We start from the raw sequence: 234,795 nt of genomic DNA on the forward strand, positions 1-234,795 counted from the left end.
CTTGCAGGCCTGTGTCGTACACATCGACATGAACTGACATTTCCAGTTAGAAAGTGGGGTTTGCTCAAATAACCACTTATCCAACTGCACACTAATCTCACCTATAGAATGTTGTCCCAGTCCTGCTGCAAATTGCAGACTTGGCCATCCATTAATAATACTTTCAGATTTCCACACTTTGGAGAATGCATGGAAGGGGGTGCTGCGCGTCCGATTGTTACATTTAACATTTAGAACTCCATTTCAGTCACTTTCGGATCTACTTTGATACTCTGCTGCATATATTTTTCGAAACTATGACCGGGGAGTAAATACAATCAAATGGGTTTTTTATATAAAAATGTATATTATGCAAATGTTATTTTCATATATAATCAAGTCTGGTCCAGACGATCCAGTGATTGACATCATGAGCATCGATCCTGGCAATTGGGATACGTTGACATGCATTAACCACCCGATCCCGTTAATCGCCTCTTACTGAAGAGTATGTAGTATTTTGTTACACACAGTCTCCAACCACAAACAACAACAACAACAACTGTGAGATTCATGTTAATCCTGGTATTGAAACTTTCGTCAGACCCCCTGGGCCCACTTGCTCAAAGCGATCTTAGCTATCGTAAGCCTATGTTAAAGTATGGGAGTTACGATCATCTTAACACCACCTTTGTTGGAATCAGTGAGTTAAATTTTTAAATACAGCGTACATTGAAAATTTGTGTTTTTTGTTAGGGGTTGGGTTCTTATATTTTGATATGTGTGTGGGTGTTGATAAGTAAGAAGGGTTTTTTTTCACCTGACTTTCGTCTCAGAACTACCCCTCCAGACTCGATTATTTGCAAGCGGTCTTCGTGTAGCTAGGATATTGCCGAGTGCGGCGTTAAACAACCAACCAACCAAACCAAAAGCCTCAATGACATTGATTAATGCATTTTGTAAAAGAGCCATGACTGTATCTTGTAAAATGATAGATACCTGGGTGTGTACATGCATATCCATTTCTTGAAGTTACCGGTTGTGACGTGGCGTGAAATTGCTCTGTGTCCTCCAAAAAATGGACTGAGCTGAAAATTAATGACCGGTGTTAATCTGAAGATGTATCTCGGTCGTGAGTGACGTTATCTTAAATGGTTCCTCCCGCAATTAATGGCAGCGGGCGCTACAGAAGCCATGTCCTGCACCTTCCAAATTACCGCCATTTTCACGCACTTCAGTGCAGCAGTGAATATTCGTAAAGATCGACGTCAAGTCAAGGGAACAATTATTGCGAAAAGGGGAATTAATGATGTCACAATTTCAATTTATTGATATCTGAATTTCACCATTATTTTATTCACACATTGAATAATTGGACATCACAAATTCGTTATACGTTATTAGACATCCAAAAATGAATTACTGTGTCATTCACTAAAATTTATTATATCAAACACTACTTCAGACTTTTAGATACCACAAATTATATTTTTTTATGTCACAAATCTATTTTATATCTAAAATTCGAATTTGCGATATCAATAATTATTTCATATCAACAATAATCTTATATCTTTAATTCGAATTTTTTATATCAATAATTCAATGAAATATTTGGTATCACAAAATCAGGAATAAATAGTTAAACGGCGACTTAAAGATGTGCTAATGGCAAATTGATCTCAAGACTAATTAGCCTACTATTGTGCAAATATTACTATACGCCCTTGTAAAATGTGTTAAATATTTACCTCAGTCCAAATCAAATATTGAAAGGTGTTAGTGAGTGAGAAGGTCAAAAATTGCGATTCTATGTTTGGAACCTTAAGAAATAAAATGTGTCGGTACTTAACGCAGGAGAGATTAACACTTTGGCGTCAATGGATGACTTGCACTCACTCGGAGATCAAAGGTTTCCACAACCGACACTTGAGTAGGGAAAGGAAAAGTATATTTCTCTGTTTTACTGGCAGTAAACAAATTATGACTTGAACTCTCTGTGTGTTGGCAGATGTGATGTCGTTGTTAATATGCACGCACTGCGCTAGCCTTCCCCACGCCAGGAAGTAGGCTTTTCCGGATGTAGCATTAGCCGCGTGACGCTGTGTCACAGGGGAGGCAACTGCGGTGGTTCTTGTCGGGTTGATGGAAGACTTCTAATTGGATATTCCCCCGGTGGAGCTATACTTTGCCCGAGTTGCCGAATTCAGCGTCGGAAATGTCAGCCATTTGCCGTCATGGCTGGCTGCCCGCATGCTGAATGATGACACATTGTTATGATTGAGTTATTCCGTGGAAATGGCGTCCCGGTCCATATCCATCACCGCGTTCATATTTGACAAAACTTAGTCATTCTCCGTGCGGCAGCAACAAGTAACCCGGAGCACTGTAGGATGTGATAGAGTCCGGACCACACTCCACAACAAACCAATGTTAGTCTCCCCCCTTCCACCCACACACGCTACATCGATCCCGAGCTGCACCGTACCGCGCTGCACTGATCCCACACAAAACCATCCAGCAATCTCATTAAAATCAGATCTTAGTTATCGCTATGCTAAATAAAGATCTGAGGACATCCCATTACGGGTCAAGTCAGAACGACCTTTCGCGAATTATGACCGACCAATGAAATGACTGACAAGAAATCGACATTAACCAATCAGAAGGCAGCTTTCTCGAGCTTTACGACACAAGTTTCAAACTGGCGACTACGCTTCGAAACATATTCTGACGTTTCCCGATTAAAAAAAAATAAAATTGACAAGAAGAACATTCTGGAATGGCTTATAGATGGCCAAAAATGTATGGATATAATCATAAAACCTGTAACTGTCGTTCGGAATACCCCGTGTTAAATATTTCGTGGTTGCATGATTAGAAAACACATTCCGACTGTCACTTTCATGATCTGGTAAGCGACGCTCTGATTGGTTTGATGAAAGGTCGTTCTGACGTGACCCATAATGGGATGTCCTCGGACCTTTGTTTGGCATAGAGAGATCAAAGATCTGATTTTAATGAGATTGAACCATCCAGCACTCTACCGACCCCACGCCATGTTTCTATCTCCACGCTACACTGCCCACAACGCTATACCACCCAACACTGCACCACCCAACGCTACACCGACCCCATACTATACCACCCATAACTATACCGGCCCTTGCTTATACTACCAAACTATATACCATCCAACGCTATACCGACCCCCAATATACCACCCAAAACTATACCGGCCCTTGCTATACCACCCAACGCTTTTCCGACCCCACACTGTACCACCCAAAACTATACTGACCCAGGCTATACCACCCAACGTTATACCACCCAACACTACGCCACCAAAACCTATACCGACCCCTTGCTATACCACCTAACACTACGCCACCAAAACCTATACCGACCCCTTGCTATACCACCCAACACTATGACACTAAAAACTATACTGACCCAGGCTATACCACCAAACGTTATACCACCCAACACTACGCCACCAAAACCTAAGCCGACCCCCTGCTATACCACCCAACACTACGCCACCAAAACCTATACCAACCCCTTGCTATACCACCCAACACTATGCCACTAAAAACTATACTGACCCAGGCTATACCACCAAACGTTATACCACCCAACACTACGCCACCAAAACCTATACCGACCCCCTGCTATACCACCCAACACTATGCCACCAAAACCTATACCGACCCCTTGCTATACCACCCAACACTATGCCACTAAAAACTATACTGACCCAGGCTATACCACCCAACGTTATACCACCCAACACTATGCCACTAAAAACTATACTGACCCAGGCTATACCACCAAACGTTATACCACCCAACACTACGCCACCAAAACCTATACCGACCCCCTGCTATACCACCCAACACTATGCCACCAAAACCTATACCGACCCCTTGCTATACCACCCAACAGTATGCCACTAAAAACTATACTGACCCAGGCTATACCACCCAACGTTATACCACCCAACACTACGCCACCAAAACCTAAGCCGACCCCCTGCTATACCACCCAACACTATGCCACTAAAAACTATACTGACCCAGGCTATACCACCCAACGTTATACCACCCAACACTACGCCACCAAAACCTAAGCCGACCCCCTGCTATACCACCCAACACTATGCCACTAAAAACTATACTGACCCAGGCTATACCACCCAACACTATGCCACTAAAAACTATACTGACCCAGGCTATACCACCAAACGTTATACCACCCAACACTACGCCACCAAAACCTATACCGACCCCTTGCTATACCACCAAACGTTATACCACCCAACACTACGCCACCAAAACCTATACCGATCCCTTGCTATACCAACCAACACTACGCCACAAAAACCTATACTGACCCCTTGCTATACCACCCAACACTACGCCACCAAAACCTATACCGACCCCTTGCTATACCACCCAACACTACGCCACCAAAACCTATACCGACCCCTTGCTATACCACCCAACACTACGCCACCAAAACCTATACCGACCCCTTGCTATACCACCCAACGTTATACCACCCAACACTACGCCACTAAAAACTATACCGACCCCTTGCTATACCACCCAACGTTATACCACCCAACGTTATACCACCCAACACTACGCCACCAAAACCTATACCGATCCCTTGCTATACCACCCAACGCTATACCGGCCCTTTCTACACCACCCAGCGCTATACCAACAACACTTTGTCAACACCACACTCTACCGACCCCACACTATACCGACCCCTTGCTATACCACCCAACACTACGCCACCAAAACCTATACCGACCCCTTGCTATACCACCCAACACTACGCCACCAAAACCTATACCGACCCCTTGCTATACCACCCAACGTTATACCACCCAACACTACGCCACTAAAAACTATACCGACCCCTTGCTATACCACCCAACGTTATACCACCCAACGTTATACCACCCAACACTACGCCACCAAAACCTATACCGATCCCTTGCTATACCACCCAACGCTATACCGGCCCTTTCTACACCACCCAGCGCTATACCAACAACACTTTGTCAACACCACACTCTACCGACCCCACACTATATCGACCACAAGCTACACAACCCCAGCCCTATACGTTACGCTATCCTCAGCGCACGTAGTCTGTTTGTCGCACTCGTGATGTACGTGGTTTAAGGTCTGTGTGGTGATGGTGGACAGTGAAAGATCTGTACCATTCGTGACCAACTCGAGTTATTCCGGAATCAGCCGAATAGCGACTCGTGCCCTATTCGTGGCCATTTTTGCGACGGGGTTCCGTCTAAGCGCAAACGGGCAAAGCTAAAATAATTCTCTTCTCGATGCGTAATGATTTACGTATATTTCTCACACATATCATAACTTTATTATTCTAGATGCTATTTAAACTCATGGGACTTACGGTATTATACAATATCATTGAACTCATATAACTGTATCATGGATTATTCCTGAGGGATTCTTTGACCGTATTCTGTTACGCGCGTTCTGACTGGTTTGTCGTATTTTGCATATAACATTCATCTATAGGGAGACGAGTCTTCTTTCAGGTTACGGAGAGGGGCGAGTGGTGACGAATGAGATAAGTGCATGGACACACGATCTGTATATGGTCACTCATTGAGATGCGAACTAGAAGTAATCAAGTTATTCTTTTTATTTAAAAATATAAGACGAACCTGAAAAAGGTCGGGGTCTTGCCAGATCAAATTACACAACCCTACATGTTTAAACTAAGAAAACAGGTTTAACTTCAAGGGAGGATTTTCAATCGATTTCGTAAGTGGAAGGTCGGGGAAGTCAGTTCCAAAATAGATCCGAGATTCCCAAACACAGTGAGGAACAGCTGGATACCATTCACTAAACCTCGTCACTTTCCGGATATTTCCGGCAAGTCTACACATGTCGGTGAAGGGAACCGAAACGTTAAAAAATAATGTCGAATTATGAGCGAATATATTTCACTGGGGTGGTTCATGTATGCTCATCATATAAACATGGGGTCAGTGGAAGATCTGGAAGATACGACACGACCCGGTGTTCCTGCGTCCATTGTATTATGTTTCGTTTGAATAAAAATACTTTTACCAGGCCTCAACATCGGTAAAACTAACGCTGCTACGAAAGCATTATACAGTAGTACCATTTGGTAGCATAATTATTTTTTTCTAAATTTAAATGTCTCGTTATTTCAAATATTCCTCGAAATTTCGAGTTCTTTCTCCTTTTGTGGTTACTTCGATTATTTCCTTGTAATTTTGATTATTTTCTCATTTTTTCGATTATATTCTCGGTACTTCAAGTTTATCTCCAAAACTTGAAATTACGAGTATATAATCCATGCTTGTCTTAAAAGGCGACTATATGCTTGTCATGAGAGGCGACTAACGGGATCGGGTGGTCAGAATCGCTGAGTTGTTTGATTCCTGTCATAGTATTCCAATTGCGTGGATCGATGTCTATGAATCCAGTCACTGGATTGTCTGGCCTACACTCGATTATTTACAGACCGCCGTCATATAGCTGGCATATTGCTGAGTGCGGCGTTAAACAACAAACAAATGAGAAAATAATCGAAATAACGAGAAAATATTCGAAGCAACGAGAAAATAATCGGAATTTCGATTTTTTGAAATAAAATGGAAATAACGAGAACAAAATCGAAATTACGAGAAAAAACTCGAAGAAACAAGAAAACTTCGAGAAAATATACAAATAATTGAAGTTACGAGAAATGTATGTGTAATAACAACCAAGCAGTACACATTCATCGAACATGTCGCCGTGGACATAAGACACGGAAGAACCTTGAGGCTATCATGCAATTCTTTCTTCACGCGGACGTCAGAGAAAACAATCGTGATATACAAAATGATAATCGCTCTTCTCAGCAGGGAGATGTTTTGAAACTGTAGCATATCCGATTCACATCATATATTAATGGAGCTATTACGGCTGTGAAGACTCTTTATCAATTTCACAATAATCTCGAATAACATTTTTAATAGATTAGAATTATCAATTTTCTGTGAGCAATCGTAATTGTTGTGGATCTGTTTCGAGGGCAGGCAACTGACGGAGATCAGCTTGACTGAAGGTGAGAGATTGGCATCGGTCATTGTTTTCTTAATCTAGTTTGTTTAACACGTACTCCTGACTCATGAAATAATTGTTTATGTCGTCTATTGTCACACAATACGCACAGATGCGTTCTTTATATAAAAATATATATGAATCAGCATGCTAAAACTGGACAACATAGAATGTGTGGGTTTTTTAAGACCCGTGAAGATCCGCGGCAGAATAGGTCTTCAGCAACCCATGCTTGCCGTAAACAGCGAATATGCTTGTCGTAAGGGGCGACAAACGGATCGGGTGGTCACGCAAATGGATTGGTTGATTCATGTCATCGTATCCCAATTTCGTGGATCGATGTTCGTGATGTCAATCCCTGGATTGTGTGGTCATGACTCGATTATTTACAGACCGCCGTCATTTCGCTGGAATATTGCCGAGTGCGGCGTTAAACAACATACGAATAAACAAACAAAACCTGGCTTTTGTGTATATACATACATGTATCATATTAGTACTATTTATTCATTCTCGATTTTAACGAAAATATAGTTAAGCGAGGCAGTTGTGAGTGAGTTAGTTGGGTTTAACGCTGCTTTAATAATTATTCCAGCTATATCACAGCATGTCATCTTAATGTGGGAGGAAATCCCGGAGTGATTCAGGTCTCAGACATTTTCGACTTTAATGAAATCCATGAGCACGGGTATGGTGCTCACAAACCTGGAAACATAATTGGGTCGAGCCGGGATTCGAACCTACGATCATAGGTTTCTCAAGTGACCAAAGGTTGCAACTCTGCACGGCGAATTGATGCTCTAAGACGACTGGAATGAAATCCTCATTAGATCAGAGTTTCCCCTTGAGCTGCGATAACGCCCGAAACTTAAATGACAGATACGTGGCGCAGAAATGTATTGTAATTTACCCTCAACAGAGTTCTACAGATAGACCGCTCTTGACACGGAGGAGACCGCCTCCGTGGTCTAGTGGTAGAGCGTCCGCCCGGAGAACGGAAGGTCTGGGGTTCGATCCCCGACCGCGTCATACAAAAAGACGTTAAAAGATGGTATTTGTTGTTACTCTGTCTGGTGCTCGGCATTAAGGGGCTAAGACATGGACTGGTCGGCTCGGTGTCAGTAAACTGTGTCTGAGTGGGGTATTCATGTTAAACTGCGGCATGGTATCTCAGTGAGCAAGCACTATTAATCGGCATCAGTCCCGACTAGAACAAGCACACACACACACACACACACACACACACACACACACGTGCATGCACGTCGCTATATAAGTGCAAAAATCTTGGACGCGACCTGAAACCCCATTTCACCTCACCTTGATAGAGAAGAAATTTACATTTGAAAAATCCGTGACAATTTTATAAGAGACTTCACTATTTTCTACCTTCCTGATCGACTTCATATTTCGCTTCTTTCATACGACATAAAAAGAGGAAGGCAAATATGGTGTGACGTCTGGTAAAATGGCGGTCATAATGAAGACTCATCTTTAAAGCCTGTACTTTGAAACATTATAGCATTCAACAACTAACCAGGACAGCTGGAGAAACCGGAGTGGTCAAAGGGGGTCAAATCAGTGTGGGATCAAGTGGTCAAGTCGCGTGTGTGGCCGTTCAGTCACGATCACGAGGACAATGCCACATAGTCCAACACCATCGGCGCTGTGGCGGACCGGCTTTCAAGCAGTTACTCTTACCGGAAGTAAGGAAAGTTAAACGCGAGACAAATCCTAGACAGAAGTTACTAAAATATGTTTTATAGGTCAATGTCTGCTGTAAGTTGAAGCACGGTTCCGGCCTGTGGGTGGAACTCCCATCTCCGCCAGGACGAACTGTGGTCACGTTGGTTTAAGACGCGTCCCTGCCTCATATCAACGGCACGTGTAAGATACACCGAGGACAACGGCGTGCTCCATGACAAAATACAGAGTCTCCATGACTGTATGTAGGGACTCCATGACTGTATGTAGGGACTCCATGACTGTATGTAAGGGCTCCATGACTGTATGTAAGGGCTCCATGACTGTATGTAAGGACTCCATGACTGTATGTAAGGGCTCCATGACTGTATATAAGGACTCCATGACTGTATGTAAGGACTCCATGACTGTATGTAAGGACTCAATGGCTGTATGTAAGGACTCCATGACTGTATGTAAGGACTCCATGACTGTATGTAGGGGCTCCATGACTGTATGTAAGGGCTCCATGACTGTATGTAAGGACTCCATGACTGTATATAAGGACTCCATGACTGTATGTAAGGACTCCATGACTGTATGTAGGGCTCCATGACTGTATGTAAGGACTCCATGACTGTATGTAGGGGCTCCATGACTGTATGTAAGGTCTCCATGACTGTATGTAGGGGCTCCATGACTGTATGTAGAGGTTCCATGACTGTATGTAAGGGCTCCATTGCTGTATGTAAGGGCTCCATGGCTGAATGTAAGTGCTCAATGGTTTTATGTAAGGGCTCCATAGCTGTATGCATGGGCTCCATGGCTGTATGTAAGGGCTCAATGGCTGTATGTAGAGGCTCCATGACTTATGGAATGGCTCAATGGCTGTTTGTAAGGGCTCCATGAATGTATGTAAGGGTTCCATGACTGTATGTAGAGGTTCCATGACTGTGTGTAGGGGCTTCATGACTACATGTAGAGGCTCCATGACTGTATGTAGGGGCTCCATGACTGTATGTAGGGGCTCCATGACTGTATGTAGGGGCTCCATGACTGTGTGTAGGGGCTTCATGACTACATGTAGAGGCTCCATGACTGTATGTAGGGGCTTCATGACTGTATGTAGGGGCTCAATGACTGTATGTAGAGGCTCCATGACTGTATGTAGAGGTTCCATGACTGTATGTAGGGGCTCCATGCTCCATGAATGTCTGTAGAGGCTCCCTGACTGTATGTAAGGGCTCCATGACTGTATGTTAAGGCTTCATCATTTTAATTGCCCGATGATCTGGAAAATACCTTGCCATCTCATATTTTGTTTTGGGGGGGGCACGGGTGGCCAAGTCGTCTAAGGCGCCGCGATTTGCTGTGCACAGTTGCGTCCCTTGGACACGCCAGAAACCTATGATTGTGGGTTCGAATCCCAGTTCGCCCTGATTATGTTATTAGGTTTGTCAGCACCATACCCGTGCTCGTGGGTTTCACCGAAGTGGTAAACGTCTGAGACCTGCATCACTTCGGGCTTTCCTCCCACATCAAGCTGACACGCCGCGATATAACTGGAATACTGTTAAAAGCGGCGTTAAACCCAACACTATGTTGTTTTGTTTTCACTTGGTTGTGACTTTGTCAGATCAAAGCATCAAGCTATTTGTACAGACCAAGTCTTCCAAACAGTTACTCTAACTAAACATCCAACAATGGATCTTGAATCCCCGCGGCGGAAGGTCATTCCACTGCAGAGGCAGCAATCATTTCTTTGGATTTCTCAGAATTTCAAACCGCGACCCCCGAGAAGTAAAATATGTTCTACTGCCATTGATGCTGACGTCATTGATATGTTGTTGATGTCGCATGTCAGGATGGTGTAGACGTGTGCTGTTGTTGATGTCGCATGTCAGGATGGTAAAGATGTGTGTTGTTGTTTTTTATGTCGCATGTCGCAACGATGTGCAAACTGTGCTGTTGTTGATGTCGCATGTTAGGATTGTGTAGACGTGTGTCGTTGTTGATATCGCATGTCGGGATCGTGTAGAGGCGCCTTATTTCACTGTGCAGAGTTGCGTCCCTTGGTTGTGTGTTCCAGATTCGCCCCGGCTATGTTTCTAGGTTTGTCAGCACCATACCCGCACTGGTGGGTTTCATTTAAATGATAAACGTCTGAGACCTGCATCACTTCGGGCTTTCCTCCCACATCAAGCTGACACGACGTGATAAAACTGGACGGACCAGATACTCTGCGTTTTATCGTCTGAATATACCCAAAGACACCCACGAGGCGGTTAATCCTTTTACCATTATGCTAGGTTCCAAGCGGTTGGAATAAACCGTGATTTGTGAGTTTAATTTGTCCTGTTGAGCTTTGAAGTCGACTCCCGACTGACATCCCCTCACGAAGCTGATAACGCTCGGTTGTCCAGCCTTGTCCCGCACTTCCCGTTGTTTGTCCACTGTGGTAAATGACCCATAAACAGAGCCTGTATTGACAGCTGAACAACTGCAGCAACGCGCGTGTAAATACACAAAAACATTAAGTAAAATACAGAACACTTTGTTTGGTCGTACATCGTGTTTTATTGTTAAAGCCGGCAGAAGACGTTCCCCAGTTTGCCAAACACGTTTGTTTTAAATATCAACAATATGCGTTATTTCCACGGGTAGCTCTTCAATAAGCAGCTCACGTTTCATCTCGTTCATGTAAAGAGAAATATTGTCTGAATGGGTCGAAATATGACTGTCATGGCAGTTGGGGTTATTCTGTTTGTTGTTTAACGCCGCACTCAGCAATATTCCAGCTATATGACGGCGGTCTGTAAATAACTGAGTCTGGACCAGACAATCCACGCAACTGGGATACGATGACATGCATCAACCAAGTCAGCGAGCCTGACCACCCAATCCCGTTGGGTTGCTGAAGATGTATTCTAACCCGAATATTCACGGGTTATTCCGTTAAGTGACGGCAGATACACGGGCACAGCAATAGTGGTAGTAGTAGTAGTAGTAGTAGTAGTAGTAGTAGTAGTAGTAGTAGCAGTGGCAGCGCAACACAACAGTAGTAGTGGAACTAGTTGTGGTAGTAGTAGTAGTAGTAGTAGTAGTAGTAGTAGTAGTAGTAGTCAACATTATAAACTAGAGGTAGACCACACCTGGTGTCCTCATCATGATTAGGGGGTACGGGTGGCCCAGTCGTCTAAGGCGCCGCGATTCGCTGTACAGAGTTGCGTCTTTTGGGTACACCAGAAACCTATGATTGTGGGTTCGGATTCCGGTTCGGCCCGATTATATTTCTAGGTTTGTCAGCACCATACCCGTACTCGTGGGTTTCACCGAAGTGGTAAACGTCTGAGACCTGCATCACTTCGGGCTTTCCCCCTAAATTAAGCTGACACGCCGCGATAAAATACTGTTAAAAGCGGCGTTAAACCAACTCACTCACTCATCATAAATACGGGTGATTGATAAGTTCTGAACCTCAAACAGTAGTAATTGCCTAACAGTGACATTCCTTGATGTGACAGAAGTATATCCATAAAAACGTGAGTCAGTTGAGCAAAGTGTTTGCCTGTGACAAGTCAGTACAATAAGCATTGCTCTGTGACCTTTGGAAAATGGACAAATTTGAGAAAGGTGCAAGAATGAACAAGAACACGTACTTGCAGAAAAAAAGGCTCAGCAACAATAGCCGTCCTTGAAGATACGAATACAACACTGGGGAAGGATGCCCTTCCTACGCCAACCTGAAGAGGTGGGCAGCTGCATTTGAGTGTGGCAGAGTGAGCCTGGAAGATGACCGTCCTGGAAGTCCTGCCAAGTAACACCAGAAGAGAGGCAGTGCCTGGGGAAGAGTACATTCCATTAACACAGAGCCTTTGGCTTTGAAGAAAGTAACAGCTCGTTAGGTTCCAAAGCTTCTGATGTCTTAAATGTCCGCACAAGGCTGAACATGTTTCGTGGCAATTCAGTTCTGTTTGAAGCTGAACCAGAAAGGTTCTTGCAACGATTTGTGAATATCTATGATACGAGTCGTGTCTAAATCACAATCAAAACCGCGGAAGAATTTGGTATAACCTCTGCCAACCAAAATCGTGTTTTGGTATTTCGAGGGCGTCACCATCGTGGACAATTTTCAAGACCAGACAATGCACGGAGCACGTTTGAGGTAATTTCTGGATGCATTTAACAGGGAGGGTCATAGGAAGCTGAGGAAAGGTGCGCTCTTCCATCATTGTCATTACCACAATCCACGAACTCCTTCAGCAACCACCTTATTCTCTTGATCTGGCTCCATCATACTTCCATCTGTAAAAATGAAGAAGTCTCTAGGCGGAACCCATTTCGGCGCGAACAATGACGTCAAAGCAGCTGTCCAGTATGTTTGGACAGCCAAGAGGACTTCCACGAAACTGGAATGAAATACATCCAACATCACTGGCATAACTATAACAATGTGAGAGAGGGTTGTGATGAAAAATATATCAATTTATTGTTTTAAGGTCAAGTCTTTCAATATGAGGCTCAGTACAAATGAATCAGGGGCGGTCGGGTAGCCTCGTGGTTAAAGCGTTAGCTCGTCACGACGAAGACCCGGGTTCGATTCCCGACATGGGTACAATGTGTAAAGCCCATTTCTGATGTCCCCCGCCGTGATATTGCTGGAATATTGCTAAAAGCGGCGTAAAACCATACTCACTCACTCACTAGTCACTACAAATGAATCGCTCCTCGTAAACAGCCGGTCACCAGGTGTGATGATCTGTGACGCGCGCCCCAACTGGCGCGTGCTGGACTTGTTTACTGCCTGTGTCAGCAGCCAATTAGCCCTCACGCAGGTGGCAGGCAGCACACTGACCACTGGTCATCATCAACTTGTGCAATTTTCGGTCATGCCAGAATTTGTCCACTGGCTCCATTGGTTCCCTAGGGTTCGCGATGAAAGCCAAATTAATTATATTTGAAAGTTGACATATGTATTCAGTTAATGTTATCAAGAGGCCGAAGTCAATTTATCATTTCACCTCAGGATGTTTTCCAAAAGTGCGAGTGTGATGGTTGATGTGAGTGGGTGGGGGGGTGGGGGCGTCCACAGATATTATCGTCACACCTGTACTTAACATGCACTTAAGACAGTCTTAGCGCTACGATCGGTTTGTGGAACGGGGCCCAAGGCCTGATATGATGAATTGTAACTTTAGGATTGGGCCAACCCATCACCTATTTTTGAAGAGTGACTATGAGTAGGGCGGTTGTTTGACAAAATGGCACTTTAGTTGGTTTTCGTGCCTGAATGAATTAGATATAGTTTCTTTCCTTGTCCATGATATCTGCACCAGACATAGGTCGCAGCCATGTGTCCTGTACAACCAGTTAACATTTTTTGCCGTTTTCAAAGTACAGGAGTACATATTGCTTAAACCCGCGAAATGCCACACCAGACAGCGTGGTATTTACCGTGGTATGAGCCCGAAACCCTCCCAAGGCTGGTATTTTCCGTGGTATGTGCTGTGTAACTTATCAGGGCTGTTTTTTCCCGTGGTATGTGCCGTGCACCCTCCTAGATCTTTTATTTTGCCGTGGTATCTGCCGTGTACCCTCTCAGGGCTGGTATTTCCCGTGGTATGTGCCGTGTACCCTCCCAGGTCTGGTATTTCCCGTGGTATGTACCGTGTACCCTCTCAGGTCTGGTATTTCCCGTGGCATGTGCCGTTTAACTTACCAGGGCTGTTTTTCCCGTGGTATGTGCCATGCACCCTCCCAGGTCTTGTATTTCCCGTAATATCTGCCCTGTACCCTCTCAGGGCTGGTATTTACCGTGGTACGAGTATGTGCCGTGTTCCCTCTCAGGGCTGGTATTTACCGTGGTACGAGTATGTGCCGTGTTCCCTCTCAAGGCTGGTATTTCCCGTGGTACGAGTGTGTGCCGTGTTCCCTCTCAGGGCTAGTATTTACCGTGGCATATGACGTGTACCCTCTCAGGTCTGGTATTTCCCGTGGTATATGCCGTGTACCCTCCCAGGGCTAGTATTTGCCGTGGTATGTGCTGCGTTCCCTCTCAGGGCTTGTATTTACCGTGGTATGTGCCGTGTTCCCTCCCAGGTCTGGTATTTCCCGTGGTATATGCCGTGTACCCCCTCAAGGGCTGGTATTACCCGTGGTATATGCCGTGTACCCTCCTAGATCTTGTATTTACCGTGGTATGTGCAACGTTCTCTCTCAGGGCTGGTATTTACCGTGGTATGTGCCGTGTTCCCTCCCAGGTCTGGTATTTCCCGTGGTATATGCCGTGTACCCCCTCAAGGGCTGGTATTACCCGTGGTATATGCCGTGTACCCTCCTAGATCTTGTATTTACCGTGGTATGTGCTCCAGGGCTGGTATTTCCCGTGGTATATGTCGTGTACCCTCTCAGGTCTGGTATTTACCGTGGTATATGCCGTGTACCCTCTCATGGCTGGTATTTACCGTGGTATGTGCCTTGTACCCTCCGACGTCTGGTTTTTACCATGGTATGTGCCGTGTACCCTCCCAGGTCTGGTATTTACCGTGGTATGTGCCGTGTACCCTCCAAGGTCTGGTTGTTACCATGGTATGTGCCGTGTACCCTCCCAGGTCTGGTATTTCCTGTGGTATGTGCCGTGTACCCTCTCAGGTCTGGTATTTACCGTGGTATGTGCCGTGTACAATCTCAGGTCTGGTATTTACCGTGGTATGTGCCGTGTACCCTCTCAGGGATGGTATTTACCGTGCTATGTGCCGTGTACCCTCCCAGGTCTGGTATTTACCGTGCTATGTGCCGTGTACTCTCTCAGGGCTGGTATTTACCGTGCTGTGTGCCGTGTACCCTCCCAGGTCTGGTATTTACCGTGCTATGTGCCGTGTACCCTCTCAGGGCTGGTATTTACCGTGCTATGTGCCGTGCACCCTCCCAGGGCTGGTATTTACCGTGCTATGTGCCGTGTACTCTCTCAGGGCTGGTATTTACCGTGCTATGTGCCGTGCACCCTCCCAGGGCTGGTATTTACCGTGCTATGTGCCGTGCACCCTCCCAGGGCTGGTATTTACCGTGCTATGTTCCGTGTACCATCCCAGGTCTGGTATTTACCGTGGTATATGCCGTGTACCCTCCCAGGGCTGGTATTTGCCGTGCTATGTGCCGTGTACCCTCCCAGGGCTGATATTTGCCGTGGTATGTGCCATGTTCCCTCTCAGGTCTGGTATTTCCAAATGGGATGGGACTGTTATTTGCTCTCTTGGTATTCTTCACGTATCGTCGTCCCACGTTTGTGCACCAGCATCAGGGGCTGCTGTTCCCGGCACACGGATCACGCCACTGCATTCAGCTGACTTTCTGTAGCTCCAAGATACGAAACTGTCATTGTGGCATTGTGCCATTAGTTAATAAAACTAAAAACAAATAATCGCTGTAATATCAAATTTGCTTGGAGAATACTTTGATGTTACGGTTTTTAAGCGTTTGCATCAATTTCGCAGGTTGATATCCAAATGAAATATGATCGTTTGTTTGTTCAAATCAATTACCATTTCAAACCACATTTTCTAAAGGTCAGCAGACCCAGCAGTAGTTGAAGAAGAGTTTGTAGAAGCAGTAGCAGCAGCAGCAGTAGTAGTAGTAGTAGTAGTAGTAGTAGTAGTAGTAGTAGTAGTGGTAGTGGTAGTGGTAGTGGTAGTGGTAGTGGTAGTAGTAGTAGCAGCAGTAGTAGTATCAGCAGCAGCAGCAGCAGTAGTAGTAGTACACTTGTAGTAGTAGTAGTAGTAGTAGTAGTTGCAATGGTAATAGTAATGGTAATAGAAATGGTGGTGGTAGTAGTAGTAGTAGTAGTAGTAGTAGTAGTAGTAGTAGTAGTAGTATATAAGAGCATAATCTTGAACGCGACGTTAAACTCCAAAATAAAAAACCTTTACCCAGTAGTAGCAGCAGCAGCAGCAGCAGCAGTAGTAGTAGTAGTAGTAGGAGGAGGAGGAGGAGGAGGAGGAGGAGTAATAGTAGTAGTAGTAGTAGTAGTAGTAGTAGTAGTAGTAGTAGTAGTGGTGGTGGTGGTGGTGGTGGTGGTGGTGGTAGTGGTGGTGGTAGTAGTAGCAGCAGCAGCAGAATTGCAGGTTATGGACGATTGGCCTTCTGTATCACAGCAAATACTAACAGCGCATAATCGGATCACGTCTGTTGTTTTTAACGTTCCAACTTTTTTTAATAATTTGTTATCAGCTTCATCTTTGGAATGTAACATGCCCCAGTACAGTTTCCTTTAAAGCATATTTGGAAATGCTCAGCACGAGCGTAAGTAATACTGAGGCAACTGGGGCTTGTTTTCCGACCATTATCCCACTAATGAGAGTCAGCTCTCAGAGACAACATGACTAACGTTCACGCAACGTTGTTTAAACGGCAATAAAAATCTACTTCAGTCAAACACATACACATTGTCAAACTGTCTTTAAGCTTCCCGTTAAAGCGCCAATTATCAAATACGGTCCTCAATAAACAAACGTGTTATGAAATGAATCAAGAAAGAGTTTGGAAAATGGAATGTTAAAGATTCTGTCAATCGAAGTGAGGAGATAATACCCTCCTTTTCCTACAGAAGCACAAGACGAGCGAAACGTGACAATGCTTGTCGAGATTACATCGCAGTGGTGGTTGTCGTAGTCGGTGCTGTTGTTGTAGTAGAAGTAGGCCACGTCTGAGCCAGTGTCGCGTTTTACAACCACTACAACCACTACTACTACTTCTAATGCGTCTGCTACTACTACTATCACAGTTACATCTACCATTGCGAAACCATATCTTGTGTACGTCTACGGTGGGGATAGCAACGTCGTGGCTGTCGACTACGGCATCGACGATAACGACAATTACAGCGGTAGAAAACCCGAAGAATGGTATAATGATAACGACACGAACCTGACAGCTAAAACGTCCCAGGGTGTGTATCAGAACAGCGTATCATAACACACCATAGGGGCGGTTGGGTAGCCTCGTGGTTAAAGCGTTCGCTCGTCACGCCGAAGACCCGGTTCGAATCCCGACATGGGTACAATGTGTGAAGCCCATTTCTGGTGTCGTGATATTGCTGGAATATTTCTAAAAGCGGCGTAAAATCGAACTCACTAACACACAAAAGCACACCTTAGAAACATGACATATATCGGTTTAATCACAGCTGAGACAATGTATCATAATGCACTACAGCACACCTTACAAACATGACTTATATCATTGTTTATGGAGGACATTTCATATGTTGAGTGAAATATCGTGTTTCTCTCATCGAAAATATCTTCTTTCCCCCGTCACGAGATGAGAGAAACATGATCCTTCACGAGACATATGGAATATCCTATTTATTTATACTTTGTGCGTTGTTGTGTACCGGAAATTGTTGGGGGGTTTCATTACAAATGTAAAACCTTGAAACGTAAATTCTCCCTACCTTACACACAGAGACGTTCCACCACCTCTTGTAATTGCGACTTAAAAAGTAGTTCCTAGTGTGCATAATCTTAAAACCAATAAACAAAATTAACCAAAATTATTTGAGGTCACTAAACAATTTTATCATACATTTGGATATGATTATGTACAAAATCGACTTCACAAAAATATTCTTGAAATCAACGAGACCGCTGTCGGAAGCGAAAGAATATACACTGGTCAAGTAACAAAAATGGCGCTTTGCGAAACGATCAGTCTCAATTGACGAAAACTTTACAGTTAATAACGAAACAGTTTCCAGGAAATAACAAACAGCAAGAAACAATATTAACCCTACAAATGACCATCTGTTATCATTTTGCCTCGTGAATTTGGAACTAACGTAAAAAGGAAATCAACGGTTTGTGTTCGGACAACATGGACAAGAGACATACGATAAAGGGAGACAATTGGAGGGGAGGTAACTCTTGTATGAAAATGGTTCTGCCAAAGTGTTATGTTCACTGCAGTGAAATATAAAGTGTTATGTTCACTGCAGTGACATATCAAGTTTTATGCTCACTGCAATGAAAATATCACTTTTCACAACTTCAGAAAACTCAGTCTTTCACACTGAAAATTATAAATCAATCGGTTTAATCTCAGTTGAGACGTGTTACCCTGTCTTGATGAAATCATATAAATATATAACTTGGACTTAGCCATTGTGTAATACATTCGTAATGGAGCTGTATTGGTGGCGGCTTACGTTCAAACTGACGCTGCACTGTATGAGAGACTGTTTGTAATGGAGCGTTTAAGTTATAATACCATCAAGCCAGAAGCAAGAAGTTAGACATCTCGAGAAAGATGAGACTGTCTGCCAAAGAGTTCTGATGGGCTGGAGCTTTCTCTGTGGTTCCGTTGACATTGACAGGCTCCTCACCCGAACAGTATAAAATATTGTCAGAGTGTTTGAAAGTTCTTCTGTGGAAAGCAGGCGGCGTCAAGCCAAGCACCACCATCATCAGCAGCAGCAGCATCACCATCCCCAACCATCACCACCACCACCATCTCTGTCATCCACCCCCCCCCCCCCCCCCCCCCCCCCAACACACACACACACACAACCATCGCCAGTCAATCACACCCATCACTGGTCAATCACAACCCTTAGCCAATCATATCATCAGCCAATCACAACCATCACTAGTCAATCACAACCATCACTAGTCAATCACAACCATCAGTGCATCAGAACCGTCAGTCAATCACAAACAACAGCCAATCACAAACATCACCAGTTTAGTCACAAACATCAGCCAATCACAAACGTCACCAGTCAATCAAATCCACCAGTCAATCACAACGATCGGTCAATCACAACCCTCAGTCAACCACAACCATCAGTCACAATCACCAGGAAGTTACAACCATCACACATCAATCACATAAAGGATAAAGGTTCAAGGCGCAATGTGCGGTGTTTTCTTTGTCACACGTGGAGACTATTTTGTGTGTTCTATGGGATATGATTTGAGGAAATGGAATAAGCACGTGTTCTGTTGTTGGGATATACTTCTTTATTTAACATTGTTTGGGACGCCTGAATCCTATAGTATGTTACTGAGACATATTGGGGATATATTCGATCTCTGAACCCTACAGTATGTTTCTGAGACATATTGGGGGTATATTCGACCCCTGAATCCTATAGTATGTTTCTGGGACATATTGGGATATATTCGGCCCCTGAATCCTACAGAATGTTTCTGAGACATATTGGGGATATATTCGACCCCTGAATCCTACAGAATGTTTCTGAGACATATTGAGGATATATTCGACTCCCGAATCCTACAGAATGTTTCTGAGACATATTGGGGGTATATTCGACCCCTGAATCCTACAGAATGTTACTGAGACAAATTGGGGAAATATTCGACCCCTGAATCCTACAGAATGTTTCTGAGACACATTGGGGGGTATATTCGACCCCTGAATCCTACAGAATGTTACTGAGACATATTGGGGATATCTTCGACCCCTGAATCCTACAGAATGTTACTGAGACATATTGGGGATATCTTCCACCCCTGAATCCTACAGTATGTTTCTGTAATATTGCGGGGATCTATTGGCCCCAGAACCCTGTACACACTGAGACCCTCCCCTGATCCCTGTAGACAATATATATACCAATATGTACAAGAACCATACGCCGTCCCCTATATAGGAATATGCATATTATTCATTAGAAACGCACACGCCCATCCACCATTGTCAAAATAGAGAGAAATTATTTATTTTTGTCTCACCGTTTGTACAGGCAGTGATGAATACATAAATACAAATGACATGGTGTACAAAGGCCACCCAATGGGTCATGAGAGACCATAAAATAATTATGTACACATATATCATAAAGATAAAATAAATAAGCATTTCCAACAATACTATCAGCATACATACACATAAGTGTATTTAAATTTTTAACAAACAAAAATCTTCTACCAACAGCTCCCAAACGTCATAGTCACATAGCCCCCCTCCCAACACACACACACACACACACACACACACACACACCGACATTTACCCTCACAGCCCACCACCCCGAGGGCGGTCCATACCAAAACACCCACACGCTTGTAGTTAATCATATCCACCCACGCTCCTGTATATCCCGTCACTCACACCACAAGTCCCCCCCACCCCCCTACTCTCCTCCCTCTCCCCCCCCCCCCCCCCCCAACCCCTCACCCCACCTCCGCCGCTATCCAAACAACGTAGACGCACCCTCCCATGACCCCGCATGTCTCATTGTGTTTGCAGAATCCTCAATTATGCTGTGCCTGTTATTTCAAGGTTGATGTATACTATCAAATACCGTATTATGTATTTTCATCCATACGGTATGTATTTGAAAATTCATAAATCTATATAAAAATCTGGTTTCTGATGCCTGAATATTTCAAACGTAAATTAGACATAACGTAATTTTCTTCCAAGTGCAGGATCCCATGGTCAGGAATGGCGAATTGATACGGAAATATTCAGCTAAACCACAGGCTTTGTCTTTCTTTGAAACCTGTGACGCCACTTGCTATTAGAGGTTTCCATGAATCTGAACTATTGAATTAACGTTTGACTTGACTGCAGCATCTCATAGCCGGTCCTGAGCCGCATCTCTTCACGCTGCTGAGGCTGCCCATGCTCCATAGCGCTTGATTATTTAGAAGAAGGCCCTGCATCCTCATCACAAGAGGACACGGGAGTGCAGGATGAAGATCGCTCTGAAGTCACGGCATGTTAGAAAAACTCACTGGATATTCAATACCACACTGTCACAGTTAAACGCATTTTGTGATATATGATTCCTCGACGAACAATGTTTGTTTTGTTCCCCGCTCATGCACCCACTGTGTTTTGTAATTAAAAGAATCACATCGGTAAAAACACAGTTAATCTAATACCCATCTGAAAATTGCAGGAATTGTGATTATGGTAATATTACGCTTGTATTTTTTAAGCAGAAATTCTGCGGAGGTGACGCGCGACTGATCTGTTATATTTTACAGCCGCTTCAACGATATCATATGTCATACACAGTCGGGAATCTATTGAAAATGGGTTTAGTTTCCCGTGGGCATCCCACGTAGATTTGTCAACATCGACCCAGAGGTCGTTAGAGATGCGACGTTTCTATCGAATACCAACGGGACGTTCTGGTGCTAAAAGCATTAGCTGGACGCCAAGTCCCCAGTGTGTCTTCACGCATGCGCTCTGCGGCGTCAACGGAATGGGCTTTGCGCGAAAATGACATAGTATCGCCAATATAACTGGGGGAAATGTGACGCAAAAATATGCAAATATCTGATATGGACACCGATAATATACGAGCGCCGATAAGAACACACACACAGACGTGCACACGCACACACACTCAAACACACGCACTCACGCACACACACACTCACACACTCACACACTAAAGCACGCACACACGCGGACACAGATACACTCAATGATTACATACTGCTCGCAGTGATATTGAAAGATAACTATTGACTATGGCGTCAAACAACACACGTGCAAAGGGAAGAAATACTATGGAATAAAATGTCAATTTGGGTGTCGTGTTTGCAAACAACTTTCTTGTCATGTAAAATCATAGCTGTCTACTCAGCGTGTACGTTTTAACAAATTCCATAGAAATGTCATTGGTAACAATTGGCCTAAAGTGAAAAATTTGGTAATTGCGTTACGTTGACAGTGTTGTGGTGCCAAAGAGTGGTTCCCCAAAAGTCAGTTCTGCCATATCTTCCTATGTTCCTGTGATGCTGGTTCGTAGCACCCGTGAAGATCCGGGGTAGGATAGGCCTTCAGCAACCCATGCAAGATGGTACTTGTTGTTACCCTGCCTGGCGCTCGGAATTAAGGGGCTAAAACAAGGACTGGTCGGCTCCGAGTCAGTATGCCGTGTCTGAGTGGGGTATACATGCCAAACGGCGGCAAAGTATCTCAGTGGGCTAGCAGTTTAAATCGGCATCAGCCCGGACAAGTATAAGCAGGGGCACACACGCGTCGCTATGGAAGTGTAACAATTTCGAACGCGACGTAAAACCCCATTTCACCCCACCTGTACTTCTAACCCTAACCCTGGATGAGTGGGTGAGTGAGTGAGTTGGGTTTAACGCCGCTTTTAACAGTATTCCAGTTATATCACGGCGGGTCAGCTTAATGTGGGAGGAAAGCCCGAAGTGATGCAGGTCTCAGACGTTTACCACTTCGGAGAAACCCACGAGCACGGGTATGGTGCTGACAAATCTAGAAACGTAATCGGGGAGAACCGGGCTTGGAACCCACAATCATAGGTTACTGGCGTGCCCAGGGGACGCAACTGTGCACAGCGAATCGCGGCGCCTGGGCCACCCGTACCCCCTCACCCTGGATGAGAATAATAAACTGCAACAGCCTGCAGATTCTGAAGAGAAAACTGTAACATAGCAGAAATATAATGAAAACATCCAATACGTCTGAAGAAATATGTGGCTACGGTGGGCCCAGTCGTCTGGGGAGCCGAGATTCGCTGTGCAGAGTTGCGTCCCTTGAAACCAATGATCGTGGGCTGGGATCCCGGTTCGCTCCGATTATGTTTCTAGGTTTGTCAACACTATACCTTGCTCTAGGGTCTCGCCAAAGTCGCAATTAAATTCTGAGACCTTCATCACTTCCGGCTTTCCCCCAACAGCAAGCTGTCACCCGTGGTATAGCCAGAATACTGTTCAAAGCGGTGTTAAACCCAACTCACTCACTCATTCACATGCACGCTCACTCAACACCATTGATCCGTTTATTCACGTACTCTCCCACGCACTCATTCACTGAAGAAGTACATTAGGATTATAGCTTTGTCTGATAAGAAAGGTGTGATGCAGGATTGTGCTTTGAGTCAGTAGGTTTATGAGTAGAGAATTTATTTTTTCCGTTCATAAGTTACGGTATATTTTCAGTAAATGTGTGATAGTTCCAAGTGTGCTTCATCTAGATCTACCTCTTTTCGGCCAGGAACTCTGGATGTGGCAGTGAAATTGATAAAGCAACTGTGACGAAATAACAAATGACGTCACATGAACCATTATGACATGCGTAAAGGGTTTCTACAAGACGGCAAGTGACCAATCAGTTTGCTAGATTCCTTAACGAGTAATGATTTAACGTTATAACATCAAATATATAAATTGGCGGGTGCGTTACCATTGGACATCTATTAGTTTGTCGACAAGTCCTGGTAATATTGAAGAGTTACGTCCCTTGTTGTATCGCGGAAGTAAACAAATCTCACATGTACAGAGTCTCGTTCAAAGCTTGTTCAGGTCATTTGAAAGCGTCGGTCCAATTCGGAAACACATCGGTCCCATGTTGGTGTTCAGACAGAAGCTAGTGTTGGCTAATAATTAAATTCCCGGATGTTAAGATGTCTCGGTACCCAACAACACACACCCTAAAGTCGTCTCCCTGATAAAAGTGATATTCATCATCCAGTTCACACGAGTGGATCTGTCGGGACGTCAGCGGTGTGGAATCGTTCTAAGGTGCTGTGTGACATATGGGCTACACGTAAGATTAATGATTTCTAGGAAAAGTGCATCAGTAAACCCAATAACGATTATATAAATGTGTTATTTATGATGAATGATGCTGTATTTTATCGCAAATATTCAGGGGTTTTGATGCACTTATGCACTGACAATAATGATCCACTGACAATAATGATCCACTCCATGTTTTTTTATGTTTTTCATGACCCTACCTGAAAAGACAAAATGCAAAAACACTTAGGTGTTTCGTTATTTTCATGAATTGTTTATGTCCCTCCACAAGTTGAAAAGACTCTGGCCGGATCCCCCTCCTCATACCGTGTCCTATGCATTGCTCCCCAATTATACTTATTCTTGGAGCTGGGATGTTGAGGGCTAGGAGGTGTGTGTGTGTGTGGGTGTTGGGGAACGGAAGTCTTACCCATTAGAGGGCACACGGGTGGCCCAGATGTCTATGGCACCGCGATTCACTGTGCAGAGTTGCGTCCCCTGGACACGCCAGAAACCTATGGTTGTGGGTTGGAATCCCGGTTCACCCCGATTATGTTTCTAGGTTTGTCAGCACCATACCTGTGCTCTTGGGTTTCACTGAAGTGGTAAACGTCTAAGATCTGCATCACTTCGGGCTTTCCTCCCACATTAAGCTGACACGCCACGATATAACTGGAATACTATTAAAAGCGGCGTTAAACCCAACTCACTCACTTACCCACAAGACATTATCATATTTTTTCAGGTAACCAACCTCCAATTCCATCTGAGACCCCCTCCCCCTCCCCCTCCCCCCTCCCCCTCCCATAATAAATTACCAGTCCCTAAAAATATAGCTGTAATATTAGAAACAATTTTCACTTTACTGTCTGTCGCATCACTATGGTTACACTAACATATGAATGTCGTCACTGCAGGGATGAACACTTGACGATGAGAGATGGATGCTGACCAGGAGAGTCTGCGATGTTTCCAGCACTGTAGTCGTGACATCAACATCCTCTGCTTCACCGTTCCCCGGATCTGCCCCCTGTGTGGGAGTGACACGGACAGGACGGAGAGCAGGATACCCCCCTACACCCTCCCATCCCCATTTGTAACATCCTCCCATGTATCCTCAGGAATTGTCTTGCGGCCCACTCAAGGGGACTTTCTCCGGTAAGGCCATTTGCTCAGATGAATGTTTATCAAGAAAGATAATTCTCTGTTTCTGTATCCCCCACCTGGGTGAATAACCCCCTGAATTGTGATGACTGTTTCAGGTACTACACTTCCCAGGCTGATCTCCACATTGGGGTGACCGACTCAACAGGTAACTGTCATTTCCCTTGGGAGGAGGCCAGAATAGGTACCGACCCGGGGCCGTCTGGGGTAGAATTGATCTAGGCCTTTGGGTTTCTTCGGTAGAAAAGGTCTGGGCCCTGGGCTGTCTGAGTCACTATGCAGAGTTTCATCCCTTGGGCACACCAGAAACCTATGATTGTTGGTTCCAATCCCGGTTCGCCCCGATTATGTATCTAGGTTTGTCAGCACCATACCCGTGTTCGTGGGTTTCACCGAACTAATAAACTTCTGAGACCTGCATCACTTTGGGCTTTCCTCCCACATTAAGCTGACACGCCATGATATATGTGGAATACTGTTAAAAGCGGCGTTAAACCCAACTCACTCACTCATTCACTGGGCTCTGAACTCTCTGAGGTAGAATAGATCTGGGACATGGGTTCTCTGAGGTAGATTAGGGCTGGACCCTGGGCTCTCTGAGGTAGAAAAGGGCTGGACCCTGGGATCTCTGAGGTAGAATAGGGCTGGACCCTGGGCTCTCTGAGGTAGAATAGGGCTGGACCCTGGGCTCTCTGAGGTAGAATAGGGCTGGATCCTGGGCTCTCTGAGGTAGAATAGGGCTGGACCCTGGGCTCTCTGAGGTAGAATAGGTCTGGGCCCTGGGCTCTCTGAGGAAGAATTGGTCTGGGCCCTGAACTCTCTGAGGTAGAATAGGTCTGGACCCTGGGCTCTCTGAGGTAGAATAGGTCTGGGACATGGGTTCTCTGAGGTAGAATAGGTCTGGGACATGGGCTCTCTGAGGTAGAATAGGTCTGGGCCCTGGGCTCTCTGAGGTAGAATAGGTCTGGGACATGGGTTCTCTGAGGTAGAATAGGTCTGGGACATGGGCTCTCTGAGGTAGAATAGGTCTGGACCCTGGGCTCTCTGAGGTAGAATTGGTCTGGACCCTTGACTCTGTTATGGATATAAACTCCCCATTAGGTTTTGACGGAGAATGTAAGCCCAGGGAGGAGGGAAATAGGGGAGCGCCGAAACCCAGACCCAATTTCCCGAATCCCCGGGCTTATATTCACCATCCAAGCCAAGGGGGGAGTTTATATCCTACTCATGAACTGTTTAAATGCAAGAAAACATCTACATACCTTAAAATGAAACAATACAGTGTATCGCGGTATAAATGAATTAGTTCAAAGCCTGTGAGAGAAAAAATAAGTGCAGCCTGGACTAGATGGAGTCATGACATGATAATCTGAACAAATTCACATCATCTGCCCGGGTAGCTCAGTGGGAAAACAGTGGGTTACAAAACTTAACACGATATGTGAGGCTGCAGGTTCGATTCAAGTCATGGAATTTTCATGTTTAAAACTGCCCTGGAGATGTTTATATCCCATGTGTGCCCAATGCTTGTATCCCTGTGTGCCCCATGCTTGTATCCCTGTGTGCCCCATGCTTGTATCCATGTGTGCCCCATGCTTGTATCCCTGTGTGCCCCATGCTTGTATCCCTGTGTGCCCCATGTTTGTATCCCTGTGTGCCCCATGCTTGTATCCCTGTGTGCCCCATGCTTGTATCCCTGTGTGCCCCATGCTTGTATCCCTGTGTCCCCCATGCTTGTATCCCTGTGTGCCCCATGCTTGTATCCCTGTGTGCCCCATGCTTGTATCCCTGTGTGCCCCATGCTTGTATCCATGTGTGTCCCATACTTGTATCCCTGTGTGCCCCATGCTTGTATCCATGTGTGTCCCATGCTTGTATCCCTGTGTGCCCCATGCTTGTATCCCTGTGTGCCCCATGCTTGTATCCCTGTGTGCCCCATGCTTGTATCCCTGTGTGCCCCATGCTTGTATCCATGTGTGCTCCATGCTTGTATCCCAGTGGGCAACCTCAGACAGCATAAGTCCCCAGTAACTCATGCTTGTCTCTCTGTGAGAATCAGAGTGCAGAGTCTCAAAACGCTCTTGTAAGTTTCCTGATATTGTTGTTGCTGCTGCAGGTTGTGTGTATGACTTTGATGAAGATGGGCTACACGTTGGCAACACTTGGCCACAGTGTGTTCAAGTCAGACTGCCACCAGACATCAGCATGGAATACAGACACTGGGATCAATGTCTTACACAGTTTGCAGACACATCCACCTGGGGGTCTCACAGGTAGGTGGAGAGATGTGTCTAGGGGGTGGGGTCTCACAGGTAGGTGGAGGGATGTGTCTAGGGGGTGGGGTCTCACAGGTAGATGGAGGGATGCTTCTGGGGGTGGGGTCTCACAGGCAGGTGGGGGGATGTGTCAAGAGTCGGGTCTAGCAAGTAGGTGGGGGGATGCTTTTGGGGGTGGGGTCTCACAGGTAGGTGGAGGGATGCTTCTGGGGGTGGGGTCTCACAGGTAGATGGAGGGATGCTTTTGGGGGTGGGGTCTCACAGGTATGTGGAGGGATGCTTCTGGGGGTGGGGTCTCATAGGTAGATGGAGGGATGCTTTTGGGGGTGGGGTCTCATAGGTAGGTGGAGGGATGTGACTTGGGGGTGGAGTCTCACAGGTAGGTGGACTTTGACTTAGACTGAAAATATTTCTTCACCAACTTAGGTGTAGTGGTGAACTGCTGCCTTTCGATATATATAACTAGTTGACATATTCTTGACAAGTGTTTATCATTGCGAATGTATGACTTTGTCCACTTCTTTTTCTTCATGTTCTTGGTTACCTTACTTGTTGTCAGAATCAGGATTGTTTGATCCTAAATGTGTTCCTTCCATTATGCAACAAACACACAATGCCATGTGTTTACCCTCTCACTCTCCTTGTGTTGCAGCTATCATGAACACATCAACAACTGTTTTGATTTTGTCCTTCGGTTTCTCCACAACTTGAAACTCCACCATCTTGTGCCAGCCCTCCGGAACAAGACAGACTTTGCCACCATGTTGGTTGCCCCGAGTACGACGAGGGCTGCACAGTTTGTGTCCTTGTATAGACAGGTTAAAGCAGCAGGATGGGTGTGTCAGGCTGTGTCCTGATGGCAGGATGGGTGTGTCAGACTGTGTCCTGATGGCAGGATGTGTGTGTCAGACTGTGTCCTGATGGCAGGATGTGTGTGTGTCAGACTGTGTCCTGATGGCAGGATGTGTGTCCTTCAGACTGTGTCCTGATGGCAGGATGTGTGTGTCAGACTGTGTCCTGATGGCAGGATGGGTGTGTCAGACTGTGTCCTGATGGCAGGATGAGTGTGTCAGACTGTATCCAGATGGCAGGATGGGTGTGTCAGACTGTGTCCTGATGGCAGGATGTGTCAGACTGTGATCTGATGGCAGGATGTGAGTCAGGCTGTGTCCTGATGGCAGGATGTGTCTGGCTGTGTCCTGATGGCAGGATGTGTCTGGCTGTGTCCTGATGGCAGGATGTGTCTGGCTGTGTCCTGATGGCAGGATGTGTGTGTCCTGATGGCAGGATGTGTGTGTGTCAGACTGTATCCTAAATGACAGGATGTGTCAGACTGTGTCATGATGGCAGGATGCGTGTGTCAGACTGTGACCTGATGATGTGTCAGACTGTGTCCTGATGGCAGGATGTATGTCAATTATGACAACATTGATAAGATTGCCTATGTTGACCCACATCAATGCCAGTTAGATGTTGAAAAATGAGTTTCATTTATTTGTATGTATGGCTTTTTGTTTTTAAGGAAATTCACCATTGACTTTATAATAATACATCTTTAGAACATTTTGTAAATCTTATGAATATCAGATTCCATCCACCTCAGGAAATGTATCTAAAGTTATATTTCATGCTTTGAAGTTATACTTGTTGCAACATTTATGATATTCATTTTCTGATTTACATAACAAAACATATGTGATGTCATGTTATGTCCTTTATGCCTGTGGCCTTAGAAACAACAAACATTTTTTTTTACAGATGGGCCATGACATGACTATTATTGTATGCCACAGCTCTTAATCATTTTCTAAATACTACCCCAGTACTGCCCAGTACAATGATGAATACCACCCCAGTACTGCCCAGTACAATGATGAATACTACCCCAGTACTGCCCAGTACAATGATGAATACTACCCAACTTCTGTCCAGTTCAATGATGAATACTACCCCAGTACTGTCCAGTACAATGATGAATACTACCCCAGTACTGTCCAGTACAATGATGAATACTACCCCAGTAATGCCCAGTACAATGATGAATACTACCCCAGTAATGCCCAGTACAATGATAAATACTACCCCAGTACTGTCCAGTACAATGATGAATACTACCCCAGTACTGTCCAGTACAATGATGAATACTACCACAGTACTGCCCAGTTCAATGATGAATACTACCCCAGTACTGTCCAGTACAATGATGAATAATACCCCAGTACTTGCCAGTATAATGATGAATACTACCCCAGTTCTGCCAAGTACAATGATGAATACTACCCCAGTACTGCCCAAGTCCGGTGATGAATACTACCCCAGTACTGCCCAGTACAATTTTAAGCTCGGCTGAACAAAACCTTTTAAGTAATTTGTCATTATGCATTAGAGATAAACGTTCTAAAGATTATACCAGGAAGAACTCAGATTTGATGACATATCAATGGTAATATAGTTATTTTCTGTGTTATAATCCTCTCCTGTCCATGATGTGACCAAGGTAGCTCCACTATTGACCTCTGTATTATTCATGACTTTAAATCTTCGTGTTATTTCAGTCATTATTTAAATGTTTAATAGTATGTAATGTGCAATGTTGAAATAAAATATATAGTACACAAATTTAGAATAATGTGTTTGTTTGTTTCTCTGTTTGTTTGGTGGTTTGATCAAGTAAAATGTGTATTGTAAATTAAAATTTGGCACCCGTTTTTCACGATCAGTCTCTATCAAACACATAGTCACACGATGTAGGTTGATTATTATCGAATAATAATCTTAATCCAACTAGAAATACAAGTTTTGAAATATTTCATGTCCGAATAATAATCTTTTCTTCTTTGTTATCATGTAATTTGGGACTGTCGACCTGACTCAATCGTGGGGGGTAAGAACAGGCAACTTAACCTCACAGCAATGACATAATGTGTGTGAAACATGCTTGCTGCATGCATGACCCCAGGTCTATACACCTCTGGTTATACCAACAGTATTGGGTGGTCAGGCTCGCTGACCCAATTGCCTGGATCAATGCTCATGATATTAATCACTGGATTGTTTGGTCAAGACTCGATTATTTAGAGACCGCCGTCATATAGCTGAAATATTGCTGAGTGTGGTGTTAAACACCAAACCAACCAACCAATCAACAGTATGGCTGTTGGCAAGAAATCTTGTGTAACATGTCGTGATATTATTCCTAATGTGCATTGTTTTTTTAAAAACGCAAATCAAAAACGGAAACGCCCAGAGCATTTCTTTCTTGTTTCACAAAGAGAAAATAATTGTGACAAACTGGGTTTCAATATGATGTTTGACGGTTTTTAAAGTGAAGCGCCATTAATATCCCTATGACATTGGTTTTGGGGTCTGCACTCACATTGCTGTCGGCTATCTGAAGCGCTCGTAAAATGTCTTTCACGAGCGACCAGACAGCCAACGTGGCGGCCTCTCTTCATCTCCATGTCCTCAAGATGTGAGCTGACGTCGAGCTGTGAAACAAACAATTCCATTCATTGTCGTGAAGAACTATTTACATCAGTGTTCTTGCTGTCCTGCCTATCCAACAAAAAAGAAAATGGGAAAGATTAAACTATTGCGGACAAATCATTGAACGCGTGAGGACACCAGTTAATTGCAATCGCGGTCTGACGTAGATATATACATATACATGGGAATAAGTTCATAAAATATGTGTATAACATTGCTTAAGGTGTAAAAAGCATTTTGCTATTTACTTATGACTTCATTCCACTTCTGACCCGTGAAGATCCGGGGTAGAATAGGTCTTCAGCAACCCATGTTTGCCGTAAAAGGCAACTATGCTTGTCGTAAGAGGCGTCTAACGGAAAAGGCTGGTCAGGGTCGCTGACTTGGTTGATGCATGTCATCGATCCCAAGTGCGTGGATCGATGCTCATGATATTAATCACTGGATTGTCTGGTCCAGATTCGATTATTTATAGACCGCCGCCATATGGCTGGAATATTGCTGAGAGCGGCGTTAAACAACCAACCAACCAATCATCCCACTTCTTAACTGCATTATATTTAACCGAAGCAGAGTGTTATAAAAAAGGTAACTTTTGGCACATAAAGTTTAGATGAATGTAAAGGTTAACTGCTTAGAGACATCATAAAGTAGTTGATAACAGATATGCATGTTATTAAATATAGAAGAGGAAACGTACGCTATGTATGTGGATGCTTCTTCACGTCTGTGTTATGAATGTACAGTTGTCATGCGCATGCATGACACAGGAGAGTAGAGTGAGTGAGTTGGGTTTAACGCCGCTTTTAACATTATTCCAGTTACATCACGGCGTGTCAGCTTAATGTGGGAGGAAAGCCCGAAGTGATGCAGGTCTCAGACGTTTACCACTTCGGTGAAACCCACGAACGCGGGTATGGTGCTAACAAACCTAGAAACATAATCGGGGCGAACCGGGATTCGAACCCACAATCATTGGTTTCTGGCGTGCCTCGGTGACTTGGTTGATGCATGTCATCGTATCCCAATTACGAAGATCCTTGCATTATTCAACACGAGGACATGCTTGAACACTCCTTCATATTAATTTAAGACCGCCGCCGTGGTCTAGTGGTAGAGCGGAAGGTCCGGGGTTCGATCCCCGACCGCGTCATACCAAAAGACGTTAAAAGATGGTACTTGTTGTTACCCTGTCTGGCGCTCGGCATAAAGGCGCTAAAACAAGGACTGGTCGGCTCGGAGTCAGTATACTGTGTCTGAGTGGGGTATTCATGTTAAACTGCAGCATGGCATCTCAGTGAGCTAGCACTATAAATCGGCATCAGTCCGGACTAGTACAAGCAGCCACACAAGCACACACACGTACATGCACGTCGCTATATAAGTGCAATAATCTTGGACGCGACGTTAAACCCCATTTCACCTCACCTCACCTCATACTAATTTAATGAAAGTAGTTTCAGAATGCACGCATTTCTTCCTCAACTCAATTTTTCATAGATACCGGTTCAAGACAACCCATTTGTATTTGGGCCTACAAGACAATTAACGCATTATTTACTACCTCACTTGAAATTGTTGCGATGCTATGTCTACCTACCGTAGCAACAAAGATGACAAAATATACCTGAATACCAAGCATGGAATATGTATTGAGACCCGTGAAGATCCAGGTCAGAATAGGTCTTCAGCTGCCCATGCTTTTGGTAAGAGACGACTCTGCTTGCCCTAAGGGGCGACTAACGGGATCGGGTGGTCAGGGTGGCTCGATGACTTGGTTGATGCACGTCATCGAATCCCAATTGCGTAGATCGATCACTGGATTGTCTGGTCCCGACTCGATTATTTACACACCTCCGTCATATAGCTGAAATATTGTGGCGTTAAACAACCAAACAAACGCACAAAGTACGTTGATATTTAACGGTTCTCTTTTGATTGGGAACGCCGGTGACCAGAGCCTATGACAGAGCTGAGTGAGTCGTGACGACATTTCTTTGCCTAAAAATCAATGTCACAGGATTATTGTCCAATCTTACCCAAAATAAAATTCCAGACGTTACTGGAACATGTTGTCCAACAGTAGTTTCTGTTGTTGGCCAGTAGTCGGTCTCATAGTCCTTGAACCATACTATTTTCTCCTATTTCGCCCAGAGCTTCTACTGTAATTATAGCCCCAAGGCAAGCCAGTCTAGACTTTCCACAGTTTCTGAATATCACATCTCACCGGGGCTCCTTTTAAATTTAAATGTAATGTTTGTTTCCACCAAAAGTATCAAAAGACCTAGCCTAAGTCTAGCTGGTCTGTTCTGCCTTGGCGTGGAATGAGTGAGTGGGTATGCTTGCCTTAGAGACTTGTGCAAGTCTAAGCATGGCTGGGCCAGTCGAAAGAGTAGTATTGAGTAAGTATGGTTTTACACTGCATTTAGCAATGTTCCAGCAATATCATGGCGGGGGACACCAGAAATGGGCTTCACACATTGTACCCATGTCGGGAATCGAACCCGGGCTTTCGGCGTGACGAGCGAACGCTTTAACCACTAGGCTGCCTCGCCTCCCCTAACATTCTACAAGTGCCATATATTGTCCATAGGCGGCAAAAAGTTTTCAAAATTGAGGCACTCCAATTAACCCTTTAACTTTAATCTATTCTTTAATTAACAGGCAGGTGTGTTTATCAGGAATCTGTGGATATATTAACAATAAATACTGTCCAAATCACGCATGGTAGATGCTGTTTGTTGTTTAACGCCACACTCAGCAATATTCCAGCTATATGACGGCGGTCTGTAAATATTCGAGTCTGGACCAGACAATCCAGTGGTTGACATCATGAACATCGATCCACGCAATTGGGATACATGCATCAACCAAGTGAGCAAGCCTGACCACCCAATGCCGTTAGTCGCATTTCACGACAAGCATAGTCGCCTTTTACAGCAAGTATGAGTTGCTGAAGATCTACGCTACTCCGGATCTTCACGGGTAGCAGGGTAAATGTACATGCATGTTATCCAAGTGTCTAAATAGCCATATAGATAGTGTACGTTTCTCTGTCAATGATTAATAAAATGCATTTCTGTTTTCAACCATTTAATGACGCCTCTGAGCAGCTAACCTTTCCATATATCTAAGATTTATGTGCACAAAGTTGTTTTTCATAGCTACATGTACTATATTTTTTAAATTCACTTCAGGTGATAAATATATTTATGTGAATTTGAACATTTTTACAAATACGTTATCAGGGACTTATGGAGGTCACCCGTTCGAATTCAAGGGCCTCTGACAATCAGTGGGGGCCTATTCTATCCCGAGTACCCACAACCAGTGGACGCCTATTTTACCCCGTAAACCCACAACCAATAGACGCCTATTCTACCCCAAGTACCCACAATCAGTGGACGCCTATTCTACCCCGAGTACCCACAACCAGTGGACGCCTATTCTACCCCGTGTTCCCACAACCAGTGGACGCCTATTCTACCCCGAGTACCCACAACCATTGGGGGCCTATTCTACCCCGTGTACCCACCACCAGTGGACGCCTATTCTACCCCGTGTACTCACAACCAGTGGACGCCTATTCTACCCCGAATACCAACAACCGGCGGACGCCTATTCTACCTCGAGTGCCCACAACTAGTGGACGCCTATTCTACCCCGTGTACCCACAACCAGTGGACGCCTATTCTACCCCGTGTACCCACAACCAGTGGGGGCCTATTCTACCCCGTGTACCCACAACCAGTGGACGCCTATTCTACCCCGAGTACCCACAACCAGTGGACGCCTGTTCTACCCCGTGTACCCACAACCAATGGGGGCCTATTCTACCCCGTGTACCCACAACCAGTGGACGCCTGTTCTACCCCGTGTACCCACAACCAATGGGGGCCTATTCTACCCCGTGTACCCACAACCAGTGGACGCCTATTCTACCCCGTGTACCCACAACCAGTGGACGCCTGTTCTACCCCGTGTACCCACAACCAATGGGGGCCTATTCTACCCCGAGTACCCACAACCAGTGGACGCCTATTCTACCCCGTGTACCCACAACCAGTGGACGCCTATTCTACCCCGTGTACCCACAACCAGTGGACGCCTATTCTACCCCGTGTACTCACAACCAGTGGACGCCTATTCTACCCCGAGAACCCACAACCAATGGACGCCTATTCTACCCCGTGTACCCACAACCAGTGGACGCCTATTCTACCCCGTGTACCCACAACCAGTGGACGCCTATTCTACCCCGTGTACCCACAACCAGTGGACGCCTATTCTACCCCGTGTACTCACAACCAGTGGACGCCTATTCTACCCCGAGAACCCACAACCAGTGGACGCCTATTCTACCCCGTGTACCCACAACCAGTGGACGCCTATTCTACCCCGTGTACCCACAACCAATGGGGGCCTATTCTACCCCGTGTACCCCCTCTGTGACGAAGATAAGTAGTGCATCTGTGTTCCCGCACAGCGATATGACGGCGATCAAAAGGTCGTGTAAGGGCATGTCAAGTGGACATGGTGATTGATAAAAAGACACAATTCGCAGATTTTATCAAAAGTGACTAAATGGATGTTTATATTGTAGCATTACCATTCTGGCAGATACAAGGAACTGTAAAGTGATTTATGATGGCGTTGGGCAACTGCAGATCTATTTTATCGAATCTTGTACGTCTCAGTGTGACTCACCTCAGGGGAAGCGGCAACAGGGATTTTATGATGCCACTACGTCGTTGGGTTATCTCCCATATCAAACTGTAGAGCATCCCCGGCCCTTCACTCATCAGGACGGCCATGAACCCGGCCCTACATTAGGACGGCCATGAACCTCCCTGTTGAGCAGACCCGGCCCTGCATGAGGACGGCCATGAACCTCCCTGTTGAGCAGACCCGGTCCTGCATGAGGACGGCCATGAACCTCCCTGTTGAGCAGACCCGGCCCTGCATGAGGACGGCCATGAACCTCCCTGTTGAGCAGACCCGGCCCTGCATGAGGACGGCCATGAACCTCCCTGTTGAGCAGACCCGGCCTTGCACTAGGACGGCCATGAACCTCCCTGTTGAGCAGACCCGGCCCTGCATGAGGACGGCCATGAACCTCCCTGTTGAGCAGACCCGGCCCTGCATGAGGACGGTCATGAACCTCCCTGTTGAGCAGACCCGGCCTTGCACTAGGACGGCCATGAACCTCCCTGTTGAGCAGACCCGGCCCTGCATGAGGACGGCCATGAACCTCCCTGTTGAGCAGACCCGGCCCTGCATGAGGACGGTCATGAACCTCCCTGTTGAGCAGAACCGGCCCTGCATTAGGACGGCCAGGAATCTTCCCGTGGAGCAGACCCGGCCCTGCATTGGGACGGCCACGGACCTCCCTGTTGAGCAGACCCGGCCCTGCATCAGGACGGCAATGAACCTCCCCGTGGAGCAGACCCGGCCCTGCATTAGGAAGGCCATGAACCTTCCTGTCGAGAAGACCCGGCCCTGCATTAGGACGGCCATGAACGTCCCTGTGGAGAAGACCCGGCCCTGCATTAGGACAGCCATAAACCTCCCTGTGGAGAAGACCCGGCCCTGCATTAGGACGGCCATGAACCTCCCTGTGGAGCAGCGGAGCAGATACGGCCCTGCATTAAGAAGGCCATGAACCTCCCTGTGGAGCAGTCGAGCAGACCCGGCCCTGCACCTTTCTCTGGAGCAGACCCGGCCCTCAATCAGAAAGGCCATGAACCTCTCTGTGGAACAGCGGAGCAGACCCGGCCCTGCATCAGGAAGGCCATGAACCTTCCTGTGAAGCAGTGGAGCAGACCCGGCCCCGCATTAGGAAGGCCATAAACCTCCCTGTGGAGAAGCAGAGCAGGCCCGGTCCTGCATTAGGAAGGCAATGAACCTCCCTGTGGAGCAGCGGAGCAGGACCAGCCCTGCATTAGCAAGGCCATGAACCTCTTTGTAGACCAGTGGAGCAGTCCCGGCCCTGCATCAGGAAGACCATGAACCTCCCTGTAGAGCAGTGGAGAAGACCCAGGCCTCCATCAGGAAGGCCATGCAACTCCGAGAAGACCCGGCCCTGCATCAGGAAGGCCATGAACCTCCCTGTGGAGAAGACCCGGCCCTGCATTAGGAAGGCCATGGACCTCCCTGTGGAGAAGACCCAGCCCTGCATTAGGAAGGCCATGAACCTCCCTGTGGAGCAGACCCGGCCCTGCATCAGAAAGGCCATGAACCTCCCTGTGGAGCAGACCCGGGCCTGCATTAGGAAGGCCATGAACCTCCCTGTGGAGCAGACCCGGCCCTGCATTAGGAAGGCCATGAACCTCCCTGTGGAGAAGACCCGGCCCTGCATTAGAAAGGCCATGAACCTCCCCGTGGAGCAGACCCGGCCCTGCATTAGGACGGCCATGAACCTCCCTGTGGAGAAGACTCGGCCCTGCATTAGGAAGGCCATGAACCTCCCTGTGGAGAAGACCCGGCCCTGCATCAGGAAGGCCATGAACCTTCATGTGGAGCAGACCCGGCCCTGCATCAGGAAGGCCATGAACCTCCCTGTGGTGCAGACCCGGCCCTGCATTAGGAAGGCCATGAACCTCCCTGTGGACCAGACCCGGCCCTGCATGAGGAAGGCCATGAACCTTCATGTGGAGCAGACCCGGCCCTGCATCAGGAAGGCCATGAACCTCCCTGTGGAGCAGACCCGGTCCTGCATCAGGAAGGCCATGAACCTCCCTGTGGAGCGGACCCGGCCCTGCATCAGGAAGGCCATGAACCTTCCTGTGGAGCAGACCCGGCCCTGCATCAGGAAGGCCATGAACCTTCCTGTGGAGCAGACCCGGCCCTGCATCAGGAAGGCCATGAACCTCCCTGTGGAGCAGACCCGGCCCTGCATTAGGAAGGCCATGAACCTCCTTCTGGGCTACATGGGCTTCTGGTAAAGAACTTAGCGAGTACGAACAAGTCATTCAAGTGTGACTGTCATGATATTTTCCAGCTTTCTGTTAGCGAGGAAATGTTTTCAGATTGTCAAAATGTACCTCTTGGTCCTGCCCCATTACTGAGGAACATCTTCTTTCCGGGTCCTGAATTATGTAAACAGGTGATGAGGCAGTTTACTTCAGCAGTATTTTGAACCAATATCAATAAAGTAATAAAGATTGTTTAACTGCCACATTGTGAGATATATGCAGTTTTCCAAAATATGTTTGTCAGTATTTTGCAGGAGTTTTAAATGCCTTGTGTCATAACTGTTTGGAAAGGAGAAGTTAATATATTTCTGGGTTTCTGTTTACATGCATTTTATTTTAAGTTTCATATAGTTGAGTCAGGTTGTGTTGATAAAGATTTTATTCATGAGAGTGAGAAAGTTGGGTTTAACACCGCTTTGAACAGTATTCCAGTTATATCACGGTGTGTCAGCTTAATGTGGGAGGAAAGCCCGAAGTGATGCAGGTCTCAGGTGTTTACCACTTTAGTGAAACCCACGAGCACGGGTATAGTGCTGACAAACCTAGAAACATAATCTGGGCGAACCGTGATTCGAACCCACGATCAAAGGTTTCTGACGTGCCCAAGGGACGCAACTCTGCCAAGCGAATCGCGGCGCCGTATAAGACTTCGCCACAATGTTCCACTTAATAGTTGCGAAAATAAAATAAATTCCCATGCATAGGGACATCTACAAAATAATTTACAGGTGATAAAGGGGAGTGTGGCCCCTCTGCTGTTTGAGTGATCACCAGTACGTGACAAAGGTCTGCACTGGCTTCGGGTTGAACAGCTACGTCAGCATTCACACAAAGGGCAGTCAGTATTGGTCAGACGTACATTCCGCATTTAATACTTGGACAAGGGATTCACGCTGATCTGTCTATTCTAATATAGTGAGAACATCTGTCCCAACCAAATAAAATTAAAATCTTTTGCTAACATAATAAAATAACTTTTCTAACTTAACATTTTAATGTACACATCACGTTGAAATAAAATAATAATTATTACATACTCATAAATCAAAATAAATATAATAATATTTCATTCATCATTTCATATTTCTGAAATGAAAATATATATGAAACAACAAAATTCGCTAATTGATTTTATATTTTTAAGTCAAGAAGATTTTTTTTTTAAATTTGAGCGAAACAGTCAATATATTTTCACCTGTGAAGTGTATACATATTGATCGATAGATACGTGCAGGATATTGACAAGCTTCCGCAGTAATGAACTCTTAACCAAACAACATAAAAAACAGTGGACGGAGGAATGGGCCTTTGTTTGTTGCTTGTACGAACGGCCACACCGCTTTGTAAACACGTCATAATATTCTCGTCATGTTTAAGACAATATTTCAGAAGCCGCGGAAATGAATCATGCAATTATCACGGTGTTTAGAGACTCGAAGGGTCGTTTGTCAAAATAGTTGCGTTGGTGTTGTTGTCAGTGAAAAGCTTCGTCGCTACCTGTCACTCCGCGAACACAGCTGCTGAACAAGTGCGCGACGTGACCTCTGACCTCGCTAGCACCGCCCACCGGACGGATTCTCGCAATTTGATTGGTCGAAATTCTTCTTTGAAAGCATCTTTACACATGGCGGATTGAATGAATACTTCGGAGTTTGATTTTTTGTGTCGATATACAAAAATATCGATTGATTGTGTAGAAGCCGATTACCGTTCTTCATTGGATGGGAAAAGATTACATCATCAGTGGTAAGTTGGATGCGATTGGAGTTTTTTGCAAGCAGCGAGTGGGTTAATTTCGAATGGCAACAAAGCCGGTGTCACACATGGCGATGTCAAGTTTGGGTCAGGTTCTCCACACCACCGAGGGACTGAGTCCGAACCGAAATTTGTGCCAGAGTATCACGTAAGGACCTAACCTGAACATATAAGATACGAGAAACACACACACGACATATTTACCCTCACGTGCAAATTGGTGTTGATTTGAACTCCAAGTCATATAGGCCTAGACGTATATATCAAATGTCACGGCAATTTCTGTCAAGTAGATTGTGTTCGCTTTGTTTCGCGATTTACGAGGCAACGATGAAATGAAAACATTAAATGTTAAAGTATCTTGTGACTACATTTTCAGATTCGCTGTGTTTCATATCGATGTGCTCTTGGGATAGTACTTGATTGTGAGAGAAAGAATTATTGAACAAAGTTTAAATGTCCGGACCAGCTTGACCCTTGTCGCGATGATCAAGGCCTTGATACTTTGGTCCAGTTATAAACACATTGATGCATGTTCTCTAGTGTTGATTCTTCTATGAATGTTTTCTGAAGTTTGTATGTTGGTGTGATCAGACTGACTTTACCACAGCATATGGTATATACTTTGTATGCCTTTGTAAACACTCATTTATTTGTTGAGCAACACCGGAGATCCGTGGTTTGCCTGGGCAAAGTAAACCAAGCATGGGGTTGAGTGATCTCGGTGGTATTGTGTCTCTCATACTGAATCTCTGAAACTTCAATGTTGGAAATGTAAGCCCTGATGAAAATACTGAAACATATGTACTGAACAACCTTTTGACTTTTTTCATCCGAACTTGTTTTTAATTTTTAATAGATTTTAGTGTTATTGTGTGGACTAGATTTTCACCTGAGCAAACCAGGGTGATCAGAATTTTACGAGGCTTTGGACTAGTGGCTAAAGAAGCTTGTAACATATATGAAGATAGAAAGGTTACACTCATCAATTAAATTTTCACAATTTTTATTAAATCCTGCACAAAATTAGCCGTAATCTGAATGTGCGACCTTCCTCTGATCCAACACTATACATTGAGCATGCTTCGTCACGTTGGATTCTTTTTCCTCATCGCTGAAACCATTGATCCTGATTTTAATAATAAATTTCATTTTTTTACCTCAAATTCTTCTCTATAACTAACTATTTTAACTTAATTATGAAATCGCAAAGTGTTTGAGTAGGAGAGACTTAATTCTTTTTCATATAGGTTCAAGAAAGAGATAAGAACAATTCTCAAAATGTATTCATGGATAATGAATTGATAGATGCAGGCCAGGATAAAGCATGGCTGAGTCTATCCTGTGACAATAAAGGCCAATATAAACACACTTAGAGAAAGTTTTATCTTCTGACCTCATTTTACCCCAGATGGTTTTCAAATCTGTGGTATGATCTTCAAAATATGAAGCAATATGACCCTGTGCCTTGTACTGAAGTTGATCCTCTTAATGTCTGACAATTATTGGGGAAATGACTCTATTTGTTGTGCAAGTCCTGTTAGAAATGGATTTCTATGACATACAGGGAAATACAAAATTTACGAGAAATCACAAAACTTCTTCACTAGGGCTGTGTAGCTATAAGTCTTAGGAGTTGGGTACAAAATGTCCGATTGTGAATTGTTTTTCCGGAGCCCTGGCAAAACATATTCTGATACGCATTTAAAACGATCTGGTCATGCATTCACTGAAGTTGACGTAAGCTTTATTTTTATTCAAACATATAAAAGTTAGAAAGAATGTGTGAAAAGTTAATTACCTGTCCGAGTGAGTGAGTGATTGAGTTGGGTTTAATGCCGCTTTTAACAGTATTCCAGTTATATCGTGGCGTGTCAGCTTAATGTGGGAGGAAAGCCCGAAGTGATGCAGGTCTCAGACGTTTACCACTTAAGTGAAACCCACGAGCACAGGTATGGTGCTGACAAACCTAGAAACATAATCGGGGCGAACCGGGATTCCAACCCACAACCATAGGTTTCTGGCGTGACCAGGGGACGCAACTCTGCACAGCGAATCGCGGCGCCTTAGACGACTGGGCCACCCGTGCCCCCCTTGCCTGTCCCAGATTAGGCATGAAAATCAACGGCTCCCACCATATGTATGCTCAGCCATTTGGGTATTTTTTGTTATGAAATATGATATTCAGTCAGCAATGGTGTGCACAATAACATGGTTTATATGCTGAAATATCTTTGGTGTGTCTTATGTTTTTACCCTGCTGTGTGGTCATGACCTTTGTATTTCCATTCCCAGTTTCTCTGTATTTACTGTCTTTCCAGCAAGCTCAACCCGAAAGTTTTTACAGCAAGTATGTCTCTTTTAAGATTTGCTAAGAGAACGTGTGTGATCCAGTTTTAACATGGCCACAATGGCAGCCATATTGAAAATGTGATTTCTGCCTATCATTCAGCCATTTTTGTGTTTATCATTATCAGCTGGAAATGGATTTGGTGATTAAGTGGTATGTGAAATACCATGTGATATTTTCTCTGGCATTTTTATATTTTTTACACTGTTATGACAAATATTGAAATATATATGTTATGTGTTGTTTACTTTTTAGATTTTTCCCTTATAAGTCCTTTAGCCTTAATATTGCAAATATTCCAGTAAAAATCAATGAACTGCAGAACCTATGATCAAAATTTGCATTTTATTCTGATAGTCTGAGAATTAAGTCTTTGGTTGGCATTCAGAAGTTGGAAGAACATGAATACATGACACTTATCAATGGATAACAACTTCTATTCTTTGTGACAATGTGCTGCTTCATCATGTGAATACTGAGTTAGCCTATGGAATTATATTCATGATGATAAGCAGGATTAATGTAAACGGATAACCAGTGATGAAGCCGATGAGATCATTATTTTGTTGTCTTTGTACATTAGGGGCGGTGGGGTAGCCTAGCATTTGCTCATCACGCCAAAGGCCTGGGTTTGATTCCCCAAGTGGGTACAATGTGTGAAGCCCATTTCTTGTGTTACCCCTGTCATATTGCTGCATATTGCTAAAGATGGCGTAAAACCATACTAACTCACTTTGAACATTAATTCTGCATTGTGTAACCATATGACCATCTTTATTGATTACATATTAACTCTTTCCGCCTGCTCAGTATTTACCAGAACAAGGGGCCTGAAGTAGCTCTGAAACATCGTTTCAAAGAATAAAAGTTGTTATTCTTGAAAAAGTGTCATGTATTAATAAGCAGGGAATTGTGGGGAAATGGGTACTGGGTCTTCTCGTATTTAGGCCCCTGCAGAATTAGACCCATGGGTCTAAAAATGGAAGATATTTCCATATTTAGGCAGATTGGCTAAAATTCAGATACAGTAAATAGCAGTTATAACGAAGTCTAAGGGACCATTACTTTTAGCAAATACAGCAAATGGCCGGGACCAAAAAGCCATTTCGTTATATCCGTCAGTTAGTTGTAGGCGTGTTTGTTATAATATAGTTTACTGTATTATTTTTGGAGTAATCTTCCATAAATTAATTCCTTACTCCCACGAAAGTTAATACTTGGCGATGCACTTCACATGGCAAATCTTAATGTACATTCAACAAAAAATGCTAGTTCAAGTTTGTAGTCTATGAAGTTACTACCTGTCCAAATGGAAATTCCATGCATTGTATTTTCTGATTTAAAACAATGAGTATTTTCTGATTTTTTTCAGCAAAGGGGCGTCCCTTAGTTAGGAAAGAAAACAAATGCTGCCGAAATTGAGCTCTGGGTTTAATTTCGGATAAAATATTTTAGATGAGAAAGTGCTATATTCCGTAAAAAAACCTTGGCTTAAAAAAGTGAAATCCTGGTAGTAGACACATTTGGCCAAATCTAGCTAGCCTGCAGATCTTTTAGAACCTGTGGTTTATGTAAAATAACCAGATCTTTTTAGAAACAACTAGATTTTCACAAGCATCAAGCAAACAGACTAGTGGCCGTGTCTAACGCTGGTAAACCTCAATATTGGAATAAGGTGATTACTGGATTATCCTTGAAGTCAAGAGTGTGGAATTCATCCAGCCCCAATAAACAAGCAGTTCTGTGGATTGTCAAGTAGTGTAACAAGTTGCTAATATCAGGTGATGCATTGAAAGGATGATGTTGATAGTGCCACAATGTTGATGGTATTGGAGGCTGGAGTGTGATCAAGTTATCACAGTGCAGCACTAAGTATCATCTGTTTGCTACAATGTTGATAGGTATGTTTTTAATCTCTTCATGATGTTGCATTTCTGGAGTTTGTGATTGTCAGTGAATTTGTTCCACAGTAATGAAAATGGCTATCATTCGACTAATATCAAGTCCATGAAATGAAAATATTTTACAGAAAAAACAGTTGTTGAATTATCTTAAAAATATAATATAAAAGAGCCAGAGACTGTCAATTTTCATATACTGCAGTAACCTAGACTTGCATGGGTTGTACTGAGTATATTTGTTTCAGGGTCTGTACAGACTCTCAGCAGGGTCTCTTCAGCAACCCATGCTTGCTGTAAACGGTGACTATGCTTGTCGTCAGAGCCGACTAACGGGTAGATGGTCAACTTGCTGACTTGGTTGATACATGTCATCGTGTCACAATTGCCTGGGTCGATGCTTGTGATGTCAATCACTGGATTGTCTGGTCCAGACTCGATTATTTACAGACCACCGTCATATAGCTGGATTATTGCTGAGTCCGGCATTAAACAACAAACAAACCAAATCAACATCACATGATGAAGCGGCAAGAAGTAGCCTTGAAACATTGTTACAAAGAATAGAAGAAGTTGTTATCCATAGAAAAGTGTCATGTATTCATGTTCTTCCAACTTCTAAATACCTGTCAAAGACTTAATTCTCAGACTTTCAGAATAAAATGCAAAATTTTGAGCATAGGTTCTACAGTTCACTTAATTTTTGTTGGAATATTTGCAATATTATCTGATCTTGTTAAAGGACCTATAATAAGGAGAAAATCTAAAAAGTACACAACACAATAACATGTATATTTCAATATATGACATAATGGTGTAAAATATAAAAAATACAAGAGACATTATCATATATCATGTATATATAGACATGGTACAGGCCTCAAAGTTGCGACTAAAAAGGTAGCCAATGTGACCTAAATTTCAGTTTGTCTACTGTCTAAAATTCAGAGGTAGCCAAATGACTACCTAGAAAAATATCTTGTGGCGACTAAATTCTGTTGCTGCAAATCTTTAGACATAGAAATTAACAACAGCTGATATTGGTAAACACGTCTGCTAATAATTGTACTCGCAAATAATTCCTTCTAAAGTTGACAATGAACCAAAATACATAAAAATTAATGTGATTAGTACTTTATTTTAGTTGACAATGCTCATTGGATAAGCGAGGATATACCTATGTAATCTAATAACATAAATTGCATCATTGTCACAAGTAACAAAATTCAAGTAGAGTACCCATTAAGATACAATTTCAAGACTGGTGCCGTAACTTCTACATATTATGATAGTTTTTTTTTATAGAGATAATTTCAAATGCTTTTGGCTACCTACAATATTGGTTTGACTTCTTGATTTTACCACTGTCAACCTGAAAAATAATACTTGTAGCCATATGACTACTTGGTAAAAACTTTGAGGCCTGTGGTATTTCACATTGCAGATATCAGATATTTTGTAACAGTGTTGGAAGTTATCCATACGTCCTCACAAGGCAATGTGAGATTTTGACAGGGTAAGCTTGAGAAGACAAATATCAAGGACAATGTCTTTGTTTACAGTAGATTGACATTAAGTCCCTGAAGTAAAGTTATTCCAGATTCCAAATGGAGCCCAGAACAGTACTTAATTTCAGATCTAGATCTAGACTTGCCTTATCATTAGGGCTGGCTATTGATATCGATCTTACTAACAGGTAATCATTATCTAAATATCGATCAATTATCAATAAAATCAGAGAAATAACTTTGAACAAATATGCTTAAAGCTGAGATACGAAAGAACATATTTCACATCACTTTTGAGTGGGGACACATTTATACACGGATTATTTGTTGACATTTCGGATATAACAAAATCACTTGATTTCAGTCTTTGGCAATGGACATAACAAGTCTGCTGCGGTAAATTAAAAATTTACATCATCACAATAGATTTGTAAGATATTATCGATGACACAGTTTTCATATCGATAATCATTAAAAAAAATTCACATCAACGATAACTCTGATTATCAATATTTTTAGCCAGCCCTACCAATCATTCTAGACTTGAGTTGGACTCCATTTTTGAATTTATTATCTAGGATCTGGAAGAAAGACGATGTTCACAAGCTTTTTTTTCAAGGTCTGTGGGAAAGATTAAAAGATTAAAATATATACTGAAAAAATAGATAGATCTACAGGGTTCACTCTAGGAATTTTCTGACATGGGCCCTTAATTTGAAAAGTTCATTTCTTCCACAGGTGCACCCACACTTGCCCATACAGCTGAATGTTAAAATGCCCCATTGTATTTGAAAATTTGGGCCTTTTTTCATATTTAGGGGCTAAAAGCAAAAGGCCCCACTCTAGAATTATCCCTTGGGATATTTTTATGAAAAAAATATTCCCCAAACAGTCATGATCCCTTACTTCTTTTGTTCAGTATAGTTGCCAAAACATCGCATCTATTGTGAAATTATTTAGTATGGTAGATGAGGATTAATTTGAAAAAACACTTAATTGAAAGTTACATTCATCTTCGATTAACCGGTGTATTCTATCTCTATTCTATTATATTTGTGCCTTCAACCCATTCACTTCCAGACCCATGAAGATTCCGGGGTAGAATAGGTCTTCAGCAACCCATGCTTGCCGTAAGAGGTGACTATGCTTGTCGTAAAAGGCGACTAACGGGATCGGGTGGCCAGGCTTGGTGACTTGGTTGATGCATGTCATCGATCCCACTTGTGTGGATCGATGCTCATGATATTAATTACTGGATTGTCTGGTCCAGCCTCGATTATTAACAGACCGCCATCGTATAGCTGAAATATTGCTGAGTGCGGCGTTAAACAACCAACCAACCAACCATTCACTTCCATGGCTTGGCTTTGAACCAGATTCGTACCAAGCTTAATAATGTAGACGTTGACCTCCCTTCCAATATGAAGCTGTGATGATGAATGGTTTTTGGTTTTGGTTTGGTTTGTTGGTTAACGCCGCACTCGGCAGTATTCCAGCTTTATGACGGCGGTCTGTAAATATTCGAGTTTGGACCACACAATCCAGTGACTGACATCATGAGCATCGATCCACGCAATTGGGATACGATGACATGCATCAACCAAGACAGCAGCCTGACCATCTGATCCCATTTGTCGCCTCTTACGACAAGCATAGTCGCCTTTTACGGCAAGCATGGGTTGCCGAAGACCTATTCTACCCCGAATCTTCGCGGGTCTGATGATGAAGGGGCCCAGTGTACATGGTATTTCTGTAACAACAATTATGTCAAACTCAAAGGGACCACTAATTTTAGTATGCATAACCGTAGTTAAATATATGCATTTCGACTGAATTTCCAGTCTCTAGTCATCACATTATATAGACAGAACATAAACATTTCAAAGGCTGTAGCCTTATCACTGGGATACTTTTGTTAATTGAGTGTAAATTGAGGACAAAGTGTCAGCACTTAATGAATTGCCTTCAAATTGTTTATTACCACTTTGAACAGCTTGACCACAGATGTTTTTGTTGGGCTGATTGGTGACTCGAGAGCAGCTCCGAGACGAACAGTTAGTTATTAACATTAACATTGTCATTGCCAGAGTACACATAGGACCACAAAGGGAGTTTGCATATCCATTATTTTGTTATAAGTGTGATGTTTATATCCATAAATTTTATATGAGAAAATATACAGCTAATGGCCGGGACCAAAAAAAGTTTGTTATATCCATCAGTTCGTTATAAACATAGTTTACTGTATACATATCATAATCGAGTGGGACCCTTGAAGATTCTGGGGTAGAATTGGTCTTCAGCAACCCATGCTTGCCGTTAAAGGTGACTATGCTTGTCGTAAAAGGCGACTAACAGGATCAGGTGTTCAGGCTCGCTGACTTGGTTGATGCATGTCATTGATCCCAATTGCGTGGATCGATGCTCATGATATCAATCACTGGATTGTCTGGTACAGACTCGATTATTTACAGACCGCCGCCATATAGCTGGAATATTGCCGAGTGCGGCATTAAAGAACAAACCAACCAACCATAACAGTGGAGATGATAGTGATGTGAAAATGCGGTGATACAGTATTATATCGCAATTTGAGGTCCACGATACGATACATCAATGTAAAACCCCTGTATCATGATACATACGATACATTACGATCCATGTAGTATTGGTGTAAACAAAATTGAATAATAACAAAAACTATACAACAACCAGCTTATGCAGATTTTTTCGTATTTGCAGCTTGGCTATTAGTACCATAACATTCATAACGCCTCTAGTTTCTGCTCTAAAACATCCCATCTTTGATCTCTGAAATTTTAAACTAAATGATTCAGGGTTGTGATTCACCTGTAAAAAGAAAATAATATCAGCTGATTAAATGAGATTACTGTATGGGGGATACGAATAGTATTGCACCCATAGTATCGCAACAGTGGATGATTGATGATGAGACACATGCTGATGCGGGTGTTTCTCAGAGGGATGGATGGCCCAGTCGTCTATTAGGCACTGCAATTCGCTGTGCAGAGTTGTGTCCCTTGAGTACCCCATTTATGTTTCTCGGTTTATCAGCACCATACCCGTGCTCATGGGTTTCGCTGAAGTGGTAAACGTCTTAGACCTGCAACACTTCGGGCTTTCCTCTCACATTAAGCTGACACGCCGCAATATGACTGGAATACTTTAAAAGTTGAGTTAAAACTGGATCTGGTGGTCAGGCTTGGTTGATGGATGTCATTCTATCTCAGTTGCGTGGATTGATGCTCATGATGTCAATTACTGGATTGTCTAGACTCAATTTACAGACCTGTCATATAGCTTGAATGTATATAGCTTGACTTCGGCGTTAACAACAAATAAACAAAACAAACAAACATGGTGGTTGTATGGATGGTTTATGTTACACATTTTGACAAGTGTTAATACCCAATGCAATGTTTATCTCAACAAGAATGTGTAGAGTTATCCCCTGTAGTAGCAACAGCCTCCACAGATCATGGCTTGGATATTGTATTCCTACAGGATGAAAGGTGAGCATTAGTCTGATAAATCTCTCATGGACATACCATTAATTTTTCAAAATAGATTTTTATGGTCAAAGTTGGTGCAAGCTCTTACATGTCTTAGTTACAAAGCAAAAACACAATTATGCAAGATGATAGGTATCCAAAACGCGATATTGTGTTTTTGGATGAACATGGCAGAAGTACATGTGCCTTTTATGTAAATAGATTACTTTTTTGGTATGTGTGTGATAGTCAAGGTGTTGGGATTTGACTCGTTCATTGACAGCTAAAGACTGTTACCATGGTTACATTCAGTGACTATTCTTTGCTAAATGACCATTGAATCATATTTGCTTTATATTCAATAGGATCAAAGAATATATTTAATGGACTGGTACTTGTCTGGCGCTCGGCATTAAGGGGCTAAAACAAGGACTGGTCAGCTCGAGTCCGTATTCTGTGTCTGAATGGAGTATTCATGTTAAACTGTCCATGGTATCTTGGTGACCCACACACTTTAATAGCTGCAGGCCCTGACTGAACTCTTCAGGCCCTTATTAAAAAAACTGAAACCTATTTATATTTAAGGACCCATTCAAATTTGAAACTGGGGCCTGACAAGAATCTACCTGCCACGGACCTTCAGGCAGGCGCTTATTTGAACACTAGTTTTGTCTCAGTCAGCAAGACCTACCACATATTGGTATGTACAGCTCAGATTAATATTTCTTCAAAAGGTTAAATGTTATGGAATTTGCCAAACAGTTTATCTATAGCTAATCTTCCTGGACTGCTACATGATGTTAAATTACATTAGGGATTAATTAAAAGAACGTAAATAAAACTGTTACTTTTAGAATTGTGCTTATATGTTGAGAGACAGTGTATTGTGATGCTACTGAGAGACACTTGTGCTTGATACTGAAACAGTGTTGTGCTTGATACTAAGAGGAACAGTGTTGTGCTTGCTACTGAGACAGTGTTGTGCTTGCTACTTAGAGACACTGTGTTGTGCTTGCTACTGAGACAGTGTTGTGCTTGCTGCTGAGAGACACTGTTGTGCTTGCTGCTGATACAATGTTGTGCTTGCTGCTGAGAGACACTGTTGTGCTTGCTGCTGAGAGACACTTGTGCTTGCTTCTGAGAGACATTGTCAGGCTTGCTGCTGAGAGACACTGTTGTGCTTGCTGCTGATACAATGTTGTGCTTGCTGCTGAGAGACACTGTTGTGCTTGCTGCTGAGAGACACTTGTGCTTGCTTCTGAGAGACATTGTCAGGCTTGCTGCTGAGATACACTGTTTTGCTTGCTGCTGAGAGACACTGTTGTGCTCGCTGCTGAGAGACATTGTCAGGCTTGGTGTTGAGAGACACTGTTGTGCTTGGTGTTGAAAGACACTGTTGCGCTTGATGTTGAGAGACATTGTCAGGCTTGCTGCTGAGAAACACTGTTATGCTTGCTGCTGAGAGACAATGTTGTGCTTGCTGCTGAGAGACACTGTTGTGCTTGCTACTGAGAGACACTGCTGTGCTTGTCGTGAGAGACACTGTTGTGCTTGTTGCTGAGAGACACTGCTGTGCTTGCTGCTGAGAGACACTGTTGTGCTTGGTGTTAAAAAAACATTTGCTTGGTGTTGAGAGACATTGTCAGGCTTGCTGCTGAGAGACACTGTTGTGCTCGCTGCTGAGAGACATTGTCAGACTTGCTGCTGAGAGACACTGTTGTGCTTGTCGTGAGAGACACTGTTGTGCTTGTTGCTGAGAGACACTGCTGTGCTTGCTGCTGAGAGACACTGTTGTGCTTGGTGTTGAAAACACTTGCTTGGTGTTGAGAGACATTGTCAGGCTTGCTGCTGAGAGACACTGTTGTGCTCGCTGCTGAGAGACATTGTCAGACTTGCTGCTGAGAGACACTGTTGTGCTTGCTGCTGAGAGACACTGTCAGGCTTGCTGCTGAGAGACACTTTCAGGCTTGCTGCTAAGAGACACTATCAGGCTTGCTGCTGAGAGACACTGTCAGGCTTGCTGCTGAGAGACACTATCAGGCTTGCTGCTAAGAGACACTATCAGGCTTGCTGCTGAGAGACACTGTCAGGCTTGGTGTTGAGAGACACTGTCAGGCTTGGTGTTGAGAGACACTGTCAGGCTTGCTGCTGAGAGTGTTGTGAGCCTGGTCTAAGGCATGTACGGCCAGTGAAAATAGGAATGGCAGAGTTCGTCTGTTTATACAGAACCCAACTAAATAAACACTCCATATCAGAAACATCTGCTTGTCGTTTCACATCCCTCTTAAACATTACTTTTGGATAAATGATTCAGCCATTATTTACAATGCCCCAAATCACATCCATTTGAAATGGAAAACCTAAATGGTGCCCCTTAGGCCAAAATGAAGACATAGTAAATTAACCCAACCCGTAGTAGGCCTCTTATCATTGGTGGTGTATCAAATTGCCTGTTTAAAGATTTGTGTTAGTGAGAATGTCAGCCAGCGACTGAGCTGATAGGTTGCAGGCCTTGCTCACTTGTATCCTGGCAGTTGTGGCATCAATGCAGTAGATACGACCAAGTTGCACCAGCCCAACGTTTGCTGATAGATCAGCCTGCAGTTAGAGTGTGTAGTTGACTCAACTCAACCTTCATTTCTTTTTCTCATTGTGTTGAGAGGTGAGGCCCCCTTGGGGTTTATCATTGTACCCACTCATTGCATGACAGTTCTTTGTGAATTTCAAAACCTGTTTTATCAATGTTCAAGGAAGGGGACTGCTTGTCAGTTGACAGTGTCTACTTCCAGGAACACTGGGACGAACCAGAGACAAATGTCTCTTTCTCTGAGAAAAATAACCATTAGTCGAAACAATAATTGCATTTGGATCAAATAACATGTACATAGATTGAACTACTTTAATCATGTTAATTAGGTATATGTCAAATGTTGAGATTTACTTATACCAGATGTTGATGAGTGTTGATTGTGATGCTCACAGTCAAACTGATACAGCTTTGTTCTTTTTGTGTGTATTTATTATTCTATATAACTTACATTTATGACATATACTGAGAGAATGCGTTGGGTTTTATTTATTGTTTTACGTTGTAATTGCTTGTTTGTGGAAATCATTGAGTTGTTAGGTTTGAAATTAGCCATGCAAGATTCACTGAGCTTTGGGTGCATCCCGATACTGACTCCGTACCATATTTCAAAATATTGGCAGGAATACTTCAACACAAATCATAACACATAGAAAAATAGGAGACATGTTAACTGGTTCAACACTAATTGTAAAATATTGGTGGAACACAAGAGGCCGAAATCCAAGCCACTTGTTTTTTAAACCCAATGTATTACACCTGTTTTAGTCGGCTTACTATTCATATTCTTTGAATGTTTGAATCCTGGTTCGCTCTGATTGTTTCTGGGTTTGTCAGCACCATACCCATGCTGGTGGGTTTCACCCAAGTGGTCAACGTCTGAGACCTACATCACCTTGGCTTTCATCCCTATTTAACTGATGCGCTGTGATATAACTGGAATACTGTTCAAAACAACATCAAGCCCTACTTACTCACTCATTTTTCTTTCCAACAGGTTTCGAGTCTCAAGTTTTCATGCATCATGTCGTATATGCAAATGTGTTTCATATAGAAACATCATGATCGTTATCAATATTGTATGGGATCTCCCATGTGAGAGTGGCTTCTGCTGGGAGACTCTTTCAGTCATTCTGTTGTGTCTTATATACAAAGAATCAATGAAATGATTGTTTTAAATTTTAAGCAGGTATGTTTAGAAATATTTATAATCATGATAATCTTTGTTTATGCCTTGTTTATGTCAAATTTTCTTCTACTCTCAGAGGCATTTGTTTTAAAGACACCATTGTCATACTTTAATTATTTTTGCCTTTCAACAAAACGTTAACCGAATTTTACACCATCGGGGGTGAAACATGATCAACTTTTGTGAATTATTTGAAAAGGGAAACGCCGCTAATTCAGCATAATTGTTTACAACTAGATACAGAATGCCATATGCCCTCACGGAAACCACAAAGGTCTACTCATGACACTGACAATGGAATGCAGTTCCATCAAGTTATGATATGAATAATGTACGAGGTTTGAAATGCTCATTACTGCTAGACAAGCTTTGTGCACAGAATTGGTCAACTTATAAGTGTGCGTTACACCATGTACACCATGGGAAGATAGTGGATAACAGGGCTGATCTAATCCTATTGTATAACACGGCTTAGTCTGGCTTCAGCCCATCTGCCCACTGTAGTGATGCAGTGCTCAAATACATCCTGAAACATTGACAACGCTGCTTAAATATGGAGGATAATTTACTGCCATATTAAGAGAATAAACACACAGTCTGTAGAAATTATAGGGCCCTTGTGTATCTTTGTTATGTAATTACTCTGTGATCAATTATGTGTTGCCACTTACTCCCTACACCAATTTGTCATGTTGATTTCTTCCCTGGTTGACATTGTATTGATTAGGGCCCTGTGTGTACAACAGATAGCCTCCCTAGTTGGATACACCATGTAGGCTCAGTATTGCATACACTATGCAGGGGTCAATGTTGCATATATTTTACAGAAGTCAGTATTGCATGCACTATGCAGGGGTCAATGTTGCATACATTTTACAGAAGTCAGTATTGCATACACTAATGTTGCATACAGTAACAAGGTCAGTATTGCATACACTATACAGAGGTCAGTATTGAATACACTTTACAGAGGTCAATGTTGCATACACTATGCAGAGGTCAGTATTGTTTACACTATACAGAGGTTAGTATTAAATACACTTTACAGAGGTCAATGTTGCATACACTATACAGAGGTCAGTATTGCATACACTAACAAGGTCAGTGTTGCATCCACTATGCAGGGATCAGTAATGCATCCACTATACAGAGGTCAGTATTGCATACACTAACAAGGTCAATGTTGCATCCACTATACATCGGTCAATGTTGCATACACTATACATGGGTCAATGTTGCATACACTAACAAGGTCTGTATTGCATCCACTATGCAGGGGTCAATGTTGCATCCACTATACAGAGGTCAGTATTGCATACTATAACAAGGTCAGTATTGCATACACTATACAGAGGTCAATGTTGAATACACTATACAGAGGTCAATGTTGCATACACTAACAAGGTCAGTATTGTATACACTATACAGAGGTCAATGTAGCATACACTATACAGAGGTCAATGTTGCATTCACAAAACAGAGGTCAGTGTTGAATACACTATACAGAGGTCAATGTTGCATTCACTATACAGAGGTCAATGTTGCATTCACTAAACAGAGGTCAATGTTGCATTCACTAAACAGAGGTCAGTATTGTATACTTTTTACAGAGGTCAGTGTTGCATACACCATACATGGTGGCCATGTGGAAATTTTCAAATTTGCCTATTGCTCGGACATTTCTGCGTGTGTGATTATGGTATATATTATGTTAAAAAAGTATGCGGTATGCAGTATGTTGAATAACATATGATATGGTTTTTGGCATCTTTTAATATATGATCGAGCTTACACCTTTTGACCTTCACATACTCCTGTTTTTCTATATCAGTAGTATTACTGCATTTTTTGTCATCTGTTCTGAACCCACAAGGCCGATGGAGCTGCTATTTTGTGTGATGATCCCAGCTATGGACTTTGGTGTCTCACACAATATGACAATCTGACTTCAACATGTTTGCCATAATTTCTGTATAATCCAGGTGAGCTTCAGAGCCTTGTGGCTCTAGTTGTTCAATATGTATCACATTTAACATGTTTAGGGCAATTTGGTAATCTGTTCAGAGATTTGAATCAGACGAAAAAAGAAAGGCTTGACCACAACACCAAATTGTGTGGAACTTGCTGTGATATTTTGATGGTAAAATTGCCATAGATCATCAGACCTAACACAGCAATTGGGAAAGTCAATCACCATGAGCATTTCACTCATAATTTTAAAAAGTGGTGCATAAACAATGATAAATGATATGTGTGCAGTTGTTATCTTAGCTGCGGCAAGTTTGCATTGACTGCTTGACATATCACTATAAAATCTCATCATCATGACCAGTGATAATAATATTTAATAATAGAATTTTGATTCAAAGATAAGAAGTCGGGTTGGGACGAGTCCAAATTTACTACCCAGGTACCCACCCCCCTATTACCCGACCCTACCCGGGTACCCACTGTGGGTATCAAGAGAAACAAAATGTCAGATTTATTAACCACAGCACTTACAAAACATATTTATATACATGTAATAAATGATCTGGTCATGTAAACACTGAAGTTGACTTAAGTTATATCTTTATTCAACCATATGAAAAGTCAGAAGGAATGGGTGCATTGTCAGAAAGAAATGCGAACATTGTAGTGTAACCATAGAGTTCAAGATACTTGTGGTCAATATAAAATATAACATGTGACTAACCACGGGTCCGGGTAGTCCTGTGGTTACCAGGGTCCTACTCAGTACCCACCCGACCTGGGTACCCGAGTTACCCGTCCCAGCCCTAATAAGAAGACTATTATTTACAGGAATAATATATTCTAATATTGTGTTATTTTTGTTGTAGCTTTTATTAAATATATTTAAACTATTATTATTATTAACCATAATTATAGCCATTTGTCATATTGCTGGGTAATACGTATGGAACAGTTGGATGAGTCATCGCTTAGGTTTCTCTCATTTTTTCTGTTTCGATCACAAAAATAAAATGTTGACATATAACAGTCAAACTACAACAAATATTACTTTTAATGAGCCATAGTATGACATGTAATTTATATGTCTCCATTCTCTGACAGCTCAGGTTTCTTTCTAGGCGTCAGTTATGGTAATCTGATTTTGGTTGCTGTAAATAATGGCGAGTTAGTGCGATCTCACGATCACCGGTGCAGCGATACCGTCATACAGTATTGTATTGTGATACAAGGCCCGCGATACAATTCATAGGTATACAATCCCTGTATCACGATACATATGATACATTATATTACAACTTACATTGATGTAAAAACATGTGAATAATAACAGAAACTGTTCAACAACCACCAGCTGTTCCGATTCTCTAGTACCGTATTCGATGTAATAAGTACCCTACTCTTATAAGTGCCCCACTCTAATAATACCCTACTCTAATAAGTGCCCCTCTAATAAGTGCCCCACTCTAATAAGCGCCCCACTCTAATAAGTACCCTACTCTAATAAGTACCCTACTCTAATAAGTGCCCCACTCTAATAAGTGCCCCTCTCTAATAAGTGCCCCACTCTAATAAGCGCCCCATTCTAATAAGTACCCTACTCTAATAAGTGCCCCACTCTAATAAGTGCCCCACTCTAATAAGCGCCCAACTCTAATAAGTACCCTACTCTAATAAGTACCCTACTCTAATAAGTACCCCACTCTAATAAGTACCCCACTCTAATAAGTGCCCTACTCTAATAAGTGCCCTACTCTAATAAGTGCCCTACTCTAATAAGCGCCCCACTCTAATAAGTGCCCAACTCTAATAAGCGCCCCACTCTGATAAGCGCCCCACTCTGATAAGTGCCCAACTCTCATAAGTGCCCCACTCTAATAAGCGCCCCACTCTAATAAGCGCCCCACTCTAATAAGTGCCCCACTCTAATAAGTGCCCTACTCTAATAAGCGCCCCACTCTAATAAGTGCCCAACTCTAATAAGCGCCCTACTCTAATAAGTGCCCAACTCTAATAAGTACCTCACTCTAATTAGTGCCCCACTCTAATAAGCGCCCCACTCTAATAAGTACCCTACTCTAATAAGTGCCCAACTCTAATAAGTGCCCCACTCTAATAAGCGCCCCACTCTAATAAGTACCCTACTCTAATAAGTGCCCCACTCTAATAAGTACCCTACTCTAATAAGTGCCCCACTCTAATAAGTGCCCTACTCTAATAAGCGCCCCACTCTAATAAGTGCCCCACTCTAATAAGTACCCTACTCTAATAAGCGCCCCACTCTAATAAGTGCCCAACTCTAATAAGCGCCCCACTCTAATAAGTACCCTACTCTAATAAGTACCCTACTCTAATAAGTGCCCCACACTAATAAGTACCCTACTCTAATAAGCGCCCCACTCTAATAAGTGCCCCACTCTAATAAGTGCCCTACTCTAATAAGCGCCCCACTCTAATAAGTGCCCAACTCTAATAAGCGCCCCACTCTAATAAGTACCCTACTCTAATAAGTACCCTACTCTAATAAGTGCCCCACTCTAATAAGTACCCTACTCTAATAAGCGCCCCACTCTAATAAGTGCCCCACTCTAATCAGCGTCCCACTCTAATAAGTGCCCCACTCTAATAAGTGCCCCACTCTAATAAGCGCCCCACTCTAATATGCGCCCATGGCGATATTTGCTGATATATTGGCTGGTGAACAATCCCAATTAGCACCCCTTCCGATTGATCAATTTACACAAGACTTATTTATTCGCGTATAATACACACTCGTGTGTTATATGCACCCTTAATTATGGGCAATTAAATTCTGGGAAAATATATCTGTCGTACATAAACATTTCAGGCTGTCGCCATAAACCACAAAATTTATCTTTCAACTCTGTTTTCTTCACCAAAATAATATTCTAATAAGAGACCCCTATTTCTAATTTTGAGTGCGCCCTTGGCGCTTATTACATTGAATACGGTATTTCACGGTTGGACATAAATAGCATAACATTCACAGCGACATCTACCAATATGTTTCTGCCCTGCAATTTCCCATCTTTGATTTCTGAAATTTAATAACAAATGATTCAGGGTTGTGAATCACCTGCAAAAAGAAAGAATACCAACTTGTAAAATAAAAGTACTGTTTTGGGATACGCGTTGTGTTGCACCCAAAATATCAGGATATGTATCGCAACCCCAGCATATCGTACACCTTTACAATTCACACCCATTTTTTGCCAAAATTTATGCAAGCACTATTGAATGATAATTTGAATAATATTAATAAATAAAAAGATAAATCCATACATACAATGAACACTTTATATTACCAGATAGTGTAACAATAGGATCAAATTGCGTCATTCACTTCTGATTTATTGATATGTTGTTTCCGACATGTCCGATAACGTGAAGATGTGTGATGGGGAAAATGATAAATTTTATCACCGTCATTGATAACCTAAGCAAATCCGTTGTAGCATGAAGGGTGTTATCACCAGGGAGACTGAGTTTTGTTTGTAAGTTGTCACAGCGATAGTAGTTGTGGAAATGACGTTATTGTTTGAAGCTCAAGATGAACATCATAAAGGATCAAATGTTTTATTCAGTGGCAATCATTTTTTAGTCATGTTGAATTCATGGCCGTTTGCAATTATCAATGGTCCGTATAGCAAAGTAAATGGCCAATTCTTGCAAAAAATGTCTCATAAAATTTGTAATCATGGGGCTATAGGGCCAAATTTTCTAAAATTTCCTTCCCAATCACTGCTGACACTAATGGAAGCATCCTTCCTTCTTTAGAGGGGGCACAGGCAAAGCACTTGAAATGGGGAAATTTCTACTAGTCCTTATATCTTAGATGGGCAATTTGGCAAGGACAATAGGACTTGTGCCAATTTCTAACGCTGCATCTTGCAACAATGTATTTTTTGTTGCAAATAATTTTTAAAAAATTCATCAGTGTGAATCATGATTATTCTTTTCAAACATTTTTTCAATAAAATCCCATTTTCCTAAACACAAAAATAAGGTACCAGAACACAAGATAAAAAAGTTTTGGGATGTTTTCGCATGCTCATAAACAATACATTTAAAACTAATCTATGAACATGATGAACATTTCCAGAATTGTACTTAGCTCTGTCCTCTGTGGAGGTTGTGGGTAGGTCAGCAGGCAGTGGCTTACCCTTTTGGGGTTTATCTCGGTAAATTGATGTGTGACACCTAGCATACCTTCTCTCAGGGTTCTCTCAGGTACATAGCCTTGGCAAAATAGGGGGCACGGGTGGCCCAGTCGTCTAAGGCACCATGATTCACTGTGCAGAGTTGCGTCCTTTGGACATGCAAGAAACCAATGATTGTGGGTGTTGTAAGAGGTTACTAATGCGATCGTGTGGTCAGGCTCTCTGAAATGGATGATGTATGTCATTGTACCCAATTGCGTGGATCGATACTCATGATGTCAATCACTGGATGTTCTTGTCCAGACACGATTATTTACAGACCTCCGTCATATGGCTGGAATATTGCTGAGTGCGGCGTTAAACAAGCTAACAAGCGTGAATTACAAGTCATGTAAAACCTTGACTCTGGTAAACGTGTCTAATGTCTGTCTCAAGTTCACTGGACTACAACTTTCTGATTTCAGATCTGACCAATGTGACGAGGGGGTGACAGTGGAGGGTGTGGCGGTTGTCATGGAAACCTCTCCTGTACTCAAAGAAAATAATGCTGGCGGGGAAGACACCAGCAAAGCACCTCTCAAAGATGGAGGCGTCAGGAGGAGAAAGATAAAGAGGAACAAGAACAACAAAAAACCCGTGAAGAAAGCGTTGAACAAGATCCAGAGCACCGCAGTGGTGGACATTATAGTGCAGGGTGCACCACCTAGACGCAAGGGTGGCCGCAACCGTGGTGCAGGGGTGTTACGCAAGAAGGGGGATGATATCATCTCGTATACCACAGACGATGGAGTGAAGTACAGACCCGGAGGTGAGACATTTTACATGTACCATAATTTCTGCATTAAGCACCCTGGGTAATAGAAAATTGACAGTTATTAAAACCATACATTTAAATTTATATTTAGACCCGGGAAGATCTGGGTTAGAATAGGTCCATAGCAACCCATGCTTGTCATGACTCATAAAAGGCGACTATGCTTGTCGTAAGAGGCGACTAAATGGATAGGGTGGTCAGACTTGCTGACTTGGTTGATGCATGTCATCGCATCCCAATTGTGTGGATTGATGCTTATGATGTCAGTCACTGGATTGTCTGGTCCAGACACGATTATTTACAGGACGCCGTCATATAGATGGAATATTGCTGAGTGCGGCGTTAAATAACAAACAAACAAATGTTGAATGATATAAGGAATGTAATGGAATCTAGGGCGCTGCGATTCACTGTGCATTTGCGTCTCTTGGGCACGCCAGAAACCTATGATTGTGGGTTCGAATCCTGGTTCACCCCGATTATGTTTCTAGGTTTGTCATCACCATACCCGTGCTCGTGGGTTTCACCGAAGTGGTAAATGTCTGAAACCTGCATCACTTAGGGCTTTCCTCCCTCATTAAGCTGACACGCCGTGATATAACTGGAATACTGTTAAAAGTGGTGTTAAACCCAACTCACTCACTCACTCACTCACTCCTCCCACATTAAGCTGACATGCTGTGATATAACTGAAATACTGTTAAAAGTGGTGTTAAACCCAACTCACTCACTCACTCCAGTAACTTGTTGCAGTATCCTTTATTACCAACTGTTATACAGCTGCTGGACTATTGTTGACTTCAGCGTGGAACAACATTCCTTCACTCACTCTGTGATGAATTCATTTGCACGTCCCAGTTGGTGTCTCATGTCCCTACCAGCATAGGACACCAACCATCTCACCCACAATCTCACCCACCATCTCACCCACCATGACCAACCACCATCTCACCCACCATCACCCACAATCTCACACCCAGCATCACATCCACAAACTCAACCACCATCTCACCCACCATCACCAACAATCTCACCCTCCATCACACACCATCACACCCCCACCATCTCACCCACAATCTCAACCACCATCTCACCCACCATCACCCACAATCTCACACCCAGCATCACATCCACAATCTCACCCACAATCTCACACCCAGCATCACATCCACAATCTCACCCACAATCTCACACCCATCATCACATCCACAATCTCACCCACAATCTCACACCCAGCATCACATCCACAAACTCAACCACCATCTCACCCACCATCACCAACAATCTCACCCACCATCACACACCATCACACCCCCACCATCTCACCCACAATCTCAACCACCATCTCACCCACCATCACCCACAATCTCACACCCAGCATCACATCCACAATCTCACCCACCATCACACACCCAGCATCACATCCACAATCTCACCCACCATCTCACCACCTCACCCATAATCTCACCCACCATCACACACCCACAATCTTACCAGCAATTTCACCCACCATCTCACTGTTTTCACCACAATCTCACCCACCATCTCACCCACCCTTTTATTGATAATCTCACCCACAATCTCACCCATAATCTCGCCATCCTTCACCCACAACCTCACTGGAAATCTCACCCACAATCTCACCATCCAACTTAACAACTCACCCACCATTTCACTGGTAATCTCACCAAGCATTTCACCCACCATCTCACCCACTCCCTCATCAGACGAGGTGTCATGTCAAGTAATGAAGATAATCGCCTGTCAAATTGACCAAGTTAAAGAGATTAGACATTTCATCCCCTTGGTATACTAAGACAGGTCATATATCAAGAACATAAGACCATGGTGACCTCTGACCTGTTGAAGGAGGAATACAGGACGAAGGTCGTGGGAGAACGTCATGTCACATTTGACGGTGGATGTCAGAGCAGTCACTAACGAGAAAATTATGACATTCCATGCCAGGTGCACACAGGTGGTAGAGGGGACTCATGATTGGATGAGCATACACGAAGCTGCATCTTCACACAAAATAACCAACGTCATGTTGCTGGAACATTGCTGAGTGAGGCGTTAAACAACAAATAAACACAAAGAATAGGTAACCATGGTAACAACCAATGGTAGATAACTTAGATATACCGCATTATCTGTCATAAGCCTCCCTCTGTTTATTAACACATCCTTCCTTAATTAGCATGATTAGCACACCTGACTTAATAAACATCTCATAAACGTCACACGAAACAACACGCTGGGATACAAGTGTTTATCAACTCAATGTTGCTCCAAGACAAGGAGTACTTGTGTTAATCTTGATTACCCAAATGGCCTTGTTCAATGCACAAGACAAGTCTGAAATCGTTTTATCCAGATGAGAGAATGGTAAATGAAGATGGTGTTTGTTACGTCAATGTCAGCATGAACTAACGGATAAACAGTTCTCATGTGATATATTGCCATTGTCTGTTAAGAGACACTAGGCCCATATCTCACCTCTGCCCTCTCACCTCTCCCCTCTCACCTCTCACCAGTGATTAACGAATGTCATAGACGCTGGTTATACGAGCTTTCAACAGCTGTCATCAATGTCATGTGATATGAGTTCGTATTCCCTGAGGAGATTACCAACACCACTGTTGAGCAATGTGCACAATGTGTCGGATCCCTCTCTCTGCAGTGTGGTGATACGGGATCCCTCCCATGCGGATATGTTGCTTGAGAACTTGACAAGGCTTGTATTGGCTGCACAAGTCTGTAAAGTATTTTACATGGCATAGGTCAGCTAATGGAGGGGGGTTAAAAGACTTGTAAATTTGAGGTCACTGATGTATCGAATCACACATTTGACACGTGTACAAAATCCGCATAAATTACTTGCCAGTGGTTTTTCAACTTACATGGATGTTTGTGTTTATTTCCTCTTGTTGTGTAGTATCAGTACTCATGACAGTATTCGGTAGGTGTTTGTTGTAAATATTGGAAGTGTGACCTTCAAGTCTGATCACACGATTTCACCAAAAAAAATAATGTCCTAAATATTGTATAAAATTTTGCAGAAAATCCCAGGATGTCAGGGCATAGCTTGAATCCTAGGATGTCTGGGCAGTGCTTGAATCCCAGGATGTCAGGGCAGTGCTTGAATCCCAGGATGTCAGGGCAGTGCTTGAATCCTATGATGTCAGGGCATAGCTTGAATCCCAGGATGTCTGGGCAGTGCTTGAATCCCAGGATGTCAGGGCAGTGCTTGAATCCCAGGATGTCTGGGCAGTGCTTTAATCTAAGGATGTCAGGGCAGTGCTTTAATCTCAGGATGTCGGGGCAGTGCTTGAATCTCAGGATGTCAGGGCAGTGCTTGAATCCTATAATGTTAGGGCAGTGCTTGAATCCCAGGATGTCAGGGCAGTGCTTGAATCCCAGGGGGGCTTGAATCCCAGGATGTCAGGGCAGTGCTTGAATCCCAGGATGTCAGGGCAGTGCTTGAATCCCAGGGGGGCTTGAATCCCAGGAGTTTGGTCCCTTGGGCATGCCAGAAACCTACAATTGAGGGTTAAAACCCCGGTTCGCCCTGATTATGTTTCTAAGTTTGTCAACACTATACCCGTGCTCGTGGGTTTCACCAAAGTGGAAAAAAAACTGAGACCTGCATCACTTCGGGCTTTCCTCCCACATTAACATGATTAAGCTGACACGCCGTCATATAACTGGAATACTGTTTAAAGCAGGGTTAAACGCAACTCACTCACTCACTTGAAAACCAGGATGTCATAGCTCCAAAACCAGAACACCACAGCAGTGTTTCAAGCCAGTTTTTATGTATGTAGTGTTTGAGGTCCGCAGACATGGATAATGTTGAGCTGATATTGATGAAGGTGAGGTGAGGTTTTTCACATAATTCCATGTAGTTCCACATAATTCCATGTTGTTCCACATAGTTCCACATAAACTGAGTTCCACATTGATACTTAAATTTCTATGATAAGCTGGAACAGGACCAAACACATTGCCCTGGCATTCTAGGATTGTCAAACAGATGTTCCACATTGTAAAAAATATAACATGTGACAAAATAATACAAATTGCTGATGTTATTAGGGGAGTGGTCCTGCTTCCTGCATGGAAGTCCCTCCTCCCACTTGCCTGGCAATGATGAATCGGCTGCTCTGACAAAATGAAAACCCATTACCATCACTTAACACTGGAATGAAACCCTCATTAATGAGGTTTTTACCGACACCTTTTCCGGACTAAAAGTGTATTTATGTTCATCCAAGTGACCAGGAAATCTGATGTGTTTTGTGGGAGCAGTGGAATCGTTGAGTTGTGGAGGTGATTGCTTGTCTCAGAGGACAGGGTTTATTCCTCACAAGTCAGGGAAATGGAATATATTTTCTTAAGTGATTATTGATTTGATTCCATTGTTGGTAACTTGACAAGCGCTATGCACAGGAGTATATGCTGAAACAGATTTACTGTGTTTACAGCGGTCTTTCCCAGCCATCCGCTCACTCACTCACACACCTACATGCCCACCCACCAACCCACTCTTCCTCTAAATTGCCCACTGACCAACCCACTCATCCTCTATATTGCCCACCCACCAACCCACTCATCCTCTATATTGCCCACCCACCAACCCACTCATCCTCTATATTGCCCACCCACCAACCCACTCATCCTCTATATTGCCCACCCACCAACCCACTCATTCTCTATATTGCCCACGCACCAACCCACTCATCCTCTATATTGCCCACCCACCAACCCACTCATTCTCTATATTGCCCACCCACCAACCCACTCATCCTCTATATTGCCAACCCACCAACCTACTCTTCCTCTATATTGCCCACCCACCAACCTACTCATCCTCTATATTGCCCACCCACCAACCCACTCATCCTCTATATTGCCCACCCACCAACCCACTCATCCTCTATATTGCCCACCCACCAACCCACTCATCCTCTATATTGCCCACCCACCAACCTACTCATCCTCTAGATCGCCCGCCCACCAACCTACTTATCCTTTCAATCGCCTACTCACCATCTCGTGTGTCTGTCCACTCACTCACCAACCAACACAGCTTTTATACCCACCAGCCCACTCACTCGCCCACCCAGTGAAGATCCGGGGTAGAATAGGTCTTCAGCAACCCATGCTTGCCGTAAGAGACAAACAAACAACTCACTTGCCCACACACCCACCAACTTGCCTATCCACTCACTCACTCATTCACTCACTCACTCACAGTTTCTCCAGATATAGTCTTTCATGCCGTCCCTTATTATCCGCCATCAGTGTGCCCAATTATTGACCCACCCTTAATGAATTATCTGTATATTTTCAGATTGTGTATACATTGAGAACAACCGCCCCGACCAGCCTTACTATGTGTGTGCCGTCAAGTATTTCCGAGTGGTCAGTACATCCTTTAGCATGTTTATAGCACACTACCAGAATACATCCTTTATCATGTTTATAGCACACTACCAGAATACATCCTTTGTCATGTTTATAGCACATCACCAGAATACATCCTTTGTCATGTTTATAGCAGATCACCAGAATGCATCCTTTGTCATGTTTATAGCACATCACCAGAATACATCATTTATCATGTTTATAGCACATCACCAGAATACATCATTTATCATGTTTATAGCATATCACCAGAATGCATCCTTTGTCATTTTTATAGCACATCACCAGAGTACATCCAGAGTATCATGTTTATAGCACATCACCAGAATGCATCCTTTATCATGTTTATAGCACATCACCAGAATACATCCTTTATCATGTTTATAGCACATCACCAGAGTACATCCTTTATCATGTTTATAGCACACTACCAGAATACATCCTTTGTCATGTTTATAGCACATCACCAGAATACATCCTTTGTCATGTTTATAGCACATTACAAGAGTAATCCTTTGTAATTTTTATAGCACATCACCAGAGTACATCCAGAGTATCATGTTTATAGCATATTGCCAGAGTACATCCTTTATCATGTTTATGGCACATATACATATGTACCTATCGTGAAGGTAACGTATGATACACTAAGTAATTTATAAAGACATTTCCCATCAATATAACAAAATGAGAACAATATATATTGGGACATATCCATACAAAATAATTACAAATGTGAGCCCACAGAAAGACTTAGACAACCAAATGAAGCCTAGCGATTTACAAATGTTGGCCCACCTGTGTTGATCACTAGATCTATATATATCACGGAAGGAGTGGACCCACAACTTAGAAAATGGTTGTAAGTGAGCCAACCTAATGAAGATTCGCGATTTATATATGTGGTCTTACTGTTGCAATCATTATGACTTAAAATGTGGGCCTACATTTAGAAATTGATAATCAGATCTAATTAAGCAACCTTATATACCTAGGCGGTATACAAATGTTGGCTCGCTTGTTTGAACACCATAACTGATGGGAACAATGTAGGCCCACATTATAGAAAAAGGTTATCAGTAACTTAATGGAACTCCACGAATTATGAATGTGGTCTGCCCAAATTTAGAAATAAATTATCAGCACCATGCCAAAATTATAAAGCTTTTCTGTCGTCCTTTACAAATTTTGGGCCACTTGGATCACCTTATATGATGCGGGGGGGGGGGGGGGGGAAATGGAAGATGGCCCAAATTTTAGAAAAATTACACTCAACATATGACAACTATCGACTTTCTAAAATGTGGGCCCACCTGCAGTCATCTCTGTTAAGAAAATATAATGGGCCCACATTTGTTGAAAACGAAAATTTCCAAGTTAAATTTCCATTGGCAAGCACAGTTTTTAATTTTCTGCAAGTTACTGATGGGAAGGAAAATATATATTGTCTTCAAACATTTATTAAGAATACGATTTACCTTCGGGATCAGATGGCCAATTAATAATTGGACCATCGACAACGTTCAGCGTGACAGATGCCATTTTTCGTAAATACGAAAACAACAGTGATGGCTCCCGATGGAAATAGTCACTCCCTTTCCCAATATAAACCACTGATAATGCGGTTTTGCCATGTTTATAGCACATTACCAGAGAATCCCAGATTGCAATTTTCCAGTTATATGAAATATAGATGCATATTTTTTCGTGAGCTATATTTATGCTGCATACTTGCTTATATGACAGGGTAGTCTGACGATAGTAGTTATCTGAACTATATAATGCATACCTGTTCATTGACAATACAGGTAATCTTATGCCCAGAACGTGTTAAGAATGAAAAATTTACAACGTTTACATTTGCGAATTGCACTATTGTGCTTAGGTACAATTCTGATGTTCTTCCCAATCAGGGGCGGTCGGGTAGCCTAGTGGTATAGCGTTCGCTACTCATGCTGAGGACTCGGGTTCGATTCCCGACATGGGTACAATGTGGGAAGCCCATTACTGGTGTCCCCCGCCGTGATGTTGCTGGAATATTGCTAAAAACGACATAAATTAAACTCACTCACTCACTCTTTCCAATCACATCATACTGGCATGCATATGTACATATATCAAATATTAAAAGAAACAAATTGTCATTTGAAAACTTTATGAAGATTTTAACTGATAAATTTCGGATAGAAAGGTCAATTGCACTCAAAAACAATACTACATGGATTGGACAGTTTGACAGAAAATAGAAAAATGTGGCAAGAGAACTGACTGATTAATATTTCTTTCTATTTGGAACTCACTGGCTGTCGATGCAGATCATAGAAATTGATAATCGTTAAATAAATATCGATAAATATCGGGGGAAGTAACTTTGATCAAATACGCAGAAAAGAGTCCAAAAGAAATCAACATATTTATTCAGGGATTACTTTGTGGACATTTGAGATATATGTATAACAAAAAGAGTTACTTTCCATCCTCAGCAATTGACATTATTGACAACAAGTCTAAATCTAAACTTTTGTAACATTTTATTGATGACACTATTTTCATATCGATAATTGTTAATATTTCTTCCAATCGACAATAATTCCAGTTATTGATATTTTTTTGCCAGCCCTCGTTTTCACTCCTGTGTTGTGACGGTATTGTTCATCATTTCATTAATGATCATGATGAAGACTCTGGTGCAGTAAGCATGGTGAATATAGTCTGCTTCTTTCACCATCTGTTAGTCCCGTTAAGATCCGGGGTAGAATATGTCTTCAGCAACCCATGCTTAGCGTAAAAGGCGACTATGCTTGTCGTAAGAGACGACTAACGGGATCGGGTGGTCAGGCTCACTGACTTTGTTGATGCATGTCATCGATCCCAATTGTGTGGATCGATGCTTATGATGTCAATTACTGGATTGTCTGGTCCAGACTCAATTATTTACAGACCGCTGTCATATAGCTGGAATATTGCTGAGTGCGGCATTCAACAACACCCCAACCAAACAAACCAAGCACCATCTGTCGATGTTGATTTGAGAAGGATCTGACACCTGTATCTTGACCTGCTTCCTAGAATAAGCTATCTGGTGTACTTACTCCCAAATGTTTTGCTAAAATTGATTTCAATAATATTTAAGAGAACATTTGAAAGAAGATTAACATTTATTTAAATGAAATATGGTATCAGCTGAAGAATATTCCTATATATTTTTGTGCTCAAGAGTTGGTTGGTGGCTAAAGTTCTATTCTTTGATGTAGCATTTTATATTTCATTTTTATTATGGGGGCATGCGTGGCCCAGTCGTATTAGGCGATTTTGTTCCCTGTGCAGAGTTGCGTCCCTTGGGCAGGCCCCAAATTTATGATTCTAGGTTCGAATCCCGGTTTGCCCTCATTGTGTTTCTCAGCCTGTCAGCAACATACCCGTGCTCGTGGGTTTCACAAAGTGGTAAACGTCTGAGACCTGCATCACTTCAGGCTTGCCTCCCACATTAAGCTGACACGCTGTGATAACGGCAGCCTTTAAACTCACTCACATTTGATAGAAAATTAAACTATTTTGAAATAATATGGTGGTAGATGAAGAAAATAACTTTCTGTGTTTATTGTATACTTAAGAAATGATTTAAGTGTCGCCTAAGTCCAATTCATGATATTTCTAAAATTACGACTCAATTATCAGGTCTCCTGAATTACCTTCAATTTTTTTTTTAAATTCACACAATTCACTATTTAATCATGGTAATATTGCATCATGAACACATTTAATAAAGTACAAAGATTATTTTTTGTGACAGTAACTGTTTCATGGGTTTTTTAGTTTTTCTCACATTTTAATTATTAACCAAAAATAGTCTTTATGTCATTTGTGTGACAAATCTGGTTGTTTTATGTCCAAAATTAATTGAAAAAGATGGTAAACTGACAATGGCAGTTGATTTGTTACGGTTACCATGGCAACCTAATTGTCAAGCAATAAAATCATAGCAGTTGAAAGGCTTTGCGCTTGCCGGCTGTGATTCAACTCATTGGCTTGGCATTGGACCCTTAGCTTTCTACACCCTAAAGTGCTTTAATTCTTCCACCATCTACTGGACAGCCGGTGAGAAAACTGGACATGTTTTATCAGAAACATGTGTCCTTCTTTCGTATTATGTGAAAATGGCAGCACAAAATGTGAGCCTTGCTTGTGCTTAAGTGTTGTAAAGATATGGTGTCGCGCAAGACGAGAGATTGAGAGATGACAGATGATTCTACCATTTATTATTGATGCAAGAAAGTGGGTGCCTTGGGCCTGAGTGCTTGCCTTTGTGCTGACTTGTGATCGATTAGGGGAAAACAAGAGTTGCCTCCCTTCCTTTGTGAATCAACCTGGCCACGCTCTGAGGGTTGGTATCGTCAGTGAGGCAGTGTGCTTATTCAAAGCCATCTCTTGCAATCCTTTGTCACACAACTCGTCTTTGTATATTCTGCCATCATGATGAGGGCTACGCTATATGTATCAGTAGTGATTTTGAATATCTTGGAATGTTTTCATTCTGTGCTTGTAGCTTGGTTTGGCCACAGCAAACTAATCACACAGTGCTTGTTTGGGTGTGAGGGTGCTTGTGGCTAGCTAGCTTTGGGAGTGTTTGTGGCTAGATAGCTGTGAGTGGTTTTGGCTAGATAGCTGTGAGTGTTTGTGGCTAGATAGCTGTGAGTGGTTTTGGCTAGATAGCTGTGAGTGGTTTTGGCTAGATAGCTGTGAGTGTTTGTGGCTAGATAGCTGTGAGTGGTTTTGGCTAGATAGCTGTGAGTGGTTTTGGCTAGATAGCTGTGAGTGGTTTTAGCTAGATAGCTGTGAGTGGTTTTGGCTAGATAGCTATGAGTGTTTGTGGCTAGATAGCTGTGAGTGTTTTTGGTTTTATAGCTGTGAAAGTGTTTATGGCTAGATAGCTGAGAGAGTGTTTGTGGCCAGATAGTTGTGTTTATTTGTTTGTTGTTTGAGATAATCCAGTGAGTGACATCATGAGCATCAGTCTACGTAATTGGGATACAGTGACATGCATCATCCAAGTCAACAAGTCTGACCACCTGATCTCGTTATTCGCCTCTTACAAACATGGATAACTGAAGACCAATTCTAGCCCGAATCATCATGTGTAGATATATCGGAGAGCGTTTGTGGCTAGATCATCGTGAGAGTGGTTATGGCTGGATAGCTGTGAAAGAACTTATGGCTAGATCACAATGTATGTGTTGACTGCTAGTGACTCTCTTTGAGTGGCAGTGCTCTCAGCCTGGCAAGCATAGACAGCACAGAGGGTGTTTATCAGCCTCATGGGGCCTACTGTAGCTAGCTGGCTATTAAAGTCATCTGATTATTGGTGAATTGGTTGTTTTCTGGATATTTTGATGATCTGATCTCGTCCTTAGTGCATTGATCCTTTCTGCTAGAGCTGAAATGTCAAGCCTGCATACGTCAATTGTGTATTGCTCATTTAAAAATGTATGTACGGCCTTGACAAAAGGTTTCAGTGCCATTTGATGGTTGGGGTAAGCTGCAAGTCTTCTGTTGGATAAATGTTGTTTTATTGAAATGAATAAATTGATAGGCTTGGAAAAACGAAAGGTAATACAGTCATGAATATTCATAAAGTGCAATGTTTATTCTAGTCCCAGTGTAGGGTAGACCCATCACCGCATGAAGTGCTTCATGCTGAGATACTGTGTTTCCATAGAAACAGATGATAACAAATGCCATTTTTTTCAAAGTGTGTTGGACAAGCGTGTTTTCGTTTTTGTTATTTAATGACGTACTCAGGAATAACTTTATGATGGCGGCCTGTAATAATCGAGTCTGGACCAGGCAATCCAGTGATACTTTTCCAGGTAGCGATCTTTGATTTAGAATAATATGAATATCAAATCTTCTCACAACTTGAAACCTGGTGGTTGTAAATCTTCATATGCTTGTTCCAACCAATGCTTTGAAGAAGGTGCTTGAATGCTTGTGTGTTAATGTTCACATAACAATGTTTTTTCCAACACTATATGGGGCGGTAGGGTAGCCTAGTGGTTAAAGCGTTCGCTCGTCACGCCGAAGACCCGGGTTCGATTCCCGACATGGGTTCAATGTGTGAAGCCCATTTCTGGTGTTCCCCGCCGTGATATTGCTGGAATATTGCTAAAAGCGGTGTAAAACCATACTCACTCACTCCAACACTATATTATGAATAATTTTTTAAATTTTTATTTTATGATGAATGTTTGCTTCACAGAACATAAGCATTTAGTCACACATCAGTTCGTGACTAATCATGATATGTAATATTATGTTCATACAGCATTGTATAAATTAGCTTTTTTCACTGTAATGTTGAGGTCGAGAACAAAACAATATTCTTCAAAATAATCATCTACTGCATGAACACTTGTCTTGATGATTCGTGAAGATCCGGGTTAGAATAGATCTTCAGCAACCCATGCTTGCCGTAAGGGGAGACAATGCTTGTCGAAAGTGGAGACTAACGGGATCGGGTGGTTTCCACCATGCATCATGGTCTGTTTAGAGTAGGGTCTGTGTAGGGTATGGTCTGTGTCGAGTAGGGTCTGTGTAGGGTATGGTCTGTGTCGAGTAGGGTCTGTGTAGGGTATGGTCTGTTTAGAGTAGGGTCTGTGTAGGGTATGGTCTGTGTCGAGTAGGGTCTGTGTAGGGTATGGTCTGTGTAGGGTATGGTCTGTTTAGAGTAGGGTCTGTGTAGGGTATGGTCTGTGTCGAGTAGGGTCTGTGTAGGGTATGGTCTGTTTAGAGTAGGGTCTGTGTAGGGTATGGTCTGTGTAGAGTAGGGTATTGTCTGTGTCGAGTAGGGTCTGTGTAGGGTATGGTCTGTGTAGAGTGTGGTCTGTGTTGGGTATGGTCTGTGTAGAGTAGGGTCTGTGTAGGGTTTGGTCTGTGTAGAGTAGGGTCTGTAGGGTGTGGTCTGTGTAGGGTGTGGTCTGTGTAGGGTATGGTCTGTGTCGAGTATGGTCTGTGTAGGGTATGGTCTGTTTAGAGTAGGGTCTGTGTAGGGTATGGTCTGTGTAGGGTATGGTCTGTGTAGAGTAGGGTCTGTGTAGAGTAGGGTCTGTGTAGGGTGTGGTCTGTGTAGGGTGTAGTCTATGTAGGGTAGGGTCTGTGTAGGGTATGGTCTGTGTAGAGTAGGGTGTGGTCTGTGTAGGGTATGGTCTGTGTATGGTGTCATGACAGGATGAGGTTCACTTGATTAACCCCTCAGTAGAACACTAAGGACACCACTCCGGATGTCCTGGCACATCAACCCTTTATCTTCCAATCAATGATAAATTTTCCAACTGGAGGATCCGCAGCATGGACCTGCAAGTCATCTCACATTAACCCTTCAGCCTTCATTCTAAATTACCCAGTCAAGTAACCTCAAACTGGAGCTATCTCCATCTTGTTAATTAACCCTTAATCCTCCATGCATGGCTCGCTGTCAAGAATCACCACAGTCTCAAGCCCCTCACTTCTGAGGTGTCTCAATGTACGGATCAAGAGGTTTAATTTGCTGTAGTTCTTTCTCTGACATGGCTGTCATTAATACCCGAGCCAGTCGATATTGCTTAGCTCAGTTGCTTCCCCCGCGGTGCTCTGTGTTCCTTACTTCAGTGATCAATACACCGACAATTTACCCTTCAAACGGTGAGGAAATGACTCTGTTATCTGCCTCTTTCTGATTAATTTGTGTTTGTTAATTTGCCTCTAACGATATCGAACATTGTGCGTTTCAGAGGCATTTACTTGGATGGCATAATGGCGTTATTCTCTGGTGTAGTGACAGCAGCTCCGAGCTGCTTCACTGAGCGTCTCCACTGAGCTGCTGCCGAGTGAATCACCACTGTGTGCTGTCAAATTTTGTTTGCTTGTGCCACTAGGTGGCGCTCTAAGAACATATGTCAGCTTCTGTCACAAGGTGGCATTATTTCAAGGATTGTGTAGGGCTTATTACGTTAAAGACCAGTTGATCAGCTTAGACAGCCAGGCTGGAGTGAGGCCAGTTTCTCTGCCTCATTGAATAAAGCTTCAAAAACATGGAGGGGAGTTTAAGCTGGGAGGCAAGATACTCTGAGAACCATGGAGTCAGGGCATGAGCAGGTGGAGAAATTATCTGGATTCCTTGTGACTGTTGTTGTGGAGGAGTTATCTTAACTGTTGTTGTGGAGGAGTTATCTTGACTGTTGTTGTGGAGGAGTTATCTTGACTGTTGTTGTGGAGAAGTTACCTTGACTGTTGTTGTGGAGGAATTATCTTAACTGTTGTTGTGGAGGAGTTATCTTGACTGTTGTTGTGGAGGAGTTATCTTGACTGTTGTTGTGGAGAAGTTATCTTGACTGTTGTTGTGGAGGAGTTATCTTAACTGTTGTTGTGGAGAAGTTATCTTGACTGTTGTTGTGGAGGAGTTATCTTGACTGTTGTTGTGGAGAAGTTATCTTGACTGTTGTTGTGGAGGAGTTATCTTGACTGTTGTTGTGGAGGAGTTATCTTAACTGTTGTTGTGGAGGAGTTATCTTGACTTGTTGTGGAGAAGTTATCTTGACTGTTGTTGTGGAGGAGTTATCTTAACTGTTGTTGTGGAGGAGTTATCTTAACTGTTGTTGTGGAGGAGTTATCTTGACTGTTGTTGTGGAGGAGTTATGGTAGTTGTGGAGGAGTTATCTTGACTGTTGTTATGGAGGAGTTATCTTGACTGTTGTTGTGGAGGTGTTATCTTAACTGTTGTTGTGGAGGAGTTATGGTTGTTGTGCAGGAGTTATCTTGATGGTTGTTGTGGAGGAGTTATGGTTGTAATGGAGGAGTGACTGTTCTTGTGGGGGATCTCAGCGGTTGTTTGTGGAGGATTTGTCATGATTTGTTGGGGTTGTTGTGGAGGAGTTATCTTGACTGTTGTTGTGGAGGAGTTATGGTTGTTATGGAGGGGTTATGTTGACTGTTGTTGTGGAGGTGTTATATTAACTGTTGTTGTGGAGGAGTTATGGTTGTTGTGGAAGAGATATATTGACTGTTGTTATGGAGTTATCTTGACTGTTGTTGTGGAGGAGTTATGGTTGTTGTGGAGGAGATATCTTGACTGTTGTTGTGGAGGAGTTATCTTGACTGTTGTGGAGGAGTTATCTTGACTGTTATTGTGGAGGAGTCATGGTTGTTGTGGAGGAATTAAGGTTGTTGTGGAGGAGTTAAGGTTGTGGATTTGTTATCTTGACTGTTGTTGAGGAGGAGTTATCTTAACTGTTGTTGTTGAGGAGTATTCTTGACTGTTGTTGTGGAGGAGTTATCTTGACTGTTGTTGTGCAGGAGTTATGGTTGTGTGGAGGAGTTATCTTGCTTTTTGTTATGGGGGAGTTATGGTTTTTCTGGCGGAGATATCTTGACTGTTGTTGTGGAGGAGTTATCTTGACTGTTGTTGTGGAGGAGTTATCTTGACTGTTGTTGTGGAGGAGTTATCTTGACTGTTGTTGTGGAGGAGTTATGGTTGCTGTGGAGGCGTTATTTTGATGGTTGTGGAGAAGTTATCTTGATATTTTTTGTGGAGGAGTTATCTTCACTGTTCTTGTGGGGGATCTGAGCGGTTGTTGTGGAGGATTTGTCATGATGGTTGTTGAGTTGGGGTTGTTGTGGAGGAGTTGTCTCGATGGTTGTTTTTGATGACTTATCTTGATGCTTCTTATGCCTCCAGAAGCAAGTCAGAAAAAATCTTTTTTTCTAAATTATTCATAACAGCAGACTTGTAATCTGATATCAATTTCTCAAAGGCTGTTCTAGTTTGTTTGCTTTCATAGACTTGTATTGAAGTATTACATGCCTTGCTTCCTCAGAGGAATAAAAAGAAACATATATTTGTAAGGAAAATCTCATAGTGTACGTTTCTTTGGGCCAATGTTTACATGATGCTAGAGGCCTGTACTCCATGAGCAACCACGACCTGCCAGAAATTATCTGTTCTCAGTGTAAAGTAATTCCCAATTTTGGCAAACATCTCTTTCCAAGTCACTCTCTTGAGTAAATGTTTACTTGTATGATACAAGGAATATTGCATTCGTGTGAAATCTAATTTTGAAAAAAACAACCTGGAGAGTTATCATTGGTGACATGTGAAAGTGTGTGATACTGGTGTGATATAGTTAATAGTCAGCTGGAACATTGTTGCAGACTGTTGCTATCAGGAGGCCCCTGAGGTGGAGAGCTCACTTCATGGAGTCACTGATGTATTTTGTTGTAAAGTGTTGCTATCAGCACCCATGAGGTAGATAAGTCACTTCCTGACATCACTGGTGTGGTTTGTTGTACAGTGTTGCTACCAGCACCCAGTGAGGTGGATAAGTGACTTCCTGACATCACTGGTGTAGTTTGTTGTACAGTGTTGCTCTCAGCAGGTCTGTGAGGTGGATAAGTGACTTCCTGACATCACTGGTGTAGTTTGTTGTACAGTGTTGCTATCGGCAGGTCTGTGAGGTGGATAAGTCACTTCCTGACATCACTGGTGTAGTGTGTTGTACAGTGTTGCTATCAACAGGTGAGGACTAGGAAAGAAAAAAGATCTAGCATCACTGTGTTGAATGTTCTGCTCTTGATTTCAGACTAAAAGGGACACTCTAGTGGTTCACATCAAGTGGTTTTTCCGCCTGTCTGAAGTGCCAGAGTCTGTCTATCAACCACTGGTTCAAGATCGCCACACGGAGAATCGTGAGTACTCTGAATTCTGTTGCAGCTCAGTCACCAAGATCTGTTGTCGTGGATACATGTTCCCAGAATGCAATTTCCCATGAATGGGGGACTAGAAGACATGATTTATCAAACTAAAATTCTGATAAAACATTAAAAATTCTTACAACCCGCTACATGTAGTACACACAACATCACACACAACATCACACAACATCACACATCACATCACACACAACATCACACACATCACTACATCACACACTTCATCACACACCACATCACACACCACATCACACACTACTTTACACACTACTTTTTTTTGCTTGCCGTAGAAGGTGACTATGCTTGTTGTAAGAGGTGACTAACGGGATCGGGTGGTCAGGCTCGCTGACTGGGTTGAAGTATGTCATCATATCCCAATTGCGTGGATCATTGTTTATGAGATTAATCACTGGATTGCCTGGTCCAGACTTGATTATTTACAGACCGCCATCATATAGCTGGAATATTGCTGTGTGAGTCGTTAAACAAGAAACCAACCAAACACTACATCACAAACTGCATCACACACCGCATCACACACCACATCACACACTACATCACACACTGCATCACACACCGCATCACACACCACATCACACACTACATCACACACTTCATCACACACTGCATCACACACAACATCACACACCACATCACACACCACATCACACACCACAGCACACACTACATCACACACCGGTCAGGCAGTCAGGGCGCACCCATGAATGTGTCACAATGTGCGTCTTCATTGTACTCAAGAGTATTTCAAGATTTTCCACACAAGATATGCAAGTGTTGATCACATGACCAGTTGCCATGGTTACTGTGAAATCAAGATGAGTAATAGAGAGTTGACCACACTGACACCACCAAGGTATATTACCTCTGGCCTCCATTGCCGCCCAGTAACACATGAAAGGAGGTGGACATCTTGTCAGGCCGGCACTTGTTGTTAGTAAATCTGTCAACTGTGCTGCTTCCTGTCCCAAGGGATTGTGGGTGATGTGGGAATCTGGCAAATTTTATTGTTGCAGTAGTTTTGCTGGGATCTTCAGGGACACAGGAATGTGAAGAAGAACCATAGCAATATACCTCGGACATAGCTCATGTTCGTCCTGCACCATGACTGGAATATATGTATTTTATGACAACAAAACCAATCTAGATTCATGTAAAAGCATGTCAAGCAAGCTCCAGCCAGCTCTATAGCCAGCTCTAGCCAGCTCTATTCCATTAAACATCATTAGGGAAATTGTTTTAATTATCGAGGAGAAAGATTTCATAGGTAAAATGTAAGTCTAGGCACTTGTTTACTGCATGGAGTATATTTTAATCCTGCATGTTGGTATGTTTTATGTGTGATCACAATATCTGAAATTTTGCTGATGAGACTTAAATTTTAACACACTTTATTTGTGTGTAGCATTCTGGAACTTGAAGAATGGAATGAATTTCACATCAATTAAGAAAATTAAAAAGCGATGTTATGCGCAAAATTTATTATACTGTAAATTAATTACTTTCAAAACTGGAATTTTTTAATCACAAAAGCAGTTTTAACCCTGCATTTCATGAGATTTTCATCAACCATACTTGAAAAAATATTGATTTGATTTAAGTGGCCATAAATATGGAAATCTTTGATCAGAATCTCAGCAATTAATCTCTTATCAATAGATGGTTACATGTTACCTGGATCTCTGTACCATGTCGGGTACTGTGCCCCTTAGGGTTCCCAGGGTAGCTTACTGGGATGGGTGTTAGCTTGCTATGTGGCAACCTAGTTCTATTCCTAACAGCTACAACTGCACCACTGTCTGAGCAAGGAAACAGTGATGAATGAGTGTCTATATCAGGATTCAGCATGTTGACGCGACCGAAGTAATATGCCCTATCATCAATCCACCGCCATTATCTCAATTACATAGCCATCATGTGTGATGTCTGACCAAATGAGGTGATCCAAGTGACCAGTACAAGGGAGGTAACTCTCCTGATCTTAATCCTGCCTGAACCCTGCCTCAATGGAGGTCACAGATCATACGGTAGGGAAAAGCATTCGAGACGAGGCGGTAAATTCTTAATGTAGCCAGGCTCTGTCAGGCAGAGCTCCGCGGGGAAGTTAAGAGGTGATCGTTAGGTTGGTTACATGCTGCATACAAAACTCCTCAGTGCTGAGAATTAGATGGGAAGTTGGGTTGGATGTGTGAAGCATTGCTGCCGATCGACTTCGCCACGTGCTGCTGTGGTACTTGTGCATTGATCGAGCAAATGAGCAGATAGATGGAAGGGGAGGGAATGAGAGGGTCCGTCAGACGCGAAGAGAGACAGTCACAGACGGGTATAGATCCACTGATAGATGTGCACGAAGCTGCGTTTGTCTTCAAGTCCGGACATGTGATGGCCATTCACTTATGGAATCAGTTCAGATATCAGATAAATGATGGAATAAATTAACTTCAAAGGGGAAAACCTTAAATGAAGTATTTTCAACATAATAATTTAGCCATATGAAAGCATAACATGATGTAATATTTACTAAAATACAGCAAAGTAAATTTCACCATGAATTATTAAATTAGATGCATCAGGATGTGTATTATTTTAGGAAAGTGTGCTCAGATTAACATATATAGAATCTGCAGTTGATAAGACTCGTTCAAAAGGCAGTAGTTGAGAGGCGAATTCTCACTGGAGCAAGGGACATCTTGCAGTGATGTAGTTATCGGTGTAGGAATCAATACTCCTCTCAAGTAGCTTCTGCTTCAGATCTGCTTGTCCGTCTGCTCCACATGCTGAGATGTCTGCTGAAAAGTTTGCCGTGTGAAAATCTCAGTTATATCTGCTATCTGAGGGAAAGATTTGTAACTGAGTCGTTACATATCACATAAGGATTCTGTTGATAGAACTTGTCAAATGATTTGAAATTCCAGATGCATGTTCCAAAGTCTTTTTGTTGCTTTGTGAACAAGTTGACTAGGATCTTGTGAGGAGGGATATTGAGAGTGTTTAGATGAGAGTGGATGTGCATGCCTGGCATTGTGTCTCTGTCAGGATGCACGAGGGGCATGTGTGTTAACACATTGGCTTGGGTATCCCACCTTGCACTTGACTGACAAATTAAAGCTTGTTTGTGGAGCGTGTTTTACGTTGGCAGACCTGCAAGTCGTGTAGGTTGTGTGATGCTTAGACGTCAACACATTGCCAGAGATTGACTTGTGGACACACAGAACAGAGGCCACTCTGTTATCCGCGGTCCCGTGTTTGCGGAGAGGTGTGGAGGTGAGGATCCCGCCTCTGGTGGAAGCTCGAGGGTCGGATCAACGCATATCACAGCGGCAGCACAGAGGAGCAAGCAGTGGGATCACACTCATCGTGTGATTGCGCCAACAGTCGCTAGTAATTTCCCTAATGAGAAGTGGATCAATAAGACCCGTACTGTAATGAAATTTCCAGTAGATGGGTCAGCCATCACCCGGCTCTAGCTGTGGGATTCTCTATAATCACTGTGGGACATATTGGCTGAGGGGCGGAGGAGTGACCTGGCTTCCTCGGAGACACCGCGGGAGGAGTGAGCTGTTACAGTGCATGCACAGGAGGAGGGGATGCTGACTAATCACAGGGGGAAGGTAGGTACTGTGAGGTTGTTGAAGGACCTGTGGAGGCAGTGGTGTGTGGAGAGGGGCAGGAGAGCTGGTGGTGGTGGGAGGGTCCCTTGTGTAGTTATGACGGGGTGGGAGGGTCGGCACTGGTGCTTTTAGTGATGTGCTGGTTGGAGGGTCCCTCATCACAGGAGTAGTGAAGGGGTATGGGGGGAGGGGTGTTGATGGCACAAGGGCAGGCAGATAGTGAGGGTGGGGGTACTGATACTGGAGGATGTGGGTTTGGGGTATCCAAAGTGTGGGTGGGTTTGTTTTTTTTGTGTGGGGGGGAGAGTCCCTTGTAGTGTGGGGTGCTAGGAGTGGGAGGCCACTAGTACAGGGGGGTGGTGGTCAGGGGTAAGAGCAGGGAGGGGGTCCCTATTGAGATTCGTTTGAAGTAGTGCAGGGATTAGTTTCCCAAACCCAAGAGAAAACATTATTTCTTATTTCTTAGATATATTTAAACAATATACGTTATTTCTGGGACGAAATGACACTATGCAGGGATGTGTGAGGGTCCCCATTGTAAGTTGTGGGTAGGAGGACAAGAGCGGTAAGGGATGCAGGGGTGGGTGTGAAAGTGCCTGTGGTGGGTGTGAAAGTGCCTGTGGTGAGTGTGAAAGTGCCAGGGGGTGTGTGAAAGTGCCAGGGAGGGGTGTGAAAGTACCTGGGGTGGGGGTGAAAGTGCCTGGGGTGGGTGTGAAAGTGCCTGGGGTGGGTGTGAAAGTACCTGGGGTGGGTGTGAAAGTGCCTGTGGTGGGTGTGAAAGTGCCTGTGGTGAGTGTGAAAGTGCCTGGGGTGGGTGTGAAAGTGCCTGTGGTGGGTGTGAAAGTGCCTCGGGTGGGTGTGAAAGTGCCTGGGGTGGGTGTGAAAGTGCCTTGGGTGGGTGTGAAAGTGCCTGGGGTGGGTGTGAAAGTGCCTTGGGTGTGAGGGTGGAGGAAGGGAAAGAGGTGCCTTGCCCACATTGATTTATTGGAACACCTTTAGTAGAATTGGATGTTGTCACCATGGATTACAAGGATTTATTAGCATGTTCAGTGTCATGGCACCATTATCTGTGTTCACTACAGGACATGTCCAGGCATCTCCAGCACACTGTTATGTTTCCTTCAGTGTGTGAAGCACGGACATATATACGGGAAGAGTCCTATGACTACGATCAGTAATGAATTGTGTACCCACAGATCACGAGTCATCCTCATGTTGGATACACACCTTGGCATATACGCATCCTGTGGTCTGTACATATCCCAACTCAGGCTAATTGATTTCATACGAGGTGTGGATGTCATCTGTCCTGAACTGTAGACACCCTACCTGGGTCTGAGGGAAATACATGTGATACCTCTGGGATACCTATGTCTGAAGGGAATACAAGCGATACCTCTGGAATACCTTGGTCTGAGGGGAATACAAGCGATACCCCTCGGATACCTATGTCTGAGGGGAATACAAGCGATACCTCTGGGATACCTATGTCTGAGGGGAATACAAGCGATACCTCTGGGATACCTATGTCTGAAGGGAATACAAGCGATACCTCTGGGATACCTATGTCTGAAGGGAATACAAGTGATACCTCTGGGATACCTATGTCTGAAGGGAATACAAGCGATACCTCTCGGATACCTATGTCTGAAGGGAATAAAAGCGATACCTCTGGGATACCTATGTCTGAAGGGAATACAAGTGGTACCTCTGGGGTACCTGGGTCTGAAGTAAATACAAGCGGTTCCTCTCTAAAACCTGCGTCTGAAGTAGATACATGATCATACCTTTGGATACCTCTGCAAAAGGAATATGACTGTTGGAAGCTGCTTCACTCAGCATTTCATACCTTGGCAACAAGTTTATTTTGTTCTGGAGGACCTGTCTTTGTAGAGATGAATATCATCACATCTTTTTGCTATGTTTAATTTCGAGGACATTTTTGTGTCTTTCAGTAGTTCTGTTCAGCCAAGTTATTCTCCCTTCCTCTTTCCCTCCCTCCTTTGCTTTCTCCGACCCTCTCTCATTCCAACCCTCTCTTATTCCGACCCTCTCTCACTCCGACCCGCTCTCACTCCGACCCGCTCTCACTCCGACCCTCTCTCACTCCGACCCTCTCTTATTCCGACCCTCTCTCACTCCAACCCGCTCTCACTCCGACCCTCTCTCACTCCGACCCGCTCTCACTCCGACCCTCTCTCATTCCAACCCTCTCTTATTCCGACCCTCTCTCACTCCAACCCGCTCTCACTCCGACCCGCTCTCACTCCGACCCTCTCTCACTCCGACCCTCTCTCACTCCGACCCTCTCTCACTCAGTATACTGTGAGGAGGCTGTCCAGAAAGAGAGCTGTTCTACCTCCTGAACAAAAACGGAATGTTTCGCATCCCACAAATACTCGATGTACATGTGTAAACAGGCGAGTAACGGGAGCCACAAGTCAGCTACAGCAACTACACTCTGATGGTGGTGGCCCGTAGAAATAAACAAACAGCTCCACCTGCCAACATGATAGTACGCATACCAGCGTTGTAGATGTTGCAGAGTTTCTCACCTGCTGCTGCTGTTGATGCTGCCACAGCGCTGTTACAAGGTGTACAACAAGGTGGACCGCTGAGGCCCCCTTCATCCATTGGGAGGCAACCTTCCTCTTATCAGGCTACATAACACCAGACAAGTAGGAAATTCCATGTGGTTTAATGTTTCTCTTGAAGCAACTCAGTACGCTATCCTCTCTTTGATGCTAGCAACCAATCTGTGTTCTCTAGCACTGCTGCTTGTGGTTAGAACAGGGCTCTGTAAGGAGTGTTTTGAGATAACTCTCAAAGTGGAGACAAATGAAGCAGACAGCTCTAACAACATCATCATTAGGTAAATGATCATGTAATAGATAGATGACTGAGTCAGGTAATAAAGGATATGGTTGAGTAAAGTAATATGCAGTGGAAGAAATGGAGGTGTAAATAGACAAATTAAAAATTGAACCAAAAAGTTAGGGATCGTGAATATTTTGAAGGATATTTTTATGAAATCGTGTGCACCGTCATCTTCATCTTTTTTGTTCAGAATAGAAGATGAATGAATGAATGAATGAATGAATGAATAAATGAATGAATGAATGAATGAATTTCCAGTTGTTAGCTGTCAGTTTTTAATTTTTCAATTCAAGAAATTTTCCAAGCTTTTCCGAAGGCAATGTGAGGTCAAAACCTCTGATCCTTAAAATTAGTAAGTGTTCTCAGATTGGATGTATATTGCCTCAGGGAAGTCAAAAATATCAAAATGGCGCCATAAATATCTGAGTGGAGGCTTACTCTCCTTGCTTACTTTGCCTGAGCTCATAAACAACTTAATCTAAATGAACATCAGCCTGCCTGCAGCTGGGCAAGACCCTCCATCTTTGTTTGGTGCAGACATGCAGTAAAATATTCTACTGGAACATTAAGGATTTCAAGTAATATTTATAGGGTACATCATGTAGCCATGATGGATGTAGTTTGTGATAAATGTTCAGTTTTATCTGTCTGAACATGTCTTTGTGTCAGTAGAGTTGTGTTGTAAAATAAAAAACAGCCTTGTCTGTTTACTTTACTGAAATTGCCTGCTGCAGTTCGCTCACATCACTCACACACCACCCATTTTGCACATAATTTGTTTTTAATAATTTGAGTTTTAACATGCTGTGGTTTACTGGACTCTAACAAGAGGCATTTACTTTAAAAATAGTTTATTAATGAAGAAATATTTCAAACAAACAGTTCAGTAATGAATGCCTGGCTTTTTATTTCATCTTGAATCTGAAAAATATGTTTCAGGTATGTCAGAATATAACATCAATTGTGTTGTTCAATTCAGTCTCGTAATAGCTGTGCACCCATGAGATCATTACTGCCATTGACTCTCCAGATCAAGATGGCCGACAAGGACGTTGCCAGTTGTTCCGCTGTTATGATGTGAAATGTAGAGTTAAATCTCAGTCATTAGTAGTTTTATTAACACAGTCCTGCTCCTTTGGATGTTAATGTAGGCTGAGAGGCAGAGTTGAGCCGAGGTAAAATCAATAGAGTAAAACAAAGATTAATCCTGCTGGTTTCATGGACACACCAAGTTCAGGTGCCAGACCATCATCCTGCCAAGTTCAGGTGCCAGACCAACATGCCGCCAAAATCGGTAGCCTGACCAAGATGCCACTTATCTATATCAAAAGTAAACAAAACAATTCACACATCCATGTAGGAATTATTTCAAGTGGATAAAACCATTTCCAGCTTTAAATGGTCTGTTTATTCTGCATATATGCAAGACAATGGCCACAGCCAGTGTGTTTACTGAACCATTCTTTGTCATGGCCAATACGGTCTCGTATTATCTGTTTTTCATTGCTACGCTATTGAAATGCTGAAGGCAAACACAATTGACCTTTCATGATCAATACAGACTTTATCACTTGCAGAAGATCACGCTTTCCACAGACTAGGTTTTAGCCACCATTTATTATGATCTTAGAGAGCTTCGAGCTTTTTACCATCCGAGTCAATTATCCTTTTGTGCCCTCATCCAGTGATGGCTTAGTTCCAAACTATGGTCACCCCTGCCGCAAGGTGGCACGATGTTCATGAACATTAGCGCCAACCCATGAAAGAAAAGAACAGAGTTCATATGGAAAGAAACGGACAAGCCAGATCTGACAAAGAAAACCCTGGTTTAAAACACACATCCTTGGTATGTTTTATATGATGTTGGATAAAAGGGCCTAATCACTAGGGACGATTAAGAGGATAAATCTCAGCTTGTGGCGGACTGTTGCGACAGTAAGGCGGCATACACGACACACGCAAGATGTTGTTGGGAATTCTGGGTAATGAATGGTTGTAATCGTGCTAATCACCTGCCTGATGCTGACTTTGACAGTGGTGCAAGCTGAAGAATATCTTGATTAAATGTACAAAGCCGGCTTTGACGTTTCTTTGCTGTGCATTGTAGAAACGTTTTCGAAGTAGATGATAAGGAGATAAAACCGAGGTCTGATTGTCCCTTGACAAGATGGCCTGGGTTGAATGACACGGCTTTATGTTGAGTGATTAATCTGAGATCACAGCAGCAAACTTTTGTCATATTTTTCTTCGGATGATTTTTAATCTTTACTGAAACTACTGAATCATTATGTCCCCTCATTACCTGGGATGGAGCGAGGGACAGGAAATGAAGGGCGTGCATGCCAGGTAGGAGGATGTTTTGTCTTCAAAAATATAATGGCTGTAGTAAAAGGTTTACTGTTTTTTTCCAAACGGATTTGATAAATTAGATTTGAAGATGATGATGGTGAACCAGACCAGGGGATAAGGATGATGTTGGTGAACCAGACAAGGGGATAAGGATGATGTCAGTTAACCAGACCAGGGGATAAGGATGATGTCGGTGAATCAGACCAGGGGATAAGGATGATGTCGGTGAACCAGACCTGGGGATAAGGATGATGTTGGTGAACCAGACCAGGGGATAAGGATGATGTTGGTGAACCAGACCGGGGGATAAGGATGATGTTGGTGAACAAGACCGGGGGATAAGGATGATGTCGGTGAACCAGACCAGGGGATAAGGATGATGTCGGTGAACCAGACCAGGGGATAAGGATGATGTCGGTGAACCAGACCAGGGGATAAGGATGATGTCGGTGAACCAGACCGGGAGATATGGGTGATGTCAGTGAACCAAACTGGGAGATATGGGTGATGTCAGTGAAACCAAACCGGGGTATATGGGTGATGTTGGTGAACCAGACCGGGTGATATGGGTGATGTCAGTGAACCAAACCGGGGTATATGGGTGATGTCGGTGAACCAGACCGGGATATGAGGGTGATGTCGGTGAACCAGACCGGGGGATATGGGTGATGTCAGTGAACCAAACCGGGGTATATGGGTGATGTCGGTGAACAAGACCGGGATATGTGGGTGATGTCGGTGAACCAGACCGGGAGATATGGGTGATGTCAGTGAACCAAACCGGGGTATATGGGTGATGTCGGTGAACCAGACCGGGATATGTGGGTGATGTCAGTGAACCAAACCGGGGGATATGGGTGATGTCAGTGAACCAGACCGAGAGATAAAGGTGATGTCGGTGAACCAGACCGGGATATGTGGGTGATGTCAGTGAACCGAACCGGGGGATATGGGTGATGTCAGTGAACCAGACCGAGAGATATGGGTGATGTCGGTGAACCAGACCAGGAGATATGGGTGATGTCAGTGAACCAGACCGAGAGATAAAGGTGATGTCGGTGAACCAGACCGAGAGATAAGGGTGATGTCGGTGAACCAGACCGGGAGATATTGATAATCTGGCTGAAGCAGAACGGGGACACATATACTGTTGTCTGTCAGCTGAGTTGGAGACACGTGATAAGCTGTCATTAACTCCCAGAATTTGTGACAAGAATGTCTTTGTGACGTGATTGTCTTGATATCACCGAGGCCACGCAGATAGACCTGTAATTAGAGACCATGTTACCTGTCACACATATTTATCCACCCATTACCTGTGCTTAATGGGCTGTCACTGTTAAGACTCATGTATAGAGACAATGATCGGGGCGACTTGATTCTTTCGTTCTAGTGTATATCAAAAGTCCCACAGGAACAGCAAACTTATAAGTAACTATGTTATTAAAGATGGAATTGATATTACAAAAATATTTTATGTGCGATTATGTTTCTGGTAAATAATTGACATTGTCAAATACAACCAAACTCTTATGACATAACAATTCACGCCCTGTCTGTTGTGTAAAGGTCTGATTATTTATTTTTTTAAAGTCGTTATTGAGCTGTATGCAAAGGCATGCATATGATAATTAAGTGTATTTTATTCAGTGATTCTGAACACCCTCTAGAATTAGAACAAGATGGTGGTTTAAAAATGGTTAGGTAAAAAACAACAATGTCAGAGGAAACATTAATCTGTCTTGATGTAATAAAACAAGATAATACACGCAGGAAGCTTACAGCCATGTGTGTGAAACGAGCTTGCAATGAGCCAAAGAGCGTGTTCTTCCAGGCATGAAATATAGTAGAGGTTGACTGTCAGAGATAGGTTGTCAGCTGTGAGCTGCCATGGATAGGGTAACTGGGCTTGCAGAACTGACTTTGTGCTGTGACCTCATAGCACAATGAACATATATACACTAGCACGAGTTGTTATTAGGTGACAGTTGACTCTTAACACTGAGACACTTCACAGCTAGTTTATCTTTGTGCCTATCTCTTCTCCTGTGTGAAATAACCTCTCCCCTCTCCCCCCCCCCCCCCCCCAAATCTCATTCACCTGTGATTCGTATGGCATGAGATCTTTTGTAAACTATAAGCTCAAGTTGAAGGCTCCCAACCTAAGTCAGCTGCCAAATCAACATCTTGCATTACCATGGACAGTTGGAACATAAATATTTTCTTTGTCAGTTTATCATTCTTTGACAGACAAGTAGGAGATTACACTCCAACTCATTGTATCTTACATAAATAGTGTTAATGAACAGTATCTTGTAATGTCAGTTGCATTATTCATTAGATTCTCTATTTTCAGGTGCGGAGTTGCTAAATATTTGATGCTTTTATTTAGTATGTCAACAGACCAAACAAGGAGAGCCTTTCCTTGTGAATCAGAGGCTTTGTTGGCAAGTTTACCTAATTTTAATGACTTGTCGCAGTTTCATATTGTGTTGGCACAACATGTTGGATTATAAAGTACTCGGGGAATCATTCTGCAGAATCCATGCCTTTGTTTTAGGTTCAATACATTTGTTGTCTTGAGAAGTATCTCCCTGACAACTACCCTACTGCTGTAACTTGAATGCAGGTGTACAATGGACGTCTCTCTGTTAGCTTGTGTGGATTACTCAGAGACTAGCAGGCAGATTGTTAACCACAAACAAGGATAGTTATGACTTTTGATCACGAGATGTCGGCCATCTTGAAATAAACCTTGCTGGCAAGGCTTGGGTTGATGGTGATTAAATGCTGTATTTATGTTTGTGTGATTGTTTGGGGATTGGGAGTAGGGGTCAGGGTAACGCTATCTGGAGACACTTAGTGTCAACGAAATGTCAAATTACATGAGGGACATTGTAAATATCGAAATTTCCTAACTTAAGTTTTATGATCTTTGTCCTACAATTGAACCAGATTTTGTGAAAAGTACCAGCCGTTGATTTGAGTAATTAGAGGACAACCAGTCAGCAAGGTTATCTCGAAAACAATGAGAAAATGTAATGGCAACTAAATATTTTGTCTTGGCAGGAAAGATAATGTAAGGATGACAACTACTATTATGTTTTGACTGATATATTATTGACCTCTCCAACGGTCAGGACGTAATGCTATGGTAAAATAGGGTGATGAGTCATCTAATCACTGGTGTATTATTTGTTCATCAAAGGGTGATATATCAATGCTATACAATACCTTGGTGATCCATGATATACAATACCTGTAAATCTTAACTGTTAGATCCAGGTTAGATTTAGTCAGCAACCCATGCTTGTTGTAAGGGGCTACTAACGGGATCAGGTGGTCAGACTCGCTGACTTGGTTGATGCTTGTCATCATATCCCATTTGCGTAGATCGATGCTCATGATGTCAATCACTGGATTGTCTGGTCCAGACTCGATTATTTACAGTCCTCCGTTATATTGCTGGAATATTGCTGAGTGCAGATATTAAACAACAAACAAGGAAACAAAACCTATATATCATGAAGGTATATATCCATGGTAAGAAAAGGCACAATAAGTATGACCACTCAAAAAACATGCTGTTAGATCGGTAGGGCAAGGCAGTGTGGTCTTATCGTCATCTCAGAACGAAACAGCTATAGTTTGTCATTAAATTTGATTAAATATCCTTACTGCTATGAATATTTGATCAATGTTGGTGTCATAAATAAATTCAAAGAAATGATAAGAAAGTACAAAATTATTGATTACGTATTGAGTCTATTGACTAGATATGTGCAGTGTTGACTTGATCGCTCAGCGTAGATACAAACAAGTTGCTAGGTCCACTCCAACGTCCTCCTTGTCAGACAATAAATAGACACACTCGACACGTAGTCAATGCTGCTTCGTTTTATCGCTCCTCTGTGCCGATCTTAAAGGCCACTTGTGTGAAGTGTATATGATAGTATTGATACATATTTCATGACATGGACTGACCGTATAATGCATGGAGTCATGGAGGAATGGGAATGGTGGCTGCAGCCCCCAACAGATGCAGGAAATTCTGCTGTGAGTTTGGTTGGTACTCATCATCAGGATGTGGAATTAGATTTCCTGGGGACAGGATATTGAATTGAGGCAGTCTAGGGCGACTGGGGATATTCAATTGAGGCAGTCTAGGGCTACTGTACTGGGGACATTGAATAGAGGCAGTCTTGGGCTACTAGGGATATTGAATAGAGGCAGTCTTGGGCTACTGGGGATATTGAATAGAGGCAGTCTAGGGCTTTGGGGGCATTGAATAGAGGCAGTCTTGGGCTACTAGGGATATTGAATAGAGGCAGTCTTGGGCTACTAGGGATATTGAATAGAGGCAGTCTTGGGCTACTGGGGATATTGAATAGAGGCAGTCTAGGGCGACTGGGGATATTGAATAGAGGCAGTCTAGGGCTTTGGGGGATATTGAATAGAGGCAGTCTAGGGCTTTTGGGGATATTGAATAGAGGCAGTCTAGAGCTTTTGGGGACATTGAATAGAGACAGTCTAGGGCTTTTGGGGATATTGAATAGAGGCAGTCTAGGGCGATTGGGGATATTGAATAGAGGAAGTCTTGGGCTACTGGGGATATTGAATAGAGGCAGTCTAGGGCGACTGGGGATATTGAATAGAGGCAGTCTAGGGCTACTAGGGATATTGAATAGAGGCAGTCTTGGGCTACTAGGGATATTGAATAGAGGCAGTCTAGGGCTTTGGGGGCATTGAATAGAGGCAGTCTTGGGCTACTAGGGATATTGAATAGAGGCAGTCTTGGGCTACTAGGGATATTGAATAGAGGCAGTCTTGGGCTACTGGGGATATTGAATAGAGGCAGTCTAGGGCGACTGGGGATATTGAATAGAGGCAGTCTAGGGCTTTGGGGGATATTGAATAGAGGCAGTCTAGGGCTTTTGGGGATATTGAATAGAGGCAGTCTAGAGCTTTTGGGGACATTGAATAGAGACAGTCTAGGGCTTTTGGGGATATTGAATAGAGGCAGTCTAGGGCGATTGGGGATATTGAATAGAGGAAGTCTAGGGCTTTTGGGGATATTGAATAGAGGCAGTCTAGGGCTACTGGGGACATTGAATAGAGGCGGTCTAGAGCTTTTGGGGACATTGAGTAGAGACAGTCTCGGGCTACTAGGGATATTGAATAGAGGCAGTCTAGGGCTTTTGGGGATATTGAATAGAGGCAGTCTAGGGCTTTTGGGGACATTGAGTAGAGACAGTCTTGGGCTACTGGGGATATTGAATAGAGGCAGTCTAGGGCTTTTGGGGATATTGAATAGAGACAGTCTCGGGCTACTAGGGATATTGAATAGAGGCAGTCTAGGGCTTTTGGGGACATTGAGTAGAGACAGTCTCGGGCTACTAGGGATATTGAATAGAGGCAGTCTAGGGCTTTTGGGGATATTGAATAGAGGCAGTCTAGGGCTTTTGGGGACATTGAATAGAGGCAGTCTTGGGCTACTGGGGATATTGAATAGAGGCAGTCTAGGGCTTTTGGGGATATTGAATAGAGGCAGTCTAGGGCTTTTGGGGACATTGAGTAGAGACAGTCTCGGGCTACTGGGGATATTGAATAGAGGCAGTCTAGGGCTTTTGGGGACATTGAATAGAGGCAGTCTTGGGCTACTAGGGATATTGAATAGAGGCAGTCTAGGGCTTTGGGGGCATTGAATAGAGGCAGTCTTGGGCTACTAGGGATATTGAATAGAGGCAGTCTTGGGCTACTAGGGATATTGAATAGAGGCAGTCTTGGGCTACTGGGGATATTGAATAGAGGCAGTCTAGGGCGACTGGGGATATTGAATAGAGGCAGTCTTGGGCTACTGGGGATATTGAATAGAGGCAGTCTAGGGCTTTTGGGGACATTGAATAGAGACAGTCTAGGGCTTTTGGGGATATTGAATAGAGGCAGTCTAGGGCGATTGGGGATATTGAATAGAGGAAGTCTAGGGCTTTTGGGGATATTGAATAGAGGCAGTCTAGGGCTACTGGGGACATTGAATAGAGGCGGTCTAGAGCTTTTGGGGACATTGAGTAGAGACAGTCTCGGGCTACTGGGGATATTGAATAGAGGCAGTCTAGGGCTTTTGGGGACATTGAGTAGAGACAGTCTCGGGCTACTAGGGATATTGAATAGAGGCAGTCTAGGGCTTTTGGGGATATTGAATAGAGGCAGTCTAGGGCTTTTGGGGACATTGAGTAGAGACAGTCTCGGGCTACTAGGGATATTGAATAGAGGCAGTCTAGGGCTTTTGGGGATATTGAATAGAGGCAGTCTAGGGCTTTTGGGGATATTGAATAGAGGCAGTCTAGAGCTTTTGGGGACATTGAATAGAGGCAGTCTAGGGCTTTTGGGGATATTGAATAGAGGCAGTCTAGAGCTTTTGGGGACATTGAATAGAGGAAGTCTAGGGCTTTTGGGGACATTGAATAGAGACAGTCTAGGGCTTTTGGGGATATTGAATAGAGGCAGTCTAGGGCGATTGGGGATATTGAATAGAGGAAGTCTAGGGCTTTTGGGGATATTGAATAGAGGAAGTCTAGGGCTTTTGGGGATATTGAATAGAGGCAGTCTAGGGCGATTGGGGATATTGAATAGAGGAAGTCTCGGGCTTTTGGGGATATTGAATAGAGGCAGTCTAGGGCGATTGGGGATATTGAATAGAGGAAGTCTCGGGCTACTGGGGACATTGAATAGAGGCAGTCTAGGGCTTTTGGGGATATTGAATAGAGGCGGTCTAGGGCTACTAGGGACATTGAATAGAGGCAGTCTAGGGCTACTGGGGATATTGAATAGAGGCAGTCTAGGGCTACTGGGGACATTGAATAGAGGCAGTCTAAGGCTACTGTACTGGGGACATTGAATAGAGGCAGTCTAGGGCTACTGTACTGGGGACATTGAATAGAGGCAGTCTAAGGCTACTGGGGACATTGAATAGAGGCAGTCTAGGGCTTTTGGGGACATTGAATAGAGGCAGTCTAGGGCTTTTTGGGATATTGAATAGAGGCAGTCTAGGGCTTTTGGGGACATTGAATAGAGGCAGTCTAGGGCTTTTGGGGACATTGAATAGAGGCAGTCTAAGGCTTTTTGGGATATTGAATAGAGGCAGTCTAGGGCCACTGGGGATATTGAATAGAGGAAGTCTAGGGCCACTGGGGATATTGAATAGAGGCTACTGGGTGAGATGTCGGCTGTGTGGGGATATTGAATAGAGGCTACCACCGACCTCCCGCATTCCGTACAGACGCTCTATCCACTACACCACAGAGCCGATCAGTTGTCTTAGATCGAGTTCCACTGGATGGAGTAGCCTTGGACAGGGTTGCACTGGCCTGGACAGAGTTGCATTTGACTGGACAGAGTTGCCTTTGACTGGATGGAGTTGCCTTGGACTGGATGGAGTTGCCTTTGACTCTTTGACTGGACAGAATTGCCTTTGACTGGATGGAGTTGCCATTGACTGGACAGAGTTGCCTTTGACTGGATGGAGGGGGGGGGCGGAGGGGATCTGAGAGGGCGTTTGATTGTGACAGATGACTGTCATGTGGTAGGTCATGTGACATGCCTGAATCAACTGCGCGCTGAGATTACTTGTGCTCGGGGAGATTTGTTTCCGCTAGTTGACAATCAAAGGCACCTACTTCGCTCATCGATTCCCCTGATAAAAGCAGAGGATATTTTTTTCAGACAATTAAATCCGCTCTCATTAATAGTTTGCATCAAAATACAAAAATTTGGAGTTGAGAGCCTGTTTTGCAGTTCAACAGCTAATTTGTAATGTCTTTGTGAAGAGAGCAGCAAAGATTCTTAGACGTTGTTGTTGAAATGTGAAGTGACAAGGTATTAGTGGTGGCAGGGAAAGTAATTGTCAAATGTGGCAGCAGATCGGGGCCAATACTGTCTTCCACCAGTAGGCTTCAGCAAGGTGAGAGGCTGGTTAGAAGCCACTGTTTGGGCCATTGATTAATCATCGGCTATCGACATGGAGACCTGGCTGGGGTTGGTTCTTGGGAAACGAGAACAGACCGATAGTGTGGACTGTGAGGCAAGTGTTTGTCTGTGGATACCTGACTATATGCCGTTAATGATTATTGAACCAAGTGTGTCTTGTCTGCTTTCTTCGTTGGTAATTGCAGTTTTTTCAGTAGTTTTTGTGAGTACTTTTCAAAGGGCTAGAATTGTAAATACTTAAAGAAAAGACATTTTGAGTGACTCCCGGAAGATTTATTGTTTCGTCCACTTATAACAGAGTGAAAGGACCTTTTCTGGAAAGCCCGAACGGCCAAAATTTTAGTTTGGAGAAATATTGAAAAGCATGTGCTGAAAATCGATTCAGTGATTTTCTTCTTTCACTTTTTGACTTAACAACATCAAGTATAGTATTATGACCAACTGTGTGAAAATGGCCATTTTTCAAGGTTTTCGAGGGCATTCGTGTGTTTCAAAATACTAAATTTCTTAACCCAGTCTGATATTTTATAGAAATAGTAATTATGATAATAACAGTGCAAAAAATTGGTAAAAATCTCAATAGTAGTAATCCCTCTTTTGGACTTTGAAAAGTTGATTGTTATCATGTATTTTAGCCATGACTCTAAAATAATAGTGGTTGTTAGTTAAAGATAGAAATGTTTTTCAGAGAAAAAAGTGCTTGTTGTTTTATATAAACTTATCACATTACAAGTTGTCAGCAGTACCCCAAATTTTGTCTCTTCATTTTATATTTGGTATAATGATAATGATAAATTTGATTTTTTCTTGAGTCGAGTGGACTGAATTATCAGACATGGACACATGGAGACATGTTAAATGCCCATGAAAATTTTTTTGGTATTCTGAATTTTTATGATAATTCTAATCATCATGAGGTTTGAGCGGCTCTGAAAACATATCTCTATTGCGACTGTTAAATATCAGAGTGGGTTAACACATTAAGTATTTTGAAACAAGGATGCTCCCAAAAACCTCTTAAAATGGCAATTTTCGCATAGTTTGTTCATAATACTATCTTGATGTTGTGTTGTCTAAAACTGCAAAGTGATAAAAATATTTCTATTGTGACTGTGTTGTTAAATTCTGCAGCAGACGCTCAGTGTTTGACCTAGGCTTGAGGTGCGAGGGTTTCATATTAAGTGATGACCAGATTCATGCCGATTGTGGTCACAGGGCTGAGTATTTGTGGATCTCCTGGGAGGGGGATAATTGAATGGAGGATGGGAAAGATGTTGACCATTACCACAAGCTGGCCGGTACACTGCTGTGGAGGTCAGGCAAGGTCACCTTCAAATCTCTCAGTGATTAATGTTGGTGATTAATGTTTGACAAGAGAAAGGGCAAGTTGTCTGCCAAGCTTGGAAGACAATAGATGTAAGGCAGCAGTAGAGTGCGAGACGGTATGCATGCAGAGTAGCTGACTGTCACTGTACTCTCACAAGAGCTGATCCATCTGTTGTTCGGGTGACAATGTTCAGGAGCCTGTCATAGTTCACTGTCAATTTCCTGTACTGTAGCAGATCCATCTACTGACCAAGTGTTGGTCATGTCAAGCTTGCCATATTGTCACAGCTACTTCCGCATATAATGTGTCTAGTCAGTCTGCCGTGATGTTTGATTATTGATAATGTTCGACCCACCATACTGTGTCTGCTTGCATAACATGGAGTGTATTGTCTGACTGACACCTCATGTCACTCCTGCTTCTGTTCTGTGATCTTCAGCCATGTTAACAGGTTGAACAAATCATGGACCCTCTCAACTCCTGGACCAACTCATTTGTCTACCTGCATCGGCTGCCTTGATCAACCTGCAAGACTTTGCAGGAAGTCATCCCCTGGTGCCAGACATTTGCAGTTCCAGCCTCCTCTTTTCCCTCTCCAGAAGCTCTTTTCCCGGGTAACCACCCACTATAACGCGGCCATACCCGGGTTCCGTCTGTTGGTCTCAAGAGATGGGTACAAAATGTCTGATTGGAATTTTTTTTACCCCAGCCCTGGCAAAAACTATTCAGATACATGTATCAAACAATCAGATCTTCATACACTGAAATTGACTGAAGCTTTATCTTTACTCAAACATATACAAGTCAAAAGGAATGTATGCATCATCAGAAAGAAATGCGAACTTTAGTGACCTGTCGTGTAACCACTGAGCTATAATGAGTTTTGTCATTAAACAATATATCACGTGACTAACCACGGGTCCGGATTGTCCCGTGGTCCTACTCAGCACCCACCAGACCCTAGTACCCAAGTTACCTGTCCCAGCCCCAGTGGGATCAGTACCTCGGGACATTCTTCATGCAGCAAGTCATCACCAGCTATTTATTCATCCGTTTTGTTGTGCCAGAATTGGATGATCGCGAGTTCAAATCCCAGATACACCAGTAACGATCGTCGGTCTGTCAGCCTCATGCTCGAGCATGTTGGTTAGTCCTGTAAGTTTTAAATATTGCTCTCCTCCCACCTCACTTTGACGGGCAGTGATGTAAATAAGATCCTCTTAAAAATGGTATTATGCCAAACTCGCTCATTTCTTGTGGAAACTGTGAGATTTCTCCTCATATTTTTAGAATTTACCTGTAGGGGACACTGCTCCACAAATGGATATGCTTCATGCAGTTTGAGTTACTAGAGTAAAAGAAAGTGGCATTGGAATTCTTTGTCCCTCTACTGCTTGAACTGAGTTGACCACAAACCAGAACTGTCACTCAGTGGGAGAAATTTACTTTTCCATGAGTTTGAATATTTCTGCCTTCTACATCCCACAAGACATTTGAAAACATTATATATTTAATATATATTTTTATTCCTGGGGGAAGCTATGATTGTGGGTTTAAATCCTGGTTTGCCGCGATTATGTTTCTAGGTTTGTCAGCACCATACCCGTACTCATGGGTTTTATCGAAGTGGTGAACGTCTGAGACCTGCATCACTTTGGGCTTTCCTCCCACATTAAGCTGACACGCCGCTATATAACTGGAATACTGTTAAAAGCGGCGTTAAACCCAACTCACTCAATTATTCCTGCAGATCTAAGAAACAGAGACACACTGTGTTCTGCAGATCTAAGAAACAGACACATACTGATCTGCAGATCCAGGAAACAGACACATACTGATCTGCAGATCTAAGAAACAGACACATACTGATCTGCAGATCCAGGAAACAGACACATACTGATCTGCAGATCCAGGAAACAGACACATACTGATCTGCAGATCCAGGAAACAGACACATACTGATCTGCAGATCCAGAAAACATAGAGACATGCTGCGTTTTGTTGATCTAAGAAAAGACGTAGGCACATTGTGTTCTTCTGATCGGTGTTGTTCGTTAGACTTCATCCTGCAAGTGTTTCCTCTTAAAATGTGTTGCCTTTCTGCATTCATAATTGCTGTGTAAATGTCTCTTCCTGTTTTTATGACGGCCATAAAATGCGAATCAGTTGATGTTTTGCGTCCCAGTGGGTATATTCTGAATTCCGAATCATGCCAAGTTGTCACAGGGGAGGTGAACAGAAATCTCCCAGCATGCAGTGCATGTGCAGCTCCTGTGGTGGCAGACGTGTTTTATGATGAGCAGACTGAGCGGTGAGGTGGAGGCGTATTGGAGAAACAGACAGCAGATGGTTGTACCACACAGAGCGGCACATTGGTGAGAGAGTCTCAGTATCTACATTGCAATGAGCCAGTGTGGATTCCGGGCAGATCGGGGTCCCTCTTTACCATGCTTACTGATAGGACAAAATGGGGGTCAGGTGGTGGCTCAGTGTGGCCGGCACTTTCATGAGTGATCACCTTGGATGGAGAAAACCCATCTGTAACTCTAGTGGGGGTTTCGGGGCAGAATTATAAGGTCAACTGTATAAATTGCTTGCCTCCCTGTTGGATAACATGTGAGAGAGGTCCCCGGTACTTCATGCTTGTTTCCCTGTGGGGATTGCGGTCAGAATAGACCCAGTGCCTCATGCTTGTCACTCTGTGAGGATTCTGGTCAGAATAGACCCAGTGCCTCATGCTTGTTTCCCTGTGGGGATTCTGGTCAGAATAGACCCAGTGCCTCATGCTTGTTTCCCTGTGGGGATTCTGGTCAGAATAGACCCAGTGCCTCATGCTTGTTTCCCTGTGGGGATTCTGGTCAGAATAGACCCAGTGCCTCATGCTTGTCACTCTGTGGGGATTCTGGTCAGAATAGACCCAGTGCCTCATGCATGTTTCCCTGTGGGGATTCTGGTCAGAATAGACCCAGTGCCTCATGCTTGTTTCCCTGTGGGGATTCTGGTTAGAATAGACCCAGTGCCTCATGCTTGTCACTCTGTGGGGATTCTGGTCAGAATAGACCCAGTGCCTCATGCTTGTTTCCCTGTGGGGATTCTGGTCAGAATAGACCCAGTGCCTCATGCTTGTCTCCCTGTGGGGATTGCGGTCAGAATAGACCCAGTACTTCATGCTTGCTTCCCTGTGGGGATTCTGGTCAGAATAGACCCAGTGCCTCATGCTTGTCACTCTGTGGGGATTCTGGTCAGAATAGATCCAGTGCCTCATGCTTGTCTCCCTGTGGGGATTGCGGTCAGAATTTCCAATGTTGTGATCATGAACAATATCAAGTGTGGGACAATATTTTTTCTTATGACCCTGTATTGACAACATTGATCGGAATAACCTTCAGTTGATAACATTGACCTGAAGGCCTCTGTATTGACAACATTGACATGAAGGCCTCTGTATTGACAACATTGACCTGAAGGCCCCTGTATTGACAACATTGACCTGAAGGCCCCTGTATTGAAAACATTGACCTGCAGGCGCTTGTATTGACAACATTGACCTGCATGCCCCTGTATTGACAACATTGACCTGAAGGCCCTTGTATTGACAACATTGACCTGAAGGCCCCTGTATTGACAAAATTGACCGGAATAATCCTCAGTTGGCAAAAGTGACCTGAGTGACTCTATATTGACAACATTGACCTGAATAACCCTGTATTGACAACATTGACCTGAATAACCCTATATTAACAACATTGACCTGAAGGCCCCTGTATTGACAACATTGACCTGAAGGCCCCAGTATTGACAACATTGACCTGAAGGCCCCTGTATTGAAAACATTGACCTGAAGGACCCTGTATTGACAACATCAGCCAGAATGAATCTGTATCCCCTCCTGTGTCCAAGCTCAAGTGGTATAACCTGGTACAACCGACCTAGCTGCCACACTATGATAATACGGACCCTGTTTCCGTGGTTACATCCAGCTCCTCTTCAGTAGCAGGCAAGCACAGCCAGTAGGTTATCACAATGTTACACATGAAACAATGGCGCATCTAATAGGGCTTATCTATCTCCACACAGTCCCTGCAGTGGGAAGAGGCATCATTGAACACTGCATGGGCTCAGGCAGGCTGGAGTTATCTCCCTTCGCTCACACTCAGTGCCTCTGATAAAAAGCATGTACAGCATTGCAAGGTTTTATGCCACAAATATCAGCTTCTGTTTATATTCTGCAGCCTTTGTTGGCAGATGAATGTCATAGTATTCATTGATTTGTACAGTTATTTGATAATTCACTGGATTTTCTTACTTGTTAAAAAAATATCAGAAATGAATTTTGTTGTTCTTCGAGTTGGCTAATTATAAAGTACATGTATAACTATTCGTCAGCATTGGTTTTTGTTCATCTCTGCTTCATCCAGCCAACATCGACCGTTGCTGAAGCTGTTTAATGAAGTGGATGACATGGAACATTGTGCAGTGAACACTCTTTCATTATGTATAATATATAGGACACATTTCTTTTTTCGCTTCATTAATAAACTAATGAATTCAGCTGTATCGATTCCACTTGGTTTGAAATCAGAGGACATGTAAGCCAATTCCCTGTATCCAGCTCTATCTTGAGGCATGAGCCTTCAATTCAAAGCCTCCGCGTTGTACAAGGCATATTATTCAGGGTAGGAGATTCTATAAAACATGGCCATTATTTTGTCATTTATGCAGAGAGGGATTTCAAATAGCATGCACTTGCATTATATCATCATTAAGCGGGGTGCACTGGAGCTATAAAACATGGAATTATATTGCCGTTATGAGGGCAACCATGATCGTAGACAACTCGCACATTATATTGTCAAATATTGGGTTTGGAAGCAGTTGAATATTCCAAGTGGGAATATTGTGCTGATGAGTTGATTCAGAATGCAGAGTGTGTGAAAGCGTCAACTATCTATAGAGATGCATGCATGCATGCATGTGGGTGCATGTGGGCGCATGTGGGCGTGGCAGAGAAGGCTGCAGATGGCATTGTTGGACTAATGTGGGATCAGATGTGGGGATATATTTCAATACCATTGTTTGATTGTGCAGAAATTACGGTTCATCATATATTCCTTCTGTGTTCATACTTTATGAATATATTTCACGCAAACCACAATATCTAATTATGTTCATTTTTTTTTATGAATAAAATTATTTTTATTAAAAGTAAATATTTAAATTATTGTTAACGACCTCAGAAATAGACTCAGATCCAAAATCATGCAGCATTTAATGAATGGTTCATAGATATTATTAATGGAAAATACGAAACGCATATTCAGTCTTTGAAGTCTTCCCATATCAACTAGTAGTTCTGCAGTACCTTATATGTGAAATTGATGTATTAATCTTTTTTCTGTGTCATTTAGTTTTAGTATTGGCAATAAAGCATTTTCTGTGAACACTTGGCAGCTCCTAACCTCAGTGCTATTTTCCCATTCACTGCCAATTCATTCGAGGTTTATGGGTAATTCAGGCAGTATAACGCACGGGCCAACAGCAGAGCCTATTTCCTCGGACTTAACTGTATTGTAAGCTTATGAAAGATAAAAGGAGGTATATTGAACTCACAGACCTATTTATTTGTTTCGAGTGATAAGGACAGACAGCAAGCTGTGAAACAGACCACAAGAGCAGCTAACTGGGAAACAAAATGTGTGTTTATTGTTTGTTTATTGTGTATCCTTTGGAGCACAGCTGTGGCTGCGTTCAGTCAAGCGGAAATAGGTCCCTGTGTTCAATCAAGCAGAGCAGGTTCTCTGTGCTCTTGTGAGTGAGTGAGTGAGTGAGTTGTGTATAACACTGCTTTTAACAGTATTCCAGTTATATCATGGCGTGTCAGCTTAATGTGGGAGGAAAGCCTGAAGAGATGAAGGTCTGAAACCCACGAGCACGGGTATGGTGCTGACAAACCTAGACACATAATCAGTGTGAACCGGGATTATAACCCACAATCATAGGTTTCTGGCGTGCCCAAGGGATGCAACTCTGCACAGCGAATTGCGGCGCCTTAGACGACTAGGCCACCCGTGCCCCCTATTTGGGGTATGAATTTTACAGTGTTAATGGTGTTATTTCTAAAGAATTTTGTCTTTCTGTAATAAAATCGTGGCCACAAACGATGTTTGTTTAAACAGACAGGACTGAAAACGAGATGTTGGGATATTTGAGGTGTGAATTTCTTCCTGTATATGGTAGTGGCGCTGTGTGCCTAATGTTGCACATTGTTTCAGCTGTCGCTGAACACTTCCAGGTCCCTGTGACCTGAACACCTCCCTAAAGGCATCATACGACATCTGTTACCCACAGACTTGATATTGTACAAGCCAAATATATGGTTTAATATTTAGGAGAAAACATTTCTCATGTATTGAAATTACCTTCCTTGTATTTATGACTTATGGACATTTTTGTAATTAATTGGTTTTATTGGTCACGAAGTTCATTGTGAATAATAATTATGTAATAAATAACTATATATGGTGGTCCATGACTGAGGCAGTGCAGCTGGTGACAGCAGGGAGCCTGGAGCCTGGAGCCTGGAGCTGTGTCATGGTGGAACTGGGGGCTGGATGGGATCAGTGCTGGGATGTTTTAGACACATCAATGTTTTACCGGAATATTGAATCCGAGATGCATACAAATTAAGAGTGGAGGCAAATAATTTCCATTGCAAGTCCCATTGGATGCGAAAGAATATTGACGTTGAAATGATTTAGTAATTAAATTGAAGCCTGTACGTATGATTTATCTGATAGTTCTGTTCTAGAAGGACAATCAATACATTGATATTCGGACAGTCCTTACCAGATTTTCTTTTCTCAAGCTCCACATTTTGATTCAAACAAGAAATCCCCATGTATTATAAGCATAAAGGATCACACATATTTTGTATTTTGTTTGCTGTTGGTACATTGGTTCACGCCCATCCATATAATTGATAACCAAAAGTCCCCAGTATATAGACATGGAAGATCCCTGATGCTACCGGGAACCCACATTTGCACGTCCATAATGCAACCCTGAATTGAAATAAGAAAAATATTTGTCAATATTAAAAAGTGCTCTATTACTTAATTTGAGAGTTAAGCACACTTGATGTTTGTAAAGAGCCTATGATAAGTTAGTTAATGTTCGTTCAGTCTGAAACTTAATACATCAGTAAATGGTGTTGTGCGTCATCCTTCTTGTTGATGGCAGTCAATATCATGTTGTTAATCTCATTTCGTTGGAACTTTGATATGATAAGTAAATATTAACCCATCTGTGTGAAATGTGCATGTATACGTACCCAGTAGAGCGCTACTGACAATATTGCCTGTTGTGATTCAATTCTCTTCATCCATTACTGTCTTGAGCTCTTCAGTACAGAACAGCCAATTAGCTATGCACAAACCTGTCAGTCAGATGTTCATAGCACCTCATTATAACGCAGGATTGGGAGACTGCCTTTGATGTCCATGTCTGTCCTTATAGTGAGTGGCTTAATGCAATATTTCAGCCCTACCTCCTTGTCAAGTTTTAACAGCTTCGATATACTAACACGGAACAATATTCCAGGCTATGTAGAAGGTGGTAGCTTTGAAGGCATATTGCCTTTTAACGGATGTGATTTATTGAGATATATCTGCCTAATAGAAGTACTAAGCATCAAATGAAAAAATGATTACGTTTTATTGATCAGAGGGACTTCTCCTTTGTTGGCGGCTGGTGTAATCACACGGCAGTTTCATCCTTAACTTGTGGCTGCGAGCAGGGTGGCAGGAAGGACCTGCTATTTCCTTTATGAGGCAATAAAGCCCTCTAACACAAGGGATTTGTACCTGAGAAAGCATTCATGCTGGTGAGGTCACGGGTCATGGGTCAGAGGTCACCTTGCCTCAGGGGTCACAGGTGAGAGTGTAAAGTAAAGCAGACGAGTTTGCTGTTGAAAGTCGAGGCAATCAGATAGAAGGCAAGTGGACCAAGCAGACGGGCAGGGATGTTCAGTGGGGAATTTCGCTAACTCAATATATAGCAAGATTGAGTGTAGTTCCCTTTGTCTAGAGACTGGGAGAGCAGTGTTGTGGTAATGAATTGCAACTAGTCGTCAGCTGGGGTGTTTGTGTGGCCCCGTGGGAGGTGGACACAAAGGATCTTGTTGAGAAGGTGAGGAAATCCTGGTCCTCACTGCCCGAGGAGAGTTGCGCTGGCGGGCAGCGAGGTGGGAGAAGGAGTTAATTGCCAGTGTTGACATGGAATGCAGGCTGTTGTACAAGGATACAACTTAGTGGTGGGTCAGTGAGCAGGCAGACAGGCGGGGAGCAGGAGACCCAGGGCTATGCTCAGGACATTTGTGTTGCTGGATTGTACAGTGCTGAGATTCCAGGAACATGCTGAATGAGACTTGCCAGGATATATCTTTATAATTCCCTGCCTCCTGTGGGATACAGCTTGGTGTGAAATTGCTTGCTTATCATTTGCTTGGTGTGGGATATTTTGAGATTGATTGCAAGGTGAGGAAGTTTATAAGTGAGCTGGATATTACCGTTTCACCCAGTGTTAGAAGGGAGCTGGGTATTGCTGTTTTACTCAGTGTTTGAAGGGAGCTGGATATTGCTGTTTTACTCAGTGTTTGAAGGGAACTGAATATTGCCGTTTTGCTCAGTGTTTGAAGGGAACTGGATATTGCTGTTTTTCTCAGTGTTTGAAGGGAACTGGATATTGCTGTTTTACTCAGTGTTTGAAGGGAGCTGGATATTGCCATTTCACTCAGTGTTTGAAGTGAGTGTGAGGTGGCAGAGTGGAACGACAGTTTGGATGTGTGCAATGGATGAGTCCAGAACTGACCCCAGTGTGTCCCGTCCCACGGGGAGAGGTCAAGGGTCAGTCCTGTAGCTCCACACTCTGGCTGGAGTAGCTGTGCTGATAATTACTTGGATCTACTTTACGTGCCAGGATAATCGGGGTTGAAGACAGGTGAGGAACTGTGCTAGGATAATTGGTGTTGAAGACAGGTGAGGAATTTTGCCGTGTCAATGTGGCAGTGTAAGTCATGGCTGGCTGCCTGCCTGATGAGGTGTGGATCTCACTTGCCGTGTTTGTTTGGTTTGGCTGACGTTTGACTTATGTTGCTTGCTGATCTGCTCCCAAGTCCTGTTCTACCTGACTTGGTCCCCGAGTCCTGCTATACCTGACTTGGTCCCCGAGTCCTGCTTTTCCAGACTTGGTCCCCAAGTCCTACTATACTGACTTGGTTCCCGAGTCCTGCTTTTCCAGACTTGGTCCCCGAGTCCTACTATACTGACTTGGTTCCCGAGTCCTGCTATACAGACTTGGTCCCTGAGTCCTCCTATGCCTGACTTGGTCCCCGAGTTCCCATAGACAAGAGCTGGGATTTAGTTTGGTGTTCCCATCTGACTTCATGTATTGATTGGGTGGTCATGCTGAAGACCCTGGTTCGCTTCCCCACATGGGTACAATGCCTGCAGCCCAATTCTGGTTGTCTTCGCCGTGATATTGCTGGAATATTGTTAAAATTGGCATAAAACCATACTCACTCACACATGTATTGATTTCTCAGAAATATTGGCATGGCGTGGTTATTTACACTTTCCGAAAAATTGATAAAATCTAGTTGAAACCGTTTTTCACTTTATTTGGACATACCTGAATCCAATTTTAACATATGTGTTGTAATGTTAATGTAACAGGGACAGCCTCAATTGTTTTGGAAAAAATATATTCACGCGAAATTTACTAGGTGCAAAGAAAGCAATAAAACAAAGTTCCACTGACTTGGTGTTTTGTCAACCCCTGTTGCCATAACTTCATGACAACACCTCTGAATGATATCTTTTGTATGCCCCATATGTGGAGGGTTGTTGTCCCGGAGCAGATGGTGCACACCTGGAGGTGGTGTGTCTTGCATCTGTTCCCCCTCTGCAAGGGAAGCATACCCCTCTCCCCAAGACTCATCCACCGTCTTGAACCAGGAAATGGTGAGCGAGGTTAAAGAAACAGACAGGATATAAAGCTACAGACCTGTTCTCAATATTGCCCTGACATGGACCTGAAAAACATCTGTGCCCTGACATTGACATGTGTATAGTGATGTATCGATACAGCGATACGGTAGCGTATCGTGAGATGTAACACATTATACAATCCTTCCATTTACAACCCCAGTATCGAGATACATGCGATACATTATATTACAAGTTATATTGATGTGAATTATAACAGAAACTGTTCAACAACCAGCAGATTCTTGTATTTCCATGTTGGCTACAAATAGCATAACATTCACAGCGCCCTCTATATTTCTTCCCAACAATATCCCATCTTCGATCTCTGAAATTTAAAAACAGTGATTTACGGTTGGAATTCACCTGCAAAAAGAAAGAATATCAACTTAGGACGTTAAAGTTTTGTGTCAAATTGAATCGCACCCATAGTATCGAGATACGTATCATATCGTGACCCCACCATTACGTGACCCCTCCAGTCAGAGCTGTTCTGAGGCGAGGGACCTGTATCATGTGGAGATCTGGGGTAGAATAGGTCTTCAGCAACCCATACTTGCCGTAAAAGGTGACTATGCTTGTCGTAAAAGGCGACTACCGGGACTGGGTGGTCAGGCTCGCTGGCTTGCTTGATGCATGTCATTGATCCCAATTGCGTGGAGCGATGCTCATGATATCAATGACTGGATTGTCTGGTCCAGACTCGATTATTCACAGACCGCCGTCATATAGCTGGAATATTGCTGAGTGTGGCGTTAAACAACAAACAATCCTCATCAACTGTATCTTGACAGTGAAGTCGTATATTCCAGTGACATAATATATCACACATACTTATGTATAAACCCATTTGCCGCTTACTTCTCAACATGTTTGCACAGAGTGTTGCTTTGAAGCTTTAGTTAACTTATGTAGAACAACGTGTGTTTAGTAGGGCCATGGAGATCAAGATGTTATATTCTGGGCAGAATATTATCAGCTTATACGCCAGACAACGCTGTACTGCAGAGACCTTCATGCTGTGGTATATGCTGCGTGGAGGATAACGGGATGCCTGCTATATGAGCTGTATTGCACATTGTACTCAGTACACAGCTCAGCATGAAGAGTGGGTATCAGTGTGCACCAAGACTGTGCTCAACATCCGACTGCTGAGATCAACTTGTTTACACTCTCTTCTGTCTCTCTGCGAGATAATCAGTTTAGCTTCTGGAAGATAACAAGTGTTATATCCCACGGCATAAATCACTAACTGCTGGATCAGGAATCGTATTATGCTTCACAAATCGAGCCCACTTGCGCCACACCTGATGGCTGTCCGCTGCACAGGAGCTGCATTGTCTGTAACAGCAGTTACCATCACCTTCAGCACAACTCCAACGTGTTGAGTCACAGCTTGGTTTTTATCATGCCGGATCACACTTCTGTCCATCAGTCATCAAGTGGCAATAAAAACATAAAGTCTCAACTCTCTATATTACAGTTGAATCTACAAAATGAATTTGTTGCTGAAAAAATTTGCATTATTGACTATTGCAGTTTTTGATCCTGAACTTGTTTGTCATGACTAGCCATGATGAGCCTACATTACCAGCCCATATGACAAGCCGTGACTAGACCCATGAAGATCCAGGGTAGAATAGGTCTTCCTAATGCCTAAAAGGTGACTATGCTTGTCGTAAGAGGTGACTTTCGGGATCGGGTGGTCAGGCTCACTGACTTGGTTGATGCATGTCATCAATCCCAATAGCATCGATGCTCATGATATCAATCACTGGATTGCCTGATCCAGACTCGATTATTTACAGACCGCCGTCATATAGCTGGAATATTGCTGAGTGCAGCGTTAAACAACAAACAAACAAACAAACAAACAAAGCCATGACAAGCCTACGTCATATACTACATGACTTGCCTACGTGGATTATCTGTAGAGCTCCTTGGCATATTAAACATTGTGGGACAAAGAGCTGGGTTGTAGCGGAGTGTAAGGTTGTTGTTCTGTTCAGTGTCCTATGGTGGAGTAGAATAGAAGGGAGTAAGCATACAGACCCAAGCTGTGAGACCCACTCGCACAGAGTATGTGAGTACAATGAGCTGGAAGAAGTCCTACAATTGGGCAGGGTATAACTGTGTTATAAACCGGGTCTATTATGGGCGTATCAACATGTTTCTCTGTTCATGTCACACGAGATATGTGACACCTGATGCTGTGAGTATACTGAGGTTAAACATCTAGAGGGGGGAATAACAGTTCTTGACATTAACACAGGCTAAGCTGGCTCTGCGTTGGTGGTGGAGTGGAGCTCCCAGGGGTAAGGTATTCACCTTGTGGGTGGGGAATCAGGGTAACAGAGTGATGTCTCAGATTCAAAGATGTTTTGGAAGAACCCTGAAGGTTTATTATTTGTAATAAATAGATGTGTTGCCAAATCTTCACTTTGCATTCCTACGTGGTTTGAGGGATACAATGGCTGGGGTCAGGTCAGGGATGTGTTGATCTTCAATAATGGCTGGGGTCAGATCAGGGAAGGGTTGATCTCATGGCTGGGGTCAGATCAGGGAAGTGTTGGTCTCATGGCTGGAGTCAGATCTTGGAAATGTTGGTCTTATGGCTGGGGTCAGATCTTGGAAATGTTGGTCTTATGGCTGGGGTCAGATCGAAGAAATGTTGGTCTTATGGCTGGGGTCAGATCGAAGAAATGTTGGTCTTATGGCTGGGGTCAGATCGAAGAAATGTTGGTCTCAAGGCTGGGGTCAGATCAGGGCAGGGTTGGTCTCATGGCTGGGGTCAGATCATGGAAGGGTTGGTCTCATGGCTGTAGTCAGATCTAGGAAATGTTGCTCTCATGGGTGAGGTCAGATCTAGGAAATGTTGGTCTTATGGCTGAGGTCAGATCTAGGAAATGTTGATCTCATGGCTGGAGTCAGATCAGGGAAATGTTGGTCTTGTGGCTGGGGTCAGATCAGGGAAGTGTTGGTCTCATTGCTGGGGTCAGATCAGGGAAATGTGGGTCTTATGGCTGGGGTCAGATCTAGGAAATGTTGGTCTCATGGCTGGGGTCAGATCTTGGAAATGTTGGTCTCATGGCTGGAGTCAGATCAGGGAAATGTTGGTCTCATGGCTGGGGTCAGATCTTGGAAATGTTGGTCTTATGGCTGGGGTCAGATCTAGGAAATGTTGGTCTCATGGCTGGGATCAGGTCAGGGAAATGTTGGTCTCATGGCTTGGATCAGGTCAGGGAAATGTTGGTCTCATGGCTGGGATCAGGTCAGGGAAATGTTGGTCTCATGGCTGGGCAGAATCTAACAAAGAAGAGGAAAATGGAATTGTGTTGGCGTTCAATGCAAGCTTCCAGGCAGTGGGGTGCATTGGGGATCTGTAGTTCGTGGTAATGCTAAGTTAGCCAGGCCTTGATTATGTGTGTCCGTGGTCCACAAGCTTTCATTAACTGTTTACAGCACTTGGGTGTATGTTATTGAGCTCTGTTGTGTCTTGAGCATAATCTATGTTTGAGGTCGTATCGGTCCAATGAATCAACTGTTGGCGTGAGAGGCCAGAATTTGAGTAGCCTTAAATCTCTTTGATCTTAGCTGCATGTCATTATGTGAATAGGTTTTTCGTTTTCACTCCATATGTACATTTTATTGATTCTCTCTATGTCAACAGAACAAATATTTTACACATAATTTGAAAATAAATTCCAATCATTTGGAGTATGTGACTTTACAAAAATCGTTAAGCTTAGTAAAAATTGATTTGTGGGAATACAACTCTCGCTCACTAGCTTGGAGCAATTTCCCTAATATGGCATTCCTTTGACTAAGGACCGCTTTATTCGGAGACGCACATTGAACAGGCGATACAATGGAAACCTATTTACTCTTAGGTGATATACATAGGGCTTGTCATTATTGCTTGTGAGGGCACGGGTGGCCTAATCGTCTGAGGCGCCGAGATTCGCTGTGCAGGGTTGCGAGTTGCGTCCCTTGGGCACACCAGATACCTATGATTGTGGGTTCAAATCCCGGTTCGCCCTAATTATGTGTCTAGGTTTGTCAGCACCATACCCCTGCTCGTGGGTTTCAACGAAGTGGTAAACGTCAAAAACCTGCATCACTTCGGGCTTTCCTCCCACATTAAGCTGACACGCCGTGATATAACTGGCATCTTGTTAAAAGCGGCGTTAACCCCAACTCACTCACTCACTCATTATTATTGTCATCATGAAGCTGATTGGTCATTGAAGTGTTGGGTAGCTGAAGGTAGTCCTGGTTTGCTAGCAGCACTGACAGTCTGGGTTTGATTCTCATTTGCCATCTCTATGATCTGCAATTCTTTCTGTGTCAGATATTGAGGTGAAATGTAATTATATGACGGACATTCTTCCAAGTGGAAGCTCATTGATTAACTCCTGTGTGAAGATCCGGGGTAGAATAGGTCTTCAGCAACTCATGCTTGCCGTAAAAGGCGACTATGCTTGTCGTAAGATGTGACTAACGGGATCGGGTGGTCAGGCTCGCTGACTTGGTTGATGCATACATCGTATCACAATTGATGTCAATCAGTGGATTGTCTGGTCCAGACTTGATTATTTACAGACAGCCTCCATATAGCTGGAATATTGCTGAGTGCGGCATTAAACAACAATATGTTGCCTTATAATATTCTTGAATACAAGGAATTGAGCTAAATAGGTAAATTTTGTTTATAATTAAACTGAGTGGTAGTGTTATAAATGAGTGGCTGTTATAACAGAATGAATGTTATAACAGTGGCTGTGTTATAACTGAGTGTCTGTATTATAACTGAGAGAATGTTATGACAGTGGTAGTGTTATAAATGAGTGGCTGTTATAACAGAATGAATGTTATAACTAAATGGTTGTGTTATAACTGAGATGTTGTGTTATAACCGAGATGCTGTGTTATAACTGAGATGTGTTATAACTGAGATGATGTGTTATAACTGAGTGATAGTGTTATAACTTAGAGGTTGTGTTATAAATGTGTGTCAGTGTTATGTTATGACAGTCAGATTATCAGATTATGATGGGGGTGGCAGTCCTGACATGAGTGGGCGTGGCCTCCAGGACTGTCAGGAGGGGGATCACCTTCGTGTCCGCTGTCAGGTGGAGCACAAAACAAGTCCTCACACTTGCCTGTTATAACGTGTAACTACACGTCGTCTGCACCTCCTCCAAGCCAGCCCAAGGTGATAGATCTTAATATACATAGTGATAGTGCCTGTATGAGAGGCTATTTATCATTCTTAGTGATATAAACATCCTAAGGTGTAAGGGTCAGCGAGATACTCGTCTAATCATGTACACTTATACACACCGTCTTATCACTCACAGTTGTTGAAGTTTGACTTGGCTAGACAAATATGGCTGTCTATGCCAACTCCCAGCACAATGACAGCTCACAGCCCCATATTGCTTAGCCAACATAAAATATGTGATCTGGTGTTTGATCTACACGGAATGATGTTATAATTATTCACTGGGGATACACACCCATGTGTGAATTGAGAGCAATGGCAGTCGAGCAAGTAGAACAACACACGATAATCACACAGTCTGATGTGTTCACATGGAACGTGTATGCATTGCAGATACCAAGTGTATTTGAGCAAAACCACATGGTTACAGTAATGCTATATTTTGTAACATTTTGGTGACATATTATTCAAAACAAATTAAGAAAATCCACAATTGGAAGGCTGTGTGTTGCAATACCCACCAGCCATGACAAACTATAGTCATCATAAAATACTGGGAGTTCTTAATTTCTTTTTGTATATTTAGATTATATTTGTGAAAATTTAAAAAACAAAAATGTTTTAACATTCATTTGAAACTTAATTTGCATGTTAAGCTGGTTCTGCAAAGATTTATTGCGCCCTTTCAACCGAAGAAATATTCTCTGTATGGTATCCTTGGAGCAAGTGGATCAGTTGTATTTTGTAGTATGTGTCAGTCCTTCACTTACCCGTGAAGATCTGGGTTAGAATTGGTCTTCAGCAACCCATGCTTGACATAAGAGGTGACATACGGGATCAGGTGGTCAGACTTGCTGACTTGGTTGATGCATGTCATTGTATCCCAATTGCGTGTTTCGATGCTCATGATATCAATCACTGGATTGTCTAGTCCAGACTAGATTATTTACAGACTGTCGATATGTTTCTGTAATATTCTGAGTGTGGCATTAAACAACAAACAAAACAATACTGCTGCATTAATTACAATATATATTTTTAAGATTATGTTTTACTAAAAGCCAAGGCAAATCTAGATCACACTCAACCAAGTCTAGTTTCCTTGATTCCTCAGCAGAGGAGGAAAGGTTCTTTTAAAAAATAATAAATGAAATTGTTTGAAATAAATGTTTTCTAAAACAAGTGTTAATCTAAGTATAGGTATGTTGCTAATGATGAAATTTTTAGTTGAAAAGAAATTCAATAAATAATATATTTGTAAAGGACAAAAATATAACCGTTTTTCCTGCAAGGTACATGTGAAGATGACTTTTGACATTGAGAGTTTGGAAGTGTGTGGCGCTTTATCGAACTGATTAAAGAGCGGAGTGAGATATAAATCAGCATGGCCCTCGGTGAACTACGTGTAACAAGCATGCTTCTGTTACAATATCTCTTCACAATAACACCCTTGTGACCAGCCTCAGTAAAACATACATTATCTTTCTGTTTGTATGACCGTGTCAAAATGCTGTATTTGTGAACCCCTTTAACTGCTGTAGATGTGTCGCAAGCCTCACCTTTAATACCATTCTACTCAACAAGGTATGTTGGTGTAAATAACATCAACTCTACAAAGCTCTGGATAAATAAATCTATTTCTGCAAGACACTTTTATTGCAGTTTATATTTAATTCATCCATTTCTTCAACTGTTGTTCTGGGTTTAAGTAAATTCATTTCTCCATTGATTGATTGGCGGACATGCTTCTTGTGTTGACGCTAAGGTGACAAGCATGCAGGCATTACATGGTCCTTTGTGTGGTAGATAACAATCAATATTGACCGTATATATTGTCGGTTATTGCTCATATCAACATCAATATCATGCCCTTTAGGGAGTGTTCTTTTGCGTTACTTTTTTATATTTCTTTGTTCTGTTATTTGAAGATTCTTTTATGATTTGAAAAGTATCCTGACCTTTGATATATATTTCAAGTGGTACAAACATGGATTTATGCCTGCACTGGAGGATTATAACCTTTTGTGTAGCCTCAGGACAGCCAGGGTTTAAGTCAATATATTTTATAATAAGGGTCATTTCACATCTTCCTGAGGCAAGGGAGTTAACGGACTCTTAAGTTCAGTTTCCACCTTTGCCGAACTATGCTGGAATTCCTGGGCTCGATCATAGAGTTATGTTCCTTTTATATCCCTATTTACCAATCGGATACTATCACTCTCATCACAAGCATTTGCTTCAAATAAAATGGCATCGCCCAGTGAAGTCGATCTGATTGATAATCAACATGTATATTGTAATAAAACGTGTCTTACTTCGCGAAGTGCATCAAATCATGTGAGCACATTGATTTAGAACATGAAAAGATTTTTGGAAAATATATGTTGACAGGAAGTTGTCGGTACAAATGTTTGCAAATCGTGCAATCAACGGAAATCTGTCGATGTCGATTTCGTTACGTGATTTTAATTGGACTATGCATAGACTCGTGAGTCCAGCCAAAATGTAACTCCGTAATGCCAGCCTAGTTCGGCAAGGGTGGAAACTGGACTTTTATAATTAGTTAACTCCCTTGCCTCAGGAAGATGGGGTCATATCAGAGGTTCCTACATGAATCCCTTGAAATAGGCCGATTTACTAGTTGATCATGGGCACTCACAGAGGTAATACCCTTAAGTTCTCAAAAATGCATTTGGAACTTACAGAAACATCCCGATACACTTCTGTCAGCTTACATTTATGTGTGTGGACTTTTTTGGGGAGGGACACTTTGTCCCATTTTCCCTGGCATTTCTTTGTCTGTATTGAGATCACTGCCCAGGGTCTCCTCTTTCTGTTGGGGGTTTCCACCGTTGGTCTTGAAGTAGAATGGGTTAATTGTAGACAGTTAAGAATCACCAAAATGTTGATGATTTTCATAACTTCAAATGGCTATAAAGTGATTATTCGGGTAGTTTTGATTTATTTTAGTGACACTGTCAGATGCACGTTCCCAAAACCATTCCATATACAGAGCTACAGATAAGCTGCGTATTTGCATAAAATACTCCCCAAAAATATTCAAAACCCAATTCTTTTCAATTATCTCGCGTACAGAAACACATGCATTAAATGAAAAACTCAAAGGTATAAAAACAGCACGCATAAATATCCAATGAAGCATGCGTACAACGTAGATAATTTCCAAAACACAATTATGAGCTAATTTACTTTCTGATTCAAGCCTATATATTTGGAACAATTATATACATCTAAAACATTATTTTTTTAAAAAAATCTTAAAATGTTCGCTAATTTCGGCAAAAAAACAATAGAGTGTTGAATGGATGAGTGACAAAATATTGGTTACCCAATGAAAAATGTAATAACCCAATTAAAATAGAAACCTTAGAGAGAAAACTTAATTGCTCAAAAAGTTATCTGGAGCTCTGCATATATCTATAACACGTATGTGTTCCCAAAGGGTCACGTGACCAGCCCTAAAGAATTATGGTCGGAAATTACTTTTGAACCTAGTTTGGACGTGCAGGAGATATATACTTCAAGTCATGGAGTTAATGCGAAAAATGCTAATGCCACTCTCTTGCTTAAATAAAGTGACACATTTTTATGTGGACATATTGAAGTATTTTTCATGTTAAGTTCACTGCACATGGCTGGAAACAATGACATGTATAACAAAGTTTACAATCAATAAACACTGTTATTGAGTGCTAGATTTAGAAAGTGTATTGAGAATAATCTTGTGCGATATGCGATATATATATATATTCACCATTGTGTATCATGTAGAATCTTGTTTCAGGGTTCGTACAGACTTGAAAAGGCCTTAATTTTTATGTCAACCCTGAAAAATCTTGTTATCACCGACAAAGATTTGAATCTGTACCAAATGACATGTACTGTTCAAAAGAGGAGAAAAACAAACGAAAATATGTACTAGTAAACTATGTTTATAACGTACACGCTTATAACGAACTGACGGATATAACAGACTTATTTTTTAGTCTCCGACACATGCTGTATATATGCTTATGACAAGCTACGGTTATAATGAACTAAAATTATAACCGTAATTTACTGTAACATAATAGTATAGTATGTTGGTTTTTATAACATACTGACTAAGGCTAATGCATGACCCAACTTAAATAGCCTTGAAAATGACAGTTGACAGCCTTGAATTTTAGTGTTCCATATCTGTGTGAACCTTGTGTGTGATAGGCCACTATGAATCATGTAGAATCTTGAGTGATACTCTGATATATACCACTATGAATCATGTAGAATCTTGAGTGATACTCTGCTATATACTATTGGGAATCATGTGGAATCTTGAGTGATACTCTGCTATATACCACTATGAATCATGTAGAATCTTGAGTGATACTCCACAATATACTATTGGGAATCATGTAGAATCTTGAGTGATACTCTGCTATATACCACTATGAATCATGTAGAATCTTGAGTGATACTCCACTATATACTATTGGGAATCATGTAGAATCTTGAGTGATACTCTGCTATATACCACTATGAATCATGTAGAATCTTGAGTGACACTCTGCATTATACCATTGTGTATCATGTAAAATCTTGTGTGATACTCTGCTATATAGCATTTTGAATCATGTAAAATCTTGTGATACTCTGCTATCTATCACTGTGTGAATGTAGAATCTGGTATGATACTCTGCTATATATATCACTGTGTGTCATGTGATACTTTGCTATGTACCACCTGTGTATCATGTAGAACCCCATGGAGAAATCAGAACCTAATGATAATAATATATCCACTGGTACACTGCTGTGTGACACGTAAACTATTTCCTATCATATAAATGATGATTGATTGATAGCCTACACGTAGGACTGTTGAAGGCTGCTCATCGCAGAGAGTCACTCAACTGTCGGTGCATACAATCGCCTGTATTTCACAATCAATACTTTTGTTGAATGTTGGTGATCTTCAATATGCCATAAAAAAATAGTTCATGTTTCATAGATGACTTCTTGTTCGATAACCATCAGTAAACTGATCAAGAAGGTTCTTCTGTCGGGACGTGGAGGCTGCGGCTGTTAACAGTCTACATGGCAGCAACAGCGGGGAATACGTGCATTTATGAACGAGAGGCGAGAATGTAGCCGAGTTCATACAGGTACTGAATTACATGTGCGGCACATTCCCCGCGGAACAGTTGCGGTCACGGATATGAGCTGCACCGTCTCCCTGCTAAAGGTGAACACTGGAGTAAGTGGCAGCTGGGAGCGAGTTGAGATTTGTGATCGGGGTCAATAGTAAGTCGACGACGGTGGTGAATGCAGGGCTGAGTTAGCCAAGTGTGTAAATACACAACAAAGACGTCGCTCTCTCGATTAATAAGGTGGCAGAGACCAGGACAATGTCGGCTAATGTTGTGTGGATGTAATTTGTATGATAGGTAACAAGCTGCCTTTAGCTTGCCAGCAGGATCAGGTTCAGGGCATTGGGAGCCGCGAATCAATACGCTGTGATACTTGACAGATAATTGGTGTGTCGACGGGTGGGGTGATATGTGACATTATCATGTGTTGACGTCTTGGATAATGACTCTGAATACGGCATGATGTTTTCTTATGAATTTTGTTGTTGTTTGATAAACCTTAAAATTCAGGAGCAAAGGGAATGAAAGGTTGAAATTTAATCCTCATGAAACTTCTCGCAGAAATCAATATATTTTTTTAGCATTTCGCTCTGAGTGATTCCTCCGAGGAAGATGTGGAAATAATGAGACTATTCATTGTGGACATTGTTTGTGGTAAAGTTGTTGTATAGTTGTAGGATAGTAGCATATAACTCCTTCTTTAGGGGGTAATTAACCAGCTCGTGTTGCCACATGTCTTCTCACGAGGCCTTTGGGAATGAATTTATTACTTCTATTTTCAGAAGTCAAAATAGTCCTTATTACCTCATTCTTGCCGACTAAAATGGGGTTCCCGAAAATGATGCTTGTATCAAATGGACAATTAGCTTATTCCTTATTTGATCATTTTTATTTTGGCCTCTGTTGTTTGGGGGTGGTCATTAGGCTATTGTAGTTACTGTAACTGCTTGTGTTGAAAACACAGGTTCAATCATGAAGATGGGTGAGTCTCCTATGCCCCGAGTCTGGGCATGATATAAACAAACCTCTCACTTGCTGTCTGTTCCTTCGTATCAGAACTACTATTCAAAGCATAGTGAAACAAATTTCATTCACTTACTTTGTACAGATTCTAACAGTAAAATTGAGGAATTTTTGGAAACTTTTATTGAAAGGAAGGAAAGAAAATGAAGAAATGAAAAATATTCTCCTAAAAATGCCTATTAGTTGCTATAACACTGTGATATAAGTGCATGTGATATTTGCAGTGCGTATTAGAAATATGTTTCTACAATTCAAATTTAAAACCTCCAAGCAGGTCTTACAATTCACAAGACTGCAGCCTCCATGGTCAAATGGTAGAGTGTCTGCCCGGAGAACGGGAGGTCGGGAGTTCAATCCCCGGACGCATCAGACCAAAAGAAGTTAAAAGATGGTACTTGTTGTTACCTGCTCAGCATTAAGGGGATAAAATAAGGACTGGTCGGCTCAGAGTCCGATACTGTGTCTGAGTAGGGTATTCATGTTAAACTGTGGCATGGTATCTCAGGGGGCTAGCACTATAAAATCAGGATTAGTCCGGACTAGTACAAGCAGCTACACACACAAATGTGCATGCACATCGCTATATAAGTGCAATAATTGAATGCGACATTAAACCCCATTTCACCTCACCTACAATTCACAAGGTAATTATAAGATAGCAAGAGACCTACAATACTATAGACAAAAGGGTCAGTAGGTTATAACATTAAAACAAAGGAAGGTAACTGTTGGCTGCCCTGACACAGAGTGACGGGCCTTGTTGCGTGTGAGGAGGCCATTCCGTGTGTCGGGCGCCATTACGTGATCAGTGAATGTTGAGATTTATGGCATCTTCTCTGAGCTGCTGCCCCTTGCTGGCTTATGATCAGGTCTTGATGGTCTTCGTGCCAGACACCAGATTTTATAATGAGGCTGGCTAATGAGAAAGTAGTGTTTGCCAGAAAACTGCTTTCAGGTTATTAGCCTGAGATGATATTTCCTTTAAGACTGATGATGAGTGTGTAGGTTGTAATGCAGGCTGGGTTTTGTTGTGATGAACGCTGTTGTGTTGGCGTGGATTACATACAGCTGATATTATCTTTTATATCCTGGCTTATGTGCGTCCGTATCAGATTGATGATTACCTCGGTAATGTAATTACTGAAACATTAACTGTGAAATTACTTTATCTGTTGGGAACATCGTGATCACTAATGTCTTAATGACAGAATTCATGTGATGTTTAAAATACTGGTGTTAAAAAAACCCAATTTATTGCTAAAATATGTATACTGTATATGGTATTTGGGACCATCCATTTAATTCCTTGGGTAGCGGGAAAAGATTTAAGAATAAAATAGTTTGTTCAGAAATATGCCCAAAATGAATAATTTGATGAAAAAAGTGAATACATTGTAGTTTGTTTTGTGGAAAATACCCCAGTGTCATAATTTTGTGTTAATAGTGAAAATATATAGATTGTTTGCTGGTGGTCAGTGAATAAATAGTTGGTTGGATACAGCTGGGAAAAAATAGATTGTTCTAAAAAATAAATTTGACCCTTCCCCAGACAAATGAAATGGAAACGTCCTGATCTTCGATATTTACATTGTGGTCCCAACATTGGCAGTTTTAGTTAAAGAAAAACATGATAACTGAGACTTTCTTTGAGACCAGATATGTGTCTTCCGTACCCCCAGTAAGTTTGTCACACTTCATCCTTCTATCGCCTACCTCAGGCCACCTTGCCATATTTCATGTCCCCACCCAAGAAGAGCATCAGAATTCCCGCCCACCCCACTAGACCCATACTTTCCCCACTGCCCCCGTCTCACTCGACCCCAGTTCCCATTGACCCCACTTTCCCACCCCCACCAACTCCAGTTCCCCATCCCCCTCTGACACCAGGTCCCCACCCCCCACTGATTCCAGTTCCCCACCCCCACTGACTCCAGTTCCCCACTTCCACCAACTCCAGTTCACCACCCCCCATTGACTCCAGTTCCCCAGCCCTCACTGACTCCAGTTCCCAATCCCCCACTGAATCCAGTTCCCTACCCCCACCAACTCCAGTTCCCCATCCCCCACTGACTTCAGTTCCCCACCCCCACTGACTCCAGTTCCCCACCCCCACCAACTCCAGTTCCCCATCCCCCACTGACTTCAGTTCCCCACCCCCACTGACTCCAGTTCCCTACTTCCACCAACTCCAGTTCCCCACCCCCACTGACTCCAGTTCCCCACTTCCACCAACTCCAGTTCCCCATCCCCACCAACTCCAGTTCCCCACCCCCACTGACTCCAGTTCCCCACCCCCACTGACTCCAGTTCCCCACCCCCCACTGACTACAGTTCCCCATCCCCCACTGAATCCAGTTCCCTACCCCCACCAACTCCAGTTCCCCATCCCCCACTGACTTCAGTTCCCCACCCCCACTGACTCCAATTCCCCACTTCCACCAATTCCAGTTCCCCACCCCCACCAACTCCAGTTCCCCATCCCCCACTGACTTCAGTTACCCACCCCCAGTGACTACAGTTCCCCACTTCCACCAACTCCAGTTCCCCACCCCCACCAACTCCAGTTCCCCACCCCCACTGACTCCAGTTCCCCACCCCCACTGACCGCAACTCATCATCCCGAGACTCCAGGTCCCCACCCCCTCTGACCGCAGCTCATCATCCCGAGACCCCAGATCCCCAACCCAAATGACCTCAGTTCCCCACCCCCTATGACTCCCCCCACTAAACAGTTCCCACCCCCACTAGATCCTGTTTCCCTCACCACCACCACCCACTAGAGCCCCACTTCCCACTGCCTCAGTGTAATCACAACTATGGCTATTTCTGGCCTGTGCAGATCTGACCTACTCAGACAGAGGTTGTTATTGTTTATAGAGTTGCCTCCCTTAGTCTGTCAGAGCTGTCTGTTTTTCATGATGCAGTTTGGCCTAGTTTCGTATGAAATCACTCATATTAACAGCAGATATTCATATTTCTGATGTCTTAATTTAGACTTAAGTATTCTGAACAACAAGAATGTGTCTGCATTCTCCCTCAAGTGCCAAAATGTGGATCTGAACGCAAGTCCTAGCTTTACATTGTTTACCGGCTGCCATGATGGTTGAGATTCTGTAGTACGTTTTGTCAAAATCCTGACCTTGGACGCTGGTCAGAGGGTAGGGAGTTACTGGACCCAAGAATTCTGGAAGAGGCTGCATTCATGCACCTCGGGGTCGCCCAAGGGAGCCAGAGATGACCCCATTTTTGTGTGAGGTGGAAATCACATCATCGGTCCTGTGCCCTGACCTTTGACCTCTAATGAGGTGACTGAGATGCTACCAAGGCAGGCAAGACAAGCAGGGAAAGCTTCAGTGAAGGATTCTCGAGTCTCGGATAGCCGTAGGTTTATATGTACAGAGATTAACTCCTGATGGGCAGAGGGTGGTGTACTGATCAATATGCTCCATCCACACAATAGGTGTGAAACTGGGCCTATTAATAGCAGCATGTGAGGGCTGTACATCTCTCTGGCCCAGTTTGACTGCTGCCACTGATATTCCTCTCTTTATTTGGGGTTCAGGGGTCTATTGACCGGACACAGGTCACATGGTCACTTAACCTGACCGTTAGAGGGAGAGTGACCACCGTCTGTCAGGTTGAGAGCCTGTGTTGGCCATGCCTGCCCAGAGAAGGTGAGATTTCCCTGCGATGTAATTATCTCCCTGCTGTGAGGACGTAAACAATTACATGCCCAGCAGGAGGTGCTCCCTGATAACCTGGGGAAGAAGGATGCATCAGCATTGTCTCTCTGTGTGTTTATGTATCAAGGATCGCATTACCTAAGGAAATCCAGGGCATTCACAGGACCCTAGGGCATGTTGACAGGGCATTCATTAGGTGATATTACAGCAGAGTATTGGGTAGCCTAGGTAACACTTTCTGAAGTCATTCAGTAAACCAGTGGTACAAGTGGCAGTGGGTGGCACTGTGGCGCAGGTGTTTGCCTGTGTTACTGGGGGTCACACATAAGCTGTTGCAGAGTTTGGTTCTGTTGATCTCCGACTGTGTATGCATACTCGAAAATTTAAAATCATATGTTTCACTAAAATATGCTTATTTTGAATGTCTTCGAATTAGCTACATGTATATACTTTTTAGGAAATTTCCAACAACCTTGACAGCATTTAATGACTATTATTTTGTGTCATGAATAATGGCATATTGATGATAATATTGACAATAATATTATGAGTATTATCTTTAACAGTAATATTAGAAATGATATTATCAGCAGCACAAATGTCAGCAGCTAGAATATCATCACTCTTGTGTCAGAATTGCAGTTTAAATCGCTGCTGTTTCCAGCGGTGTCACATATGCATGCATGATTTGGTCTCAGGATGGTGGGGTCTTGGCATAGATCTGACTCCTGGGACAGACATTAATGACTTTTCAATAAAGCAGATGCAAGCAATGCATATTAAATAATTGATGCCAAAGTACCGATAAATATTTCATTATCAATTACTATGGCTAAGTTGGTAGACATGTGCTTTTTCTGTTATCGACAATCAATGAATATTGTATTTGTAATATGATAAACAGCATTTAATCTGACTTGCGTATGAGAGCTGCTGCGCTCAGATTTCAGGTTCCTGTGATGAATCTGATCAACACAGGCACCTAAACCAGCCATGAATTCTATTTTTGAGGTCAGTGATGTTCCATCGACTTCAAAGGGAATGACAAATGGTATGATGTGTAACATCCCACATTTTCCAATATCTAACATAATGTTAATCTCTTTCAGACACTGGCCGTGATTCTGCATTGAAAGATCCGTTAGTTCGGTCCCGGGAGCTCTTCATATCTGATGCAACGGATACCTACCCGGTCACAGCTCTACGGTAAGCAGCATTCTTAATATATACCTACCCCCTGTCCTGTAGCCAGTACCCCCTGTCCTGCAGCCAGCACCCCCTGTCCTGTAGCCAGTACCCCCTGTCAGTACCCCTGTCCTGCAGCCTGTACCCCCTGTCCTGCAGCCAGTACCCCCAGTCCTGCAGCCAGTACCCCCCTGTCAGTACCCCTTGTCCTGCAGCCAGTGCCTCTTGTCCTGTAGCCAGTACCCCCTGTCAGTACCCCTTGTCCTGTAGCCAGTACCCCCTGTCCTGTAGCCAGTACCCCCTGTCAGTACCCCTTGTCCTGCAGCCAGTGCCTCTTGTCCTGTAGCCAGTACCCCCTGTCAGTACCCCTTTTCCTGTAGCCAGTACCCCCTGTCCTGTAGCCAGTACCTCCTGTCAGTACCCCTTGTCAGTACCCCTTGTCAGTACCCCTTGTCCGTACCCCTTGTCCTGCAGCCAGTACCCTGTCCTGTAGCCAATACCCCGTCCTGTAGCCAATACCCCGTCCTGTAGCCAATAAACCGTCCTGCAGCCAGTACCCCCGTCCTGCAGCCAGTAGCCCCTGTCCTGTAGCCAGTAACCCCTTTCCTGCAGCCAGTAGCCCCTGTCCTGTAGCCAGTAACCCCTGTCCTGTAGCAAGTGCCTCTTGTCCTGTAGCCGATACCCCCCGTCCTGTAGCCAGCACCCCGTCAGTACCCCCTCTCCTGTAGCCAGTGCCTCTTGTCCTGCAGCCAGTACCCCGTCAGTACCTCTTTTCCGTACCCCTTGCCTTGTCCGTACCCCTTGTCCTGCAGCCAGTACCCCGTCCTGTAGCCAATACCCCGTCCTGTAGCCAATACCCTGTCCTGCAGACAGTACCCCCGTCCTGTAGCCAGTAGCCCCCGTCCTGTAGCCAGCACCCCCTGTCCTGTAGCCAGTACCCCCTGTCCTGTAGCCAGCACCCCCTGTCCTGTAGCCAGTATCCCATCCTGTAGCCAGCACCCCCTTGTCCTGCAGCCAGTGCCTCTTGTCCTGTAGCCAGTACCCCCTGTCAGTACCCCCTCTCCTGTAGCCAGTGCCTCTTGTCCTGTAGCCAGTACCCCTTGTCAGTACCCCTTGTCCGTACCCCTTGTCCGTACCCCTTGTCCTGCAGCCAGTACCCTGTCCTGTAGCCAATACCCCGTCCTGTTGCCAATAAACCGTCCTGCAGCCAGTACCCCCGTCCTGCAGCCAGTAGCCCCTGTCCTGTAGCCAGTAACCCCCGTCCTGTAGCCAGCACCCCCTGTCAGTACCCCCTCTCCTGTAGCCAGTGCCTCTTGTCCTGTAGCCAGTACCCCCGTCAGTACCTCTTTTCCGTACCCCTTGCCTTGTCCGTACCCCCTGTCCTGTAGCCAGCACCCCCTGTCCTGTAGCCAGTACCCCCTGTCCTGTAGCCAGCACCCCTGTCCTGTAGCCAGCACCCCTTGTCCGTACCCCTTGTCCTGCAGCCAGTGCCTCTTGTCCTGTAGCCAGCACCCCTGTCCTGTAGCCAGCACCCCTGTCCTGTAGCCAGCACCCCTTGTCCGTACCCCTTGTCCTGCAGCCAGTGCCTCTTGTCCTGTAGCCAGCACCCCTGTCCTGTAGCCAGCGCCCCCTGTCAGTACCCCTTGTCCTGCAGCCAGTGTCTCTTGTCCTGTAGCCAGCACCCCCTGTCCTGTAGCCAGTGCCTCTTGTCAGTACCCCCCTGTCCTGTAGCCAGCACCCCCTGTCCTGCAGCCAGTACCCCCTGTCCTGTAGCCAGTGCCTCTTGTCTTGTAGCCAGCACCCCCTGTCCTGTAGCCAGTGCCTCTTGTCAATACCCCCTGTCCTGTAGCCAGCACCCCCTGTCAGTACCCCTGTCCTTTAGCCAGTACCTCTTGTCCTGTAGGCGATACCCCCTGTCCTGTAGCCTGTACCCCTTAGTTGTCTATTAAGGCGCCTAAATTCACTGTGCAGAGGTGCGTCCTTTGGGCAATCCTGACGCCTGTGATTGTGGGTTCGAATCCCAGTTCACCTGACAAATTTCATCCGCCAGTCAATGAGTACCCTCCTAGCGCCTCTTTTACTTTTATTTTCTCAAGGTAGTTGAGAAACAAAATAATAATGATGTTACCCGCTTTGAACATATGTCAGATAGCAATATGTTGACAGATATTTTGCAAATCTCTTCATGTTTTTAATCAAGTGCACAAGAAATTTGATGTACTTCGTTGGGTATGACCAGTTTTTTTACAATATAGGTCTTGATTATCGATCAGATCGTTATGACTGCACCGCCATTTTGTTTGAAGCAAATGCAAGTGATATGAAAGATGGAATTTGACTGGTCAATAGAAGGGACAGAACTCGTAATAGCCGCTGGTGGCGCTATGATCGAGCCTGGAAATTCCGGCCTAGTTTTGAAGGGTGAAAACTGGACTTTTATAGAGAGATAGCGCCCTTTCCTTGGGAGGATGGGTTGCACTGTCTATCATGGAACAACAATTGTGATAATTGTTTTACAGCAACAGCCTCAGTCTATATATACCTAGCAACACATTATTCCACTGCGTTTCACACAACTGTACATGAAACAATTTAGAAAATCCCTCTGATTCACTGGATACAATTCAGTTGTTTTGTCAAGTTGCTCCTCCTCCCATACAGCAGCAAAGTTTCTGTTTCAGCGGGAAGTGCTCTGTAGCTCACTACCAGGACATATACTCGGCCAAGGATCTTGAGCCCAAACCCGACCACTTCTTCTACGTTCTAGGATATAATCCTGAGACCAAGAGACTGGCGACAACGCAGGGCGAGATCCGGGTGGGCTCGAGCCATCAGGTGAGTTGACATTGTACACTCTAATAACATCCATATCTCACCATTTTTATTGTCTCCTTTAATAACATCTGTGTGTCACCCCTTGTGTTGCCTCTTTTAATGACATCCGTGTGTCACCCCTTGTGTTGCCTCCTTTAATGACATCCGTGTGTCACCCCTTGTATTGCCTCCTTTAATGACATCTGTGTGTCACCCCTTGTATTGCCTCCTTTAATGACATCCTTGTGTCACCCCTTGTGTTGCCTCCTTTAATGACATCCGTGTGTCACCCCTTGTGCTGCCTCCTTTAATAACATCCGTGTGTCACCCCTTGTGCTGCCTCCTTTAATGACATCCGTGTGTCACCCCTTGTGTTGCCTCCTTTAATGACATCCGTGTGTCACCCCTTGTGTTGCCTCCTTTAATGACATCCGTGTGTCACCCCTTGTGTTGCCTCCTTTAATGACATTCGTGTGTCACCCCTTGTGCTGCCTCCTTTAATAACATCCGTGTGTCACCCCTTGTGTTGCCTCCTTTAATAACATCTGTGTGTCACCCCTTGTATTGCCTCCTTTAATAACATCCGTGTGTCACCCCTTGTGTTGCCTCCTTTAATGACATCTGTGTGTCACCCCTTGTATTGCCTCCTTTTATGACATCCGCGTGTCGCCCCTTGTGTTGCCTCCTTTAATAACATATGTGTGTCACCCCTTGTATTACTTCCTTTAATAACATCCGTGGGTCACCCCTTGTGTTGCCTCCTTTAATAACATTCGTGTGTCACCCCTTGTGTTGCCTCCTTTAATGACATCTGTGTGTCACCCCTTGTATTGCCTCCTTTAATGACATCCGTGTGTCACCCCTTGTGTTGCCTACTTTAATGACATCCGTGAGTCACCCCTTGTGTTGCCTCCTTTAATGACATCTGTTAGTCACTCTTGTGTTGCCTCCTTTAATGACATTTGTGTGTCACCCCTTGTGTTGCCTCCTTTAATAACATCTGTGAGTCACCCCTTGTGTTGCCTCCTTTAATGACATCCGTGTGTCACCCCTTGTGTTGCCTCCTTTAATGACATCCGTGTGTCACCCCTTGTGTTGCCTCCTTTAATAACATCTGTGTGTCACCCCTTGTGTTGCCTCCTTTAATGACATCCGTGTGTCACCCCTTGTGTTGCCTCCTTTAATAACATCTGTGAGTCACCCCTTGTGTCGCCTCCTTTAATAACATCTGTGTGGCCCCCCTTGTGTTGCCTCCTTTAATAACATCCGTGTGTCACCCCTTGTGTTGCCTCCTTTAATGACATCTGTGTGTCACCCCTTGTATTGCCTCCTTTAATGACATCTGTGTGTCACCCCTTGTGTTGCCTCTTTTAATGACATCTGTGTGTCACCCCTTGTGTTGCCTCCTTTAATAACATCCATGTGTCCCCCCTTGTGTTGCCTCCTTTAATGACATCTGTGTGTCACACCTTGTGCTGCCTCCTTTAATGACATCTGTGTGTCACCCCTTGTATTGCCTCCTTTAATAACATCCGTGTGTCACCCCTTGTGTTGCCTCCTTTAATAACATCTGTGTGTCACCCCTTGTATTGCCTCCTTTAATAACATCCGTGTGTCACCCCTTGTGTTGCCTCCTTTAATGACATCTGTGTGTCACCCCTTGTATTGCCTCCTTTTATGACATCCGCGTGTCGCCCCTTGTGTTGCCTCCTTTAATAACATATGTGTGTCACCCCTTGTATTACTTCCTTTAATAACATCCGTGTGTCACCCCTTGTGTTGCCTCCTTTAATAACATTCGTGTGTCACCCCTTGTGTTGCCTCCTTTAATGACATCTGTGTGTCACCCCTTGTATTGCCTCCTTTAATGACATCCGTGTGTCACCCCTTGTGTTGCCTACTTTAATGACATCCGTGAGTCACCCCTTGTGTTGCCTCCTTTAATGACATCTGTTAGTCACTCTTGTGTTGCCTCCTTTAATGACATTTGTGTGTCACCCCTTGTGTTGCCTCCTTTAATAACATCTGTGAGTCACCCCTTGTGTTGCCTCCTTTAATGACATCCGTGTGTCACCCCTTGTGTTGCCTCCTTTAATGACATCCGTGTGTCACCCCTTGTGTTGCCTCCTTTAATAACATCTGTGAGTCACCCCTTGTGTTGCCTCCTTTAATAACATCCGTGTGTCACCCCTTGTGTTGCCTCCTTTAATGACATCCGTGTGTCACCCCTTGTGTTGCCTCCTTTAATAACATCCATGTTCCCCCTTTGTTGGTTGTCTCCCCCTATCTGACTGTTGGTTGTCTCCCCCTATATGACTGTTGGTTGTCTCCCCCTATCTGACTGTTGGTTGTCTCCCCCTATATGACTGCTGGTTGTTTCTCCCTATCTGACTTTGTTGGTTGTCTCCCCTAATGTTGGTTGTCTCCCCCTATCTGAAGTGTGTTTTGTTTCCCCAGGCTCGACTGCCGGAGTATAAGCCGGATGTGCGCCCACCCGACATGCCGGAGAGCTGTGACAAGCATGAAGATCTCAAATGGCAGCCTTTGTGCGTCATGGACGGTGATCTCATCATGTACCTGCGCGCAGCAAGGTGGGTGAAGTCGCAACCTGATCTCCAGTCCTTGGAAGGGGTTATGACGTTGTAGTGCTTATGACAGAGCTCTAGATAAGCTTGTAGTTATTTTACCCATGGGTTTGATTTTGATTGGGTATTCAATTATTTTTTTACACACGTTTCCTTACATTTATATATTTTGACTTGAGAACCTCTTTTGTAACAGTCCCTGTTATTCATTTAAAATCAAATGAATAGAAGTATACACATATTTTACTGAATCTAACTTTTGGTTAATTAATTTCGTGATTGGCAGATACGCAATCATTTTTACGAGAAGTTGTAATATTTGCATTAGTGTTATTAAAAGTTTTTGTTGCATATTTGATATGCTATAGATTTGATTTGTCTGCATATTTCCGTTTTCAACATGTTCAATGCATATTTTACGCAAATACGCAGTTTATCTACAGCTCTGTTATTGCATTGCAGTGGTTATTGCATTGAAGTTTCTCCATTGCCATGGTTAATTCATTGCAGTTATTCCATAGCAGTGGTTATTACTTTGAAGTTATAACATAGCAGTGCTTGCAACATGTTGAAGTTATTACATTGACCTTATTCCATGGCAGAGATTACATATTACAGTAGCTATGTCTGGAGGTCAGTCTGTGTCTTTGCTGTCACATCAGTGGGGACACATAAGTGGACTGATGGCGGGTCACGTTGGTTTGCCTCGTCCACTCACTCACTCACTCACTCACTCACTGTAAATCTCAGGACCTATCTCTACTTATTACGGACCCATGAAGATCCGGGGTAAAATACGTCTTCAGCATCCTATGCTTGCCGTAAAAGGCGAATATGCTTGTTGTAACAGACGACTAACAGCACCAGGTGGTCAGGCTCGCTGACTTGGTTTTATGCATGTCATCGTATCCAAATTGCTTGGATTGATGCTCATGATGTCAATCACTGGATGTCCTGGTCCAGACTCGATTATTTACGGACCGCTGTCATATAGCTGAATTATTGCTGAGTTCAGCATTAATCAACAAACAAACAAACTTATTAGACGTAGTGTTGGACTCGACTTCAAAATCTTTTGTATTTATGGAGGCATAAACATAACAGAATTAGGGGGCACGAGTGGCCCAGTCGTCTAAGGCGCCGCGATTCGCTGTGCAGAGTTGCATCTCTTGGGCACGCCAGAAACCTATGATTGTGGGTTCGAATCCCGGTTCGCCCCGATTATGTTTCTAGGTTTGTCAGCACCATACCTGTGCCCGTGGATTTCACCGAAGTGGTAAACGTCTGAGACCTGCATCGCTTCGGGCTTTCCTCCCACATTAAGCTGACACGCCGTGATATAACTTGAATAACGTTAAAAGCGGCGTTAAACCCAACTCACTCACTCATAACAGAATTATGCAAAAAATATTGAAGTCAATTCATATAAATATATATGTCAACAATAATAACTTCACAGACTGCTTATATTGATGGCCCCTGAAGATCTTGGGTAGAATAGGTTTTCAGCAACCCATGCTTGCTGTAAAAGGTGACTTGTCTTGTCGTAAGAGGTGACTAACAGGATTGGGTGGTCAGGCTCGCTGACTTGGTTGATACATGTCATCAATCCCAATTGCTTGGATCGATGCTCATGATATATTAATCCCTGGGTTGTGTGGTCCAGACTCAATTATTTACAGACCGCCATCATATGGCTGTACTATTGCTGAGTGCGGCGTTAAACAACAAACAAATCAAACCAAACCTCATATTGACAACAGTATGAAATCATCAACAATGTTCAGTACAAAAATGCCACAAAAGCTCGCACATTCTATTATTAACCAGTCAAACAGTTGTCGGTTTGTGGACGTGGCCTTGTGTTTCTTTGGTTTTTGGTAAATAAAGACACAAAAATTGTGCTTGGTTAACCAATCAAATGCCATATAATCACTTGCTATTAATTTTATTAGTTTCAAATGTGTAGAAAACTAGTTCCTAATCAACCATGAAATAGTGTGAATTACTAAGATGGTCATAACCCCATAGCTAGATTGACACTGAATATGATCAACCAGTGAAGATCTGGGGTAGAATAGGTCTTCAGCAACCCATGCTTGCTGTAAAAGGCAACTTTACTTGTTGAAAGTGGCGAGAAACAGGATCGCGTGGTCGGGCATGCTTAAATTGGATGCGTGTCATCGTATCCCAATTTTGAAGGTCGGTGCTCGTGTTGTCAATCACTGCATTGTCTGGTTCAAACTTGATTATTTTTAGATCAACATCATATAGCTTGAATATTGCAGAGTACAGCGTCAAACACACTAACAAACAAAAGAAAAGTGATTCATTGAGTGAAAGATTGAATTTTGGCAGGAAATAACTTAAGCATTGTTTACATGCACACATATTCCCTGAGAGATAAGTTACGTTATGTGAACATGTTTTTAAAATTTACTCCAGGGGGGTGTTAAAAAACCCCACCTCAATAAGCGCAGCAAATTTCGTACCCTCATGGGGTAAAATAAATACCCCTGGGCCAAAGTAGTGCATATAAGCTTGGCTCTTTCTGATTACAGTGACATCAAATATTGATTATAATATCTGTATCAAATGTAAGTATATATGTATTATATTAATATATCAAGGCATATAACACATGAATATATATATGTGAAATATCGCAATAATTGTACTGATATGAATATGAATAGAAATATTATAATGATTATTAACGCAATAGCTCTGTGAATATTTATGAGCTGTATACAGTACCAAGCAAGGTAGTACACAGATGTTGGTCCCAGGTGTGTGATAACAGAGGCTGCCATCTTGTTCTCAGGTAATTTCTGAAGCTGACACCGGGCTTGGCGCTGTAGAAATCTGATACAACTGTCACTCTCGACAGCTATTTTGTTCTTTCATAATTAACGTCATGAATTGTAAGGAGAGTGTATCATGATGGTTGCTTTAAGCATATCCTTTCTTAGGGTGGGTCAATTATTTACTGTCCTTTCATTGTGTTAGATAGTGCCAGGCAGGTAATTGGTTGTGGTAGGCAATGTTTCCGCTGTTCGCTTAATTGATTGCAGCTGACGTGGTTGGCAAAGCAAGGATTCTGTGGAGGATATTGCCATGTGGCTTTTTCTTTGTTTTATCCATTTTGTATAGTTGAGTGTGTGTAACAGTGTGTTTGGTGATGGGGTTATGTGATCTTATTCCCTGGCTGCTCCTGCTAAGGAGGGGAGCTGTCGTTGTTACCTGGTGATACTAGATACATTCCCAGCTTCATCTTGGCTGTTATAGTTTTTTTTGTAAATGTTTACAACAATGTTAGTTCAATGTTCCATTAGATCCAGGGTGCTTCATGGTTCATCAAACTTATCTAGTCATTGAGGTCGTGAATTCACTCCCACATCTAGCCACACATGTCGACAAGGTCATGTATTCACTCCCACAGCTTGTCAGCACATGTCAATGAGGTCATTTAATACTTCCACATCTAGCCAACACATCAATGAGGTCATGTAATCACTCCCACATCTAGCCAACACATCAATGAGGCCATGTCCTCACTCCCACATCTAGCCAACACATCAATGAGGTCATGTATCCATTCCCACATCTAGCAAACACATCAATGAGGTCATGTATCCACTCCCACATCTAGCCAACACATCAAGGAGGTCATGTAATCACTCCCACATCTAGCCAACACATCAATGAGGTCATGTAATCACTCCCACATCTAGCCAACACATCAATGAGGTCATGTATCCATTCCCAAATCTGGCCAACTCCTGAGGTCATGTTTTACCAGACATGTCACGATGCATATGTCTGCCTCTGTATGACAATGTGTGTTTTGTTGCAGGAGTATCGCAGCCTTCGCGGGGATGTGTGATGGAGGCTCCACCGAGGACGGTTGCCAGGCAGCATCCATGGACGAGACAACCATCAATGCCATGGACATTGTGAGTGCTTCTCCAATCTCCTTGTCAGACAGCAACATTTTGTATTAAGATACCCATCATATTGTTTCCCATGTATTATAATGATGTATCACACACACCCTGTGTCTAACTCTGGAGGGGTGGGTGGGTGTTTGTTTGGGTGCTGGGATTTTAAAAAAAATAATTGTTCCACAAAAATAGTGTTGAAAAAAAGAAATTGTCAGCCACAAAAAAATACATTGATGCAAGATGCTTATTAAAAAGTATTTAGGCTCATAGTTTAATATAATATGAATCTGGTTTTGCTGAAATACATTGTGCCACTTTCAGGCTGATGGTCCAATCTTGTTGCATTTTTACTACAAACCATTGTCACTGTACACATTTGTTAATACACATTGGGGGGCACGGGTGGCCCAGTCGTCTAAGGCGCAGCAATTCGCTGTGCAGAGTTGCGTCCCTTGGGCATGCCAGAAACCTATGATTGTTGGTTCGAATCCCAGTTCTCCCCAATTATGTTTCTAGGTTTGTCAGCACCATACCCGTGCTTGTGGGTTTCACCAAAGTGGTAAACACCTGCATCTCTTCGGGCTTTCCATCCACATTAAGCTGACACGCCGCGATATAACTGGAATACTGTTAAAAGTGGCGTTAAACCCAACTCAGTCACTAAGACACATTGGAATATAGTTTTTACTGCCCTCCATTGTCAGTGTGTGTAGTTAATGCACACCATTGTCAGTGTATGCAGTTGTTAATGTACACCATTGTCAGTGTATGTAGTTGTTAATGCACACCATTGTCAGTGTAAGTAGTTGTTAATGTACACCATTGTCAGTGTATGTAGTTGTTAATGCACACCATTGTCAGTGTATGTAGTTGTTAATGCACACCATTGTCAGTGTATGTAGTTGTTAATGCACACCATTTTCAGTGTATGTAGTTGTAAATGCACACCATTGTCAGTATGTGTAGTTGTTAATGCACACCATTGTCAGTGTATGTGGTTAATTATCCACACCATTGTCAGTGTATGGTCATTGTTAACACACAGCACTTTCAGTGTGTGTTGTTGTTGATGCACACCATTGTCAGTGTATGCAATGGTTAACATAGACCATTGTCAGTGTATACAATTGTTAACAAACACCATTGTCAATGTATACAATTGTTAACATACACCATTGTCAGTGTGTACAATTGTTACCAAACACCATTGTCAATGTATACAATTGTTAACATACACCATTGTCAATGTGTACATTTGTTAACATACACCATTGTCAGTGTATACATTTCTTAATGCACACCATTGTCAGTGTATGTAGTTGTTAATGCACACGATTGTCAGTGTAAGTAGTTCTTAATGTACACCATTGTCAGTGTATGTAGTTGTTAATGCACACCATTGTCAGTGTATACAGTTGTTAACACACAGCACTTTCAGTGTGTGTAGTTGTTAATGCACACCATTGTCACTGTATACAATTGTTAAAATACACCATTGTCAGTGTATACAATTGTTAACATACACCATTGTCAGTGTATATGGTTAATCATCCACACCATTGTCAGTTTATGCGGTTGTTAACAATGTCAGTGTATGGTCATTGTTAACACACAGCACTTTCAGTGTGTGTTGTTGTTAATGCACACCATTATCAGTGTATGTAGTTGTTAACATACAGCACTTTCAGTGTGTGTAGTTAATGCACACCATTGTCAGTGTATGTAGTTGTTAACATACAGCACTTTCAGTGTGTGTAGTTAATGCACACCATTGTCAGTGTATGTAGTTGTTAATGAATACCATTGTCAGTGTATGTAGTTGTTAATGTACAGCACTTTCAGTGTGTGTAGTTAATGTACACCATTGTCAGTGTATGTAGTTGTTAATGCACACCATTGTCAGTGTATACAATTGTTAACATACACCATTGTCAGTGTATACAATTGTTAACATACACCATTGTCAATGTGTACACTTGTTACCATACACCATTGTCAGTGTATACAATTGTTACCATACACCATTGTCAGTGTATGTAGTTGTTAACATACAGCACCTTCAGTGTGTGTAGTTGTTAATGCACACCATTGTCAGTGTATGTAGTTGTTAACATACAGCACTTTCAGTGTGTGTAGTTGTTAATGCACACCAATGCACACCATTGTCAATGTATACAATTGTTAACATACACCATTGTCAATGTATACAATTGTTAACATACACCATTGTCAGTGTATACATTTGTTAATGCACACCATTGTCAGTGTATGTAGTTGTTAATGCACACCATTGTCAGTGTAAGTAGTTCTTAATGTACACCATTGTCAGTGTGTGTAGTTGTTAATGCACACCATTGTCAGTGTATACAATTGTTAACATACACCATTGTCAGTGTATACAATTGTTAACATACACCATTGTCAATGTGTACAATTGTTAACATACACCATTGTCAGTGTATACAATTGTTACCATACACCATTGTCAGTGTTTACAATTGTTAACATACAGCACTTTCAGTGTGTGTAGTTAATGCACACCATTGTCAGTGTATGTAGTTGTTAATGTACACCACTGTCAGTGTATGTAGTTGTTAATGCACAGCACTTTCAGTGTGTACTGTTGTTAATGCACACCATTGTCAGTGTATACAATTGTTAACATACACCATTATCAGTGTATACAGTTGTTAACATACACCATCGTCAGTGGATACAATTGTTAACATACACCATTTTTCATGGTATATGATTGTTATTATACACCATTGTCAGTGGATACAATTGTTAACTTACACCTTTGTCAGTTTATAAAGTTGTTAACATACATCTTTGTCAGTTTATGCAATTGTTAACATACACCATTGTCAGTTAATACAGTCGATGCACACCATTGTCCGTGTATACAGTTGTTAACGTACATTGTATAACTGACACCAGTTTTGCAGTTGTGCCAAGAACTAATCACTGCCAAGCCTGTCAAATAACTAGGTAATGTAATTCCAAGCGCATTCACTTCCACAAATGTTGCGTGTTTGATATACTGCTTGATGCTTCCTGGCATTCACTGAGCTAAGTGTAAACACAGTGTGAAGAGACAAGCCCGAGGCCCTTATATGATAGTCCATGCAGAGTTATCTCCCCTATGTACATCTTCTTCCAAGAGACCAACATGTTGTGGTAATTGTCAGCTTGGGTGGTCCGTAGTGCCGTGCTGGGGTCAGTGGGATGCTCACAGGCAGCAGTGGAGGCACCCTGACAGTCGGTGCCAGTCCCAGGCGGCTCTCCACTCGTGGAGGCTTTACCTTCTCTCAGCCATGTTTTGATAGGAATCATTTGGCAATATTACCCCAGCACTATCGGAGGTTTTCCTGGGTATCCGGTTTCTTCTTGTGATGCCAATGAAGTCATGCTAGGCTCCTTCGTCTTGCGGAGTGGTGATGGAAAAAACTGATATTTTGTGTAAATATTCAGGCATAATATTTCTTGTTGTAAAAGGGGAAACCATTATTGTGGTCTTGACTTGACTGGCAGAGGAATTCCATGACTCATTGTGGGAGATTGGTTCTGATTCTGTGGACGCAAGCTCACTGGCGTGTGTTCTGTGGGGTGTATGTTGTAGACTGGAATAACAGATAGCAAACAATCTTCATTGTTCAGTCGCCTGGTTAACTGATGTCAGATATTATCTGATGTGAGCCTGGACTTCCTTTAGTTATCCTTCCTTGTGGAAGACCATCTCACTCAAGAACATTGATGTGTCTGTTTGGGGAGGAGAGTCGAGATTTGATACATTTTAGGCAAATCAGATCACCCTGAAACAGCTTCTCATTTAGTTGTTGTTTTGAAAGGTGATAAGAACTGTTCGGGATATATGAAACTGGGCCTCTCTTCTCAGTGCTAAGCAGCCTCAAGCTGTTCTAAGCACACAGCTTCAGGAGCTGGTAAGGGGTGGTCGGGTAGCCTAATGATTAAGGCGTTCGCTCGTCACGCCAAACACCTGGGTTTGATTCCTGACATGGGTACAATGTGAGAAGCCCATTTCTGGTGTCCCCCTCCGTGATAATGCTGGAATATTGCTAAAAGCGGCGTAAAACCATACTCACTCACTCACTCAGGAGCTTGTACAGTTTCCATGCTGCTGGAAAAGGGAATTAATATCGTAATAAATTGTGTTACTTATATTGATATATATTAACCAAACTCTTTAACTTGGACTCAATATAGTATGTATATTAGCATCATAACAGGGCCTCCCTGTGGGGATTCTGGGTAAGAATTGGTCCCAAGCAACCTGTGCTGGTCTCCCTGTGGGGATTCTAGGTTAGAATTGGTCCCCTGCAGCCTGTGCTGGTCTCCCTGTGGGGATTCTGGGTTAGAATTGGTCCCCTGCAGCCTGTGCTGGTCTCCCTGTGGGGATGCTGGGTTAGAATTGGTCCCCTGCAGCATGTGCTGGTCTCCCTGTGGGGATGCTGGGTTAGAATTGGTCCTCTGCAGCCTGTGCTGGCCGGTCTCCCTGTGGGGATGCTGGGTTAGAATTGGTCCCCTGCAGCCTGTGCTGGTCTCTCTGTGGGGATTATTCTGGTCTCTGTGGCGATTCTGTGTTAGAATTGGCCCCTTGCAGCCCATGCCGGCCTCAATATGGGAATTATGGGTCTAAAATGGACCCAATCTACCTATACTTGTTGTCAGTCACAGATGGATTGGATGGTCAGACTTGGTGACTTGGTAGATTGCATGTCATTGTACCTGGACAGCGTGGATGGTTCAGTGTCTTATGTTAATGTAGAATATTCGGGGGCACGGGTGGCCCAGTCGTCTTAGGCCCTGCGATTCGCTGTGCACAGTTGCGTCCCTTGGGCACGCCAGAAACCTATGATTGTGGGTTCGAATCCCGGTTCGCCTCGATTATGTTTCTAGGTTTGTCAGCACCACACCCGTGCTCGTGGGTTTCACTGAAGTGGTTAAACGTCTGAGTCCTGCATCACTTCGGGCTTTCCTCCCACACTAAGCTGACACACCGCGATATAACGTTAAACCCAACTCACTCAATCACTAATGTAGAATATTCACTGACAGGTGTATGTGTTAATGTAGAATACTCACTGACAGGTGTATGTGTTAATGTAGAATATGCACTGACAGGTGTATGTGTTAATGTAGAATACTCACTGACAGGTGTATGTGTTAAAATGGAATATTCACTGACAGGTGATTGTGTTAGAAGGGAAAATGCACTGACAGGTGTTTGTGTTAATGTAGAATATGCACTGACAGGAGTATGTGTTAATGTAGAATATTCACTGACAGGTGTTTGTGTTAATGTAGAATATGCACTGACAGGTGTTTGTGTTAATGTAAAATATTCACTGACAGGTGTTTGTGTTGAGTGGAATATTCAAAGACAGGTGTATGTGTTAATGTAGAATATTCACTGACAGGTGTATGTGTTGGAGTGGAATATTCACTGACAGGTGTTTGTGTTAATGTAGAGTATGCACTGACAGGTGTTTGTGTTAATTAAAATATTCACTGACAGGTGTTTGTGTTGAGTGGAATATTCAAAGACAGGTGTATGTGTTAATGTAGAATATTCACTGACAGGTGTTTGTGTTAATGTAGAATATTCACTGACAGGTGTTTGTGTTAATGTAGAATATTCACTGGCAGGCGTATGTGTTAAAATGGAATATCACAGGTGTATGTGTTGAGTAGAATATTCACTGACAGGTGTTTGTGTTAAAATGGAATATCACAGGTGTTTGTGTTGGAGTGGAATATTCACTGACAGGTGTTTGTGTTAATGTAGAATATTCACTGACAGGTGTTTGTGTTAATGTAGAATATGCACTGACAGGTGTATGTGTTAAAATGGAATATCACAGGTGTATGTGTTGAGTAGAATATTCACTGAAAGGTGTTTGTGTTAAAATGGAATATCACAGGTGTTTGTGTTGGAGTGGAATATTCACTGACAGGTGTTTGTGTTAATGTAGAATATTCACTGACAGGTGTTTGTGTTAATGTAGAATATTCACTGACAGGTGTATGTGTTGGAGTGGAATATTCACTGACAGGTGTATGTTGTTTTCAAATAAATCAGCTTGTGACATTCATGAATGTTTTGTCGTTGACTGTGGATCTTTGGTAATTATCCTTTTGAGCACCATTTAGGCAAAATTGAGACTAACAGGGAAAACTGTTCAACAATAAGTCAGAAATTGCCTGGCAAAAATATTAATTGCTGATGGAGTCAAATTATCACCAATTTCAGTCTACCATAAATGTTGCACACATTGATATTCAATACAGTCATAAATCATGCAGTGCTTTGGTTCATGTGAGTGTCTCATGGTTCGATATTTCTGACGACAGAAGTTATGTTTCAGCTGCATGACTACAAGTATGACACCGGCAAGTCATTGCAAGCCCTTGTCCGAAGTCCAGCGCTGCGCAGCATCGAGAAGAAGTGGACAGAGGAAGACTCGGTAAGGCAATTGTGGAAATATTGATCAATGTCCCATATAGATTCCAGATGAGAATAGCACTGTGGTTAAAGTGTTGATTCACCAAGGTGAAGCCCTGGGTTTGATTCCCTACAAGCCTCATGATGATTGGATGGTCACAATGGCTGCCGACTGAGAGAAGTGGGTACCACCAGAGCAGACTGAATCTGTGACCTAGCTGATGTTCTCATACCTTCAGGGGCAATTCGTTGTGCAGAGTTGCGTCCCTTGGGCTCGCCAGAAACCTATGATTGTTCGAATCCCAGTTTGCCCCGATTATGTTTCTAGGTTTGTCAGCACCATACCTGTGCTTGTGGGTTTCACCGAAGTGGTAAACATCTGAGACCTGCATCACTTCGGGCTTTCCTCCCACATTAAGCTGACACGCCGTGATACAACTGGAATAATTTTAAAAGCAGGGTTAAACCCAACTCACTCACTCACTCACTCACTCACTCACTCACTCACTCACTCCTCGTACCTTCACACTTCCAACACTGATCTGTGTGGTCCAGTTCTAATTGCCTGTTTACGTCAAGAACAGCTGTCTACAGGACTGGCATGTGGTGGACATATCCTTGGATCTTGACCAGATACTACTGGTCTCTATGAAACACAACTGTCTACAGGACTGGCATGTGGTGGACATGTCCTTGGTTCTTGACCAGATACTACTGGTCTCTATGAAACACAACTGTCTACAGGACTGGCATGTGGTGGACATGTCCTTGGTTCTTGACCAGATACTACTGGTCTCTATGAAACACAACTGTCTACAGGACTGGCATGTGGTGGACATATCCTTGGTTCTTGACCAGATACTACTGGTCTCTATGAAACACAACTGTCTACAGGACTGGCATGTGGTGGACATATCCTTGGTTCTTGACCAGATACTACTGGTCTCTATGAAACACAACTGTCTACAGGACTGGCATGTGGTGGACATATCCTTGGATCTTGACCAGATACTACTGGTCTCTATGAAACACAACTGTCTACAGGACTGGCATGTGGTGGACATATCCTTGGTTCTTGACCAGATACTACTGGTCTCTATGAAACACAACAGTCTACAGGACTGGCATGTGGTGGACATATCCTTGGATCTTGACCAGATACTACTGGTCTCTATGAAACACAACTGTCTACAGGACTGGCATGTGGTGGACATGTCCTTGGATCTTGACCAGATACTACTGGTCTCTATGAAACACAACTGTCTACTGTATTTTCTTGAGTATTGTGTGCACTTTTTTTCCAAAAAACACAGCTGTGTAGAAGGGGGTGCGCACGGGTGATGAGAAACTCGGTCAGTTCAAATTTTAAATTAGAGACCAAATATTCACCAGACATGTTGATTTACCGTTTAAATTGTATTTTTTTGTGCTGCAAGCCATTCTTTTACATCCAGGGATTAAGATTACCTTGTGTATTTTATCATAAACTAAGCGGGAAACAGCAATCAGCTGTACACACGTTTTCTTGGAATCTACCGGTGATTCGGTCAAGACACACCCAATGATATAACTTTACAGGATTTTAATGCAAGGATCAGCAAAAATTTTATCTGAACCTATTTTTTTATCAGGAATAATATATTCCAATATCTTGTTAATTTAGATGCAGCTTTTACTAAACCTAATTGAAATAATAATAACCCTAAGTGAAGCAGCTGATCGCTATTGCCGGGTATTATTTTTTACATGGAACCAGTCTGACCAGTCACCGTCAAGGCTTCTGTGCACGTGATCGCGCGATCGTGAGAATTATGTGTTGACACAGAATCGTCCAACAAAAACAAATATGACTTTTAACGAGTCACAGTACAGCATTTATGATATATGTATCCATTCTCTGTCAACTAAAGTTTGTTTCAAGGCGTCAATAGCAGCAGTCTGACCGTGGTTGCTGTTAATAACGGTGAGTTGTGCAATCTTCACACACGATTTCGCCGAAATTAATTAAAACAATATTAAAAGGAATTGTTTATACAATTTATGAAATAAGTTACAAACATAAGTTGAGATATACAAAGAGCACTTTTTATGGCCATACTGTGTAATTACATGATTAATTTGCGTAGTTTAGTATGGATTTGTTTACATGGTATTTCCGCTGTTACATGCTCACAATAATGTCTTTCCATAGGGGGAAAAACAACATCAAAACTCATCATCGCGTGTATAATGCGCACCCCCTTCTACACAGCTGTGTTTTTTGGAAAAAAAGTGCACACAATACTCAGGTGCGCACTATACTCAAGAAAGTACCGACATGGGTACAATGAGTGAAGCCCATTTCTGGTGTCCCCCACCGTGATATTGCTGGAATATTCCTAAAAGCAGCGTAAAACCATACTCACTCACTCACTGACTCAAGAAAGTATGGTACATAACTGGCATATAGTGGACATATCCTTGGACCAGATACTACTTGTCTACTGGTTTATTTCAGCATTATTTTTTTCTTGTCCATTATTTGTTTGTTTGTTTGTTGTTTAACACCGCATGAAGCAATATTCCATCTATACGACCGCGGTCGATCCATTCTATTGGGACCGATGACATGCATCAACCAAGTCAGCAAGCCTGACCACCCGTTCCTGTTAGTCGCCTCTTATGACAAGCATAGTCAGCTTTTGTTTTACAGCAGGCATGGATTGCTGATGACCTATTCTACCCCAGATCTTTACGGGTCATTTTGTCTATTATACCAACAGTCTAACCCAATGAATTTTGTCTGTTAATAGTAGTAGTGGTTTATTTAAGTAAATCAGACCACAGGCCCATTTTACAATATGTATTCAAGCATTCAAACATGTTGCGCCACAAGTGCAAGTAGTAATATCAATACTAATCAGTACAAGTGTATCTGAGACCATATACATATGGTGGTAGAATTCGTAGTTTATATAATGGACAACTGCTTGCTCCTCATTTTAAGAGCAAAGAATGTAAACTTGGCAAGATTATTGATTGTGAAAGCATTACTGGTGGTAAATAAAACTTTACATTTATGCTCTGATGGAGATGTATAATAATAACTTGGCAGAAAGTTTCTTCTAAGATTGTCATAAAACGGACAAACTAAACAAACATGGTATTCTGTTTCTACATTTGGAATGATACAAATTTCACAATTTGGAATACCTAACTTTCTTCCCTGTGATACCATAAGATCACTGCTCGACGTGCGAAACTGTGAGAGAGTAATCCTAAATGCAGCAATATTCACAACACTTAAATAATTTTCATATTTGATAGCTTAATTGTTTTATACAAATATAATGAAGATAATTTGTCAAAAGATTCAAAGAGACACTGGTTATCAATATCAATACATCTTGTCCTAAAAGCAGATATAAATGAATGAATACAAGAAACTGATGGTCTAATCCAAATTTCACCATATCCAAAGGAAAATAACAGATTTTTAACTTTCAGTGCCCAGCAATCTAGACCCTTTTCTGCCTGGTCATACTGGTACACATACGTGTGATATAATATATTGTTTTTGTTAACATCAGAGTTAATAAACGCAGCCGGTACTTAATGATTTTTTAAATTTTGTCTGTTGATTCATGGAGTTTGACTGTTGATGCATCAGCATATCAGTTAGTGTGGTGACAACTGAAGGCTTGTACCACTGCTGCCGGTATTGCTCAATGAAATGTCTGAAAGGGCAGGGCCATGTTCAAGTTCACACGGCGGGGCAGATCTTCCACACTTTCTCACCCTGCTGCCCCGCACTGCGACTGAGAAGTGAATGTCACCTCGCGTTTTTTCACAGAGGTATATTCACCACGACGTGTGTACACGGTGACATCAAACAGAGCTGGGTAGTTGTGTGATCCGACATCCTTGTCAGGCAAAGCAACTTGTTTCCACTCTGTGTCTAAGTGGGCGAATATTTTGTCACAAGCCAACACAACAGCATCCGTATGATGTTTGGCTTTGAACTGTGTCATCAAACCTTGTGTTTGATTGGTCAGAATCTGTGTATGCTGCTGTTTGATTGGCTATCAACTGTGTGTGACAACTTCTAGACAGAAGTGGAACAACTTCATCTATGTTAGCTCTCTGTTACATCATCGTGTTGTTTGACAACATTTCATCATGATATGACACCTCGAAGATAATGTTTGTAAAATGTACATATTTTCTGCTAAATGGACAACGATATTTGCTTCTGCTGCAGTGAATGACGGGGAAAATACTGGATACAGTTTCCCGAAGACATGTTAAATAGGGCTGGCAAAATTTAAAAAATATCAATAATAAGAATTATCGTTGATTGGAAGAAATATTAACGATAATCAATATTAAAATAGTGTCATTGATTACATCTCACATAAACAATTGTGATGAAATAAAGTTTAAATTTACCGAAAAAGACTTGTTATAATCATGTGGTCACGTCAATGGCCAAAGACGGAAAGCAGATGTCTTTGTTATATCTTAAACGTCCACAGAGTGATGCATGCATAAATGTGTCACCTCTCACCAGTGGGATGAAGAGTGTTGATTTTTTTTGCATATTTGCTTTCAAATAATTTCCTGATATTAATCGAAAATTTATCAATATTTACTTAATGATTATCGGTCTCTTTGATCTATATCAATAGCCAGCCCTAGAAGTAAGATATAGACTGTTTGTTCACGAGAGATTGGAAATCACAAATAGTTTATCAGAATTATGAGTCAGTGGATAAACTAAATTATCAATTCAACATTCACGCTGTCAGCATTTGAAAATAATAAAAATGATACTAGTCCACATGTTTAGGGACCGACGATTTGATAATAGAGGGTGGGTGCAATAACGCAACATAAGTTCCGCCCACTCTTTTATCAGCCAATAAGAAAGTAGTCTGGTAGTGGGCGTGGCCTAATTCTTTTTGGTTTATGGAAACATAATTACAGAACAGTATTTTGGTTAGCCAATCAACTGCCTTGGAATTGTTTGCAATTCATTTATTTTGTGATAAATGCAGACAGAGCATATTTGTTTGACTTTTCTGTTATTGAAAGTAAGGTAACTGGCAAACAGAAAAGAGCTGCTATTGGTTTATTACCCAGTGAAGTTGGTCACTAATATTGTTGTCTAAACAATATTTTGTTATATCCTCATACATCATTCATTGCATTCTCTTTGTACATGATGTGAGACCCGTGAAGATCCAGGTCAGAATAAGTCTTCAGCAACCCATGCTTGCTGTAAGAGGAGACTATGCTTGTCGTAGGAGGCGACTAGCGGGATTGGGTGGTCAGGCTCGCTGACTTGGTTGATGCATGTCATCATATCCCAATTGCGTATGTCGATGCTCATGATGTCAATCAATGGATTTTCTGGGCCAGACTCGATTATTTACAGACCGAGGTCTTATGGCTGGAATAATGCTGAGTGAGGTGTTAAGCAACCAACAAAACAAAAAACAAAAAACAGAGGAGGGGAACGGTGGAGGAGAACGGTGAGGGAGACAAGTGTTGTTCCCGGGGAAGGTGAGGTCGAAACTGAACCCTCTTCTGTGGAGTTTACAGTGGAGCTGATTCATAGACGTTGCGAAGGCTGCTGCAGATGCCGTCACCGTGGTCACATGTGACACACATGATGTGGATGATCCAGATTTAGCCGCGGCTGTGAATCAGATTGATGTCATTACATCCACAATTGATGACTTCTGCGTCTGTGATCTGTGCCTGACGGCGAGACCACATGAGACCACACGCACCAACACTTGTTAGTCTGGCAGTCATTTGGAGGCCGGTGATTGATGTATAACGACAAAGATTGTTATGTAATTCCTGCTTCTGCAAAGAAGTATGAATGTGTCAGATGTGTTGGGGATCTGAGGAAGCTAGCTTTATGGGCGACTGCGGTCGTGGTTGGAAGTCCTTGCCATGAAGAGCCTAAGAAGTTGAAGTGACAGATTAAACACAATGATCACAAACACAATGTCAGATTTTTCCATTAAAGAGTTACCAGTATCAAGAGGCTTTGTGATGGTGGTAAGAAGTCATAGCAAGAAAATATTCAGGTTCAATCCTCCTAAATGTTTGAAATGTTTACCGTTTGACATTTTGGAGGGGCTGCTACCTCCATTTTCTTTTTTCCACATGAAGTGACTGGAACACACAAAGAGTCTGCCACTTGCACGCTGACTGGTGAACAGTGAAGCCATTGTGAAAGTTCTTGGGAACAAGCAAATATAAATGTTCTCCATAGTTCAAGATGGCGGAGTGTCGACAGTGGACCATGTCATCGACAGTCTTTGCCAGAGTGATACCAATTCATTGTCTTTACGATATCCCATGTGAGATCATGAGACATGGGGCTTATTATAGCGTTCAAGATTGTTGCATTTATATTGCGACGTGAATGTGTGTCTGTGTCTGTCTGTCTGTGTGTCTGTCTGCTACTACTCGTCTGGACTGATGCCGATTTTATGGTGCTAGCCCACTGAGATGCCATGCTGCAGTTTGACATGAATACCCCTCAGTCACAGTATTGGACTCTGACATCAGGGTAACATCAAGTACCATCTCTTAGTTTTATTGGTATGACGGGGGATCAAACCACAGACTTTCCACTCTCCAGCAGAGTGCTGTTTGCTAGACATGGAGGTGATCTATGAGAAGATTCCCCCATATATGCTCAATGACCAACCACTGAACTACTGTCATTAATATGCTTCTCTGTTTTTTTTTCAGAAACGTTTCATCAAAGGCCTGAGGCAGTATGGGAAGAACTTCTTTAAGATCAGGAAAGAATTATTGCCTCATCGAGATACGGTAAGAAATATACGGTTACATTATATGTGTGTGCAGTGGTTACACACATGCATCACCAACACTCATTCACTCAGGAGACCAGCTCTGTGTTCTTACAAACCTGGGCCCTGTTCCACAAAGCGATTAAAATTATCTTAGCTAAAGTTTACAACCGTTCCACAAAGCAATCTTAGGGCGATTGTAACTTTACAAGTTCTTAAGTAGCCGATCTTAACAAAGATCGGAATCTTCAGCCATGAAGATACGAAAGTTTCCCTTAGAGTGGCCTCCCTTGGTCATGTTTAGCAGACAACGCATTTCTTTCACCATGATGAAAGTCACCATCTTTGTTTATATGGTAAAATATTTAAGATCGATTTTAGCAATCCTAAGTTGGTCCGGAGCAACTTAGCATTTTGATCTTAACTTACAACTCTCTTAGTTAGGATTGCTTTGTAGAACGGGCGGCTGATCGTAACAAAAATTTAAGATCGCGTAGTTAGTGAGTTACAATAAACTTAGCCTTAAGATCGCTCTGTGGAACGGGGCCCTGAAATATACTGCTCAACTTTAGATAGGGATACTGAGATATTTCATGTTATTTGCTCATCTATTATATATTATCAGTTTGGCATCCTGAAATATTAGATGTATCCCTATCAAAGGTTGACTAGTATATAGAGGATATTATATTCATGTTCACGTCATAGTGTGTTTGCGACACGAGTGTCAAAATTCTGGAATTTAGGCATGAGTGACGTGAACATGGTATGACATGAACACGAATGTAATTTTCTATTTATAACCGAAGAAGATGTCTACATACAGAGACGAATTTTAGTGTTTACCTATAAGGACAGCAAGTCTCAACAGCAGCGGAACCATAATTTGTCAAATGATATCATCAATCTTCAGCTATGACATCGTTTCTAGTGTGATGTCATTAAAACCGTCACAAGAAGATTAAAATGATGTCAACAATGCCGCCTGGATGACGGAAACACTACACTTGTCTTGTGATGGTTTTTATGAACCCGATATGTTTGCCCTCGTAGGTGATAAGTGTTTATACCATGGATATATGGTGGTCACAATGGCCGCCAATGATCATGAGGGGGTAGAACTTCGTGGCAGCTGTTGTAGATACTGTTGCATGATATATGTATGTTTGAATGTTAAGGGTAGGTAACTACAGACATACACTTCTTGGTCTGTTGGTATGTTTCTGAAATTTGTGTTTGTGTCCCTGCTATTGCCATATTGAAAACCAGTAGCCCATATTCTGATCTGGAACATCGAACTGTTGGTATATTCACATATCTAGGTCAGCATCGAACTGTGGGTCTATACACATACCTAGGTCAGCATCGAAATGTTGGTATATTCACATATCTAGGTCAGCACGTAACTGTGGGTATGTACATGTATCTAGGTCACCACGGAACTGTGGGTATGTACATGTATCTAGGTCACCATGGAACTCTGGGTACATACACATATCTAGGTCACCACGGAACTCTGGGTATGTACATGTATCTAGGTCACCACGGAACTGTGGGTATGTACATGTATCTAGGTCACCACGGAACTGTGGGTATGTACACATATCTAGGTCACCACGGAACTCTGGGTATGTACATGTATCTAGGTCACCACGGAGCTGTGGGTATGTACATGTATCTAGGTCACCACGGAACTCTGGGTACATACACATATCTAGGTCACCACGGAACTGTGGGTACATACACATATCTAGGTCACCACGGAACTCTGGGTATGTACATGTATCTAGGTCACCACGGAACTCTGGGTACACACACATATCTAGGTCACCACGGAACTGTGGGTACATACACATATCTAGGTCACCACGGAACTCTGGGTATGTACATGTATCTAGGTCACCACGGAACTCTGGGTACACACACATATCTAGGTCACCACGGAGCTCTAGGTATGTACATGTATCTAGGTCACCACGGAACTCTGGGTACATACACATATGTAGGTCACCACGGAACTCTGGGTATGTACATGTATCTAGGTCACCACTGAACTCTGGGTACATACACATATGTAGGTCACCACGGAACTCTGGGTATGTACATGTATCTAGGTCACCACGGAATTCTGGGTATATACATGTATCTAGGTCACCACGGAACTCTGGGTTCATACATGTATCTAGGTCACCACGGAACTGTGGGTATATACATGTATCTAGGTCACCACGGAACTCTGGGTATATACACGTATCTAGGTCACCACGGACTCTGGGTACATACATGTATCTAGGTCATCACGGAACTCTGGGTATATACACGTATCTAGGTCACCACGGAACTCTGGGTATATACACATATCTAGGTCACCACGGATCTCTGGGTATATACACATATCTAGGTCACCACGGAACTCTGGGTATATACACATATTTAGGTCACCACGGAACTCTGGGTATATACACGTATCTAGGTCACCACGGAACTCTGGGTATATACACATATCTAGGTCACCACGGAACTCTGGGTATATACACATATCTAGGTCACCACGGAACTCTGGGTATATACACATATCTAGGTCACCACGGAACTCTGGGTATATACACATATCTAGGTCACCACGGAACTCTGGGTATATACACGTATCTAGGTCACCATGGAACTCTGGGTATATACACGTATCTAGGTCACCATGGAACTCTGGGTACATACAAGTATCTAGGTCACCACGGAACTCTGGGTACATACAAGTATCTGGTAACCTGAGGATGAGTTCGACGTATCCTTCGTCACATGATCACCAAATGGAGCGGAAATACCTGTATCACATGTTCAGTTGTACAATTATTGTTTTCTTATCCAACTCTTCTTCCCCCTTTGAAGTCTACTTCTGTTTCATCCAGGTGCAGTTATGCATTACAGTGTGAGGCCAGTGGAGACTAAGTCTTGGTTCTCCCAGCAACATCTACATGAAACTGTTTATTTCAGCTTCAGTACCAACATATATCCCTCCTTTTTCACAAACCTGCACACCACCTTTATCTTTCTTCACCATAGTTATCATTGAACCAGATGATATGCTGATGGAGTGCCGTGAACTATTTCTCCCATTTAATCACTCACTCACTGTGATGATGAGAGTGATCGGTGTGGTCTTCGTGGACCTGTGGTAGACCAGTGATGAGGAGCTGTCGGTCTGGGCCAGATCTAACAGTCAAAGGGAGATAACCCATTCTCTCTGACAAATGAGCAAAAAAGCGCTTGCATAGCAATTACACATTTCTAGATCTTCAAATATGTAAATTGTTTCTTTTTCTTGAACCCAGTCTTTATGTTACACCAAACATGTCTATCATATTCAGCTCAACATGTTACCATGGAGGCATTCTCATTTATGACAGTTGAACATTTGAAATTTACATAAATCAATGTAACAGGCATGGTATTACCATCAATAGCGCCCAGTGTGTGTTCCCTGGGGGCAGTGGGGGGAATAACTGTCATTGTTTGCAGTCCGATGGGCGGAGCAACATGTTGTGAAGCCCCGCCCCCTGGAGGCTGTGAGTGGCTGTGGGCACCCTGTGTGAAGCCCGCCTCCATTACACACCACCTCTGGGGCAGGGCCAAGGATCTGCCTCGCAGTCAACACTTTGAAGAAGACCTCAGATTTCCAACAGCTAGGAATCCCATAAGGAAGTATTATATTGCATTGACAGTTGTGCATGACGTGTGCTGAGTGCTGGGGGGATCAATACATGGGGCTGTCTCAGGGCAGTCTGTTCTCTTTGTCAGTAGTGCCAGGGTCGTCGCCGCTGCTGCCACCTTGTGTAGTCTGGGAATATGTCTTCTTATCTTTTGTGGTGATTACTTGGATCTGCTGTTAGAGTACCAGGCTTGTCTGCTCATACTGCACTTACAATGGAGTGTGTGTGTGTGTTTTTGTGTGTCTGTGTCTGCGTCTGCGTCTGCGTGTGTCTGTGTCTGCATGTGTGTGTGTGTGTGAGTATCTGTCTGTGTGTCTGTGTGTTTGTATCTCTGTGTGTCTCTAATTGTGTGTCTGCATCTGTCTGTGTGTGTGTGTGTGTGTGTGTGTGTGTGTGTGTGTGTGTGTGTGTGTGTGTGTGTGTGAGTGAATCTTCTCATGCTGCACCAGGCTTGTCTGCTCATACTCGAGTGTGTGTGTGTGTGTGTGTCTCTGAGTTTGTATCTCTGTGTGTCTGTCTGTGTCTGTCTATGTGTGTGTCTGTCTATCAGTCTGTGTGTCTTTGTGTGTCCTCGTGTGTGTCTTTGTGTGTGTGTCCTACTCATGCTGCACTTACCTTGGAGTGTTTGTCTTTTTTTCTGTATGTGCGTGTATGCATGTGTATCACAAACCACATGCTTCTGGAGTATCTCCTACAATTTGCATATATCATTTATTTTTATGTGACTCTTGGAAATCTTGTGACACTTTGAGATACCATGGGACATTTTGTGCAGGCGTATCACTGGTGTAAGTCCAGTCTGAAATGCAGGCGACACTGGTTTGTAGTGCAGGTAACTCTGGAATATGATCGGCAGGCTGCGTGTGTGTTATCACGTGACAAGCGGTAATATGTCGTATCGTCTGATATCACGTGCAGGTATTGTGTAGATATCATGGCTGTGTTGACAGTGCCTTCTGCATCCATCATGAACTTGTTGTCTCCTCTGGGAGACCTAGGCCTTGTCTGCTGGTGCTCGGTAGAGAGTAGTCTGTTTGTGGGTGATTGTGACAGCATCAGTGTGTCAGCTTCACAGTGTTGAAAGCATGACAGTGCATCCTGGATGGTACAGTACCACTGTGGGTGTCGATAAACACTGTTGACTTGTGTGTTTTGATGTTGTCATCATGGAGTTGGTGATGTTGCTGTAACATGATCTGTGTATCCATGGATACCAGAGTCTTTGTCATCTGTGATCACAGTCAGATCACTATTGGTGTGAGACAAGCAGAATGGATACTGCATACTTCCTTGGGGTTATTGTACCTCTGATTAAACCACCTGTCTGCTTGTGGATATACTCCATAAGTCCTTGGAATAAGTCTGCCTCTGGTCAGACCATCTGTTTCGGCTGTTTTAGGGGAGAGATCGTCTGTTGTAGGTAAGAGAGTAGGCCAGTAAGTGTCATCTGCTCTTGCAGACTTCTGCTGTTTTAGGGGAGAGAGTAGGCCAGTCAGTGTCATCTGCTCTTGCAGACTTCTGCTGTTTTAGGGGAGAGAGTAGGCCAGTCAGTGTTGTCTGCTCTTGCAGTCTTCTGTTGTTATAGGGGTGAGAGTAGGCCAGTAAGTATCATCTGTTCTTGCAGTCTTCTGCTGTTGTAGGGGAGAGAGTAGGCCAGTCGTCTTCTGTTGTTGTAGGGGAGAGAGTAGGCCAGTAAGTATCATCTGCTCTTGTAGTCTTCTTTTGTTGTACGGGAGAGAGTAGGCCAGTAAGTGTCGTCCAGTAAGTGTTGTCTGCTCTTCCAGACTTCTGTTGTTGTAGGGGAGAGAGTAGGCCAGTAAGTGTCGTCTGCTCTTGCAGACTTCTGCTGTTGTAAGGGAGAGAGTAGGCCAGTAGTCTTCTGTTGTTGTAGGGGAGAGAGTAGGCCAGTAGTCTTCTGTTGTTGTAGGGGAGAGAGTAGGCCAGTCAGTGTCGTCTGCTCTTGCAGACTTCTGTTGTTGTAGGGGAGATGGTAGGCCAGTCAGTGTCGTCTGCTCTTGCAGTCTTCTGCTGTTGTAGAGGAGAGACTAGGCCAGAAAGTGTCGTCTGCTCTTGTAGTCTTCTGTTGTCGTAGGGGAGAGACTACGCCAGTAAGTGTCGTCTGCTCTTGGAGTCTTCTACTGTTGTAGGGGAGAGACTAGGCCAGAAAGTGTCGTCTGCTCTTGTAGTCTTCTGTTGTTGTAGGGGAGGGAGTAGGTCCAGGAAGTGTCGTCTGCTCTTGCAGTCTTCTGCTGTTTTTGGGGAGAGAGTAGGCCAGTAGGTGTCGTCTGCTCTTGCAGTCTTCTGCTATCACCGACCACCACCTACTAATGGGTATAAACAAAGCTGTGCTCTTGTTGTCCGTATTTCCCTCCACTGGTCCAGAGTCGGGGGAATGTTCCTCTCACATCTAACGTTCCCATTAAGGAGCAGGTTTGTCAGCTATGACAAGCGTTAGCAATGCCTGATTTGTCGATCACTGAAAGCTGGGAGACATTTCTTATCTGATCCATGAAATTGAATTTTCAGGTCACTTAAAATCTCAGGTGGACCTATCCACACGGTGGCGAGACAGCTTACTTGCACGAAACCCGTATGTAGTCTGGTGTAACCCTGCAAGCTGTGGCAGGCTGTGCCGGCTAGCGGGGTAATAGTCATGTCAGCAGCAGCTAGCAGGGTAATAGTCAGCAGCTCGGGTGATGAGAAGGGTCGCTCTGCTACAAACGATGTGCTTTATGTGTTTTGAAATGGAGGCCGTGGCTATGAGGTGTGCACACTCCGAGCTGGTAGACAGCACTAAGTGTCAGTCCCATACAGACCTGCCAGAGTCCGAGACACGGATACATGGCATATCATCTGTACCAGGACTTGGAAGGTTAAAGTAATACAATATCCTGACACCGATCCATCAATTTGTAGAAATGTGGTAGAATGGGCTGTATGTGTTTGTGATGTCAACACTATAACCTGGGCCCCCTACGATGTGGTCATCTGTGATCTGTGATTCTCCCCCCTGTGATGTGGTCAACTCTGCTGGAGCTGGGGATTATTATAGTAGACATACGATGGTACACGATACAGGCAGCTTAGGTTGTTGTTGTTGGGTTGTTGTTGTTGTTGTTGTTGTTGTTATTATTATCATACAAAACACTGTGCAAACAATGTTATATAATGTTGTTTGTTCAGGTGGTAGCAGGTTCTGTTGTTGGGTTCCTCGATATTTTATTTGTACATCTTTTGAACAAAAACCTGAACTCAGTAAACTATATCAAGTCCTATGTAATAACGTCAATAAATTTTAATGCGAAATTTTAAACATTTTCTTCACCAGGGAAAAGGTCAAACATGTATTATGAAAATTTAAATATTTAAGTGGAAGTTATCAGTGGCAGGCCTTGGAATCAAGGTAATATCATTTGTCACCAAAAAAAAATATATTTTAAAAGTACCTAGACATTTTCGGTGTGAATCTTTCATGTAAGAACATAAGCCCTGCGGATGTATTGGTTCAAGGGCAACACACATGACATTCACACTTTAGTGTGGGATTTGCAGTATGAATGGATCCAGATCATGGCTTTTGTGAGAGGCCTATCATAGTAAGCATCGTGACGAGGCTCCAACCATAGCTGTGGGATGGGGTTTGAAATACATCCGATGAAGGTATTTGTCCTGGGTATGAAGACACTTGAAGTGTAAGCCCACCCAGGATGTGCTGATTATTCCATGCATAGAACACTGCCCCAACTGATCACATTGCTACCTATAGGCCGGCAGGGACCAAGGCAGGATGTGGCTGAGCAAGGCTTGATGGACTTGAGAGTAATAGTTCTGGCAGTGTGCTTGTAAATATGGGGAATGGTTTATGTTTTCCAATTCACTTTGGTTCCACGCTTTGGTTTCTGATAAGTTTCCATGCAGAGGACATTGTATCTAGTCTTTCGGGGGGGGGGGGGGGGGTTTAGTCTGATTTATGACAATGTCAGGGTGTATAATGTTGTTTAGCTAATAATTAAGACATTTATCTGGGCCTTCCAGACAGGTGCCGTCTACCTTGTGCTCAAAGTAGACTTGCTCCAAGTCTGTACAGAATGATAAGTCCATGGATGTCGTGTAGGGATGTCGTGATTAACCAATACATCGGTGCATCGATAATATTTATCTGATGATATACCCGATACACATTTACCTGTATCAATTCATGTTTTAATCCTGTATCGATTCTTTTGTTAGTCCTCTATCAATTCATAGTTTAGTCCTGTATTGATTCATATTTTAACCCCCTTTCGTTCACACATGACCCTTGTATTCATATTTGATTTAGGTATTTCGGAACATTTGCCATTTAATTTAAAAATAGAAAATACTTGTGTTGACACTCCTGTTTTATCTGAAATAAAGAATTAATTGAATGAGACATTTTTTTTAAAGAAATTAGAAACCAGATATTCAGTAAGTTTCGAGTCTTCTTAATTGTAATTTTACCCAATGAAATATAAAATTGCATGCAAAATTGCCGCAAATTAAGTGTCACGATATGTAGCGTGACATCCCTTATGTATCATGTGATGTATAGTGATTCAATCCGTTTAATGGACAAGTCTTGATTGGGATAACTTCTTATTATTATTATCATTTAACCCAGGAATTGTGATTTAGACTAATAATCCTTTCCTGAGAGACTTGTGCAAGCCAATACTTAGAGACGAGTAGGGTTTTTCTTTTTTGAAATGACTTGGTTCAGTGTCTGTAAAGTACTAACATGTTGTACTAAGATATTACATCGGCATTTTTCGGACTAGTAGAAGCAGCCACACACACGCATATGCACGCACGCATATGCACGCACGCACGCACGCACGCACGCACACGCACACACACACACACACACACACACACACACACACACAGTCCATCCAATAGCCTCAAGATAGTACATTTAATTTACATAATTATATATTAATTATATGGCACTACCCTACTCACCAGTGGTTACTGGGGATCTTCATATGATTAATACAGGTGATGAAATGATACATATCTGACCATATTTAAAAATATATATCCTGCTCCTCATGGAAATATCTAGTCAGTCCCATCTTCTCAATGAGCCTGACATTGGTTTGTCTGGCCCAGAGCCGACTGTTTATTACTGGATTGGTTGGTTGGTTGTTTAACGCCACACTCAGCAATATTCCAGCTATATGACAGCGGTCTGTAAATAATCGAGTCTGGACCAGATTAATATCATGAGCATCGATCCAAGCAATTGGGACCGATGACATGCATCAACCAAGTCAGCGAGCCTGACCACCCGATCCCGTTAGTCTCCTTTTACGGCAAGCATGGGTTGCTGACGACCTATTCTACCCCGGAATCTTCTGGAGGGGCAGTGAGGTAGCCTAGTGGTTAAAGCATGATTTCCCACATCGTGACTATGTTTGAAGCCCATTTTCCAGTGTCCATGACATGATATTGCTAGAATATTGCTAAAAGCAGTGTAAAACCAAACTCACTTTTTTATTACTTGAATAGAGGTGATAAAGTAACAAAAACATCGTTAATTTGAATTCATACACATATAAAATTCCAATTTGTTCTTTGCAACGCCGTTTCAGCTGGAATTGAAGGGTATGATGCACTATCTGTCCGACACAAGGTGCTCCCACGTCCACCTTCGGCTCTAGACTTGCTGGCTTCAAGAATCAATATTTCTTCAGTGATCTTCAACACAGAATATACCTGAATATGACCTGGTATTTCTAATCTGATGCCATAGCAGTGTTTTGAAAAACAAGTAGAGAGATGAAAAAACCGCAAACCTGAGTTCAAACGTTTTCATTTCTTGTTGCATGGAGAACAGAGAGCCGAGTGTTGAGCAGGCTGCTTTATACTACGTGTTTGTCGGCTACCTGGGCCAGCGGAGTGTTTGAACATCAGTTAAGATCCCAAGTGGTTTGAAAAGTCATTAGATAATATACTCCAGGAGCTTGTCAGGCCTTGCTAGTTCATTCCGAGATCCAAGTAAACTTGGCTAAGTGTATTTACGTGTATGAAAGAATCTACCTTATGTCCAGGCTTTGACAGCCTTCATAGATAAATAGGCTGGCAGTTGTAGAGATACTTTGTGTGTTGACATACGTCATGTGTGTTATGTATAAATATGCGGAGTGGTGTAGAGAGCTGATAGCCGGGACAGGCAGGGGTCAAATGTTTTGCGATTAGCTAGTATCACTGGCTGTGTTGTGAGCATGGCATGTCACCTTTGACCTTTCATGACCTTTCGTGACCTGAGATGTGATAATTTGGGAGTCTGGATGTCACAGATGGAAGAAGACTGGGCAGGTTGTGAACACCTTTTGTGTCAATAAAAACTGAAAATAAATGGAAGGTTTTTAAAGATTTTTTTAAATGTTGATATTGTGAGAGGTATGTAGATTTGGGATGAGGCAGATTTGGTAATAATTGTCGTACAACATAGGGGGATGGGAGTACGGGATCAATACCAACCTTCATGTTTATAATGCAGTGTTTACAACCATGACACTTGAGTGTAATTACAAATTTTACAACAAAATGCTGCCTGTATATATGAAGAAGATTGACGTGTAGCAATTGAGACTGGAATACAATTATTGTGACTGGCACAAGGAAAGACATGATGTGTTATTACCCCATTAAACCTTGGGGCGATCTACAATTACATGCTGCGCAGAAAACTCCTACGTGCATACACAGTATTATAACTACAAGCAAATACAGTTGCTGTAAAAATACAAAATAGTCTGAGCTCAACCCAGGGAGTTAACCTAGACTGATTTTTAAAGGATTTATCGGTTTCAAAACTGTTTTTACATTTTCTGCTGTAGGATGTAAACATTTCCTGAACATGTACAGAGTATGAAATATGACACATTTTTAGTTGTGTTTTTAGTTCCTTTTGGGTATACAAGTTGTTAGTATCCCTACCTTGTGTTGCTGAATAAAAAATATTAGTATTAAAAGAAAAAAAGAAAAAAATTAAATTTAACAACTTCATGATCGGACAGTCACAACCTCAAAGGACTTAGGGTCAAGGGTGGGGAGATTCAAAATAATTATGGGGCACGGGTGGCCCAGTCGTCTTAGGCGCCACGATTCGCTGTGCAGAGTTGTGTCCCTCGGGCATGCCAGAAACCTATGATTGTGGGTTCGAATCCCGGTTCGCCCCAATTATGTTTCTAGGTTTGTCAGCGCCATACCCGTGCTCGTGGGTTTCACCGAAGTGGTAAAAGTCTGAGACCTGCATCACTTCGGGCTTTCCTCCCACATTAAGCTGACACGCCGTGATGTAACTGGAATAATGTTAAAAGCGGCGTTAAACCCAACTCACTCACTCACTCCAAATAATTACGTTGTTGTGGCCTTCAGAAGAAAAATATATGCGTGTACAGAGGGATGGGAGGGCCCCAATACACATTATACTGCAGGATTCGTTGCTTCTGCATATTTCACCTTATGTCCATACTTGTCAAAACAATTCCCACCTGCCAATCAACGTCAGTCACCCTGTCAGCCAATCAGATACAAGGTGTGAATTAGGCCTTAGTGGACAACCAGAAGCCCTGAACAGTTGATTGTTTAAACCAGCCTCATATGTATTCAGTTAGTTCCAGTTGTTATCTAGTACCTCAGTGAGTGTTTCATGGATACCAGTTAACTGTGGTACCCTTTGTCAGTATAAGAGAGGTACACGCTATATTTGTTTCGCAGTCATATTCTGAAGTTGTGTAGCCCTCTTGTGTCCCTAGGCACTTTGTTTGTTGGGTGGCCCGGTCAAGTGCAAATTTTATCCACAAATGAACAACAAACAGTGCAGGAAAACAATCCGATATATGTGCCTCTGGTGAATTTAACAAACTTTCCATCTGATCAAAATATGAAGTTCTTAAAAAGGCCTGAAAGATGGGAAAATGACTGCCAAAAATAATTTTGGGATGGGTTTAGAAACATCAGCAATCTGACAAGTTGTATGATCTTACTTCCCTTCGTGACAAAGCCATTTGAAGTTTATCACTTATCTGCTTGCTAATTTTTTCCCTACAATGTCGATATTGTTGACAGAGGCAGTACTGAGCATGTCAGCTTTATAATAGTTGTATCAAAAACACCTTCAAAGCAGCTCTGTGTTTCAGTGTTTGTCATCAAGACACATTTGAAAGGAATGGTACTTTTGAATTTCTCATCTGGGGAAAAAAGGTATTTTCAAATATTTCGTTGTCTGCAACTTTAAAATAAAAAAAAATCAATTTGTAAAGCATGGTGATTCAGATACGGTGATATTATTTTAAATATGATTGGATCGTTGAAGAATCAAAGTTGTCTGAGATCCTCCTGATGAGAACTCTTTTGCATTTATATGCAGATTCGTCCCTTGATAATTCCGAGTAATTAAAAATATATGGAACAAATATCCCCCAAGCAATGTTGTGTGTATTTTGTGTTAATCTCTATTTTGTATGAAGACTGGGGAGTATATTGAAATATTTGCCTGCCAATCAGCGATATCTGCACCCAGAGTGTGTTGTATTGTGGTGCTGTGACACCCGACTGAACAGCATGAATATACCCGACATGTTCCCATTTAGATCTGTCACACATGTGTTTTTGGTCACACGTGTGTCTTTGCAGTTTGTGGAGTTAAAGAAGCTCCATCACAGATTAATAATGTAGACGTGAGTGTCTCACTGGAGCATATCTCCCCGGACATTGTGCTCGCTGGAGCATGAAGATCAACCAAGAGGTGCTCAAGTGGAACAGGCTTAACCCTCCTACTTTAACACCTCTTAAAGGGGTGCTACACTCAAGTGAAATGACAAGTCTAGCAATCTATTGTGACAACACAGCTCACCAAGGTTTAGGATCTAGTTCAATACCCTGTGATGAGGTTTGAGTGGATCCCCAGCAACAGGCTGGTAGTTGATGGATCGGGAAGCTGATTGACTTGGTTGATGCATGTCATCGTATCCTGATGCTTGGGTCGCTGCTCATAATATCAGTCACTGGATTGTCGCTCATTCTTTACAGTCCTGTGATATGGGTGGAATATAGCTGTGTGGTTAGGCAACAAACGAAACCTAAATTTGTTTGATAGGCATTACTTAGTAGTTGATGGATGATAAAGTAGACACAAGTTATGGATAACAACTACTTTATTTACTGTAAAGGCGATGTTTGGGTATAGCTGAGCTTGACAACGATATAAGGATCTATACCGAAACGTTGCCTTTACAGTAAATAAAGAGGTTGTTATCAATAAATTGTTGTCTACTTTGTCATCCATCAACTACTAAGTAATGCTTTGTCAAACAAACCTAGTTTACTACATATAGAACCGATGAACTATAATAACAGATGACCTTGAATGGACAAATTTTGAATAATGGCTGGCAAGATGGGTGCACAGGTGGTCAGAATAAATCGCCCTTTTGTACAATCCACTCTGCTTTAGCAGAAATGTCTTATGAATATGGAAATGTTTTTTTATGTAATTTGCCTGAGCCAGGAGATCCAGACAAACTGCTCTCTCAATGGTTAATTTCCAAACTACTCACAAATGTTTGTGTGAAATCCTTCTTAAAGAAATGAACTAAAGATGCAGATACAACGTTTGGGAAGATGTCATGTCTTAAGGAGAAACACTTACTGTATTTGACATAATAAGTACCCAGGGCGCTCTCAAAATTAGAAATAGGGGGTTCTTATTAGAATATTATTTTGGTGGAAAAAAACAGAGTTGAAAGATTGTTAATTTCATGGTTTTTGCTGACAGCCTGAAATGATACAAGAGAAAAGTCTGTGCGTATTATACACGACAGATATATTTTCCAGAATTAAATTGCCCATAATTAAGGTTGCATATAACACACAAATGCGTGATATACACAAATAAGTATGACTTGTGTACATTGATCAGTCGGAAGGGGTGCTAATTGGAATTGTTCACTAGCCATTATGTTAGCAAATATTACCGTGGGTGCCTATTAGAGCGTGGCGCTTATTACGTCGAATATGGTAAGTGTCAATATTCCTATGTTCAGGATTACTATAGTGCAACTTATTTTCAAAGCAGTGACACATTTGAAGTCATTTCTTTGCCTAGTACAGACCATGGCATGCTTAGCCGTAGTTCCTCACATATTTTATGCTGGTTGTTTGAAACCATGTTTACACAACATTTGTTTACATTTGTTTACATTTATCCAAATTGATGAACCAAGATCCCCATCACAAGCCTGCTGATACAGGAGAAATATACTCCTAAAAAAGTTAAGGATCACCCGATTCTTTCATATTTCTCAAGTTACCTGTCTTGATGTGAATAAATCAAACTTTTGTTGAGTAGTGTAATAACACACGTTTTTCTCTGCTTTACAGTATGAAGTAGACAAATTAAGCATTTTAACATTAAACGAGTTTTGGTGGCAAGTTACTAAATAGTTAACCATGGAATCAGTCTTACAAAGATGACTCTGTCAACAAGAAAACCGTCATTTTGTCCCCTTGGGGGATCCTGTTTCAGGGTCACCCCAGAAGTATCATTGTTATTTGCCAAACTGACCCTTAATTAATTTAATGGTTACCACGACAACCTGCATTTTGATAGGCTTATTAGGTCGCAGTGTATTGATGGCAGATGGACTGACCAGCTTTTAAAAGAACATTACAGCTTAATTATGCCAGTACTAATAAAGAACAATAGATCCTGTCTGGTGCCCGTCCCAGGAACACAGTGGAGGGTGAAGTCTAGGTGGTGAAAAATGATACATAGTAATTGGTTTGCTGTCCCACATCTATCTGGCCTGACCCCCACCCATTGGTCGGAGCAACCCCAGGGTTAATTGTCTAGGTATCTAGATCAGCTCCCTTCATTGTGGCTTGTTGTCAGGGACAGATCGGGGAGTTTAGCACTTGTGATTCCCATTCACTGCTGGGATTACAGCCATCCTTCGTGGACATCATTTTATTTGGGGTAATACCACAGCTGCTATTCTCAGTTGGATCTGATTTGCGATGACATAAAAGTCAAGTGTATCACCTCCCCAATAGCCCATCCAGCACTCAAGGTAATCAAGTATAATAAATTGGGTATCTATAGATTTAGCTTATCCAGTGTTCTGCTCCGTGCTGTGACATATATCCCCAGTGACTGGTGCAGTAGTGGGTGATATCCCCCTGTCCCGGACTGCCAGCACTACACTTGACCCTCGTATCCACAGGATTTGTACCGCTATCTCTTACAGTATCATTAACGACAATGCTGTAAATACATCCTGGCACACCAATGGTTTAACACTCGTATCCAACACATGGAATACTTGCTATATCAACACTGTTTCCGAATAATGCTATTTTGAATGCCATTACAAAGCCGGAGACTCGCTACGATATGTTCCTCCCAATGAAGATTACAGCACTACTGTAGGGGTCGTCAGCAGCCAGCCCGCTCGCTTTCCAAGCACCCGGTGTATATACACTAGCGTACAGCTTGGCAGTCTAGCTGGTGATAAAACACTATAGAGCTCAGGTTCAATGTGTGACTGCATCAAGACTGCTACAAAGTAAATTCAGCTATGCCACAATTAGTCGTTTTATTTGGCGTAGTTGTCCATTGTTAATATGCCAATCAAGTTAATGTGATCTGAATGAGCCCCCTCGGCCTGAGCCTCAGTGAGTCGACACACCGAGAGCTGAGCAGCCAGCCTGCCTGCAACCAGCACAGCCGCCATCTTGGATCCTGGCTAGAAATAGCAACTAGGCTGTGTTGTGTTGGGTCGGATGAGTGAGAAGTGTTGGGAGTTTACGCACACCGTCCCCTCCCCTCATCCCTGGCGGTGACCCCTCGTGGATGTTGGACACTAGGACATAGGGACAGTAGCAAAAACAGAGGTAAGTCACTCAGTCCCAATGTGGGGGCCACATATTGTGATTATCACCACAACCTGGTACAGTGAGTCGTCTCCATGTCGCTAGCTATCTACCATAGTGAGAAAGCACAGCGATTAAAAGGGCTCCACTTAGTGTGGCTATGAGAGTCGTCCATCTTGTTTGTTGTGTAGGAGATGGTGTGGAGCGTTGCCTCGTCTCAATCCCTCTTTGAGCTGGCATCAATCAAGAGATGACATAACCCTGCTTTATCACACACAAAGACATCACTTACAACTGTCGTCCGCTTCCCTCCGTTTATAACTGGTGGCCATCGTGCTAGAGCCTGTGGGTGGTGTGTTCCTTCTGCCTGGACTACCTGAGAGGTATAGCCAAGGCTACAGCCCTGCTCCCCACAAACACAGGGATGTACAAGACCTGCTACCTTCACACACTGGGCTGGACAACTCCCCTCACAGGACACCTACTGGTGTTTTCTTTCAGAAGATATTTCAAACACCAGATTCGGAATATGTAATATAACGACAATAAATTCTGCAGCATCAATATCCACTAACATAATGCAGGGTCTAGCTGTACAATGAACATTGTTATTTTCTATTCTAAATTTGTTTTGAATGAGGTGAATTGTTTTGGTTTTCCAAACGAAGTGTATTGTGGTTGTATCGTGGTCATTGGTGTGTTGTGGTTTTAACATCATCGGTGGGTCGGGTGGTTGTAACATCGTCGGTGGGGTGGGGATGGTTGTAACATCATCATGGGGGTGTTTGTAACATCGTCATTGGGGTGTTGTGGTTTTAACATCGTCGATGGGGTGGTTGTAACATCGTCAATGGGGTGAGGTGGTTGTAACATTGTCGGTGGGGTGGTTGTAGCATCGTCGGTGGGGTGGTTGTAACATTGTCGGTGGGATGGTTGTAACATTGTCGATGGGATGGTTGTAACATTGTCGGTGGGGTGGTTGTTGCATCGTCGGTGGGGTGGTTGTAACGTTGTCGGTGGGGTGGGGTGGTTTAACGACATCAGTGGGGTGGTGTAGTTGTAACATCGGCAGTGCAGTGTTGAGCAGGTTGTATCTGTGTGTGTGTGTGTGTTCAGCTGACTAGATGTTGGTGTTGTTGGTGTGTCCATCTCCACAGTTGGAGGTACAGCAGCCTTGTCTGTGTTTTGTCTGCATCGGCTGGCCCTGTCAGTTTTCTTCTGGCTGCCATCTTGAGGCAGGATTTCATTGTGGGTCAGTGAGACTGGTCAGCGAGACTGGTCAGCGGGATGTGAGGTCAAAGGAAGAGGTCAGTCTTTGCTAGCAGCTGAGCTGTAGTCTAATTGTGTTGTCCACTTAGGTAGTCCCGTGCCTCCTTTAAGTAGGCCTGTCATCGCTCTGTGCTGTTGTCAAGACAATCCTAGGCTAATTTGACACAAAGCACAAGATTAGCGTAATCTCAAATTGAGTCTGTTTGCATTTCTCAGGTCCTGGCTGTGTCAACACTTGTGATTGGCCACACAAACTTTGAGTACTGCCCAATTTATGTCAGTTGTGATATGAACTAGCACTCCATTGATTGGTGTATAGGGCAGGTGTGATATGAACCACTTCTGTCTGAGTGATGTTGTCAAGGTGTGATGTGATCCACTCTTATCTGAATCGTGGTTGACTTGGTGTGATATGAACCAGTATTCACTGAGTGATGGTAGTGAATATTGGTTCATATCACACCTAGACTGAGTGATGATAGGCTAGGTGTGATATGAACCAATATTCTCTGAATGATGGTAGTTTTGTTGTGATATGAACCAATATTCACTGAGTCATGGTAGGCTAGGTGTGATATGAACCATTATTCACTGAGTGATGATAGGCTAGGTTTGATATGAACCAGTATTCACTGAGTCATGGTAGTCTAGGTGTGATATGAACCAATATTTACGGAGATATAGTAGTCTAGGTGTGATGTGAACCAATATTCACTGAGTGATGGTAGTCTAGGTGTGATATGAACCAATATTCACTGAGTGATGGTAGTCTAGGTGTGATGTGAACCAATATTCACTGAGTGATGATAGGCTAGGTGTGATGTGAACCAATATTCACTGAGTGATGATAGGCTAGGTGTGATGTGAACCAATATTCACTGAGTTATGGTAGTCTAGGTGTGATATGAACCAATATTCACTGAGTGATGGTAGTCTAGGTGTGATGTGAACCAATATTCACTGAGTTGTGGTAGGCTAGGTGTGATATGAACCAGTACGGTCTGATTGATGATAGGCTAGGTGTGATATGAACCAGTATTCACTGAGTGATGGTAGTCTAGGTGTGATATGAACCAATATTCACTGAGTTATGGTAGTCTAGGTATGATGTGAACCAATATTCACTGAGCGATGGTAGTCTAGGTGTGATGTGAACCAATATTCACTGAGTTGTGGTAGGCTAGGTGTGATATGAACCAGTAAGGTCTGATTGATGGTTGGACAAGTGTGTTATGATTTGTTTGTTTGTTTGTTGTTTAACACCACACTTGATAATATTCCTGTTATGTCTGTCAATAATCAAGACCAGACAATCCAGTGATTGACATCATGAGCATCAACCTACACAACTGGGGTATGATGACATGCTTCAATTGAGTCATCAAGCTTGACCACCCGATCCCGTTAGTCACCTCTTTTGGATCTTCATGGGAATTCAAAGTGATGAAGACAAATTGTGATGTACACCTGTATTGTCCAGGCGAAGACTAGTTGTGATATACATCTTTCTTACACAACTATTTAGAAACCCATTTGAGATAACTGGTATCAAACATATCAATAACATAACAGATCAAATTCCAGGCCTGTGATTGGCTACTCCATGGTGATGACCTGAGGTCAGATTATGACGGATATTTCCTGATCGTAAGTCATTGATAAGTTACTCATGCTTTAGTCAAATGTCCACCTTTGTCTGTATTGAGTGTTATGGTTTTAGAGTGCCACAACAACACATATGTCCCTCCTCTTCAACCCTCACTTCGAGGTCGACTAAAATTCAAAATACAACACACACACTAATGGTTCGAAATTCTGTGTGAACTTCATTCTTCTGTGATATCATCCCCTGTCATTTTAGGCAAAGAAAAATTACTGAAAGTGACTTGAAAATTAGGTGAATCATAAACCTCGCCATTTTTTATACATTACTAAATCACCATTCACGGCATTATTTACTCTGTGTTCAGAAATCTAATATCAGATATTTAGTCAAAGGATTGAATTTCAAAATTTGCATATTCGTGATCACGGGTATTTGTTTTTCACCAAATCACCAATGATAATTTTGAAACGTTGATGAAAAGCCTAGTATGTTTTGGAAAATACGCAAACATGAACGCCGAAGTGTACTTTCTGCCACATTGGATAGTGTTTACAAAGTCGCATTTCATGTATGCCGGTTATGGGACGCCTATTAGATCACGTATATTTCAAACTCAGCTGTGATACATGCATCCCTGAATTCCTCATACTTTTTAGAATCAAATAACAAATGGTCTTTGTCACCATTGCAAATTATCTATATGAAATCAAGGAAAATAAATTAGGTGTGGAAACGAACAGTGCTCTGAAAACTGTACTTGTTGAAACGTGAACAAGGCAAAATTCAGATTTTACACAGTGTAGCATTTTCTCCTATTTTGAGAGATCCATCCGTCTATTTTTTTGCATACATTGGCTCACGTGTTTGAGAATATTCGTGGGAAGAGTATCAAAGCCAGAATTATGGAATTAAAAATACATACTTTACAATGATCAGGTAAATACAACAGAAATCGTAAAAGTATTTGTCCTGTGTGACGCCATGACTGATATCGAAAACGACAATGATCCGCATTTCTGACTAATTCTCTTGGTTACACTGGAAAACATTAAGACAAATAACAGTTGCAGATTGTCTGATTGTTTCTGATTACTTACATGATACATTTATGTACGATTCCTCAATCAACGAAAATCCCGCGTACTGTTGTCAGTGAACACGCCATTTTCATAATTTCTTTGAGGTGAAATTGTTTAATTCGGCATCCAGCGGGTTCTTTGATCTTATCTAGTTTGCATTATCACAGATATGGCGGAAACCTTTTTGTGTTGGGGCACATTATTTATGAGTAGTAAGCAGTAATATGTATGACGTCACTCATGACTGTTGTGTTATATATTCATTCATTCATGAGAATAGACAAAATGCATCGATTTGATGCTGAAAAGGTGCGATTTTAGGGAATGTAAGAAACAGATTACTGCACTCTGGCCTGTCAGATACCATATATATCTTACAACTCGTTGTTTTGAAACGTATCTATTGAGTGAAAGATAAATGGTGTCTGAAAGTCAATTGTGCAGTAATCTCTATGTATTGTCCAAGTGATATAGATGGGATATACACCTGATTGTCCAAGTGATGTAGGTGTGATATACACCTTTATGGTACAGGTGTGATACAGTGCTACTGCATGGTACAGGTGTGATACAGTGATACTGCATGGTACAGGTGTGAAACAATGATACCCCATGGTACAGGTGTGAAACAGTGATACTGCATGGTACAGGTGTGATACAGTGATACTGCATGGTACAGGTGTGATACAGTGCTGCTGCGAGGTACAGGTGTGAAACAGTGATACTGCATGGTACAGTAGTGATACAGTGATACTGCATGGTACAGGTATGATGCAGTGATACTGCATGGTACAGGTGTGATACAGTGATCCTTCATGTCACTGGTGTGATACAGTGATACTGCTTGGTACAGGTGTGAAACAGTGATACTGCCAGGTACAGGTGTGATACAGTGATACTGCTTGGTACAGGTATGATGCAGTGATATGGCATGGTACAGGTGTGATACAGTGATACTGCATGGTACAGGTGTGAAACAGTGATACTGCATGGTACAGGTGTGATACAGTGATACTGCATGGTACAGGTGTGATACAGTGATACTGCATGGTACAGGTGTGATACAGTGATACTGCTTGGTACAGGTATGATGCAGTGATACTGCATGGTACAGGTGTGATACAGTGATCCTTCATGTCACTGGTGTGATACAGTGATACTGCTTGGTACAGGTGTGAAACAGTGATACTGCCAGGTACAGGTGTGATACAGTGATACTGCTTGGTACAGGTATGATACAGTGATATGGCATGGTACAGGTGTGATACAGTGATACTGCATGGTACAGGTGTGAAACAGTGATACTGCATGGTACAGGTGTGATACAGTGATACTGCATGGTACAGGTGTGAAACAGTGATACTGCATGGTACAGGTGTGATACAGTGATACTGCATGGTACAGGTGTGATACAGTGATACTGCATAGTACAGGTATGATACTGCATGGTACAGATGTTATACTGTGGTAGAGGTGTAATAATGGGATACTGCATGGTACAGGTATGATACTGCATGGTACAGGTGTTATACTGTATGGTACAGGTGTGAAAACAAAACAATTCTGCAATTTAGAGTAGGTGTGGTTGATAACATTTGTGTTCAGAGTAAGATGTTATCTGGGTTTATATAGTCTTTTATTGTGTTGTTGGAAATACAAACAAACATTACCTACTTGACAGATAAGTGTCGATTCAGATCCACGGGCAGATATGCCATGTTAAATGGAGGTGTATGCAAAAGTGTTTGATGGGCGTATGACTAGATGAAGGACTAGGTTGTTTGACGGGCGTATGACTACGTGTATGATGACGTGTGTGACAAGGTGTATGCCAGATGTTTGACGAGGTGTTCGATGAGGTGTTTGACATAACTATGACCAGGTGTAGGTGTGTGACAAAGTGTATGTTGAGGTGTATGACAGGGTGTAGACAAAGTGTAGGTGTTGGACAAGGCCTAGGCGATGACACTGGCAGGACATAATGGAACACAGCAGGATACATACGCTATGCAGTGAACACCTGGGTGTTGTGGAATACTACATGAAGCAGTGGAGGCACATGAAGCAGTGGAAGCAGTCCAGGAGTCTTCCCCCCCCCCCCCCCCCCACACACACACACACACACACACGCACACACACACAGAGAGCAGGGTTCACACTAGTCCTGCACCATGAGCTCAAGCCAGCTCTATTCCACATATATATATCTGAAATAAGCATAGGGAATTTTTTTTATTTTTAGAGTCAAGAAGGATATTGTGTAATATAAGATTTCAGAGACTAAATGTTAGTCTAGGTTCACACACACCATGTGGAATACAAATCGGTCTCCATCTTGGATATTGCATATCATCTGATCAGAGATATGCTTCCTTCCTCATGTAAAGAGATGAGCGTTATGTTATGCCTTGACCTGGGTGTGATGTGAGATGTTAACACATACAAACTGGTGTTAGATCTCGTCCAGTTGAGACTGACAAGAGCCCTGCACTCTAGCCATGTGATATGAGGTGTATATCACTGACAGCTGGGAGGGGATGCTAGCAGAGTGCTGATGATGAATGTTTCACACTTGGATGCACTGTTTGAATAGGCTGATTATTGCAGCCTCCCTGCTCTGCCATGTGCTGTAATACTGCTTTATGGAGAACAACATCAGATTGAATATTTGTAGAATGACCTCGGCATAAATATCGTGCCTCGTGAATTTGACTGGCTTAATTTCTGTTTTAGATGATTTTTGTATTAATTCAAGGAAGAGCATAATGAACAGAATACAATAGAGACAATTCCTAATCACATGATCTGAATGTTTTCATTTATTTTTTTATTCATGCCAATCATCAAGTTGTATTATTCATTGGTTCAATGATTATTAAACGATAAACTTTTGGTATGTATATAATTTATAAAGTTGACATGTGGAATCTGGTAATATATCACTCTTGGTGCAAATGTTCTGACATCTGGCTCTAATTAAGAGGGTAATTTTGTTAAAGGCATCTGACATTTAAGGCTTCTTCTAGCCATGCTATTTGGCACTTACTTGGGAATACTGCTGGTTCAAAGACTGCCTTAAACTGGCGGTATTTTGGTTGCTATGGAAACCTGTTTGTTTAGTTGGCGACATCCCATGTAGAAGAGGAGTGTTGAGTGGGGGACTGTCTTCTGTGAGGTCTCACCAAGTCATGTCCAGATCTGAGATGGCCTACTTTCTAATTTCTTTGAACATATGTAAATTACTCTGTCTAACAAACAGTTTCATGAAATGTTCATTATTGATCAGCCCAGAAGCGGCACATGTTAGTGGGGCCAATTAGTAGCCCAGTCATTTAACCAGACTCCTCTTGTCATGGGTTCAAATCCCACTGTGTTTTTATCCTTGGTTTATCAGCACCATACCTGTGCAGGTTGGTTTCTCCAAAATGACAAGCAACTCAGGTCCGTCAGGTGCCCTGCATCATGAGACTCAGGTCCGTCAGGTGCCCTGCATCATGAGACTTGGGTCCGTCAGGTGCCCTGCACCATGAGACTCAGGTCCAGCAGGTGCCCTGCATCATGAGACTCGGGGTATGTGTAGGAGGAAGTACAGTCATATTTTCCACTGAACCTGAAATGCAAGCCTCACCATATGGCCTGTTTATTGTCTGTGTGTTTGTTCTGGCACTGGTTAGACAGACTGATCAAAGACTACGCAATGAATTGCAGATGGGTCAATGACTTGCGTTATCTCTGAGAAGTGAGGATTGACACATTCAGTGAAGTAATTACATTGGTTTGACAAGAGGAACTTGTCCCTACTAGACAGGAGTGATGTGTTGTGTTAATGACAAGACCTGCTGCTTTTTACACAATATGTTTGATAAATCACAATGTTTCAAATCCAGTATTTGCATGTTTGAGGTCATTGGTCTGTCAGCCTCTTGCTTGTGTTACCTGTATCACACCTGGTCTGTCAGCACCATGCTTGTGTTAACTGTATCACACCTGGTCTGTCACCTGTATCACACCTGGTCTGTCGGCACCATACTTGTGTCACCTGTATAACACCTGGTCTGTCAGCACCATGCTTGTGTTAACTGTATCACACCTGGTCTGTCACCTGTATCACACCTGGTCTGTCAGCACCATGCTTGTGTTAACTGTATCACACCTGGTCTGTCGGCACCATGCTTGTGTCCACTGTATCACACCTGGTCTGTCAGCACCATGCTTGTGTCACCTGTATCACACCTAGTCTGTCAGCACCATGCTTGTGTTACCTGTATCACACCTGATCTGTCAGCACCATGCTTGTGTTAACTGTATCACACCTGGTCTGTCAGCACCATGCTTGTGTTAACTGTATCACACCTGGTCTGTCAGCGCCATGCTTGTGTCACCTGTATCACACCTGGTCTGTCAGCACCATGCTTGTGTTAACTGTTTCACACTTGGTCTGTCAGCACCATGCTTGTGTCCACTGTATCACACCTGGTCTGTCAGCACCATGCTTGTGTTACCTGTATCACACCTGGTCTGTCAGCACCATGCTTGTGTTAACTGTATCACACCTGGCCTGTCAGCACCATGCTTGTGTCACCTGTATCACACCTGGTCTGTCAGCACCATGCTTGTGTCACCTGTATCACACCTGGTCTGTCAGCACCATGCTTGTGTTACCTGTATCACACCTGGTCTGTCAGCACCATGCTTGTGTCACCTGTATCACACCTGGTCTGTCAGCACCATGCTTGTGTTAACTGTTTCACACCTGGTCTGTCAGCACCATGCTTGTGTCCACTATATCACACCTGGTCTGTCAGCACCATGCTTGTGTTACCTGTATCACACCTGGTCTGTCAGCACCATGCTTGTGTTAACTGTATCACACCTGGTCTGTCAGCACCATGCTTGTGTCACCTGTATCACACCTGGTCTGTCAGCACCACGCTTGTGTTACCTTTATCACACCTGGTCTGTCAGCACCATGCTTGTGTGGCATGTGGATAGGAGCTTCACGAGTAGCATAGGTGGTTGTCTAACTGGATAGATGGTTCATGAGCAGGAGAGAATCTTCCCAGTCATCTCACCATGCTTTTAGACAGACCTCTATTGCTGAAGGTGGCTGACAATATCTCGGCTGCACAGATATATTCATCTGTGCAACAGCATCAGAAGCTTCAAAATGTGTGTTAATTAATCATCTGATATCAAAGATAACATACTTTTAAACTTTGATTGTCAAGCATTTCCCCTAATTTTTTAGTCATTATTTTATGTACCTGTTTGTCATTAATTGTAATTCTTTCCTTGCACATGGTAACTATAAAATAGATATTAAAAAACGTGAAAAACAGTGCTCTGAAAACGTTGGATGATGTTGGAAGGGAAACATGCTGACTTTATTCTTCAATGCACCTGGGATCAAAGCCAGGGTAAGGTGGAGATAACTCACAGATGCTGGCGGGGCTGATGAAGAGGCCGGCCAGCATCAGGCTGCAGTGTGATTGTTCACCATGTTGTACATCAGGACATGTGGGCAACAGGGGGAGGACATGTTTATCACTATGTCAAGGGAGGTAACTCTGGCCTGTTTAGTCCTGTGAGATAAGGCTCCATATTGTCCATGAGTCCTGGGATTGGTTGAGACAGCACATCCCCTGGGGCTGGGTGATATGTGTATAATGGTGATTGTTTGTGTCAGCTCAGCCAATCGGAACATGCCAGCTCATCAGTCGTAACTACATAACATGTGTTTAATGATGATTGAATCTGTCAAGAATTGGGAGTTGTAGCCAATGGCAAGAGTTGTGTTGATTAGGGATTCTCTGACCCTTCCTGGACTCAAAGGGATCCTCTTACAACATTCACCATCAGATACTGGGTGTCCTTCACATCATTGTGGAGCATCCCTTATCAGTGACAAAGGATTCATTTGCATAGGGCGGTCCTTGTATTGTGATCTGTGCATAAATTCCTTGCTAGAACAACAATATTTGGGATAAAACAGATCCAATTTGTATGATTTACCAAAATGGAAATGAAAAAGGAATAATCATCATATGAAATATATCATAACTGGTCAAAACAACTATGTAATGACATCACTATCAAAATAGCAAAGCAGATTCTAGAACACCAAAAGAGTCGAGTAATATTGGATGCCTCAGTGAATTAGGACTGTACCCTCTTACTTTACAAATATATATGTCCATATATAGATATTACCAGCGCCTGAAAAACATGGAATGTGACAGGCTCTTATTCGCTGCCTACCAGGAGGATATTCTTTTGGCCACACCAAAACTGTTCTGGGCATCGTCGATGAAACATCTGATGCCACACCTATTTCCCAAATCCAAAAGTGAAAATGCCCCTTGCTGCAAATTCCATAAAGCTCTTCAAACAAAATTGAGAAATATATTTTCTCAGTGAAAGTGACCAAGTGGACACTAATAGCTCTCACAAACTAAGGCATTTATGTAAAGATCATTGATTAGCTTTAACTAAACTTAAGACTTGGTTGCCATAATCTGGAGATTGAAAGAGGCAGGTACACTAACATGCCTGTCGACCAGAGAATATGTAAATTATGTAACCTAAACAAGATAGAAGACGAAAAACTTTTCCTTTCGTCCTGCCCAAATTGTCAGTACGAAAGACAGTGATAATAAAATCTTTCCAAGTATCCTAAACCCCTGCCCTGAAAAAGCTAAATATGTTTCACATATATTATCTCTGACATGTTTATGAAAAGAACCTCTCTTATTGACAACATCTAGATGTGACCATAAATCTTTACTGCAACTATTATGTCTTATCAATACAGTATCTACATTATTAAAGTTACGCTGCCAGCCACTTCATGATATAAATGTATATAAATGTTTATACACTATGAATGAAAATAATATGTAATATCTCCATATATAAGGTACATCATGTATATCTACCTCTCATGTTTCTAGTTATATTTATTCCATATGTAGATAGTTTGTACCCTGCCTGTACAATAAAAATTCTTGATTGAAGAGCGTTCCTCATCCATAGTACAGGTTTGACTGACATCAGCGCAGGCGACTATGCTTGTCGTAAGAGGCGACTAACGGGATCGGGTGGTCAGGCTTGCTGACTTGGTTGATGCATGCCATCGTATCCCAATTGCCTCATTCCATGCTCATGATATCAATCACTGGATTGTCTGATCCAGACTCGATTATTTACAGACCACCATCATATAGCTGGAATATTGCTGAGTGCGGCGCTAAACAGCTAACAACAAACAAACAAACATCAGCTCAGTTCTAGTAATCTGATTTTACCATTTAATAAATAACACTTATCAGAGTAGCAAAATTTTCAATAAAACAGATCAAGTTTGTATGTATTTGATTTTAAAGAAGTTATGTAGAAAAATTGGAAAAGGTCTTCTTATTTCACTGCCTGTATTCCTTAGTTGTAATCAATGTGTCTCAGGGTTTTTCAGAATAGAATGTGAATTTTCCATGATTTGGAAACTGTTCTACTACTAGATATGCACAACTATTGTCATTAACACGATATTAGTCCAAGATTGTAAATTAGGTTCCCCAGAATAATTCAGACTTTATATTGATAAAATCTACATAAGAATTTCCCTCTGAAGTAATCCCATGACTTTCTACACTGCAATGAATGTCTCCAGAGATTTCAGTCTTGCAAATTGTACCAGACGTTGGATACGATGTTGTCAGGGTGCCGACACAATCAGAAGTAGTTTTCCACCATCTTCTCCAAATGTGGCTACAGCTACAGCTCCAGCCGCCTGACCTGACACTATTTGTCATGCCTGTCAGATGTGGAATAAAAACTATCCACCTCTCAAGCCAGGTTGGTCGGCTAACATGAACACTTCTAGGAAGATGGTAGGGTATATCATCAACATGATACACGTGTGATACATATGTTATATGGTACTTGTCATTCTTGTCAAGCTTGTATCTCCTGCAGTATACATGTCTGTGTTCTGATGTTGATGTTGATTGTTGTTGTTTAATGTCGCACTCAGCAATATTCCAGTTATATGACAGTGGCCTTATGTAAATAATTGAGTCTGGACCAGACCATTGATTGATACCAGGCGTTGGATACAATGTTGTCAGGGTACCGACACAATCAAAAGCTACAGCTGCAGCCGCCTGACCTGAAACTATTTGTCAATATGTAATATATTGATAATATTATATATGATATATATAATATTATACAATATTATATATTGATATAATATTGATATAATATTGATATCATAAGCATCAAACCTCACCATTGGGATACGATGTCATGCATTAACCAAGTCAGCAAGCCTGCCCACCCGATCCCGTCAGTTGCCTCTGATGACAACCATAGTCACCTTTTATGGCAAGCATGGGTTGCTGAAGACTATTCTAATGTGGACCTTCGCGGGTTTGTCTGTGTGCTCGACATGACAGTCATGGCTGTATTGAATTGGATAGCAGATAGCGGGTGTCTGGATTTAGGTGTCAAATATATTAGTGTTAGATATTACGGTGAAATATGCCAGTTGGCGTTTAGTCAGATATGTTTAATGTTGGATATGACTGATGTGTCTTGTATAAGATATCACAGTCAGATGTGACATGGATTGGATGACTGTCAAATGTTACATGGTTTGGATATGACAGTCAGATGTGATCAAAAATTGGATATGACAGTCAAATGTGTCAAGGGATTGGATATGACTGTTCAATGTGACATGGTTTGGATATGACAGTCAGATGTGATCAGAGATTGGATATGACAGATGTGACAGGTATTGGATATGACAGTCAGATGTGACATGGTTTGGATATGATAGTCATCTATTTTAGATGTGGATATGTGTCAGATGTGACAGGCCTTAATGTGGTTGTGTGATAACGGATATGTTCTCAGCAGTATTACACTCCAGAGAATTTATGGCCCCTGTGAAATATTAATGTTGAAACAGGACACCATATCTTTGTTTATGTCACTTTTGAAAGGAAATATCAAGCAAACAGATCCTAATATGAAATAAATTGTGGCATGTGTTCATGGATCTGCCGTTCTGTGATATGTAACAGTAATGATATTCAGCGCCTTGCAGCAGTAGACGTATGTTCTGTAATATATAACAGTAATGATATTCAGCGCCTTGCAGCATAGACGTACGTTCTGTATCAATACTGCATGCAGTTGGGTGAGATATACAAGCTGGTGCACTGCTCCTGCTCATGTTACACTTAATCATTATGTAAGTAATAACACTGAGAACATGCTATCTTGTGGCATACGGAAGTTATTACATTCACATTTCATGGACATGCTACAGTGGTAACTTTGTAGGACTATTGATACACTACATTATCTGTACTCATATTGTGCTGCAGTGGTAACTTTGTAGGACTGTTTTTATACTACATTATCTGTACTCATTTTGTGCTACAGTGGTAACTTAGGGGCGGTCGGGTAGCCTAGTGGTTAAAGCGTTTGCTCGCCACTCCGAAGACCCGGGTTCGATTCCCGACACGGGTTCAATGTGTGAAGCCCATTTCTGGTGTCCTCCACCGTGATATTGCTGGAATATTGCTAAAAGCGGCGTAAAACCATACTCACTCGCTACAGTGGTAACTTTGTAGGACTGTTGATACACTACATTATCTGTTCTCACATTGTGCTACAGTGGTAACATTTGGATCCATTTGATTTGTATGGGTGGGTGGGATTTCTTTTTAGAACAATATATGTTTTTCCAGCTCTATCCAACAAACTATTTATGTACCGAGCACCATCAAACAATTTATGCAAATTCACTTTTAGCACACAAAAATTGATGTTATTTTCCTCTAAACAAAAAATTCATTTTTTTCACCATTGCTATATACTCAACACCCCAATAGAAATCAAATGGATGATGGATGCCGTTGGTGTCATCACCATGAAATTAGTTCACTGCTTCGCACAACACTAGGGGCACAACACTAGGGGCACAACACTAGGAGCACAACACTAGGAGCACAACACTAGGGGCACAACACTAGGGGTATTGCAGCAGTAAATGTAGCCGTGCTGGCGTACTCCGTAAATGATGTTTAGGCAAGTTGCAACAATATGATGTGCTGACATTGTGTCAGACTATGGTGTTAGCTACATAATAATGTGAAATTATCTTTTGTTATAGGTGTGAAATAGATGAAAAATACATTTACATTAAAAATGCATATAGAAATATATATATATATATATATATATATATGGTAAGTGATTAAGGATAAACTAAAAGATTAATTTGGTGGCGTATAACAAATGTAATTTTTATGTAGGTTTGATACGTAAGTAAATAGATGTAGCAAGTCAGCATTATAACTCTTTGAAGGTTTGTTAAACAAATAGATATTGAATATACATAAAAATATGGAGACATGTGGGCAAGCAGATCAATTGGATATTGTCATCGAAACATCATTTTACTCTGTTCAGCTTGAGGGCTTTTGTTTTGGAGGAGAATTGATATGAAATAGTCACACTACTTGTTACATGGTATATAACATGGTATATAACATCATGATCACATTGTAATAACACATTTATGTATATAACATCAAGATCACATTGTATATAACATCCTGATGTGTACAAGATCATGATCACATTGTATATTACAACTTGATGTACATAACATCATCATGTATATAACATCATGATCACATTGTATATAACATCCTGGTGTGTACAAGATCATGATCACATTGTATATAACATCTTGATGTACATAACATCATCATGTATATAACATCATGATCACATTGTATATAACATCCTGGTGTGTACAAGATCATGATCACATTGTATATAACATCTTGATGTACATAACATCATCATGTATATAACATCATGATCACATTGTATATAACATCTTGATGTACGTAACATCATCATGTATATAACATCATGATTACATTGCATATAACATATTTATGTATATAACATCATGATCACATTGTGTATAACATCCTGATGTGTACAAGATCATGATCACATTGTATATAACATCTTGATGTATATAACATCATGATCACATGTATATATAACATGATCACATTGTATATAACATATTTATGTATATAACATCATGATCACACTGTATATTTCATTCTGATGTGTACAAGATCATGATCACATTGTATATTTTACATGATCACATTGTATATAACATCACAGCAACAATCTCACCCAATACATAACATTATAATGACCATCTCACCTGGCTGACGGTAATATTTTGCATGGATGTGAATTTGTTCAGTTTATTATGTATCAAACGGGCTAAAGAAGAGGTTGTTTTCTGAGTAAACGTAAGTCCGGGAATGAGAAATATTGTGACAGGTGATACTGTGCACTGTAGGAGACCGTATCTCCACCCCTCCATTGAGACAGATTCAGCCAGAACAAATTTGTTAAATTGATCTGACTGTGCTGCAGCAGTGGCCCCGAGTCCTGGGTGTGCATGTATGTATACACGCTGCTGCCTCTGCAGCTCCATCAGTGCATGCTGGGAACAGTCACAAACGGGCAACAGAAGCAAAGCTGCTTAGCTTCCAGTAGTCACAACTGCCAGCCTGGCCTCACCGAGTTGTCTGCTTTATATCGGAACGTGTATCGTTTCAGACAATTACGGCTTCATCCCACAATATTTGGTCGTGCTAAGGGATTTGTTACATGTATATTGCCCCATGCTTGTCTTAATGCAGTTGTGTTTGCCTGAGGAGATTGGAGATACTTACAAGTTTAATCGTCTCTTTGTGAATCTGTTATCATGTCTTCATGTCCTTTCACCTTAAGTTAGGAGGCTTTTTTTCCTGGATGGACGATATTCCACTTCCGATGTTTCATATATGTCAAGGCTGATTTGCCAAAAATGTCTGATATGTCATTTAAATGAGAAATAAGGCCAAATATGACGAAATTACGCTGTTGTAAACTATTTACAATGGAGATCCTCCAGGCAATGGAGGAACCTTGAAACCTAATTATCAATGTGTGAGGTTTGCCTGCCTGGGCTTCAAGTTGGTACTGAAGCTGTTTCACTGAAAGCTTCCATCTTGAAGATTACTTACGTATCTTGTTAAAACAAAAAATGTTCTCCTGGGACGAGATATATCCGTGGTAAACACAAAAGAACAAATTTTCACTTACACTGATAAGAAATGACGGAGGGGAAAAAGTACATTAAAACTATTTTTTGGGGTGAGTTTGTCGTACATCGTGTGATGTTAATTGTGTGTTCTGTGGTCGTCTGATAGCAGCCCCTTTGTCAGCAACTCACTGATGATGCTGCTGACACTGATGAAGCTCTCGGCTGTCTTGTATCAGGCCGCTCGGGGTGGCCCAGTAGATAGGGTGTTCTCCTTCCTTAGATAAACAGTTTTGATGAAGACTATTCTGTGTTCAGCAGTGTGTGTACTTAGACTGAGGTATGATACCCCCTTCTACTGACATCAGCAGGAGATGCCTAATGTGGTGTCACATGAGATGCCTAATATGGTGTGTCACATGAGATGCCTAATATGGTGTGTCACATGAGATGCATAATATGGTGTCACACGAGATGCCTAATATGGTGTGTCACATGAGATGCCTAATGTGGTGTGTCACACTAGATGCCTAATACGGTGTCACATGAGATGCCTAATATGGTGTGTCACATGAGATGCCCCACATGGTGTGTCACATGAGATGCCTAATATGGTGTGTCACATGAGACAAATAGCCGGAATATGCACAACAGCCTGTAAAATGGCTCAGTTCTGTCATTTTTATGAAAACAGTGGAATCGTTTAATATTTTTTGTAAATATTTGTTACCTTTGATCGTAGCATGACATATGATTCCCCTTAATATCCCCCCAGTTTGGAGCAGAACTCCAAAACTGTTGAATAACCTTATGTTAAATATTTGTTGTTTAAACTTGCTAAGTAGATCAGTCTAGTGCTTGAACTGGTGTCTTTTGATGATTTGGGATTTTTATTTCATTTTTTTTTTTTTTTTCATGAGGACAAGTTGGACTGAAAATGAGAGTAGTGCTAGTTTCCAGAGCAGAAAAACAAAAAATGGTTTAATAGGACAGATCAAGTGTACAGCCCATGTGAATGATTCCGTTAAGGTGTCTGTGTGTATAGGCTGCATTTAGGGTGTCTGTGTATGACTGGGGTTAGGGTGTCTGTGTATGACTGGGGTTAGGGTGTCTGTGTATGACTGGGATTAGGGTGTCTGTGTGTATGATTGGGGTTAGGGTGTCTGTGTGTATGACAGGGGTTAGGGTGTCAGTGTGTATGACTGGAGTTAGGGTGTCTGTGTGTATGACAGGGGTTAGGGCGTCTGTGTGTATGACTGGGGTTAGGGTGTCTGTGTGTATGACTTGGGTTAGGGTGTCTCTGTGTATGACTGGGGTTAGGGTGTCTGTGTGTATGACTGGGGTTAGGGTGTCTGTGTGTATGACTGGGGTTAGGGTGTCTGTGTATGACTATCTGTGTATGACTATCTGTGGGATAGGTTCATGTTATCTGTGGGATAGGTTCATGTTGTCTGTGTTATAGGTTCATGTTATCTGTGGGAAGCCCTTCATCCTTTTGAGTCTCTGGTTTGTACAGAAACAGACTTGGGGTTGATTGATGGTTAGCCCTTGTAGATTCGTCTTCATCTGGTGAATATATTCTGTCAGCTCGGAGGTTTTTGTAATTGATAATGAAACGTAATATCATGTACCTTTTCTATGTGTAAGTTCCCCCTCACAAACGTTGTGATGACAGGTCACATGACTGACATGCTTTGATGTATGAGTTGGGCACAACACCTGTAGCACGACTAGATTACTCGTTAGATAACACAGGTAAGCAAACAGTAGGTTGTAATGGCAAGATCAAAGATATACCAGCACAGGCAGGGGCGATGACACCCCTGATTGTCTCCCCTTGTACAGGGAGGTGACAGAGCCTCATTTCAGTCGACTTCAACAGGATGCTTTTCCAACATGACACGACCAAAGGGACATTTGAAACCTGATAATTATGTCTGTGGAAAGCATTTTAGCTTCAGTGTTTGTGTGTCGTGGTGGAGTAGTATTAGCTTGATTTGTAGATCGCTTGTATAATGGAAATAGGAAGCATATATATCGTTGTCAGTTGATGGAGAATGGAGGATGAGAAATTCAATAGAGATGCAAACAGATACCGGGACAATGGTGTGATTTGTTTGGAGACATGATGGATCTATGAACACATTCGAAACACGTACAACAATCACCTGCCATAAATATGTTAGCTGGGTGTACAAGAACCAAGTTTCACAACAGAAAGCATAGCTCAGTGGTGGACTGTTAACATATCCATCCCCACATGTCTACTTTCAACCCTGTTTAGTGATGTTCTGTTTACTGACCCTGTTTACTCATGATGTGTTTACTGATGTTGTTTGAGCTTCAGTTTAGTGATATTATGTTTACTCATGTTGTTTACAGTTGTTTCGTGGGGGCACAGGTGGCCCAGTTGTCTAAGGCCCTGCGATTCACTGTGCAGAGTTGCGTCCCTTAGCACGCCAGGAACCTATGATTGTGGGTTCAAATCCAATTATGTCTCTAGGTTTGTCAGCACCTTAACCGTGCCCCTGGGTTTGACCGAAGTGGTAAATGTCTGAGACCTGCATCACTTCGGGCTTACCTACCACATTATATATATCCTATGATATAACTGTAATACTGTTTAAAGAGGTGTTAAACCCAAGTCACTAACTCACGACAGTTGTTTAGTGATGTCCTGTTAACTGATGTTCTGTTTTGTTTCCAGGCTGACCTGGTGGAGTATTACTACTTCTGGAAGAAAACGCCATCTGCAGCATCAAACCGACCTCATCGGCGACATCGTCGCTCCGGACTGAAACGCCAGACCACGCGGTCCACCAGCCAACCCAGCGGCGACTACTGTAAGTTGTTGCTGTTGATAATGTTGTTCTGGATAATGTTGGTGCAGATAATGTTGGTGCAGGGAGTGATCCATACATGTTTGGATGTATATTCCAGAAGTCTTATAGTTCACCTGTGCCAGGAACCACTAGCTGTAGTTTTTCATAACCATCTTGGCCTCAATGAGTCTTGATCTAGCGACACAATTCCTCTGTGTGTGTGTGTGACACTCAGTTGTTCACATCTCCGACATGTCTGGGGATGTCCTCTCTAGTTGTGATGTAACTGACAGGAGCAGCAATAGGTGCAATTCTCACTCACTCACTCACTCACTCACTCACTCACTCACTCACTCACTCACTCACTCACTCACCCGACCACCCTCACTCACTCACTCACTCAGAGGGGGCCCAGTCATCTGATGGGCCGCGATTCGCTGTGCAGAGTTGCGTCCCTTGGCCAGCCAGAAACCTATGATTGTGGGTTCGAATCCCGGTTGGCCCCAATTATGTTTCTAGGTTTGTCAGCACCATACCCGTGCTCGTGGGTTTCACCGAAGTGGTAAACTTCTGAGACCTGCATCACTTCGGGCTTTCCTCCCACATTAAGCTGACACGCCGCAATATAACTGTAATACTGTTAAAAGCGGCGTTAAACCCAACTCACTCACTCACTGACTCACTGACTCACTGCCGCTATCAGGGTATGTACATGATTGCAGTTGTTGAATTGTTTCTTTAATTATTGTTAATAACGATACAGCGAGGTCACGGTACACAGATTGTGATGCAATACGTATTGCAATACCTATATTTACATCAAATCGCGTGGAAACTTCTTGATTACAAATATTTTAGAGCAGGTTCAAAAGGTAAAGCTTACTGTAGACACATGTTCATAGCGGCTATTTTTAGAAGTGAACTTGAAACCCTAATTACGACACATTTTGCGATATTTGACTTTCAAAAAGCTGGGTGTCATTAAACGAGGTGTAAGTAATTTATTTGAGCAAGTGTATCAGCTTGTTTTGATGCAGAAAAAAACGTATTGTGTATCTTATCGTAGCACGGTTGACTGAGATATATCATTTCACCCCTATTGTTTATTGTGCAAGCAATGAGTTCATGAATAATAAGATAGTCCCTTAGACTTCATCTCCCTCTCAGTGTGGTCAGCAGTGTGGACAGGCCCAGGTCAAGGTCAATGCTGGGGCTGTCTTGCAGTGAACTTGTCTTACTGAAACTGGAATAATCTCCAGCTGCAAGCTGCCCCAGTCCACATCAGGCTTGCCTGATATCTGATACCATTGATTAGTTGGGAGGGAAATAGTCTGTAGCATCACTGCCTTTCATGTGTGGACAGAAGAAGTGATTGACAGCCTGTCAGGTTCAGGTCGGGTCAGGGGTTGGAGGTCAGGGGTCACTGGGTCAGATCCCAGAAGTGGTAATGATATGTCGCCCTGAATCATCATTAAGCAGGTAACTATGGCAACCCCTTACTTGAAGAACAATCTCCGTTTTGAAACAGAGATCTGTTTCTTTGGCAAGTAAGACTAGTGGTGTGTAGTGTGGCTCTTGGATTCTCCCGTGTGAGTGGAGTGTTTATGAATAACCCCAAACGCATGTTTTCCACCACCTCTACTCTCAGCATCATCGATCAATCATCTGTACGCTTCACTCGAGTCGCAACCCTGCCACTGAAGTCGGCTTTGTCTTGCCAAGCTTAATAGCAAACACAATCGCTATACCAGCCTCCCATTTGCTGCTTTGTTTGATTTGACACGCTGCATCAGCTTGCAAGGAGTCTTGTGATTGGTTGATTGTTCCGGTTGTGAGAAAGACAAGTTACCAGCGAGTGACACAGCAAGTAAACAGACCCATCTGGTACTGCAGTGCAGGGCCTAGCGGCTTGTTTAGATTCATTTGGCTGGGGCGACATCCCGAACCCATGTGTTTGATGGGCTGCCGCCAGGTAAACACACACAGTTTACCCTCAATGCGCGGGATCCCTATACTAATGTCCTAGAGAAACAAGACTTGACAAGACAAGCAACTCAATCCATGTTACCTTGTTACAGAGAATACCTTCTTGTGAATACGGTGTCTCTTGTCAACAGGCCCTTGTCACATGCAATACACTCTTCTTGCCTTCAGACTCACCATTGGTTAATACCTGGTCGTGGGTGAACTACACGCAGGCAGATCTTGTGTCTTGACTCCTACAGTTTAATACCTGGTCGTGGGTGAACTACACACTGTCAGATCTTGTGTCTTGACTCCTACAGTTTAATACCTGGTCGTGGGTGAACTACACACTGTCAGATCTTGTGTCTTGACTCCTACAGTTTAATACCTGGTCGTGGGTGAACTACACACTGTCAGATCTTGTGTCTTGACTCCTACAGTTTAATACCTGGTCGTGGGTGAACTTCACACAGGCAGATCTTGTGTCTTGACTCCTCCAGTTTAATACCTGGTCGTGGGTGAACTTCACACAGGCAGATCTTGTGTCTTGACTCCTCCAGTTTAATACCTGGTCGTGGGTGAACTTCACACAGGCAGATCTTGCGTCTTGACTCCTACAGTTTAATACCTGGTCATAGATGACCTAAATACAGGCATATCTTGTGTCAAGACTCCTACAGTTTAATACCTGGTCATAGATGACCTAAACACAGACAGATCTTGTGTCAAGACTCCTACAGTTTAATACCTGGTCATAGATGACCTAAACACAGACAGATCTTGTGTCAAGACTCCTACAGTTTAATACCTGGTCATAGATGACCTAAATACAGGCATATCTTGTGTCAAGATTCCTACAGTTTAATACCTGGTCATAGATGACCTAAATACAGGCATATCTTGTGTCAAGATTCCTACAGTTTAATACCTGGTCATAGATGACCTAAATACAGGCATATCTTGTGTCAAGATTCCTACAGTTTAATACCTGGTCATAGATGACCTAAACACAGGCATATCTTGTTTCTTGACTCCTACGGACTAATACCTGGTCGTGGAAGACCTAAACACTGTCAGATCTTGTGTCTAAACATCTACAGTTTAATACCAGGTCGTTGGATGAACTAAATACAGGCTCTTCTTCTCGTGACCTTTGACACTATCCTCCTTGCAGGTCCCTGTTGTCAGGGCAAGCAGGGCAGAAAGTTGCCATGGAGACCACATGACAAATAATTCTCACTCAAACTCACATCTGTATTTGAAAGCCAAACCAGTAAAATTACTGATGCGGATAATCTCTGGTTCTTGTGGTGGTTGATGTGAGAAGCTGGTGTCAGTCCTAGTGGTCTACAACACACTCTCTATATAGTGGACCCTGTGTAGAGTGGTCATGGAGCTAAGCCCTAAAACAAACACTCCTTATTGTGAACCCTGTGTGCAGTGGTCACAGAGCTTAGCCCTGAACCAAACACTCCTTATTGTGGACTCTGTGTGCAGTGGTCGCAGAGCTTAGCCCTAAAACAAACACTCCTTATTGTGGACTCTGTGCACAGTGGTCACTGAGCTGAGCCCTGAACCAAACACTCTATATCATGAACCTGTGGATTGTGGATCCTGTTGACAGTGATCACTGAACTATGTCCTTTAACAAACACTCTCAATAGTGGATCCTTGAATAAGTTAGCACATCTCTGGTGCATGGTATTCCACCTGAGTGATGTATAGTTGAACCTTGACCTTTGCACGGTGGTGGTTGACCTAAGATCAATTCTTCTATTATTGTTTGTTTCTCATTTGTTTTTGACATTGAATCAAAATCACATTGGAAAAAAGTAGGCCAGGATTCTGAAACATTCCGGGTCTTTGATACATTCCGGGTCTCTGGTACATGCTGTGTCTCTGGTACATGCTGTGTCTCTGGTACATGCTGGGTCTCTGGTACATGCTGGGTCTCTGGTACATGCTGGGTCTCTGGTACATGCTGGGTGTCTGGTACATGCTGGGTGTCTGGTACATGCTGGGTCTCTGGTACATTCCGGGTCTCTGGTACATGCTAGGCCTTTGGTACATGCTGGGTCTCTGGTACATGCTGGGTCTCTGGTACATGCAGGGTCTCTGGTACATGCTAGGCCTTTGGTACATGCTGGGTCTCTGGTACATTCCGGGTCTCTGGTACATGCTGGGTCTCTGGTACATGCTGGGTGTCTGGTACATGCTGGGTCTCTGGTACATGCTGGGTGTCTGGTACATGCTGGGTCTCTGGTACATGCTGGGTGTCTGGTACATGCTGGGTCTCTGATACATGCTGGGTGTCTGGTACATACTGGGTGTCTGGTACATGCTGGGTGTCTGGTACATGCTGGGTCAATGGTACATGCTGGGTCTCTGGTACATGCTAGGTGTCTGGTACATGCTGGGTGTCTGGTACATGCTGGGTCTCTGGTACATGCTGGGTGTCTGGTACATGCTGGGTCTCTGGTACATGCTGGGTGTCTGGTACATGCTGGGTCTCTGGTACATGCTGGGTCTCTGGTACATGCTGGGTGTCTGGTACATGCTGGGTGTCTGGTACATGCTTGGTCTCTGCTACATGCTGGGTGTCTGATACATGCTGGGTGTCTGGTACATGCTGGGTCTCTGATACATGCTGGGTCTCTGGTACATGCTGGGTGTCTGGTACATGCTGGGTCAATGGTACATGCGGGGTCTCTGATACATGCTGGGTGTCTGGTACATGCTGGGTCTCTGGTACATGCTGGGTGTCTGGTACATGCTGGGTGTCTGGTACATGCTGGGTCTCTGGTACATGCTGGGTGTCTGGTACATGTTGGGTCTCAGGTACATGCTGGGTCTCTGGTACATGCTGGGTCTCAGGTACATGCTGGGTCTCAGGTACATGCTGGGTGTCTGGTACATGCTGGGTCTCTGGTACATGCTGGGTCTCTGATACATGCTGGGTCTCAGGTACATGCTGGGTCTCTGCTACATGCTGGGTCTCAGGTACATGCTGGGTCTCAGGTACATGCTGGGTCTCTGGTACATGCTGGGTCTCTGGTACATGCTGGGTCTCGGCTACATGCCAAAATATCCCCAATTATCCCCAAATAAACTATTTTGAAATTAAATAAGAGTGTCTTAACGATGAAACATCTCCAATAAAAGCCAGGCCCCCAAAGCTACACACAGAGACCTCAGTAAATAGAAACAGGGAGTTTCAGAGCCCATGGGTAGTTGGTGTGTTCCCATGGGGAGAAATGAGGTTAAAATTGGTCTCCAGCAGAAGAGGCGACCTCAGTGGAATGGATGGTCAGGCTTAGTGACTTGGCAATGGTGTGTCATCGATATCAGTCACTGGATTGTCTGGTCCAGACTTGATTATTTAAAAGCTGCAGTCTTTAAGCTTGAATATGGCATTAAACATCAAACAAACACTTGTGTAATTACTGTATTATATATCAAAGTTGTCGTGGATAGATGGTGTGAAATGTTTGTTTATGTTTGCAGTGGACCAAAGCTCAGCCAGTGAGGTGTCTGAGGATTCAGACGACAGTGATGGAGGACGGGACTTGAACACGTACGCCTGCAGGAAATGCTTCACCACAAGTAAGTCCTGTGAATGCATACTGTTCTGTAACTGCTGATGTTTTAGCTTAATGTATACAGTTCCCTTAATGTGGTTGTAGCTTAATGTATACAGTTCCCTTAATGTGGTTTTAGCTGAATGCTAGCTGTTCCCTTAATGTGGTTGTAGCTGAATGCTAGCTGTTCCCTTAATGTGGTTGTAGCTGAATGCTGGCTGTTCCCTTAATGTGGTTGTAGCTGAATGCTAGCTGTTCCCTTAATGTGGTTGTAGCTGAATGCTAGCTGTTCCCTTACTGTGGGTGTTGTAGCTGAATGCTAGCTGTTCCCTTAATGTGGTTGTAGCGGAATGTTAGCTGTTTCCTTAATGTGGTTGTAGCTGAATGCTAGCTGTTCCCTTAATGTGGTTGTAGCTGAATGCTAGCTGTTCCCTTAATGTGGTTGTAGCTGAATGCTAGTTGTTCCCTTAATGTGGTTGTAGCTGAAAGCTAGTTGTTCCCTTAATGTGGTTGTAGCTGAATGCTAGCTGTTCCCTTACTGTGGGTGTTGTAGCTGAATGCTAGCTGTTCCCTTACTGTGGACGTTGTAGCTGAATGCTAGCTGTTCCCTTACTGTGGATGTTGTAGCTGAATGCATATCTTAGCCCCCTGCCAGGAGCCTGGTAGACTATGCTGTGTTTAAGCAGATCAAACAGCAGTGCTCCTGATAAGGGCATTGTCAGTCTATGCGTGGCAAGAAAAATTACAGATATGAAGGCAATTAAATTAGAAAGCGTACTAATACAGTCATAAATGAGTAAATATGTCCTCTTTACTTTAAGAAGTTTCTTTCACATTTAAGAAATAATATCGGTCTTCAAAATATACATCCGCGATCATATAATACAGGCAAGCTAGCAATATGTATGTATGGGTATTCCCTCACTTTGTCATGGGAATCCCCAATCTTAGGCCAATCGTTAAGCAGCTACTGTATTTTCTTTTATTTGATTGGTTAATATTCATCGATTATAACTCTCGCCTTTGGTTGTGACCCAGCTATTTGTCTGAACCAGAATCACAGGCTTTAAGATATAGTGGGAATTACCAACTAGGATATCAAACAACGCTTGCTTTCAAATGCTAGAAATGTCTTCCACATCCACAGCGCTACAAACAGCCGATCTCATTGGATTTTCTTATTTTTTAACCAAGCTGTTGAAAATATATTTGCATCAGGGAGACGATGTTTTCATCAGAAAGTTGAAGTAATTGATGCACTGTGGATCGCCTGTTTACAGCATCAGGGCAAAAATAACATGTTTACAGGAGAGTCTGAAATTTAAGATCTGATTCCCAAGCCCAAATACCACAGTGTATGCTGCAAGATTTGGGGTCTTGGTATTTTGTAAAAGACAAAACTAATCTCTTTTTTAATTCAGATAATGTAAATCTATTGTAGGTTGTTTTTCAACTAACACTGTTCACGGACAAGATATGACTCATGTTTCAAGGAGAAACAGAATTTGTGAAAAAAATGCTTAATCCTTTAACAAAAACACATAAAAAGAAAACTATTGGATTTGGAAAATGTCTTGAAGTTTCTCAGCGTCTAAATACCTCCTCTGGTGTTGAGCTGTAATGTGACATTTCTTCGGTGTAGCTTTGTTCCATATTAACAACACTTGACGTAGCTAATTGTGGCATAAGCTGGACCAGCTATTGATCTCAAAGTGAAAGTACGCGGTTATCTCAATTGATTTAGTTGGACGTGGGTCTTGAGCTTCATGCAGAGTTTATGTAGAGGAAGATTTAGAGATGGGCCGCCAATACTGATGTGAGAGGTTCTCGGCAGCAGGTTATTGTGGGTGCGATGGGATGGGCTTTGTGCAGATTAAACACTCAGTTAGTGATGTCGCTGTCAAGTCAGGAGCTGGCTGTAATAATGCCAGTATTAGCCTGCCAGATTACACAGGGAAGATGGCCGCCATGGCCGGCCAGGTCGCGCTTCCTCATTACTGAGACATGTTCGGTGTCCGCACAGCTTTTATCACTGCCGTGTTTGAAGAGAACACATTGATTTTTCACATGAGCCAAGTGTCTGTGTCCATTATGAGGAAGATGGCTCACGCAGGAAGACATCGATACAAACAGCACCAGTCACTTGGAGGCAGACCGACAGTGGGGAGCTGGTGCTGGTGGGGTGGAGGACAGCCAGAACAGGGTGTTCAGGACATGGTGTTCTGTACAAGGTGTTCTGTACATGGTGTTCCGGACATGGTGTTCTGTACACGGTGTTCTGTACAAGGTATTCGGACACGGTGTTCAGGACATGGTGATCTGTACAAGGTGTTCTGTACACGGTGTTCTGTACACGGTGTTCTGTACACGGTGTTCTGTACAAGGTGTTCGGACACGGTGTTCAGGACATGGTGATCTGTACAAGGTGTTCTGTACAAGGTGTTCTGTACACAGTGTTCTGTACATGGTGTTCGGACATGGTGTTCAGGACATGGTGTTCTGTACAGGGTGTTCAGTACAGGGTGTTCAGTACAGGATGTTCAGTACAGGATGAATGGGTTGTGGTCAGTTCAGGGTGGAGCACGGCCAGTATAGGGTCATGGTCAGTGTTCAGACAGACTAGCGTAAGTCCTTTCAGTTTTGTGTATCGGCAATACAGAAATCTTGTGGACCCCTGTTCAGGGGTTTCGGGAACCTTCATCTGAGAGAGACGGGGCTAATTGGAGCTGCCAGTGTTTTGAGAATATTGAGTTTACCTAGCTTGTGCCCAGAGAACGGGAACTGGAGACAAGGGTGTTAGAGTCTCATCTACAGAGGAAGTATGAGGCAGTATCACACACTCCCACAACTGACTGAACATAGGAAGCTTCGTGGCACTTGTCCATCAGTCTCCTCCCCTCAGAACATGCTGATGGTATTTACACAGAGAATGGGTGGACATGCATCAACCCCAAACCTTTCAAAACAGAGCTTCTACCTTCGGGAATCCTGAGGGCAAAAGCCAGCGTCGGGGGCTGAGAGACCGGACGGCATTGCTTGCCGCTTGTGACAGCGTGAAGGAGGATCTGCTCTCTCAGTCGGCAGTAACAGCCTCTCTGCGTGCTCCCTGACTGATGCACTACGGCTGCATGTGGCTTTGAGGCTGGCTGCTCAGATGGTGGATTACCCAGAGAACCAATAACTAGCAAAAGAAAACATCATAAACTTCACCGCGGATGAATAGCAATGTCTTGCTCTGTTAGCTGCGTGGTAGTGTTACTGCTCTATAACCCATCCCCTTTTTACGTCGGAGTTGCCGGGTTCAGGAGCTGTGAATATTGACTTGCCGCTGACGACCCTAATTTGATTATTTCAGCAAGATGCTTATGCTAGAGGCAGCTGATTGTACAGGGCCATGCCTTGATGGGCTTGTGGCTGCACATGAAAGCAGGGCCAGATTTGTTTTTGAAGACACAGCAAAGTAGTTAGAGACATTAAGTAATGGCGATTCGGAGCAGGGTTGTGTCAGTGTTGGACATCTGATACTGCCTACATTACAGAGGCCCACTGTGCAGCTGATGGCCATTTTTGGGTATTTAAGCATCCCGAAAGTGTAGACACCTCCATCTCCCTCCCGCTCCCCATGTTCTTCTTCCTTCTTCTGGGCACTCATTAACAAAGCAGGTACTTCTGATGTTGGTTGCCATAGTGATTAGGTCTCTCTCAAGATGTGCTTGGTATCAACACATTATGTTGTCTTCAGAGACCAGTAAACAAACAACTACAGATGAATGTCTTATAAACAACACCTAGATCAATTCCATAAACAACTTGACATATCCGGGGAAGAAACGCTAGTTGACTGATCAGGGAAAGAGACGCCAGTTGACTGATCAGGGAAAGAGTCGCCAGTTGACTGATCAGGGAAAGAGTCGCCAGTTAACTGATCAGGGAAAGAGTCGCTAGTTGACTGATCAGGGAAAGAGTCGCTAGTTGACTGATCAGGGAAAGAGTCGCCAGTTGACTGATCAGGGAAAGAGTCGCTAGTTGACTGATCAGGGAAAGAGTCGCTAGTTGACTGATCAGGGAAAGATACACTAGTTGATTGATCAGGGAAAGAGATTGTCGTTGCCACATCAGGGAAAGAGTCGCTAGTTGACTGATCAGGGAAAGAGTCACTCTTTGACTGATGGGAGAAAGTGACGCTAGTTGACATATCGGGGAAAGAGATACTACTTGTCACAAAGCTTCTTACAATAAGGCTCCTTTGTCTGTTGATATATATATATATAGTTAATACATCTGCTAAGTATATTTGGCTGAATGTATAATTCAATTAAGAAATAACAACAGTGGCACAAAAGGAATAAACAGACAAGTGAGTCTTTTGTGGGTATAAAATGAATGTCAATAATGGAGAAATTGATTTGTAAATAAAACATGTACGCAAATACGTTTTCCCGAAGGTTGATTCTATGTGTTGTGAATCTGGTTACCAATACCACCACAGATCGACAAGCTTCTCCCTCGGTGTTGTCAGCGGTTGGATTAATCACTCATTAATATTAAACATTAACGAATCTGCAGTTTTATGTTGAATAGTTAATGTTTCTGACATGCTATCAACGTAGGACATGACAGGGCTATAGTAGTTCCCACAAGGATACCAGTGGGAGGTTCTCCATCCAGCTGTACATCTGTAGTGGACTCAAACATTCTCATAGCCAGGGTACTAATGGTTCCCATGCATTGTCTTATTTCTGTTCTCATGTTGGCCTGCATGTTTATCATGTCTCTAAGAGACATTACTGCATATTGGTTCACGTTACAGATTCAACTGACCAAATAAAATTGCAACAATAAAAAAAAAAAAAAAAAAAAAATAGTTTGAATTTATTTTAATTCACCTGAGTGCTGTATTTTGTCCTGAATTGAAAAATAAACCGATATAACTACAAAATGGGAAACAAGCAACTGTGGCACAAATGAAATAAAAACATACTGTACTACATTTTGTATATTATTACAAACTAACCAAGCTTATTGTTCAGCAAAATCTCTGTAAATCTTGAAATGGAAGCATTTGGATGTTATTACAAGCACTTGAGCCAGTTCTGCTTCAGGCTTGAGTGACTGAATAACGTTCTGCCTGCATAGGTCAAAGTTGTCTTTTGCTGCTAACTGTTCTGCTAATCCTATTTCAACCATTATCTGTCTGTCTGTCTGTCTGTCTGTCTGTCTGTCTGTCTATTTGGTATGTATCAACCCGATGGCATATGAAATATATGTTACAGATCAACTATATGGTATATTGACATATTTGGTTTATATCAACTGAATGGCATATTGACATCTTTGGTATATATCAACTATCTGGCATATTGACATATTTGGTATATATCAACTATCTGGCATATTGACATATTTGGTATATATCAACTATCTGGCATATTGACATATTTGCTATATATCAACTATGAGGAATTTTGACATATGTGGAATATATCAACTATTTAGTGTATGTGAAGGATTTGGTATATATCAACTATTTGGTGTATGTAAACGATATGGCATATTTGAAGTACCGTATTCGACGTAATAAGCGCCCAGGTGGCTCTCAAAATTAGAAATAGGGGGCTCTTATTAAAATATTATTTGGTGAAAAAAAACAGAGTTGAAAGATAAATTTCGTGTTCATGTACGACAGATATATTTTTCCAGAATTTAATTGCCCATAATTAAGGTTGCATATAACACACAAGTGCGTATCATACGCAAATAAATAAGTATTGTGAACATTGATCAATCGGAAGGGGTGTTAATTGGGATTGGTCACTAGCCATTATATTCGCAAATATCGCAGTGGGCACTTATTAGAGCTGGGCGCTTATTACGTCGAATACGGTATTTAATATATTTCAACTCTCCTGCACAAGTGTAGTGTTTGATATACACTGTCAGTGTCTGATTGTTGTGCATGACCTGCTTCAGCTTCCAAGGACTGGCACCATGCGGGTAAAGACAAGACCCTCCTGTGCACACAGTGCCGCCTCTTCTTCAAGAAGTATGGGGAGGAGCGGCCCATAGACCGGCCCCGCGAACCCCCGGCATTCCTGTTTAAACCGGTACAGGAAGACGCCAACTGTGACAACATTAACGGCAAACACAACATGAGAACAAGGAGAAGCAACAACGCAGTAAGTTCAAGGACATATTAATTAAGGACGTTCATCTTGAAGGACGCTTTTTTTTAAAGACATTATGGTCCAAAAGTTTATTATATTTCCAGAATCTACTCTGTGTGTAGTGGTCTGCCATGATGTGTTGTGAAGAGTTGTCTCCCTTGCTACTCGAATCTGCTTTTTTGAAATAAAATATGGACCCCAATCACTATAAACCCAGTTGTTGTTTCTATTCGAATAAGATGTCAATTGTGTCTTGTTTATTTCTAGACGGGAAATAAAGGAAAGAAGAAAGATAGATTGAGTACAAGTAGCCCTGACATTGTTGACAGCCCAGTCAACGGAGCAAGCACCCAGAAAGGTCGCGTTTCTCCAGGAACAGTTAGCACTTGCAGTAGTAGCAGCAGCACAGATAAAGATAGCAAGAGAAAGTCCACCGTAAGTAGCAGCATGGCTAGTGATAGTGAGAGAAAGTCCACCGTCAGTAGCAGCATGGCTAAAATAGCGAGAGAAAGTTCCAGTTTAATAGCAGCAAAATAGCAGGAGAAAGATTGCAATAAGTAGCAGCATGGCGAAGATAGCAAGAGAAAGTTCACCGTCAGTAGCTAGAGAAAGTTCCAGTTTAAAAGCAGCAAAATAGCAAGAGAAAGTTTGCAGCAAGTAGCAGCAGTGATGCTATGTTTCATTGTGTATGAGTGTTCATCTCTACTGTTGCAGAACAAGGATCGATTGTTGAGTGGCAGAAAGCGTCTCAATAACTCAGAGACTGAGGACGGGAAACTTTCAAAGAAAAAGAAACCTCAGGTAATTCAGTCACAAACGACTGATCGTTTCGGACAGGACGTCCTTGATCAAACAATATCCATCCAGTTCCTACACATCTCTAAATACTGGGCACAGGTCCAGTTTTCTAAGGCACCGCAGTTTGCAATGCAGAGTTGCGTCTCTTGTGCATGCCATAAACCTATGATCATGAGTTCGAATCCCACTTCGCCCCAGTTATGTTCTTGATTTGTCAGCACCCTAACCCAGCTCGTGGCTTTCCCCAAAGACATGCGTGATATCACATCGGGCTTGCCTTAAGCTGACACATGGTGTAACAGGGATACTGTTCAAAGCATCATTGAACTCAATTCAGCACATGGAAGATATACAGCTCATTGGGCTCTCTTACCAATATAAGCTGAACTAATATAAGCTGAACTAATATAAGCTGAACTATAATCAGAGGCAAAAGTCATTGTGACATTGAATTTTCGGGTTTGAACCAGAGTAAGAGTTTGTTAAAATCATCGACGAAATGCAACCAAACAGTTTTTGATCATTGCCATACCTTGAAACATTTGTCTTTCCGTGAAAATAACATTTCATTCGCGGCAGTAAAAGTTTAACACTGATTCTGTTTGTTGTTTGTGTGTCAGAATAACTTTGGCTTTGAGTATGATATAAGCTGAATTAGTATAACTGATGTGACAGTTGAAAGTAGTGCTAAACTCATCTCAGATTCTTATCAAACTTGATGTTCCAGGAACGGTCCGACTCCGACTCTCTCTCAGACAGCAGCAGTAACGAGGACGACGAGATCGAGGCTGACGCTGACCTTGAAGAGGTCAATCAGGTGGGTTCAAAGAGGCCATGAAGGACATTATCATCATTTCGATCATCATAGCGCTAAGATTCCTTAGCCATTTTCATCAGAGTGAAATATTGGGACCTTGAGGAATCCTGGAATTTATGCATCAAAGGTTCTTTTTTGTGGGTATGTTATTTTAAAGAATGCTTCTTCTTTCAGGACGATCTGAGTTCGAGTTCACCGCCGTCAACGCCAAGTCCGATCGACAACGAGGAATTCAAACTGCAGAAGGACTGCATCAAACCGGAACCCCAACACCCAGTGCAATCACCTTCCCATCATCCTTTGCTGTTTCCAACTGTTGGCGAGAATCATATGAATCTACCCCAGCGACAGTCCCCTGTTACCGTGGGCCCGGCCCACCCAATTCCCCTGGTGCCAGTCCTAGAGGGCACCACCAGTCCACTTCCTGTTTTACAGGAGCCAACGTTGAGGCCGGAGCTGCACCCATCAGCACCATCAGTATCGGCAGTTACGGTGCCGGCCCTCCTCCCCACACAACCATCACTCTCCACGCCCCCAACATCACAATCCCTGGCCCCATCACAACCCCTTCCCTCCACGACACAATCACCTACCACCCCAGTATCACAGCCCCATCCATTCCAACCTGTATATGCCACACCCCTACCCCAGTCACAACCGCCCCACCCCCCACCCCTACTGCCGTCCCTGCCCAACACAAACCCCACTCCCCCAGTGCCGGGTTTGATTCCCATCAAGCAGGAGCCAAAGTCACCGCCTCGCGCTCGCACATGGGAAGAGACAATAAACAAGGCAGTTGATAACGGAATCGCCAACCCTCATCAAGCAGACGTCAAACCCCCACCATTCAGCATGAGCATAGACTCACGGATAGACTCGCGGATAGACTCACGGATAGACACTCGTGTAGATTCACGAGTTGATTCTCGCATAGATTCTCGCATAGACTCTCGAATAGATCCTCGGATAGATCCTCGAATTGATCCTAGAATAGATCCTCGAATAGACTCTCATATTGACTCTCGAACAGACTCTCGCATTGATCCTGATAGGGTCAGGATGCAAGTCAAGCTCGAAGACAGGGATGTTCCAAGCTTTCTCCCCTCTGTGCCCGCACCAGTACGGACGTCAACTCCGAACCCCGCTCCAACCTCCATCCCCGTCCATCCCTCTCAACCAACAATTGAGGGTCCTGGTCTCACCCCAAGTGTTGTGATGGAAACAGATCGACCACCATCCAATGCACAGCCAGAGCCTGAAGTTGTGCAAATCGACCAAGATGATGATGAGAGTGACGATGACCGAACTGGGACTTTAAGCCCTGGCCCTGACCCGACACCTTGTAGTAAGGAGGTTCATCGTAGCAAGGCCGCAATGTAAGGATACACATATTTCTCACGCCCAATTTAACATTTAGTTATTTAGGATCACTTTGAGGATTGTACCAGCTGACATTGTATCAACCCAAGAAGGTCCAGGTTAGAATAAGTCTTCAGGAACCCATGCTTGTCATGCTGTTATGTGCTGTAGGTACAATGAATATTATTGTGCATACCTCGGGACGCAGTGGTTTTTGTTTTGTGAGACCAATCTCAAAATCTGTGCATACTGGACGCACATTTGTGCATTATGTAAAACCCTTGACATTGAACTTTATTCAGACCCAAATTTTGTAATTCTTATCACATTTTTATAAAGATTAGAGAACTGGACAGGTGATGAGCCCCCATTCAAAACATCTAAATGTTTTGGGAATGATGTGAAGGTGTTGGAAAGGTAAGGAGCTAGTCTAAGGGTTTATTGATAAAAGCGTTTATGTTTGATGCCCGTTCTTGGTTCCTCCAACCCCGAGGATGTTGAGACACAGGCAGCGTCCTTCTCAACCACACCATAGGTAAACCAACTATTTCACTCGTTCCAGATTCATCCAGATCCTTAACCGGGGAGCCAACAACTCCTGTTCCCGATGTGACCTCGTCTTCCGGCCCTTCCCCAACTCCAGCCTGGCCAAAAAGCGAGAGGATCGGGAACGAAAGTCCTCTCAGCCAACACAACCAGCACGAGAGGAGAAGCCCGCGGCAGCAGCAATCAAACGCACGGAAACCCCGCCCAGGTCGCACTCTGTCGAGGCTCACGTCTCCAGCTCGCACTCTCAGTCCACGCCGTACGCAGAGAGACACACACCCCGGTCGTCCCTCTACACGGACACGCCCGCTCTCCGGCAGCTCAGCGAGTACGCTCGCCCTCACGCTATGTCCAGTAAGTTGACAAATGATGTGATATTTAACCAAGTCTTTTTAACATTGTACTGACTTCATCAAGACTGGCAACAAGAAATAAAAAGCAGGGTTGGTAATTTGAGAAAGGGTATTGATTCAACGTAGGAATGAGGATAAGGCCTACAAGAGAGAGGGCGGCCGAAATGAAATAAAAAATGCTTTTTAAAAAAAATAAACTGATATTTGATAACTTTTAAAACTATGAGACACTTGTTACAAGTCTTTAAATTAACTTATGAATTATTCATATAATAGATTGAGTCGTTTGCTCTTAATTTTTTTTTAATAAACATGGCTGGAGAAAAATCATGCTGACATGACTGTGCATGATGGAGCATTGATGTCATCACATCGGGCTTTATTTTTCACAGCGGCAGGGAAAATTGATATACGAAATGTATTCATTGTTTCACGTCTGAATGAAAATTCAGAGTAGGTGTGAGATCGGAAGCTCCGAAAAAAATATGGACAGCCTAAAGATAGATTTGTGTGTTATTGTTGATGTGTTTTTCTGGGCATGTTATACGAGTGTTATTTGCCTGTTTCAGGTCAGGATATTCCCCGCTCAGTGCCCTATACTGTTGGTGGGATGGGGATTCCGCAGCAGATGGATCCCATGATGAGCTACAGACTTGCGATGTATCCCCCTGGATCTCGGGAAAGGTTTATGTAAATTAATGTCACTTTTTGTAGTCCAATCTATTTTTAAAGAATTTTAGTTCTTCGATTGTAGTGAATGTGTAGGATTTTACAGATAAGCCAACCATTACGATTTTGTCCTCCCCGCAAATTATGATAATTCCTTAGAATACCCAACCTCTATTACATCATTGCCATAATCCTGCATTTTTGCTGTCACACCTTAAAAGTCTTTGCCTTTTCATCAAGACGTTTTCACTGTCAGCTTTCCATCATCAGTTGCATGGATAATAGTTTTTCACAATATCAGGGGCGGTCGGGTGGCCTAGTGGTTAAAGCGTTCGCTCGTTACGCAGAAGACCTGGGTTCGATTCCTGACATGGGTACAATGTGTGAAGCCCATTTCTTGTGTCCCCCGCCGTAATATTGCTAAAAGCGACGTAAAAACCATACTCGCTCGCTCACATTCAATATCATGGATTGCATGTTCTTAATGCATCGATGAATATGCTCGCTAGTGAAAGGCATGCTTTTAATTCAACAACCACCACTTTATGGTGCAAAGTTAATGATTGGTTGTTATGTTGAGACACACTCAAAGTCTTTTTATTTAGCGATCTTTGCAGATACAAACAGGGAACGAATTGCATTTACACAGATATAACTTCAGAACTCGAAAAACATCTTTCTGACAAACTGTTAATTAGTGTCACATGAGGAATTGTGTGCATGTGTGGAGCTTTGACCACAAGTTTCAATTACATCTGGTCCAAATGAAATTTTCAATGTGAAAACCTCTATCAGAGATTCTCAAAGGTGACAACCATTCTGAGAAAAGTTTACTTTTTACTCCATTGCTTCAATTAGGGTTTGCATCTCTGTTTATATGATGTAATTGTTATATGGGCTGGGAAAATTGTACTTTTTGTACTCAAGAAGTTGCTCTTTCATAGTACTGTGAGTGCCACTTGAGTGAAGCAACTGTATGGGTCAGCCAGGGAAACGCCATGGACCTTATAGTTTCCAGCATGTATGACACACGCATGACCTTGACCTTGACCTTTCAGGCTGGAGCTTGAACTCGAGCGCGACAAGCGGGAACGTGATGCCCGGGAACGAGACCTGCGGGAACGAGAATTAAGGGATATGGAGCTACGAGAAAAAATGAAGGCGGAAATGGAAATGAAACCGCCAGGTACGCCGATGTCCAAACTAGGTATGACTGAAACCAAACAGCCGCTGTGGCCACTTGTGTAACTGCACATCTGCACCAGGTTGCCAGGACAACCCTCTCGCAGCCATCTTGTGTTTGTGACTGTATGTTTGATTTTCATGGTTAGGAAGAATTTGAATTTGAACTTAAACATTTTCTGTTCATTTATTTGTATCCCAGTGGAATATAATCCTGGGGATATAGTCGATGCCTCGAAATCATTTTGTTTCAAGAGCACAAATCGAAAACCGTTCTGTAATTTTCAACAAAAATTGGGAGACAGATCATTGGCAGACTGCAAATAGATCCTGAAGTAGTGCCTTTTGCCATTTCACTTTGACTCACTTTGACTTTGTTCATAATGGTGTATTTATCCCGATTATATCTCTAAAACAAATAGGTTCTAGACAATATGGGGCGGTCCGATGACCTGGGTTCGACTCCTGAAATGGGTACAATGTGGGAAGCCCATTTTGCTGGAATATTGCTCAAAGCGGAGTAAAATCAAACTCTTTCACTCACTTTCTTGAAACTGCACACACAAAGACCAGGTTATCCAGTAGCCTTTTGCTGTTTAGGGATTTTTAGAATTTATATTTTTTCAGTTTCCATGGCAACAATTTTTATTTTGAATTTGTTCAAAGTGATGTGTTTCTAACATAGAAATACAAAGTTCCGATTCCCAATTCCATGGTGTTGTTTTGATAGTTGGTCTTGTATATGGATGGACATATTAGATAGAATTTCTCTCAAGTTAGACTTGAGTAAGTAAGTAACTGTCAGATGATTTGTTCTTTCGAATTTGTGGGGGCATCTTCTGACGACTCGTTTCTTCAAGTCTTAAACTTCTCTGTACTAATTCACATCCTCTCAATATTATGTGATAATGCAAGGTTTTACTGAAATACTGTTATCTTTCAAACAAAAAAGTCATAACTCCAATCTATGGCATATTGTAAATATAGATGTTTAGTGAGCAGGAAAGTGCTGTGGTTACTGTAAGCGCATGTGTAATGTGTTGTATCTTCGTCTTGCCAGGGTTGGATCGGCTTGTCCCACACGGAGCGAATCCTCTGGATCCTCATTGGTTGGAATTACAGCGTCGCTATGGTTACCCGCCTGGTGCCCCCCTCGTGCCGGCTCACACAGGTAGCTCTAGCAGCAGCACCCCCCACATACCAGGTGTGTATCCGCCCGCCAGCCTTGCTAGTGACTTGATGGCGCGGGAACGAGAGAAGCTGGATAGACTCGGTGAGTGACAGCGCCCTCTACGTTCCCAGGTCCTACCAAACTACCAGCAAACCATGTTGACATTTGATCAGGGTTGTACTGTACGCTACACATTCACCAATCTGTCAGGGTCAGAGATCGTAGGGCTGTTAAAGAGTGGGAGTATGCGAGTTATGATCACCTTAGTAATATGATTGCTTTGTTGAACGGAACTCTGTTCCACAAAATCTTATTAGAACAATGTCTATTGGGTGGGTGTGATGACAATCGTAGCTCTACGTCATTGCTAGTCTGTCTCAGAGTTTGGGAGTTATGACAATCGTAACTCTACGTCATTGCTAGTCTGTCTCAGAGTGTAGGAGTTATGACAATCGTAGCTCTACGTCATTGCTAGTCTGTCTCAGAGTGTAGGAGTTATGACAATCGTAGCTCTACGTCATTGCTAGTCTGTCTCAGAGTGTAGGAGTTATGACAATCGTAGCTCTACGTCATTGCTAGTCTGTCTCAGAGTGTAGGAGTTACGACAATCGTAGCTCTACATCAATCATGAGTTTGTGTCAGAGTGAGGGACTTACGACAATCGTGGGAAAATACGTCTTGTAAATCTATGCTAGGCTTGTTGCACTGACATCACTTTGTGGAAAAGGGAGAGCAATTTATATATGTCCGCTGATTCAGAAGTTATATTGTATTTGGAATAAATAAATCTCAAATCAAAATCTGCGTGACTTAGTTGGTGGAATTTTGCGGCAAATGGCAACCTGCCTCAGTTCCAAAGACCCTCACATACAAATTTGAGGTAGATTCAGTCCTTCAAGTAAGACACCCTATTCTATTTGTGCAGATATTTTCTCATTTTGGAAACAACTGTATTGAAGAACTGACCGTTGCTTAGTTTGTGTGTGATGTGTTAGTGCTTTGGTACATATCCTTCACTATTTCACCTTGGAAGCTTAGCTGTCTAAATTCAAACTATTTGAGCAAGGAAGACTGAAATTTCTGTATCTTGATTGCTTGTTCTGCTCAGTGTAACATGACATCATTTGGTCCTGTTTCCCTGATCTAAATTTAAATGAGTGGTGAAAACTCAATTTGCTGGTTGTTGGGTGACAAGATTCATTCAGTTCTAGCTTGGCTGCCGAGGCTTCGCGAAAGCTTCATTCACTCAAACTGTGCTGCCAACAGGACTTCTGGAGTTACCTCCCTTGTTTAGACGTTTCACAATTTGACTGTTCCTCTTGTGAAAACATGATTTCACTTTTCAGATATTTTTCCAAGACCATGTTCAATTTTGACAACAACTTTGTACAAGCTTGCGCCTTGAATTTGAAAGTTTGCATGAGCATTAGACATATATTAAAAAATATGGTCATTATGACTGAAACATGTGTCTATGTTAAAAATAAGAAATTATGTGTCTGACAATTCAAGTGTCAGGAAGTGTCCAGATGCCTGTTGGCTTGTAACAGACATTGAAACTTGTTTTATTATTCTTAAAGAAGTTGAAGTGAAAAAAGAATTTATGAAATGAATTATGCCATGTTTAATAATGTTTAAGATTAGAACATTGTCATCGATAGATACAAGGAAAGGTTTTCTTGTCTCATATAATTCATCAAGTGAGTCTAAGAGTAATGAGAATTTCTTTGTCTTTTCTACCCATTTTACAATTGATTGTGTTTGTGTAAATGTAACACTGCCGTCCTGGTAGCTACCTGGAGCTATTCACACATCCCCAGACGTCCCTACTCCGTCACGGCGCCGTGGGAGAACTTACCCTTTCCTTGTATCTGTTGTCCCGCTGAAGCTGTCCCACGGCCGAGAGGCTTGTCACTCATGTTAGACCTCAGTCGTGTTACAATCGACATCCCTAATATTGTGTAGGCTTCCCACCACACGTCTTTGGAGCCCTCAGTCATCGGGAACAGCTACTTCTTCACGGCGAGATTGAGCGTGCGTCGGCAGCGGAGAGACTTCACGCGGAACGTCTGATGTTGGCTTCGGCAGACCCTGTACTGCGGATGCAGATGGGAGTGGCGGCCGCCAACAATGCAGCAATGCACGCCCACACGCACACACATGCACACTCGCACACGCATCTCCATCTTCACCCTGACAACCCGAACGGAACAACGCCCTCTTCCTCCGGTCTCCATCCTCTCATATCTCCGCATTTATACCCGCCTGTAGCTCCAGGTAAGGCCAACAGATGGCGCTGTGCTTCCTAACAGTCCTTTTTTTCAAATTGTCGTTCCAGATATTCTGCAAACTGATCACATGACTGGGCGAATGATTTACCAATTTTACTCCCAACGCCTCACAAACGAACACATCTACATGCAAAGAGTCACTAACGAGTGTTATCTCCGCGCACAGAAAGATAGGGGCAACGCGGGGGTAGACCCAGCACATTTGGTCTATCAGTTTTCTCGTAAGTGTGGCTAGCAGTCTCCTCACCCTCACTGGCCAATCAACAGTCTGCGTTCGTTCGTTTGTATTTCGTCACTAGGCCCTCCCTTCAACGTATCTCCCAGTGTGTTTGGTTGAAACGTTTTAGTTTGTTTTATTTGGTTGCGCCATTGTTTCTGTTCAGGGCCTGTAAGACACATGGGGGTGATATGATAAAACTGCTATGTGATAACACTTGATATTTCCTGGGTGTGGGATCCGGGAACTGGGGTTTATTCGATATTAACCGTGCATGCCGACATTACCACACTCATTTAGCATGAAGCGTCCAGTCTATTTTTATTTATTTTGACTTTCGTTCAAGATTTTCTGTGATGAGGTGACATGGCCTTGAAGAGCTGTGTTCTTTATTATTTCAAATATTTTGATAATATCTACATTAACTTTAAGCTTTCTAATAATCATTAATCACTTGCCCATAAATGTTATGGTGAAATTATTTATTTTCAAATATCTCATGCTCATTAATTATAATGTAAAGAAATAAAAACAATTTGTTTTCTATTGTAACTCTATTGTTATACAATAATTATTGTATTATTTGTTTACAATTTGTATGAATTCTGAGTTATCTGCCCTTGTTGTAGGTGCTGACCCCACGTCGGCTGTTACATGAATACTGAGTTATCTGCCCTTGTTGTAGGTGCTGACCCCATGTCGGGGGTGCCGAGTCAGGCGGCAGTGGCGGCGGCAGCAGCAGCGAGTGGTCAGAATCACGGGTTGCAGTCGTTGCAGCATGGGATCTCTCCCCACGGGATCCTCCCTGGCAGCAGGGAACAGGAGCTGCTCCAGCGAGAGCTGTACAGTCGGGCGTACATGGATCCCACCCTGGCACATCAGGTAGGTCCTGTCACCATCTTATTGCAGTGCATAGGTGTAGGCAGTGTAGGGGACATGGGATATGACACGTATTGACCTACACCATCTTATTGCTGGACCCACACACATGTAGGCTTTGTAGAGGACATAGGATATGACACGTATTGACCTACCACCATGTTATTGCAATGCACAGGTGTAGGCAGTGTAGGGGACATGGGATATGACACGTATTGACCTACCACCATCTTATTGCTGGACACACACACATGTAGGCAGTGTAGGGGACATGGGATATGACACGTATTGACCTACCACCATCTTGTTGCTGGACACACACACATGTAGGCAGTGTAGGGGACATGGGATATGACACGTATTGACCTACCACCATAGGGACTTGTGGCGTGACACACATTTCAAGATCACCCGAACAAAACAGTTATTTCATTAAAATTCTGACTGATGGTTGTATATTTCAGTATCACACACTGACTGACATGTTGTATATTTCAATATCACACACTGACTGACATGCTGTATATTTCAATATCCCACAATGACGTATAATGATATGTTGTATATTTGAATATTAAGCACTGACTGTCATGTTGTATATTTCAAAATCACACGCTGATTGACGTGTTGTATATTTCAATATCACACCCTGACTGATAATGATATGTTGTATTTTGTAATATGACGCAATGACTGTCATGTTGTATATTTCAATATAACACCCTGACTGACATGTTGTATATTTCAATATAACACCCTGACTGACATGTTGTACCGGTATACTTCAATATCACACCCTGACTGATAACAATATGTTGTATTTTGTAATATGACGCACTGACTGTCATGTTGTATATTTCAAAATCACACACTGACTGACATGTTGTATATTTCAATATCACACCCTGACTGACATGTTGTATATTTCAATATCACATTGTTGTGTATTTCAGCTGTCGGCAGCCCAGGCGGCGGCTCATCATGATGCTCTACAGAGACAGCTGGCTCTGGAGAGAGATCGCTATGGCAACACTGGCCATCTGCCTCACTGATTGGTTGTCCAGTGAAAATGTCAAAGGTCATTTATCGTATTCAAGGCTGTGGATAATGGAGGTGTGATGATGTGAAAGATACAAGGTGTAATGTGTGACATGTCAGTGTACAAGCTGATATATACACCAGTGCTGATAGTTGTACATTTCAATGTTTATTTCAAGTGGATGGAATAACATAGCATATCAAATACTCGAGTGTGTGTCAGTGCAGAAATCCATCACACCTTGGATATTGTGGGGAAGAATACCGGAATACCCTGGCTGTGATTGTGTATAAGTGTCATATCGTCACGTTGTGTTACCTGTGACAACTCTTGTGAAAGCTACAGACAATGGGTTCTCTGGTCGGATTACAGTCACACTGTGTGCGAGACTCGTGGCAAGGCCACACTGGTGGTCAGGTGACACATCACATGACAGATCACATGATCTGACAGAACAACGCCAAATCTCTGCGGGACACTGGACGATACAGCTGCAGATGGATGTTTTGTGTATTTATTGATAATAAGCATATCAAACATGCTTACTGGTGCCATTGCATCATCAACAATCAACCCTCCCATCTCCCAGAACAGTTGTCGATCTAAGTCTTGTGACTGGCGACAGGTTGCATGCAACCTGTTGCTTTCACAATCTCATCTGTGTTCATATAGTTACCATAGCAACATTTCTCTTCATTGAAGTCATTGTGTACGTACGTCATCATCATGAAAGGGGAGATAACTCTCTTTAGGACGAGTCATCTGGGGAGGTAGAGCCTACGTGGTCATGTTTGTGGCATATTGTATTGAATGATCAAGGACAAAATATATTCTTTGTGTCTGTTGGAAATATCAAAATGTTATTTATGCAACATTTTTATTTAATTTTTTTAATAGATTTTTTAATAGTTCCCAGTAAGATTAAAGCCAATTCCTATACTAGATATAAGTGTATTGTTATTTGCCCAGCTGAAGTTCAATACATGAAACTTTATGGTATTGTTCTAACTATCTGTGTAGAATGACGAGCTATCATTCCAGCTACAATTGTTATCATACACACATTTACTCGGTGTCCCTGGGTCTATTCGTGTTATTCATAACAAGATCAGTTAGGTGATTAAATAATTAACAGGTTCCCTTTCAGGGAACTTCCAAAATATTATTGCATCATAAAATTTCAAAAATTGTTTCTCAGGCACTAATAGTTGACAATTTTTTTTTATTTGAAACAAAGTAACTGAGGGTTTATTTACACTTTTTGTCTGAATACAGAAATAAAATGCTTTCATATTTGAGGAGTGTTTTTTCTGGTATAGGCCACTGCCTGAGAACCCAATTGTTTTGATGTACAAGCAACTATCAGGACCTACACTCAACTGTGTGGGGAGTATGAGACTCTTGAATCTCATATGGACATCGTGTGATGGTTTTACTCTGAATCACGTGGTTCTATCTACAATCTGTACTCAGCAGACAACACCTACTCATCAGCTCCTCAGATAAAACTTCACAGATTTGGGGAAACACGTTTAAAGAAGCAGTTGTCAGGAACATTGTCTGGAGCTCATTTTCATATATCCATCAAAAACGATGTTCGCAAGCTCTGAAATGTTGTTCAAGTGACATTCATTCTTTATGTTGGCCTCATTTCACGATCTGAGTTCTGTATGAGGAGTATCTTATCATTTCAAATCCGATTCCTGTGATGTCATGAAATCTCCTGTACGGTGATGAGTTGTCCCCCTTTGACCACTTATTCTTAGGCAGCAGATAGATTCTCCATTGTTTCAACTCTCTCCTCAAAACCATCAAATTTTACACTGTCGTTGTATGTGTACAATCTTATTTTTATCCCCAAGATGTAAAAAGTTTTGTATAAAGATTTCTTTATAAAGTGTAAATTGCACTCCGATTTTCAACAGAGTGGCTGGTGGTTTAATGTATTGGGGCAACCTTGGCCTCTCGGTCTCACACTCAAGAAAGGTTGCTTTTGGGGTAAAACTGGAAATCAAGAATTCGAGACGAAAGCTATAAAATAATACTGGTGTCCTTCACCACTGAATCATATTGTCTTCAGGTTTGTCCTGCGACAGTTTTGAATTTGTACAATTGTTTTACATGATAACCAAAGTATTTTTAAGAGTAAAGTTATTTTAGTAGTAAGTTAATGCGACATACAAAATAAGTTAGTGCGACATAATGGAAGCAGTGTCCGTGTGACCCAGCCTAATACTGTGTCTAGAAACTGCTTGTGTGTGAGACGAGATGTCCAGAGTTGCTTCCATCGAGGGGCTCTCTGTACAGTCACGTGACTCTGACGGCGCCCCCTGGTGGCCGACTTCCGTGTACATACTGCATCATTGTGTGAGCACTGCACTGGTCGGTTATAGTGCCAACATCTAGCTCATCAATAAAATTTGCTTCAGTCATTCAGTGTGTCTGTTGTTGGATGAAAATATTGTTCTATAAGCAACAAAGGTATCAGGATTACCATCTTCCTTGCAACTAAGATATCCTCTACCGAGCTGCCAAGGTATCAGATGTTACCCCATACCTAGCTTCTGTGGTGTCAATCGTTATCCTGCTTCTATCTACAAAGGTATCAGGTGTTACCCTCTACCGAGCTACTAAGGAATCAGGCATTAACCTGTATCTATCTTCAAAGGTATCGGGTATTACCCTCTACCGAGCTACTAAGGAATCAGGCGTTACCCTCTACCAAACTACTAAGGTATCAGGCGTTACCATCTACCTAGCAACTAAGGTATCAGGGGTTACCATCTACCTAGCAACTAAGGTATCAGGGGTTACCATCTACTTAGCGGGGTAGAATAGGCCTTCAGCAATCCATGCTTGCAGTGAGAGGCAACTAACTTGATTGGGTTGTCAGGCTCACTGATTTGGTTGATGCATGTCATCGTATGGAGCCTGACCACCCGATCCCTTTAGTCGCCTCTAACGACAAGCATAGTCACCTTTTACGGCAAGCATGGGTTGCCGAAGGCCTATTCTACCTCGGATCTTCACGGGTCCACCCAAATGGGATATGATGACATGCATCCACCAAGTCAGCAGCCTGACCACCTGATCCAGTTAGTCGCCTCTTACAACAAGCATAGCCACCTCGTAGGGCAAGCATGGGTTGCTGAAGACCTATTCTACCCGGATCTTCATGGTCCGTCCGGTGTAATGCATGTGTACCCATCTTGGTGAAAATGAAAGTGTCCATGCAACATCCAGATAGGGGGAGATAACTTGGTATGTGAGATTGGGAATCCAGGGCCTCCCATTCAACAAACTGACTAAGGAACAAGGTTGCGGGGATGGTGCCAGATTTTACTGGATTGAAGTTAGCAGTCCAAAGCGATCTTAGCGCTTAGTTGATCGTAACTCCCATACTTTAAAGGGGCACTGATCTAACGCAATTCCCCGGGACTGGTTGTTGCCTTTGTTATTGTTTTTTCCCAGTGAGTACCCGGATGTAGAGCAGAAATCTAGACTAGCTCGCGACCTCTGTTGCGCCATTCGTAAGCGCATTAGTCACTTTTATGGATACCGGTAGTAATAAGAGCGTATGGTTACATTGATCAACAAAATGAAATACAGTTTTCGAGATAATAAGGAAATGTAGGTATCTTTGTGGGTAGCATCGGTAATGGTGACGAAGTTTTGATAAGTCACTTGCTTGGTAATTTTGCGATTTTCGTTTACACTATTTTGACTTGCAACACAAAGTAAATATTTCATCTGAGCATTGCTTTTTTTATAGTGTGTATATTTTTTTACTGTCAAAATGTGTAACATATTTATTAAACGTCTAAATATTCAGTTATTTTACAAAGTGACTGAACAACATTTCCATCTGTATGATTATGATAACGAATTCCAAACATTTTGATGTTTAATGTCATCACCGAGAGACTGAAAATGTAACGTTGAAAAGTACATTTCTATGTTGTTTGGCTTCTAATCCTACAGAATAATCTGTTGTGATGTTTGTAGGCCCTTTTGATCGTCTTAATCAATCTGGACAGATTTTTTAGTCAAAATGACATTTTACATTTTACACATTTTATAAATTGCCTGAGAGAATCACATTTTACAAATTGACGGTAATCTATACACGTTTACAAAGGAAATGACCTGTGAAAACAACGTCTATCGCGCATTGAAGAATTTCCCAACCAAGACGTAGAGAACCAAGAACGAATCGGTTCAAATGAAGGAAAACAAAATGCAAATACCATAATTACAACTTACCAAATTTATGTGTATAAATAGGCAGCTTCCTTGTTCGAGGAATGTGTCCGTGAATATCCACACAAAGGAATAATATCCCACTCATCTGCAGCTATACAAAATAACTTATTCGATGTCACGTGTTTCTGTAACTATCAAATATTCTAAAAGATATATATCGTTTCGGGATATTATAACCAGTGTTCGTTTCTCAACTGATCACTTGGATTGTTTCAGGTGTTTCACATAGGTGTCAAGTCTCAAGGGTTGGCTGAGAAAGGCCACGTGACAACTATTTTCATTACGTCCACGGTTCCTAAAAAATCCACTGAGTTTGATAACAATGAGCAACCAATCAACGTATTATCAGTTAACAAAGTATGTTGTTTTTACATCGGCACTTCACGCCATGATATGAGTGTATTCCCTTTGTTTTAGTAAACCTAGACATGTAAACACTCACTTTTGACATATCCACTGTGCAAGATAACAGTGATTAATCAATCAACGTATTTTCTGTTAATCCTTTGATGACTAGGAACGATCCGTTGATTTACCAAAGTAAATCAACTGATCATTCATCTCTTGCTGGGCTGCCACGTGCATATTACATAACGCACATTTCACCTCACTTCAAACCTGGATTTAGATTGAATAATTACCCCAGACACAATAAATGCCAAATGAGAACCTTTGTCAGGTAATCTAAGTGGTGCTACCACTAATTGTACCTGTAATAAATTCATTAACTGAGCATCAAGTGAATGACGACAAATACACAAGTGTAGGGTTATACGAGAAAACGTGGATGACAACAAGGGAGTAGTAGTCGTATTATCGACGCAATCCGAAAACCGAAAATGCTTTCACTGCATGGTTACTTTTTTTTAGTATTAAACTATAACCATCTGGGGTATTTCCAAATGACGACTTCCGATGAGCTCCGCCGTTCTTTTTGTCTGTTTGTTTAGGCTGAAGAAATTAATTAACATGCGCCCTTTGTCGAATCTTTATAGATCACATTTAACCAATCAGTGTTTATTCAAAAATGCGTAAAACAAATATTGCCTCCAGCCTCCAAGTTTATTTAGCTGTCCTTGCAGACGGTAGCCCAGTCTCTGGTCACGCTCAGTTGCGTTGCGTATCATCCGGGTACTCACGGGGGAAAAAACAATAACAAAGGCAACAACCAGTCCGAAGAATGGCGTTAGATCAGTGCCCCTTTAACATAGGCTTACAACAGTTGTAGCGCTAAGATCGCTTTGTGTTAGTGGGCCCAGTTTGGTTTGGATTACGGACTGGTTCCATCTGGTTCGACACTTAACACCTATACACTCATGGGCAATATCAAATATTTGCTTATTCGGCAAAGAAATTAACCTTCAGCGATTGAACCAATCAGTTTACACATCAACAAAGATGTATACCTCGCAAACATCAACATGAACTTTTACAATTGCTGAACACAATATACTCCACTCGCTGCACAGCTGTACAAACCTACGAAGCCCGGGTTAAAATTGGTCTTCAGCAACCCATGCTTGCCTGCGCGGCGACAAACGGGATCCCATCATTGAAGAGGTGATCGGTAACTTTGATGTCAGATTCCAATCACAGGATGCAGAAGAAATGAGAGTACCAGACCTATCGGAAATTCACGAGGTTGAGCGAGAACTGCGCTCGCGCGGCACTGGATCTTCCTCCAGCTATAAAATTACGCAGATATGTACACTATTACATTTCCAATCTGTTGGTGTAAATTTGACCGCATATATTCAACCGAGTTGAAAAAAGACACTGTTAAGCGTTGTCCGGGATTTTGTCCTGTGTTGAAAAACAGCTAATTTCTCCGCTTTCTGTCGTACACCGATAAAATGTACTGTGCGACGATTGTTTTTATTTAGCAGCTTTACGGGAACTGTAAGCGAACGAAATACTGCTTAAAGGGGCACTGATCTAACGCAATTCCCCGGACTGGTTGTTGCCTTTGTTATTGTTTTTTCCCCCGTGAGTACCCGGATGATACGCAACGCAACTGAGCGTGACCAGAGACTGGGCTACCGTCTGCAAGGACAGCTAAATAAACTTGGAGGCTGGAGGCAATATTTGTTTTACGCATTTTTGCATAAACACTGATTGGTTAACTGTGATCTATAAAGATTTCGACAAAGGGCGCATGTTAATTAATTTCTTCAGCCTAAACAAACAGACAAAGAGAACAGCGGAGCTCATCGGATGTCGTCATTTGGAAATACCCAAGATGGTTGTAGTTCAATACTAAAAAAAGTATCCATGCAGTGAAAGCATTTTCGGATTTCGGCTTGCGTCGATAATACGATTACTACTCCCTTGTTGTCATCCACGTTTTCTCGTATAACCCTACACTATTTGTCGTCATTCACTTGATGCTCAGTTAATGAATTTATTACAGGTACAATTAGTGGTAGCACCACTTAGATTACCTGACAAAGGTTCCCATTTGGCATTTATTGTGTCTGGGGTAATTATTCAATCTAAATCCAGGTTTGAAGTGAGGTGAAATGAGTGTTATGTAATATGCACGTGGCAGCCCAGCAAGAGATGAATGATCAGTTGATTTTGTTGTTGTTGTAAATCAAGGGATCGTTCCTAGACATCAAAGGGAATACACTCATAGCATGGCGTGAAGTGCCGATGTGAAAACAACATACTTTGTTCAAAGGGTTAACTGATAACACGTTGATTGATTGATCATTGTTATCTATCACTCAATGGATTTTTTAGGAACCGAGGACGTTATGAAATAGTTGTCACGTGGGCTTTCTCAGCCGACCATTGAGACTTGGCACTGATATGAAACACCTGAAATAATCCAAGTGATCAGTTGAAAAACGAACACGGGTTATAATATCCCGAAACGATATATATCTTTTAAAATATTTGATTGTTACTGAGACACGTGACATCGAATAAGTTTCTTTGTACAGCTGCAGACGAGTGGGATATTGTTTCTTTGTGTGGATATTCACGGATACATTCCTCGAACAAGGAAGCTGCCTAAAATTTATACACATAAATTTGGTAGGTTGTAATTATGATATTTGCATTTTGTTTTCCTTCATTTGAACCGATTCGTTCTTGTTTCTCTACGTCTTGGTTGGGAAATTCTTCAATGCGCGATAGAGGTTGTTTTCACAGGTCTTTTCCTTTGTAAGCGTGTATATATTACCGTCAATTTGTAAAGTGTGATTCACTCAGGCAATTTATAAAATGTGTAAATATTTCAGTCATTTTGACTAAACAATCTGTCCAGATTGATTAAGACGATCAAAAGGGCCTACAAACATCACAACAGATTATTATGTAGGATTAGAAGCCAAACAATGTAACATAGAAATGTACTTTTCAACGTAACATTTTCAGTCTCTTGGTGATGACATTAAACATCAAAATGTTTGGAATTCGATATCATAATAATACAGATGGAAATGTTTTTCAGTCACTTTGTAAAATAACTGAATATTTAGACGTTTAAAAAAATTGTTACACATTTGACAGTAAAAAAATATAAACACTATAAAAAAAGCAATGCTCAGGTGAAATATTTACTTTGTGTTGCAAGTCAAAATAGAGAAACGAAAATCGCGAAAATTACCAAGCAAGTGACTTATCAAAACTTCGTCACCATTACCGATGCTACCCACAAAGATACCTACATTTCCTTATTATCTCGAAAACTGTATTTCATTTTGTTGATCAATGTGACCGTACGCCCTTATTACTACCCATAAAAGTGACTAATGCGCTTACGAATGGCGCAGCAGAGGTCGCGAACTAGTCTAGATTTCTGCTATACATCCGGGTACTCACTGGGAAAAAACAATAACAAAGGCAACAACCAGTCCCGGGGAATTGCGTTAGATCAGTGCCCCTTTAATATCTGAAAGACATAAATGTACATCAGATGGAATTTATGTTCTTGTATAACGATATACATTTAATAAAAAAAAATAGCTTGCCGTATGATTTTCCTCCATGACGTCAAAAGACGACGGATATGTTACACACGTACAAAGAACGGGGGGCATAACTCCGCTGTGTGAAGAACAAGTTCATTTAAACTCAGGTCACTCAGTGAGATAAGGACAATATATTTCCGTGATGTTTTGTTAACGGGGAACCAAACTTTTCCAACTCAAATATCCATATTGAAACTGTATATGAACACACAATGCCAGTTAGAAAGTGGTCAAATGTAACAAATGTAATATTTGGGATAACGCTTTCTTTGCAAAGTACAGATTCTCGTACTTTTGGGGGGTTGAGTCAAATCCCGGAAACTGTATACGTTAGATGTAAAGCAAAACATAAGAAATGATGAAATCGTCCTTTGCCTAAAATAACAGTGGATAATATCACAGAACAAGGAATTTCCCACAGAATTAAAAACTGTAAAGTGTATTTGTGTGCGTGATGTACATTGAATTACATTCGACTTCAAAGTGTGGGATGAAGATATATATATATATGTCTAAATGGCATCCAGGGGGTAAACAACAAACAAACAAACAGAAACAAACAAGGCATGAGCCTTGAAGCCACACTCTGCAGCTACACAGATATACAAGACCACATTTGACCCTTAATCGTTTTATCATCCAAAACTGGTAGGCTCCCACAGGAGATATCGCTTGGATGAGATCAAGCGATACCACACTGTAGATATCGCTGCAATGAAATTGCATCACAATGCTTTGCAGACCATTGTGATGTCACTGGTTACCATGCCGTCACAATCAAATGACATCACTAATGGCACTGCTACTGAAGCTGTTAGCAGCACTTTTTACACTGAAGACACTGTCTACAAAGTTGGAAGAATGATGTTGGATGATAAATAAAATCTCACCCTCGTGTCTGTTGATATTGAATATATCAACACTCGTTGATAACAGTGGCAAAAATCCTCGGAAACCTCGGAAATGTTTCCACTTTTATCAACTGATATATTTGATATCAAAAGACACTCGGGTGAGATTCTCTATTTATTAAACTTCTACCAACTTACAGATGCGCCATAAAATATCATCACTTTAGCTTCATTCCAAAAGGGGCATTCACACGGTACAACAAGTTGAATACAACTTAAGTTCGTGCAACTAATTGCATACACCAAGTTGTACCGTGTGAATGCACCTTTATGCTGTCACCCGTGTTTTCTTGTGAGAACATTTCCTTCACAGGCTCACGCAATGCGCTTGAATCATTCTCCGATGAATCAATCAGTGAAGCAGACACCCTAGATAATAGCAAGTTTTATCATATCATGGGTGGGGTTCTCGGCAGGCTAAAAACGATATCCGTCATTTGCGGATAGATACAAATACCAAAGGTCAAGTCGGTACTGCTTTCCGTGTTTACAAATAAACATGGCGTCGCCTAGTCATTCGACGATCGATTCAGAATTAACCATCGTCAGTCTGGAAAAAACTGCTGGGGTATTAAAAAAATAGTCTAATATTCTGAAAATCATTGTCTTACTGTGACGTAGCAAAGGCATTTTACAAGTTTGGGCAAATTGGGAGATATAAATTGCGAAACAATTTAGCGAGGACATCACTGCAGCCAAGGGGCAACTGGCGAAGCTGGAAATGATGAGGTAAGTGTGACTTGTGGCGATCAGAGGTGGATAATAGGGCTGTAATAGGACGAGTTCAAATTAACTACCCGGGTACCCACCCCCCCCCTATTTCCCGACCCTATCCGGGTACCCACTGTAGGTCTCAGGAGATGTCTCAAAATGTCCGACTGGGAACATTTTTAGAATAACCCTGGCAAAATGTATTTGGATACATGTATTAAACAACCTGGTCATTCATACACTGAAGTTGAATTAACTTATATCTTTATTCAACCGTATGAAAAATCGGAAGGAGTTGGTGCATAGTCAGAAAGAAATGCGAACATTAGTGACTTGTAGTGTAACCATAGAGTTCTTGATAATTGTTGACAATAACAATATATCACGTGATTAACCACGGGTCTGGGTAGTCCTGTGGGTACCCGGGTCTTACTCAGTACCAACCCAACTTGGGTACCCGAGTTACCCGTCCCAGCCCTAGTGGATAAGTTGGCCTGTCATGACATGAGTGAGTGAGTTTGGTTTTACGCCGCTTTTAGCAATATTCCAGCAATATCACGGCGGGAGACACCAGAAATGGGCTTCACACATTGTACCCATGTCGGGAATCGAACTCGGGTCTTCGGCGTGACGAGCGATCGCTTTAACCACTAGGCTACCCGACTGCCCCCTGTCATGAGATGAGGTCGATAATACAAATTACAAAATTGAGGCAGTGCACATGTCAGGCCGGCCTACCTTGTCACATGGTGTGAATGGAAGAACATTGATGTTCCGTGTCATACCCCCCCCAACATTGATGTTCCGTGTCATACTCTCCCCCCCCCCCGTCTTTGCTGCTATATCCGACCCCCTGGATGCCAGAGGGACATATATGTCTCTCCTCTTCAACCCCCACTTTGAAGTCAAATAAAATTCAAAATACATCACGCACACAGATACACTTCACAGTTTTGAATAATGTGGGAAATTCTCTTTTCTGCAATATCATCCACTGGCAATTTAGGCCAAACAAAAGTTCTGAAAATGACCTCTGATAATTAGGTACATTGTAAATGTCTCCATTTTTTATACATTACTTAATCACCACTCACTGCGTTATTTACAGCATGTTTTGAAATCAAAATTTCGGATATTTACTCGGAGAAATGAATTTAAAAAATAGCATGTTAGTGATGACGGGTATCTGTCTTTTATGAAATCACAAATGATCATTCCAAAACATCTCTGATAACCCCCAAATCATTTTGAATGTTTTGGAAAATATGCAAACACGAACGCAGAAGTGAACTTTCCGCCATTTTGGATAGTGTTTACAAAATCATGTTTCACGTACACCGGTTATGAGACGCCTTTAACTTCAAGTATATTATAAACTTAGCTGCGATACAAACATCCTTGAATTCCTCATACATTTTAGAATCAAATGACTAGCCTAATGGTCTTTGTCACCAATACAAGGTGCCTTGATGAAATCAAGCAAGATAAGTAAGATGTGAAAACGAACTCTGTGCTTGAAAAACTGCACTTGTTTGATATGTAAACAAAGCAAAATTCAGATTTTACACAGTGTAGCATTTTCTCCTACTTTGAGCTATCCATTTGTCTATTCGTTCGAGATATTGGCCCCACATTTTCAAAGTATGCATGGGAAGAGAATTGTCGGAAAAATTAGGGAATTTAAAATAGATACATTGCAATGATTTCATATTTTCAACAGAAATTGTCAAAGTTAACGTCCTGTGTGACGCCATGACTGATGCAAAATCATGCACAACGACAACGGTATGTATCAGAATTTCTGACCATGCTGACTATTTCCGTTGGTTTCAATGAAAAATATAGCAACAAATAACTGTACATAGATTGTCAGAAAGTTTCTAAAAACTTACATGTCACATTTATGTATATACGATCCCAGAATCAACGAAAATCCCCTCGTAAAATCCCACGTACTGCTGACAAAGAACACTCCATTTTTTAAGAGTCAGTCACCAGTCATACGTCAGCATTGTTGTACATATGTGGTAATTTGTTTGCGGTGAAGGTCCTTGAATGAGAGTGCACACAATCACTGTATCATGCTGTTTACAGTTTCAGTTATGATGTAGATATTGCATATCTTTTATACATTTTTTCACATAATTAATTTCACTTTGGATATTTGTCAATGTTCAAAATGATATCATATGTAAATATAGGCCTCAACACGTATGAACAAACCTTTGATAATCTCATGTTTGTTTGAACATTGTTTACATAAGAATTGATATAGGGTTTATAGTGTCAAATATGATATTACGTAAATGTAACTGCAGCATGTACATATTTCTTGGGATGTTTAATAGTCAATATTATAAGTTCATATTACCAATGTCCACATATGGCCGTTGCATTTTATTTTACAACTAAAACTGAATATATTACTTTATCAACATGGAAAATATTTTTCGTTAAAATATATGTACACATTTCTGAAAAAATTGTCTTGGTCTTAGAATTGTTTTTATGTCGTTTGATACACAGAACATTGATATCTAACAATTCGCCAGGTGCGCGTTAGTCACAAACAATTTATGAATTATTCCTCTCTTTTTGCATTATATATTCAGTGGGTTCATTCTTTTTTCAATACTGGGATCACAGGATAGTAAACTGTTTACTTTATTTCTCCAGGAACTATAAAAAGTATAAAAATAAAATACCATTGTCGTCTTTCTCCGACGTTATCAAAGACATAAAACCAGCCATGACGTCAAATAGAATGGTGTTATTTTTTTGGCATTTCATTACATTTGATTTAAAGGCAAGTGCTCTATTAATAATGGTGCAATATTAGTCAAATTACACTTACACATTCAGGAGAATGTTGGAATGTTAGAACTACGTTATAGGTTAGATAGGGCCATCCATTTCTCTATTACCTCTTTTTATGAAGTACAATCTCATCATTTTTTTATAGCTAAACATAAACAGTTTCAATATCCATATTTGTGTTAGAATAGTTTGGTTCCTAGTTAACAAAACACCACGAAAATAAATTGTCCTTATCCACAGCTAAGTCTCACCAAGTGACCTGAGATACAATAAACTAGTGCTTAGCATAGCGGAGTTATGCCCCCTTTTCTTTGTATGCGTGTAACCTCTCTGTCACCTTTTGAAGTCAAAGAGAAAAATCAGTTTTCATCATTTACGGTTTGCTGTTTTTGGCATTGAATGCATGTCGTTATACATACGCATATAACTCCATTTGATAAATAGTTCATATATTTTGCAGTATTTTGTTCGCTAAAAGTTTCCATAAAGATTCTAAATAAAACAAATCGTCGCACAGTACTTTTATCAGTGTACGAATCAGAATAAATTCTCGGGCATCACTCAGATGTGTTTTTATATAAAAACAGGTTAATATTTGCAGTTAAATTTACACCATCAAATAGGAAATTTAATATTCTCCACCTCTGCTAATTTTTATAGCCAGAGGTATATCCTGTGCCGTGTGAGCGCTATTCTCACACAACCTTTCTGATCTTAGGAAAATGTGTGTCAGAAAAAGACTCAACATCCAGAGGGTGAAGTATAGATACATGTTGGTAGACACTACAGCAATGGGAGGAGTGGGTGTGGGTGTCAGGGCTGGGATGATTCCAAATTTACTACCTGGTACCCTTCCCCCTATTACCCTACCCTACCCGGGTACCTGCTGTTGGTCTCAAGTAGATCATATCAGTACACTGAAGATCACATCAGACACTGAAGATCACATCAGTTCACTGAAGATCACATCAGACACTGAAGATCACATCAGTACACTGAAGATCACATCAGACACTGAAGATCACATCAGTACACTGAAGATCACATCAGACACTTAAGATCACATCAGACACTGAAGATCACATCAGTTCACTGAAGATCACATCAGACACTGAAGATCACATCAGTACACTGAAGATCACATCAGACCCTGAAGATCACATCAGGTCACTGAAGATCACATCAGACACTGAAGATCACATCAGACACTGAAGATCACATCAGACACAGAAGATCACATCAGACACTGAAGATCACACCAGTACACTGAAGATCACATCAGTACACTGAAGATCACATCAGACACTGAAGATCACATCAGTACACTGAAGATCACATCAGACACTTAAGATCACATCAGACACTGAAGATCACATCGGACACTGAAGATCACATCAGTACACTGAAGATCACATCAGACACTGAAGATCACATCAGTACACTGAAGATCACATCAGTACACTGAAGATCACATCAGACACTGAAGATCACATCAGTACACTGAAGATCACATCAGACACTGAAGATCACATCAGTTCACTGAAGATCACATCAGACACTGAAGATCACATCAGACACTGAAGATCACATCATGTCACTGAAGATCACATCGGACACTGAAGATCACATCGGACACTGAAGATCACATCAGACACTGAAAATCACATCAGTACACTGAAGATCACATCAGTACACTGAAAATCACATCAGACACTGAAGATCACATCAGTACACTGAAGATCACATCAGACACTGAAGATCACATCAGTTCACTGAAGATCACATCAGACACTGAAGATCACATCAGTACACTGAAGAACACATCAGACACTGAAGATCACATCAGACACTGAAGATCACATCAGTACACTGAAGATCACATCAGACACTGAAGATCACATCAGTACACTGAAAATCACATCAGACACTGAAGATCACATGAGACACTGAAGATCACATCAGTACACTGAAGATCACATCAGACACTGAAGATCACATCAGTTCACTGAAGATCACATCAGACACTGAAGATCACATCGGACACTGAAGATCACATCAGACACTGAAGATCACATCGGACACTGAAGATCACATCAGTCCACTGAAATTGACCGAAGCTATATCTTTACTCAAACACATACAAGTCCAAAGGAATGTGTGCATTGTCAGAAAGAAATGTGAACATTAGCGACTTGTAGTGTAACCACTGAGCTATGGTAAGTTTTTGTCATAAAACAACATATCATGTGACTAATCCTGGGTTCGGGAGTCCTGTGGGTACTCACCTGATCTGAGTACCCAAGTTACCCGTCCCAGCCCTAGTGGGTGTGGTTGTGTGAGTGCAAGGTGTCGGGTGGTTCAGGTTTAAAGTGAGGGTACAGAGATGGGGTGGTGGTTATTTCTCATAAGCGACGTGAGACCTGTTCAAAAGAACAATGAATGAGTGGGTGGTTATGTGAGTGAGTGAGTGAGTGGGTAAGTGAGTGAGTGTAAGGTATAATTATATTTTCCAGAACTTGTTTACCATCAGTCTACACATCATGGGGTTCCAGAAGTAGTTGATGGCACGTTCTGTTAAATCTCTCACGGGTTCCCCAAATGAGTAAAATATGGATTGAAATGACTAGAATATGTCTAAAAGCAGCAAACAAACTCACTCACTCATTCAGAATGATCCGATGAATCAAATGACTGAATATAGTGATTCAAATGAGTGAATCTGATGAATTGAATGACTGAATCAACCAAACTAACTTCTGACTGAATCCAATGTCCAAATCTGCTTAATCAGTTGACTGAATCCGATAAATCAAGTGACTGAATCTGATGAATGAAATGACTAAATCCAAAAAATCAAGTGGCTGAATCCGATGAATCAAATGACTGAATCCGATGGATGAAATGACTGAATCCGAGGAATCAAGTGACTGAATCCAATGATTAAGTGACTGAATCCGATGGATGAAATGACTGAATCTGATGAATCAAGTTACTGAATCCGATGAATGAAATGACTGAAACCGATGAATCAAGTGACTGAATCCGATGAATCAAATGACTGAATCCGATGAATCAAATGACTGAAACCAATGACAGGTACTTCTAGCTCTGTTTCAATGCTCATGTCGTATTCTTCCCCTTGGTGGTCAGTTGATTGCTATTTTAACAGATCAAAAACATCTTTATTCTGTTGACAGTCTCGAGCGTGCTATGAAGGGGTTGGGTGGGATACATTCCCTCTTCCTCGTTATACAGCATGGGATGCTGGGGCCTTTTATTGCAATCTGCACAGCCTTGACGGGTAGGTTTCTACTGAGTAAACACTTGCTTAAAGCTACACAATGTAAAGTGTACAATGTCACAGATAACTGCCTTTGTGTTTTGGTAAAAGATTACAATAATTTTAACTGATATCTGACCATTGATTAAGGTTATGTTTGACATCCTTGTGTCAGCCTTCGGGCGGCAGATCAACATACTGTCATATTTCCTCACTGTCTTTTTTTTCAGCGTTGTTCAAGATATTCGAGTCTCTCAGTGCTGTGTGTGAGTATACTCTGTGAGACACATATCTATTTTTATCCACCCATGGAATAACCCCAGTTACAGATTACTGTAAGATTACTGATAACAGTTTACAATGCAGTGATCCTTGCTTTGAAGACGGCACGGATGGCCCAGTTGTCTAAGCTGCTGCGATTCGCACTGCAGAGTTGCGTCCCTTGGGCACGCCAGAAACCTATGATTGTGGGTTCGAATCCCGGTTCACCCCGATTATGTTGCTAGGATTGTCAGCACCATACCCGTGCTTGTGGGTTTCACCGAAGTGGTAAACGTCTGACACCTGCATCACTTCGGGTTTTCCTTCCACATTAAGCTGACACGCTGTGATATAAGTGGAATACTGTTAAAAGCGGCGTTAAACCTAACTCACTCACTCACTCACTCACTCACTCACTCACTCACTCACTCACTCACTCACTCCTTGCTTTGAACTTAGTGGCCCAGTTGTTAAAGCGCTTGCTCGACACACCAAAAACCTGGTTTGATTCCCAGCATGGGTACAGTGTGTGAAGCCCATTTCTGTCCCCAACCCTGATATTGCTGAAATATTGTAAAAAGTGGCATAAAACCACACTCACTCACTGAACTAGATTAGATTATACCTTCAGGTTCTGTAAATCTTCAAATTAGCAGAAAATTAAATGTGAAAAATGTGAGTGGTCTTTGTTCGCATTTATGAAACTTCACATTTATATCTCCAAAATGTCTATCAACAATAAGACGGCCTCACTGCACACTTTGGATAGCGGACTGACTGACTGACTGATATAAAAGATTTAACGTGCGCTTTCCGACTACAGCGTATTTCGCACACGGGCCTGGTCGGACCATTTAGTGTATTCCGTGATTTAGTGATAGCGGAAATACAAACATCAATATAAACACAAACACAGTTTATTGAACCACAGTTGTAATAAGTAAATTACAATGTCATTCAAAAAATAGGAATTACACAATAGGCATCTGGGGAATTATCACTGCTGGGGTCAAGAGTTCTACCCACACATGTCAAACTAGGCATCATTGACCACTCCAATCAGGGAACTGTTGTTGGTTCAATTATTTTATTGCCTTTGAACTTCCTTAATGCCAGCCATCGGAATAAGCATATAAACTGTGTGTTGTTTTTAGGAAAACACTGTTTATTGATATTACGGAAGTGCTCTTCTCAGTTATTATAAGCGGTGCTGTTTGCTGTTTGATTGGATTAAGGTAAGGATATGTATCATTCCACTGGGGATGGGATGAGGGGAGTGGCATTGAATTTCAGTCGCATTTTTGGCTAGGGGTCAGCAGTCGTATTAATTTGGAGACGCATTGATTTGAAGATTTACAGTACATGTATCAGGAATAATCCCAGGGTGGGGCCTTGTGCTTTTAGCCCGTAGATTTGAAAAAAGACCCACATTTTCAAATGCAATGGGGCATTTTAACATTGTGCTATATGGGCGTACCTCGGGAATATTTGAAATTTTTACACAAAGGGCCCATGTCCGAAAAATCCTAGAGTGAACCCTGCAGTATATGACCCAACGCAAGTGTTATAGATGAGAACAGCGTTTCTTCTTTCCACTGTTGTCTTGACGCTTTGGACCCGCGAAGATCCTGTATCTATCTACCGAGCTACTAAGGTATCAGGGGTTACCATCTACCTAGGAACTAGGGTATCAGGGGTTACCATCTACCTAGCAACTAGGGTATCTGGGGTTACCATCTTCCTAGCAACTAGGGTATCTGGGGTTACCATCTACCGCACAACTAGGGTATCTGGGGTTACCATCTACCTAGCAACTAGGGTATCTGGGGTTACCAACTTCCTAGCAACTAGGGTATCAGAGGTTACCATCTTCCTAGCAACTTGGGTATCTGGGGTTACCATCTTCCTAGCAACTAGGGTATCTGGGGTTACCATCTACCTAGCAACTAGGGTATCTGGGGTTGCCATCAACCTAGCAACTAGGGTATCTGGGGTTACCAACTTCCTAGCAACTAGGGTATCAGAGGTTACCATCTTCCTAGCAACTTGGGTATCTGGGGTTACCATCTTCCTAGCAACTAGGGTATCTGGGGTTACCATCTACCTAGCAACTAGGGTATCTGGGGTTGCCATCAATCTAGCAACTAGGGTATCTGGGGTTACCATCTTCCCAGCAACTAGGGTTTCAGGGGTTACCATCTACCTAGCGGGGTAGAATAGGTCTTCAGCAACCCATGCTTGCCGTTAAAGGCGACTGTAATTGTCGTAAGAGGCGTCTAACGGGATTGGGTGGTCCTACTCGCTTACTTGGTTGATGCATGTCATCGTATCCCAATTGCATCGGCCGATGCTCATGATGTCAATCACTGGATTGTCTGGTCCATACTCGATTATTTACAGACCGCCGTCATATAGCTGGAATATTGCTGAGTGCGGCATTAATCAACAAACAAACAAACTTGATGCATCCGAGGTCAAGCTGTACCAGTCTCTCTCTTACTATGTTTACATCATTTGTTTAATCATACTCCTCTTTATCCTCTCCAGTTAACATCTTTAACGGGATTACTGGGAAGAAAAGGCCAGGTCCAAATACTTCACACCACGGTAAGCCGTGTTCTCTTATTCACATGTGATCAATGTCTATATGAGATTTTAGTTATGAGATATTAATAAATTTTCTGCGATGTTAATCATTTGAAGGGTTGGTCTCAAAGTGCTCTGAAATGACAAGAGGTGATTATGTAAGGAAGGATTATATCCTACCTGAATATCATCCCAGGGGAAGTTTTACTCTAGGGTATAGTATAGGATAGGATTAAACACACTGGTATGGGTTCAAATTCACTAGGGAGAACCATCCTGACACTAGAGAATTTCATCTCCGGGTTAAAAAATAGGGTAGGATAATATTCACTCTTACAAATGTGTGCATGGGGCTGTGTACTCGTGATCGCTTTGTGAGATTAATGAGGCTGTCAATGACTGATTACGGTAATTCGATGCAAATAAGGTGTGTCAGAGTCGGAGTCAAGACTGTCGGATTTACGGGTCTAAATATCACTGATTTAATTGGTTCCCATCATTAGTGTCGGACATGCCGATTGTCGAATTAACGAGTGGATGGATTAACAAGACTTGACTGTATCATGACATCAATGTCAACATATGAGTACAGTAAACTACATTTATAACGACCATGTTATAACAAACTGATGGATATAACAAACATATTTTTTGTCCCGAACCATTTGCTGTATATATTCTGTATGTATGCTTATACGAACTACAGTTTTAACAAACTAAAATTATTGGTCCATTTGAGTTCGTTATAACTGTAGTTTATTGTAAATGTCTTATCATTTGTGATTTATTATTATTCTGTTAACAGTTGAATGTACAGTCGTGCCTCGTTTATACGGACACTTGCGTCACTTCACAATTCGTCCGTATAAACGAATTTCCGTATAACTGAAACCAGCTTCTTACTGGAAGTCTGTCATGGAAGTTTGAACTTTACCACATTTTGAGGTTTGAATTTTAAACAATAAATCCAAATTGTCCAGATCGCCTGTGTTCTCGTAATAGGTAATCAAGGTCTCCATACAAGCCACGAACATGTGCTTGGGGATTACATGTACAATAAACAAGCTTGTCTCAAACGTAACTCAGTGTCACTTTGTTAATTGACTTCTCACGAGTCAAAGGATTACCATCAGCGGAAGGATTACCACCAGCGGAAGTGTATTGTCCGGATAAGTGAGACAATTTTGTGTGCATTTCAGTGTTTTGTGTATGAAAATGACCGTCCGGTTCCGGAAACTGAATTTCCGGATATACGGGTAAATTTATATAGTCATTATTTCGTTTTGAATGAAAATCGTCCGGGAACCGAGGTTTCCGGATATCTGAAGTCCGTATAAGCGGGGCACGACTGTATTTGATGGATGACAGACATGGTATTCTTGGATTATTATTTTTGCAGATCCTCCTCCAAGGGCGGAGATTAATGTAGTGGGAAAGACTATCTCTGGCTATTCGTCTTACGTCCAGACAACAGGTGTGGACGCAGGTAAAGTCAATAGACCTGCCTTGTGTGTCAGACAACCAGTGTGGACACAGGTAAAGTCTCTAGGCCTGCCTTGTGTGTTAGACAACAGGTGTGGACGCAGGTTAAGTCTCTTGACTAGGCTTGTGTGTCAGAAAACTGGCGTGGACACAGGTAAAGTCTTCAGACCTGCCTTGTGTGTCAGACAACAGGTGTGGATGCAGGTAAAGTATCTAGACCTGTCTTGTGTGTCAGACAACAGGTGTGGACGCAGGTAAAGTCAATAGACCTGCCTTGTGTGTCAGACAACTGGCGTGGACGCAGGTAAAGTCTCTAGACCTGCCTTGTGTGTCAGACAACAGGTGTGGATGCAGGTAAAGTCTCTAGACCTGCCTTGTGTGTCAGACAACAGGTGTGGACGCAGGTAAAGTCTCTAGACCTGTCTTGTGTGTCAGACAACAGGTGTGGACGCAGGTAAAGTCAATAGACCTGCCTTGTGTGTCAGACAACCGGTGTGGACGCAGGTAAAGTCTCTAGACCTGTCTTGTGTGTCAGACAACAGGTGTGGACGCAGGTAAAGTCAATAGACCTGCCTTGTGTGTCAGACAACTGGCCTGGACGCAGGTAAAGTCTCTAGACCTGCCTTGTGTGTCAGACAACAGGTGTGGACGCAGGTAAAGTCAATAGACCTGCCTTGTGTGTCAGACAACCGGTGTGGACACAGGTAAAATCTCTAGACCTGCCTTGTGTGTTAGACAACAGGTGTGGACGCAGGTTAAGTCTCTTGACTAGGCTTGTGTGTCAGAAAACTGGCGTGGACACAGGTAAAGTCTTCAGACCTGCCTTGTGTGTCAGACAACAGGTGTGGATGCAGGTAAAGTATCTAGACCTGCCTTGTGTGTCAGACAACAATTGTGGACGCAGGTAAAGTCTTCAGACCTGCCTTGTGTGTCAGGCAACCATTGTGGACGCAGGTAAAGTCTCTAGACCTGCCTTGTGTGTCAGACAACCATTGTGGACGCAGGTAAAGTCTGTGGACCTGCCTTGTGTGTCAGACAACCAGTGTGGACACAGGTAAAGTCTCTAGACCTGCCTTGTGTGTCAGACAACCGGTGTGGATGCAGGTAAAGTCTCTAGACCTGCCTTGTGTGTCAGACAACCATTGTGGACGCAGGTAAATTCTCTAGACCTGCCTTGTGTGTCAGGCAACCATTGTGGACGCAGGTAAAGTCTCTAGACCTGCCTTGTGTGTCAGACAACCATTGTGGACGCAGGTAAAGTCTCTAGACCTGCCTTGTGTGTCAGACAACCATTGTGGACACAGGTAAAGTCTCTTGACCTGCCTTGTGTGTCAGACAACCGGTGTGGATGCAGGTAAAGTCTCTAGACCTGCCTTGTGTGTCAGACAACCATTGTGGACGCAGGTAAAGTCTCTAGACCTGCCTTGTGTGTCAGACAACCGGCGTGGACGCAGGTAAAGTCTCTAGACCTGCCTTGTGTGTCAGACAACCGGTGTGGATGCAGGTAGAGACTCTAGACCTGCCTTGTCTGCCAGACATAAGAAGGGTACTTGGCTCATGTTGTCAATACCACATGTTTATCACATGGAATGATCTGACAACTTGATATTCAAGAACAGGTCATCTAGGCAGGTCATAAGATGAGAAAAACAGGTCACTTGACATCTTGTCTTGCTGCTCTTTGTGTTGAGCCATGAAAACCATATAATATATGTGAGACATTTTGTTTTGCCTGTATTCATGTTAAGAATAATATATTTTCCTAACTTTCTGAGCAGAGGCCGTGTCTGACGTGACGAAGGCGTTGCGAGGAGTTCAGAGGCTGAACACGGTGGGCATCACAAGAGGCAGTGCAGGTACCGTTGTGACGACCGGTATACGGATCAGGTCGACTCAGAACAGGGCAAGAGACCGACTGTTGAGGAGGTCTGGGGCCAACACGGAACAGGAAAGAGACTGACTGTGGTAGACATCTCGGGCCACCACAGAACAGGGCAAGAGACTGACTGTGGTAGACATCTCGGGCCACCACAGAACAGGGCAAGAGACTGACTGTGGTAGATATCTCGGGCCAACACGGAACAGGGCAAGAGACTGACTGTGGTAGACATCTCAGGGCCAACATGGAACAGGGCAAGAGACTGACTGTGGTAGACATCTTGGGGCCACACAGAACAGGGCAAGACACTGACTGTGGTAGACATCTTGGGGCCACACAGAACAGGGCAAGAGACTGACTGTGGGGGATATCTCAGGGCAACACGGAACAGAGCAAGGGACTGTCTGTGGTAGACATCTCGGGCCAACACGGAACAGGGCAAGAGACAGACTGTGGTAGACATCTCGGGGCCACACGGAAAAGGGCAAGAGTCTGACCGTGGTAGACACCTCGGGCCCAAACGGAACAGAGCAAGAGACTGACTGTGGTAGACATCTTGGGCTGACTGGAAACAGGGCAAGAGACAGGCTGTGGTAGACATCTCGGGGCCACACGAAACAGGGCAAGAGACAGGCTGTGGTAGACATCTCGGGGCAACACGGAACAGGGCAAGAGACTGACTGTGGTAGACATCTCGGGACAACACGGAACAGGGCAAGAGACTGAATGTGGTAGACATCTCGGGGCAACACGGAACAGGGCAAGAGACTGACTGTGGTAGACATCTCGGGACAACACGGAACAGGGCAAGAGACTGAATGTGATAGACATCTCAGGGCAACATGGAACAGGGCAAGAGACTGACTGTGGTAGACATCTCGGGGCAACACGGAACAGGGCAAGAGACTGACTGTGGTAGACATCTCGGGACAACACGGAACAGGGCAAGAGACAGACTGTGGTAGACATCTCGGGCCACCACAGAACAGGGCAAGAGACTGACTGTGGTAGACATTTCGGGACAACACGGAACAGGGCAAGAGACTGACTGTGGTAGACATCTCAGGGCAACACGGAACAGGGCAAGAGACTGAATGTGATAGACATCTCAGGGCAACATGGAACAGGGCAAGAGACTGACTGTGGTAGACATCTCGGGACAACACGGAACAGGGCAAGAGACTGAATGTGATAGACATCTCAGGGCAACACGGAACAGAGCAAGAGACTGACTGTGGTAGACATCTCGGGACAACACGGAACAGGGCAAGAGACTGACTGTGGTAGACATTTCGGGACAACACGGAACAGGGCAAGAGACTGACTGTGGTAGACATTTCGGGCCAACACGGAACAGGGCAAGAGACTGACTGTGGTAGACATCTCGGGACAACACGGAACAGGGCAAGAGACAGACTGTGGTAGACATCTCGGGCCACCACAGAACAGGGCAAGAGACTGACTGTGGTAGACATTTCGGGACAACACGGAACAGGGCAAGAGACTGACTGTGGTAGACATCTCAGGGCAACACGGAACAGGGCAAGAGACTGACTGTGGTAGACATCTCAGGGCAACACGGAACAGAGCAAGAGACTGACTGTGGTAGACATCTCAGGGCAACACAGAACAGGGCAAGAGACTGACTGTGGTAGATATCTCGGGCCAACACGGAACAGGGCAAGAGACTGACTGTGGTAGACATCTCAGGGCAACACGGAACAGAGCAAGAGACTGACTGTGGTAGACATCTCGGGACAACACGGAACAGGGCAAGAGACTGACTGTGGTAGACATTTCGGGACAACACGGAACAGGGCAAGAGACTGACTGTGGTAGACATCTCAGGGCAACACGGAACAGAGCAAGAGACTGACTGTGGTAGACATTTCGGGACAACACGGAACAGAGCAAGAGACTGACTGTGGTAGACATCTCAGGGCAACACGGAACAGGGCAAGAGACTGACTGTGGTAGACATTTCGGGACAACACAGAACAGAGCAAGAGACTGAATGTGATAGACATCTCGGGACAACACAGAACAGAGCAAGAGACTGAATGTGATAGACATCTCGGGACAACACGGAACAGAGCAAGAGACTGACTGTGGTAGACATCTCAGGGCAACACGGAACAGGGCAAGAGACTGACTGTGGTAGACATTTCGGGACAACACAGAACAGAGCAAGAGACTGAATGTGATAGACATCTCGGGACAACACAGAACAGAGCAAGAGACTGAATGTGATAGACATCTCGGGACAACACGGAACAGAGCAAGAGACTGAATGTGATAGACATCTCGGGACAACACAGAACAGAGCAAGAGACTGAATGCGATAGACATCTCGGGCCAACACGGAATAGGGCAAGAGACTGACTGTGGTTGAGTGCGGCGTTCAACAACAAAGAAACGCAAGGATCAGTCAGTCAGTGATGTCTGTAGCTTCACAACAAGCACAATTGATTTCATCTTCTGTATCAGTTAACATCCACATCATGTATTGGGCATTGATGATAAACACTTTGTCAAATCATCGAACTTACAGTACGCACCTTATTCAAGTGAATGTTTTCTCTCAGTTAAACTATTTCAATAAACAATGTCAATTATGAATGAATGTCACTGTTGAGGGAATGTTGCGGTCTACATTAGTGTCTGAATATTGTATTAATTGGAGTACATGTATCAAATATTTTTATGACTGTTCTACTTTACTGACACCTCAGTATATTAAAGTTATATCCTGGAATAAACAAATCATATTAATTGCTGCGTTTCTTCTGTTTCCCCTCATGATAACTCCCGACCACATTACAACTGAGTTAGTTGTTGATGATAACCTGCATGGTATACAACTGACAGTTTGTTGTTGATGATAACCTGCATGGTATACAACTGACAGATTGTTGTTGGTGATAACCTGCATGGTATACAACTGACAGTTAGTTGTTGATGATAACGTACATGGTATACAACTGACAGTTTGTTGTTGGTGATAATCTGCATGGTATACAACGAACAGTTTGTTGTTGATGATAAGGTACATGGTATACAACTGACAGTTAGTTGTTGGTGATAACCTGCATGGTATACAACTGATAGATTGTTGTTGATGATAACCTGCATGGTATACAATTGATAGATTGTTGTTTGTAATAACCTGCTTGGTATACAACTGACAGTTTGTTTTCAGTGATAACCTGCATCGTATACAACTGAGTTTGTTGTTGATGATAACGTAAATGGTATACAACTGACAGTTTGTTGTTGGTGATAACCTGCATGGTATACAACTGACAGTTTGTTGTTGATGATAACGTACATGGTATACAACTGACAGTTTGTTGTTGATGATAACCTGCATGGTATACAACTGACAGTTTGTTTTCAGTGATAACCTGCATGGTATACAACTGAGTTTGTTGTTGATGATAACCTGCATGGGATACAACTGACAGTTAGTTGTCAGTGATATCCTGTATGGTATGCAACTGCTAGTTTGTCGGTGATAACCTGCATGGTATACAACTGACAGTTTGTTGTTGATGATAACCTGCATGGTATACAACTGACAGATTGTTGTTGGTGATAAGCTGCATGGTATACAACTGACAGTTTGTTGTCAGTGATAATCTGCATGGTATACAACTGACAGTTTGTTGTTGGTGATAACCTGCATGGTATACAACTGACAGTTTGTTGTTGATGATAACCTGTATGGTATACAACTTACAGATTTTTGTTGATGATAACCTACATGGTATCCAACTGACAATTTGTTGTTGATGATAACGTACATGGTATCCAACTGACAGTTTGTTGTTGATGATAACCTGCATGGTATACAACTGACAGATTGTTGTTGGTGATAAGCTGCATGGTATACAACTGACAGTTTGTTGTCAGTGATAATATGCATGGTATACAACTGACAGTTTGTTGTTGGTGATAACCTGCATGGTATACAACTGACAGTTTGTTGTTGATGATAACCTGTATGGTATACAACTTACAGATTGTTGTTGATGATAACCTACATGGTATCCAACTGACAATTTGTTGTTGATGATAACGTACATGGTATCCAACTGACAGTTTGTTGTTGATGATAACGTACATGGTATACAACTGACAGTTTGTTCTTGATGATAACGTACATGGTATACAACTGACAGTTTGTTGTTGGTGATAACCAACATGGTATCCAACTGACAATTTGTTGTTGATGATAACGTACATAGCTGATGTATTGTTGAGTGCAGTATTAAACAACAAACGACAACTCACTCACAAGGAAGGCAACTGAGGTACAACTTGCTTGTGATGTGGTCAGACCGACTTTGAGCGCCAGTGTATGCGCAATAAAATGTGACGGGAATCGAACCATGGACCTTCTGATCGGAGGTGGGACACCTTGTCCACGTGAACAAAGACATTAAGACTTGAACTACTGACATGAGTGATATCGGAAAAGCGTCTATTGCAATGACCGCGGATAATGTTTTATTCCACTTGTTCACATGCGTTATGGAAATTTTAACAAAACGTCTTGATCAGTACTATTCAAGTATTTTACAGGTAAAATAAGATAAATATCATTTATTATAGTTGTAACTCCTCTGTCAGGACCCTTCTACATGCATAGTTTATTTTGTTGTCCACAGGCCGTCATAACATTACATTCTCGAAGAAATGTGAACGGGAGGTCAGTCACTGTGTCACGTGACGCTCATTGGACGTTTTCTGTGCCCTACAGTGAAGAGAAACTAATCTCGGCCGTACAAACAAATGATGGATGGACACACATACCTGTGGTCGATATATTGCTATTGTTCCGTATTATTATTTGAAAGTTATGGCTATATTTGCTGTCATTCCATAACCAGAAGAATGAAAACAAAACATTTTATTTGTTTGTGGACTGGGACAGGGCAGCTATATAAGCCCCTGACTTTCTACCATAGCTCCGTGTGCGAAATACGCATCAGTCGGAAAGCGCACGTTAAATCTACAAAGTAAGTAAGTAAGTACCATAGCTGCACATTCACTTGACTGACACTCGCTCTTGCACACCATGTTCGCTTCACTTCCCGTCCTTGCTATTGTCTTCGCGGTCTACCTGCCGTCGACAGAAGCTCAGAGTAAGTCAACGTCTTGCACCTCATATCATTCATATGGGTGTCTGTTTACATGGGTATATGAACATGATTTTGTTCCCAACTCAATCCTTAATAATTCTGTTATAATCTGTGAGTGAGTGAGTGATTTGGGTTTTACGCCGTTTTTAACATTATTCCAGCTGTGTCACGGCGTGTCAGCTTAATGTGGTAGGAAAGCCCGAAGTGATGCACGTCTTAGACGTTTACCACTTCGGTGAAATCCACGAGCACGGGTATGGTGCTGACAAACCTAGAAATATAATGGGGGCGAACCGGGATTCGAACCCACAATCATAGGTTTCTGGCGTGCCCAAGGGACGCATCTCTGCACAGCGAATTGCGGTACCTTAGGCGACAGGGCCACCCGTGCCCCCTATGATCTTTGAGGAGCCTAGTGCTGACTCTGTGAAGATCCGGTGTAGAATAGGTCTTCTGCAACACATACTTGCCGTAAAATGCGACTTACGGGATCAGGTGGTCAGGCTCGCTGACTTGGTTGATGCATGTCATCGTATCCCAATTGCGTGGATCGATGCTCGTGATGTCAATCACTGGATTGTCTGGTCCAGACTCGATTATTTACAGACGATCGTCACATAGATGGAATATTGCAGAGTGTGGCGTTAACAACAAACAAACAAAGTTACAATGTTTCAGGGCAAAAAACATTGCATATTTTCTTGTTTATTTTGATGTTAATTTAAAAATTGGTAGTCTCACTTGATGGAATGACCGTAAGACAGACGTCTTTGTGAAAGCTTTGTCGTCAAGAACCAAAGATGCCAACAGAGTTGAGATTGCCCCTCCTGTCATTTTCAGCCCTGTGCGACACTGCTGGCTGCCTGAATGGCGTCTGCATCCTGCCTCCAGCTGTTGCTGCCCCCACGTGCAGCTGCAACCCCGGCTTCCAGCTGACCGCCGCCGATCCAAACGTCTGCTTTGGTAAGTCACAGACATCACCTTTCCATTTAACAACTGACCAGCAAAGCCAAACGTCTGCTTCGGTAAGTCACAGACATCACCTTTCATTTAGCAGCTGACCAACAAACCCAAACGTCTGCTTCAGTAAGTCACAGACTTCACCTTCCATTTAACAACTGACCAACAAATAATACAAAGGCATTACAAGTGGTTTTCAGTTATGAATTTTGTATTGTTAGAAAGTGCCACACAGTGCTTCACACAACCCGTGGTACGTATATGTTTACATATTGTATTTGGCGACTGGACTTAGGATCGGGTGGGTACAAGCTTGGACCTGGTTGATTGTGTGTCATCTACAATAACGGCCTGGGTCGTTGACTTAAACAAGAGATATGGTGTCGAACAACATTACTTAATTCTGTCAACTCAGAATGAATATCACAATGCAGATATGGGTATAATATCGAGGGAAATCTTAAGTCTTCAAACATTTCTGGATAACAGTTTATATTGTTCCTGATGGCATTTGAATAATATATCTTGATCCTTCATGCAAGCACGAGACGTCTAGAAGCAATACAGAAGTATTGATCCTCGGATCTACCAACATCGAAGCGCCATTCAAATATTGAAAGAAAGCTGTAGACAAAACATGATTATTTTTGTACTGTTGTATCTGTGGTTCAAATAGAACTTGCATATTTTGTTGTTGCAGATATTGACGAGTTTTTCGGCAACACGTACATCTGTGGGGTGAGTTTTGACCCCTACCTCCGCATCTCTGTCCCCAGCGGGAGGTGTGTCAACACCCCGGGCTCCTATTACTGTATGTGCAACCCCAACGTGGCCCTGTCATCCTTCGACAACAAGACCTGTATATGTAAGTGTCATACGTCCAACACGAGACTGTCTCTCAGTCCCTGGACCATATTATGCTTCCTTCCACCCAGCCCTTACTAACATCTAGTCTCTGAAATGAACATATTGTACAGAAAAGAACAGTTGTTCAATTATCTTAATAAAAATATAATAAAAGGGAGCCCAGTGACTCTCTTCATTTTCAGATAATGCAATTATCTAGACTTGCCAAACATTACAGACTTGCATGGGCTGTATTTGATACATAAAGGTTCTGAAACTCCCGTCTCAATGGGGCTCCTTTTCATTTTAAATGGAGTTGTTTGTTTCCATCCAATTTATATATTTTCAGTGAGTGAGTGAGTGAGTAAGGTTTTACGCCGCTTTTAGCAATATTCCATCAATATCACGGCGGGGGACACCAGAAATGGGCTTCACACATTGTACCCATGTCGGGAATCGAACCTGGGTCTTCGGCATGACGAGCTTACGCTTTAACCACTAGGCTACCCGACCGCCCCTATATATTTTCAGAGTCTAGGCGTTCGTCTCGTTCAACACTTGCATCGCTTTTCGTTGATGTCATTGAAAACAACATTGATCACTACATACTTTGGGGTTGGGTCGGGGCGAATGTCCATCAATTAAACACCAGATTCCAGGTGTCAGTCGGCGTGTGTGACAAACACAATGTCAAATACTGCCCGGAATACCAACAAGCCAAAACTCTATACCAAAAGGTCGACACAATATAAGCTTATAGCATTGGCACACAATGGTTTTTGATTTGCCCATTTGACCTTTTTTACAGCCATTCCCATTCAACAGCAGCAGCAACAACAACAGCAGCAGCAACAACAGTCCTTCTATCAAAGCCTTCTCAATCTGTACCTTTTCGACCAGTTTGAACTATTTGATTTTTAACAACAAAATATAAATTCATTCTCTAATGTATATATGTCAATATTTTCATGTAAACTGATATATCCATCCGTCTTTTGAATAAAATGTATTATCAACTGAAAAGATATTGTGATTTGTTTTCATATTGTCTAATCATTGCTTTGGATTGTAACAACAAAGTTGTCTATGTTGATAATTTATTCTGAATTCGAATCTCATCAAAGCTAAAACGCACAGCCTAAATTCTCTTCAAGGCGTTTCAAGTCGAACTAAAGGCGTGTCATACATGTCTAAAGCCGTGTCATGTCTAACTAAAGGCGTGCCATGTCTAACTTAAGGCGTGTCGTTTCTTCAGGAAGCCATGCTTGCTCTAAAAAAGCGACTGTGCTTGTCGTAAGGGGGCGACTAAAGGGGATCGGGTGGTCACGCTCGCTGACATCGTTGATGCCTGTCATCGTATCCCAATTGCGTGGATCGTTGCTCCTGATGTCAAATAGTGGATTGTCTGGTCCAGACTCGATTATTCACAGACCGCCGTCATAAAGCTGGACAATTGCTGAGTGCGGCATTAATCAACAAACAGACAAACACACATTTCTAAGGAAAGTCGTGTCATGTCTAACTCAAGCCGTGTCATGTGCAACAAAAGGCGTGTCATGTGTAACAAAATGCGTGTCATGTCAAACAAAATGCGTGTCTTGTCTAACTAAAGGCGTGTCATGACTGAAGGCGTGTCTTGCCTGAGTAAATGTTGAACGAAAGGCATGTTATGTTTAACTAAATGTGTGTCATGTCTAACGTAACACGTGTCATGTCTAACTAAAGGCATGTCATGTCTAACTAAAGACGTGTCATATCTAACTAACTTCATTTGTCATGTTTGACTAAACACGTGTTATGTCCAACGAAAGGCGTGTCGTGTCTAACTGAACACGAGTCATGTATAACAAAAGGCGTGTCAGGTCTAGCTAAAGGCGTGTCATGTGAAACCAAAGGCATGCCATGTTTAACTAAAGATTTGTCATGTGTAACTCAAGGCGTGTCATGACTAGCTAGATGCGTGTCATGTTGAACGAAAGGCATGTCATGTTTCACTAAATGCGTGTAATGTCTTACTCAACACGTGTCATGTCTATCTTAAGGCGTGTCATGTCTAACTAAAGACGTGTCATATCTAACTAACTTCGTGTGTCGTGTTTGACTAAAGGCGTGAGTCATGTTTAACTAAAGCGTGTGTCATGTTTGACTTAAGGCATTTCGTGTAACTAAAGACGTGTCACGTTTAGATAAATGCGTGTCATGTCTAACCAAAGGCGTATCATGTCTAACTTAATGCGTGTCACGTTTAACTAAATGTGTGTCATGTCTAATTGAAGGCGTACCACGTTTAACTACAGGCGTGTCATGTCTAACTAAATGCGTGTCATGTCTGACTCAAAACGTGTCATGTCTAACTAAATGCGTGTCATGTTTGACTGAAGGCGTGTGTCATATCTAACTAAAGGCGTGTCATGTGTAACTAAAGGCGTGTCACGTTAAATACATGCGTATCATGTCTAACTAAAGACGTGTCATGTCTAACTAAATGCGTGTTATGTCTATCACTCAAGGCGTATCATGTCTAACTCAAGGCGTATCATGTCTAATTAAAGGCGTGTCACGTTTAAATAAAGGCGTGTCATGTTTGACTGAAGGCGTGTCATGTTTGACTGAAGGCGTGTGTCATGTTTAACTAAAGCGTGTGTCATTTCTAACTAAAGGTGTGTCATGTGTAACTAAAGGCGTGTCACGTTAAATACATGCGTGTCATGTCTAAATAAATGCATGTCATGTCTAATTAAAGGCGTGTCACGTCTAACTGATGACATGTCATGTGTAACTGAAGGCGTGTCATGTCAGTTCTTTAGTTACTTATAAAGACGTAGAATAATATAATAAGAATTACGATGCTATTCAGTTAGCTGTAAGGACGTAGAATAATGTGAGACGTATGGTGATATTCGGTTGCCTATCAATAGTAACGTTTTACAGGTTACACTCTACTTGTCTACAGATGAAGGAGGAAGAGAGAGAGAAAGTGGAAAGCTTGTTGAAGAGTGTGATGAAGAAAGGCCGGAGGAAGCAGTCGTAAAAGCAGTGATCGTCCGCCACAGTCCCAGCTTCTGAGATGGTGAGGTTTGTGAGTGAGTATGGTTTTACGCCGCTTTTAGCATTATTCCAGGAATATCACAGCGGGGGATACTAGAAATGAGCATCACACATTGTACTCATGTCGGGAATCGAACGCGCGTGACGAGCGAACGCTTTAACCACAAGACCACCCCACCGCCAAGCGTGGTGAAGAGAGTTAACGTTTAACTGAAGGCGATGAAGAAGGACTGGAGGATGCAGTCGTAAAATCAGTAAGCATCAGCCACAGTCCCATCTCCTGAAGACGGGTTGAGGACAATCAGGGATACTCGACACAAAAAATAAATCCTTTAAAACCCATTTTCACAGCCTCAGTCCACTAACCCGCGACTTTTTCCGTGATCTCCTACTTTTCCTACATCGTATGTACATATACCTTGCAACTACCCCAACGTACTCCCTACTTTTCTCTCATGTCTTGTGTTCTGACGCTTTTGGTTTTTTTCGATTTTCTTAATTTTCAGGCATTGGAATATGTCCAACTTTTCATGCCTTTTTTCGGGGTAACGGGAAGCTCAGTCGTCTAGGCCGCCGGAATGCACTATGTAGAGTTGTGTCCCTTAGGCACGCCAGAATACTATGATCGTGGGTTTGAATCCCATATTCATCAAAGTGGTAAACGTCTGAGACTTGCAAGTTTAAACAGTGTGATAAAACTCAAATAATGTTCAAATGTATTTGAGGTTGCTAAAAGCTGGTCGGCGTTGTCAGTAGTAGTATACACTACAACGACAATAGAACATGACTTCCAATCCGACATTAAATATACCTAAGAAATATATATGCAAAAGAAAAAGAAACGCAAAAGTGATTTGAGATGTATATATTATATATCATATAAATAATCAACACATGGTAATCGATTGTTCAAAATTAGTACACATCAATGTCATTGACCCAGGTTTCTTAAGGCACACATGGAAAAGGAGATTTTCAAGGTGAAGGTCATCTGTTCTCAAGATCTTGTATGGCCACCATTCGAGTCCAAAACTGTCTGGCACCGTCGTCTCACAGAAGCAACTATGTCCCGAATTGTGGCCTGGGGAATGTTCACCCACTCTGTCTGCAGTGCTTGTGCCAACAGTCGGAGGTTATGCGGTTGTTGCTGCCCCACCGCATCACATAAATGTTCGATTGGGATTAAAACTGGAGACCTGGAGGGCTATGGCAGGACTTGGATGTTGTAATTCCTGTAAAAGTCAGTCTTGTCGTGTCAGGTCATTGGAAAATGATGTTCGCTTGTTGCATTTTGCAAAGGACGTGTGGCCGGAGAATCTTATCCGTGTAACGTTGTGTCATTAAATTCCAAGTCAGTTCTACCAGTGTAGGAGATGTCTGCCTACATCATCACACTACCACCACCAAATCTGTCCCCTTCCTGGATGCTTTTATGTGCATAACGTTCCCCGCGACGCCTGTAAACACGACGTCTGTAGCGACCAGAAGTGGGATAAACATCGTAGAGAATTATATCTGTCACATGCTACTATGTGTTTAATTGACAAACATTTAATAAGAGTAAAATCATCTGCACTTCTTGTGTTTTTTATTTTTACTCCGTTCTGCAAAGAGCGCCAATGGCAGTGCTACTGACTCGATATCCGTCATTTGTAGCTAAATATAGCATCGCATAAAAGTGGTAATGCGGTACTAAAGCGGAGTACAATTTCTTCTTTTTATACTGATCGCCAATGAAAAAATGCAATTCCTATAAAAATGGTCGTGTTGCTTATTATCTGTAATTACTACCCATTGCCATGTTTAATTTTTAACCATGATA

At 42.6% G+C, this 234,795-nt stretch overlaps 5 protein-coding genes across 13 annotated transcripts; all 5 read left to right on the top strand.

Moving 5' to 3' along the window:
- Window positions 1–24,090: 24,090 nt before the first annotated feature.
- LOC139470864 (MKRN2 opposite strand protein-like) lies at window positions 24,091–30,360 on the top strand. Of its 2 annotated transcripts, none has more exons than XM_071253185.1 (5): window positions 24,091–24,350; window positions 25,240–25,480; window positions 25,585–25,634; window positions 27,603–27,759; window positions 28,415–30,360. In XM_071253185.1, exons 2-5 carry the CDS (start codon window positions 25,263–25,265, stop codon window positions 28,617–28,619), a joined length of 630 nt encoding a protein of 209 aa, XP_071109286.1. In that variant the 5' UTR covers window positions 24,091–24,350; window positions 25,240–25,262; the 3' UTR covers window positions 28,620–30,360. The 2 variants fall into 2 exon arrangements, with proteins under 2 accessions (XP_071109286.1, XP_071109287.1); XM_071253186.1 differs by having other exon boundaries at window positions 24,091–24,325.
- Window positions 29,169–29,973, top strand: LOC139471018 (uncharacterized). Its single transcript, XM_071253321.1, has 2 exons — window positions 29,169–29,227; window positions 29,586–29,973. Exons 1-2 carry the CDS (start codon window positions 29,169–29,171, stop codon window positions 29,971–29,973), a joined length of 447 nt encoding a protein of 148 aa, XP_071109422.1.
- Window positions 30,361–39,897: 9,537 nt separating the features above from the next.
- On the top strand, window positions 39,898–203,240 carry LOC139471057 (arginine-glutamic acid dipeptide repeats protein-like). 8 transcript variants are annotated; one of them, XM_071253354.1, is made up of 24 exons: window positions 39,898–39,968; window positions 59,638–59,981; window positions 65,344–65,414; window positions 76,028–76,133; window positions 120,558–120,654; window positions 123,315–123,468; window positions 125,905–126,038; window positions 129,889–129,988; window positions 136,366–136,464; window positions 143,196–143,276; window positions 177,666–177,801; window positions 183,250–183,348; window positions 189,294–189,499; window positions 189,755–189,922; window positions 190,202–190,288; window positions 191,013–191,102; window positions 191,277–192,478; window positions 193,024–193,361; window positions 193,930–194,050; window positions 195,088–195,236; window positions 196,272–196,484; window positions 198,348–198,659; window positions 199,576–199,772; window positions 200,723–203,240. In XM_071253354.1, exons 2-24 carry the CDS (start codon window positions 59,687–59,689, stop codon window positions 200,819–200,821), a joined length of 4,554 nt encoding a protein of 1,517 aa, XP_071109455.1. In that variant the 5' UTR covers window positions 39,898–39,968; window positions 59,638–59,686; the 3' UTR covers window positions 200,822–203,240. The 8 variants fall into 8 exon arrangements, with proteins under 8 accessions (XP_071109455.1, XP_071109459.1, XP_071109457.1 ...); XM_071253358.1 differs by having other exon boundaries at window positions 196,272–196,415; XM_071253356.1 differs by having other exon boundaries at window positions 39,899–39,968; window positions 195,088–195,215.
- Window positions 203,241–210,282: 7,042 nt separating this feature from the next.
- LOC139470913 (uncharacterized) lies at window positions 210,283–223,759 on the top strand. Its single transcript, XM_071253239.1, has 6 exons — window positions 210,283–210,688; window positions 216,685–216,788; window positions 216,998–217,033; window positions 219,576–219,635; window positions 221,014–221,100; window positions 222,875–223,759. Exons 1-6 carry the CDS (start codon window positions 210,681–210,683, stop codon window positions 223,054–223,056), a joined length of 477 nt encoding a protein of 158 aa, XP_071109340.1. The 5' UTR covers window positions 210,283–210,680; the 3' UTR covers window positions 223,057–223,759.
- A 4,296-nt stretch (window positions 223,760–228,055) lies between these two features.
- On the top strand, window positions 228,056–230,846 carry LOC139470998 (thrombomodulin-like). Its single transcript, XM_071253306.1, has 4 exons — window positions 228,056–228,122; window positions 228,960–229,082; window positions 229,780–229,944; window positions 230,734–230,846. The coding sequence occupies exons 1-4, from the start codon at window positions 228,056–228,058 to the stop codon at window positions 230,844–230,846; spliced, it is 468 nt and encodes a 155-aa protein (XP_071109407.1).
- The last annotated feature ends 3,949 nt before the right edge of the window (window positions 230,847–234,795 follow it).

Source organism: Haliotis cracherodii, unplaced genomic scaffold (genome assembly GCF_022045235.1).
Source record: "Haliotis cracherodii isolate W230 unplaced genomic scaffold, xgHalCrac1.p SCAF_21, whole genome shotgun sequence".
Taxonomy (NCBI): Eukaryota; Metazoa; Mollusca; class Gastropoda; order Lepetellida; family Haliotidae; genus Haliotis; species Haliotis cracherodii.

What these genes read in the sequence shown, in the direction of transcription:
- LOC139470864 (XM_071253185.1), top strand. Translation starts at nt 25,263, where the DNA reads ATGGATGCTGACCAGGAGAGTCTGCGATGTTTCCAGCACTGTAGTCGT. An exon ending in TGGGGTGACCGACTCAACAG is followed by an intron (nt 25,635 to 27,602) that starts GTAACTGTCATT and finishes TTGCTGCTGCAG; the next exon opens with GTTGTGTGTATGACTTTGAT. An exon ending in TCCACCTGGGGGTCTCACAG is followed by an intron (nt 27,760 to 28,414) that starts GTAGGTGGAGAG and finishes CTTGTGTTGCAG; the next exon opens with CTATCATGAACACATCAACA.
- LOC139470998 (XM_071253306.1), top strand. Translation starts at nt 228,056, where the DNA reads ATGTTCGCTTCACTTCCCGTCCTTGCTATTGTCTTCGCGGTCTACCTG. An exon ending in GCCGTCGACAGAAGCTCAGA is followed by an intron (nt 228,123 to 228,959) that starts GTAAGTCAACGT and finishes TGTCATTTTCAG; the next exon opens with CCCTGTGCGACACTGCTGGC. An exon ending in CGATCCAAACGTCTGCTTTG is followed by an intron (nt 229,083 to 229,779) that starts GTAAGTCACAGA and finishes TTGTTGTTGCAG; the next exon opens with ATATTGACGAGTTTTTCGGC.
- LOC139471018 (XM_071253321.1), top strand. Translation starts at nt 29,169, where the DNA reads ATGTATGTCAATTATGACAACATTGATAAGATTGCCTATGTTGACCCA. An exon ending in GTTGACCCACATCAATGCCA is followed by an intron (nt 29,228 to 29,585) that starts GTTAGATGTTGA and finishes ATACTACCCCAG; the next exon opens with TACTGCCCAGTACAATGATG.
- LOC139470913 (XM_071253239.1), top strand. An exon ending in CGAGTCTCTCAGTGCTGTGT is followed by an intron (nt 217,034 to 219,575) that starts GTGAGTATACTC and finishes TATCCTCTCCAG; the next exon opens with TTAACATCTTTAACGGGATT. An exon ending in GACAACAGGTGTGGACGCAG is followed by an intron (nt 221,101 to 222,874) that starts GTAAAGTCAATA and finishes CTTTCTGAGCAG; the next exon opens with AGGCCGTGTCTGACGTGACG.
- LOC139471057 (XM_071253354.1), top strand. Translation starts at nt 59,687, where the DNA reads ATGGAAACCTCTCCTGTACTCAAAGAAAATAATGCTGGCGGGGAAGAC. An exon ending in CAAGGAGAAGCAACAACGCA is followed by an intron (nt 189,500 to 189,754) that starts GTAAGTTCAAGG and finishes GTTTATTTCTAG; the next exon opens with ACGGGAAATAAAGGAAAGAA. An exon ending in CATCGTAGCAAGGCCGCAAT is followed by an intron (nt 192,479 to 193,023) that starts GTAAGGATACAC and finishes CACTCGTTCCAG; the next exon opens with ATTCATCCAGATCCTTAACC.